This window comes from Gadus macrocephalus, chromosome 23, assembly GCF_031168955.1.
Source record: "Gadus macrocephalus chromosome 23, ASM3116895v1".
Taxonomy (NCBI): domain Eukaryota; kingdom Metazoa; phylum Chordata; class Actinopteri; order Gadiformes; family Gadidae; genus Gadus; species Gadus macrocephalus.
The window spans coordinates 14823346-15083345 of NC_082404.1; the positions used below are offsets into that span (position 1 = coordinate 14823346).

Below are 260000 nucleotides of genomic sequence, written 5' to 3' on the forward strand. Positions count from 1 at the left end.
AATCTGCACAGGCATGGAGGAAACACTGTGTGTATCCCTGATTGTCTTTTTTAGTTAGTGCCATTTTCCATGTTGTAATTTACTCAGATTTAGATATTATATTATTTAGATACATATTTAGTGATTGCTTATTATAAGCAATCACTCTCAAGCCCAATACTTAAAAACAGTCATTTAGTGAAGAAGACATAACAGTGGTGTTTCAGATATCAATCTGCATTCATATCATGAATTTCTGTTTTTGCAGGTACAGAGTATCTGTCGCTAGGGACGGATGGCGTACGTGCTTCTCATCGACTTCGATAGAGAAGCAACATGTCTGAACACATTCAAACGTCTCTCACACCACACTTTTTGGCTTCAATGTGACAATAGGTCATTTAAGTTAGCCATTAGTAATATTTCATATTTCCCAGTATCACCATATAAAGCCTAAACAACACCGAGCCCAAGATGGAACCCTGAGGTATCCCCACATGTTAAGACACTTACATTCACTCACAGCTGATATGTTTATCGTTGTACTTTGTTATACCTCTGGACATTGTGTTGAATTGAATTCATTGAATTCATTTCGGCATATTGTCGACGCAATTTGTGGTGAATGTATTTACGATTACAAAAGGCTAAATAAGACAGGAAAATAATCTGCACAGGCATGGAGGAAACACTGTGTGTATCACTCTGGGATAAAAATCTGCCATTTAGTGTAGAAGAGATAACTGGTTTTTCAGATATCAATCTGCATTTATATCATGAATTTCTGTTTTTGTAGGTACAGAGTATCTGTTGATAGGGACGGATGGCGTAATGTGCTACTCATCGACTTCGGTGGAGAAGCAACATGTCTGAACACATTCAAACGTCTCTCACACCACACTTTTTGGCTTCAATGCGACAATAGGTCACTTAAGTTAGCCATTAGTAATATATCATATTTCCCAGTATCACCATATAAAGCCTAAACAACACCGAGCCAAAGATGGAATTACATTGAACAAATTGCTCAACTTCTCGAAGACCTACCGGGAGCTGCTTGTTCTGAGAGTAAACAAGACCTAATGTTGTGTGCATGCGTGTGTGTGTGTGTGTGTGTGTGGTGTGTGGTGTGTGGTGTGTGGTGTGCGTGTGCGTGTGTGTGTGTGTGTGTGTGGTGTGCGTGTGTGTGTGTGTGTGTGTGTGTGTGTGTGTGTGTGTGTGCGTGTGTGTGTGTGTCAGATTTGAGCTTCGATAAATGATCATTGCATGCGTTTTTTGTTTGTTGCATTGTTATTCCAAACAACAACGCAACTTTAAACATATTGCTGCTTTGCAGGGATCATCGACTTCGGTGGAGAAGCAACATGTCTGAACACATTCAAACGTCTCTCACACCACACTTTTTGGCTTCAATGTGACAACACCAAGCCCAAGATGGAACCCTGAGGTATCTTGGGCTTGGTGTTGTGACACTTACATTTACTCATAGCTGATATGTTTATCGTTGTACTTTGTTATACCTCTGGACATTGTGTTGAATTCATTGAATTCATTTCGGCATATTGTCGACGCAATTTGTGGTGAATGTATTTACGCTTACAAAAAGCTAAATAAAACATGAAAATAATCTGCACAGGCATGGAGGAAACACTGTGTGTATCCCTGATTGTCTTTTTTAGTTAGTGCCATTTTCCATGTTGTAATTTACTCAGATTTAGATATTATATTATTTAGATACATATTTAGTGATTGCTTATTATAAGCAATCACTCTCAAGCCCAATACTTAAAAACAGTCATTTAGTGAAGAAGACATAACAGTGGTGTTTCAGATATCAATCTGCATTCATATCATGAATTTCTGTTTTTGCAGGTACAGAGTATCTGTCGCTAGGGACGGATGGCGTACGTGCTTCTCATCGACTTCGATAGAGAAGCAACATGTCTGAACACATTCAAACGTCTCTCACACCACACTTTTTGGCTTCAATGTGACAATAGGTCATTTAAGTTAGCCATTAGTAATATTTCATATTTCCCAGTATCACCATATAAAGCCTAAACAACACCGAGCCCAAGATGGAACCCTGAGGTATCCCCACATGTTAAGACACTTACATTCACTCACAGCTGATATGTTTATCGTTGTACTTTGTTATACCTCTGGACATTGTGTTGAATTGAATTCATTGAATTCATTTCGGCATATTGTCGACGCAATTTGTGGTGAATGTATTTACGATTACAAAAGGCTAAATAAGACAGGAAAATAATCTGCACAGGCATGGAGGAAACACTGTGTGTATCACTCTGGGATAAAAATCTGCCATTTAGTGTAGAAGAGATAACTGGTTTTTCAGATATCAATCTGCATTTATATCATGAATTTCTGTTTTTGTAGGTACAGAGTATCTGTTGATAGGGACGGATGGCGTAATGTGCTACTCATCGACTTCGGTGGAGAAGCAACATGTCTGAACACATTCAAACGTCTCTCACACCACACTTTTTGGCTTCAATGCGACAATAGGTCACTTAAGTTAGCCATTAGTAATATATCATATTTCCCAGTATCACCATCTAAAGCCTAAACAACACCGAGCCAAAGATGGAATTACATTGAACAAATTGCTCAACTTCTCGAAGACCTACCGGGAGCTGCTTGTTCTGAGCTTAAACAAGACCTAATGTTGTGTGCATGCGTGTGTGTGTGTGTGTGTGTGTGTGTGTGTGTGTGTGTGTGGGGGGGGGGGGGGGGGGGGTGTGTGTGGGTGTGTGTGTGTGTCAGATTTAAGCTTTGATAAATTATCATTGTATGCGTTGTTTGTTTGTTGCATTGTTATTCCAAACAACAACGCAACTTTAAACGTATTGCTACTTTGCAGGGATATAGAATGATTTAAGCGTTTTACTATCAAGCTTGAGACTTTACTCTCAAGCCCAATACTTAAAAACAGCCATTTAGTGAAGAAGACATAACAGTGGTGTTTCAGATAACAATCTGCATTCATATCATGAATTTCTGTTTTTGCAGGTACAGAGTATCTGTCGCTAGGGACGGATGGCGTATGTGCTTCTCATCGACTTCGATAGAGAAGCAACATGTCTGAACACATTCAAACGTCTCTCACACCACACTTTTTGGCTTCAATGTGACAACACCAAGCCCAAGATGGAACCCTGAGGTATCTTGGGCTTGGTGTTGTGACACTTACATTCACTCATAGCTGATATGTTTATCGTTGTACTTTGTTATACCTCTGGACATTGTGTTGAATTCATTGAATTCATTTCGGCATATTGTCGACGCAATTTGTGGTGAATGTATTGACGCTTACAAAAAGCTAAATAAAACATGAAAATAATCTGCACAGGCATGGAGGAAACACTGTGTGTATCCCTGATTGTCTTTTTTAGTTAGTGCCATTTTCCATGTTGTAATTTACTCAGATTTAGATATTATATTATTTAGATACATATTTAGTGATTGCTTATTATAGTGATTGATTAATTGCATTTTATATTTTTGCATTTTAGTTTAGCATATGTTAAGTCTGCATGCATGCATTGCTTAGAATAATCTGAGATGCATAGGACATATAAATTGCTTTGGAGCGCTCGCGGTAGTACAGAGCTATGACGCAGTGCGCTTCGGCATATTGTCAACACAATTTGTGGTGAATGCATTTACGATTGCATCTCGGATTATTCTTTACGATTATTCTTTACGATTTATAACATTTAAATCATTACGTTATTGGCAGTTATAACGTTATTGGCTGTATGTGTTCAGTTCAAAGTCGGCTGGCCAACACAGCATGGTTTGACTGGGAAGGAGCAAAGGAGAAGGCCAAAGGACTGGTTGCCACTCACCCACAGGCGTCAAAGACACACCAGTCGTAGTACTGCTGGAAGGGCACCTCAGGGTGGCAGGGGGAGAACAGCTCCTGGGTCAGCAGGCCACAGCGCCTCCTGGCCCACGGCACCCTGTGGGGGTTCAGCTGGGAGGGGTCACACATCTGGATCACTCCCTCATACAGATCACACATCTGGACCACTCCCTGGTACGGGTCACACATCAGGATCACTCCCTGGTACGGGTCACACATCTGGACCACTCCCTGATACGGGTCACACATCTGGATTACTCCCTGGTACTAGTCACACATCTGGATCAATCCCTGATACAGGTCACACATCTGGATCACTCCCTGGTACAGGTCACACATCTGGATCACTCCCTCATACAGGTCACACATCTGGATCACTCCCTGGTACTAGTCACACATCTGGATCACTCCCTGGTACTAGTCACACATCTGGATCAATCCCTGGTACAGGTCACACATCTGGATCACTCCCTAGTACAGGTCACACATCTGGATCACTCCCTCATACAGGTCACACATCTGGATCACTCCCTGGTACTAGTCACACATCTGGATCACTCCCTGGTACTAGTCACACATCTGGATCACTCCCCGATACAGGTCACACATCTGGATCATTCCCTGGTACGGGTCACACATCTGGATCACTCCCCGATACAGGTCACACATCTGGATCACTCCCTGTTACTAGTCACACATCTGGATCACTCCATTATACAAGTCACACACCTGGATCACTCCCTGGTACAGGTAACACATCTGGATCATGCCCTGATACAATTCAGCCACTCAGTTGGTCAGTTTGCCACTTGGTTCGCAGGAACTATCAGTCAGTCAGTCAGTCAGTCAGTCAGTCAGTCAGTCAGTCAGTCAGTCAGTCAGTCAGTCAGTCAGTCAGTCAGTCAGTCAGTCGGTCAGTCTGTTAGTTAGGGAGTTAGTGAGATGGTTAACCACAGGGCAGTGAGTTGTGACCAGAATATATAGAGGTGAATGGGGTGTATGGGGCGGGCGCTATTCAGCTCGTGTGCTTGTTGTGTGCGTACGAGCGTGCCTGTGCGTGTGTGTGTGTGTGTGTGTGTGTGTGTGTGTGTGTGTGTGTGTGTGTGTGTGTGTGTGTGTGTGTGTGTGTGTGTGTGTGTGTGTGTGTGTGTGTGTGTGTGTGTGTGTGTGTGTGTGTGTGTACCCACAGCGCAGGGGTCCCGGAGGTCCTGGTCCGCCACGTCCGGGCAGGAGGGGCTGACCTTCCAGGAGTTTCCGAACAGCTCGGCGGTGGACTCCATGATGCCTTGCCTGGTGGTGAAGTCGTTCTCCGTGTCCCCGTCAAAGTTCCCGCAGAGCCCCCCGACCCGGCCCCGCAGGCGGGCCGCCAGGCGCACGTACACACGCATGCCTGGAGGGGGAACCAGGGGCGAGGCACCAGGGTCAACGGAGAGACACAACTTTATCAATCCCAGCAGCAGTGGACGACAATGGGTGTAATACAATACAATAAGAATACAACACCACGGTGCCAAGGACAACAACAAGAGATGCTAAAGTAAATGCTATAGCAATGACAAACAGACCAAACAGGGCAAACAGTATCGACAGTATGAATTATAAAGTGGCCCAGTGCCAGTACGAGTATATTGAAGTGTGTTAATGCAATGCAAAAAGACAAAGAGAGAAACGTCTTGGCTAGAGAAAAACTGACATCGGTCTAAGTAATGCACGGTGATGTCACATCCTGTTGAGGGCACACTGTCTAGTGGGCGCCTAGGGATGAGCTGTGAGCGTTTGTTGACCAGCGTTTCGGTCTGATGTGGTCGGGGTGTCAAGAGAGGCATTGTGTGCTGCGTGCCAGGGTGAGTGGCTGACCTCCGTCCCAGAGCAGCGTGACCCCCAGACGGGAGGACAGCGAGACGAACAGCCCCACACGCTCCAGGGTCAGACCGCTGCCACTGTAGGACCGAGGCAGGGTCACTGGCATGCCGTTCACCGTCACCGCTTTACCTGGAGAGAGGGAGGGGGGGAGGAGAGAGAGGGGGAGGGAGAGAGAGAGAGAGAGAGAGAGAGAGAGAGAGAGAGAGAGAGAGAGAGGGGAGGGAGAGAGAGAGAGAGAGAGAGAGAGAGAGAGAGAGAGAGAGAGAGAGAGAGAGAGAGAGAGAGAGAGAGAGAGAGAGGGAGAGAGAGAGAGAGAGGGGAGGGAGAGAGAGAGAGAGAGAGAGAGAGAGAGAGAGAGAGAGAGAGAGAGAGAGAGAGAAAATGTTTCTTTTATCATATGCCTTCATTTCAGTCAGTTCATTCACTTCAGTTTCAGTCAGTTCATCAGCATGCAAGAAGAGACACGATTTGCAGAACTCAAATAATGGCAGCTCAAGAGGAAAGTTTGGAGATCATTGGAGCGATCAAAACATCCCAACCGTGGCGAAAGATGAACAGACGTTTGCACGGAAAGCGCTTCTCAGAGGACAGAGAAGCGCTCAGTTATTGGATGTTATTGTGTGGATCAGATCTGTTCAGAGAGCTCTTTAAAGGGGGTGGTATGCATGGGCCCAGGCAGGGCCCCGCTGAGATTTATTACAGAGCTTAGCCTTGATCATCTGCCTGTCTCCTGAGGCTAGGCCAAACAGCCAAAATAAGTATTCATCGCATCTGTGCTGGAAAATGTGTGCCTTTGTGTGCTATTCAATCATCTACACATCTGAAACTGACCCGAGCAGAATGCGTTTTTGGTTCCATAAACTAAAGCTCAGGGGTCTCATTGATAAAACTGTGCCTGGGATCGTTACTAAAAATGCGCGTACGCCAAGAAGCCAAGTTTAGCCTGCGCCAAAAAATATTCTGATTTATAAAACCCTGAGTGCCTAAAAGTGTGAGCAGCTGAATCAGCCTCACGTTCCGCCCTGTACACGCCCCTTTTTAACCATAAATGGTCAATGCAAATGACCTCATGAATTCGATCTGCATATAAAACAGACTCAGATGCAAGTATTATGTCTTGTCGGAAACAATGGCAGAAGTACTGAGAAAAGCAAAAAAGCGACATAGTTACATATTTTTATGTAGCCTACCAATAAATCGTTATAGTCCCTAAAAACCCTCTCCCTCCGAATCCTGCCATTTGCATGGTCCGCCAGAAGTGCCATACGGTGCAGCATTACCACGGCGCTCAGCTCTGTATTTATAGGGTTACAGTAATAAGACTGACCGAGAACACCTTGGATAATCAGTTTGTAATCACCCACGTAAAATGTGTGTTTGGTGGCTTGGTTTCCCACACTTGGGATTTAATTGACGTTTGGTTATGTGTTTACAGTGTCACATAAAGATATTATGTTATTGACACATGTTGAACAGATGCTTTATTCCATGCAGTCGCGCCGTCAGTGGACAGTATGGAGTGACGGGATTAAATATAGAGATTTTTTTTTCATTTCTATTCTAAAGAGATGTTTCTGGAGTTATAACTGAGAAATAACGCAGTTGATTTAAATTATTCTGATTAGGATTTAACGCATGATACGGGCTGAAATTAAATTTATGATGGGTGATGATAAAACATAATCGTTCTTCTCACTCTACAATTCTTCGGTCTGACCTCAGTTCACCACCACACCGTCTGTGTCGCCAATCCTCCTTTTCCTCCAAACCAGGCGTACGCATGGGTCAGAGTTTGCTTAGGGCTGCGCACATTTTCCTGTCAAGTTGTTTTTTTATAGATCACAACCTTGGCGTGGAAAGTCACTTGCACGCCAATTTCAGCCCCGTTTTGTGCGTACGCAACGGTTATAAATGAGGACTGAATGCTCTCCTCCCATTGGTTGCACTCAGCAGCTGCCAGACCTGGGCTCAATGCCATCAGACGTGAGATACTAATCTGAGGTCTGCTTTCTGGTTCTACAGGGGTCTTACCGCTGAGCAGGTCTAGGGGGTCCTACCGCTGAGCAGGTCTAGGGGATCCTACCTCTCAGCAGGTCTAGGGGGGGGTCCTACCTCTCAGCAGGTCTAGGGGGGTCCCGGTCTAGGGGGTCCTACCTCTCAGCAGGCCTAGGGGGTCCTACCTCTCAGCAGGTCTAGGGGGGTCCCGGTCTAGGGGGTCCTACCTCTCAGCAGGTCTAGGGGGTCCTACCTCTCAGCAGGTCTAGGGGGGGTCCTACCTCTCGGCAGGTCTAGGGGGGGTCCTACCTCTCAGCAGGTCTAGGGGGGTCCTACCTCACAGCAGGTCTAGGGGGGTCCCGGTCTAGGGGGTCCTACCTCTCAGCAGGTCTAGGGGGTCCTACCTCTTAGCAGGTCTAGGGGGGTCCTACCTCACAGCAGGTCTAGGGGGTCCTACCTCTCAGCAGGTCTAGGGGGTCCTACCTCTCAGCAGGTCTAGGGGGTCCTACCTCTCAGCAGGTCTAGGGGGGTCCTACCTCTCAGCAGGTCTAGGGGGGTCCTACCTCTCAGCAGGTCTAGGGGGGGGTCCTACCTCTCAGCAGGTCTAGGGGGGGTCCTACCTCTCAGCAGGTCTAGGGGGGGTCCTACCTCTCAGCAGGTCTAGGGGGTCCTACCTCTCAGCAGGCCTAGGGGGGTCCCGGTCTAGGGGGTCCTACCTCTCAGCAGGTCTAGGGGGTCCTACCTCTCAGCAGGTGGATGACGGTGTTCCCCAGGCTGAGGGTGACCGACTTGGTGCAGGTGACCCCCGTGCTGCCACAGGGCACGTTCTCCGCCGTCACGCTGAACAGGCCGTCCGTCTCCCGCGCCAGCACGTACTGGCAGTCGCCCAGGAAGGAGAAGCAGCGGCCGTCGAAAGTCACGTAGTGGGGGTCGCCCGTGGCAACGCACACACCCCCGCACACCGCCTGGCCGCAGGAGCCAGCGGCGGTCTTCTACACACACTGGGGGAGGGAAAGAGGAGACAGGAAGCGAGCGGGTATGTTTAGGTCGGGGTAGGAGCCTCCAGTCTTGTTTAGTGGTACTAGTAAAGACAAAGAATTAGGGAGAACGATTCCCGGACGGTCCGATGTTCTATTCCTGAGGGGCCTTCTAGTATCTCAGGGATAGCTGCCGTGTGCACGGTACAGGGTGTAGGGTTAGCCCAGACATCTCGGCCGGTGAAACACAGGAGGGTGTACCAGGTGTTGCAGTCCTTGGTGATGGGTGTCGTTGGTGAAGTAGAGGCGTCCGTTATGGTGACAGGGACAGTCCTCGGGCGGGACGCAGCGGTCGCCCTGGGGATGGGAAACACGACACGGACAACGATATGAACCTCACGTCAACACCTTTTCCCCCCTCGCACCGCACTGTGCCACCCCGCCCCCCCCCCCCCCAGCCTTCAGACACAGAGTTTTGATACCACCACTCCATTTGTTCCCCTGGGTAGTAGTGTGCATTCAAAGGTTGCAACAAAAACGCTAAAACTACTTATTCTAGATGAAAAGGGATGCTGTGGGTTCCATAGTATCAATACTGGTCTAAATCTTGACTTAAATGCACATGCAAGTATTAAAAACCTAGGAAACAACCTAACTCACGTAGCCCTCTATGAGTTGAACGCATGGTACCACATGCATTAGTAGTTCATGGTGGTTTTGAGTTGCCAGGTAACGTTAATCAAACATTCTGGCCCCAGCCCTCGATCTAATTGGCCAGAGGAAGGCCGTGTGCAGGAGAGCGGAGGCCTGAACAGAAACCCCGCCCCTAACCCAAACCCCCCCAATAGAATCGCGCCCCCCCCCCCTAGATGCTGAAGACGCTAGAGCTGTTCCTGGTGAGCAGACCCACCAGCAGCACGGCCCCCTGGGGACACACGCACCCCGCCAGGGGCTCCAGGCAGCCGGGCCGGGCCGGGCCCCCCTGCTGCTGGCCGGGGGGGTCCAGGCTGGAGCAGCTGAGCAGGCAGGAGCGCGGGGAGTAGACCAGGGAGCCGGGGCACTGGTTCAGCTCCTCGCAGCGCCGCGAGGTGCAGTTCAGACGGCCCAGCTCGCACACGCTGCGGACGCACGGAGGGAGAGAGAGAGAGAGAGAGAGAGAGAGAGAGAGAGAGAGAGAGAGCGGCGGAAACACTCAGTCCCAGATCAAGGCCTCACCGCTGGGAGAGATAAGCATGAGTAGAAATGAGGAAGGCGATACGATGGCTGCTAAAGTTCTATCTACTGCAATTAAAAGGTATTGCCCTATCCCCTTGTAAACCGAAGTTTACACAGTACATCTAGACCAGCCTTTCCAAAAGACGTGACCCACATAAAAAATAATAATAATTGACATTAACATTTTAAAAAGTTTCAACAAGAAGCATGTTTTTGATAGTACTGGATGTTTGTATTGTTCTGATAATTTTACTTATAATATTGAATCTAGTTGAAAGGCTAATGTACATTGTGTTCGTTTTACTGATAAAAGAACACTGAAATAAAAACAAAAACAATTAACTCTGCCTAAATACCTTTCTTTGGTCTCATTATAAAGTATTTAATACGTGTATTATGTTTTCAGTAACAAGTGCATAAATCAAAGTTATGATTCATCTCTTCAAAATGGCTGGTTTAAGTTCATATATAAGGGGATGCGGAATTGGCAGTGAAATTTTCAGGAATGTTAACTTATGCACAAATTTGTTCTTCTCACGATTTTATAAATAAGGCCTATTGTGAAATGGGAAAAACAGCTTGGGAAACACTGTTTTAGAGGACTATGTGTTCTCAGCTCCGTTTAACCGTGCAGGAAGCAGAATGCCAACTGGCTCACAATCGTAGCTTCAGTCTCCACACAATCCCAATTAAATAGGAACTGGAAGAGCAGCAAGACTGGCGAATAAAGGAACTATGTCGTAGGCCTGGTTTAGTGGAAGCCTGGGGGTTTAGTGGAAGCCTGGGGGTTTAGTGGGAGCCTGGGGGTTAAGGCAGGACCAGGCAGGTCCCCAACGTTATCCTTGGTGTTAAGGGCATAGAAAGGTTGACCTTTGGCCTATCAGCCGTAGTCAAAAAGCCTGAGAAAGTTTGGCACCCACGTCAATTCACAGAGACCAGAGCCAAAATGTTAAGCAACAAATGTATAATGTGTGAATGATCAACGGATTACAGCTCTATCAAAGGAAGCCGATGAATTCAGACTGTGATGTCAGCAGATATTTACTGAGGGCAATACATCAAGTGACACACAGATTCTCTCTCACACTGTCACACACACACTGTCACACACACACACACACACACACACACACACACACACACACACACACACACACACACACACACACACACACACACACACACACACACACACACACACACACACACACACACACACTTTCACACTATACAGACAGCAGGCTTAAAGGGATACTTCACCCATTTAGAACCGGCGTTCTATCATTATAAAATCGCTATTGTAATATAAATAAATACATAAATAAATATCAGTCTAAACCAGTCTCCCCTTGGCCCATTTTTTCCTCATCTAATTTTCTCCCGAAATGACGTCAAATGACGCGTTTGACGTCATTTCGGGAGAAACCTCTTGTCCCGCTAGAAGGGCCGAGGACTACAACACACTTTTGGTGGCAAATTTTTCCACCAATAAGGAATGAGAGGGGGCGGGAGCTCGCGTACGGGAGACCGACAGGTGGGCGGGGCAGCGAGCGCAATGCACTGTGGTAGTTGGAGGTTTTCTTACTTTGAGCCAGAGAGACCATGAAAACACTCTTTCTGCCTTTTTTAAGACTAGGATGAACCAATTTCAATTTTTTTTTCACATTTATAATACATTGAATTATTTAATTCATAAATCCTTCATATTCCCACCGGTGAAGTATCTCTTTAAGTACTTGGCAATTGTGGTTAAAGTCAAGTTAATGAGTAGGGAAGAAAAGCAGAGGTCAGTGGCTGAGTGAAGCTGTCTTGCGGTGAAGAGATATGACGAAATCGACCTATCCTGTGATGGGAGGCAGCAGGAACATAGAGAGATTTCATCAGAGCTCTCAAACCACCATGGACTCCATGGGGTCATGGAAGACAAAGCATGTCACTAATTATTAACGCAATATCTCTTGACATCCATTTATTGATATATTGAGCAATATATTGGTGCAAGTAATAAGTATTGCAATTTTTTTGTTCAATAGCTTTTTAGATTGAGCAATTGGCTTTGATATTGATCGCACAAGTATATCTCAATCGAGAGGAGAGCCAGTTGAAAGAATTTGGACAAGGACCGCTCTGGCCCGGGAAAGAGTTGATTGAGAACAGCACATGGTTGAAGTCTGCCTCCATGTCTTTTGGCTTGTTGGACCCCTAAACCCTACCCACTGCGTCTCACTCCCCTACCCCAGTTTACCCTCCTCAGCTTGAATCAGAGCTCTGAAGACTGTTTCCAGGAGATGTAATCCTACTGAGGATGGCCAGTGATCCCCTCGAACTCCGTACTTCATTGGTCATTGATAAACCCACCTGTGTGTTTTAGCAATGACTGCAGTTTAATTAATGAAAACACATCATCTGCGATGGGGCTGCAACCTGCAAATAAGAAATCCCCTTGATAAGACATGAAGATTCTCAGACACTGTAAATTGCTGCATAATACTCCTGCAGCTGGTGTGATGATCTGTTCGGGGACTGATCTGAATTAGCTTTAAGGACCCGGTATATGGAGAAACATGCCCTGATAAGAAATGTTGAATTCATTTTCATACCATGGCATGGGACACAGAATTCAACATTGCTGCAGAGCGAGCTACGTGCTATTTCAGTTCACCTGCATAATGCTCTACTGAGGTGAGCTAAACGGTCAAACGCTGTAAAGTCATTTAAACAATAAAACAAACAACTCTAAGGTCATATCAGGGGCATGCTTTGCACTGTGCAAGCGCCAATGGACTTAGAATGAGATTGACTGTTCATCAATCCCGTTAACTACAGTTCCACAACACCTCTGACCTCGCCCACAGTCACATAAACAATCCACCGCATTCATACCAACAGGCCAAATATGTCCTTGGCAATTAGAGAGGCTTCTTCCTCATCCTAGGGAGGGATCCGGAGCCTAGGGAGGCATCCAGATAATACAGCAAGCCATTCATCACTCACTAAATCATCTCCACGTATCACTCCCTCAACAATTCCCCTCATTTTGCTTCAGAGAGACTAGAACAAACCTTTTCCAAATAAAGTGAGTTATAAGCAATCTTGACTCTTGAGGTAACCTTGAGGGACCGTTTCTACTGGGGCCGACTCTTCCAGGTGGGGGTTAGTTCATTTCTTGGGAGCTTCGATTCTTGGGAGCTGTTACAAGTTCAGGAACAGTTTAACCGCCCAAAGATCATGAACATCGCCCCACCCGATAACCTGGACCAAGCCATCATGTAGGTCACACGAGGCAGGCTTCTCCTGAGAGCTTCTCCTCAGCATCACGCGCACGGACGCACATACCAGGTGTTGCAGTTGATTTGGACGGTGGCGCCGGGCTGGAGGGTCCTGTCTCCCTGCACACAGGGGCACATGGCGAGGGGCACGCACTGGCCCAAGGGGTCCTCAGCCAGGCCCGGGGGACACTGGCACCCCGGCACACAGCTCTGGGTGGTGCGCCCGCCTCCTCTACCGCCGCCACCGCCACCGCCGTCATCATCCTCCTCTTCATCACAGCTCCAGCCCCGCTGCAGGTCCGAACACGAGCCGCCACACGCCCGGCCACACTCCTGGTACTCCTGGCCCCCGGAACACCGCACGGCTGGAGAGAGGGCAGGAAGGGGAGTGGGGAGAGGGGGGAGGGGGAGAGGGGAGAGGGGAGAGGGGAGAGGGGAGAGGGGAGAGGATGGGGAGAGAGGGGATTGGGGAGGTGGGGGAGAGGGAGAGGGGAGAGGAGAGAGGGGAGAGGGGAGAGGGGAGAGGGGAGAGGGGAGAGGATGGGGAGAGAGGGGATTGGGGAGGTGGGGGAGAGGGAGAGGGGAGAGGAGAGATTAGACCATACTTTTCCTCGACTGTTTCCAAAACCTACCTGCATGCGATTGTATTCTCAACCATTTCCTACTGTTTACCAATATGGTCTCTCACCACCAAGGAAGATACTGAACCCATCGCACGGCTATACAACCGAGCTTTAAAGATCCACAGCAATCTTCCAAAATGGACACACCACTGCACTGCACGCACTAAATCACACGCTCTGTCATGCTATCACATTTTATTTTCAACTCCAACACAGCAAAAACAAACACTCACAAACACTCATCTCCCTCTTACCAACACATAACATGCCCCAAGAGCGAGTCACTAGATCTGTCTCCATGGCCCTCCACCCAGTGCCCGCATACAATAACGGCTATGGGCAGAGGTCCTTCATCCATACTTTCACCAAAGTCTGGAATGGCATTCCCCATCACATTAGAGTATTACAATCCATCACACAGGTCAAAAAAGCTTATAAACTGTTACTCCTCACCACATACACTTGCGAACACTGAAATATAAATCATTGTCTGTGCTCAGTCTGCTGTCTATATGATTGTTCTACTGATGTCTGACGTGCTATGTCCCTGTTATGTGTTGTATGTAAATGTGACGTGTGATGTGCCTTTGTCCCTGTTACATGTTACATGTGCTGCAGAACAGGAACCTGCTGGAAATCAGCTATTTTACTGAGACAGGCCCGTTTTAAATTGTAACTTTGTTACTTTTAATCCTTTCCTGTATAATAAATAAAAAGAAAAAGAAGAAAGAAGAGAGGAGGAGAGGAGAGGAGAGGGGAGGAGGGGGAGAGAGGAGAGAGGGATAGAAGAGGGGACAGGAGGAGAGGAGGTTAGAATAGGGTGAGAGAAATAGAGGTGGGGAGAGGAAGGCAGTGGAGAGGAGAGGAGATGAGAGAAGAGGAGAGAAAGGGAGAGGAGAGGAAGGGAGAGGAGAGGAAGGGAGAGGAGAGGAGAGGAAGGGAGAGGAGAGGAGAGGAAGGGAGAGGGTAGGAGAGGAAGGGAGAGGATAGGAGAGGGGAGGAGAGGAGAGGAAGGGAGAGGGGAGGAGAGGAAAGGAAAGGAAGGGAGAGGAGAGGAAGAAAACAAAATACAAAAATGAGAATGTATGCAGATCATCTGGTTCCGTCTTGCAGATTTGATTATGGGACTTCTACAGATGTTGGCTAAATGTAAGGATTCTCGTCGCTGCAATTCTTGGTATTCTTCTATCTCAAATCCTCTCAGCTCAAAGCGGATCTGACCTCGGTGCACAGCGGGCCCGCTTACGACAGAAGGTGTGGTTGCGCCAGGGGATGGCCACGCCCTCCTGGGCGCAGTGGCGGGCGTAGGCAGTGAGGACCGTGCAGTGACACGCCCCCTGCTGCTCACAGCCGCACACCTCCGTCTGGCAGAGCCGCAGGTACGGCTCCCGCTCCACCACGTCATGACACGCCTGCAGGCACCCCAGGGAGAAGGCCCCCAAGTTACCATCACTCCTCTTGTCAATCATCTACTCCCGTTAGGCCCCCCAATGGAGAAGACCCCCATGAGACCATGGCTGTATCCGAATACTTAGTACATACTATTTCTTTTCAGTCTCTACTACTTGACCGTACTACAGTCTACAGCTATGCGTAGAACGCCTCCAAACACCGCCGAAACTCCACCGGATGTTTGGAGATGACGTATCTCCCCTCAGATGCCGTCTTGTCATCGTTGCTATTAAATTAAAAATGTCTATTTTTACTTAGTTACTTACTCTACTTTTTTACTCTTTTTAATGTCTCTTTTTTTCGCCGCTTTCTACGACGTCTTTCTGGTGGTGTCGGGTCAGCCATCTCTTCTTCGTTGGTTACCAGACTCCGGTTGCATTGTGGGATAGCGTAGTGACCTACCGTTGTGTACTGCGGCGGTAGCACGCATTCGGAAACGTTTCCCGTACTGCACAATGCGTACTGAGCATCCGGACGCGCTATATTTGTGGCGTGCTACAAAATGCGTACTATATAGCAGTCAAGTATGAGTATTCGGATTCAGCCCATGACTCCTCTGTTCAGTGACCCCCCCCCCCCCCCCCCCCCCCCCCCCCCCCCCCCCCCCGCGCGCCCCGACCACGGACCTGGAAGACGGGGCTGTGGATGACGGAGCACAGGGCGTCTGCGTGGGGCCTCCTCTGGGCGTAGGTGGTGCAGGGGTCGGGGGCCGCGGGGCCCCCCCCCGGCGGCAGGTCGCAGCGCTGCGCCGTGAACTTGGCGGCGAACGCCGACACGCTGGCCTCCACGTCGCCCTCGGGGGTGGTGAAGTCGTCGTGCTGGTCCCAGGTCAGGGTGCCACACAGGCCGCGCACCTGGGGAGGAGAGAGAGGAGAGGGGGTTCGGTCTGGGGCCACTCGTATAGAGGGGACCGTCTGCCACCAGTCTGCACCCAGCCCCCTGTGTGTGTGTGTGTGTGTGTGTGTGTGTGTGTGTGTGTGTGTGTGTGTGTGTGTGTGTGTGTGTGTGTGTGTGTGTGTGTGTGTGTGTGTGTGTGTCTGTGTGTGTGTGTGTGTGTGTGTGTGTGTGTGTGTGTCTGTGTGTGTGTGTGTGTGTGTGTGTTTGTGTGTGTGTGTGTGTTTGTGTGGACCTGTCCCCCTGTGTGTGCGTGTGTCTGTGTGTGTGCGCGAGTGTGTGCATGCGTGCGTGCGTGCATGCGTGCGTGTGTGTGTTTGTGTGTGTGGACCCTTCCCCCTGTGTGTGTGTGTGTGTGTGTGTGTGTGTGTGTGTGTGTGTGTGTGTGTGTGTGTGTGTGTGTGTGTGTGTGTGTGTGTGTGTGTGTGTGTGTGTGGACCCGTCCCCCTGTGTGTGTGTCTGGACCAGTCCCCCTGTGTGTGTTGGTGGACCCCTCCCCCTGTGTGTGTGTGTGTGTGTACGCGCGTGCGCGTGCGTGCGTGCAGACCTTGTGGGCGAAGCCGGGCTGCAGGGTGATGAGGGCCAGCGGTCCGTCCAGGTGCCACAGCAGCTGGGCCCCGAAGGTCTGCACCATGAGGAAGGAGGAGGAGGCCCGGCGCACCACCAGGTCGGCCGTGACCAGCGGCAGCGCCTCCCTCTGCCCGTTCAGCGTCACCGAGCCTGGGAGCACATCACGCGACACGTTGAACCCGGACGGCCCTCAGAGGACCTCATCCGCTCTGGGGAGAGGTGGTGTTGTCTGTCCAATCCGAGTGCTAACTGGTCGGGCTTAGCCCAAGAGGTCGACTTGTAACCGGAAGGTTGCCGGTTCGATCCCCGGCGCCTCCTAGCTAGAGCGTCGAGGTGTCCCTGAGCAAGACCCCTGGCGTCGGTGTGTCAATGTTTCTGTGCACCGTCTGTAAGTCGCTTTGGATAAAAGCGTCCGCTGATGCGATAAATGTTGATGCAAACGTAATGCTCCATCAGCTCACCGGTACCTGACGGCACAGCGGCACAGCGCAGCGGTGAAATGTATTTTCTTCCACCTCTACATGAGCAAAGACCTCCTCACACCTGGGCCCCTGTGTTCCCCAGACCAGGATGCACCGGGAGGAACAGTCCCTCGGGAACCGACCAACGTCTAATCATTTAATCATTGCCCTTCTGCCTCGCGTTACTGGGAGTTGAACTTTACAGCCTCTTCTATTCCCTGTATTTACTCTGCTATCTGCTTCCCTGGCACGGCCTCACTCCTTATCACAGGAGGCGGGGGCCGGGGCCTGTTTCCTCAATACCCCCGGCCCTTTGAAGCCCTGCAGAAGGCTTTACGGTGACAAAGTGCTTCTGCCTTCACCCCCACTTGACCTGACTGGTTCCTCGAGGACCGGTCTGACTGCCTTCTGCATCTGAAAGGGTTTGTATGGTGAGTGTTGTCTCCACTACATTGTTTTTGCCTCGCTTGTGCATGTGCTCAACCCCTAATAAAGTTGTATTGTATTATAGTCAAAGTTCTGAAGCTCAGCCCTCCATGTTTTAGAGCTGGATCACACAGTTCACGTATCGCTGTGTGTAACAGACCGGGCCTGAGAGAGGTTAGATGCTGAGGAGGCCAGTGGGTCCAGACCAGTGGGTCCAGTCCTGCTCACCAGTGTCCGTGATGGTGACTGTGGTCCGGAGAGCTGTGACGGACAGCTCCTTCAGACAGCCCTGCCCCCCTCCTCCTCCTCCTCCTCTTCCTCTTCCTCCCCCCATCCACGAGTCACAGTCTCCACACCGCAGGCTGACCGCCAGCTTCCTGTCCACGAAGTCCTGGGAGAGCGCGCACACACACACATACGCACACACGCACACACACACACACACACACACACACAGACGGGCCCGCACACACGCACACATACACACAAAGATGCACAAACACACACACATACATATAACACACACACACACACACACACACACACACACACATACACATACGCATCAACAAATGTATCATGCAAAATATCCTGATAAACTGAAAAAAGTGCATAAACGTGCATTAAAATTAAAGCGGGTTTCCATTGGAGTCGGTTGGGTGGACTATGGACCACATCAGTGGGTACATGTGACCCCACCTCACGGTGTCTCTACGCCTCGCTGAGTCTCACCTCCACAGCAGTGAAGGAGCAGGCTCCGCCCTGAAGGGAATACCTCTTCCTGTCAAAGGTGGTGACCTGCAGCGCCCCCATCAGCATGCACTGGGCAGCGCAGCGCTCCCCAGTACACAGCCACTGGCCGTTCTTACACACACTGGGAGACGGGCATGGGGGGGGGGGGGGGGGGGAGGGGGGGGGGGGGGCATCACAAGGTAAACAACCAAGTGGACATCCACTGTAACAAACGAAATGCATCGGCCATGGACGGATGGACCAATCATTCTATAGCTCACACATTCGCGGACACACACATACACACACACACACGCCACAGAGACACACACACAAACACGAACAGGCGGACACGCACATGCACAAATATACACACACACACAAAAACACACGCTCAGACACACACGCACACACAAACACACACAGACAAACACACGTGGACACACCACACACACACACACCCTCCTCACACACCCCCCCCCCCCCCCCCCCAGACCCACCAGGTGTTGCACTGCTTCTGGATGGTGGCCCCCGGCTGGTAGGTGAGTCTTCTGTGGAAGCAGGGGCAGTCGGCCCTCCTCATGCAGAGGCCCTGGTGGAGGTAGAGCCCCGGGGGGCACTCGCACCCCCCCACGCACTCCCCCCGGCACTGGCCCAGGGCGGCCGCGTGGCCGGGGGGCTGGGGGGCCGCGCAGCTGGGGGGGCAGGAGGAGACGCAGTCCGAGAACACCTGGCCCCTGGGACACACCCGACCTGGGGGCAAAGGTCACAGTCAGACGGTCTGAAGCACCGGGCCCCTCGGACACTGGGGGCCTTGGGGGGGGGATGGGGGTGTCAAACATAGACAGACCCGTGTGTTGAGGAGAACTGAAAGTGGAAAGGACATGATGTCACGCATGATGTCACGCATGATGTCACGCATGATGTCACGCATGATGTCACGCATGATGTCACACATGATGTCACACATGATGTCACGCATGATGTCACATATGATGCCCCACATGATGCCCCACATGATGTCACACATGATGTCACACATGATGTCACACATGATGCCCCACATGATGTCACACATGATGTCACACATGATGCCCCACATGATGTCACACATGATGTCACACATGTCACACATGATGCCCCACATGATGTCACACATTATGTCACACATGTCACACATGATGTGAAACACGATCTCACACATGATGTCACACATGATGTCACACATGATGGGAGCTCTGAGGGAGGGGCGACCTCGTACTGAGGTTGGCGATGCGTGTTGAGTGATGCTCGGGATTGGACCCCATGCTGAGAGCACCAGCAGCCTGTGGAAACAGGGAGGGCTCAGCGGCTCCCCCAGGCCGGGCGAGCGGTACCCACCACACAGGGCGGCCGTCCTCCAGAGGGTGACCAGGTGCTGCTGGGCACACTCGCGGGCGTAGCTGGCCAGGGTGTCGCACACGGCGGCGGGCCGGCCCCGGGGGGCCACGCTGCAGTACAGGTACAGGCAGGTGTCCAGGTAGACCGCCGGATCCACCTGGGGAAAAACACAAGCAGGCTGTCTCCCTGCGGACAAATCCACGTCCTGCCCCGCCCCCCGCTACAGACGCATGAGCCAAATGCACTTCCTGTCCCGCCAACGCTAGACAGACACATGAACCGAATCCACTTCCTGTCCCGCCTCTGCTACACAGACACATTGAGACAAATCCACTTCCTGTCCCGCCCCCGCTACACAGACACATGAGGCAAATCCACTTCCTGTCCCGCCCCCGCTACACAGACACGTGAGGCTAATCCACTTCCTGTCCCACCCCCATTACAAACATATGGAGGGCAGACATTGTGTAAGAAGAATGACATCAGGGTGATGGATGAAGTTCAATTTGACAGACAGATGGATGGACAGACAGAGAGAAAGACAGACAGACAGATAGATGGATGCGACATTTATAACATTTAGAAGCAGAGTTGTACCAAACATTATCCAAAGGCGGTAGAATAAGCGAACAGCAGAGATAAGACAGCATTAGTTTCATGCTTCATGGCCGAGATCAGGATACAACAACAAACAGGCAGATGGACGGACAGACAGACGGATAAATCTATGAAAACTTTACAGCAGACTTCTACCAATCATTCTCCAAGAAGCAATACAATGGAATCACCGATAACGCCGATAACGACAGCGATAAGACAACATTTATCTTTCAAGTGTTAAAGGCTTCATCGAGATACATGGACATCATTCAACCCCACAACAACCACTCCCGTTATCTACTGTTTAACAGGAATTCTACTCTAGCTAGTAGTAAGGGGAGATCTGGGGTCAACAGAAATTGGATGTCTACTAAATGAATACTGCTTACCAACAGTAAAAGGTCAAGTAAGCAAACATTAAACTGAGCTCCTTTGACCAGGAATACAAGCATTGTATTCCTGCTCAAAGGAATACAAAGACAAATTCACTTATTCATACAATGACACATAATTGAATTTGTTCATTTAAAAGGCGACAATCAACATGGGCCTTGTGCCCCACTGCCTCATGGGAAATCCTACACTGACCCAGGAAGTGTCCGCTGCATCCTGGAAAAGGTGCACATCGAGTTCCCTCTTCCAGCTGAAGTGGGACAGCCATGCACCCCCATGTGACCTCTATTCTCTCCCTATTCAGCCTCCTCGCTGCTGAAAGTCTGGCCTTGGGTCTGTCTAAGTAGTGACCCCCCCCCAGGTCCCGGGAGATGGACTGACCCGCTGGTGGCACTGGGAGAAGGGGCTCTCCATCAGGCGCTGGCACTCAGCCTCCGCCTGCCTGCGCAGAGCGGCATCCCCCGTGAGGTCACAGCTGTGGCCCAGCTCGGCCGCGTCGCTGCAGCCCTGGGGGTCAGAGGTCAGAGGGGTCAGAGGTCAGCGGACACACTCCGATGACATCATACTCAGTAGCTGGTTCAATCTTTGTTAAGGCGCTGTCAGCAAAATCAGTATAAATTTGTTAGTGTTAAATAGCTTCAGTAACATGGTTCAACAAGTCCCTCTGCGCTGCAATAAAAAATAATTTAAATTGTATGGTATCCAGTTCCCACTTCCATCCAATCAGGAGAGAGAACTCCTCAAAGAGGCGGTCCTCTCTGCGTCCGCTACGTCAGCGATGGCCGTCCAAACCCTCCTTCTTATCTGTGTTAATATGCTCCTCAGCTTCCTATGAGCAGAAACAACACGAAGGGTTCTTCTGTGCCGGTGGCCACGGCGATCACCTGGTTCTGCGGGTCCGGAACCTTCCATGAGTTTCCAAAGCTTGCAGCGTACTGGGACAGCGTTCCGGCCATGGTGCGGAAGTCGTCTGTGTGTGGGGGGGATTTACATAGTACAAAGTTAGAGAGTTTTATTCATGAACAGGTGAACAGGGAGCATCTGCAGTTTTGCGCCAAATTTGGAGGCAAGCTATTTAAATATGGTTGAGAAAAGAATGTGTGATTCAAGAGGTAAGTGTTTAATATTTCGAGACAAGATGGAGAGTAGAGTGTTTCGCGCAACTCTCACCATCAGCGTTGTTGTTGTAGAGCCCACAGAGCCCCCTAGTGGTGGCCATGTGCTCAGCGGTCACCGTCAGGTATACCGTGTTGTTCAGATCAAACTTCACCCTGACCCCCAGGCCGCTCTCCACAAACACAAAGTCCCCCAGCCAATGGACACTGACTCCTAAATCAGGACAAAAACGAAAATCTTGAGTGACTTAAATCTGCTTTCGGTTATCATAAGACATTTCCAACAGCACATTCCCCACCATTTTGGAAGAAGGGTTCCCCCTGGTCGACCTGGACGTTGTTGAGGGTTAAATTCCGGAGGCGGACGGACACCAGGTCCAAACCAAGCATCATCCGGAGAGCCTGTAGCTCCATACATGGAGGTGGATTAGAGCTTCACATCGTGGTGTATATGGATTAGAGCCTCACAACGTGTTGGATGTGGATTAGAGCTTCACAGTTTGGTGGATGTGGATTAGAGCTTCACATCGCGGTCGAGGTGGATTAGAGCTTCATATCTTGGTGTATGTGGATCAGTGCTTCACATTATGGGGGATGTGGATTAGAGCTTCACAGCGTGCTGGATGTGGATTAGAGCTTCACAGCGTGCTGGATGTGGATTAGAGCTTCACAGCATGCTGGATGTGGATTAGAGCTTCACATCGTGGTGGATGTGGATTAGAGCTTCACAGCGTGCTGGATGTGGATTAGAGCTTCATATCGTGGTGGATGTGGATTAGAGATTCACAGCGTGGTGGATGTGGATTAGTGCTTCACACCGAGGTGGATGTGGATTAGAGCTTCACAGCATGCTGGATGTGGATTAGAGCTTCACATCGTGGTGGATGTGGATTAGAGCTTCACAGCGTGCTGGATGTGGATTAGAGCTTCACAGCGTGCTGGATGCCGATTAGAGCTTCACAGCGTGCTGGATGTGGATTAGAGATTCACAGCGTGCTGGATGTGGATTAGAGCTTCACAGCATGGTGTATATGGATTAGAGCTTCACAACGTGTTGGATGTGGATTAGAGTCTCACATCATGGTGGATGTGGATTAGAGGTTCACAGCGTGGTGGAGGTGGATTAGAGGTTCTCATTGTGGTGGATGTGGATTAGAGGTTCACAGTGTGGTGGATGTGTATTAGAGCAGGGACTTAAGGGCTCCGTAACCCCCTTGCGTTGCGTGAACATGGGACCATAATCAGCCCTTAAGGTGATGAACGGTTCCTTACTTTACTGCAGTCCTCTCCGCCCTTAGGTGACGAACGCCCGCTCACCTTACTGCAGTCGCCTCACCCTTAGGTGACGAACGCCCCCTCACCTTACTGCAGTCTCCTCCGCCCTCGCAGATGGTGCTGACGTAGACAGCCCAGGTGCCATCGGTGGAGGCCGCCAGCACGTAGGTGCAGCTGCCCTGGAAGTGAAAGTGCTTCCTGTCGAAGGAGCGGAAGTGGGCCCCGCCCCAGGTCACACAGGTGGCGGACCCCTGGGGGTCCCTGGTGCTGCCGAGCAGCCCCCCCCGCACCAGCAGGGAGGACTGGGAGTCTGGGGAGACCAGGGGGAGACACAGAGGGGAGGTTGATTCTCCCTGGGTCACTTCAAAGCCTCTTGGACGTGATTGGGTGGATTGGATTTAAACCGTTTTGCCTGCATGTATTGTATATGTGTGTAAATAATGGCACCCATTGCACCCATTGCACCCTCCCTGGAAGGAGGGATCCCCCACTCTGCGTTCCTTCTCAAGATTTACTCCTTGCTCTCTTTTCTTGACCTTTGGGGGGCTTGGCCGGTCAAGTCAAAGGATTATTAGCGCTTCGGCTTGGAGCAAGTTGGACTTTGGCTGCAGTCCTGGTAATGAGCGTTGAGGACGGTGAGATAAATCACTTGAAGTCATGCCAGGATCTTTCCCACAGGCACCTTATGACGTAGACTTCTTTTTTATCTCCACATTGCTCAATAGGTTCCAATAAACCTTTTGATCAGCGGATTATGCCATCAGAACTCAAATGTAAGGATCCTTGACATTTTATTTAACGGCAGCACAAACCTTGATTTTTAATACATATTTTTGTTAAGGGTTAGACATCATCATCGATAGCTTAAGGTGGGAGGCAGGATACAGACTCTAAAGACAATGTGCAGTTCATCGGTCAACATTCATTTACAAAATATTTCCCACATTCAGCCAAACCCCCAGAAATGCTTTTACTTTCTAATGAGCTGTGTGTGTGTTAGGGCTAGGCATGTGTGCGTGGATGCATGCATGCGTGCATGTGTGTGTGTGCGTGCATGTGTGTGTGTATGAATGAGCCGTGCACGTGTGTGTGTGTGTGTGTGTGTGTGTGTGTGACTGTGTTCACCGACCCGGCAGGAGGGTGTAGGTACATGACAGACAGGCGGCGTCTGAGGCGTTGCGCCAGCTCAGAGCCCAGGAGCCCCCACAGCACTGCTCCATGGACATCAGCGACGAGTTGTGGACCCCTGGGAAGTCCTCACAACTCCAGGTGGAGAAGCAGTGGCCGCGTACCCCCGTCCCTGCAGGGAGGAGAGGACAGGAGGCTTCTTGGTGGCCGGTGGCTGACGACGTAAACGTTTAAAATGGAACAGGAATCTGCAGGGGCTCAACGTATGAGGGCGGTCCATTCAAACGGCCGACCACACTTTCCCTTTGCGCCACACATTACCGCGTCCAACGTACAGTCAGGCCTGCTGCACCCCGAGTGGAGGCACCTTACCCTGGGAACAGTGAGGACCACCCCAGCCCTCACAGCAGCCCTGCACCGTCTTGTTCACCCTCTGGCTCTCGACCGCTGGAGGCCTGGAGGACAGAGACGCACAGAGGCAGACGTTGGATCCTCGCTGTCTCTCTCTGTCCATCAGAATCAGAATCACTTTTATTACATCTTATTGTACAGTACATAAGAGTAAAATTCTTGGGCTTGGTTCCTCAACATTCACATGGCAGCAACGGTACAAGATAAAATAAATAAAGATAAGAAACCATATGAAAAGAAACAAAGTAAAAAAATTATAATAAGTAAGTAGCAGCATCAATAATGATAAAAAGTAATGAGGTGTAATAAAGTGTGAAGTGTAGGGTGATCAAGTGGTAGTGATAGCAGCCACAGGTAGGGTTATTGTGCAATAGATAAATGCTGTGCAAATACAATAGATGGTTAAATACCAGTCTGTTGTTGTGGTGTGCGTGTGGATGGTTGGGGGTTAGTGTGTTTCACGTGTTTCCTCATGCGGTGGTCCTCTGGTTAACGCCACACAGTGTCACCGTTAGGGTACACCTCCGTTGTACAGAGTTTCTTCTTGCAGAAGCCAATTCTTAAAAACACACTCAAAGAGGCGAGGGCAACCGGAACCCAGCATCTGGTTCAACCTGCGCCTTAATCCGGAACCACTTTAAGAAACAAGTGGTTCAAGAGGAAGACTTTGATAAAGTTTGTAATAAAAACAAATGCCGTGCGGACATCATAAGGGACGGTAGAGGAGCCTACCTGCACAGGGAGCAGTTGGCCCCGGGGCCCCACGCTGACACCATAAGGGGGCGGAGCCTACCTGCACAGGGAACAGGAGGCCCCTGGGCCCAACGCTGCCACCATTAGGGGGCGGAGCCTACCTGCACAGGGAGCAGGAGGCCCCGGGGCCCCGAGCTGACACCATAAGGGGGCGGAGCCTACCTGTACATGGAGCAGGAGGCCCCGAGCTAACACCATAAGGGGGCGGAGCCTAACTGTACATGGAGCAGGAGGCCCCGGGGCCCCGAGCTGACACCATAAGGGGGCGGAGCCTACCTGTACATGGAGCAGGAGGCCCCGGGGCCCCGAGCTGACACCATAAGGGGGCGGAGCCTACCTGTACATGGAGCAGTTGGCCCCGGGGCCCCGAGCTGACACCATAAGGGGGCGGAGCCTACCTGTACATGGAGCAGTTGGCCCCGGGGCCCCGCTGCTGGTAGTACCGCGCGATCCCGTCGTCCCCCCCGTGTCGGAGGCGCATGCGCTCCACGTCCAGCCGCCACCCCTGGGTGCTGTACTGGTACACCTGGGAGCAGCCCACCTCCAGCTCCTGGCGGGGGGACAGCACGCGGTCCACCTGCTGCTCCACCCGCTGGGGGCACCAGCGCCTGGGAGGGAACCAGGGTCATCCTGTTTATAGACATCCCCTCCGTCATCGAGGTAGAGCTATAGACCTATCCATGAATATATCTATGGATCTATCTATAGATCTGTATCTAGAGATATAATGTAGAGACAGATCTATAGATCTATATCTAAAGATCTATATTTATATCTATAGATGTCTCGATAGATCGATCGTTATCTATAGCTAGATAGATCTATAATATATTAATATATATACCAATATCTATAAAGATATACATATCTATATGAATATATATAGATATATCTGTGTTAACAAATGTACTATTTTATTGACTTCAGCTTCAGCTCAGTCCGAAAACACAACACTAAGTACAACTTCTGCATTTAAAAGTTTGATGTAATTCAGTTGAATGTAATTTAATAATTATTTAGATTTTAAAAAGTAACTCTTTTTAGACATGATGTCCCCGATAAGGCACTAGAGGAAGTACAGGCAGTAAAAGATAGCTGAAGATACAACCATGTCTGGATTAACCGATGCTGTAGTAGAGTACTCATGTAGTAGAGTACTCATACATCGTGGGACAGTGTTTTCTGAGAAGTTCAATATCGTAAGCCAATCAATGAAAACCTCATTCTCAAGCTCATACGTTTCTACCTATAAACATATAAATATATATTTGAATGTTTCAATCAAATAAATACACACAGCTTACGACTACTGCGTCAGGGAAGCACTCCGAAAGCCGAATGAGCCAGACTAATAGGAGGAGTAAAGATCTCACGGACCACACGGCCTCCGTCAGCTAACAGGAGGAGCAGTAGAGATCTCACAGACCCCACGGCCTCCACCAGCTAACAGGAGGAGCAGTAAAGATCTCACAGACCCCACGGCCTCCGTCAGCTAACAGGAGGAGCAGTAAAGATCTCACACACCCCATGGCCTCCGTCAGCTGCAGCCCCAGCAGGACCAGGAGCATCGTCTCCCTGGTCCTCCATCCTGACATGGCTCCTGAGGATCTGGGGACACGAGGGGAGCACAGCCAGCATCGTCACATACAAACACCAAATATACACCGCCTCTTGTTTACTCGTATGCATTATCTTATTTATGTCGTCTCATTATTAGACATATTAATCAAATCCAGACATTAGGAGAGGCGTTCAAATGACAACGACTTATTAGGAACAAAGCGTTAAAGACAACATGAATTCAAGTAAGTAGTAATGATAACGCCTCCTCTGATTCAAGAGCTCGATAAGAGACCGAAGCATGATGCTCCGACCCGAAGACAAAATGGGGCCGCTTACCGTAAAAAGTGCTTTTCAGATAATGTTATGGGAAGATCTTTAAAAAACTGTTCAGTCAATCCTTGGCTGGTTATCAATTTGTCGGATTGGACCTCTTTTTTCCGTATCCTTGTCGGATCCAGTTGGACATAATCCTCCCTCGAGTGGCTTGTTGTCTTATGGGGATACAAGGTACGCCTTGTGCAAGTTTTAAATTGGGGGGGGGCAGCGTGCCATCTGAGGCCCCCGTCATTGGCTATAGGTGTCCGGTCACAGCTGGGGGAGCCAGCATTGGCCCTCGTTTCTATGATACAGGCACTGCCTCGCCCAATCAAACACAACACTGTAGGTAAGGAGGCCTTTCTGCTGTCTGAGAGAGAGGAGAGAGAGAGAGAGAGAGAGAGAGAGAGAGAGAGAGAGAGAGAGAGAGAGAAAGAGTGTGTGAACGAGAAAAAGAGAGAGTGCTAAAGAGAGAGAGAGAGAGAGAGAGAGAGAGAGAGAAAACAACAAGAGAGAGAGAGAGAAAGAGAGTGTGTGAAAGAGTAAAAGAGAGAGAGTGCTAAAGAGAGAGAGAGAGAGAGAGAGAGAGACAGAGACAGAGACAGAGACAGACAGAGACACAGAGACACAGAAGGAGAGAGACAGAGAAAGAGAGTGGGGGAACGAGAAAAAGAGCACAAAAGCGAGAGAGACAGCGAAAGAGAGTGAGAGAGAGAGAGAGAGAGAGAGAGAGAGAGAGAGAGAGAGAGAGAGAGAGAGAGAGAGAGGAGAGAGAGAGGTGAGAGAGAGGAGAGAGAGAGAGAGAGAGAGAGAGAGAGAGAGAGAGAGAGAGAGAGAGAGAGAGAGAGAGACGGAGAGATGTGTGCCTAACTCCCAGGATGAAGAGATGTTTGTCAGAGCCTAATCCTATAAGAAGAGATGTTCCATGAAAGATAGTGGGGGCGTTTATTCAATGAGGCGAGACAAAAGACATGGGGCCTCGCGGCTTTCACCCTCGCCAATATCCAACATCTGACCCCCTGACCCCCAGAAAAGGGAAGCTCAAACACAGCTGCCACCACAGCACACCTTGGCATGAGCTCTGGCCTCTGGAAGGAGTCATCACTGTCTCCACATTGGCCGCCGCTGAGCCCAGCATTCAGGGACTGCACCTCATGTTCCTCCTGAGAGTGGGAGAGGAGTCCTTTGTTGTGGCCCTGAGTCATAGTCAGCCGCAGACAGTTAGCGTCGGGTTCCTGGGAAGTTGCAGGGTTGCTGCAGTCTCAATTAGTGTCTGCCTGCAAAACAGAAACACAACGCAATCTTTAAAGTCCGGGGATCCAGTTTCATTCACATGCTTTTGCAATTCATAAGGACATTTACAAAAATACTTCTATAATTCAAGCTGTGTCTGAGAATGAGTGCCTCAAGAGTTTAGCAAAAGACCAGGGCATCCATTACAGAACTTCTCTGATCCACCTAGAACCTCTCTGATCCACCGGCACCTAGCAACTAGAACCACTCTGATCCACCTAGCAACTAGAACCTCTGATCCACCTAGAACCTATCTAATAAACCTAGAACCTCACTGATCCACCTATAACCTCTCTAACCCCCCTAGAGAGGTCTCTGATCCACCTAGCAGCTAGATTCATCCAGGGGGAGAGACCCATATTTCTGTAATAGTAGTAGAATTAGTAATAGAAAGATTTGGATTGCTTCAACAACAACAACAACAACAACAAAATACATTAGATGGGATTTTCTCCACTCAATTTGAAAGTGAATATTGAGCCCTATTGTACATGACACATTAACAAAGGAAGAACTAGGATAATGTTTCGGGTCGGGAGTGTGTTCTGCACTGGGGTAAGCCTCGGGGTCAGAGGACACGTGGTGTCACTGTCCCACTGCATCCAGTGGAGCGGAGCGCTCAGATGTCGGGCTCCATGCTAACCTCTTCTATTTCTGTCCACGTTTCAGTGTGTTGCATTGGATGCATGGCAAACAAGAGGTTGGGTGGACGGATGTTGGCGCTCCTAATCCACGATAATGGAAAAGCTCTCAGCATGTCAAAAATGGAAAACCTCTCAACATCATTGTTTCATTTCATTGCCCAAGTAAAGATAAATATTTGACTTATGCTGTCATTTACAGCACTGAACTCTCCCACTGTCCATGTACGTAGGACTCCTACACTGAAACAATTCTAGAGGAACATTTATCTGTAGATGGCATCTGTGATTTCATCATGTTTACAACACATTAGCCAATCATTTTCTTTCCCTGCAAAGTAGGAGGGTAAATTCCTAATTTTACACAACACTTTGATCCCTGCGCTAAGAGGGGAGATATTGTTGACTGGGTCGCGGGAGTACTCAGAGGACCGTGCTCTAGACGGGCTTTAAAGAACGAGGACCTGAGGCTGTGAAGTAGGAGGACTTCAAGCTTTAAAGAACCCAGACTCCAGGCTTTGAGAAACGAGGACTTCAGGCTTTGAAGTGCATTCCACAGGTACGGCGGCCAGCGTGCTGCTGCAGATTCTCATTAACATTCCTCTTTTAATTAAAATACTTGCTGTTTTGCAAGCCTGTAATGCAAACTTGAAGCCGAACTGTATAGTGGGGGGAGACCGTGCTAGTTCCTTGTCTGTGATACGTGATTTATTTGCGATGTGATATGAATGTTATTAATTCCTGATTCTGATGGAAAGCTGACCTATTAGGGATAAGGCTTTTAGTAGCCTGGAATAAAGTTAAATTAGTCAAAAAACTGGTTAATATATAGGATATGACGTATTTATTTTAATTATACATTACTATCAGAATATCAGTAATACTAGGATGGGTTTAAGTGAGCAATGGTTTATTGTTAATTAAATTCGATTTCAAGAAATTTGCTTACTGCCCAATTAATCAAATAAAATCGTAAAAAAAAATCCTATCAAATATTGCTTTCTGAGACTGATATCGTCACTTTGAACTGGCATACAAGAAAATGAAGTATTTTCTTCAACTATTATTAATGGAGATTTCTATAAAGATTGTTCTTCCTTGCTACTATACTTAATTCTCTCCCTCTCTCACTCTTTTTCTCGTTCCCTCTCTCTCGTTTCCTCTCTCTCTTTTTCTCGTTTCCTCTCTCTCTTTTTCTCGTTCCCTCTCCCTCTCTTTTTCTCGTTCCCTCTCTCGTTCCCTCTCTTTTTCTCGTTCCCTCTCTCGTTCCCTCTCTTTTTCTCGTTCCCTCTCTCGTTCCCTCTCTTTTTCTCGTTCCCTCTCTTTTTCTCGTTCCCTCTCTCTCTCTCGTTCCCTCTCTCGTTCCCTCTCTCTCTCTCGTTCCCTCTCCCTCTCCCTCTCCCTCTCTCTCTCTCTCTCTCTCTCTCTCTCTCTCTCTCTCTCTCTCTCTCTCTCTCTCTCTCTCTCTCTCTCTCTCTCTCTAGATATGAGGGTTCTCCATCTTCTTCTGTTCATGCTGGTGGGCTGTGGCGCAGCGAGAGTCCGGCGATCCAGAGAACGAGACTGGGCCCATCACGGAGCCTCCATGTTCGCAGACCTCTCCGTCCGCGAGCTGAAGGCTGTCAGAGACTACCTCCACAAACTACCAGAGCTGGGTTTGACTGATGCCCGCAGCATGCCTCTGACCAAGAACAGCATCCTACTGATTGAGCTCCACCTGCCGAGGAAACATGATGCCCTGAAGGCCCTGGACCGGGGGCAGGCCAAACCTCCCCGAGAGGCCCGGGTTGTGGTCCAGTTTGGGAACCAGGCACAGCCTAATGTCACTGAATATGTTGTCGGCCCCCTACCGTTCCCCCACAGCCACAGAGTCAAAACCTTCAAGAGAAATAAGTCCATCCCGTTTGAATCCCGCCCCATGACTTTCGTAGAGTACAATCACATGAGACGCATCCTGGAGAAGATTACCACCCAGGCTCGCACGCTCCTGTTTGAGACGTCCGGAGGGTTCTCTTTCACCAACTGTACTGACCGCTGCCTCACCTTCACAGACATTTCCCCCCGTGGGCTCAATGTAGGGGAGAGGAGGAGCTGGGTAATGCTCCAAAAGAATGTTGAGGGTTATTTCATGCATCCTATTGGATTTGAGGTTCTTGTTAACCACAAGGACCTAGATTCGGAAAAATGGTTTGTTGAGAAGGTGTGGTACAATGACCAGTACTTTGACAGCATGGAGGAGCTGGTAAGAAAATATGAGGACGGAGAATTAGTGAAAGTCCAGCTGCCTGAGCATGACGAGGAAGACCTCTTCTCCACCTACATTCCCCGTGGCAAAAGCAACTCTGCCTCAGACATCCATGGGCCCAAGTTTGTCCAGCCACAAGGACCTCGCTATCACGTCGACGGCAACTTCATCGAATACGCGGGATGGTCCTTTGCGTACCGCGTCCGCTCCTCCGCCGGCCTCCAGATCTTTGACCTTCGGTTCAACGGAGAACGGATCGCCTACGAGGTCGGACTGCAGGAGGCCATCGCCTTCTACTCTGGGGACACGCCGGCTGCCATGCAGACGAAGTTCATCGACTCCGGTTGGGCGATGGGCACCTCTACATTCGAACTGGCGCCTGGTATTGACTGTCCGGAGATCGCCACCTTTGTCGACCTGTACCACTACTACGACACGGACAAACCCGTGCACTACAAAAATGCACTGTGTATTTTTGAGTTAAACACAGGGATCCCACTCAGAAGGCATTTCAACACAAACAATATGGGGGGGTACAACTTCTATGGAGGCCTAGAGAATAACGTGCTGGTGTTGCGGGCGACCTCAACAGTTTACAACTACGACTACATCTGGGACTTCATATTCTACCAGAACGGAGTGATGGAGTCCAAGGTCAGCGCCACGGGATACATCCACGCCACGTTCCTCACGCCAAACGGACTTAACTACGGAACCAAGGTTTATAACCACGTACTGGGCAACCTGCACACACACCTGATCCATTACAAAGTGGACTTCGATATATCTGGTGGGTAGGAGTGACCTTGTAAGTAGAGTTGCCGCTTTAAGTGAAAGGCATTTATCGAGGAAAATGTTCTTACCTCTTATTGATACAATAAATGGTTGAAAAATGATATGAATGGGCTCCCAGATAAGACGGCCATCTGGACTTTAGTCCAAATATGGGTCAGCCCTTCCAAGAATATTGAACCCTGCTGTGTGAATTAGGACAATGATTTATCTCGGGTTCCATGTTTTCTCTAAACTTTTTACCACAGCCCGTGAGGTGACGTAAAATGGAATGAGGAGAATTAGGGCCAGGGTTAACGTTATGTGCAAATGTAATCTACGTCAATATTATTTTAGAACAGATCTAAAAAGATTTCCACACATTTTGAAACTGGTCCTTGTTCTTTTTATGCAATGGTGACGCAGGACGGGAGAACAGCTTTGAGTCGATTGACCTCAAGTATGTCAACTTCACCAATCCCTGGAGCCCAAACGACCACATCGTCCAATCCAAGCTGCACAGGACGCAGCACGCCACAGAGCGCTCCGCTGCTTTCCGCTTTGGGAAGAAGATGCCGCGCTACTTCCACTTCTACAATGCCAACGAGAAGAACAAATGGGGCCACCACAAGGGCTACCGCATCCAGCTGAACTCCCACGCCCACAGCGTTCTGCCCAGGGGCGTGAAGGAGGAGAAGGGAGTCACCTGGTCACGGTAAGGAAACCAAGCTCCTTACGCACACTATGCTCTCAAATGCTCTCAGAAAACACATACATGATACATGCATGGTGTGTGTGTGAGTGTGTGGTACACGTGACATGTTTGGTCGTAATACTTAACAAATGACTCGTTAGGTACCCCCTAGCTGTGACCCGGCATAAGGACAGTGAGGCCAGCAGTACCAGCATGTACAACCAGAACGAGCCCTGGGACCCGGTGGTGTCTTTTGAGGATTACATCCGCGACAATGAAAACCTAGAAAACCAGGTGGGTTTTCCTCTGACTGTGGACCATAGAGATGGACACAGTGGCATAGATAAATGGTCTTGATGGAATCCGTTACAGTGGAGATCTAACCCTAACACCTATTCCAGTAGGAGCCATGTATTTATGATCTTGGTGCTGGACAGACTGATCAAACCGTCAAAGAAGTTTATCCCCTATGCCAGCCGGTAGCCCCACCCTACCCATCCCTTATACAGGGGTCTTGCTCAGATAGTCACACCTTAGAGACAAGCTACATTGAAATAACATGCGAATAATTTTAGGCAGAGTAAAACCCCAGCTCTAAGCGATCACCGCTCATGATGTCGCCCTTAACGCTGATGCTGCTGTTGAGTGCAGGACCTGGTGGCGTGGGTGACGGTCGGGTTCCTGCACGTGCCTCACTCAGAGGACATCCCAAACACGGCCACGCCTGGGAACTCCGTGGGCTTCTTCCTGCGCCCCTTCAACTTCTTCGACGAGGACCCCTCGCTGGCGTCCAAGAGCACGGTCATCGTACGACAGGACAAGGCCGGGAACCCGGTGGTACAGAGGTGGACTCCGGCCCGGGTGGGACACTGTGTCTCGGACCAGCCCTTCTCCTACAACGGCACTTATGCATTGGTCTAGAGAGGATCCGACGCCCGACGACTGATTGAACCGGCCACATGCTGTGATGCTAATATGCACAAGCCTAAAGAGATTATATGTTCTATTTATATCATGGAGTTCGATCAATTGGCATGTTCACAAAATTCGATTTAAGTTTGAAAAGGATAGGAATTTAATTGTGTCATCACAGTATCGTAAAACCATCTTTAGTTCACAGCAAATGTACAAGCACGCCGAATCACTGGTGCTTATATGATTAATGTAAATGTAACTAAAAGCTAAATTTATGTGCACAACATGAATGTGATGCAAGACCTTTTTTGCTAAATAAAGCAGGCCAAATCCCTCCAAGGTGTTTTGAATGAATAACAGCTAGTCAAACAATGCCAGTAGCGTTTGAGTCTGACCCCTATGGGCCCACAGTAGACAACAGACCTGATCAGACCCTCACAACAGCCTCCAGACTGAACCAACGTTGAGCTCCCTACGCTAATCCCCCTGTGGGTCTCCATGGCTAAGGGTTAGCTGCTCCGAGCATCCAGGATGCAGGATGCAGAGCATCCGTCACTAAGTGGGGGGGGGAAAGGCCCGGCTCCCAGCGCCTCCACTTACCTCTCACAGCAGGGGTCATTTGAGCTGTGAGGACAGCCGAGCAAACAGCCTGATGCCGGATCCGTCCTCAAACAGTCCAGGATGCCACCTGGCTGTGGTGTCGTCCATGGCAACGCTCACTTCTCGTTACATTATTTACGGAACGGATGGGACATAACTTCAGTCCTAAGTACAAAGCCTCAAAGAGTAGGGCCGACCAAAGTCAATGTTTTTTTGGATACAATTCAGACCAAAATAGGTTTGATTTTCCAGCAGCCTGCTGTTGAATCAACTATTTGTGTGCTGCAGTGGTGTTCAGACGTTCTGTTCTATTGAGGCTGTCTTAGAAGACATTGTTAAAGGAATTTTAACAAATGCCATCAGGAATTTCTCAATCTAAAGGCCTCTCTTAAAACTCCTTTAAAAGTGTGTGCAGACTTTTTTACAGATGGTAAAATGACGGCTAACACAAGGGCTACTCACAGGCGGTAGGGACGGTGTGTTAAGAGTAGGGGGACAACGAAGTAGCGTGAAGACATTCCTCAGGGCTAACTAGCATTCCACTAGCACTTGCCATGGCAATGGTGGACTATGTTTCGTAACACACAAACCACAGCCAAACAACACCAAATCCTCAGTGATTCCCTTTCCCACATCTTTGAGGGAAATTTAGCATAAAACAAACATTAATCTGCTATCAAAATGAATAAATATGAGTTTTTTTTTAGGAATTAATCCATTCTATATAATATTTTAAATATAAATATTATATATTTACTAATGTTGTGCAACAGTAGATTATCTGGCATGATTTACCTATAGTAAAAGAATAATAAGGGGAAAGGGATTTCTAAATAAGTTTTGGGTGTTTTATTTACCTGAGGAATGAGGCTGCCTGAGCGCTGTGATTTACCTTGGCTGTCTGGCGCCCCCTGGTGTCTCCTCACACCAGTTCAGCTGATGCTCGAAACAAGCAATGCTATTAACATAATTCACATGCAATTAGAAATATGGGAACAATTAGTAGAACACACACAGAATCACGGGCCATGCATTCTGACAGAAATAAATAAACCCTGGACACTTCTTCTTTGTAAAGCTCATCTCAGCACATTAAACAGTACGCTAACTTTCAGAGCTACCCAGCTTGTTTATTTGAATACTACATTTAATTCCTATGCTTAAACGATAATAGTAAATAAATGTCTTACTTGAACCACAAGTTGGCTTTGAACAGTCTCTATGAATCATAATAGCCTAAGCACATCATTTAACCCCTTGCGCCCCCCTCACACTGACAAATGTCTGTCGGCCATAGTATCTCATATATATTATATAATATCTAAGAATGTAGGAATATAATATTTACTAGATATAAGCTAGGTGATGAACCTGGAAACTTTTGGGTTTTGGCGGGGTCAGACAACTGGTTAACTACGGATAGCCCACCTTTTGTTTTTAACCTTAGATAGCCAGTCAAGTAAAAATATAAGACCATATAAAGTTATCGTCACATGCAACAATTCAAAGTTACTTAAGTTATCCTGCTGTTCGCTAGCTCTAGTGTGTCGTACGGTAGCTCTAGTGTGTAATCCTTTTAGTTAGTACTATGGCGTCCTAGTGCATAAGCATCCTAGCATTAAATGTGTCATGTGTTAGAGAGTGCACGGTAAGACACAAACCATCGAGGCATGTGCAGGACGAGCTGACCCCCACGCAACCACACGGTTCACCTCCCAACACGCACACTTCTGATTGGCCGGGAGGAGAGCCTTTGCTCCATTACCCCGGAAGTCTCTTGTGAATGACTGAATAGGGTTAGAGTTAGGGTGATGCTTCTCATCACTAGATATTGTCTATGATAAAATACAACAAACTATATATTGTCTCACTGGACAATAACAACACGCCATTTATCCCACTCCCAAAAAAGTATTTGACGAAATGAAAAGACAGTACATGAACGTGGGGTTTGCATTCTGCTCTATTTTTTATTTTGTATACAGTGAAAAGACAGGACGTGTGAAGCAGAATGCAGGTGATCTGCATCCTGCTTCACGTGCTCTTTCACACACACACAAACACACACACACACACTCGGCATTGAGTGTAAAGGAGGACCTGCCGTCAGGAGCTGTGCTGAGCCGTGCCGCAGGGCTCACTCTTCGTCGTGTCCTTTCTGGAGACGGTGGACACAGAACACAGGATCAGCTTCTGGAGATCCTTACCTCCTCACGGCAGCGTGTCGGTGACCGAGCGGTCGACCGCGCGTACCTTAGGACCGGTATCCCTGCTCTTGGCCTTCAGCTTGTTGACCTGGGACTCGGCGATGTCAGCCCTCTCCTCCGCCTCGTCCATCTCATGCTGCAGTTTGCGGAGCTTCCCCAAGTGGTTGTTTGCTTGTTCCTCCTGAGGACACACAGGAGCGGAGCATTGTGTGTTTCTAACGTGTACCAACGTGGCCGGAATACAACATCGGAGGCCTTCACACGTCTCTACTTACTGCCTCCTCGGACGTCCTCTTGTAGGATTTGACCTTCAGCTGGAGTTTGTCCACCAGGTCCTGCAGACGAGCCAAGTTCTTGCGATCTTCCTCAGTCTTGATCGATAAAGAATGGAGAGCACTCGTGGTTAACTTTAAGTGCAGTCCACTAGAAATATGCAAAGTTTATTATCACATCACAATGTACCTGATAGGTATAACTATAAATACAGGTAATTATCACATCACATTTTACCTGGCAGGTATTATATATATTAAAACAGTTCATTATAACATCACTATGTACCTGATAGGTAAGTTCCTTGATGCGTCTCTCATATTTACGGACTCCTTTAATGGCGTCGCTGCTCTTCCTTTGCTCAAGTTCGACTTCGGTTTCCAGCTCCCGCACCTTAATGAGACAAATGTACTTAAGCACCTTAATGAGACAAGTGTACTTAAGAACCGTAATGAGACAAATGTACTTAAGAATCATAACATTGACATTTGTCCCCTGTTGATGTTTTGAATGGAGAAATAAAGGATCTAGTCACACTTACCCTGGCCTCCAGTTTCTGGACCTGCTTCTTTCCGCCCTTCATGGCAATCTGCTCAGCTTCATCCAGGCGGTGCTGGAGGTCCTTGATGGTCTGTTCCATGTTCTTCTTCATGCGCTCCATGTGAGCACTGGTGTCCTGCTCCTTCTTCAGCTCTTCTGCCATCATGGCAGCATCAGTAATAGCCTTCTTGGCCTTCTCTTCGGCATTCCTACACTCCTGCACAGCCTCTTCAACTTCATTCTGAAGCTGAGCTGTGTCGCCCTCCAGCTTCTTCTTCTGGTTCAGCAGACTAGTGTTCTATAATCATGAAGCATATCTACATTTACATTAACATTTAGGGCATTTAGCAGACGCTTTTATCCAAAGCGACTTACAATAAGTACATTTGTCATAAGAAGTGCAACAATATATCGCTGTCAGTACAGTAAGGATGTTCATAGAACCAAGTGCAAGTACAACAATCGCTAGGCTACCCATTCCCCTGTGTTACAGCAATGATAGCAGCTACTGCAGTTGCTACACAGTTAAGTACTATAATACAATACAACACAATACAATACAATGTACAATGGTTGCCAGAAGGGGGAGGGTGGCTATGCAGAGTCGAGGTGGACTCTGAACAGGTGAGTCTTGAGTCTTTTTCGGAAGATTGTGAGCGACTCTGCGGTCCTGAGAACGGCATGTCTGTTTGTGTAAGTCATTTTGAACCTAGACATTCTGACATTCGACCGTCTTGAATTCACTTTACCTGAGAGTGGAGAAGCTGTACTCGCTCACTGACGTCCAGCAGTTCCTGCTCAGCCAGTTTACGACCTCTCTCAGTCTGTTCCACCAGAGATCTCAGCTCATCAAGTTCGGCTTGCAGAAGGTTGTTGCGTCTCTCCACAATGGCATTGTTCTCTTTCAGATCTTCAATGGCACGTAGAGAATCATCGAGCTGCAACTGGCAGTCCTACAAAGGCAGAAGATATAAGCTTTCAAAGTCTTTTGGGATTAGTTTGTCATCCTAAGTATTCACTAAGATACACCTCCAACGTACCTTCAGGTGAGAACTGACAGCCTTGAGCTGCTTCTGAGCTTCAGCCGCCTGCCTATTGGCCTGACTGAGCTGGATCTCCATCTCATTCAGATCACCCTCCATCTTCTTCTTGATTCTGAAGGCCTCGTTCCTACTGCGAGTCTCAGCCTCCAGGGAGCTTTGAAGAGTATCCACCACTCTCTGCTGATTGCGTTTGGACTGCTCCATCTCTTCATCCTTCTCGGCCAGTTTGCGCTCAATCTCAGCCTTCACCTGGTTGAACTCCAACTGAGCCCGAAGGATTTTGCCCTCCTCGTGCTCGAGAGACCCCTGAGAAGTAAATCGGTCACTTATTTTCAGCTCATACATAGGCTCCAGATTGAAAAGGATGGTATGGTATTCTATGAGCACAAAGTATGTTTGAGCTTATCAGGAGCTGGTTATAGGTTTTAGGATGGAAGAGAAGGAACCTCTTGAGTCTCCACTCAAGTCTCCTCAAAAGGCAACTTGAAGAGGAAGTCAAGGTATCAAAGTTGCTTCTTCATCTGATTAAAAACCAATTCAGTCTCCTTGTTTTAATCCGCCTGTATGACGACCTGCCCTAAGGAAGAACATGTGGTGTGAATTTCTTTTTACATTTTCAATTATTTTATGGCTCAATCTCACCTCAGCTTCTTCCAGAGCAGTTTGTATCTCAGCCTTCTCCTGCTCCAGCTGTTTGCGGATCTTCTCCAGCTCATGAATGTTCTTTCCGCCCTCGCCGAGTTGCTCAGTCAGGTCAGAGATTTCCTCTACAAAAGTGGCATTTACAATTCAGATTTTTCCTTTCACTGTGCTTTCTAGGTTAGAGTATCTCTGCCTACCTTGGAGGTTTTTGTTCTCCCTCTTCATGGTCTCCAGATGGTCCAGAGATTCTTCATAAGAGTTCTTGAGTTTGAAGAGCTCAGTCCCAATCGACCTGGCCTCCTTCTGGGAACTCTCCAGCTCCGACTGGGACTCCTCAAACTTCTGCTTCCACTCAGCCAGGACCTGGCGTCATCCGATACATTACATACATTACAGAATCATCTTTATACGTTCAGAATACTGTGCAGGTTTGCGCTTTATTTTTTCGTTACCTTGTCAAAGTTTCTTTGCTTCTTGTCCAGAGCTGCAGCCGCAGCATTTGATCTTTCCACATCCACCATGAGATCTTCAATCTCACCCTGGAGCCTGTGTTTAGTCTTCTCAAGGGAGGAGCATTTAGCGTTGACCGCTTCCACAGCTTCCTCTGCATCCTGCAGACGCTGCGCAAGCTTTTTCCTATCAGACAAAAGGACACGTTTAAATAAGTACCTTGTAAACCACAGGTTGTTATATTTAAATTTAATATTTACTCAATTTTTCTTACTTTGCCTCCTCCAGCTCCTCAGTGCGCTGGATGGCATCCGTTTCATACTTGGTTCTCCACTGAGCCACCTCAGTGTTGGCCTTGGACATTCCGCGCTGGAGCTCAGCTTTGGCCTCCTGCTCCTCCTCAAACTGCTCCCTCAGCAAGTCACAGTCGTGTCGAGAAGACTGCACTGCATGGGCGAGCGCGTTCTTCGCCTGGCAGGTCGTCATACAGGCGGATTAAAACATGGTGAAGACTAAATCGTTTTTTAAATCAGATGAAGAAGCAGCTTTGATACCTTGACTTCCTCTTCCAGTTGCCTTTTGAGGTCTTCAACCTGCTGGGTGTAGGACTGCTTCCCTCTGGTCAACTGGGAGACGAGAGAAACCTTCTCTTCAAGCTGCCTGGACAGTTCACCTGTGGATGGTTACATGTATGTCAGGACATCCCTTCTCCTTTAGCCATAGCCAGACCACACCCCTACGTTATGGGTCTTTCCAAGACTATCTTTAATATCTGACTCGGATGTAACTCACAGTGTTGGACACATCCCTCTGTGATATGGTAGGTTATTTCACAGTTTCATATCCTGCAGTGTAGTCACTTTAAGATGTGGTCACTGAATTATATTGAATGTGCATGCTTGTTCTGTTCACCCAGCTTTAAGTTTCCCTCATGATAGATGTTACGTTGATGATCATACCATTTTCAGTTTGAAGCTTTGCTTTCTGCATACTGAAATCATTGATGGTTCGTTGCCCTTCCTCAGATTTTGTCCTGTATTCTAACATCTGGTCCTCCAAAGTGCGACACATCTTTTCCAAGTTGGTCTGAAAACAATTGCAATAATAATTGTTTTTAAATAGACATATACTGTAGAAATATGAAATGTCTCTATTGTCCATCTACAAAAAAGCAATCAGACTCACCTTGGCTTTGGCGACCTGCTCCATGGTGGAGCAAACATCATCCAGCTCTAGTCTGCACTCACTCTTCTCCTTCTCCAGCTTCTGCTTGACTCTCTGCAGGTTGTCAATCTGCTCCCCCAGATCAGACACGCTGTCTGCATTCTTCTTCCTCAGGGAGGCGGCAGTGGCTTCATGCTGCAGCGTGGCCTCTTCAAGGTCCCGCCGCATCTTCTGGAACTCGGCCTCCCTCTTCTTGTTCATCTCAATCTGAGCCGAGGTGGCCCCGCCGGCCTCCTCCAGCCTCTCACTGATCTCCTCCAGCTCCCTGGCCAGGTCCGCCCTCTGTTTCTCCACCTTGGCCCGGGCGGCCCTCTCCGACTCCAGTTCCTCCTCGAGCTCTTCAATGCGGGCCTACAAATATTAATGTATAGTCTTACATGAAACCCTGTAAATAAATCTAAATAAATCTGGTTGGGGGCTTGTTTGTGCTCAGGTGAAAATACCTGAAGCTCCTTCAGTTTCTTCTGGAGCTGAGCACTCATTGCTTGTTCATCCTCAATCTTGCTGATGAGCTGGCTAACCTCAAAGTCCTTCCTGTAAATAGGTGACGATAAGGTATGGTATATCATCATGCCTCTTCTATCAAGTAACAAGGTAGAAGTAGTCTTCAATGCATTTTCTTACTTTTTGAGCCTCTCCTCCAATTGTTGCTTATCATTTTCCAGATCCATCAAACTCTCTTGGGTCAGCTTTAGGTCTCCCTCCAGCTTTCTCTTGGCTCTCTCAAGGTCCATCCTTATCTTCTTCTCTTGTTCTAGGGATCCTTCAAGCTTTTTCAGGAAGAAACCGTGTTTAGATTGCAGATTTTATTCGATGCAGCCTCAAATATCTGATAGCTATTAATAGCCTTAAGATGTATGGCGTCAGCGCATCGAGGTGTTTGGACTACTTACGTCGTCAACCTGCTGTTCCAGCTTGGATTTAGCCTTGGTCAGAGTGTTGACTTTGTCCTCCTCACTCTGCAGGTCATCCAATGTCTGCTGGTGAGACTCCTGAAGAGCCTTCTTCTCTTTAGTCAGCTTGGCGATGATCTCATCCAGCGCGGCCATCTCCTCGGTCATGTTTTTAACCTAAACATTTCTCTGGTCAGTATCCTTCCAAACATCACTGGGTAATATAATTTGTTAGGTAATGATTCTACCGGACCTTGTTCTCAGTGGCATGCTTCTCCTTCTCTACTTTAGCCAGAGTGAGCTCCAAGTCATCGATGTCTTTCTTGAGTTCTGAACACTCATCCTCCAGCTTCCTCTTTTTAGCAGTCAATTCTGAGTTCATCTCTTCTTCGTCTTCCAGCCTCTCGGTCAGCTCTTTGGATTTGGCCTCCAGCTGGATCTTGCTCTTGATCAGACCCTCACAGCGCTCCTCTGCATCAGAGAGACTGTCTTGGTCCTACATGACGTAAGGCAAGCAAAACGATGTATTAACACCACCATTGAAGCCAATTTAAATCACAAAACACATCTTTGGTGTTCTTACAGTTTGGACTTGGAGGTGCAGGTCATTCTTCTCTTGGAGAAGTGAGACCATCTTTTCTTCCAGCTCCTTCTTGCGGGCCTCAGATTTGGCATACGCTTCCTTTAGCTTGAGGAATTCTTCCTTCATGTTTGCCATCTCCTTCTCACTCTCAGCTGATTTCAGCAGAGGCTTGATCTTGAAGTACATCTTCATCCAGGGCCAGTTCTTGACCCCCATGAAGGCCCGTACATTCCACTGGATCACTAGTAAGGCATCCCTGGGAATCAATCCATGTCAATGTTTTTGAGAACCTTTCCTAATAAACACTAACACGAATAATAACACATGATTGTTCCTCTAACCTGCGCTCAACGATTTTCTGGAACTCAAGTCGAGCAAGTATTCCACGTGCTCGTGATTGAACTCCAGTGATGATGAGGGTAAGACGGTCGTCTCTCATCTCCTCAAGAACACCCAAAAGACCAGCTTTGAAGAACACCTGCATTTGGAAATAAATCGAATTACCAGAAAATATAATTGAATAAATGTAAGTTTGTTTTTCTGCCACGTCACCCAGCTCAGACCTTGGTGTGTCCAAATCGGTACTGTTCATGGTCAATGTCAAGACTGCCCAGCAGTTTTTCTGATGCCTTCTTGTTGTCAATGAACTGCCCCTCTGGAATGGCACTGGGATTCAGAATACGGTATCTGAAACCAACAGATACAGTGAAGGGAAGTTGGAATGGTCATCAGATACCAGCACACACTGACGTTACAAATCCTTCCCCTTCTCTGCTTGTTCTCCATCTGTACCTCTGTTTGAAGTCCCCGTACTGGATTCTGTTGGGGAAGCCCTTCCTGCAGATCCTGATGCCCTCCAGCACTCCGTTGCAGCGCAGCTGGTGCATCACCAGGGGGTTCTCCATGGCCCCAGGAGTCTTGGTCTCGTTGGGGATGAGGCAGCGGACAAAGTGAGGGTGTGTAGACTTCAGGTTGGTCATGAGCTTGTGCAGATTCTCCTAAGAGGAGGAAATGCATGCCCTTCATCATTAATGATGTAAAACGAATGAGAAGACCTGTAACGTGAAGCATATTATTGATACGCCACATGATATTTAATAGCCATGGGATAACGGTCGGGTGTTGCAATCCTCAGTTTGGACTTTTTTTTAGGTGTAGCAGTGCTGGGGACTCGTACAAGTAAACATTGGGTTGTAGCGCCCTCTGATATCGAGATGAATAATCCATACATATACCGGTAACTGTAGTATAAACTGACAAATTAAATGTTTAGTTTGTTTCTTTTGCTGTACTGACATCCAGCGCTTGGAAGTCTGAGTGTAACACCCCAGTGTTTAGGGACCTGCTAACAGACGTCTGCGTGTTCCACCCCAGTGTTTAGTGACCTGCTAACAGACGCCAGAGTGTTCCACCCCAGTGTTTAGGGACCTGCTGACGGAACATTACCCTGTGTAAGGCAGACACCGTCTGGAAGGAGGAACCCTTTTTCTTCTTTCCTGCACTTTTTTCTGCCGCATCTGTAAAGTACACATAGCGTTGTCTGTCTACAGTATGTGGCATAACAGGATTAACATTAGTGTCTGAAAGAAGCATCACACACCTGAGTCTGACCCGGAGTAGCCAGCGAACAGCACTGCCAGCAGCTTCAGGTTGGACTTCTGGTAGAGCCCGACCACAGTCTCGTTGAGCGGGTCCTTGTTCTTCACCAGCCAGTTACCAATGTTGTAGTCAACCACACCAGCGTAGTGGACCAGGGAGAAATGGGCCTCCGGTCTTCCCTTAATAACCCTGGGCTTCTGGAAGTTGGGAGTCTTTCCAAGGTGATTGTCGTACAACTTGGCTTTAAATGTTGCATCACTGGCTTTGGGGAACATGCACTCCTCTTCAAGGATGGACATGATACCCATGGGCTAAGAGGAAACATATCGAAAAGATGGTTTGAATATGTAGTTAAATAAATGTGTCCTTGCTAATCGTCATTAAACCATATACCTCAACCCACCTTTTCAATAAGCTCAATACAAGCTGCCAAGTCCATTCCAAAGTCAATGAACTCCCAAACAATTCCTTCCTTCTTGTACTCCTCTTGCTCCAAGACAAACATGTGGTGGTTGAAGAACTGCTGCAGCTTCTCATTAGTGAAGTTGATGCACAGCTGCTCAAACGTGTTGAACTTCAATGGGAGAACACAGTGGAGCAGTTAGAATCGGTCCTCACACCCATAACGTATTACTACACACATCAGCATGGCAGTACTCACACCAAAGATCTCACACTCACCACATTTTACCAAACACATAGAGAACATGGCAGTACTCACATCAAAGATCTCAAACCCAGCGATGTCCAGCACACCGATGAAGTACTGGCGAGGTTGCTTGGTGTACAGAGTCTGATTGATCCTCACGACCATCCAGTTGAACATCTTCTCGTACACTGACTTGGACAGTGCACCAATGGAGTAGTACACCTAGAGGTTAACCACACAGAGGTTTACATTAACCGTTGATCAAACCTTTCCCTTCTTAGTCGGATTGGAGATTCTCTTTGATACTTGTATTATAGTAAACCTCACCTGCTGCACACTCTGGCCTTTTGTGACCCACTCATTTCCTACTTTCACCCTCGGGTGACACAGTCCCTTGATGACATCAGCCGAGTTCAGACCCATCAGGTATGAAGCTTTGTCAACATCTGTAGGGCAAATGGAAAATGAAGCATTAAGTACTCAGAGAGGATCTTCGGTAGCTGATAGAATGAAGTCCTGGTCCATCACCCTCGGTGCCGTCTGCCTCTGCTTGCTCCTCTCTCTGCTTCGTCTTGTACTTCATGTTCCCATAGTGCATGATGGCTCCCACCAACTTGTAAATGCCGTTTTTCTCCTCTTGGGTGAAACCCAGCACATCAAAGGCATCCTAAACAAAATACAACGAGCTGATCACAGACAGACATAGAGGAGCCTTTTGTAATAGCAGGCCGTTGACCATTTTACTACTTACATCAGTGGCTACTAGCTCTTCCCTATCATCTATAGAAGCTACCGTTGTCTGTCCTTGGGAAATGAACTGGTAGTCATACGGGTTGTTGGTGATTAGCAGCATCTCTGGAAGACATTTATGAGTATACGATTAAACCCAATATAGCTTCACACACTTTCAAATTAAAATTGCACAACAACCCTACCAGACTGCAACCAAATAATGTGCAGTGCTTGCAAACATTTTAAGCGTGCAACATGCAACGTGTGCTACTACAATAAAAAGCATGTAGTAGCAAGTGTGCTACTACATGCAATTGTTATGTTGCATGTATCTGACATGATCGCTCTCTTTTAATAAGTCGGGAGAAACACCGTTTTTTGTTTATATTTAAAGCTTTCATTGGGAAACAGCCACTTTCATGTGGACCATACTTGACTGGGCACCGTCGAGTATTGTATATACTTTATAGATATATTCTATTGTAATTGTTATATGTTATCCTTGTAATTGTGTTTGTTGTGTATGCTCGTCGCCACTGTAAATGAGGGGGACCTCAGTGTCTCTCTAGTGAAAATAAAGGTTATTGTATTGTATTATATTGTATTGATAGGTTAATATTACTGGCATTCGACTTCAATAGTGACATATCTAAATTCAGCAATAGTTGAAGTTGCACGTTTATCTGAACGATAAGATTATTTGGTGCCCCCAAACGAGTGCTCTCTATATAGTTCTCCTACTTGGATCCTTTTTAAATGGTCTGTTTTGCGGTTCAGTGATTCTGCAATGACTGCCGGAGCGTTTCCTGCTTAGTCTCAATGCTCACCAAGGAGCTCCGGTTTCCTTTGAGACAGGATCTGGTAGAAGATGTGGTAGTCCCTCTCAGCCTTCAGCTGGAAGGTCACACGAGACTTCTCCAGAAGATCTACCCAGAAAAATAAGAAGCAAATTAATTTGCGAAAAGATGCAATATCGATATTTGGATTTAATAACATGCATTCTTCTTTCAATCGTATGGGCTAAACACACAATGTGCTGAGCTCCTACTTACAAGTTTCAATGTCAGCCGATGACAGCTTTCCACTGATGCCAAAATGGATTCGGATGAATTTACCCTTTGGACAGTTGGGGAAAAACTGAAGGTGAGACAGATGAAGCACACAAAAAACCAAATGCACCAAATGCACCACAAATCAACCAAACAATCGATTCGACTGATTTAGCCTTCGTCCGAGTTAACCAAACTCAAAGGCAGATAAGATTAACTGAAGGGACTCATCTTGACATGATTGTCCTTCGGAGGAGACGTAAAACCGAGGTCCTGACTCACTGAGGTCATAAAAGATCCCAGGGCACTGATCGCAAAGAGTAGGGGATTCCCCGGTGTCCTGGCTACAACTGCCCAACCAGGCTCATTCAATCTGGCCCCCTAATCATCCCCCTATATAATTGGCTTATTCATTAATTCCCTCACTATCCACTTGAAGCTAGTGTGTGGTGAGCATTCTGGTGCAGATTGGCTGTCGTGCATCCCCCAAGTTGGTGAGCATTCTGGAGTTTCCAGAAAGAAATAGCACCACATAAATTCAAGGATTCTTCTTTTTTCTTTTTTATGAATCATCACCATGTAATTCTTGGTAAATTGCTTTTATTTAACACAAGAGGGCACAATTGACTTTAACTTTAACATCTATCTTTGCTTGAACAGCTCTCTATAGTCTGTCAGCCTTCCAGATCTAGCCTACATTGTATGGATTGTGATGCAAAAAAAAGATTGAACCATGAATACAATTTTTTAAACTTGTAGATATGAGAGTTAATATAAGCAATGTTTAATGTGAACTGAGCCAGACAGGGCGTTACACTGTATGTGTCCGAGAAGCTTAACCTCCTTTCAAACGGCCCATCAAGAGTGGAAAACAACCTTTATTCCCAGGAAGTCAGAGTATTCCTTTAATTATTTGGATTTGATTACAGGGTAACACGAGTCATAGAGATTGCCTAATTCATAAATTGTTTTACAAGGTGTGGAGGGATGGAAATGTGGACTTACAAATCTAGAGGAGTTATCGTTCCTGATGGTTTTGGCATTCCCAAAAGCCTCCAGAGCAGGGTTGGCCTGGATGATTTGATCCTCCAGGGTCCCCTACGAGTAAAAAATAGATATCACCTTAATTCTTATTCATGGAATAAATACATATTGCTGTACATATTTGGGTGAAATATTTGAAACCCGATATGCTTATTGGCCCTCCTGCCTGCGTCTGTTAGCTGGTACCTTTTTCTCAGAGCCGGTAGTTTCTTTCTTTCCAGTAACAGCAGCGATACTGGCAAAGTACTGGATGACTCTCTTGGTGTTCACAGTCTTCCCGGCACCGGATTCTCCGCTAGATGGCAGTATTGCAGCATTAAGATTAAACACAAACTGCCCTGACTTATGTGTTAAAACAAATCTTGCTCAATATATAAATAAGATGTCAAACTTACGTGATCAAAACGGACTGATTTTCTCTGTCTGTGACGGGTAAAATCATGACATGAAATACATAGATAGGAATTTTATAGATGGAAAAGTAAATGAATCCATATTTTTTTTACTCACCTGACAACATGTACTGGTAGGCATTGTCGGAGATGGAGAAGATGTGGGGAGGAGCTTCACTCCTCTTCTTGCCTCTGTAGGCGTCGACCACCGACTGGTCGTACACCGGCAGCCACTTGTAGGGGTTGACGGTCACGCAGAACAGCCCTGAGTAGGTCTGTTGGGACGCCATGCTGGTGTCAGGTGAGCGTACTGTAACCATGATGCGTTCATGTCACCGTGCTCCGGGAGACTCACGTAGATCATCCAGGCGGCGTAGCGCTCCTTGAGGTTGAACAGCACGGCCGGCTCGTGGAGGAAGGTGAACATCGCCATGTCTTCAATCTTATCGTACTTGGGCGGGTTCTGAGGATGGACGTCAATCTCTTTGACAGTAACGGTCTGACGGGATACAGAACTCAGTTACAGAACACAGTTACAGAACACAGATACAAAACACAGTTGATTATTTACTATTGTAATTTAGTTCATGACTGCACAACTCACTACAGATATTTATTTTTATAATCTCTCGAACACTAAACAAATTTTTTATAGGATAGTTTTGTTTTTAAAACAGTTCTTTTTTATTGTTCTTATAAAATGGAAACACATTTATTAGTACAGCTAGGATTGGTGCTGGCTTATGCTGTATATGCTTATCGTTCCAATGTCTTTGTCAAGTGTCAGATGTGGTCTGTGAGATGGTCCCGAGATCTAAGATCTAAAATGCATAGGATAAAGCCACAACATCCCTTGATGGCGATATCATCCCAATCAGAGGTTTGCAGTTGGAAGAAAAACTACCTTTCCGAACTCGGTTTCCGCGGTGACTTTGTCCCCGTCCCTCGAGCTGATCCTGGCCTTCACAAACTCCACGTCCGGGTCCGTCACGAAGCATTCTTTCTTCATGTCAAACACCCGGGTTTGAGCCTCCAAGCGCTCCCTGTCCGACTTCCTCAGGAAAGGGGCGGCCACCCCAAACTCGGCCATCAGAGCATCTCCCATGATTACGGCTGCTTGGCTCCTCCTGAGGAACAAGAGCCTTCGTTAAAGACTGAGAGGACGCTAGGTTAGGACTTCGTCAGAGTGAAGGACCCCAAGACTCAATTATTAGAGCTGTCAGTTAAACGCGTTATTAACGGCGTTAACGCAAACCAATTTTAACGGCGTCAATGTTTTTATCGCGCGATTAACGCAAATATTTTCTTAAAAAAAAAAAATATATATATTTTAGAAGAATTAATGGGACAAAGAAATCAAGGGATATTTAGCATAGAAAACGAATTTGCGATTAATTGCGATTAATGTGAGTTAACTATGACATTAATGCGATTAATCACGATTAAATATTTTAATCGCTTGACAGCTCTATCAATTATCACCCAAAACAAAGAAATTGTCAATACGTACCTGTATCAGGTTAGCTTCAAGAGGGCTCTGTGACCCTGTGCTGATGTGATCTGAAGCCTGTTGGGTGGTCGATGGCGTGGGCCGGTCTGAGCTCCCTCTGGGCAGACTAGGGTTCGGATGGATCGAAGCTGAGACCCTGGTCCCTCTTTAACTCTTTATATAAGGCTCCATCCAGCCAAATATGGAGGTAGGACCTTTGTTTGATTGCAGTGTGTCACACGATAACAAAAGACCTGGGCTCTATTGTTCTGGAGGGGAGGGGCTGACCAATATGGACCACGGCCTTGAGTCGCTGCTGCTTCTTTCACTGATCAATCACTCGGAAACATTTATTAGCAGATATTAGTAGAGAAAGGTAGGATCATTTAATACAGCAAAATGAGATGCATTTTGGACTTATCTTCATTTACAATAGCATGTATGTAATGTGTTAACATTAAATGGCCGCAAATGTATAAAGTCAACATGGATTATCCATCCCCTCAAAGTAGAATGAAAGTTGGTGAAAAACGGAAATGTGTTGGGGATATTTTAACTAAGTCATTTCAACTTGAAAGCATTTTAATGACCTAAGGATATAAGTAGTTTCCAGAGGCCAAGTGATACATAATAAGGTGCGAGTAAAGGAGCGCCAGTCTTGCTGGATTTACAACTTCTTAACAGCCATAGGTCAAGATGACTGTAGGGTGTCGTGTTTGTCCAGTAGGAGAAAGTGTGAGGTGTCTACAAGGTATTAATATGGTTCTATACACCATCGGAGGCGATTGCTTCACCCTTCACAAGGCTTGCCAAGGGTTTCGTTTTACTTTCCCCCTCTGAACTTTCACAACTTCACAGCTCGTCTGGCCAGAGGCGTCTGTAACCTTGAGGTCCACAGCCCAGCGTGGAACATACCGCTCTATCTTAGGAGGCCCCATACTCAGCTGTCTTGACCACTCACTCCAGAAATGCTTCCCACACCATGTAGACGTCATCACGTTCAGCCTTCTGAACGAAGAACAGAGTCCCGTCAGAAGCCAGTAAGATTTGGTGTGGGGTATGGAGGCACAAGGGGAAGTGACAGCACAAGGTTTGTTTTTAGAAGGGAAATTTATCTAATAAGTATATCACTGATCACACTTAACAGATATAATATAACATATTTGAGTCACAATGATGTTTTGTCGAGTAGTCTTTTCATAATTCCAATCATAAGGGGTCTCCACTTAGTCCAGTATCACTATCATTTGTTTCTTTTGCAGTCAAAAACTATCCTTATTCAGTCAGCACTGGGAGAAATTATACACAGCTATGACTTCCATCTGTCTCTAACGGTCCAGGTATCCATCCCCCTTTATGGAGGATATGATCCTTCCTCACGAGGGAAAGGGATTAGTTAGATAAACCACAAGGCCATCAGCACATGGCTTTGTGTTGCTTACGTCTTTGGCCGATAAAGAATGCTGTCACAAACGACAAGGAGATGAATAAAAATCTTGCCAATCGCTCGATTCCCAATACGGAAGGACTGCGGCTGAGAAGGAAGGGGTCGGGCATTTCATATGTTCAATCCAAAAAAAGTTTTTCCTCAAAGCATATTTTTAACAGCAAAATAACGATTTTTTTGGGGGTGAGGAAGGCAAAGTCCCCTTTACAGTATCATCACAAGATGTGAAGGGAAGTATAAAACAAGGCCTGTAGGGCTCATAGCTCCTTCTCTTGATGCCTGAGGACAAAGATAAACCTGTGAGATTCTTCTTGAGGTCCTGTGAGTGCAGCTGAAGTGGGTTTGAAAGGCCATGCCCCCTCATTATTTCAACAGCCCAACTCTGTGGCAGGGGTGGTGGGTGGTGGGGAAGTCTGGACGATGTAAATACAACAGAACTTTTTACCATCATCAAAACAACCCAGTTAACTATAATATTGAATACAATATAATAATGCTTCCAAAACATAAGATGATTGACTATAGTGTATTATTATTATTATTAGTAGTAGTAGTATTATCAGTAGCCCTTGTAGTAGTTGTTAACGGAGTTTTAGTGGGACAAATATTTGATTGTTGGAGACAATGAAAAGCATAAATAAAGCCAAGTAATACTTATGGCAATAACCAACATAAACCAGACTGTAGGCCGTAATTTCAAAGGTGCTAATGGCAGGGCTGCCCTCTCGTATTAAACTGCTAAAAGGTCAAGATAGCGGAGAGGGTGTCCACTCTCCCCAAGGAACGTGTCAGCTACAAGGTGTTAACAGTTAGATTACAACTCCTTAGCCGTCTGCTCCTCCAGCAGCAGCCAGCTAACGCCTCCTCAGGAAACTCTTGAAATGAGAAGACTTCACACCTCGCATCAGCGGCTTCCACAGAGGTACTGCCTCTCAGCTAGCCGTCGATCCCGCTGCACACCGACCCAATACTTAGGCCCCGTCCACACGGAACTGATGTTTTGGTGAAAACGCATACGTCTTGTGTGTTTGGGCCGACCGTCCAGAAGAATCCGGCGTTTTCGGTGCCCGAAAACGCACTTTTTTCTGAAACTAGGTCCCAGGGTTGATAAGTAAAAAAAGGGCTGATGCGTTTGCGTGTTAGGATTCGCTCGGACGCCTGCTACAACGTTTCTACAGCTTGATGCGTTTTTGCAATGAGTCCGGCTTTACAGAGATATTCCAGAATTGCATAAAAGGTAAACGGAGGGGAAAACATTGTTTGCGCCCGTATTAATTTATTAATTTAGACTAATTCTGTTGTAACAAATGTAATTCGTTCAGTTTCTGCCTTTTTTTTTTACTACTTGTTCAACACCTCGTTTAAAAAAATACCCTAGAAGTTCAACACCATCTTTAAGACATACCCTATATGTTCAACACCTCCTTTAAGAAATACTCATGATCAACACCTCCTTTAAGAAATACTCTCTATGTTCAACCCCTCCTTTAAGAAATACCCTCTATGTTCATCACTTACTTTTAGAAATACACTCTATATTCAACACCTCCTTGAAGAAATGCTCTCTATGGTCAACCCCTCCTTTCTGGTGAGGTGGGTGGTTCGATCATATGCGTGGGTTACAAATGCTTCATAAATATTGGATAATGTTCATTATTAATATCACGTATAATAACAATAGCATTGTTCATGGTGTAGAGCCTCCTTCTTATGATAATCTTCATTTAATACCATTTGACTGAAATATCAACGCCATGCTGTTACATTTCGCTAATATGGATGTGCATACCCCATAACCAGGTTACTATATACTGGAGGATATGCACTAGGTATACCCAAGTTATATACAGGGTATACACAGGGTATGTACAGGGTATACACAGGGTCTTTACAGGGTATACACAGGTTATATACAGGGTATGTACAGGGTATACACAGGGTCTTTACAGGGCAAACGGCTCATTATTTGGAGTATCCTAATTCAGATAAGGAGGCATTGTAGAACATGTTTCCAGGTTTCTCCGTGGCCGCTGTGGATTGGGTACCATCGACAGTGAGGAACATTTATGAAACACTACCCCTAAGGACCCCGGGGCATCGGACTGCGTAGCTGTTGCTGTCCCTCACGCCCGAGGGCAGCCAGGGAGGTGTAATCCGAGCCGTCTTGCCCGCCGCACATTGTTCTCCTCCCTCTCATTGTCCTTGAGAGCACAAAGATAACTCGCCCGCATTCCTGCCGAGTTCCTCCACCCCGATGGAGGCGGACACGTGGGGTAGGGTGAGGGTGACCCAAGATCTGGCCGCTACACAGCCCCAGATCTCTACACAGCCTCCACTCCCCAGGACATGTGCAGCCTATCGCACACACAGACAGACACGTTAAGAACCTGCCTCGTGGGGGCTGCCTCGGACTCATTCTAAAATCCTTAATCAGAGCTATTTTTTCGTTTTAGTGAAAGAGGTGACTTTGCCTCTTTTGTAGTTTCTTATGGATATTGATAATGATTTTTTTTGTTAAGCTAATGTGACCAAAGCCACTTGATGTTATCTTGTGTTGCCATTGGACTGGCCATCTAGCTCCCCTCGGTGGACGTCGCGTGTACAACAGAAGTCAGCCAAGAGTATAACGTATTTATTTATATTTGCTTGCGATCAATGTGCTAGAATCTCCGTTTTTCCAGAATGCAATGTTCAACTTAGATATTTGATCCAGTTTCCTATGGGAGCGTTTTAAGGACAATAAACAAATGATTTGCAATTATTTTAATTTTCATAATGTACACACAATATTTGAGTCATAAATAATATGAAAATGAAACCGTCAAATCCTAATCTGTATTTTAAAACAATGCCCCTCTATCAAGTGGGCAATATTTAAATGCATTTTTCATTCCATTTCTGACACAAAATAATGTTTAATTAGGAAAAATAAAAAGCATTAATGCTATTGCATTTTTATCTTCAACATTGCATTTTCATTTGATTATGCCTTCAAATGACTCCAAGCAAAGCTTGAAAAAGCTCTCACCAAAGAATGTGAGAATTTTAGAAAGAAAGAAAACGATGGTTCTTGTTTCGTTTGTCGCATGTCTATTATTAAGAACTGAGAATAGGTTATAATCAATGTATTAGTCTCATATAAAAGGCTTACGAAACTATTTCTAAAAAGCAATTATTTTGACATTCTTTGGTGAAAGCTTTTGCAAGCTTCTCCTCTGTCAATACAGACTAACTATTCTCAATAAATATAATGCAAGCCTTTTCGTCTTCATGAATTGAGCGATTTTCATAGGACTGCAACCAGAAAATTGCCTACTATTTGGTTGAGAAGTGGAAATACCACAATGGTCTAAAACCCATTCTCTGCTTTCCACAAGCCATGTTCTCTTATGTTTTTCAGTTCAAGTGACAGCAGTATTAGGTTGGATCAAAGTAACTCTTTAGTTAGTGCAGTTTAGTCTCCTCTCTCAAGGAGAATATTAAACACAATTACTAATGTCTGACATCAAGGTTTATTAGCCTTTCATGGATCATTAAAAGAGTGGCCACAGAGGGACAATCGCTGTAAGTGGAAGTTTCCTAACTTCTGTATTTAAGTATACCTACATCTAACAACACATTAGTGCAATACTGATCTTATTATAGAACAAACCAACTGCTTGTTGGCTGTGAAAAAACACCCACTGCTCTTGATAAGGAAATAAAACATGATATAAATAAATACTTTTTTTAAAGGCCTTGAAAAAGCTGTTTCATGCATGTTCTTGTTAAAGTTGGTGTTCCATGTAGCCTACTGTATTTGTAAGGAAGATTTAGGAACCTTAACCAAGTCCACATTAAAAACTAAGACAATTGTCCCTTAACTCTAACCTTCTTTGAATTCATGATGCAGGAGATGAGGTTCACAAGATGCATCACGATGATCCAGTTGGAAATGCTACAGAATGTCATCTTTGTTTCGGATGAGTGGTGTTCATTTGTTTTATTGTGAATATTTAGTCCCATGTACTGAATATGTTTAGGTGTTGGCACGCCAACAGACCCGCCCTACAAGACACAGAATCTATCTTTAGTTTTACAGCTAATTGGACAATTGGCTAATCTGCATGTAATCAATCTCTGAAATGAAGCCGGTATCCATGTTCAGAATGTGATGCCCGTCTTGTAGAGGTGTGGTCAGGCTGTCAGAGGAGGATGTGGTGGGACAGGAAGGATGCATGTCAGTGGCCAATCTCATGTCAGTTGCATGTCAGTTAAAAATAACTTGGAATAAGTTATAATCGATGCATTTGTTTTACATAGTAGGCTTTCAATACTCATTTTAAAAAACAAAACTCTATGCTGAAGCTTTTCCCAGCTTATCCGTTGTCCCAACAGACAGTAACTATGCTCACTTAATACAACACAAGCCATTTTGATTTTGTGAATCGATCGGTTTTAACCCATCTCAGATTGTAGTGTGAATACAAATTAATTTGGTGACAAAATTGTTTATTTTTATATTTACATCCAGAGGACTGCCACCACACATTTGCTTCATGTATGGTTGAGAGGAGGAAGTACTAGGATCAAGGTCCATCAAGGTTGATTAGCCGTGCATGGATCATAATAAAGAGTGCTCACAGAGGGACAATCGCTAAAGGAGGAAGTATCCTAACTTGTGTTTAGGTACACCCATGTCTAACGACGCATTGGTGCAACACTGTTCTCCTTTCAGAACAAACCCTGCCTGTTGGCTGTGGAAAACCATCTACGGCTCTCGGTAAGGAATTAATACATTATATACATTCTTTCTTAAAAGGCCTTGAATAAACTGTTTAAGGGATGATCTTTTTAATTTTATTATTCCATGTAGCCTACTGTATTTTAATAGTTATTTGTTGTAATTGTTCAAAAAGGAAGATGTAGGTACCTTAACCAAGTCCACATTAAAAACTAAGACAATTGTCCCTTAACTCTAACCTTCACTGAATTCATGATGCAGGAGATGAGGTTCACAAGATGCATCACGATGATCCAGTTGGAAATGCTACTGAATGTCATCTTTGTTTCGGGTGAGTGGTGTTCATTTGTTTTATTGTGAATATTAAGTTCTAAGCACTGAATATGTTTAGGTATTGACACGCCAACAGACCCTTTTTACAAGACAGAGAATCTATAATTTATTTTACACCTAATTGGACTATCGGCTAATCTGCATGTAATCGATGAATCGTAAATGAAGCCGGTATCCATGCTCAGAATGTGATGCCGGTCTAGTAGAGGTGTGGCCAGGCTGTTAGAGGGGGATGTGGTGGGACAGGAAGGATGCATGTCATTGGCCAAATTGTGTAAAAAATGCTTGCATTGCAGGTGGTGTGGGATCCTGTCCTACAGTTTTTCATGCATCTATGCCAAACAAGATGGAGGCATTGAGGGACACTTGTTTGCAAATTCCATGTTCATTTGATTCCGTACCATCAAATAAATTAGATAAAATCAAACCCATTTTGGGTCTATGGTTGAAATCGTCCACTAATCCTAAAGATGTGGTTTTCCACAGCAACAATCAAGATAATAAGTATCCAATTAGTATCATTGGGAATATGAGTGAACACAACTGCACAACTGTTTTTACAAGCATGAAATCAAGTTATGCTGACTTATATTACTTCAGAGTGGAAAGCACCAGTTTCCGCGCAACTGACATCTGCAGTCCTCTAATAATCACAGTTAAAGGTAGGAGAACCCATTTGGTTGGGGGTCTATTTTTTGATTACTCTGTATTATAATTATTTGTAGCCTATTTCAATATGATTATGATCATTGCTGATCTTCGGCTACTTCCTGAGGTAGATATTCTTGTTCTTTGTCTAGAATTAAAGTATTGATACCACAGGATAGTATTTTCATTTTAAATAATGTTTTTACAACGTTTTATGACAGAGTCATATTGCAATAAAGCTTATTATGGACTATGTGCTGAGACACACTTTTTGTTTCCCCAATACAATCTTTAATGTGTTAATGATGATTATTCTCCCCTCTTGAATACATGGTCAACACTGAACATGCTGCATTCATTCATGTGGATATTAAACCTACATTTCAGCCTAATGCAAATGTTTCTTGAAAACAACCACGTAGATTCAGCCCCAGCACCCTCCATACAGACCCTCCAGGAGGGACCACTAACGGAGGGGAGCAGGGTAACGTTCACCTGCAGGGCCATCGCACCCTGTCCCACCCAGCCGCCTCACCTGAGCTGGATCCAGTCAGGAGGCCCTGAGGGCCGGCCGGAACCTTACGGAGACCAAGAGCCTAACGTCAGGACCCGGCGGCTGAAAATCACTCTGTCGGACCGACATGACGGGGTCCGCCTCACCTGTCTGGTGGAGTATCCGGTAAACGGCCCAACAGACGGGCCCAGCATCAGAACAGCAGAGAGCGTCGTGACGCTCAACGTTTCCTGTGAGTGACCACCAGACGGTCCAATCAGTGAGCCGGGACGGCTGAGAAGCAGAAAGAGTTTACATACTGCATTCAAATCCGTCAACAGCAGAACCATAGCTTGAAATGTAAGACTTATCTTGTGTTCCTGTAGATTCCCCGAAGGATACCCAGGCCTCCGCCAGCCCCCCCACGGTGTCGCTGGGCAGTGTGGTCAACCTGACGTGCACCAGCAGAGCCAACCCCCCCATTCTCCGGTTCACCTGGTTCAGGAGCAGTGCGGAGGGACCCCTGAACGTGTCAGATGGATCTTTGTACAGCTTCAATGTGTCCAGCTACAGAGACATCTACTACTGCGTGGCCACGAATCCCTTGGGAAACCAAACATCAGAAGAGATTAAGCTAACTGTCAGCGGTGAAAGCATCGGTAAATCAACTTCTACCCATAGACCCTATAATTAAACATTGCTATAACACATATCCCAGATATATCCCTACAATCTCTAAATGGATATGACAATGCCCCAGTGATCTTCCATGTTTGTCTCATACAGGATTGAATGTCCCTCTGATAGTGAGATTCTTTGGTACCTTCTTCTTTATTGGTCTGGTCATCTCTGTCCTGTAAGTAAAACACACACAATTTAGTTTGAACAATGAAGAGGCAAGATGAACCTTTCCAGTATGTGTGCTGGGTCCGTCTCCGTTCTAACCTGTGATCCCACCTCATGTTTTTAGGTGGTTACTGAAGAAGCCTTCAACTCGGCAACAGGTAGGAACCACAGTGGTGGACAGCGTAGTCGCATCCTGTACTTGAAGGAAGAAATGGTTTACCCTTAGACGGTAAATTAAACAAGTTTACTGAATTGATTAAAAAAAATGACTTCAACGTGGACAATGACCTCATTAACATTTTTGTAGGATCCAGTCATTTCTGTACATCGTCTTATTTCAGGCATTCTCAAAAGTATTTCTCGTAAAAACAAATTGATTGAAAATCTTGCATGCACTACTGAAATTCTATCTTTTTGCTACAATTGAGCAAATATTCAAATATAATTCAAATTTAAAATGCAAAAAAAATACTAAGAGTAAGAGTCATTTTGATTATAATTGTAAGCAGACTGATAGCTGCTCTTTCATCAAGCCTTCCAAGCCGTTGTTTCCCAATTCTACATTTGAAATAACTGCTGGAGTGTGTGTGCACCCCTCCGTGCAAAGCTATTTTTCAATTCAACAAACCCCAGATTCTTGGGGTCCCAAGCATGTGATCATGCAAAAGACACTACAAGCTCTTAATTGTTCAGCCCAGGATTGCTGGAAATAAGGTTATCAGAATAAAGCTGTCTCACCTGGTATATAAGATACATTTGCTCTCCGTTCCGATGAGTTCAATTGCAGTCATGTGAAAGTAGCCCTGGGAAATTTGCATAATCAGACGGGCAGTGGTGGGTAGTAACGCATTACAAGTAACGTTTCACATTTTCCATTGTGCCTTCATTAAAATGAGTATTTTGATAAAGACATTATCTTCGTAGACTGTGATACAAGCGTACACGTTAGCGACGTGCCCTCCCTAGGTTGCAACATAGTTGCGATTCCATAGCCGAGGAGACGAGTCGACCGTTACGTTGGGACTGAGGGCTAGAAACGCATGGATGCAGACGCGCAGGAAGATATTTTTGCCAGGGGGTGCGGAGTAACGGTCCACGAATAGTTTATATAATTCTAAAGATACTATGTTACACAGTATTCTGCAGACCACTCACAAATTTGTTCGTCATTGTCGTGTCTGGCTCTGTGAGCGTGCGGGCATGCTATGTGCGTAGGCTGGATAAATCTGATTGCCCAATCAGCCAACCAAGTCAGTCTCGTTTGTGTTTAATTGGTTGTGTTCCTACAAAGCTCCTGCCTTTTGTCACATGCACAGAGCTTAATACAAATTTGTTTGAAATGAAATTACATTTTTTGTTGTACATATTGCTTTTGTTGTACAACTTGTGAAGAAATGTTTTAGGAGTGCATCTCTTTCTCTCCCTCACTCACTCACGCATTCTAACACGTTATGTATTTTTCACTGATCCAAGAACTCCAATACAAAAATGTGAAGTAACTTGTAATTTGAGTAACTTTAAAACAAAGTACTTTTTTACTCTTACTCAAGTAGGTTTTCCAATTGGAATATTTACTTTTACTAAAGTCGATTTTGAAGGAAGTAATTTTACTTTTACTTGAGTATAGATTTTCAGTACTCCACCCACCACTGCAGACGGGCCGCGTTTCTGCTCTTTAGAATATCTCATCTCATACAGAAGCAGTCAACCACAACACATTCTGACAGAGCCAACTATGGGAAAGATGACTATGCTATACTTAGCCTTCATGTGAACATATTTTAGTTATTCAAATAATTAAACAATATCTTGGCTCTCCCAAAATAAACATAATGCACTCAGCTACCTCAATAAACACATATTGTTCAAATGTTATAGTAGGTTTGCCATTATTCTATTGAAACCACTTGTTCACTCTTCTTTCAGGTCATGTATTCATGTATTAATGCTTTTCCACAGAATCCAATATGCAAGGTGTCAGACAAGAAGGTGGAAGAGTAGATCCACTGCGTAGAGATCGACTCTGCCAAGCGAGGTGCTGTGCAGAACCCAGGTCTGCAGTGTGTGTACCAAATGTAATAAACTGTAAAATACAGAGCAGATTTAACAGTCAAATTTAAATAAATAACAGTATATTCATGTTGATAAATGGTCCATATTCAAACTGATATGATACATGTAAAAACGTGCATGATGTAAAAATGTATTATTCGTTACTTCATGAAACTGCCCAGTCTACCTACAGTAATCTTCTATTTTTTTTTTCATGTAAAATAATTAATAAATGATGAATTAAAACGTAATAAAAACGTCCGAAAAGTGTTCACAGCCATGATATTGATTTTTACTAATTAAAGAAATAGTTCAATATTTTGAACACTGGGCCCAAATGACAAGATGTTTTCAGTCAGGATTGCTAAAAGAAGAAACCGGAACTTCTCCAGCTCCCTGTTCCGCCCGTCCGGTAACACCGGGAAGCCCCCTCCTCCTCTACTGCATGGACATACCTGTACCATTTGAATCAACGGTAAACATTCAAAACATGACACTCACAGTATAATCGTACTGAGTACGTCATCTTGAAAGGTAAAAAACCAAGCTTTGTCAATTAATGTGTGCAATTTGGAAAGGAATTCTTTTTCATTTAGAAACGTCAAGATGCTCAAGAATTTAAGGGACATCATAAGTTACTTTTGAAAGCAGAGCTTAAAACACTGAATCCAGGTTTATATTTAAGGGATTTACATCAATAAACAGGAAAAGAAATACCTCATATTATGTAAACCAGTAAGTAATGGAAAGGCATTACAGTTTTATACTCACTTCACAGGCCGGGTTTTCAATAAATAAAATACAAAATTACGGTGGGTTCACATTTAAATTTATATTGACTCCTGGTAGACCTTTGTGTTGTAGGGTCCATGTGGTAAGTCCAAAATATTGATCTTCTTCAGCAGATGCTCCTGTGCTCCATGAGTAGGGTAAGGTTAAATCAGCATTTTAACTGTTTATGTGTATTTTTTGCAATTGAAAGAATGTGTATTGGGAGGCTGTAGACTGTTCCACACTTGTGAAGTGCAGAAGCAGCTGATCAAGAGCAATATGTAGCAATATGTCATGGCCCCTAAACTCTACTAATAAACAATAAACAAAGTTCACTATCTTCAAGGGAAGTGGCCCAGTTAATAAACCAACAGTATGAGGCTGTGCCCATTAACGAGTGCAGGTCGCGGATAAAAAAGCCTGAAAACACGATTATTAAGATGTGATCAGTTGTTGATTACAATTCTGAATTTTAAATTGATTCATGGAGTTCAAAATATTCTGTTCAAGGCCAGAATGCAGATCTTTCTTTGAATAGGTACAGCGCCCCCCTTTTAACTGGTACAGCGAACCCTATCGACTGGTAGAGCGCCACCTATCGACTGGTACAGCGCCCCTATCGACTGGTACAGTGCCCCCTATCGACTGGTACAGCCCCCCCTATCGACTGGTACAGTGCCCCCTATCGACTGGTACAGCCCCCCTATCGACTGGTACAGCGCCCCCTATTGACTGGTACAGCCCCCCTATCGACTGGTACAGCCCCCCTATCGACTGGTACAGCGCCTCCTATCGACTGACAGAGCGCCCCCTGTTGACTGGCCGTAGAAACAGCAACACATCACATGTGTCAAACTTCTGCCAAACAAAACAAAATGGATGACACTCCTTTTATTCACAGTGGCAAACGCAACATTTTAAGATACCTAGTTTAAAATGTGTTACGATAACATCGCTACCGGCCAATGTGCATTTAATCTTCATGTATATGATGTTTAGATTGTGTGTTCATGCAACTTGAAGTTGTCATGGTGATCCATGTTGACCTAGCTCCTATTTTGTGTGAATCAATGTCTTTCTGAGCAGTTGTGTTCAGGGTTATTTTATGTAACTGACAATGTTATTTAAAAGGAATGGATGCCATTTATTCTTCATTGGGAAAGATGAGGACGACGTCAATGCAATGAATGAAGTGAAAGGAAGACTTAAATCATTGTCAAAGGCTTCAAAGCGCATCACCATGGGTTTCATAGACATGCAATTAGTGAAGCGGACACAACATTCAAGGGGTACAGATGACGTGGGAGTGAGATAGACTAATATGAATCAGGGCATTAAGGTTTACTAAAAGTAGTAGATAATCTACTATAAATCTAGCCCTACAGGAAGTGATGTAATGAGGTGACCTGGGGTCTATTTAATATGAAAGAGGGCAGATTGGGGACATGTGTATTCAATATCGCAAAACATCATCAAAATTCACCATTGAAACATCTTGGAAATAAAAGATATTGCAATGAATACATGAAGTCATTGGAAAGAGATTGGAACTGGGCGATCAGACCTGTTAACCAGGGGATGCCCTGGGATCACTCTGTGAAAATATCATGTCTCTGCAATAAAAGACATAATATGAATGTAATCTTAAATGATGGTTCATTACTTGTCATTTTACAGATTAATTTACAAATGTTGATGCCTGCACGTATCTTTACATCCACAAAATCCACCCGGTCCAAGAAAAAAAGGAACATTTACTGTAAAATAACTTATTATTGTTATTTCCTCATATTGTTCCCAAGGGGGAGTAGCAGACCTCCGAGTATGATAAGATCACTGCTCAATAGGCTAATAACACACAGATCAGGGCTGAACTGGAGAAACAATGAATATCATAATTTGTAACAAGATCGATTTTGCATCCACTGATGTCAGTAAAATAATACTCTGTTTAAGCATCTATGACTCACTACAGCCAACCAGTAGCAGGACTCACCACAGTACTCACTACAGCAGGACTCTACAGCAGGACTCGCTACAGCAGGACTCGCTGCAGCAGGACTCACTACAGCAGGACTCTCTACAGCAGGACTACACAGCAGGACTCGCTACAGCAGGACTCGCTGCAGCAGGACTCACTACATTAAGACTCGCTACACCAGGAGGACTCCCTCCAGCCAACCAGCAGGAGAGCTTGAAAAAGCTTCACCATAGGCATTGACTGACTTTTAGAGTTAAACAAAACTATGCTTCTGGTTTTGTTTGTCGCATGTCAGTTAAAAATAACTTGGAATAAGTTATAATCGATGCATTTGTTTTACATAGTAGGCTTTCTATACTCATTTTAAAACACAAAACTCTATGCTGAAGCTTTCTCCAGCTTATCCTTTGTCCCAACAGACAGTGACTATGCTCACTTAATACAACACAAGCCTTTTCATTTTGTGAATCGATCGGTTATAAGACATCTCAAGATTGTAGTGTGAATACAAATTAATTTGGTGACAAAATATTATTTATTTTTATATTTACATCCAGAGGACTGCCACCAAACATTTGCTTCATGTATGGTTGAGAGGAGGAAGTACTAGGATCAAGGTCCATCAAGGTTGATTAGCCGTGCATGGATCATAAAGAAGAGAGTCACAGAGGGACAATCGCTAAAGGTGGAAGTATCCTAACTTTGGTATTTAGGTACACCCATGTCTAACAACGCATTGGTGCAACACTGTTCTCCTTTGAGAACAAACCCTGCCTGTTGGCTGTGAAAAACCATCTACGGCTCACGGTAAGAAATTAATACATTAAATATTCTTTTTTATAAAAAAAAACTTAAAAAAACTGTTTAAGGCATGATCTTTTTAGTTTTTTTGTTCCATGTAGCCTACTGTATTTTAATGGTTGTTATTTGTTGTAATTGTTCAACAAGGAAGATGTAGGTACCTTAACCAAGTCCATATTAAAAACTAAGACAATTGGCCCTTAACTCTAACCTTCACTGAATTCATGATGCAGGAGATGAGGTTCACAAGATGCATCACGATGATCCAGTTGGAAATGCTGCTGAATGTCATCTTTGTTTCGGGTGAGTGGTGTTCATTTGTTTTATTGTGAATATTTAGTTCCAAGCACTGAACATGTTTAGGTATTGGCACGCCAACAGACCCGTTTTACAAGACACAGAAGCTATAAATTAGTTTTACACCGAATTGGACTATCGGCTAATAGGCATGTAATCGATCTCTGAAATGAAGCCTGTATCCATGTTCAGAATGTGATGCCGGTCTAGTAGAGGTGTGGCCAGGCTGTTAGAGGAGGATGTGGTGGGACAGGAAGGACGCATGTCATTGGCCAATTTGTGTAAAAAATGCTTGCATTGCAGGTGGTGTGGGATCCTGTCATTCAGCCCTTCATGCATCTATGCCAAACAAGATGGAGGCATTGAGCGACACTTGTTTGCAAATTCCATGTTCATTTGATTCAGTACCATCAAATCAATTAGATAAAACCAAACCCATTTGGGGTGTATGGTTCAAATCGACCACCGATTTTGAAGATGTGGTTTTCCAAAGCAACATACAAGATAATATGTATCCAATTAGTATCATTGGGAATATGAGTGAATACAACTGCACAACTGTTTTTACAAACATGAACTCAAGTTATGCTGACGTATATTACTTCAGAGTGGAAGGCACCAGTTTCAAGGCAACCGACAGGTGCAATCATCTTACAATCACAGTTAAAGGTAGGGGACCCCATTTGGTTTGGGGGTCTATTTTTTTATTACTGTCATTATTATAATTATTCGTAACCTATTTCAATATTATTTTGATCATTTTGGATTGTCGGCTACTTCCTGATTAGTCAGATCTACTTGGTCTCCTGGTCTAGAATTAAAATAGCGATACCACAGAATTGTACTTTCACTTTAAAGAACAATGTCTTATGCCAGTGTCATTGTATACTGTAGTGCATGAGTTATTGACTAGAGGGTTAGATACACTTCGTTTCCCTCATAGAATCTTTAAGGTGTTTATAAGGATTATTTTCCCTCTTGAATACACTGGCCAACACTGAACATGCTGCATTCATTCATGTGGATATTGAAGCTACATTTCAGCCTAATGCAAATGTTTCTTGAAAACAACCACGTAGATTCAGCCCCAGCACCCTCCATACAGACCCTCCAGGAGGGACCACTAACGGAGGGGAGCAGGGTAACGTTCACCTGCAGGGCCATCGCACCCTGTCCCACCCAGCCGCCTCACCTGAGCTGGAACCAGTCAGGAGGCCCTGAGGGCCGGCTGGAGCCGCACGGAGACCAAGAGCCTAACGTCAGGACCCGGCGGCTGAATATCACTCTGTCGGACCGACATGACGGGGTCCGCCTCACCTGTCTGGTGGAGTATCCGGTGAACGACCCAGCAGGCGGGCCCAGCATCAGAACAGCAGAGAGCGTCGTGACGCTCAACGTTTCCTGTGAGTGACCAGCAGACGGTCCAATCAGTGAGCCGGGGCGGCTGAGAAGCAGAAAGAGTTTACATACTGCATTCAAATCCGTCAACAGCGGAACCATAGCTTGAAATTGAAGACTTATCTTGTGCTCCTGTAGATTCCCCGAAGGATACCCAGGCCTCCGTCAGCCCCCCCACGGTGTCGCTGGGCAGTGTGGTCAACCTGACGTGCACCAGCAGAGCCAACCCCCCCGTTCTCCGGTTCACCTGGTTCAGGAGCAGTGCGGAGGGACCCCTGAACGTGTCAGATGGATCTTTGTACAGCTTCAATGTGTCCAGCTACAGAGGAATCTACTACTGCGTGGCCACGAATCCCTTGGGAAAACAAACATCAGAAGAGATTACGCTAACTGTCAGCGGTGAAAGCGTCGGTATATCAACTTCTACCCATAGGCCCTATAATAAAAACTTTACCATAATACATATCCCAAACATATCCCTACAATCTGGATATGATAATGCCCCAGTGATCTACAATGTTTTATCTCATACAGAGTTGAATGTCCTTCTGATAATTGGTGGATTCTTTGGTACCGTCTTCTTTATTGGTCTGATCATCGGTGTCCTGTAAGTAAAACACACAGTAACACACATCTTTATCTTTAGATATAGATCTATATCCGTTCTAACCTGTGATCCCACCTCATGTTTTTAGGTGGTTACTGAAGAAACCTTTAACACAGCAACAGGTAGGAACCAAACAGTGGTGGATAGCGTACCTGCATCCTGCACTTGAACGTATAGTTTACCCTGAGGCAAAGTTAACTCATATAAATTTTTGTAGGATGCAGTCATTTCTGTACATCATCATATTTTAAGCAATGTTTATTGATAGTATTTTCGATAAACAAAATAAGCTTACTTGCAGTAAAAATATTTTTGCTGCAATAAAGAAAGAATTCTAAATGACTTAAAATATGCAATTGTCTACAAGGGATATTACTCAAGCAAAAATCTAATCAGGCCTCCCAAAAATAAACCTACCTAATGAAATACAATTGTAGTCAATTTCAGTCAATTTCAGATTGATGTGGAAGTGGAGGTTTATCTCAACCATGGTTGAGAAGGAATTGGGGAAAGGGTACATTGGCTTTGACTCCCAAAAGTACATGAACCGCGACATGGAGGAGAAAGGGATTGTTGCCCGTGATTGTTGACCGCCGGAGCCCCGCTGCCCGCTGCTGAGGCACCACCGCCGCGAGGCACCACCGCCGTGGGGCTGGTGGTGCCTCGCCGCTACCCACTGCCGAGGCGGTGGTGCCTCGGCAGTGGGCAGCGGGGCTCCGGCGGGAGACAATCGCGGTCAACAATCCCTTTCTCCTCCAGACTGACAAAACACAAGAAAATGCAATAATAGCAGGTAGCTCAACTCATTGACCCTAACCTAACCCGACATGGGAATCCATTCTCAGATGGTGCCTTCATTAAACACTGTCTCGCTAAAGTTTCAGGAATAATGTGCCCAGAGAAAATGCAGGAATTCAAAACTGTGGCCATGTCCAGAAACACAGTTTTGTTGCGAATCAAAGACTTGAGAAGCACCTTAAAACATCAAGTGTGGGAAAAAGCTTACGCTTCTGATTTTTTCTCGATTGCATGTGTTCAGAGTATAGATGCAACAGACTCTGCACAGCGGTTCATTAATTTACGGGGAGTCGATGACTTTTGCATTGCGGAGGATCTGCTTGATCTTAGGAGTCTAAAGGGCACAAACAACGCTAAGGACATCTTTGAAGCTCTGTCAGATGCAATTGACAAGATGGGACATAACTTGGACAAGCTGTGTGGAGCAACAATGGATGGGACTCCAGCAATGGAAGGCGCGCACAAAGGAATGGCCTCTAGGGTGTGCTCCAAGGTGCAAGGGAGTGGAGGTGAGGCTGTTCAAATGCACTGCTTCATCCACCATGATGGACCTTTGTGGCAAAGCCGTCCAGCTTGGCGTTTCAAAGGTCTTGAAAACGGTCAAAATAATTCGAGCCTGAGGGCTCTACCACAGCTTTTCTATCTGATGTAGATGCTGAATACGGGGACGTACTCTACCATTCTGATGTGGCAGTCAAGTGGCCGCTCCGTGCTGCAGCGGTGTTATTCCCTGAGATCTTAAATCAACTTTTCTAAAAGTTCAAGAGCTGCAACTTCAATGTTTCGCACTTCCCCAACGCTGACCGAAATCAGATGTGCTGTTCCGAAGGCCAAGCTTTCTGTGCTTACTCAGCGCTTCGAAGATTGTACGATGGATGCAGACGAAGTGGAAGAGAGTCTGCAATTAGAACTTATCGAAATGCAGCGCAGTGTTTCCCGCAGACAGAAAGCAATGTGTGGTGCGTGAGACGGAGTGGGACCCTTTTTCAGCCCGCTGGTTTTCCTTTGATAGGCGCGTTGAGAGGAGGAGCGGGCGAATCTGCTGTTTATTGTGTACCCGCGCTCCACTGGCATGAATGTGCGCTTGTCTCTGTGTGTGCGTGTTCCTGTGTGTATGCGTGTGTGAGCGAGAATATCGGGGAGAAAGAGTGCTATGAGGAGATGAATGTACGGAACGATTAAAAAAAAGAAGCAGAATCAATTTGTGACGCTCGGTGTTGATTCTGTAGCGCTGCGCCACACGTTGGTCTATGTATGGGAAACACTGCAGTGTGATGATTCTCTGAAGAATCAACATCAGCTTCTCTCCCTAACCGACTTCTGGCGGAGCATGGAAAAGGCCAAGTTTCCTCTGATGAGAATCCACACAAAAAGAATGATGAGTCTGTTCAATAAGCCACTGTTCAGTAACTTATTCGCATTACAAGCTTGAAATATACCAATACCCTATTCCCCTTTATACAGGGCTGTATAAAGGGGAATCCCATGAACAGAAGGCTGTTATATAAGCTGAGTTTTTTCTTTAAGCATATTAAATTATCAAGCATAACTGACCTTCATTTGAATGATTTCGCTAACTTTGATACACTAGAAGTGAGGCGATATACCTTACCTCTGGTGAGTGTCCCAGCCCTTCTTATATTTTTCTGTTTGTGGGCTTCAGTGAAAAAAGCTTGAACATCCCTAACCCTGTTGTATGGGAACCACTTGTTGACTCTTCTTTCAAGTAATGTATTCATGTATCAATGCTCGTCCACAGAATCCAATAATCAAGGCGTCAGACAAGCAGGTGGAAGAGGAGATCCACTACGGAGAGATCGACTTTGCCAAGCAAGGTGCTGTGCCGAACCCAGGCCTGGTGTTCCCCCAGGGGGAGGAGCAGACCTCAGATTACTGCTCAACAGGCTAAGAACACACAGATCAGGGCTGAACTGGAGAGGAGCTGAATAGTTTGGACTGGGATCTCTTTAGTATCCACTTATGTCAGCATAAACATATCCTGCTTATAGTGTAATTCCGGTGAACCCAGGGTCTTTGTTTTGGCATGTAAACTCATCAAATAAGCCCTCCAAATACATTTTTCAATGAAAATCAAGTATAGAGTTTGCCCAGCATAATGTTTGGCTTCCATGTTATTGGCTAGGGGCACAGCGAAAGCTTTTAAATCTGCATTTTTTAACCACTAATCTAGCCAAAAATAGCACCAAACCTCTGCAGTCGCATGATATGGGTCCCTACACCTAAAATGAAGCATCAACAACTTAGTTAGTGTAGCGGGAGTTTGTTAAAAGAGAACTTGATTACCAGCTACCGTAGATAATATAATAGAGGCACCAACAAATGTAACTTAAAAATCCGAATTGGAAAACAGTCTTTTTCAACAAACTCCCGGTACGCTAACTAATGCCGCGTTTCCACTGCAGGGTGCGGAACGGATCGGATCGCAAAGGTGCGGTAGGGAGGGGGCGGTATAGCCCAGCTCAGTTCCGAGGTCACGTTTCCACTGCCGACAGTACCCTTGGTGGTAGGCCGGATGTCGATCACCGCGGCAGCTACGTAAACATCGTAAACAACGTCTTCCTCCCCAAGAATGCAGACGAACGTCTCCACCTCCTTGTTCGCCCAAGCAAGCTTTTTACGCGACATGTTAATTGTAAAGAATAATACCTCGAGGCTACTGTTTGTTTGTTTTTATCCCCGCGTCACCCGGAAGTGACGATTCTGTCGACCAATCAACGGAGGGGGGGTGTAGCTAGAATTTCACGGGACCCTTTCAGGCGTCTGGTCTCGTTTTGGGTACCGCAACAGAGGAGTCCCGAGAATGGGGCCGGAACGGGTACGGCAAAGTCCGGGTCACGCCCACTTTTGGCGGTGGAAACGCGACCCGACCCGCACCTTTGCGATCCGATCCGTTCCGCACCCTGCAGTGGAAACGCGCCATAAGTTGTTGATGCATCGTTTTATGTGTAGGGACCCAAATCATGCTACTGAAGAGGTTTGGTGCTATTCTGAGCTATATTATATAGTTCGCTGTGCCCCTAACAAATAACATGGAGGCAAACATTGCGCCGAGCAAACTCTATACTTGACTTTCAATGAAAAAAGTATCTGGGGGGCTTATTTGATGGGATCACATGCAAAAAAAAAGACCCTGGGATACATTTTTGCCGGAATTACACTTTCAGCATCTATGGCTGCGGGTGCAAAACGTTTCTAAAACATGGCACCCCTTATGCTTTTTTGTCTCCAAGGCACCCAATAAACCAAAACAAGTTTGACTCCCTGTAGGGCTAGGTGCTGTTTATGAGGATTATAAGGGAGGAGGATGTGATGTGAAGGGTGACACCGATTTTAAAGTTCAGCCAGTTACCCAATGGGTGGAGTTTGTCCCACCCACTCATTTGCATTTTAATATTGTCTACATTGAAGCAATTCAAATGCAAAGAGATAGCATTTTAATTGTATATCCGACTCAAATAATGTATGTATATTATGAACAATAAAAAGCATCAGTGATATTGCATTGTCATCATCAACATTGCGTTTTCATTTGATTAGGGTCCTCAAAATGCCTCCATAGTTCACAGCCCTTGAGAGTATGGTGGGGAGGATTGGAGTGAGAGTGTGGATGCTAATGGAACTGGTTCTGGACCAGAGCAGATTGGTGGAAATCTAGATTGTCACAGATGACAATGTATCTGGTCTGCTCTGCAGACATTTGACATTCACAATATCTGTGATGTTTCTCCCTGTGACCTTCTCAGATTAAACGCTTCATCTATGAAGATAGATTCATGCAGGATTTCATGCTCGTCCATTTGCTAAATTCTGAAATTGTTTATTCTAATAAAAAGCCTACTATGAAAACTGTGCTGAAGGGTTTTACTGGAGACGGTAGAGAAATATTATTTTTGCCTGTTTTCCCCAAACCAAACTCACTTTTGCAACGCCTCCTGCTGAGGTCGGTTTGTCTGTCCAGCTCTCTCAATGTCCCAATGTCCCACAACATGGTCAACCGACGCTGCTCCAATCTCAGCCCATATTTTGGTCCTCGTCTCCTATGTCCACGTCCTCCTTCAGGGCGATCTCTTCCTCTCGCCACCCCTCCTCTGAGGGCAGTGTTTGATCTTTTGTCCATAGGTTTGGTATATTACAAGGCAGGGTTTTAACTTAGCAAAGAGGTGACATCATAGCTTCCTGTGTCTAACGTAGAGAAGTGTCCAGTGTTCACAGAAAACGTGTGAATAGATACGCAGATCTGGGTTGAGGTTTTGCTCCTTTAGTGTCAAACACTAATCATTCATAAATATACAACTATACTGCCAGACAATTAGAAGGAAGAAGCAAGGAAGAAGAGTGTGCAGCCAGGTTGGTGCCTACACCGGCAGGAAGAGCCAAGGTAGCGCTGGAGCTGAGGCCCACGCTGATCGTGGACATGGAGCTGAGCTGAGAGAGCACTCAGAGAGATAAGAGGCTTCATGGCCGCTGTGATGCCTCGTTCGTGAAGTGGAGGGGTGTCCACACATGTCCACAGCATTTATAGTGTTTCGGACTGGATGCGACAAATCGCTGTATGGGACTCACAACAGCAGGACTCAATACAGCAGGACGTATTAGAGTAGGACTCACTACAGCAGGAATCATTACATTAGGACTCACTACAGCAGGAGTCATTACAGCAGGAATCATAACAGGACTCACTACATTAGGACTCATTACAACAGGAGTCATTACAGCCAACCAGCAACAGGCTCTCTACACCAGGACCCACAATTGCAGGACTCACTACAGCAGTACTTTCGAGATCCAACCAGCAGCAGGTCTCACTACAGAAGGACTCCCTATAGCCAACCAGCAGCAGTGCTTGAAAATGCTTCGCCAGAGAATATTACTGACTTTTAGAATAAAAAAAACGAAGAATAAGTTATAAATGTATTTGTTTTACAGAGTAGGTTTTATATGCTCATTTTAAAATGCAAGACACCCTTTGGTGAAAGCTTTGTCCAACTTCTTCTCTGTCCATACAGAGAGTCACTGTGCATACTAAATACAACACAGGCCTTTTCATCTTTGTGAATGATACGTTCTAACGCATCTCAGATTGTACTGTGAATACACATTAATTTGGTGACTAATAATTCTTAATCTTTATATGTGCATTCACAGGACTGCAACTTCACATTTGCTTCATATGTGGTTGAGAAAAGGAAGAACCACGATGCTGTATTTAGAAGTTCCTGTTTTCCACAAGCCATGTTCTCTTGTGTTTTTCAGTTCAAGTGAGAGACAGTATTAGGTCTGATAAAAGTTACTCTTTAGTTAGTGCAGAATATTAAACACAATTACTAACAACTGACCACAAGGTCGATGAGCCGTGCATGGATCATAAAAGAGTGGTCACATAGGGACAATCGCTAAAGGTGGAAGAATCCTAACTTTGGTAATTAAGTATACCTCCATCTAACAACGCATTACTGCAACACTGTTGTTCTTTTAGAACAAACTGCCCAAGAACAAAAAGCACCTAGGCCTACTGCTCGCGGTAAGGAATCAAAACATGATGTACATAAATTATTTTTTTAAAGGCCTAGAATAAACTGATTAATGCATTTTCGTGTAACTTTTGTTGTTCCATGTAGCCTATACTGTTTTTCCATATTCCTTATTGGTTGTATTTGTAACAAGGAAGATGTACTAAAACGAATATACCTTCACTCCTTCTTTGAATTCATGATGCAGGAGATGAGGCTCACAAGATGCATCATGATAATACAGTTTGAAATGCTACTGAACGTCATCTTTGTTTCAGGTGAGCGGTGTTCATTTGTTGTATTGTGAATATTTACTTCCAAAAAAACCCGAATGACTCATTCTGGGTGCATTAAAGGGGTTGTTCGAAATTTTGGACATTGGACCTCATTTCCAAGTGAGCCAGTGTGTTATCTATCATTGGAGACCGGTTTCAAAAGGTTTCATTCAGTCCTTCTAGTTGCAGAGATCGCTGGTTGGCTAGTGCAAGTGTACGGTTTCTGCTAGCCTGCCAATATAAACAGTTTTACCCACTCCACAGTACACCCGAGGCAAATCAATTATAACGCCAGACTATTAATGTTAACGTCTGTGTTGATAGAATACTGTTAGAAATAAAACTATTGTTGCATCGCAATTATCGCATAACATTGAGGGACTACTTTCTCAGCAGTGGCAGAAATTTACTTCGCTCCGGTGTAGCAACCAATTCACTACTGCAGAACGTTAACAGAGAAGCGCACTCCAGTCAGGGACACCTAATAGTAGGTGCCTATGTAATATCAGTCCGCCGCGGCCGTAGCATGCTTCCAACTACAGGGAATTATAAACTAAATGCAATGCGACACTGGCCCACTTGGAAATGAGGTCTGATGTCCAAAACTCCGAACAACCCCTTTAATGGACCCAGAATGAGTCATTCGTTTTACACCTAATTGACTAAATTCTAATCTGCATGTAATCAATCTCTGAAATGAAGCCGGTATCCATGCTCAGAATGTGATGCCGGTCTAGTAGAGGAGGTGTGGCCAGGCTGTTAGAGGAGGATGTGGTGGGACAGGAAGGATGCATGTCATTGGCCATTTTGTGTAAAAAATGCTTGTGTTGCAGGTGGTGAGGAATGCTGTCCTGCAGTCCTTAATGCATCTATGCCAAACAAGATGGAGGCATTGAGTGACACTTGTTTGCAAATTCCATGTTCATTTGAGTCAGTACCATCAAATCTACTCGATAAAAACAAAACCTTTATTGGTTTATGGCTAAAATCGACTCACCATTTTGGGCCTTATCCAGAAAGTGTGGTTTGCAACGGCAGCAAAACCAATAATACATTTCCAATAAGTATCATTGGGAATATGAGTGAATACAACTGCACAACCGTTTTTACAAACATGAACTCAAGTTATGCTGATGTATATTACTTCAGAGTTGAAAGAGGTTACATGGCAACTGACACCTGCAATTCTCTTACAATCACAGTTAAAGGTAGGAGAACCCTTTTGGTTTGGGGGTCAATATTTTGATTACTGTCATTATAATTGTTTGTATTCCTATTTTTATATTATTACAGGGTTCCTGCACATTTTCCATTTCAAAATTCCATACTTTTCCAGACTCAAATTTCCAGACTTCTCTGAGGATTTTCAGTCAATATTAAACACCTGAAAACCAATTGTTAGATGCTTTTATGTAAATGATTGGGTAAAAAACGTTGAGCGGCTACCGCTAGATGCTGTGACGAGACGACAGCTCTTTTGTGTCTGCATTTGGCTTAAATTTGCCGCCTCCCCCATGTTGGAGATGTCGAACGGTTTCAAGGATAGTTTGCATCTAGCTTTATTTTCCCACTTGGTATCCTTCATCAAGTCGCACAGTCGTGCGGCGAAAGTTAACCATGGTAACCAGATACCGTTCTCAAGACAGCTTGATTAGCTTCATATCATCGACAGGTAGGCTATCGTTAGTAAGCTTCTTTTGATTTGTAAGCCTATATATTAATATATTTTATTTTAGAAAGTGAGATAAGAGTCTGGAAACAACACAAACATTTTTCAATACTCTTTTCTCATAACCATACTTATCTAGACCTGGAAATTACTCAAATTAAATTCCATACTTTTCCATACTGCGTAGGAACCCTGTTATGATCATTCTTAATTTTTGCCTACTTCCTGAATAGGTAGACTTGTTCTCCTTGTCTAGAATTTAGGTATCAATACCATGTAATTGTAGTTTCCCTTTAAAGAATGTTTTAACCATGTTTTATACTAGTGTCATATTGTAATAATACTTATTATGGACAATGGGCTGTGGCACAATTCGTTTTCCTCCCCATGATTATTCTCCCCTATGGAATACACTGGTCAACACTGAAGATGCTGCCTTCATTCATGTGGATATTAAAGCTACATCTCAGCCTAATGCAAATGTTTCTTGAAAACAACCACGTAGATTCAGCCCCAGCACCCTCCATACAGACCGTCCCGGAGGGACCACTAACGGAGGGGAGCAGGGTAACGTTCACCTGCAGGGCCATCGCACCCTGTCCCACCCAGCCGCCTCACCTGAGCTGGAACCAGTCAGGACGCCCTGAGGGCCGGCCGGAACCGCACGGAGACCAAGAGCCTAACGTCAGGACCCGGCGGCTGAATATCACTCTGTCGGACCGACATGACGGGGTCCGCCTCACCTGTCTGGCGGAGTATCCGGTGAACAACCCAGCAGGCGGGCCCAGCAACAGAACAGCAGAGAGCGTCGTGACGCTCAACGTTTCCTGTGAGTGACCAGCAGACGGTCCAATCAGTACTGCATTCAAATCCGTCAACAGTGGAACCATAGCTTGAAATTGAAGACTTTTCTTGTGTTCCTGTAGATTCCCCGAAGGATACCCAGGCCTCCGTCAGCCCCCCCACGGTGTCGCTGGGCAGTGTGGTCAACCTGACGTGCACCAGCAGAGCCAACCCCCCCGTTCTCCGGTTCACCTGGTTCAGGAGCAGTGCGGAGGGACCCCTGAACGTGTCAGATGGATCTTTGTACAGCTTCAATGTGTCCAGCTACAGAGACATATACTACTGCGTGGCCACGAATCCCTTGGGAAACCAAACATCAGAAGAGATTAAGCTAACTTTCAGTGGTGAAAGCGTTGGTAAATATACTTCTACACATATCCCAAATATATCCCTACAATCTCTAAATGGATATGACTATGTGATCTACCATGAGTTGTCCCCTACAGGATTGAATGTCCCTCTGATAGTGAGATTCTTAATCGGTATCGTCTTCTCTATTGGTCTGGTCATCTCTGTCCTGTAAGTAAAACACACACACAAATTAGCTTGAACAATGATGAGTCAAGATGAACCTTACCAGCATGTGTGCTGGGTCCGTCTCCGTTCTAACCCGTGATCCCACCTCATGTTTATAGGTGTTTACTGAAGAAACGTTCAACACGGTAGGTAGGAACCACACAGTGGTGGACAGCGTACTCACATCCTGCACTTGAACATAGAAATAGTTTACCCTAAGAAGGCAAAGTAAACAAGTTTACTGAATTTATTAAAAAAACGACTTCAATGTCGACAATGACCTCATTAACGTGTTTGTACTATGCAGACAACCGTACTGAAAGTAAAAACTGTACCTAGTAAAAGTCACTTATTATAAAAGTAAGAAAACAGATATCGGCTCTTCCATCAGAAGCCGTCTGTTTTTCCCCAATTCAACATTTGTAATAACCGCTGGAGTGTGTGTGCACTCCTCTGTGCTAAGCTATTTTTTAATTCAACAAACCAAAGATTCTGGGGGTCCCAGGCACGTGATTATGCAACGGACACTATTAACTCTTAATCGTTTGGCCCAGGATTGCTGAAAATAAGGTGACTAGAATAAAGTCAAATCATCTGGTATGTGAGATACTTTTGTTCTATGTTCAGATGCATTGGACTGCAGCGCTTCACACGTGAAAGTAGCTGGTACGTGAGGAGGAGGTGAAACGATCGGCCCTGGGGTATTGTCATATTCAGCCAAGCGGCGTTTCTGCTCTTTAGAATATCAACCACAGCAGACATTCTCACGGAGCCAACTAAGGGAGAGATGACTATGATATACTTAGCCTTCATGTGAACATATTTTAATTATTCCAATAATTAAACAATATCTTAGCTGTCCCAAAATAAACATAATGTACTCCCTCAATAAACACATATCGTTCAAATGTTATCATAGTATGTTTTCCATTATTCTATGGGAACCACTTCTACACTCTGCTTTCAGGTCATGTATTAATGCTTTTCCACAGAATCCAATATGCGAGGGGTCAAGAAGGTGGAAGAGTAGATCCATTACGGAGAGATCGACTTTGCCAAGCGAGGTGCTGTGAAGAACCCAGGACTGCAGTGTAAAATATACCCGTAAAAAAATAAGTGAAACGTCTGGTAGCAAAGTCTTCAGACGGATAACATGAAATTGCAGTGAAAAAAGAAAGTACCAAATGTAATAATAAACTGTAAAATACAGAGTAGGTTTAACAGTCAAAATTAAATGAATAACAGTTCATTAACGTTGATAAATGGTCACTATTCAAACTGATATGATACGTGGAAAAATGTATATTATGTAAAAATGTATTATTCGTTACTGCATGAAACTCCCCAGTCTACCTACAATAATCTTCTAATAAAAATAAAAATTCCTAAAAAATAAGGTATAAAAATTAAAAACGCAATAAAAACGCCCGAAAAAGTATTTAACAGCCATAATATTGTTTTTTACCAAATAAAACAAGTTCTATATTTTGAACCCTGGGCCCAAATGACGAGATTGCATGGACATACCTGTAGTCCTGTACCATTCGAAACAATGGTAAACATTCAAAACATGAAACCGACAGTAAAATCATACCGAGTTCATCATCTTGAAAGGTAAAAAAGCAAGCGTTGTCAATTAATGTGTGCCAAGGTACAATTCATGGTACATCATGAGTTACTTTTGAAAGCAAATCTCAAAACACTGAATCAACATTCACATTTTATGGGTTTACATCAGCAAACAGCACCAGAAATACCTCATATTATGTGATAGATGAACCAGTTAGTAATAGCAAAGCATTGCAGTTTTTTGCTCTTTTCACATGCCATGTTTTCAATAAACAAAATACAATATTACACTAGGTTTATCCCTTAAATTGATATTGACTCCTGGTAGACCTTTGTGTTGTAATGTCAGCGGATGCTCCTGTGCTCAATGAGTAGGGTAACGTTAAATCAGCTTTTTGCCTGTTTGTTTATGTGTATTTTTTGTAATTCACAGAATGTCTATTGGGAGGCTGTAGTCTGTTCCACACTTGTGAAGCACAGGAGCAGCTGATGAAGATCAGCAATACGTCATGGCCACTAAACTCTACGACCAAACAATAAACAAAGTTCACTATCTTCAAGGGAAGTGGCCCGGTTAATAAACCAAGAGTATGAGGCTGTGCCCATCAACGAGTGCAGGTCGCAGCAGAAAAAGCCTAAAAACAAGGTTATGAAGATGTGATCAGTTGCTGAATACAATTCTGAATGTTTAATTGATTCATGGAGTTAAAAATATTATTTTCAAGGACAAAATGCAGATCTTTCTTTGAATAGGTACAGCTCCCCCTTTTGACTGGTACAGCGCCCCATATCCCCTGGTACAGCTCGCCCACTGTCAACTGGTACAGCGCCCCCTATAGAGGGATTATCAGTCTACGTCACTCTACGTCACTCCCCGCTCTACGCGCATGTCGTTGGCAGAAAGAGGCGAGAGCGATAAGAGCCGCAATCATGTCTTTTTGTGCGGTTTGTTGCACTAACCAATTTAATAGGAGTGATTATACATTTATTCTACTTCTCGCTTGCCAACATAATAAAACAATTTAAATACTTTAATAATCATGCTTTTTTCTTATTCGTATTGCATGCTTATTAAATGTATACTCTGTTTGAGTTTATCTCTCAAAAAGTAGTCCCCTTTAATTACGATCGATCAAACATGTTTTTGACACCTCGAAGGGCATTATCCCGCTTATAACATGATCACTTGCCAAGGAAAAGAGATGAGGATCATTCATTTATATATTCATACGTTTTACAATCCAAATATTTAGTTTTTCACATAGAGCTGAAATGCGGTAACTGTGGTTCTATTTATTGATACACGCAATACATTATAAACATTGTTTCTTATCAGTATTATATGCATTATCGTTATCGAATTGTGTTCCTAATATGCCTGTGTCCCTCCGTTAATATACATTGCCATGGACTGTATTATGCGTTACGTGTTTAGTTTAGGTGGGTTTAAACTTTAAACAGATGGACGCACACACACGCTCACATTCATTAATTATTTTACCCATACACACACACGCGCCCGCATTCCTTCATTCTTTTTAACACTCACTCGCGGTAAAACAATGTTTTCTCACGATCACATACTCATCAATCCTAAAAGTTATGGGCAGGTACACGATGTCTGTGTCAAGAAAATATGTGTTTGCTGTACGGTGTTTGCAGACGCATTGATTTAAAGTACAACTTATTGCGGCTGTATCAGCTGTTCTTTCCCAAACAATTTACCAAGAATATTTGGCTAGGTAGATGAAAGAAGCAAAGTGTATGCACGAGGTGCACAAGCAACATTATGCATGGGCCCTTAAAATAGCACCTGAACAACGCGCCACTGACTTTAAACCAGGTATTTCCTGGTTTGTGGCGCAAGTGATTTCTGAAACTGCAAAATAGCACCAGGGAACGTTTGCGCCAGAACACAACTCCTCCTTTTGCCAAACCGCCCCTTGGGACGCAAGATCATTCCCTAATTTACCGACGCTAGGCGCAGGAGGGAAAAGAACGCTCTGCACCAGTTGCAAACTAGCAACGACACATGCGCCAGTGAGAAAGTCAATTGCACCGGATGCAAGGTAGAGCCATTGTGCGAATCAATGTCTTTCTGAGCAGTTGTGTTAAGGGTTATTTTATGTAACTGACGATGTCATTTAAAAGGAATAGACGACATTTACTCTTCCTTGGGACGGATTAGGAAATAAAAACATTGTAAAAGGCTACTAAGCATATCACCATGGGTTTTATAGACATACAGTAAGTGAGGCGAACACAACATTCATGGGGTACAGATGACGTGAGAGTAATATGAATCAGGGACTTTACGTTTACTAAAAGTAGGAGATAATGTAGCCTACCATAAATCTAGCCCTACAAGAGGTTATGTAATGAGGTGACCTGGGATCTCTTTAATATGAAAGAGGGCATATGCATTCAATTTCCCAAAAAATCATCAAAATTCACCATTGAAACATCTTGGAAATAAAAGACATTGCAATGAATTCATGCAGTCATTGGAAAGAGATTGGAACTGGGCGATCAGACCAGGGGGTGCCCTGGGATCACTGTGAAAATGTGATGTCACTGCAAAAGATATATAATATGATTGTTATCTTAAATTATGGTTCATTAACTGTCATTTAACAAATAATTTTACAAATGGTAATGCATGCATGAATCTTTAAATCCATAAGCATTTTATGTTTATGGAAAAAAGAGAAAAATTATTTATTATTATTATTTTTATTTTCTGTAAAGTGTTCCCCTAGGAACTGACCTCGGAGAACGTGGAGATAACTGCTCAACGGGCTAATAACCCACAGATCAGGGCTGAACTGGAGAAACACTGAATCTAATATTTTGGACTGAGATGGATTTTGTATCAACACACAAAATAATACTCTGTTTAAGCATCTATGACTCACTACAGCCAACCAGTAGCAGGACTCATTACAACAGGACTCACTACAGGAGGACTCACTATGGCAGTACTCACCACAGGACTCACTACAGGAGGATTCACTACAGCAGGACTCGGTACAGCAGGACTCAGTACAGCAGGACTCACTACAGGAGGACTCACAACAGCAGGACTCACTAAGCATGACTTACTACAGCAGGACTCACTAAGCATGACTTACTACAGCAGGACTCACTACAGCATGACTCACTACAGCAGGACTCACTACAGCATGACTCACTACAGCAGGACTCACTACAGCATGACTCACTACAGCATGACTCACTACAGCAGGACTCACTACAGCATGACTCACTACAGCAGGACTCACTACAGCATGACTTACTACAGCAGGACTCACTACAGCAGGACTCACTACAGCAGGACTCACTAGGACTCACTATAGCAGGACTCACTACAGCAGGACACACTACACCAGGACTCACTACAGCAGGACTCACTACAGCAGGACTCCCTAGACCAGGATTCACTACAGCAGGACTCACTACAGCAGGACTCACTACAGTAGGACTCGACACAGCAGGACTTACTACAGCAGGACTTACTACAGCAGGACTCAGTACAGCATGACTCACTACAGCAGGACTCACTACAGCATGACTTACTACAGCAGGACTCACTACAGCAGGACTCACTACAGCAGGACTCACTAGGACTCACTATAGCAGGACTCACTACAGCAGGACTCACTACACCAGGACTCCCTAGACCAGGATTCACTACAGCAGGACTCACTACAGCAGGACTTCCTAAAGCCGACCAGCAGCGGTGCTTGAAAAAGCTTCACCAAAGAATTGTACTGACTTTCAGAATGAAACCAAACTATGATTCTGATTTTGTTCGTCGCATGTTAATTAGTAAGAACTAAGAATAAGTTATAATCAATGTAATTGTTTTACATAGCAGACGTTATATACCCATTTTAAAACGCAAGACACCCTTTGGGGAAATGTTTTTCCAGCTTTTCTCTCCCTTCAGACAGTAACTATGCTCACTAAATACAACACAGGCCATTTCATCTCTGTAAATTTCTCGATTTTAACTCATCTCAGATTGCACTGTGAATACAAATTAATCTGGTGACTAAATATTCTTTCTTATTAGATCAGCATTCATAGGAATGCAACCACACATTTGCCAAATATGTGGTTGAGAAGAGATGCTGCAAATCCAATTTCCTGCTTTCAACAAGCCATGTTCTCTTATGTTTTTCAGTTCAAGTGACAGCAGTATTGGGTCGGATCAAAGTAACTCTTTATTTGGTGCAGTTTAGTCTCCTCTCTCAAGGAGAATATTAAATACAATTACCAATAACTGACATTGAGGTTGATTAGCCAGGGCGTGCATGGATCATAAAAGAGTAGTCACATAGAGACAATCGCTATAAGTGGAAGTTTCTGAACTTCTGTATTTAAGTACACCTTTGTCTAAGAACTCAATCATTCAACACTGTTCATTGTTCATTTAGAACAAACCCTGCTTGTTGGCTGTGGAAAACCACCTACTGCTCTCGGTAAGGAATTTAAACATGATATATGCACACACATTTTTTTTAAGGCGTTAAATACGGTAAACTGTTTGATGCATGTTCTTGTTACTTTTTTTGTTCACTGTAGCCTACTGTATTTCAATAGCGGTTATTTGTTGTATTTGTTCAACAACGAAGATATAGGTACCTTAAACAAGTCCACATTAAAAACTAAGACAATTGTCCCTTAACTCTAACCTTCATTGAATTCATGATGCAGGAGATGAGGTTCATCACGATGATCCAGTTGGAAATGCTACTGAATGTCACCTTTGTTTCAGGTGAGTGGTGTTAATTTGTTTTAGTGTGAACATTTAGTTCCAAGTAATGAATATGTTTAGGTATTGACACGCCAACAGACCCGTTTTACAAGACACAGAATCGATCATTTGTTTTATACCTAATCGATCTCTGAAATGTATCCATGTTCGGAATGCCTGAATGCCGGTCTAGCAGAGGTGTAGCCAGGCTGTTAGAGGTGGATGTGGTGGGACAGGAAGGCTGCATGTCATTGGCCAATTTGTGTAAAAAATGCTTGTGTTGCAGGTGGTGTGGGATCCTGTACTGCAGCCCTTCATGTATCTATGCCAAACAAGATGGAGGCATTGAGCGACACTTGTTTGCAAATTCCATGTTCCTTTGATTCAGTACCATCAAATCAATTGGATAAAAGCAAACCCATTTTGGGTGCATGGATGAAACCTACCTACTTTGATTTCGTTTTCCACAGCAACATACAAGATAATATATATCAAATTAGTATCATTGGGAATATGAGAGAATACAACTGCACAACTGTTTTTGCAAACATGAACTCAAGTTATGCTGGCGTGTATTACTTCAGAGCGGAAAGCACCAGTTTCAGGGCAACTGACATCTGCAGCCCTCTTAACATCACAGTTAAAGGTAGGAGACCCCTTTTGGTTTGGGGTTCTATTTTTTTATTACTGTCATTATTCTAACTATTTCTAACCTATTTCAATGTATAATTATGATCATTTTAGATTTTCGGCTACGTCCTGATTAGTCAGACCGACGTGTGTTCCTTGTCTAGAATTAAAGAAGCGATACCACAGAATTGTATTTTCACTTTAAAGAATTTCTGAACAAGGCCAGTGTCATAGTCATAATAATTATAATGGGCTATGGGGTGAGACACACTTGTTTTCCCTAACCATGATTATTCTCCCGCATGGAATATAATACATGCTGCATTCATTCATGTGGATATTGAAGCTACATTTCAGCCTAATGCAAATGTTTCTTGAAAACAACCACGTAGATTCAGCCCCAGCACCCTCCATACAGACCCTACCGGAGGGACCACTAACGGAGGGGAGCAGGGTAACGTTCACCTGCAGGGCCATCGCACCCTGTCCCACCCAGCCGCCTCACCTGAGCTGGAACCAGTCAGGAGGCCCTGAGGGCCGGCCGGAACCGCACGGAGACCAAGAGCCTAACGTCAGGACCCGGCGGCTGGATATCACTCTGTCGGACCGACATGACGGGGTCCGCCTCACCTGTCTGGTGGAGTATCCCGTGAACGACCCAGCAGGCGGGACCAGCATCAGAACAGCAGAGAGCGTCGTGACGCTCAACGTTTCCTGTGAGTGACCAGCAGACGGTCCAATCAGTGAGCCAGGACGGCTGAGAAGTAGAAAGAGTTTACATACTGCATTCAAATCCGTCAACAACGGAACCATAGCTTGAAATTGAAGACTTTTCTTGTGTTCCTGTAGATTCCCCGAAGGATACCCAGGCCTCTGTCAGCCCCCCCACGGTGTCGCTGGGCAGTGTGGTCAACCTGACGTGCACCAGCAGAGCCAACCCCCCCGTTCTCCGGTTCACCTGGTTCAGGAGAAGTGCGGAGGGACCCCTGAACGTGTCAGATGGATCTTTGTACAGCTTCAATGTGTCCAGCTACAGAGAAATCTACTACTGCGTGGCCACGAATCCCTTGGGAAACCAAACATCAAAAGAGATTAAGCTAACTATCAGCGGTGAAAGCGGTAAATCAACTTCTTCACATAGATAGACCCTTTAATAAAACCTTGCTATAACACATATCCCAAATATATCCCTACAATCTCTAAATGGATATGACAATGCCCCAGTGATCTTCCATGATTTGTCCCGTACAGGATTGAATGTCCCTCTGATAGTGAGATTCTTTGGTACCTTCCTCTTTATTGGTCTGGTCCTGTAAGTAAAACACACAGAATTTAGTTTGAACAATGAAGAGGCAAGATTAACCTTTCCAGTATGTGTGCTGGGTCCGTCTCCGTTCTAACCCATGATCCCACCTCATGTTTTTAGGTGGTTACTGAAGAAGCTTTCAACTCGGCAACAGGTAGGAACCACACAGTGGTGGACAGCATAGTCGCATCCTGCACTTGAAGGTAGAAATGGTTTACCCTTAGACGGTAAATTAAACAAGTTTACTGAATTGATTAAAAAAACCGACTTCAACGTGACAATGACCTCATTAACATTTTTGTAGGATCCAGTCATTTTTGTACATCGTCTTATTTCAGGCATTCTCAAAAGTATTTTTCGTAATTAATGCTTTTCCACAGAATCCAATATGCGCGGCGTCAGACAAGAAGGTGGAAGAGTAGATCCACTGCGTAGAGATCGACTTTGCCAAGCGAGGTGCTGTGCAGAACCCAAGTCTGCAGTGTAAAAAAGAACCGTAAAAAAAACGGAAGATGTCTGACAGCAAAGTCTTCAGACGGATAGTGTCAAATTACAGTGAATAAAAAGAGTACCAAATGTAATAAACTGTAAAATACAGAGCAGGTTTAACAGTCAAATTTAAATAAATAACAGTATATTCATGTTGATAAATGGTCCATATTCAAACTGATATGATACATGTAAAAACGTGTATGATGTAAAAATGTATTATTCGTTACTTCATGAAACTGCCCAGTCTACCTACAGTAATCTTCTATTTTTTTTTCATGTAAAATAATTAATAAATGATGAATTAAAACGCAATAAAAACGTCCGAAAAGTGTTCACAGCCATGATATTGATTTTTACTAATTAAAGAAATAGTTCAATATTTTGAACACTGGGCCCAAATGACAAGATGTTTTCAGTCAGGATTGCTAAAAGAACAAAACCGGAACTTCTCCAGCTCCCTGCTCCGCCCGTCCGGTAACACTGGGCAGCCCCTCCCCCTCTACTGCATGGACATACCTGTACCATTTGAATCAATGGTAAACATTCAAAACATGACACTCACAGTATAATCATACCGAGTACGTAATCTTGAAAGGTAAAAAACCAAGCTTTGTCAATTAATGTGTGCTATTTGGAAAGGAATTCTTTTTCATTTAGAAAGGTCAAGATGCTCAAGAATTCAAGGGACATCATAAGTTACTTTTGAAAGCACAGCTAAAAACACTGAATCCAGGTTTATATTTTAGGGATTTGCATCAATAAACAGGAAAAGAAATACCTCATATTATGCAAACCAGTAAGTAATGGAAAGGCATTACAGTTTTATACTCACTTCACAGGCCGGGTTTTCAATAAATGAAATACAAAATTACGGTGGGTTTATCATTTAAATTGATAATGACTCCTGGTAGACCTTTGTGTTGTACTGTCCATGTGGTAAGTCCAAAATATTGATCTTCTTCAGCAGATGCTTCTGTGCTCCATGAGTAGGGTAAGGTTAAATCAGCATTTTAAATGTTTATGTGTATTTTTTGCAATTTAAAGAATTGCATTGGGAGGCTGTAGACTGTTCCACACTTGTGAAGCACAGAAGCAGCTGATCAAGAGCAATATGTAGCAATATGTCATGGCCACTAAACTCTACTAATAAACAATAAACAAAGTTCTCTATCTTCAAGGGAAGTGGCCCGGTTAATAAACCAACAGTATGAGGCTTTGCCCATAAAGGAGTGCAGGTCACAGGTAAAAGCCTGAAAACACGGTTATTAAGATGTGATCAGTTGTTGATTACAATTCTGAATTTTAAATTGATTCATGGAGTTCAAAATATTCAGTTCAAGGCCAGAATGCAGATCTTTCTTTGAATAGGTACAGCGCCCCCATCGACTGGTACAGCGCCCCCCATCGACTGGTACAGCGTCCCCCTAACGACTGGTACAGCGCCCCCTATGGACTGGTACAGCGCCCCCTATGGACTGGTACAGCGCCCCCTGTCGACTGGCCGTAGAAACAGCAGCACATCACGTGTGTCAATCTTCTGGCAAACAAAATGTATGGCACTCCTTTTATTCACAGTGGCAAACGCAACATTTTAAGATACCTAGTTTAAAATGTGTTACGATAACATCTCTACCGGCCAATGTGCATTTAATCATCATGTATATTATGTTTAGATTGTGTGTTCATGCAACTTGAAGTTGTCATGGTGATCCATGTTGACGCAACTCCTATTTTTTGTGAATCAATGTCTTTCTGAGCAGTTGTGTTAAGGGTTATTTTATGTAACTGACAATGTTATTTAAAAGGAATGGATGTCATTTATTCTTCATTGGGAAAGATGAGGACGACATCAATGCAATGAATGAAGTGAAAGGAAGACTTAAAGGTCCCATGACATGCTATTTTATGTATTCTTTAATATAGGTATTAGTGGGCAACTAACACAGTATTCAAAGACGTTCCCGAAATTCAGCCGTGGTGCAGAGTTACAGCCACTCCGAGCCAGTCGCACATTGAGCTTCCCCCAAATGCGCTGTTTTGGTGTCTGTAGCTGTAATGCAAATGAGAAGGAGCGAGGCGGGTCAAGGAGGAGGGTGGGGGTGTGGCCCTGAGCAGCTTGCAGCCACGGTACCATGCGCTCTGTTTACAGTGGATGTATCGCAATGGCGAGGCGCACACAGCCTTTAGCCGTGTTCTGTAAATATTCTAGAACACATGGGAGTCCTGGAGCTCTATATCTAAATATTATCATATAGCCTACATAGATATCTATATCATATAATATATATTATCACGGCCAAAAGCTGTGTGAGCCGATATTATGAATCTCAAACGACCGCGTTGCGTTCTCCGACGTTCCTGGTTCTTCAACGTCCTCATCAATGTGAAGTAGACTCAACCGCGACAAGGAGGAGAAAGGGATCGTTGCCGGGCAGCGCTTAGGCACCTCCGCCTCTGGCGGTGGTCCCTCAGCGGGGCTCAAGTGGGAGACATTCGCCGCCAACAATCCCTTTCTCCTCCATGTCGTGGTTCATGTTCTTGAGGGAGTCAAAGCCAAAGTTCCTTCCCCCCAATTCATTCTCAACCTTGGCTGAGATAACCCCCAATACGAGTCTCGTTGTAGAAATACCAGAGACGAGAGTCCGACGTGTAATGCGCCATAACACCAAAAGCAGAACGGTTATCCAAATAACAAGGAAGTGTACAACACTTGCGTTACAGTCCTGGAGCTCTATAACTAAATCATATCATATAATACATAGAAATCTATATCATTTAATACATATTATCACGGCCAAAAGCTGTGTGCGCCTCCAGACGATATTATGAATCATAAACGACTTTGTCGGGTTCTGCGACGTCTCTGGTTCTTCCACTTTTACATTAACCTGAAGTCGACTGAACCGCGCGCTGCCTGCTGCCGGCTGCCCGCTGCCGGGCGATGGTGCCTCGCGGCAACCGGCGGCATGTCGCAGTTCATGTACTTCAGCGAGTCAAAGCTAAAGTTCCTTTCCCCCAATTCCTTCTCAACCATGGCTCAGATAACCCCCAATACGAGTCTCGTTGTGGAAATACAAGACACGTCAAAGAACCGACAAGAAACACTTGCGTTACAGTGTGCATTCACACACACACACACACACACACACACACACACACACACACACACGTGTGGCGCTCGCACGGTCGAGTCTCATTGGCAGACCAACGTCTCGGGGCGGGCCAGGCAGACAAGGGGAGGAGCTGAGATTCTTGGTGACGTCATGAATACAGACATTCCAAATCAGCGCGCTTGAGCCTCCGTTTTTTCAAAGGCGAGCAGAACAGCTAGTGCTCGTTTTACACCAAACACAAGTTTTAGCCACTGGGGGACCATAGGCAGGCTAGGGGAACTCATATTTATGTTAGAAAACCTCATAAAGTGAGATTTTCATGTCATGGGACCTTTAAAACATTGTCAAAGGCTTCAAAGCGCATCACCATGGGTTTCATAGACATGCAATAAGTGAAGCAGACACAACATTCAAGGGGTACAGATGACGTGGGAGTGAGATAGACTAATATGAATCAGGGCATTAAGGTTTACTAAAAGTAGTAGATAATCTACTATAAATCTAGCCCTACAGGAAGTGATGTAATGAGGTGACCTGGGGTCTATTTAACATGAAAGAGGGCATATTGGGGACATGTGTATTCAATATCGCAAAACATCATCAAAATTCACCATTGGAACATCTTGGAAATAAAAGATATTGCAATGAATACCTGAAGTAATTGGAAAGAGATTGGAACTGGGCGATCAGACCTGTTAACCAGGGGGTGCCCTGGGATCACACTGTGAAAATATCATGTCTCTCCAATAAAATACAAAAGATGAATGTAATCTTAAATGATGGTTCATTACCTGTCATTTTACAGATTAATTTAATTTAATTTTTAAATGTTGATGCCTGCACGTATCTTTACATCCACAAAATCCATACAAGAAAAAAAGAAGGAACATTTACAGAAAAAATAACTTATTATTATTATTATTTCCTCATATTGTTCCCAAGGGGGAGGAGCAGACCTCCGAGACCTACTTTAAGATCACTGCTCAACAGGCTAATAACACACAGATCATGGCTGAACTGGAGGAACACTGAATATCATAATTTGTAACGAGATCGATTTTGCATCCACTGATGTCAGCAAAATAATACTCTGTTTAAGCATCTATGACTCACTACAGCCAACCAGTAGCAGGACTCAGTACAGCAGGACTCACCACAGTACTCACTACACCAGGACTCACTACAGCAGGACTCTACAGCAGGACTCACTGCAGCAGGAGTCACTACAGCAGGACTCACTACATCAGGACTCACCACAGTACTCACTACAGCAGGACTCTAGAGCAGGACTCGGTACAGCAGGACTCACTACAGCAGGACTCACTGCAGCAGGACTCACTACAGCAGGACTCACTACAGCAGGACTCACTACAGCAGGACTCACTATAGTAGGACTTGTTGTCTTCTTGTTGAAAGTAGTTCGAAACGGGTCTCTTTTAACTCACTTTATTTGTTAAAGTATTTCGGTATGGTAAATATGAAGAAAAATGGAGGGAATTGTATCGAACACGTGAGAGAGATATTCCGTGAGCTACTTCAAGCCCCAGGCTTAGGCCCGAGGCTCTCTGTTGGTCCGCCTATGATTCTCTGGCCTCCTCTGGCTCCGGGCGCTGGAAATGGACCAAGTAGGCGTGGCCTATGTGAAGTGGGCGTGGCCAATGTGACGTCTTGGCTGCGGCTTCCGCGTCTGTCTTAAAGATGCTGCCTTCTATGGCTGGGGTAGATATATTACAGCTTGTATGTTTGATCCTGCTCCCTTGTGGCTGTGTGGGGGTAATACAGCTTGTGTGTTCGATCCTGCTTCTTAGTGGCTATGTGGGGGCAGCTTATGTGCTTAACATACGTAACAGACTCACCAGCAGCAGGACTAACTACAGCAGGACTCGCTACAGCAGGAGTCAAACAGGACTCACTACAGCAGGACTTATGAGATCCAACCAGCAGCAGGACTCACTACAGAAGGACTCCCTATAGCCGACCAGCAGCAGCGCTTGAAAATGCTTCACCAAAGAATATTACTGACTTTTAGAATTAAAAGAAAAACGATGAATAAGTGATACATTTATTTGTTTTACAGAGTAGGTTTTAAATGCTCATTTTAAAATGCAAGACACCCTTTGGTGAAAGCTTTTTCCAACTTCTTCTCTGTCCATACAGAGAGTCACTGTGCATACTAAATACAACACAGGCCTTTTCATCTTTTGAATGATACTTTCTAACGCATCTCAGATTCTACTGTGAATACACATTCATTTGGTGACTAATAATTCTTAATCTTTATATGTGCATTCACAGGACTGCAACTTCACATTTGCTTCATATGTGGTTGAGAAATGAAAGTACCACGATGCTGTAAATAGAAGTTCCTGCTTTCCACAAGCCATGTTCTCTTGTGTTTTTCAGTTCAAGTGACAGCAGTATTAGGTCTGATCAAAGTAACTCTTTAGTTAGTGTAGTTTAGTCTCCTCACTCAAGGAGAATATTAAACACAATTACTAATAACTGACAACAAGGTTGATTAGCCGTGCATGGATCATAAAAAGAGTGGTCACATAGGGACAATCACTAACCGTGGAAGAATCCTAACTTTGGAATTTAAGCATACCTCCCTTTAACAACGCATTAGTGTAACACTGTTCTTCTTTTAGAACAAACTGCCTGTTGGCTTTGAAAAAGCACCTACTGCTCGCGGTAAGGAATTAAAACATGATGTATATATAATTTTTTTAAAGGCCTAGAATCAACTGATTAATGCATTTTCTTCTACTTTTGTTGTTCCATGTAGCCTTCTGTGTTTCCATATTCGTAATTTCTTGTATTTGTGACAAGGAAGACGTACAGTAGGTACCTTAACCCAGGCCACATTAAAAACTAAAACAAATATACCTTCACTCTTTTGAATTCATGATGCAGGAGATGAGGTTCACAAGATGCATCACGATAATACAGTTTGAAATGCTACTGAATGTCATCTTTGTTTCAGGTGAGCGGTGTTCATTTGTTTTATTGTGAATATTTAGTTCCAAAAAAACAGAATGACTCATTCTGGGTGCATTAAAGGGGTTGTGCAAAATTTTGGACATTGGACCTCATTTCAAAGTGAGCCAGTGTGTTATCTATCATTGGATAGAAAAACTAAGTTTTTGATGCATCGTTTAATGTGTTGGAACTGGTTCTGGACCAGAGAAGAATTGTGGAAATCTAGATTGTCCCAGATGACAATGCATCTCCTCCATTCTGCAGACATGTTATCTTTCATTGGAGACCGGTTTCAACAGGTTTCATTCAGTCCATCTAGTTGTAGAGATCGCTGGTGCTAGGCTAGTGCAAGTGGACGGTTTCTGCTAGCCTGCCAATAAAAACAGTTTTACCAACTCCACAGTACACCCGAGGCGAATCAATTAAAACGCCAGACTATCAATGTTGATGTCTGTGTTGATAGAAAACTGCTAGAACTAAAACTATCCTTGTATCTCTTGAATGAAGCTGCAGAATCAGAGAATTTATTCTTTTGTTTAGATATTTTGCATTTACTTGTATTAACAACATTCTTCCCTTAAATGATTTTAATGTTTACAGTGATTGTTTTGTATTTTTTATGTATGTCGCTTTGGAAAAAAGCATCTACCAAATACTTTTTATATCAGCTAAAACCAACTATCTGTTTCAATGGATTCAGAATAAAACCCAATTCTGTCTTACCCAACAATGCTAGTATTTCAATATTGTTACTTGAATGACTTATTCATGGCTACAATTGTACTCTAAGAATTGTCTTATACTTAGCCTAAAATGAGAATGAATCATAATAGAAATCGATGATATAGGATATCTATGGGTGCCACTCGGTAATATCAGTCCGCCGCTGCCGTAGCCTGCTTCCAAATAAAGGGAAGTATAAACAAAATGCAATGCAATGCAAGGGCAGTTTTATTGCCAACATTACTCTGTCAACACTGACAGTTACATCGATAGTCTGGCGTTATAATTTATTTGCCTCAGGTGTACTGTGGAGTGGGTAAGACTGTTTTTATTGGCAGGCTAGACTTGCGCTAGCCTAGCACCAGCGATTTCTGCAACTAGAAGGACTGAATGAAAGGTGATGAAAACAGTCTCCAATCATAGATAACACACTGACTCACTTTCAAATGAGGTCCAATGTCCAACATTTTGAACAACCCCTTTAATGCAACCAGAATGAGTTATTTGTTTTACACCTACTGGACTAAATGCTAATCTGCATGTGATCGATCTCTGAAATGAAGCTGGTATCCATGCTCAGAATGTGATGCCGGTCTAGTAGAGGTGTGACCAGGCTGTTAGAGGAAGATGTGGTGGGACAGGAAGGTTGCATGTCATGGGCCATATTATGTAAAAAATACTTCTGTTGCAGGTGGTGAGGGACTCTGTCATGCAGACCTTAATGCATCTATGCCAACCCAGATGGAGGCATTGAGTGACACTTGTTTGCAAATTCCATGTTCATTTGATTTAGTACCATCAAATCTACTCGATAAAAAAAATATATATATTGGTTTATGGCTAAAATCGACTCACCATTTTGGGCCTCATCCAGAAAGTGTGGTTTTCAACGGTAGCAAAACCAATAATATATATCCAATTAGTATCATTGGGAATATGAGTGAATACAACTGCACAACCGTTTTTACAAACATGAAATCAAGTTATGCTGACGTGTATTACTTCAGAGTTGAAAGAAGTTACAAGTCAACTGACGTCTGCAATCCTCTAACAATCACAGTTAAAGGTAGGAGAACCCTTTTGGTTTGAGGGTCTATTTTTTGAATACTGTCATAATTATTTGTTACCTATGTATTCCTATTTCAATATGATTATGATCTTTCTAGATTTTCGGCTACTTCCTGACTATGGAGACATACTTGTTCTCCTTGTCTATAATTAAAGTAACAATACCACTGAATTGTATTTTGACTTTGAAGAATGTTTTTTAAAAAATGTGTGCCAGTGATATATTGTATACTGCATAAGTTATTATGGACTATGGGGGTTAGACACACTTCGTTTCCCTTACACAATCTTTAATGTGTTAATAATGATTATTCTCCCCTCTGGAATATAACAACTACGTAGATTCAGCCCCAGCACCCTCCATACAGACCCTCCCGGAGGGACCACTAACGGAGGGGAGCAGGGTAACGTTCACCTGCAGGGCCATCGCACCCTGTCCCACCCAGCCGCCTCACCTGAGCTGGAGCCAGTCAGGAGGCCCTGAGGGCCGGCTGGAGCCGCACGGAGACCAAGAGCCTAACGTCAGGACCCGGCGGCTGAATATCACTCTGTCGGACCGACATGACGGGGTCCGCCTCACCTGTCTGGTGGAGTATCCGGTGAACGACCCAGCAGGCGGGCCCAGCATCAGAACAGCAGAAAGCGTCGTGACGCTCAAGGTTTCCTGTGAGTGACCAGCAGACGGTCCAATCAGTGAGCCGGGACGGCTGAGAAGCAGAAAGAGTTTACATACTGCATTCAAATCCGTCAACAGCGGAACCATAGCTTGAAATTGAAGACTTATCTTGTGTTCCTGTAGATTCCCCGAAGGATACCCAGGCCTCCGTCAGCCCCCCCACGGTGTCACTGGGCAGTGTGGTCAACCTGACGTTGACCACGGTGTCGCTGGGCAGTGTGGTCAACCTGACGTGCACCAGCAGAGCCAACCCCCCCGTTCTCCGGTTCACCTGGTTCAGGAGCAGTGCGGAGGGACCCCTGAACGTGTCAGATGGATCTTGGTACAGCTTCAATGTGTCCAGCTACAGAGGAATCTACTACTGCGTGGCCACGAATCCCTTGGGAAACCAAACATCAGAAGAGATTAAGCTAACTTTCAGCGGTGAAAGTGTTGGTAAATCAACTTCTACACATATCCCTAGAAGTTAAATGGATCCCCAATCTCTAAATGGATATGACTATGTGATCTACCATGATTTGTCCCCTACAGGATTGAATGTCCCTCTGATAGTGAGATTCTTAATCGGTATTGTCATCTTTACTGGTCTGATCATCTCTGTCCTGTAAGTAAAACACACACACACAATTTAGCATGAACAATGATGAGTCAAGATTAACCTTACCAGCATGTGTGCTGGGTCCGTCTCCGTTCTAACCCGTGATCCCACCTCATGTTTATAGGTGGTTCCTGAAGAAACCTTCAACACAGCAACCGGTATAGGAACCAGGCACTGCGTTAGGGGTGGCCCTGACGGACCTAGGACCACCCACTGTTCAACAGGCCCACCCAAAACCTTTCTTGAAAAAAAAAGAAATTCTTCTGAAATGCTTTATTTTTTACATTTATATTGATGCTTGATCCGATTTGCGTTAAAAGCGGTAGGCTATTGTTTTAGTTATTATAGCCTAGGCTACAATTGAATGCATCTTCTTTGTATTAAAAGCCAAGCTCAGTCTGTTGCTAATGATATCGAAATATTGTTGAAAACTTAAAATCAATTAAACAGAATTCTAAAATAGTCTGCCTCATATTATACAAGCATAACTAAACTATATCATATAGTTTAGTTATACGGGAGCGAAAAATTACTCTTGTGCCCGGCGCATATCTAAAAAGGGTTGTTCTGAAGTAGCCTAATTACCCGTAGGTGTGGTTTGGGCGTGAAGTGCAGTAAACCAATGAGAGTGCCAGCTCCCATCCCCTTTAAGAGCCATGAGCGCATTTGAATCTGACGAGTTGATATTTTGACAGCGCGTCTGCAGTCTCAGATGAGACGGATGCACATGAATTTCAAACTTCAAATGGCTCAGTTGTTAATGGCCAAATAATATGGCCTAATTCATACATGGAATAAGGTTTTCTTCCACAACTTCAGTCCTCAAATAAATTTCGGCAAAGAAAACTTAGGATGATATGACATATGATATGCGGTAACTGTGGTTCTATTTAATGATATACGCAATACATTATAAACATTGTTTCTTATCAGTATTGTATGCATTACCGTTATCGACTTGTGTTCCTAATATGCATGTGTCCCCCCGTTAATATACATTGCCATGGACTGTATTATGTGTTACGTGTTTAGTTTCCGTGTGTTTAAACAGATGGACGCGCCCGCGCGTGTGTTATAGATACACACACACGCGCCCGCATTCATTCATTCTTTTTAACACTCACTCGCGGTAAAACAATGTTTTCTCACGATCAAATACATCAATCCTAACAGTTATGGGCATGTACACGATGTCTGTGTCAAGAAAATGTGTTTGATGTACGGTGTTTGCAGATGCATTGATTTAAAAGTACAACTTATTACCGCTGTATCAGCTGTTCTTTCCCAAAAAAGATGAACAAAAAAGGTGCACAAGCATGCATGCGCCCTTAAAATAGCATCTGAACAACGCGCCAATGACTTTAAAACAGGTGTTTCCTGGTTTGTGGCGCAAGTGGTTTCTGAAACTTGAAAATAGCACCAGGGACCATTTGGGCCAGAACACGCCTCCTCCTTTCGCCGAGCTGCCCCTTGGGTCACAAGATCATTCCCTAATTTACCGACGCGTGGCGCAGGAGGGAAAAGAACACTCTGCGCCAGTTGCAAACTAGCAACGACACATGCGCCAGTGAGAAAGTCAATTGCACCGGATGCAAGATAGGGCCATTGTGTGAATCAATGTCTTTCTGAGCAGTTGGGTTAAGGATTATTTTATGTAACTGACGATGTTATTTAAAAGGAATGGACGACATTTACTCTTCTTTGGGACGGATTAGGAAAGAAAAACATTGTAAAAGGCTACAAAGCGTATAACCATGGGTTTCATAGACATACAGTAAGTGAGGCGAACACAACATTCATGGGGTACAGATGACGCGAGAATAATATGAATCAGGGCATTTACGTTTACGAAAAGTAGGAGATAATGTAGTGTACCATAAATATAGCCCTACAGAAAGTAATGTAATGAGGTGGCCTGGGTTCTCTTCAATATGAAAGAGGGCATATGGGGGATGCATTAAATTTCCCAAAAAATCATGAAAATTCACCATTGAAACATTTTGGAAATAAAAGACATTGCAATGAATTCATGCAGTTATTGGAAAGAGATTGGAACCGGGCGATCAAACCAGGGGGTGCCCTGGGATCACAGTGAAAATGTGATGTCTCTGCAAAAAAAACATTATGATTGTAATCTTAAATTATGGTTCATTAACTGTCATTTAACAAATAATTTTCCAAATGGTAATGCATGCATGTACGTATCTTTAAATCCATGAGCATTTTATTGTTTACGGAAAAAAGGGAAAAATTTGTTCAAAACATTTCTTCTTATTATTATTATTTTCTGTGTAGCTTTCCCCTAGGAACTGACCTCGGAGTACGTGGAGATAACTGCTCCACGGGCTAATAACCCACCGATCAGGGCTGAACTGGAGAAACACTGAATCTAATATTTTGGACAGATGGATTTTGTATCAACACATGTCAGCAAAATAATACTCTGTTTAAGCATCTATGACTCACTACAGCCAACCAGTAGCAGGACTAAGTACAGCAGGACTCACTACAGCAGGACTAAGTACAGCAGGACTCAGTACAGCAGGACTTACCACAGGACTCATTACAGCAGCACTCACTACAGGACTCACTATAGCATGACTTACGACAGCAGGACTCAGTACAGCAGGACTCAATACGGCAGGACTCAATACGGCAGGACTCAGTACAGCAGGACTCAGTACAGCAGGACTTACCACAGGACTCATTACAGCAGGACTCAGTACAGGACTCACTACAGCATGACTTACTACAGCAGGACTCAGTACAGCAGGACTCAATACGGCAGGACTCAATACGGCAGGACTCAATACGGCAGGACTCAATACGGCAGGACTCAATACGGCAGGACTCAATACGGCAGGACTCAATACGGCAGGACTCTCTACACCAGGACTAACTACAGCAGGACTCTCTACACCAGGACTAACTACAGCAGGACTCACTAGACCAGGACTCACTACACCAGGACTCACTACACCAGGACTCACTACAACAGGACTCACTACAGCAGGACTCGACACAGCAGGACTCGACACAGCAGGACTCACTACAGCAGGACTCGACACAGCAGGACTCGACACAGCAGGACTCACTACAGCAGGACTCACTACAGCAGGACTCGACACAGCAGGACTCACTACAGCAGGACTCGACACAGCAGGACTCGACACAGCAGGACTCACTACACCAGGACTCACTACAGCAGGACTCGACACAGCAGGACTCACTACAGCAGGACTCACTACAGCAGGACTCACTACAGCAGGACTCGACACAGCACGACTCACTACAGCACGACTCACTACAGCACGACTCACTACAGCACGACTCACAAGCCGACCAGCAACGGTGCTTGAAAAGCTTCACCAAAGAATTGTACTGGCTTTCAGAATGAAACCAAACTATGGTTCTGTTTTTGTTCGTCGCATGTCAATTAGTAAGAACTAAGAATAAGTTATAATCAATGTAATTGTTTTACATAGCAGACGTTCTATACTCATTTTAAATCGCAAGACACCCTTTGGTGAAATCTTTTTCCAGCTTTTCTCTCCCTTCAGACAGTATATGCTCACTAAATACAACACAGGCCTTTTCATCTCTGTGAATTTATCGATTTTAACTCATCTCAGATCGTACTGTGAATACAAATTTATCTGGGGACTAAATATTCTTTATTATTAAATCAGCATTCATAGGAATGCAACCACACATTTGCCAAATATGTGGTTGAGAAGAGGAAGTACCACGATGCTGTAAGTCAAATTTCCTGCTTTCCACAAGCCATGTTCTCTTATGTTTTTCAGTTCAAGTGACAGCAGCATTGGGTCTGATCAAAGTAACTCTTTAATTGGTGCAGTTTAGTCTCCTCTGTCAAGGAGAATATTAAACACAATTACCAATAACTGACATGAAGGTCGATTTGCCGTGCATGGATCATAGAAGGAGTGGTCACAGAGGGACAATCGCTATAAGTGGAAGTTTCCTAACTTCTGTATTTAAGTACACCTTTGCCTAAGAACGCATTAGTGCAACACTGTTCTTCATTTATAACTAACCCTGCCAGTTGGCTGTAGAAAACCACCTACTGCTCTCGGTAAGGAAATTATACATGATACATATATATATATATAAATTAGAGCTGTCAGTTAAACGCGTTATTAACGGCGTTAACGCAAACCAATTTTAACGGCGTTAAAAAAATTATCGCGCGATTAACGCAAATATTTTATTTACAAAAAAAAAGAAAAAACTTTTTTTTTTCTTTTTCTCAAAACAAAGCAGTAGCCTGACTGCTATGTTCAAATGACATTTGTTCAAAGCAGTCTATTAATTGCACTATAGGCTCTTTTTTTGTATCGTCCTGTTTTGATCAGTATATGCCAATGTTGTTATCAATAGAAAATCATTTGCACAAGACAAGCCGATGCACTTCACCATGTTGATAAGAGAATTAAAATGAGAAGAATTATGGGACAAAAAATCAAGGGATATTTAGCATAGAAAAATAATTTGCGATTAATCGTGAGTTAACTATGACATTAATGCGATTAATCACGATTAAATATTTTAATCGCTTGACAGCTCTAATATAAATATATATAATTTTTTTAAAGGCCTTGAATAAACTTTTTAATGCAGGTTCTTGTTACTAATGTTGTTCAATGTAGCCTACTCTATTTCCATAATGGTTATTTGTAGTATTTGTACAACAACGAAGATGTAGTTACCTTAACCCAGTCCACAGTAAAAACTAAAACGAATGAACCTCAACACTAACCTTCTTTGAATTCATGATGCAGGAGATGAGGTTCACAAGATACATCACGATGATCAAGTTGGAAATGCTACTGAATGTCATCTTTGTTTCGGGTGAGTGGTGTTCAATTGTTTTATTGTGAATATTTGGAACAAAGTACTGAATGTGTTTAGGTAATACCACGCCAACAGACCCGTCTTACAAGACCCAGAATGAGTCATTCGTTTTACACCTAACAGACTGCTTATCTGCATGTAATCGATAACTGAAATGTATCCATGTTCAGAATGTGATGCCGGTCTAGTAGAGCTATGGCCAGCCTGTTAGAGGAGGATGTGGTGGGACAGGAAGGATGCATGTCATTGGCCAATTTGTGTAAAAAACGCTTGCATTGCAGGTGGTGAGGGATCCTGTCATGCAGACCTTCATGTATCTATGCCAAACAAGATGGAGGCATTGAGCGACACTTGTTTGCAAATTCCATGTTCATTTGATTCCGTACCATCAAATCAATTCGATAAAACCAAACCCATTTGGGGTGTATGGTTGAAATCGTCCACCGATAAAAAAGATGTGGTTTTCCAAAGCAACATACAAGATAATATATTTCCAATTAGTATCATTGGGAATATGAGGGAATACAACTGCACAACTGTTTTTACAAACATGATCTCAAGTTATGCCGACGTATATTACTTCAGAGTGGACAGCACCAGTTTCAGGGCAACCGACAGGTGCAATCATCTTACAATCACAGTTAAAGGTAGGAGACACCATTTGGTTTGGGGGTCTATTTTTTTATTACTGTCATTATTATTAATTGTAACCTATTTCAATATTATTTTCATCATTTTTGGTAGTCGGCTACTTCCTGATTAGTCAGATCTACTTGGTCTCCTGGTCTAGAATTAAAATAGCAATAAAACAGAATTGTACTTTCACTTTAAAGAACAATGTCTTATACCAGTGTCATATTTTATACTGTATTGCATGAGTTATTGACTAGGGGGTTAGATATACTTTGTTTCCCTCATATAATCTTTAAAGGTCCCATGACATGCTATTTTATGTATTCTTTAATATAGGTATTAGTGGGCAACTAACACAGTATTCAAAGACGTTCCCTAAATTCAGCCGTGGTGCAGAGTTACAGCCACTCCGAGCCAGTCGCACATTGAGCTTACCCCAAATGCGCTGTTTCGGTGGGCGTGTCAAGGAGGAGGGTGGGGGTGTGGCCCTGAGCAACTTGCAGCCACCATGCGCTCTGTTTACAGTGGATGTATCGCAATGGCGAGGCGCACACAGCCTTTAGACGTTTCTGTAAATATTCTAGAACTTACGGGAGTCCTGGAGCTCTATATCTAAATATTATCATATAGCCTACACAGATATCTATATCATATAATATATATTATCACGGCCAAAAGCTGTGTGAGCCGATATTATGAATCTCAAACGACCGCGTTGGGTTCTCCGACGTTCCTGGTTCTTCAACGTCCACATCAATGTGAATACACACACTGTAACGCAAGTGTTTCTTGTCGGTTCTTTGACGTGTCTTGTATTTCCACAACGAGACTGTCGTGGGGGTTATCTGAGCCATGGTTGAGAAGGAATTGGGGGAAAGGAACTTTGGTTTGACTCGCTGAAGTACATGAACTGCGACATGCCGCCGGTTGCCGCGAGGCACCATCGCCCGGCAGCGGGCAGCCGGCAGCAGGCAGCGCGCGGTTCAGTCGACTTCAGGTTGATGTGAAAGTGGAAGAACCAGAGACGTCGCAGAACCCGACAAAGTCGTTTGTGATTCATAATATCGTCTGGAGGCGCACACAATATGTTATATGATATAGATATCTATGTATTATATGCAGGGCCGTTGCTACAATTCCTGGGCCCCTAGACAAGATTTACTGATGGGCCCCCCTGCGCTGAATTGTTGACGGGGGGGGGGGGGGGGGGGGGGGGGGGGAAGGAGCAATTCTTGACGGACGGACGGACGGACGGACGGGGGTGGAAAGAGCAATTGTTGACGAGGGAGCAATTGTTGACGGGGGTGGAGGGGGCGCTATGGTAGTACTATGGGCTGGTAGTAAAATAAAAAATTAAAATAATAATAATTATTATTATTTATTTTTTTGTGGGCCCCCCCTGGGCTGTGGGCCCCTAGAATCGTCATCACCTTTCACCCCTTATCGACGGCCCTGATTATATGATATTATTTAGATATAGAGCTCCAGGACTGTAACGCAAGTGTTGTACACTTCCTGTGTACAACACTTGCGTTTGTACACTCAGCCGACTTTGTACACTTCGCCGCCAACAATCCCTTTCTCCTCCATGTCGTGGTTCATGTTCTTGAGGGAGTCAAAGCCAAAGTTCCTTCCCCCCAATTCATTCTCAACCTTGGCTGAGATAACCCCCAATACGAGTCTCGTTGTAGAAATACCAGATACGAGAGTCCGACGTGTTATGCGCCATCACACCAACGGCAGAACGGTTATCCAAATAACAAGGAAGTGTACAACACTTGCGTTACAGTCCTGGAGCTCTATATCTAAATAATATCATATAATACATAGATATCTATATCATGTAACATATTGTGTGCGCCTCCAGACGATATTATGAATCACAAACGACTTTGTCGGGTTCTGCGACGTCTCTGGTTCTTCCACTTTCACATCAACCTGAAGTCGACTGAACCGCGCGCTGCCTGCTGCCGGCTGCCCGCTGCCGGGCGATGGTGCCTCGCGGCAACCGGCGGCATGTCGCAGTTCATGTACTTCAGCGAGTCAAACCAAAGTTCCTTTCCTCCAATTCCTTCTCAACCATGGCTTAGATAACCACCACGACAGTCTCGTTGTGGAAATACAAGACACGTCAAAGAACCGACAAGAAACACTTGCGTTACAGTGTGTGTATTCACACACACACATGTGGCGCTCGCACGGTCGAGTCTCATTGGCGGGCCAACGTCTATGGGCGGGCCAGGCAGAGTAAGGGGAGGAGCTGAGATTCCTGATGACGTCATGAGCACAGACATTCCAAATCAGCGCGCTTGAGCCTCCGTTTTTTCAAAGGCGAGCAGAACAGCTAGTGCTAGTTTTACACCAAACGCAAGTTTTAGCCACTGGGGGACCATAGGCAGGCTAGGGGAACTCATATTTATGTTAGAAAACCTCCCAAAGTGAGATTTTCATGTCATGGGACCTTTAAGGTGTTTATGAAGATTATTCTCCCGTCTTGAATACACTGGTCAACACAGAATATGCTTCATTCATGTGGATATTGAAGCTACATCTCAGCCTAATGCAAATATTTATTAAAAACAACCACGTAGATTCAGCCCCAGCACCCTCCATTAAGACCCTCCCGGAGGGACCACTAACGGAGGGGAGCAGGGTAACGTTCACCTGCAGGGCCATCGCACCCTGTCCCACCCAGCCGCCTCACCTGAGCTGGAACCAGTCAGGAGGCCCTGAGGGCCGGCTTGAGCCGCACGGAGACCAAGAGCCTAACGTCAGGACCCGGCGGCTGAATATCAATCTGTCGGACCGACATGACGGGGTCCGCCTCACCTGTCTGGTGGAGTATCCCGTGAACGACCCAGCAGGCGGGCCCAGCATCAGAACAGCAGAGAGCGTCGTGACGCTCAAGGTTTCCTGTGAGTGACCAGCAGACGGTCCAATCAGTGAGCCGGGACGGCTGAGAAGCAGAAAGAGTTTACATACTGCATTCAAATCCGTCAACAGCGGAACCATAGCTTGAAATTGAAGACTTATCTTGTGTTCCTGTAGATTCCCCGAAGGATACCCAGGCCTCCGTCAGCCCCCCCACGGTGTCGCTGGGCAGTGTGGTCAACCTGACGTGCACCAGCAGAGCCAACCCCCCCGTTCTCCGGTTCACCTGGTTCAGGAGCAGTGCGGAGGGACCCCTGAACGTGTCAGATGGATCTTTGTACAGCTTCAATGTGTCCAGCTACAGAGGAATCTACTACTGCATGGCCACGAATCCCTTGGGAAACCAAACATCAGAAGAGATTAAGCTAACTATCAGCGGTGAAAGCGTCGGTATATCAACTTCTACCCATAGGCCCTATAATAAAAACTTTACTATAATACATATCACAAACATATCCCTACAATCTGGATATGATAATGCCCCAGTGATCTACAATGATTAATCTCCTACAGAGGTGAATGTCCTTCTGATAATTGGTGGATTCTTTGGTACCGTCTTCTTTATTGGTCTGATCATCGGTGTCCTGTAAGTAAAACACACAGTAACACACATCTATATCTTTAGATATAGATCTATATCCGTTCTAACCTGTGATCCCACCTCATGTTTATAGGTGGTTACTGAAGAAACCTTCAACACAGCAACAGGTAGGAACCACACAGTGGTGGACAGCGTACTCGCATCCTGCACTTGAACGTATAGTTTACCCTAAGGCAAAGTTAACAAGTTAACTCATATACATTTTTGTAGGATCAGGTCATTTCTGTACATCATCTTATTTTAAGCAATGTTTATTCATAGTAGTTTATTTTTAGTATTTGCGATAAACGAAATAAGCTTACTTGCAGTAAAAATATTTTTGCTGCATAAAGAAAGAATTCTAAATGACTTAAAATATGCAATTGTCTACAAGGGAATTACTCAAGCAAAAATCGAATCAGCCCTCCCAAAAATAAACCTACCTAATGAAATACAATTGTACTCTGCAACCTCAAGGGGAAATGTGCAATGAAACTGTTGCAGTGATGAAAGACTATAATGTACGGCAACACCATGAAACCACACACAATGAAACCGTCAGACCTACACTGGTGCCGAGCAAGAACAAAAAGTTAAAGGTCCCATGGCATGAAAATTTCACTTTATGAGGTTTCCTAACATTAATATGGTCCCCCAGGACTAGAAATAGCATTAGGTGTAAAACGAGAACTAGGTATCCTGCTCTGCCTTTGAAAAAACAAAGCTCAGACGCGCCGATTTGGAATTTTCCACATAGGTCATCAAACAAGGACATGTTACCCCCCCTTTCTCTGCTTTGCCCCTTTAATACGTCCATGCTTTGCCCACCCAGAAAATTTGGCCCTCCAATGAGACAATGAGCTAACACCGTGCGAGCCCCACGTGTGTGTGTGTTGTGGCACCCCGCTCCCCCAATGAGCAGGGTTCCAGGTACGAATCGCACGTTTAGTGGGAGTTTAAGCCGATCAGAGCGTTTATAACATACATCTTAAACAATACATTACACTCGCGGTCTCTAGGGTCTCCGTGAGCCTCTAGCCGCTCGTGGACCCGAGCGCTTCCTCCCTCTCGCTCCCGTTCCTCACAAATGACAGTCCTCATGCTCCTTTTAAAGTCTCTTCCTGGCTTTCTCTGCCTCCGGCCAGGTGTCCCCCAATCTCGCTGATTTGGGAGAGAGTGATGCTCTTTGTCGCCACTCAGTGGGTGGCGGCGGTATACGCCGTCAATCACCCCACCTCGGACCCGCCCGGGCCGAGGATTAAGTGGCGGGATGCCACACTCCTTCACCGCTAGCTTTGGCCTCTGGTAGCCGGATAGTGGGTGGCGGCGGTATACGGCGTCCACGACTAAACCTCCGACCCGCCCGGAGGTTTAGTCGGGCCGAGGTTTACGGGGCGGGATGCCAGTGTGTGTGTGTGTGTGTGTATAAATACACACACTATAATGCAAGTATTGTACACTTCTTTGTTATTTGGATAACCGTTCTGCTGTTGGTGTCATTGCGCATAACACGTTGGGTTCTCTGACGTCCCTGGTATTTCCATAGCGAGACTCGTAGTGGGGGTTATCTCAGCCATGGTTTAGAAGGAATTGGGGCATCGGCGGGAGACAATCGCGGTCAAAATCCCTTTCTCCTCAATGTCGCGGTTCAGTCAATTTCAGATTGATGTGGAAGTGGAGGTTTATCTCAACCATGGTTGAGAAGGAATTGGGGAAAAGGTACATTGGCTTTGACTCCCAAAAGTACATGAACCGCGACATGGAGGAGAAAGGGATTGTTGCCCGTGATTGTTGACCGCCGGAGCCCCGCTGCCCGCTGCTGAGGCACCACCGCCGCGAGGCACCACCGCCGTGGGGCTGGTGGTGCCTCGGCGCTACCCACTGCCGAGGCGGTGGTGCCTCGGCAGCGGGCAGCGGGGCTCCGGCGGGAGACAATCGCGGTCAACAATCCCTTTCTCCTCCAGACTGACAAAACACAAGAAAATGCAGTAATAGCAGGTAGCTCAACTCATTGACCCTAACCTAACCCGACATGGGAATCCATTCTCAGATGGTGCCTTCATTAAACACTGTCTCGCTAAAGTTTCAGGAATAATGTGCCCAGAGAAAATTCAGGAATTCAAAACTGTGGCCATGTCCAGAAACACCGTTTTGTTGCGAATTGAAGACTTGAGAAGCACCTTAAAACATCAAGTGTGGGAAAAAGCTTACGCTTCTGATTTTTTCTCGATTGCATGTGATGAGACCATAGATGCAACAGACACTGCACAGCGGTTCATTAATTTACGGGGAGTCGACTTTTGCATTGCGGAGGATCTGCTTGATCTTAGGAGTCTAAAGGGCACAACAACGTTAAGGACATCTTTGAAGCTGTGTCAGATGCAATTGAAAAGATGGGACATAACTTGGACAAGCTTTGTGGAGCAACAACGGATGGGACTCCAGCAATGGAAGGCGCGCACAAAGGAATGGCCTCTAGGGTGTGCTCCAAGGTGCAAGGGAGTGGAGGTGAGGCTGTTCAAATGCACTGCTTCATCCACCATCAAGCCCTTTGTGGCAAAGCCGTCCAGCTTGGCGTTGTGATGAAAAAGGTGTTGAAAACGGTCAAAATAATTCGAGCCTGAGGGCTCTACCACAGCTTTTCTATCTGATGTAGATGCTGAATACGGGGACGTACTCTACCATTCTGATGTGGCAGTCAAGTGGCCGCTCCGTGTTGCAGCGGTGTTATTCCCTGAGATCTGAAATCAACTTTTCTAAAAGTTCATGAGCTGCAACTTCAATGTTTCGCACTTCCCCACGCTGAGCGAAATCAGATGTGCTGTTCCGAAGGCCAAGCTTTCTGTGCTTACTCAGCGCTTCGAAGATTGTACGATGGATGCAGACGAAGTGGAAGAGAGTCTGCGATTAGAACTTATCGAAATGCAGTGCAGTGTTTCCCGCACACAGAAAGCAATGTGTGCCTCCTCGGAGTGGGAGGCTTTTTCAGCCCGCTGGTTTTCCTTTGATAGGCGCGTTGAGGAGGAGCGGGCGAATCTGCTGTTTATAAGTGTACCCGCGCACCACTGGCATGAATGTGCGCTCGTCTCTGTGTGTGCGTGTTCCTGTGTGTATCCGTGTATGAACAAGAATATCAGGGAGAAAGAGTGCTATGAGGAGATGAATGAACGGAACGATATTTATATTAAAAAATTGCAAAAAAAAAGAAAAAAAGAAGCAGAATCAATTTGTGACACTGTGTTGATTCTGTAGCGCTGCGCCACACATTGGTCTATGTATGGGAAACACTGCAGTGTGATGATTCTCTGAAGAATCAACATTTGCTTCTCTCCCTAACCGACTTCTGGCGGAGCTTGGAAAAGGCCAAGTTTCCTCTGATTGGAACCCACGCAAAAAGAATGATGAGTCTGTTCGATAAGCCACTGTTCAGTAACTTATTCGCATTACAAGCTTGAAATATACCAATACCTTTTTCCCCTTTATACAGGGCTGTATAAAGGGGAAACCCATGAACAGAAGGCTGTTATATAAGCTGAGTTTTTTCTTTAAGCATATTCAATTATCAAGCATAACTGACCTTCATTTGAATGATTTCGCTAACTTTGATACACTAGAAGTGAGGCGATATACCTTACCTCTGGTGAGTGTCCCAGCCCTTCTTATATTTTTCTGTTTGTGGGCTTCAGTGAAAAGATCTTGAACATCCCTAACCCTGTTTCATGGGAACCACTTGTTGACTCTTCTTTCAAGTAACGTATTCATGTATCAATGCTCTTCCACAGAATCCAATAATCGAGGCGTCAGACAAGCAGGTGGAAGAGGAGATCCACTACGGAGAGATCGACTTTGCCAAGGGAGGTGCTGTGCAGAACCCAGGCCTGGTGTTCCCCCAGGGGGAGGAGCAGACCTCAGAGTACGTTGAGATCACTGCTCAACAGGCTAAGAACACACAGATCAGGGCTGAACTGGAGAAGAGCTGAATAGTTTGGACTCGGATCAGCATAAACATATCCTGCTTAAAGTTTAATTCCGGTGAAGCCGAATTGTTTTAGCATTTAAACTCATCAAATAAGCCCTCCAAATACTTTTTTCATTGAAAATCAAGTATAGAGTTTGCCCAGCACAATGTTTGGCTTCCATGTTATTGGCTAGGGGCAAAGCGAAAGCTTTTAAATCTGCATTTTTTAACCACTAATCTAGCCAAAAATAGCACCAAACCTCTGCAGTCGCATGATATGGGTCCCTACACCTAAAATGAAGCATCAACAACTTAGTTAGTGTAGCGGGAGTTTATTAAAAAAGAACTTGATTACCAGCTACCGTAGATAATATAATAGACGCACCAACAAATTTAACTTAAAAATCTGAATTGGAAAACAGTCTTTTTCAACATGTTTGATGTGTAGGGACCCTAATCATGCTACTGAAGAGGTTTGGTGCTATTTTGAGCTATATTAATAGTTTTGGAAGATTTTCGCTGTGCCCCTAACAAATAACATGGAGGCAAACATTGCGCCGAGCAAACTCTATGCTCGATTTTCAATGAAAAAGGTATCTGGGGGGCTTATTTGATGGATGCAAAAAAGAAGACCCTGGGATACATTTTTGCCGGAATTACACTTTAAGCATCTATGGCTGCGGCTGCAAAATGTTTCCAAAACATGGCACCCCTTATGCTTTTTTGTCTCCAAGGCACCCAATAAACCAAAACAAGTTTGAATCCCTGTAGGGATAGGTGCTGTTTATGAGGATTATGAGGACGAGGATGTGATGTGAAGGGTGACACCGATTTGAAAGTTCAGCCAGTTACCCAATGGGTGGAGTTTGTCCCACCCACTCATTTGCATTTTAATATTGTCTACATTGAAGCAGTTCAAATGCAAAGAGATAGCATTTTAATTGTATATCTGACTCAAATAATGCGTCTATATTATGAACAATAAAAAGCATCAGTGATATTGCATTTTCATCATCAACATTGCGTTTTCATTTGATTATGGTCCTCAAAATGCCTCCATAGTTCACAGCCCTTGAGAGTATGGTGGGGAGGATTGGAGTGAGAGTGTGGATGCTAATGGAACTGATTATGGACCAGAGCAGATTGGTGGAAATCTAGATTGTCCCAGACGACAATGTATCTGGTCTGCTCTGCAGACATTTGACATTCACAATATCTGTGATGTTTCTTCCCGTGACCTTCTCAGATTAAACGCTTCATCTATGAAGATACATTCATGCAGGATTTCCTCCTGGTCCATTTGCTAAAATCTGAAATGGTTTATTCTAATATAGGCCTACTATGAAAACTGTGCTGAAGGGTTTTACTGGCGGTAGAGAAATATTATTTTTGCCTGTTTTTGCCAAACCAAACTCACTTTTGCAACACTCCTCTGCTGAGGTCGGTCTGTCTGTCCAGCTCTCTCAATGTCCCAATGTCCCACAACATGGTCAACCGACGCTGCTCCAATCTGAGCCCATACTTTGGTCCTCGTCTCCTATGTCCACGTCCTCCTTCAGGTCGATCTCTTCCTCTCGCCACCCCTCCTCTGACGGCAGTTTGATCTTTTGTCCATAGGTTTGGTATATTACAAGGCAGGGTTTTAACTTAGCAAAGAGTTGACATCATAGCTTCCTGTGTCTAATGTAGAGAAGTATCCAGTGTTCACAGAAAACGTCTGAATAGATACGCAGATCTGGGCTGAGGTTTTGCTCCTTTAGTGTCAAACACTAATCATTCATAAATATACAACTATACTGCCAGACAATTAGAAGGAAGAAGCAAGGAAGAAGAGTTTGCAGCCAGGTTGGTGCCTACACAGGCAGGAAGAGCCAAGGTAGTGCTGGAGCTGAGGCCCACGCTGATCATGGACAAGGAGCTGAGCGAGAGAGCACTCAAAGAGATAAGAGGCTTCATGGCCGCTGTGATGCCTCGTTCGTGAAGTGGAGTGGTGTCCACACATGGCCAGAGCATTTATAGTGTTTCGGACTGGATGCGACAAATCGCTGTATTGGACTCACAACAGCAGGACTCACTGCAGCAGGACGTATTAGAGTAGGACTCACTACAGCAGGAATCATTACATTAGGACTCACTACAGCAGGACTCACTACAGCAGGAATCATTACATTAGGACTCACTACAGCAGGAGTCATTACGGCCAACCAGCAGCAGGACTCTCTACAGCAGGACTTTCTACAGCAGGAATCATAACAGGACTCACTACATTAGGACTCACTACAGCAGGAGTCATTACAGCCAACCAGCAGCAGGCTCTCTACACCAGGACCCACAATTGCAGGACTCACTACAGCAGGACTCACTACAGCAGGACTCACTACAGTAAGACTCACTACAGTAAGACTCACTACAGTAAGACTCACTACAGTAGGACTCACAACAGAAGGACTCACTACAGCAGGACTCACTACATTAAGACTCGCTACAGCAGGAATCACTGCAGCAGGAGTCACTACAGCAGGACTCACTACATTAAGACCTGCTTCACCAGGACTCACTACAGCAAGACTCGCTACAGGAGTACACACTACAGCAGGACTCACTACAGGAGGACTCACTACAGTAGGACTCACTAGAGCAAACCAGCAGCAGGACTAAATACAGCAGGACTCGCTACAGCAGGAGTCAAAACAGGACTCACTACAGCAGGACTTTCGAGATCCAACCAGCAGCAGGACTCACTACAGAAGGACTCCGTATAGCCAACCAGCAGCAGTGCTTGAAAATGCTTTGCCAGAGAATATGACTGACTTTTAGAATAAAAAAAAAAAGAAGAAGAATAAGTTATAAATGTATTTGTTTTACAGAGTAGGTATTATATGCTCATTTTAAAATGCAAGACACCTTTTGGTGAAAGCTTTTTCCAACTTCTTCTCTGTCCATACAGAGAGTCACTGTGCATACTAAATACAACACAGGCCTTTTCATCTTTGTGAATGATACGTTCTAACGCATCTCAGATAGTACTGTGAATACACATTACTTTGGTGACCAATAATTTGTTATCTTTATATGTGCATTCACAGGACTGCAACTTCACATTTGCTTCATATGTGGTTGAGAAAAGGAAGAACCACGATGCTGTATTTAGAAGTTCCTGCTTTCCACAAGCCATGTTCTCTTGTGTTTTTCAGTTCAAGTGAGAGACAGTATTAGGTCTGATCAAAGTTACTCATTAGTTAGTGCAGTTTAGTCTCCTCACTCAAGGAGAATATTAAACACAATTACTAATAACTGACCACAAGGTCGATGAGCCGTGCATGGATCATAAATGAGTGGTCAATCGCTAAAGGTGGAAGAATCCTAACTTTGGTATTTAAGTATACCTCCATCTAACAACGCATTAGTGCAACACAGTTGTTCTTTTAGAACAAACTGCCCAAGAACAAAAAGCACCTAGGCCTACTGCTCGCGGTAAGGAATTAAAACATGATGTATATAAATATTTTTTTTAAAGGCCTAGAATAAACGGATTAATGCATTTTCGTGTAACTTTTGTTGTTCCATGTAGCCTATACTGTTTTTCCATATTCCTTATTGGTTGTATTTGTAACAAGGAAGATGTACTACAGTAGGTACCTTAACCCAGACCACATTAAAAACTAAAAGGAATATACCTTCACTCCTTCTTTGAATTCATGATGCAGGAGATGAGGCTCACAAGATGCATCACGATGATACAGTTTTAAATGCTGCTGAATGTCATCTTTGTTTCAGGTGAGCGGTGTTCATTTGTTGTATTGTGAATATTTACTTCCAAAAAAAACCGAATGACTCATTCTGGGTGCATTAAAGGGGTTGTTCGAAATTTTGGACATTGGACCTCATTTCAGTTTCTGCTAGCCTGCCAATAAAAACAGTTTTACCCACTCCACAGTACACTGAGGCAAATCAATTATAACGGCAGACTATTAATGTTAACGTCTGTGTTGATAGAATACTGTTAGAAATAAAACTATTGTTTCATCGCAATTATCGCATAACATTGAGGGACTACTTTCTCAGCAGTGGCGGAATTTTACTTCGCTCCGGTGTAGCAACCAATTCACTACAGCACTACTCCAGTCAGAGACACCTAATAGTAGGTGCCTATGTAATATCAGTCCGCCGCGGCCGTAGCCTGCTTTCAACTACAGGGAAGTATAAACTAAATGCAATGAGACACTGGCCCACTTGGAAATGAGGTTAGATGTCCAAAACTCCGACCAACCCCTTCAATGGACCCAGAATGAGTCATTAGTTTTACACCTAATGGACTAAATGCTAATCTGCATGTAATCGATCTCTGAAATGAAGCCGGTTTCCATGCTCAGAATGTGATGCCGGTCTAGTAGAGGTGTGGCCAGGCTGTTAGAGGAGGATGTGGTGGGACAGGAAGGATGCATGTCATGGGCCATTTTGTGTAAAAAATGCTTGTGTTGCAGGTGGTGAGGAATCCTGTCCTGCAGCCCTTAATGCATCTATGCCAAACAAGATGGAGGCATTGAGTGACGCTTGTTTGCAAATTCCATGTTCATTTGAGTCAGTACCATCAAATCTACTCGATAAAAACAAAACCTTTATTGGTTTATGGCTAAAATCGACTCACCATTTTGGGCCTCATCCAGAAAGTGTGGTTTGCAACGGCAGCAAAACCAATAATACATATCCAATAAGTATCATTGGGAATATGAGTGAATACAACTGCACAACCGTTTTTACAAACATGAACTCAAGTTATGCTGATGTATATTACTTCAGAGTTGAAAGAGGTTACATGGCAACTGACACCTGCAATTATCTTACAATCACAGTTAAAGGTAGGAGAACCCTTTTGGTTTGGGGGTCAATATTTTGATTACTGTCATTATAATTGTTTGCATTCCTATTTTTATATTATTACAGGGTTCCTGCACATTTTCCATTTCAAAATTCCGTACTTTTCCAGACTCAAATTTCCAGACTTCTCTGAGGATTTTCAGTCAATATTAAACACCTGAAAACCAATTTTTAGATGCTTTTATGTAAATGATTGGGTAAAAAACGTTGAGAGGCTACCGCTAGATGCTGTGACCAGACGACAGCTCGTTTACCAGTAATGACAGTTCGTTTTATGAAATCAAAAGCACAACAAATGTTAGGAAAGGCCACTTTTATAAAATGCTGCAAAGAAACAGCAGAATGCATTTCATTAAAAAAATGTCCAAAGTGCCCCCTCTTCAAAGTGGAAAATATTCAAATGTGAATAAGTGGGAGGGAACAACTCCAGGGCAGGTATGTCCACAGCGGACGAGGATGTGACGTGAAGGGTGACAACGATTTTAAAGTTCAGCCAGTTACCCAATGGGTGGAGTTTGTCCCACCCACTCATTTGTATTTTAATATTGTCTACATTGAAGCGTGCCATAATTTGAATATGCAAACGCAAATAGTTTTAACTTTTATTTGTATATTGTTACTTTTAAGCAGACATTTTTTTAAATGCAAAGAGATAGCATTTTATTGTATATCTGAGTCAAATAATGTGTGTATATTATGAAAAATAAAAAGCATTAGTGCTATTGCATTTTCTTCTTCAACATTGTGTTTTCATTTGATTATGGTCCTCAAAATGACTCATTAGTTAACAGCCCTTGAGAGTATGGTGGGGAGGATTGGAGTGAGAGTGTGGATGGTGATGGAACTGGTTCTGGACCAAAGCAGATTGGTGGAAATCGAGATTGTCCCAGATGACAATGTATCTCTTCTGCTCTGCAGACATTTGACGTTCAAAATATTTGTGATGTTCCTCCCTCTGACCTTCTCAGATTATACCATTCATCTATGAAAATAGATCCATGCATGATTCCATCATCGTCCATTTGCTAAATTCGGAAAAAGGTTATTCAAATATAGGCCTACTATCAAACTGCGCTGAAGTGTAGATTAATTCTGTCCATACATTCATTTTGTATTTGTTTGTCTGTCTACATATTTTACCGGAGACAATAGAGAATTTTTGCTTTTAAAAAAAACAACTCACTTTTGCAACACTCCTCTGCTGAGGTTGGTCTGTCTGTCCAGCTCTCCCAACGTCCCAATGTCCCACAACATGGTCAACCGACGCTGCTCCATCTCATCCCATACTTTGGTCCTCGTCTCCTATGTCCACGTCCTCCTCCAGGACACACACACACTCTCACTCTCTCTCTCTCTCTCTCTCTCTCTCTCTCTCTCTCTCTCTCTCTCTCTCTCTCTCTCTCTCTCTCTCTCTCTCTCTCTCTCTCTCTCTCTCTCTCTCTCTCTCTCTCTCTCTCTCTCTCTCTCTCTCTCTCTCTCTCTCTCTCTCTCTCTCTCTCTCTCTCTCTCTCTCTCTCTCTCTCTCTCTCTCTCTCTCTCTCTCTCTCCCTTCCCCCCCCCCCCGACGGCAGTGTTTGACTAACTTTTAGAATTTAAAAAACGATGGTTCTGGTTTTGTTTGTCGCATCTCAGTAAGAACTAAGAATAAGTTATGATCAATTTATTTGTTTGACAGAGTAGGCTTTCTATACTCATTTTTTGGTGAAAGCTTTTTCCAACTTCTTCTCTGTCCATACAGAGAGTCACTATGCATACTAAATACAACACATGCCTTCTCATCTTTGTGAATTTATCAATTTTAAAACATTTACAATTGTACTGTGAATACACATTCATTTGGTGACTACATTTTCTTTCTTTTTATATTTGCAGTCACAGGACTCCAACCACACAATTGCTCAATATGTGGTAGAGAGGAGGAAGTACCACAATGCTATAAATATAATTTCCTGCTTTCCACAAGCCATGTTTTCTTGATATTTTCAGTTCAAGTGACGGGCAGTATTAGGTCGGATCAAAGTTACTCTTTAGTTAGTGCAGTCTAGTCTCCTCACTCAAGGAGAATATTAAACACAATTGCTAATAACTGACATCCAGGTTGATTAACCGTGCGTGGATCATAAAAAGAGTGGTCACATAGGGACAATCGCTAAAGGTGGAAGTATCCTAACTTTGGTATTCAAGTATACCTACCTCTAACAACGCATTAGTGCAACACTGTTGTTCTTTTACAACAAACTGCCAAAGAACAAAAAGCACCTACTGCTCGCGGTAAGGAATCAAAACATGATGTATATACATAATTTTTTACAGGCCTAGAATAAACTGATTAATGCATTTTCTTGTAACTTTTTTTGTTCCATGTAGCCTGTTTTTCCATATTCCTTATTGGTTGTATTTGTAACAAGGAAGATGTACTACAGTAGGTACCTTAACCCAGGCAACATCAAAAACTAAAATGACGATACCTTCACTCCTTCTTTGAATTCATGATGCAGGAGATGAGGTTCACAAGATGCATCACGATGATACAGTTTGAAATGCTACTGAACGTCATCTTTGTTGCAGGTCAGTGGTTTTCATTTGTTATATTGTGAATATTTAGTTCCAATTGAATATGTTTAGGTGTTGGCACGCCAACAGACCCGTCAGGGGTTGTTCGGAATTTTGGACATTGGACCTCATTTCCAAGTGAGCCAGTGTGTTATCTATCATTGGAGACCGTTTAACAGGTTTCATTCAGTCCTTCTAGTTGTAGAGATCGCTGGTGCTAGGTTAGCGCAGGTCTACGGTTTCTGCTAGCCTGCCAATAAAAACAGTTTTTCCCACTGCACAGTACACCCGAGGCAAATCAATTATAACGGCAGACTAAAGATGTTAATGTCTGTGTTGATAGAATACTGTTAGAAATAAAACTATTGTTGCATCGCAATTAACGCATAACATTTTGAGGGACTACTTTCTCAGCAGTGGCGGAATTTTACTTTGCTCCGGTGTAGCAACCAATTCAATACAGCAGAACATTAACAGAGAAGCGCACTCCAGTCAGGGACACCTAATAGTAGGTGCCTATGTAATATCAGTCCGCCGCTGCCGTAGCATGCTTCCAACTACAGGGAAGTATAAACTAAATGCAATGCGACACTGGCCCACTTGGAAATGAGGTCAGATGTCCAAAACTCCGAACAACCCCTTCAATGGACCCAGAATGAGTCATTAGTTTTACCATTAATGGACTAAATGCTAATCTGCATGTAATCGATCTCTGAAATGAAGGCGGTATCCATGTTCAGGATGTGATGCCGGTCTAGTAGAGGTGTGGCCAGGCTGTTAGAGGAGGATGTGGTGGGACAGGAAGGATGCATGTCATGGGCCATTTTGTGTAAAAAATGCTTGTGTTGCAGGTGGTGAGGAATCCTGTGCTGCAGCCCTTAATGCATCTATGCCAAACAAGATGGAGGCATTGAGCGACACTTGTTTGCAAATTCCATGTTCATTTCATTTAGAACAATCAAATCCACTTGATAAACACAAAACCTTTATTGGTTTATGGCTAAAATCGACTCACCATTTTGGGCCTCATCCAGAAAGTGTGGTTTTTAACGGCAGCAAAACCAATAATAAATATCCAATTAGTATCATTGGGAATATGACAGAATTCAACTGCACAACCGTTTTTACAAACATGAACTCAAGTTATGCTGACACATATTACTTCAGAGTTGAAAGAAATTTCAGGGCAACTGACACCTGCAATTCTCTTACGATCACAGTTAAAGGTAGGAGAGCCCTTTTGGTTTAGGGGTTCGTTTTTTGATTACTGTCATTATTATAGTTGTTTGTATTCCTATTTTAATGTTATTACAGGGTTCCTGCACATTTTCCATTTCAAAATTCCATACTTTTCCAGACTCATATTTCCAGACTTCTCTGAGGATTTTCAGTCAATATTAAACATCCTAATACCAATTGTTAGATGCTCTTATGTAAAAAAAAAAACGTTGAGCGGCTACCGCTAGATGCTGTGAAGACACGACAGCTCTTTTGCGCCTGCATATGGCTTAAATTTGCCGCCTCCCCCATGTTGGAGATGTCGAAAAATTTCAAGCATAGTTTGCATCTAGCTTTATCTTCCCACTTGGTATCCTTCATCAAGTCGCACAGTCGTGTGGCGAAAGTTAACCATGGTAACCAGATACCGTTCTCAAGACAGCTTGAGTAGTTTCATATCATCGACAGGTAGGCTATGTTGCGTTAGTAAGCTTGTTTTGATTTGTATGCATTAATATATTTTATTTTAGATAATGAGATAATAGTCTGGAAACAACACAAACATTTTTCACTACTCTTTTCTCATATCTATACTTATCCAGACCTGGAAATTACTCAAATCAAATTCCATACTGCGTAGGAACCCTGTTATTATGATCATTCATCATTTTTCGGCTACTTCCTGAATAGGTAGACATACTTGTTCTCCTCGTCTAGAATTTAAGTATCGTTACCACGTAATTGTAGTTTCCCTTTAATGAATGTTTTAACAATTTTTCATGGTAGTGTCATATTGTAATAATACGTATTAAGGACTTTGGGTTGTGGCACAATTCGTTTCCCTCCCCATGATTATTCTTCCCTATGGAATACACTGGTCAACACTGAAGATGCTGCATTCATTCATGTGGATATTGAAGCTACATTTCAGCCTAATGCAAATGTTTCTTGAAAACAACCACGTAGATTCAGCCCCAGAACCCTCCATACAGACCCTCCAGGAGGGACCACTAACGGAGGGGAGCAGGGTAACGTTCACCTGCAGGGCCATCGCACCCTGTCCCACCCAGCCGCCTCACCTGAGCTGGAACCAGTCAGGAGGCCCTGAGGGCCGGCCGGAACCTTACGGAGACCAAGAGCCTAACGTCAGGACCCGGGGGCTGAATATCACTCTGTCGGACCGACATGACGGGGTCCCCCTCACCTGTCTGGCAAAGTATCCCGTGAACAACTCGGCAGACGGGCCCAGCAACAGAACAGCAGAGAGCTTTATGATGCTCAACGTTTACTGTGAGTGACCAGCAGACGGTCCAATCAGTGAGCCGGGGCGGCTGAGAAGCAGAAAGAGTTTACATACTGCATTCAAATCCGTCAACAGCGGAACCATAGCTTGAAATTGAAGACTTATCTTGTGTTCCTTTAGATTCCCCGAAGGATACCCAGGCCTCCGTCAGCCCCCCCACGGTGTCGCTGGGCAGTGTGGTCAACCTGACGTGCACCAGCAGAGCCAATCCCCCCGTTCTCCGGTTCACCTGGTTCAGGAGCAGTGCGGAGGGACCCCTGAACGTGTCAGATGGATCTTTGTACAGCTTCAATGTGTCCAGCTACAGAGGAATCTACTACTGCGTGGCCACGAATCCCTTGGGAAACCAAACATCAGAAGAGATTAAGCTAACTTTCAGCGGTGAAAGCGTTGGTAAATCAACTTCTACACATATCCCTAGAAGTTAAATGGATCCCCAATCTCTAAATGGATATGACTATGTGATCTACCATGATTTGTCCCCTACAGGATTAAATGTCCCTCTGATAGTGAGATTCTTAATCGGTATTGTCATCTTTACTGGTCTGATCATCTCTGTCCTGTAAGTAAAACACACACACACAATTTAGCATGAACAATGATGAGTCAAGATTAACCTTACCATGCTGGGTCCGTCTCCGTTCTAACCCGTGATCCCACCTCATGTTTATAGGTGGTTCCTGAAGAAACCTTCAACACAGCAACCGGTATAGGAAGCAGGCACTGCGTTAGGGGTGGCCCTGACGGACCTAGGACCACCCACTGTTCAACAGGCCCACCCAAAACCTTTCTTGAAAAAAAAGAAATTCTTCTGAAATGCTTTATTTTTTAAATTTATATTGATGCTTGATCCGATTTGCGTTAAAAGCGGTAGGCTATTGTTTTAGTTATTATAGCCTAGGCTACAATTGAATGCATCTTCTTTGTATTAAAAGCCAAGCTCAGTCTGTTGCTAATGATATCGAAATATTGTTGAAAACTTAAAATCAATTAAACAGAATTCTAAAATAGTCTGCCTCATATTATACAAGCATAACTAAACTATATCATATAGTTTAGTTATACGGGAGCGAAAAATTACTCTTGTGCCCGGCGCATATCTAAAAAGGGTTGTTCTGAAGTAGCCTAATTACCCGTAGGTGTGGTTTGGGCGTGAAGTGCAGTAAACCAATGAGAGTGCCAGCTCCCATCCCCTTTAAGAGCCATGAGCGCATTTGAATCTGACGAGTTGATATTTTGACAGCGCGTCTGCAGTCTCAGATGAGACGGATGCACATGAATTTCAAACTTCAAATGGCTCAGTTGTTAATGGCCAAATAATATGGCCTAATTCATACATGGAATAAGGTTTTCTTCCACAACTTCAGTCCTCAAATAAATTTCGGCAAAGAAAACTTAGGATGATATGACATATGATATGCGGTAACTGTGGTTCTATTTAATGATATACGCAATACATTATAAACATTGTTTCTTATCAGTATTGTATGCATTACCGTTATCGACTTGTGTTCCTAATATGCATGTGTCCCCCCGTTAATATACATTGCCATGGACTGTATTATGTGTTACGTGTTTAGTTTCCGTGTGTTTAAACAGATGGACGCGCCCGCGCGTGTGTTATAGATACACACACACGCGCCCGCATTCATTCATTCTTTTTAACACTCACTCGCGGTAAAACAATGTTTTCTCACGATCAAATACATCAATCCTAACAGTTATGGGCATGTACACGATGTCTGTGTCAAGAAAATGTGTTTGATGTACGGTGTTTGCAGATGCATTGATTTAAAAGTACAACTTATTACCGCTGTATCAGCTGTTCTTTCCCAAAAAAGATGAACAAAAAAGGTGCACAAGCATGCATGCGCCCTTAAAATAGCATCTGAACAACGCGCCAATGACTTTAAAACAGGTGTTTCCTGGTTTGTGGCGCAAGTGGTTTCTGAAACTTGAAAATAGCACCAGGGACCATTTGGGCCAGAACACGCCTCCTCCTTTCGCCGAGCTGCCCCTTGGGTCACAAGATCATTCCCTAATTTACCGACACGTGGCGCAGGAGGGAAAAGAACACTCTGCGCCAGTTGCAAACTAGCAACGACACATGCGCCAGTGAGAAAGTCAATTGCACCGGATGCAAGATAGGGCCATTGTGTGAATCAATGTCTTTCTGAGCAGTTGGGTTAAGGATTATTTTATGTAACTGACGATGTTACTTAAAAGGAATGGACGACATTTACTCTTCTTTGGGACGGATTAGGAAAGAAAAACATTGTAAAAGGCTACAAAGCGTATAACCATGGGTTTCATAGACATACAGTAAGTGAGGCGAACACAACATTCATGGGGTACAGATGACGCGAGAATAATATGAATCAGGGCATTTACGTTTACGAAAAGTAGGAGATAATGTAGTGTACCATAAATATAGCCCTACAGAAAGTAATGTAATGAGGTGGCCTGGGTTCTCTTCAATATGAAAGAGGGCATATGGGGGATGCATTAAATTTCCCAAAAAATCATGAAAATTCACCATTGAAACATTTTGGAAATAAAAGACATTGCAATGAATTCATGCAGTTATTGGAAAGAGATTGGAACCGGGCGATCAGACCAGGGGGTGCCCTGGGATCACTGTGAAAATGTGATGTCTCTGCAAAAAAAACATTATGATTGTAATCTTAAATTATGGTTCATTAACTGTCATTTAACAAATAATTTTCCAAATGGTAATGCATGCATGTACGTATCTTTAAATCCATGAGCATTTTATTGTTTACGGAAAAAAGGGAAAAATTTGTTCAAAACATTTCTTCTTCTTATTATTATTTTCTGTGTAGTTTTCCCCTAGGAACTGACCTCGGAGTACGTGGAGATAACTGCTCCACGGGCTAATAACCCACCGATCAGGGCTGAACTGGAGAAACATGAATCTAATATTTTGGACAGATGGATTTTGTATCAACACATGTCAGCAAAATAATACTCTGTTTAAGCATCTATGACTCACTAGAGCCAACCAGTAGCAGGACTAAGTACAGCAGGACTCACTACAGCAGGACTAAGTACAGCAGGACTCAGTACAGCAGGACTTACCACAGGACTCATTACAGCAGGACTCAGTACAGGACTCATGACAGCAGCACTCACTACAGGACTCACTACAGCATGACTTACTACAGCAGGACTCAGTACAGCAGGACTCAATACGGCAGGACTCAATACGGCAGGACTCAATACGGCAGGACTCAATACGGCAGGACTCTCTACACCAGGACTAACTACAGCAGGACTCACTAGACCAGGACTCACTACACCAGGACTCACTACGGCAGGACTCTCTACACCAGGACTCAATACGGCAGGACTCTCTACACCAGGACTAACTACAGCAGGACTCACTAGACCAGGACTCACTACACCAGGACTCACTACAGCAGGACTCACTACACCAGGACTCACTACACCAGGACTCACTACAGCAGGACTCACTACACCAGGACTCACTACGGCAGGACTCACTACACCAGGACTCACTACACCAGGACTCACTACAGCAGGACTCGACACAGCAGGACTCGACACAGCAGGACTCTCTACACCAGGACTCACTACACCAGGACTCACTACAGCAGGACTCGACACAGCAGGACTCACTACAGCAGGACTCACTACAGCAGGACTCGACACAGCAGGACTCGACACAGCAGGACTCGACACAGCAGGACTCGACACAGCAGGACTCACTACAGCAGGACTCGACACAGCAGGACTCACTACACCAGGACTCACTACAGCAGGACTCTCTACACCAGGACTAACTACAGCAGGACTCACTACACCAGGACTCACTACAGCAGGACTCTCTACACCAGGACTCAATACGGCAGGACTCTCTACACCAGGACTAACTACAGCAGGACTCACTAGACCAGGACTCACTACACCAGGACTCACTACAGCAGGACTCACTACACCAGGACTCACTACGGCAGGACTCACTACAGCAGGACTCACTACAGCAGGACTCACTACAGCAGGACTCACTACAGCAGGACTCACTACACCAGGACTCACTACACCAGGACTCACTACACCAGGACTCACTACAGCAGGACTCGACACAGCAGGACTCACTACAGCAGGACTCGACACAGCAGGACACACTACAGCAGGACTCACTACAGCAGGACTCACTACAGCAGGACTCGACACAGCAGGACTCGACACAGCAGGACTCGACACAGCAGGACTCGACACAGCAGGACTCGACACAGCAGGACTCGACACAGCAGGACTCACTACAGCAGGACTCGACACAGCAGGACTCACTACACCAGGACTCACTACAGCAGGACTCACTACAGCAGGACTCACTACAGCACGACTCACTACAGCAGGACTCACTACAGCACGACTCACTACAGCACGACTCACTACAGCACGACTCACTACAGCACGACTCACTACAGCACGACTCACTACAGCACGACTCACAAGCCGACCAGCAACGGTGCTTGAAAAGCTTCACCAAAGAATTGTACTGGCTTTCAGAATGAAACCAAACTATGGTTCTGTTTTTGTTCGTCGCATGTCAATTAGTAAGAACTAAGAATAAGTTATAATCAATGTAATTGTTTTACATAGCAGACGTTCTATACTCATTTTAAATCGCAAGACACCCTTTGGTGAAATCTTTTTCCAGCTTTTCTCTCCCTTCAGACAGTATATGCTCACTAAATACAACACAGGCCTTTTCATCTCTGTGAATTTATCGATTTTAACTCATCTCAGATCGTACTGTGAATACAAATTTATCTGGGGACTAAATATTCTTTATTATTAAATCAGCATTCATAGGAATGCAACCACACATTTGCCAAATATGTGGTTGAGAAGAGGAAGTACCACGATGCTGTAAGTCAAATTTCCTGCTTTCCACAAGCCATGTTCTCTTATGTTTTTCAGTTCAAGTGACAGCAGTATTAGGTCTGATCAAAGTAACTCTTTATTTGGTGCAGTTTAGTCTCCTCTCTCAAGGAGAATATTAAACACAATTACCAATAACTGACATGAAGGTCGATTTGCCGTGCATGGATCATAAAAGGAGTGGTCACAGAGGGACAATCGCTACAAGTGGAAGTTTCCTAACTTCTGTATTTAAGTACACCTTTGCCTAAGAACGCATTAGTGCAACACTGTTCTTCATTTAGAACTAACCCCTGCCAGTTGACTGTAGAAAACCACCTACTGCTCTCGGTAAGGAAATTATACATGATATATATATATATATATATATATATATATATATATATATATATAATTTTTTTAAAGGCCTTGAATAAACTTTTTAATGCAGGTTCTTGTTACTAATGTTGTTCCATGTAGCCTACTCTATTTCCATAATGGTTATTTGTAGTATTTGTACAACAACGAAGATGTAGTTACCTTAACCCAGTCCACAGTAAAAACTAAAACGAATGAACCTCAACACTAACCTTCTTTGAATTCATGATGCAGGAGATGAGGTTAACAAGATACATCACGATGATCAAGTTGGAAATGCTACTGAATGTCATCTTTGTTTCGGGTGAGTGGTGTTCAATTGTTTTATTGTGAATATTTGGATCCAAGTACTGAATAAATAATAATAATGAATAATAATTACCTATTACGTGGCAATAGGTAATACCATGCCAACAGACCCGTCTTACAAGACCCAGAATGAATCATTCGTTTTACACCAAACAGACTGCTTATCTGCATGTAATCGATAACTGAAATGTATCCATGTTCAGAATGTGATGCCGGTCTAGTAGAGGTGTGGCCAGGCTGTTAGAGGAGGATGTGGTGGGACAGGAAGGATGCATGTCATTGGCCATATTGTGTAAAAAACGCTTGCATTGCAGGTGGTGAGGGATCCTGTGCTGCAGCCCTTAATGCATCTATGCCAAACAAGATGGAGGCATTGAGCGACACTTGTTTGCAAATTCCATGTTCCTTTGATTCCGTACCATCAAATCAATTAGATAAAAACAAACCCATTTTGAGTGCATGGTTCAGATCGACCACCAATGTTAAAAATGTGGTTTTTTACAGCAACTTACAAAAAAATATATATCCAATTAGTATCATTGGGAATATGACAGAATACAACTGCACAACTGTTTTTACAAACATAATCAGAAGTTATGCTGACGTGTATTACTTCAGAGCGGAAAGCACCAGTTTCAGGGCAACTGACGTCTGCAATCCTCTTACAATCACAGTTAAAGGTAAGAGAACCCGTTTGGTTTGGGTTGTCTATTTTTTGAAGGCAGCAATTATTATAATTATTTGGATTCCTATTACCATGATTATGAAAATGTTAGACCTTCAGCTACGTCCTGATTAGTCAGAGATACTTGTTATCCTTGTATAGAATTAAAGTATAGATAACAGAGAATTGTATTTTGATTTTAAAGGAATGTTTAACCAATGTTTTATGCCGTCATATATATATACAGTCATAAATAATACTTATTGTGGACTATGGGGTCAGACACACTTCGTTTCCCTGATAGAATCTTTAATGTGTTTACGATGATTATTCTCCCCTCTGGAATACACTGGTGAACACTGAAGATGCTGCATTCATTCATATGGATATTAAACCTACATTTCAGCCTAAAACAAATGTTTCTTAAAAACAACCACGTAGATTCAGCCCCAGCACCCTCCATACAGACCCTCCAGGAGGGACCACTAACGGAGGGGAGCAGGGTAACGTTCACCTGCAGGGCCATCGCACCCTGTCCCACCCAGCCGCCTCACCTGAGCTGGAACCAGTCAGGAGGTCCTGAGGGCCGGCCGGAACCGCACGGAGACCAAGAGCCTAACGTCAGGACCCGGCGGCTGGATATCACTCTGTCGGACCGACATGACGGGGTCCGCCTCACCTGTCTGGCAGAGTATCCCGTGAACAACTCAGCAGGCGGGCCCAGCATCAGAACAGCAGAGAGCGTTGTGACGCTCAACGTTTCCTGTGAGTGACCAGCAGACGGTCCAATCAGTGAGCCGGGGCGGATGAGAAGCACAAAGCGTTTACATACTGCATTCAAATCCGTCAACAGTGGAACCATAGCTTGAAATTGAAGATTTATCTTGTGTTCCTGTAGATTCCCCGAAGGATACGCAGGCCTCCGTCAGCCCCCCCACGGTGTCGCTGGGCAGTGTGGTCAACCTGACGTGCACCAGCAGAGCCAACCCCCCCGTTCTCCGGTTCACCTGGTTCAGGAGCAGTGCGGAGGGACCCCTGAACGTGTCAGATGGATCTTTATACAGCTTCAATGTGTCCAGCTACAGAGGAATCTACTACTGCGTGGCCACGAATCCCTCGGGAAACCAAACATCAAAAGAGATTACGCTAACTGTCAGCGGTGAAAGCGATGGTAAATCAAACTAACCCTGACCCTATAATAAAAACCTAACTATAACACATATCCCAAATATATCTAAATGGATATGATAATGCCCCAGTGATCTACATTTCTTTGTCTCCCCCAGGATTGAATGTCCCTCTGATAGTTGGTGGATTCTTTGGAACCCACACTAAAACACACACTGTAGATATAGATATATTTAGAACAATATCTGTAGAGATCTAGATCTAGATCTGCATAGATCTAAATATCTATATGTTAGGGATAATCCACGATGAAGTAAGAATTAGCTTGAGTCTTAAAATAATGGTGTTCATTAGTATTGTTGACGGTTCTGTTACATATGTTTATATATATGAATCATTTAGGTTGAACAATGATAAGGCAAGATGAACCTTTCCAGTATGTGTGCTGGATCCGTCTCCGTTCTAACCCGTGATCCCACCTCATGTTTTTAGGTGGTTACTGAAGAAACGTTCAACACAGCAACAGGTAGGAACCACACTGTGGTGGACAGCATACTCGCATCCTGCACTTGACCATAGAAATAGTTTACTCTAAGAAGGCAAAGTAAACAAGTTTACTGAATTGATAAAAAGAATGTGGACAATGAACTCATTCAATTTTTTTTGAGGACGCAGTCCTTTCTGTACATTGTCTTAATTTAGGCATTGTTAAAAGTATTTGCGAAAAAATTAACAAATAGGCTTACTTGCAGTAAAAATCGATCGATCAAATATTCCAATGGACTTAATGTATACAATTGTCTACAAGGTAATTACTTAACGGATCTTAGCCCACCCAAAATAAGCATAATGTACTCTGCTACCTAAAGAAATACATATACTCTGTTACCTCAATAAATACATAGCTAATATAGTGGTACTATGTATTGTACTTTTGCTGTCTTATACAAGGTAGCTCTCCAGAAACACGAACAATACAATCAATGTTTTGCTGTGGTGTCCAAAAATGGCAGAACCAAAGAAACACAAGTGAGTGCTAGAAAGTGAGTGCAGGAAGTTTCAGACACTGTGGGAAAATGAATATTTCTTCCTAGGAGTAAAGGGGAAATGTGCAATAAAACTTTAGCAGTAATGAAAGACTATAATGAACAACACACACTGAAACCGAGAACATAAAGTTCAGCAAATTGCAACTAGCCTGCTAGCTCAACAAATGGTTTTTTTTCGTGCTAATGTAGCCGGCGCGGTCTGCATATCGCCGACTACTGCGTTATGTTCTGGTGGACTGAAGACAGGCCGCTGACATTCTTTTATGGCACTTTATTTTGTACAAGTTCAATGAGAGCCAATATTCAGCACTATATCTTCACGGAATGAACCAGCCTATCATAAGAAAAAGGACAACTGAAACATTTGGGCTATACACTACTCGAAGATAGAATGGCGAGCGCAAACCACGAGGTTAGCTATGTTAACAATCTAAAGCTCACAAAACATAAATGTTGTCGACCAAAACTGACTACATTTAAGTGCACTCATCCTGAAATACATACACAAGTTACCATGTGCACTAAAACTAAAGTTGGAACAGGTATATTTCAAGTTCACATTGCACTGCTGTGGACACGTACCTCTCTTATCAAGTGGAACGCAAACTGAGAAATGAACGCGAAAATCCAGCATGTAGCCACCACTATCCAATAGAGGGCGCAGTTACACAACAAATAAATCTCACAATACCTAAAAACGACCATGAACAATACAAGATTTTGGTGAAATCAAATTCACATAACCACAAAATATAAAATGAAAGGATACAAAAATATTTGTGATTCTTTAATCTGTTACATTAACAAAACACAAGAAAGTGCCATAATAGCCAGTTAAATGGTAGCTCAACTCATTGCCTGACATGGGAATCCATTCTCAGATGGTGCCTTCATAAAACAGTGTCTCGCTAAAATTGCAGGAATAATGTGCCCGGAAAAAATGCTGGAATTCAAAACTGTGACCATGTCCTCGGCCTTACCACCATGGACACGCCCGATCTCGTGTGATCTCGCAAGCTAAGCACGGTCGGTCCTGGTTAGTACTTGGATGGGAGACTGCCTGGGAATACCAGGTGCTGTAAGGGGTGTCAGGTGGTGGCACACTTCCCTATGGCCTTAACATCAGTCCCAATGCCCCAGTGAAGTGACGGGGACACTGTGCTGTGGAAGGCGCCGTCCTTCGGAGAAGACGTAAAACCGAGGTCCTGACTCACTGAAGTCATAAAAGTTTTATGACTAATTATCCTCCTGTATAATTGGCTGACTCATTAATTCCCTCACTCTCATCCTCAAGCTGGTGTGTGGTGAGCTTTCTGGCGCAGATTGGCTGCTGTGCATCACCCAAGTGGGTGCTACACACTGGTGGTGGTTAAAGAGGTCCCCCCCTTCACTGTAAGTGTCTTTGGGTTATTGAAAAGCGTTACACAAAATAAAATAATAAATAAATAAAAAATTTCCACAAACAGTTGTGTGGCGAATCGAAGACTTGAGAGTTACCTTAAAAACATCAAGTGTGGGAAAAAGCTTATGCTTCAGATTTTTCCTTGATTGCATGTGATGAGAGCACAGATGCCACAGACACTGCACAGCTGTTCATTTATTTACGGGGAGTCTATAACGTTTGCATTGCGGAGGATCTGCTTGATCTTTGGAGTCTAAAGGGCACAACAACGTTAAGGACGTCTTCGAGGCTGTGTCAGATGCAATTGACAAGACGGGACATAACTTGGACAAGCTGTGTGGAGCAACAAGGGATGGGGCTCCAGCAATGGAAGGCGCGCACAAAGGAATGGCCTCTAGGGTGTGCTCCAAGGTGCAAGGGAGTGGAGGTGAGGCTGTTCAAATGCACTGCTTCATCCACCATCAAGCCCTTTGTGGCAAAGCCGTCCAGCTTGGCGATGTGATGAACCCTGTCCTGACAAACTGTCAACATAATTCGAGCCTGAGGGCTCTACCAAAGCTTTTCTATCTGATGTAGATGCCGAATACAGGGACGTACTCTACCATTCTGATGTGCGCGGTCAAGTGGCGTGTTGCTGCGGTTTTAACCACTGAGATCTGAAATCAACTTTTTTCTTTTTCTCTCTTTAAAAGAGAAGGACCGACCTCTTCATGAGCTGCAACGTCAATGTTGCGCACTTCCCCAAGAAGTCCGAAATCAGACGTGCTTTTCCGAAGGCCAAACTTTCTGTGCTTACTCAGCGCTTCCAAGATTGTCCAATGGATGCAGAAGAAGAGGAAGAAAGTCTGCAAATAGAATTTATCGAAATGCGGTGTGAAGATTATCTGAGGAATCAACATCAGCTTCTCTCCATAACCGACTTCTACCGGAGCTTGGAAAAGGCCAAGTTTCCACTGATGAGAATCCACACAAAAAGAATGATGAGTCTTTTCAATAAGTTACTGTTCAGTAACATATTCGCATAACAAGCTTGAAATATACCAATACCTTTTTCCCTTTTATACAGGGATGTGAAGGAGGGTCTCAATCATGACTAAGAAACCTGAGCTGCCAAAGCTTTTTGCAACAACATTAATAAAAACCCATGTCCCATGATGGCTGTTATATAGGCTGAGTTTTTTCTTTAAGCATATTCAATCATCAAGCATTGCTGACCTACATTTGATTGATTTTGCTAACTTTGATACACTTGAGTGAGGCGATATAGCTCAGCTCTGGTGCATGGCCCAGCCCTTCTTATATTTTTCTTTTTGTGGGCTTCAGTGAAAAAAACCTTGAACATCCCTAACCGCGTTCTATGGGAACCACTTCAGGTCATGTATTCATGTATCAATGCTCTTCCACAGAATCCAATATTCGAGGCGTCAGACAAGCAGGTGGAAGAGGAGATCCACTACGGAGAGATCGACTTTGCCAAGCGAGGTGCTGTGCAGAACCCAGTGTTCCCCCAGGGGGAGGAGCAGACCTCAGAGTACGTTGAGATCACTGGTCAACAGGCTTAGAACACACAGATCAGGGCTGAACTGGAGAGGAGCTGAATAGTTTGGACTGGGATCTCTTTAGTATCCACTCATGTCAGTGTAAACATATCCTGCTTCAGCATCCATGGCACCCTTTATGCTTTTTGGTCTCAAGGCACCCAATAAACATTTACATTTACATTTAGGGCATTTAGCAGACGCTTTTATCCAGTCAAATAAACCAAAACAAAAGTTTGTACGACTCCCTGCTTGGTTCTGTTTATGAAATCAAAAGCACAACAAATGTTAGGAAAGGCCACTTTTATAAAATGCTGCAAAGAAACAGCAGAATGCATTTCATTAAAAAAATGTCCAAAGTGCCCCCTCTTCAAAGTGGAAAATATTCAAATGTGAATAAGTGGGAGGGAACAACTCCAGGGCAGGTATGTCCACAGCGGACGAGGATGTGACGTGAAGGGTGACAACGATTTTAAAGTTCAGCCAGTTACCCAATGGGTGGAGTTTGTCCCACCCACTCATTTGTATTTTAATATTGTCTACATTGAAGCGTGCCATAATTTGAATATGCAAACGCAAATAGTTTTAACTTTTATTTGTATATTGTTACTTTTAAGCAGACATTTTTTTAAATGCAAAGAGATAGCATTTTATTGTATATCTGAGTCAAATAATGTGTGTATATTATGAAAAATAAAAAGCATTAGTGCTATTGCATTTTCTTCTTCAACATTGTGTTTTCATTTGATTATGGTCCTCAAAATGACTCATTAGTTAACAGCCCTTGAGAGTATGGTGGGGAGGATTGGAGTGAGAGTGTGGATGGTGATGGAACTGGTTCTGGACCAAAGCAGATTGGTGGAAATCGAGATTGTCCCAGATGACAATGTATCTCTTCTGCTCTGCAGACATTTGACGTTCAAAATATTTGTGATGTTCCTCCCTCTGACCTTCTCAGATTATACCATTCATCTATGAAAATAGATCCATGCATGATTCCATCATCGTCCATTTGCTAAATTCGGAAAAAGGTTATTCAAATATAGGCCTACTATCAAACTGCGCTGAAGTGTAGATTAATTCTGTCCATACATTCATTTTGTATTTGTTTGTCTGTCTACATATTTTACCGGAGACAATAGAGAATTTTTGCTTTTAAAAAAAACAACTCACTTTTGCAACACTCCTCTGCTGAGGTCGGTCTGTCTGTCCAGCTCTCCCAACGTCCCAACGTCCCACAACATGGTCAACCGACGCTGCTCCATCTCATCCCATACTTTGGTCCTCGTCTCCTATGTCCACGTCCTCCTCCAGGACACACTCTCTCTCTCTCTCTCTCTCTCTCTCTCTCTCTCTCTCTCTCTCTCTCTCTCTCTCTCTCTCTCTCTCTCTCTCTCTCTCTCTCCCTCCCTTCCCCCCCCCCGACGGCAGTGTTTGACTAACTTTTTGAATTTAAAAAACGATGGTTCTGGTTTTGTTTGTCGCATCTCAGTAAGAACTAAGAATAAGTTATGATCAATTTATTTGTTTGACAGAGTAGGCTTTCTATACTCATTTTAAAAATGCTATGCTCATTTTTTGGTGAAAGCTTTTTCCAACTTCTTCTCTGTCCATACAGAGAGTCACTATGCATACTAAATACAACACATGCCTTCTCATCTTTGTGAATTTATCAATTTTAAAACATTTACAATTGTACTGTGAATACACATTCATTTGGTGACTAAATTTTCTTTCTTTTTATATTTGCAGTCACAGGACTCCAACCACACAATTGCTCAATATGTGGTAGAGAGGAGGAAGTACCACAATGCTATAAATATAATTTCCTGCTTTCCACAAGCCATGTTTTCTTGATATTTTCAGTTCAAGTGACGGGCAGTATTAGGTCGGATCAAAGTTACTCTTTAGTTAGTGCAGTCTAGTCTCCTCACTCAAGGAGAATATTAAACACAATTGCTAATAACTGACATCCAGGTTGATTAACCGTGCGTGGATCATAAAAAGAGTGGTCACATAGGGACAATCGCTAAAGGTGGAAGTATCCTAACTTTGGTATTCAAGTATACCTACCTCTAACAACGCATTAGTGCAACACTGTTGTTCTTTTACAACAAACTGCCAAAGAACAAAAAGCACCTACTGCTCGCGGTAAGGAATCAAAACATGATGTATATACATAATTTTTTACAGGCCTAGAATAAACTGATTAATGCATTTTCTTGTAACTTTTTTTGTTCCATGTAGCCTGTTTTTCCATATTCCTTATTGGTTGTATTTGTAACAAGGAAGATGTACTACAGTAGGTACCTTAACCCAGGCAACATCAAAAACTAAAATGACGATACCTTCACTCCTTCTTTGAATTCATGATGCAGGAGATGAGGTTCACAAGATGCATCACGATGATACAGTTTGAAATGCTACTGAACGTCATCTTTGTTGCAGGTCAGTGGTTTTCATTTGTTATATTGTGAATATTTAGTTCCAAGCATTGAATATGTTTAGGTGTTGGCACGCCAACAGACCCGTCAGGGGTTGTTCGGAATTTTGGACATTGGACCTCATTTCCAAGTGAGCCAGTGTGTTATCTATCATTGGAGACCGTTTAACAGGTTTCATTCAGTCCTTCTAGTTGTAGAGATCGCTGGTGCTAGGTTAGCGCAGGTCTACGGTTTCTGCTAGCCTGCCAATAAAAACAGTTTTTCCCACTGCACAGTACACCCGAGGCAAATCAATTATAACGGCAGACTAAAGATGTTAATGTCTGTGTTGATAGAATACTGTTAGAAATAAAACTATTGTTACATCGCAATTAACGCATAACATTTTGAGGGACTACTTTCTCAGCAGTGGCGGAATTTTACTTTGCTCCGGTGTAGCAACCAATTCACTACAGCAGAACATTAACAGAGAAGCGCACTCCAGTCAGGGACACCTAATAGTAGGTGCCTATGTAATATCAGTCCGCCGCTGCCGTAGCATGCTTCCAACTACAGGGAAGTATAAACTAAATGCAATGCGACACTGGCCCACTTGGAAATGAGGTCAGATGTCCAAAACTCCGAACAACCCCTTCAATGGACCCAGAATGAGTCATTAGTTTTACCATTAATGGACTAAATGCTAATCTGCATGTAATCGATCTCTGAAATGAAGGCGGTATCCATGTTCAGGATGTGATGCCGGTCTAGTAGAGGTGTGGCCAGGCTGTTAGAGGAGGATGTGGTGGGACAGGAAGGATGCATGTCATGGGCCATTTTGTGTAAAAAATGCTTGTGTTGCAGGTGGTGAGGAATCCTGTGCTGCAGCCCTTAATGCATCTATGCCAAACAAGATGGAGGCATTGAGCGACACTTGTTTGCAAATTCCATGTTCATTTCATTTAGAACAATCAAATCCACTTGATAAACACAAAACCTTTATTGGTTTATGGCTAAAATCGACTCACCATTTTGGGCCTCATCCAGAAAGTGTGGTTTTTAACGGCAGCAAAACCAATAATAAATATCCAATTAGTATCATTGGGAATATGACAGAATTCAACTGCACAACCGTTTTTACAAACATGAACTCAAGTTATGCTGACACATATTACTTCAGAGTTGAAAGAAATTTCAGGGCAACTGACACCTGCAATTCTCTTACGATCACAGTTAAAGGTAGGAGAGCCCTTTTGGTTTAGGGGTTCGTTTTTTGATTACTGTCATTATTATAGTTGTTTGTATTCCTATTTTAATGTTATTACAGGGTTCCTGCACATTTTCCATTTCAAAATTCCATACTTTTCCAGACTCATATTTCCAGACTTCTCTGAGGATTTTCAGTCAATATTAAACATCCTAATACCAATTGTTAGATGCTCTTATGTAAAAAAAAAAACGTTGAGCGGCTACCGCTAGATGCTGTGAAGACACGACAGCTCTTTTGCGCCTGCATATGGCTTAAATTTGCCGCCTCCCCCATGTTGGAGATGTCGAAAAATTTCAAGCATAGTTTGCATCTAGCTTTATCTTCCCACTTGGTATCCTTCATCAAGTCGCACAGTCGTGTGGCGAAAGTTAACCATGGTAACCAGATACCGTTCTCAAGACAGCTTGAGTAGTTTCATATCATCGACAGGTAGGCTATGTTGCGTTAGTAAGCTTGTTTTGATTTGTATGCATTAATATATTTTATTTTAGATAATGAGATAATAGTCTGGAAACAACACAAACATTTTTCACTACTCTTTTCTCATATCTATACTTATCCAGACCTGGAAATTACTCAAATCAAATTCCATACTGCGTAGGAACCCTGTTATTATGATCATTCATCATTTTTCGGCTACTTCCTGAATAGGTAGACATACTTGTTCTCCTCGTCTAGAATTTAAGTATCGTTACCACGTAATTGTAGTTTCCCTTTAATGAATGTTTTAACAATTTTTCATGGTAGTGTCATATTGTAATAATACGTATTAAGGACTTTGGGTTGTGGCACAATTCGTTTCCCTCCCCATGATTATTCTTCCCTATGGAATACACTGGTCAACACTGAAGATGCTGCATTCATTCATGTGGATATTGAAGCTACATTTCAGCCTAATGCAAATGTTTCTTGAAAACAACCACGTAGATTCAGCCCCAGAACCCTCCATACAGACCCTCCAGGAGGGACCACTAACGGAGGGGAGCAGGGTAACGTTCACCTGCAGGGCCATCGCACCCTGTCCCACCCAGCCGCCTCACCTGAGCTGGAACCAGTCAGGAGGCCCTGAGGGCCGGCCGGAACCTTACGGAGACCAAGAGCCTAACGTCAGGACCCGGGGGCTGAATATCACTCTGTCGGACCGACATGACGGGGTCCGCCTCACCTGTCTGGCAAAGTATCCCGTGAACAACTCGGCAGACGGGCCCAGCATCAGAACAGCAGAGAGCGTCGTGACACTCAACGTTTCCTGTGAGTGACCAGCAGACGGTCCAATCAGTGAGCCGGGACGGCTGAGAAGCGGAAAGATTTTACATACTACATTCAAATCCGTCAACAGCGGAACCATAGCTTGAAATTGAAGACTTATCTTGTGTTCCTGTAGATTCCCCGAAGGATACCCAGGCCTCCGTCAGCCCCCCCACGGTGTCGCTGGGCAGTGTGGTCAACCTGACGTGCACCAGCAGAGCCAATCCCCCCGTTCTCCGGTTCACCTGGTTCAGGAGCAGTGCGGAGGGACCCCTGAACGTGCCAGATGGATCTTTGTACAGCTTCAATGTGTCCAGCTACAGAGACATCTACTACTGCGTGGCCACGAATCCCTTGGGAAACCAAACATCAAAAGAGATTACGCTAACTGTCAGCGGTAAAAGCGATGGTAAATCAAACTAACCCCGAGCCTATAATAAAAACCTTACTATAACACATATCCCAAATATATCTAAATGGATATGATAATGCCCCAGTGATCTACATTTCTTTGTCTCCTCCAGGATTGAATGTCCCTCTGATAGTTGGTGGATTCTTTGGAACCGTCTTCTTTATTGGTCTGATCATCTCTGTCCTGTAAGTAAAAACACACACTAACACACATCTCTATCTATAGATATAGATATATATATCCGTAGATATGCATTTGCATAAGTATAGATCAATATCTGTAGAGATCTATATCTATATCTGCATAGATTTATAGATATAGATATGGATCTAAATATCTATATGTTAGGGATCATCCACGATGAAGTACGAATCAACTTGAGAATCTTTAAATAAGGGTGTTCATTAATATTGTTGATGGTTCTGTTATATATGTATACATACATGTATAAATATATGAATCATTTAATCATTAACAATGATGAGTCAAGATGAACCTTTCCAGTATGTGTGCTGGGTCCGTCTCCGTTCTAACCCGTGATCCCACCTCATGTTTTTAGGTGGTTACTGAAGAAGCCTTCAACTCGGCAACAGGTAGGAACCACACAGTGGTGGACAGCGTACTAACATCCTGTACTTGAGCGTATAATAGTTTACCCTATGAAGGCAAAGTTAACAAGTATACTGAACTGATTGAAGAAAAACACTTCAATGTGGACGATGTGATGTCCTTAACATTTTTCTAGGATGCTGTCATTTTCTGTACTTATTTTAAGCATTCTCAAATGTCTTTGCAAAAAACGTAATAATTGGAATTCTTGCATGCCTGACTAAAATTCTATATTTTTGCTACAATTAAGCAAATATTCTGATTGAATTAACGCATACAGTTGTCTACAAGGGAATAATCAAGCAAAGAACAAATAAACTGTACTTAAAGCAAGTCATTTTGACTATTAATGTAAGCAGAAGACTGATAGCTGCACTTCCATCAAGCCTTCCAAGCCGTTCCAAATTCAACATTTGTAATAACCGCTGCAGTTTATGTGCACTCCTCCGTGCAAAGCTATTAAAAAAAAAAGATTCATGAGGGCCCACGGACATGATTATGCAACGTACACTATTAAATCTTAATCGTTTGGCCCAGGATTACTGAAAATAAGGGGATTCGAATAAAGCCGGCTCTCCGGGTATGTAAGATACATTTGTTCTACGTTGAGATGAATTGGACTGCAGCGCTAAACACGTGAAAGTAGCTGGTACGTGAGGAGGAGTTGAAACGATCGAGTTGAAATTGGGCCCTGGGGTATTGACACATTCAGCCAAGCGGCATTCCTGCTCTTTAGAATATCTCATCTCATTCAGAAGCGGTCAATCACAACACACATTCTCACAGAGCCAACTAAGTGACTGATGACTATGCTATACTTAGCCTTCATACTTGGCCTTCCAATAATTAAACTTTATCTTAGCTCTCCCAAAATAAGCATAATGTACTCAGCTACCTCAATAAACACTTATTGTTGTTCACTCTTCTTTCAGGTCACGTATTCATGTATCAATGCTCAAAATCCAATATGTGAGGCGCCAGACAAGCAGGAGGAAGAGGAGATCCACTACGGAGAGATCGACTTTGCCAAGCGAGGTGCTGTGCAGAACCCAGACCTGGTGTTCCCCCAGGGGGAGGAGCAGACCTCAGAGTACGTTGAGATCACTGCTCAACAGGCCAAGAACACACAGATCAGGGCTGAACTGGAGAGGAGCTGAATAGTTTGGACTGGGATCTCTTTAGTATTCACTTATGTCAGTGTAATCATATCCTGCTTAAGCATCTATGGCTTTCTGCAAAACGTTTCTGCTGCAAAGAAACACCAGACTGCTCTTCATTCAATTTTAAGGGACACCTCAAGATAAAATGCTGCGATAGGAATACATATGCAATGCATTGTATGAAGCTGGCATAGTATGCAAATGAGTCATAAATACAATTTAAATGAAATCATCCAATCCAACCCTTTTCCAAAAATGCCCCCTCTATAAAGTGAACAATATTTAAACGTAAATAAGTGGGCAGGAGAAACTCCACCCATTGGAGAGCGAGTATGTCCACAGGGGACGAGGATGTGATGTGAAGGGTGACACAGATTATAAAGTTCAGCCAGTTACCCAATGGGTGGAGTTTGTCCCACCCACTCATTTGTATTTTAATATTGTCTACATTGAAGCGTGCCATAGTTGGAAAATGCAAACCAAATTGCTTTATTTTTTATTTGGATATTGTCCACATTTAAGCAGACATGTTTTAAAATGCAAAGAGATAGCATTTTAATTGTATATCCGACTCAAATAATGTGTGCATGTTCTGAAAAATAAAAAGCATTAGTTCTATTGCATTTTCATCTTCAACATTGCGTTTAATTATTGTCCTCAAAAGGCCTCCATAATCCACAGCCCGTAAGAGTATATGGTGGGGAGGATTGGAGTGAGTGTGGATGCTGATGGAACTGGTTCTGGACCAGATCAGATTGTTGGAAGTGTAGATTGTCCCAGATGACAATGTATCTCATCTGCTCTGCAGACATTTGACATTCAAATATCTGTGATGTTTCTCCCTGTGACCTTCTCAGATTAAACCCTTCAGCTATGAAAATAGATTCATGCAGGATTTCATCATCAGAATCACAAAGGATTTAATTGCCAAGAAGGGTTTTACACCTACCAGGAATTTGGCTTGGTGAATAAGGTGCATACATTAAGACAATAACAATGAACAATGAACAAACAGTGATATATATATAACACAATATACTGTAAACAAGCAGGGACATAAGTGATCAATTAAAAATAGGATAAAATAGAATAAAATAAAAACTAAAGTAAAAGATACTCAAAAATGTATAAGAATTTACAAATTGGTCATGGTAATGAGTGCAGTGTCAGTCAGTGGGGGGGGTGGTCCTGGGACCTGTTAAGGAACCCAACTGAAGAGGGGAAGAAACTGTTGATGTGGCGGGAGGTTTTGGTCCTGATGGACCGCAGCCTCCTGCCAGAGGGGAGAGTTCCAAATAGACTGTGACCAGGATGGGAGGGGTCGGCCATAATCCTGCCTGCCCGCCTCAGAGCCCTGGAGCTGTGCAGGTCCTGGAGGGATGGAAGGTTGCAGCCAAGGTGGGGCAGCACAAGGCGCTCAAATGATTTCATGACCACAGAGGTCAGGGAGACGGGTCTGTAGTCATTGAGTCCTGTGGTCCTTGGTTTTTTGGGGACGGGGATGATGGTGGAGGCTTTGAAGCAGGCTGGCACGTGACAGGTCTCCAGCGAGGAGTTGAAGATGTCCGTGAACACTGGAGACAGCTGGTCAGCGCAGTGCTTCAGGGTGGATGGGGAGACAGAGTCTGGGCCGGCTGCTTTGCGGGGGTTCTGACTCTTAAAGAGCCAGTGGACGTCCCACTCCTGCAGGCAGAGCGTCGTCACTGTGCTGGGGGAGGTGGGGGACACAGAGGTATGAAGGTGTGGAGGTCCTGTAGAGCTGGTGGTGGGGGAGTCAGTGGGATGAGGCTGGGAGGAAGGTGTCGTGGGGGATGGTGTCAGGTCTGTCCCTTTGTCTATCAAAGCGACAGTAGAACGCATTTAGCTCATTTGCAAGGCGCAGGTTGTTGATGTAGCGAGGGGGGGTTGGTTTGTAGTTGGTGATCTGCTTGAGCCCCTTCCAAACAGATCTTTGGCTTAGAACTGATGTTGGAGCTTCTCAGAGTACTGACGTTTAGCTTCACGCACCGCCTTGCTAAACGCATAATTTAACTCTATAAACCATTCTCTGTCCCCACTCCTAAACGCCTCCTCCTTTTGCAGCCGTAGCTTCCTGAGTTTGGCTGTGAACCAGGGTTTGTCGTTATAACTCACCCTGGTGCGTGATGGAATACAACAGTCTTCACAGAAGCTGATGTATGACGTCACAGCCTCTGTGTACTCGTCCAGACAGTTGGTGGCAGACCTGAACACATCGCAGTCGGTGCAGTCCAAACACGCCTGAAGGTTCTCCACCGCTTCACTGGTCCACTGCTTGGATGTCCTCACAACAGGTTTACAGAGCTTGAGTTTCTGCCTGTATGTGGGGATCAGGTGGACCATAGTCTGGCTGAACGGAAGTGGACAGCGTCTATTGCCTAGCGTCGGATTTGGCCGCGACTCCTCCCCTTCCGGTTGCTGGCGTTCCCGTATTGTGCTCCCCCTCAAACTCGGAAACTAGGCAGTATGGCGAGTTTTGAAGAGGACTTTGACGGCGCTGTAAAGTTGGCATGTTTGGCTCTTTCCGTCGAAAATTGCAAAGAACTGCAAAAGATTTGCTTAGAGCATTTGCTGAGGAAGAAAGATGTTCTATTTTGCATGGACACCGCTGCTGCTTCCCGGGCTTAGCCCCGCCCTAGACGATTGTGATTGGTTTAAAGAAATAAAAACAGGCCCGCCCAGTTTCCCCACGGATAGACGGCTCGAGGTAGCGTGGCTCCAGACCATTCTACTTGCTGTAGTTTGGTCTGGCTTTGCGAGACTAGGTGGACCATGAGGTGGTCAGAGAGGCCCAGTGCAGCGCGGGGGCGGTATCGATCCACACAGCCACGTCTCCGTGAAACACAAAACAGAAGATGAAGAAAAGTCTCTGTTTTTCCCCATCAGTAGCAGCAGTTCATCCATTTTATTGCACAATGAGCGCACGTTGGAAAGAAATAATCAGGGTGAACAGCGTACGATGTCCGCGCTGACGGAGACGCACGAGCGGTCCAGCTCGTTTCCCTCTCCTCCTGCGCTTCACTGCGTGGATAAGAATGTCCAATAATCCAATGTAAGGGAGCAGAAAAGTTGGGAATAAATCCTCTGGAGTTGTTCCTCTAATGTCCAAAAGCTCTTGACTGGTGTAAGAGCACCGGGTGTTAAGAGCAGTCCGTGGCGCCATGGTTACCGTAACCGTTAACCGTTAAGCAAGCGCTGCGGACAAGAGCACCGGGTGTTGAGAGCCTTCCGTGGCGCCATGGTTACCGTAACCGTTAACCGTTAAGCAAGCGCTGCGGACAAGAGCACCGGGTGTTGCATAAAACTGAATCAACAAACAAAAGAGCTGTCAGTTAAACGCGTTATTAACGGCGTTAACGCAAACCAATTTTAACGGCGTTAAAAAAAATATCGCGCGATTAACGCAAATATTTGATTTACAAAAAAAAAATAAAATTAAAAATATTTCTTTGGCTCAAAACAAAGAAGCAGTAGCCTGACTGCTATGTTCAAATGACATTTGTTCAAAGCAGTCGTTTAATTGCACTATAGGCTCTTTTTTTGTATCGTCCTGTTTTGATCAGTATTTGCCAATGTTGTTATCAATAAAAAATCATTTGCACAAGACAAGCCGATGCACTTCACCATGTTGATAAGAGAATTAAAATGAGAAGAATTATGGGACAAAAAAATCAAGGGATATTCAGCATAGAAAAAGAATTTGCGATTAATCGCGATTAATCGTGAGTTAACTATGACATTAACGCGATTAATCACGATTAAATATTTTAATCGCTTGACAGCTCTAAAAACAATACAAAACAATGCGCACCGAAACACAGAGGCTGCCGTCCGTGGCGCCATGGTTACCAGGAAACGTCCATCATCGTCCATTTGCTAAATTCTGAAACAGTTTATTCCAAATAGGCCTACTATCAAACAGCGCTGAAGTGTACATTACTTCCCTCAACACAATAATTCTATATTTGTTTGTCTGTCTACAGATTTTACTGGAGACGGTAGAGAATTTTTTTTTTTGCCTGTGCTTTTAGAAAAAACAACAACTCACTTTTGCAACACTCCTCTGCTGAGGTCGGTCTGTCTGTCCAGCTCTCTCAATGTCCCAATGTCCCACAACATGGTCAACCGACGCTGCTCCAATCTCATCCCATACTTTTGGTTCTCATCTCCTATGTCCACGTCCTCCTCCAGGTCTATCTCTTCCTCTCCCTACCCTAAGCTATAATCAACGCAAGACACCCTTTGGTGAAATCTTTTTCCAGCTTCTCCTCTTTCCCTTCAGTCAGTAAATATGCTCACTAAATACAACACAGGCCTTATCATCTTTGTGAATTTATTGGTTTTAACACATCTCAGATCGTACTGTGAATACAAATTAATTTGGTGACTAAATATTCTTTATTTTTATATCTGCATTCACACATTTGCAAAATATGTGGTTGAGAAGATGAATTACCACGATCCTGTAAATCCAATTTCCTTATTTCCACAAGCCATGTTCTCTTATGTTTTTCAGTTCAAGTGACGGCAGTATTAGGTCTGATCAAAGTAACTCTTTTTTTGGTGCAGTTTAGTCTCCTCTCTCAAGGAGAATATTAAACACAATTAGAATTACCAATAACTGACATAAAGGTCGATTAGCCGTGCATGGATCATAAAAGGAGTGGTCACAGAGGGACAATCGCTACAAGGGGAAGTTTCTGAACTTCTGTATTTAAGTACACCTTTGTCTAAGAACTCATTAGTGCAACACTGTTCTTCATTTAGAACAAACCCTGCTTGTTGGCTGTGGAAAACCACCTACGGCTCTCGGTAAGGAATTAAAACATTATCAATATATATTGTTTTTTTAAAGGCCTTGAATAAACTGTTTAATGCATGTACTTGTTACTCGTGTTGTTCCATGGAGCCTACTGTATTACCATATTGGTTATTTGTTGTATTTGTAAGGAAGATGTAGGAACTTTAACTAAGGCCACGTTAAAAACTAAAACGAATGTGGATTAACTCTAACCTTTGAATTCATGCTGCAGGAGATGAGGTTCACAAGATGCATCACGATGATCCAGTTGGAAATGCTACTGAATGTCATCTTTGTTTCGGGTGAGTGGTGTTCATTTGTTTTATTGTGAATATTTAGTTCCAAGTACTGAATATGTTTATGTGTTGGCACGCCAACAGACCTGTTTACAGGACCTAGATTGAGTCATTAAATGTACAACTAATAGACTAAATGCTAATCTACATGTAATCGATCTCTGAAATGAAGCCTGTATCCATGCTCAGGATGTGATGCCGGTCTAGTAGAGGTGTGGCCAAGCTGTTAGAGGGGGATGTGGTGGGACAGGAAGGATGTATGTCATGGGCCATTTTGTGTAAAAAATGCTTGTGTTGCAGGTGGTGAGGGATCAACAAGATGGAGGCATTGAGGGACACTTGTTTGCAAATTCCATGTTCATTTGATTCAGTTCCATCAGATCAATTTGATAAAAGCAAACCCATTATTGGTGCATGGATAAAATCAACCTACACATTTTGGATTCACCCAGAAAACGTGTTTTTCAATGGCAGCAAACCCAAAACTATATATCCAATTAGTATCATTGGGAACATGAGTGGATATAACTGCACATCCGTTTTTACAAACATGATCTCAAGTTATGCTGACGTATATTACTTCAGAGTGGAAACCAGCATTTACAGGGCAACTGACATCTGCAATACCCTTACGATCACAGTTAACGGTACTAGAAGCAATTTGTTTGGGGGTCTATTTTTTGATTATTATCATTATTATAATTATAGGTATTCCGCTATCAATATCCAGATTTTCGGCTAGTTCCTGAATAGGTAGACATACTTGTTCTCCTTGTCTAGAATTAAATCGACACCAAAGAATTGTATTTTCACTTTAAAGAATGTTTTAAAAAAATATTATGCCAGTGTCATATTGTATAGTGCATAAATTATTTCAGACTATGGGATTAGACAAATTTTGCTTCCCTCATACAATCTTTAACATGTAAGCTGATGATTATTATCCCTACTGACTATACTGGTCAACAATGAAGATGCTGCAATCATTCATGTGGTTATTGAAGCTACATTTCAGCCTAATACAAATGTTTCTTGAAAACTACCACGTAGATTCAGCCCCAGCACCCTCCATACAGACCCTCCAGGAGGGACCACTAACGGAGGGGAGCAGGGTAACGTTCACCTGCAGGGCCATCGCACCCTGTCCCACCCAGCCGCCTCACCTGAGCTGGATCCAGTCAGGAGGCCCTGAGGGCCGGCTGGAACCGCACGGAGACCAAGAGCCTAACGTCAGGACCCGGCGGCTGAATATCACTCTGTCGGACCGACATGACGGGGTCCGCCTCACCTGTCTGGTGGAGTATCCCGTGAACAACTCGGCAGGCGGGCCCAGCATCAGAACAGCAGAGAGCGTCGTGACGCTCAACGTTTCCTGTGAGTGACCAGCAGACGATCCAATCAGTGAGCCGGGACGGCTGAGAAGCAGAAAGAGTTTACATACTGCATTCAAATCCGTCAACAGCGGAACCAGTTTGAAACTGAAGACTTATCTTGTGTTCCTGTAGATTCCCCGAAGGATACCAAGGCCTCCATCAGCCCCCCCACGGTGTCGCTGGGCAGTGTGGTCGACCTGACGTGCACCAGCAGAGCCAACCCCCCCGTTCTCCGGTTCACCTGGTTCAGGAGCAGTGCGGAGGGACCCCTGAACGTGTCAGATGGATCTTTGTACAGCTTCAATGTGTCGAGCTACAGAGGAATCTACTACTGTGTGGCCACGAATCCCTTGGGAAAACAAACATCAGAAGAGATTACGCTAACTATCATCGGTAAATCAACTTCTTCCCATAGACCCTTTAATAAAAACCTAACTAGGCCAATAACACATATCCCAAACATATTCCTACAATCCCTAAATGGATATGACAATGCCCCAGTGATCTTCCATGATTTGTCCCGTACAGGATTGAATGTCCCTCTGATAGTGAGATTCTTTGGTACCTTCTTCTTTATTGGTCTGGTCATCTCTGTCCTGTAAGTAAAACACACACAATTTAGTTTGAACAATGAAGAGGCAAGATGAACCTTTCCAGTATGTGTGCTGGGTCCGTCTCCGTTCTAACCTGTGATCCCACCTCATGTTTTTAGGTGGTTACTGAAGAAGCCTTCAACTCGGCAACAGGTAGGAACCACACAGTGGTGGACAGCATACTCGCATCCTGCACTTGAACATAGAAATAGTTTACCCTAAGAAGGCAAAGTTAACAAGTTTACTGAATTGATTAAAAAAAACGACTCCAACGTGGCAATGACCTCATTAACATTTTTGTAGGATCCAGTCATTTCTGTAGGCTACATCGTCTTATTTTAGGAATTCTCAAAAGTATTCCTCGTAAAACTAATTGATAGGACTTCTTGCATGCATGACTGAAATTCTATCTTTTTTGCTACAATTGAGCAAATATTCAAATTGAATTCAAATTTTAAAAAAATATCATGGAAATTAATCAAGCAAAGAACGGAAAAAAAAAAGCAAATAAACGGTACTATGAGTAAAAGTCATTTTGATTATAAATGTAAGCAGACTGATAGCTGCTCTTTCATCATGCCTTCCAAGCCGTTGTTTCCCAATTCAACATTTGAAATAACTGCTGGAGTGTGTGTGCACCCCTCCGTGCAAAGCTATTTTTTAGTTCAACAAACCCCAGATTCTTGGGGTCCCAAGCATGTGATTATGCATGAGGTCTTAATTGTTTGGCCCAGGATTGATGAAAATAAGGTGATCAGAATAAAGCTGTCTCACCTGGTATATAAGATACATTTGCTCTCCGTTCAGATGAATTGGACTGCAATCATGTGAAAGTAGCCCTGGGATATTGGCATAATCAGACAAGCCGCGTTTCTGCTCTTTAGAATATCTCATCTCATACAGAAGCTGTCAATCACAACACATATTCTCACAGAGCCAACTATGGGAAAGACAACTATGCTATACTTAGCCTTCATGTGAACATATTTTAGTTATTCCAATAATTCAACAATACCTTAGCTCTCCCAAAATAAACATAACGTTCTCAGAGCCTCAATAAACACATATTGTTCAAATGTTTTCATAGTAGGTTGGCCATTATTCTATTGGAACCACTTGTTCACTCTTCTTTCAGTTCATGTATTAATGCTTTTCCACAGAATCCAATATGCAAGGCGTCAGACAAGAAGGTGGAAGAGTAGATCCACTGCGTAGAGATCGACTTTGCCAAGCGTGGTGCCGTGCAGAACCCAGGTCTGCAGTGTAAAAAAAAACGTAAAAAAAATGGAAGATGTCTGGCAGCAAAGTCTTCAGACGGATAGTGTCAAATTACAGTGAATAAGAAGAGTACCATGTAATAAACTGTAAAATACATAGCAGGTTTAACAGTCAAATTTAAATAAATAACAGTATATTCATGTTGATAAATGGTCCATATTCAAACTGATATACGTGGAAAAACGTGTATGATGTAAAAATTTATTATTCGTTACTTCATGAAACTGCCCAGTCTACATACAGTAATCTTCTATTTTTTTTTTTCATGTAAAATAACTAATAAATTATGAATTAAAACGCATTAAAAACGTCAGAAAAGTGTTCACAGCCATGATATTGATTTTTACAAATTAAAGAAATAGCTCAATATTTTGAACATTGGGCCCAAATGACAAGATGTTTTCAGTCAGGATTGCTAAAAGAAGAAACCGGAACTTCTCCAGCTCCCTGTTCCGCCCGTCCGGTAACACCGGGCAGCCCCTCCCCCTCTACTGCATGGACATACCTGTACCATTTGAAACAATGGTAAACATTCAAAACATGACACTCACAGTATAATCATACTAAGTACGTCATCTTGAAAGGTAAAAAACCAAGCTTTGTCAATTAATGTTTGCCATTTGGAAAGGTATTATTTTTTATTTAGAAAGGTAAAATACCTCATATTATGTAAACCAGTAAGTAATGGAAAAGCATTACAGTTTTATGCTCACTTCACAGGCCGGGTTTTCAATAAATAAAATACAAATTACGGTGGGCATATCATTTAAATTGATATTGACTCCTGGTAGACCTTTGTGTTGTACTGTCCATGTGGTAAGTCCAAAATATTGATCTTCTTCAGCAGATGCTCCTGTGCTCCATGAGTAGGGTAAGGTTAAATCAGCATTTTAACTGTTTGTGTATTTTTTGCAATTTAAAGAATGTGTATTGGGAGGCTGTAGTCTGTTCCACACTTGTGAAGTGCAGAAGCAGCTGATCAAGAGCAACATGTAGCAATATGTCATGGCCCCTAAACTCTGCTAATAAACAATAAACAAAGTTCACTATCTTCAAGGGAAGTGGCCCGGTTAATAAACCAACAGTATGAGGCTGTGCATTAACGAGTGCAGGTCGCAGATAGAAAGCCTGAAAACACGGTTATTAAGATGTGATCAGTTGTTGATTACAATTCTGAATTTTAAATTGATTCATGGAGTTCAAAATATTCTGTTCAAGGCCAGAATGCAGATCTTTCTTTGAATAGGTACAGCGCCCCCCTTTTAACTGGTACAGCGAACCCTATCGACTGGTAGAGCGCCACCTATCGACTGGTACAGCGCCCCTATCGACTGGTACAGCCCCCCTATTGACTGGTACAGTGCCCCTATCGACTGGTACAGCCCACCTATCGACTGGTACAGTGCCCCTATCGACTGGTACAGCCCACCTATCGACTGGTACAGTGCCCCCTATCGACTGGTACAGCCCCCTATCGACTGGTACAGTGCCCCCTATCGACTGGTACAGCCCCCCTATCGACTGGTACAGCGCTCCCCTATCGACTGGTACAGCCCCCCCTATCGACTGGTACAGCCCCCCCTATCGACTGGTACAGCCCCCCCTATCGACTGGTACAGCCCCCCCTATCGACTGGTACAGCGCTCCCTATCGACTGGTACAGCCCCCCTATTGACTGGTACAGCCCCCCCTATCGACTGGTACAGCCCCCCTATCGACTGGTACCGCGCCCCCTATCGACTGGTACAGCGCCCCCTATCGACTGGTACAGCCCCCCTATCGACTGGTACAGCCCCCCTATTGACTGGTACAGCCCCCCCTATCGACTGGTACAGCCCCCCTATCGACTGGTACAGCCCCCCTATCGACTGGTACAGCCCCCTATCGACTGGTACAGCCCCCCTATTGACTGGTACAGCCCCCCTATCGACTGGTACAGCCCCCCTATCGACTGGTACAGCCCCCCCTATCGACTGGTACAGCCCCCTATTGACTGGTACAGCCCCCTATTGACTGGTACAGCCCCCTGTCGACTGGTACAGCCCCCTATTGACTGGTACAGCCCCCTGTCGACTGGTACAGCCCCCCCTATTGACTGGTACAACCCCCTATCAACTGGTACAGCCCCCTATTGACTGGTACAGCCCCCCTATCGACTGGTACAGCCCCCCTATCAACTGGTACAGCCCCCCTATCGACTGGTACAGCCCCCTATTGACTGGTACAGCCCCCTATTGACTGGTACAGCCCCCTGTCGACTGGTACAGCCCCCCTATCGACTGGTACAGCCCCCCTATCGACTGGTACCGCGCCCCCTATCGACTGGTACAGCCCCCCTATCGACTGGTACAGCCCCCTATTGACTGGTACAGCCCCCTATTGACTGGTACAGCCCCCCTATCGACTGGTACAGCCCCCCTATCGACTGGTACAGCCCCCTATCGACTGGTACAGCCCCCTATCGACTGGTACAGCCCCCTGTCGACTGGTACAGCCCCCCTATCGACTGGTACAGTGCCCCCTATCGACTGGTACAGCCCCCTATCGACTGGTACAGCCCCCTATCGACTGGTACAGCCCCCCTATCGACTGGTACAGCGCTTCCTATCGACTGGTACAGCGCCCCCTGTTGACTGGCCGTAGAAACAGCAGCACATCACGTGTGTCAATCTTCTGCCCACCAAAACAAAATGGAAGACACTCCTTTTATTCACAGTGGCAAACGCAACATTTTAACATACCTAGTTTAAAATGTGTTACGATAACATCTCTACCGGTAAATGTGCATTTAATCTTCATGCATATGATGTTTAGATTGCGTGTTCATGCAACTTGAAGTTGTCATGGTGATCCATGTTGACGCAGATCCTATTTTGTGTGAATCAATGTCTTTCTGAGCAGTTGTGTTCAGGGTTATTTTATGTAACTGACAATGTTATTTAAAAGGAATGGATGTCATTTATTCTTCATTGGGAAAGATGAGGACGACGTCAATGCAATGAATGAAGTGAAAGGAAGACTTAAAACATTGTCAAAGGCTTCAAAACGCATCACCATGGGTTTCATAGACATGCAATAAGTGAAGCGGACACAACATTCAAGGGGTACAGATGACATGGGAGTGAGATAGAGACTAATATGAATCAGGGCATTAAGGTTTACTAAAAGTAGTAGATAATCTACTATAAATCAAGCCCTACAGGAAGTGATGTAATGAGGTGACCTGGGGTCTATTTAATATGAAAGAGGGCATATTGGGGACATTTGTATTCAATATCGCAAAACATCATCAAAATTCACCATTGAAACATCTTGGAAATAAAAGATATTGCAATGAATACATTAAGTCATTGGAAAGAGATTAGAACTGGGCGATCAGACCTGTTAACCAGGGGGAGCCCTGGGATCACTCTGTGAAAATATCATGTCTCTGCAATAAAATACATAATATGAATGCAATCTTAAATTATGGTTCATTACCTGTCATTTTACAGATTAATTTACAAATGTTGATGCCTGCACGTATCTTTACATCCACAAAATCCACACGGTCCAAGAAAAAAAGAAGGAACATTTACTGTAAAATAACTTATTATTATTATTTCCTCATATTGTTCCCAAGGTGGAGTAGCAGACCTCAGAGTGCGTTGAGATCACTGCTCAACAGGCTAATAACACACAGATCAGGGCTGAACTGGAGAAACACTGAATATCATAATTTGTAACAAGATCGATTTTGCATCCACTCATGTCAGCAAAATAATACTCTGTTTAAGCATCTATGACTCACTACAGCCAACAAGTAGCAGGACTCAGTACAGCAGGACTCAGTACAGCAGGACTCACCACAGGACTCACTACAGCAGGACTCACTACAGCATAACTCACTACAGCAGGACTCACTAGGACTCACTACAGCAGGACTCACTACAGCAGAACTCACTACAGCCAACCAGCAGCAGGACTCACTACAGCAGAACTCACTAGAGCCAACCAGCAGCAGGACTCACTACTGCAGATCTCATTATATTAAGACTCGCTACACCAGGAGGACTCCCTCCAGCCAAGCAGTAGTAGAGCTTGAAAAAGCTTCACCATAGAATTTGACTGACTTTTAGAGTTAAACAAAACTATGGTTCCGGTTTTGTTTGTCGTGTGTCAGTTAAAAAGAACTTGGAATAAGTTATAATCAATGTACATTTTTTACATAGCAGGTTTTCTATACTCATTTTAAAACACAAAACTCTTTGTTGAAGCTTTTTCCAGCTTATCCTTTGTCCAAACAGACAGTAACTATGCTCACTTAATACAACACAAGCCTTTTCATTTTGTGAATCGATCGGTTTTAACCCATCTCAGATTGTAGTGTGAATACAAATTCAAAATATTGTTTATTTTTATATTTACATCCAGAGGACTGCCACCACACATTTGCTTCATGTATGGTTGAGAGGAGGAAGTACTAGATCAAGGTCCATCAAGGTTGATTAGCCGTGCAAGGATCATAAAGAAGAGAGTCACAGAGGGACAATCGCTAAAGGAGGAAGTATCCTAACTTCTCTATTTAGGTACACCCATGTCTAACAACGCATTGGTGCAACACTGTTCTCCTTTCAGAACAGACCCTGCCTGTTGGCTGTGAAAAACCATCTACGACTCTCGGTAAGGAATTAATACATTATTTTTTATAAGGCCTTTGAATAAACTGTTGATCTTTTTAGTTTTTTGTTCCATGTAGCCTACTGTATTTTAATAGTTGTTTTTGTTGGAATTGTTCAACAACGAAGACATAGGTACCTTAACCAAATCCACATTAAAAACAATTGTCCCTTAACTCTAACCTTCTTTGAATTCATGATGCAGGAGATGAGGTTCACAAGATACATCACGATGATCCAGTTGGAAATGCTGCTGAATGTCATCTTTGTTTCGGGTGAGAGGTGTTAATTTCTTTTATTGTGAATATTTAGTTCTAAGCACTGAATATGTTTAGGTATTGACACGCCAACAGACCCGTTTTCGGGTCTGTCATGGGTGTACCTAGACAGAGAATCTATCATTTGTTCTACACCTAATTGGACTATCGGCTAATAGGCATGTAATCGATTAATCGTAAATGAAGGCGGTATCCATGCTCAGAATGTGATGCCGGTCTAGTAGAGGTGTGGCCAGGCTGTTAGAGGAGGATGTGGTGGGACAGGAAGGACGCATGTCATTGGCCAATTTGTGTAAAAAATGCTTGTGTTGCAGGTGGTGTGGGATCCTGTCATTCAGCCCTTCATGCATATATGCCAAACAAGATGGAGGCATTGAGGGACACTTGTTTGCAAATTCCATGTTCATTTGATTCAGTACCATCAAATAGAATAGATAAAAGCAAACCCATATTGGGTGCATGGATAAAATCGAACCCCTATTTTGGGGGTCATCCAGAAAATGTGGTTTTCCACAGCAACAATCAAGATAATAAATATCCAATTAGTATCATTGGGAATATGAGTGAATACAACTGCACAACTGTTTTTACAAACATGATCTCAAGTTATGCTGACGTGTATTACTTCAGAGCGGAAAGCCCCAGTTTCAGGGCAACTGACGCCTGCAGTCGTCTTACAATCACAGTTAAAGGTAGGAGAACCCATTTGGTTCGGGGGTCTCTTTTTTGATTACTCGGTATTATAATTATTTGTAGCCTATTTCAATATGATTATGATCATTGCTGATCTTCGGCTACTTCCTGAGGTAGATATTCTTGTTCTCTTTGTCTAGAAAGTATCGATACCACAGCATAGTATTTTCATTTTAAATAATGTTTTTACAATGTTTTATGACAGTCATATTGTAATAAAGCTTATTATGGACCATGTGCTGAGACACACTTTTTGTTTCCCTCATACAATCTTTAATGTGTTAATGATGATTATTCTCCCCTCTTGAATACACTGGTGAACACTGAACATGCTGCATTCATTCATGTGGATATTAAACCTACATTTCAGCCTGATGCAAATGTTTCTTGAAAACAACCACGTAGATTCAGCCCCAGCACCCTCCATACAGACCCTCCAGGAGGGACCACTAACGGAGGGGAGCAGGGTAACGTTCACCTGCAGGGCCATCGCACCCTGTCCCACCCAGCCGCCTCACCTGAGCTGGAACCAGTCAGGAGGCCCTGAGGGCCGGCTGTTGCCGCACGGAGACCAAGAGCCTAACGTCAGGACCCGGCGGCTGAATATCACTCTGTCGGACCGACATGACGGGGTCCGCCTCACCTGTCTGGTGGAGTATCCGGTGAACGACCCAGCAGGCAGGCCCAGCATCAGAACAGCAGAGAGCGTTGTGACGCTCAACGTTTCCTGTGAGTGACCAGCAGACGGTCCGAGCCGGGACGGCTGAGAAGCGCAAAGCGTTTACATACTGCATTCAAATCCGTCGATAGCGGAACCATAGTTTGAAATTGAAGACTTATCTTGTGTTCCTGTAGATTCCCCGAAGGATACCCAGGCCTCCGTCAGCCCCCCCACGGTGTCGCTGGGCAGTGTGGTCAACCTGACTTGCACCAGCAGAGCCAACCCCCCCGTTCTCCGGTTCACCTGGTTCAGGAGCAGTGCGGAGGGACCCCTGAACGTGTCAGATGGATCTTTGTACAGCTTCAATGTGTCCAGCTGCAGAGGAATCTACTACTGCGTGGCCACGAATCCCTTGGGAAACCAAACATCAAAAGAGATTATGCTAACTATCAGCTGTGAAAGCGTCGGTATATCAACTTCTACCCATAGACCCTATAATAAAAACTTTACTACATACATATCCCAAACATATCCCTACAATCTGGATATGATAATGCCCCAGTGATCTACAATGTTTTATCTCCTACAGAGTTGAATGTCCTTCTGATAATTGGTGGATTCTTTGGTACCGTCTTCTTTATTGGTCTGATCATCGGTGTCCTGTAAGTAAAACACACAGATCTATATCTTTAGATATAGATCTATATCCGTTCTAACCTGTGATCCCACCTCATGTTTTTAGGTGGTTACAGAAGAAACTTTCAACACAGCAACAGGTAGGAACCACACAGTGGTGGACAGCGTACTCGCATCCTGCACTAGAAATGGTTTACCCTAAGAAGGCAAGCAAACAAGTTTACTGAATTTCCAAATGGTACCAAACGACTTCAATGTGGACGATGAACTCATTAAAAATTTTGTAGGTTGCAGTCATTTCTGTACATTGTCTTATTTAAAAGGCACCCAGTGCAACTTTCGAGGCTTAAAAATAAACATTCAATTTCTAGTCTTTTTTTACACGTAGTAAGTTTCAATAACTCCATACCATTACATACCGACATTTAAGCAGCAAAGATGAGACGTCGTTGTGTGGTGAGAACTGATACAAAATCGATAACAACAACAATGCCGCCATTTTCTTTATTTTTTGTAACCTACAATAAATAAAGCAGGCTTCCAGTCAATGGAAAAATGGCTTCTCCCCACCGGCGATTGTTGTTGTTTACGATTTTCTATCAGTTCTCACCACACAACGACGTCTCATCTTTGCTCCTTGAATGTCGATATTAAATGGTATGGAGTTATTGAAACTTACTACGTGTAAAAAAGACTAGAAATTGAATGTTTATTTTTCATTGAATGTTTACATAAAGTTGCACTGGGTGCCTTTAAGGCATTGTTAAGATTATTGACCCTAACCCTAACGAAAGAATAAGCTTACTCGCAGTAATTTGTTTTTGCCGCAATAAAGAAAGGATTCTGATTGACTCAACGTATCCAATAGTCTACAGGGGAATTACTCAAGCAAAAATCTAATCATAGCCCTTCGAAAATAAACATACCGTAACAGATACAATTATACTCTGCTATATCAATAAATACATAGGTGGTACGGTAGAGTAGTACTATGTATTTCTTAGGCTCAATTTAGACGAGACGATCTGGACACAAATCGCCAAAGTGGTGTTGCGTTCTCACTTTTTATTCCGCGTTTAGACGAGCGTCTTTGGGGGGAAATCTGTGTGCATATACGATGACGCAAAAGTGTGTGAAATTGTTGTTGTTTGCCTGTACTGCGGTTGGTACTGCACATGGATGTGACGTATAAACGAGAGGCACGTCTGATCAAATAATTTGTCGTTTTCACCCGCATGCGTCGTCGTGTTAACAGGGCCTAGGAGGAGCCGTCTTAAACAAGGTAGCTCTCAACAAACAAAAGCAATCAAATGAATGTTTTGCCATGGTGCCCAATAATGGCAGAACCAAAGAAACACAGAATAGCAAGTGAGTGCAGGGGGAAAATGTGCAATGGGAGATGTGCAATGAAACTGTTGCAGTGATGAAAGACTATAATGTACGGCAACACTATGAAACCACACACAATGAAACCATCAGACCTGTGCCCTATAGAAGCTCGCTGAACATACCCAGGCTTTCTTGGGAAAACCTGGCTCGACAGAGCCGCAACTCGCAATCAGAGTTAAATGGTACCACGAAGCTCACTTTAGATTCAATTAGTTGAACCAGGTTTTCCGCTTTAGGTTCAGTGCGCGTTCACGTGAAAGGGGCGTTTTTTGCGTCATTTTTCTCACCTTTACGATAGACCAAGCAGTCTATATGAGTATAAGTGAAAAGATTCTGCATATTGTCTATAAAATAACTATGCCAAATGCAGAATTGTTCGCCATTAATCCAAATAGAATGATGATGATTTAAAAATGCATAAGCAACGTCCACCCTGCCTTATTATATCATTTAGGGAATTCACTTTAAAATACACCCTATTTAAGAAATGAATCGCATGTTTTCGATCGCTGAGAGGTAGCGGCTGTAGCGTAGTGGATTAGTATAAGACCCGAACGCCAGGGACCGGGGTTCAAATTCACAGGTCTATCATCATGCATTTTACCCCCATAGATGTGGTGCCAGCACGGCCTTGAAAATATGGGTTCAATTTCGAAATAAGCACAAAAATATAATCCATAATCTTTAGGGAATAAGTATTCCATATGCATGAGAATTAGGACTTTTTAAGATTCACATAAATTCACGTCACTTGGGAGTCGAACCCCCCGCGCAGAAATTCCAGACTGACGCGCTACCTCCACTCTAGCACTCTGTCACGGAGACACAATGCGCAACAGCAATCATTGTCTTCATAAGGTCCAAAAGGACGATCAAATAACGAACACCCTCTGATGAGAATCTGTATCTCTCATGAAGAACCCCAATTTCGTTGTTTGCACAATGACAATAATGTCTGACATCTGAATATCGTCAGACAATGCCAAGGGATCGGTTCTGTCCCGTAAAACCCTCTGTCTCCGGAGAGACGCCTGTACGAGAAGTGCGCCGGGGTCCACGGGAACACCCACAAATGGTGATGCCATTGTCAGAGGAGGGGCTTGGAAGCTGCGCACGCCGATTTAAGTAGCCGATCTGCTAATTCCCTAAATGATAGAATAAGGCAGGATGGACGTTGCTTATGCATTTTTAAATCATCATCATTCTATTTGGATTAATGGCGAACAATTCTGCATTTGGCATAGTTATTTTATAGACAATATACAGAATCTTTTCACTTATACTCAAATAGACTGCTTGATCTATCGTAAAGGTGAGAAAAATGACGCAAAAACCGCCCCTTTCACGTGAACGCGCACTGAACCTAAAGCGGAAAACCTGGTTCTACTAATTGAATCTAAAGTGAGCTTCGTGGTACCATTTAACTCTGATTGCGAGTTGCGGCTCTGTCGAGCCAGGTTTTCCCAAGAAAGCCTGGGTATGTTCAGCGAGCTTCGTGGTATAGGGCACGGGTGGCGTCCATGTTTTCCTCCAACGACCGAGCGAAATAATAAAACGCTTGAAGTGTGGGCGTGGCATCAGATCCGAGATCCGAGTCGGTTCGCAGAGAATACTCGAACGCACCAATGGCATGAAAATTTCCCTTTATGAGGTTTTCTAACATTAATATGAGTTCCCCTAGCCTGCCTATGGTCCCCCAGGACTAGAAATGGCGTTAGGTGTAAAATGAGAGGTATCCTGCTCTGCCTTTGAAAAAACAAAGCTCAGACGCGCCGAGTGTGTGTGTGTGTGTGTGTGTGTGTGTGTGTGTGTGTGTGTGTGTGTGTGTGTGTCTCGGCATAGGCGAGCTAGGCGACCGCCTAGGGCGACATATTGGGGGCGCCCTCTGGTGGCGCCCTTAATTAAAAAATATATCAATTAAAATATACGACGCGAACGGAGAAGCGAGGGGGCGCGGGAGCAATTGTCAGGGCGGCCCGAAACCGTCAGCGTAGAACCCCCCCCCCCCCCCCCCGCTCGGAAGACCTTTCCAGGGCGCAAGTTGATTTCGAGTCGCCTAGGGCGCCGAAACGGCCAGCGCCGGCTCCGTGTGTGTGTGTGTGTGTGTGTGTGTGTGTGTGTGTGTGTGTGTGTGTGTGTGTGTGTGTGTGTGTGTTATTTGAATAACCGTTCGGCTGGGGTTGGGTTCTCTGACTTCTCTGGTATTTCCATAACGAGACTCGTAGTGGGGGTTATCAGCCATGATTGAGAAGGAATTTGGGCAGCGGGGCTTCAATCGCTGTCAACAATCCCTTTCTCCTCCATGTCGCAGTTCAGTCTATTTCAGATTGATTTGAAAGTGGAGGTTTATCTCAACCAAGTAGAAGAAGTGCAATTAGAACTTATCGAAAGGCAGTGCAGTGTTTCCCGCAGACAGAAAGCAATGTGTGGTGTCGGAGTGGGACCCTTTTTCAGCCCGCTGGTTTTCCTTTGATAGGCGCGTTGAGGGGAGGAGCGGCCGAATCTGCTGTTTATAAGTGTACCCGCGCTCCACTGGCATGAATGTGCGCTTGTCTCTGTGTGTGCGTGTTCCTGTGTGTATGCGTGTGTTAACGAGAATATCGGGGAGAAAGAGTGCTATGAGGAGATGTATGTACGGAACGATTTAAAAATCGCAAAAAAAAACAGAATCAATTTGTGACGCTCGGTGTTGATTCTGTAGCGCTGCGCCACACGTTGGTCTATGAGAAACACTGCAGTGTGATGATTCTCTGAAGAATCAACATAAGCTTCTCACCCTAACCGACTTCTGGCGGAGCTTGGAAAAGGCCAAGTTTCCTCCGATGAGAATCCACACAAAATGTTAGGAGTTGCGGAGGCAGGCAGGTAGGAGACAGATGCAGACGGGTAAGCTGGATTGCAAGGTGGAAACGACACTTTATTTCTGCCATAAGGCAAGGAGCAAGGAGTAAGAGAACACAGGTAGCCACAGAGAGCACGCAGGACCAACAAACCATAATGACAGCACGAGGAACAAAGGAAAGACAAGGGCTTAAGTAACAAATACAACGAGGAACAGCTGAGACACATTAGGGGAGGGAGCAGTAATCAACACAGGGGGGAAACACACCAAAACACGACAGACCATGACAGTACCCCCCCCTTAAGGGTTGACTCCCAGGCGACCCACGACAAGCAAAAAAAACGAAGAAAGTCAAACCGGCCAGTGCGCCCACCAGCCGCACTGCCAACCTCAGCAACCTCCGCCACCCCACGCCTGCACCCCCATCCATCTCCCTTGCACTGCTGAACTGCCGTTCCCTCTCCAACAAATCACCTATTATACTTGAACTGCTACTCGACAACAACATCGACCTGCTTTTCCTCTGTGAAACATGGCAACAGCCCCTGGACTTCTACGCTCTCAACCAAGCCACTCCATCCAACTACAGTTACACTGCCAAACCCCGCCTCTCCGGGCGTGGGGGAGGTCTTGCTGTCATACACAAAAAATCGACATCCATCACTGAACTGAACCTCAACCTTCCATCCATCTCATCATTTGAATACCTCGCTCTCTCCCTCCCCAATTCTATCACCGCCATTCTAATCTATCGTCCCCCAAAGCCCCACCCCTCTTTTCTCACTGACATGTCTGACCTCTTCACCATCGCATCCTCTCTCTCCTCCCGCCTCCTACTCACTGGTGACTTCAACATCCACATTGACTGCCCTAACGCCCCACTGACGTCTGACTTCCTCTCTCTCCTGGACTGCTTCCACCTCACCCAATACATCGACTTCCCCACCCATACCAAAGGCCACACTCTGGACTTAGTTTGTTCCTCTCTCCTACCCATATCCAACCCCCACCCCCTCCCCTTCTCACTCTCTGATCATCTCTGCATCCTTTTCTCCGCCCCCCTACCCTCGCCCCACAACCCCATAAAACGCACCATTACCTACCGCAACATCAAGTCAGTCAACCCCCTCACGCTCTCCCAGCTCATATCCTCTGCTTTCCCCCCTGACTCCGCCCCCTCTTCCCCCGATGACTATGCTGCCATGCTAAACACCACCCTCTCCGACTCCCTCGATTCTCTTGCCCCCCTGGAAAACTCCCTCTGTCTCATACACCAACCCTGCCCCCTGGTACACCCCTGAACTCCGCACCATGAAGCAGACGGGCCGCCAACTGGAACGACTCCTCAAAAAAACCCGCCTCACTGTCCACGCCGAAGCCTACAAGCAACACATCTCCTCCTACCGTGATGCTCTCCAAGCCGCCAAATCTGCTCACCTCTCCACCCTCATCAACAGCTCTCACCGGGAACCCCCGCACCCTGTTCGCCACCGTCAACAAGCTGCTCCAGCCACTGGACACCACACCACCCTCCTCCCCTGACCTCTGCAACTCTTTCCTTCTTGCCTTCAATGACAAAATCTCCAAAATCAACAGCTCCCTGACTGCCGTCGCCATCAACTCTATCACCCCCCCCACCCCTGACCCCCCCCCTCTCCCTGACCACCCACCCTCCCCTCCCCTCACCGCCTTTTCCCCTGTCGACTCCTCTCACATCTTAGACATCATCACTGCCTCTAAAACCACCACCTGCTCTCTTGACCCCCTCCCAACGACCCTAACCAAGGCCTGCCTCCCTGCTCTCATCCCCCATCTCACCACCCTCTTCAATCAGTCTCTATCCCTTGGCCATGTTCCTTCCATTTACAAACTGGCCTCCATCACCCCCATCCTCAAAAAACCCACCCTCGACCCCGCCAACCTCTCCAATTACCGCCCCATCTCCAACCTGCCGTTCCTCTCCAAAACACTTGAACGCATTGTCGCCGCCCAACTCCACACCCACCTCCAGTCAAACAACCTCTACGAACCCCTCCAATCTGGTTTCCGTCCACTTCACAGCACCGAAACAGCCCTGGTCAAAGTACTCAATGATCTCCTCACCTCTGCAGACTCCGGTGCCCTCAACATCCTGTTACTACTAGACCTCAGCGCAGCCTTTGACACTATAAACCATTCCATCCTCCTACAAAGGCTGCGCCAACTGGGTGTTGAGGGCTCTGCACTTGACTGGCTCACATCATACCTCACAAACAGGCAACAGTTCATCTCCCTCTCCGGTCACTCATCCACCCTCTCCCCAGTTACGCAGGGGGTCCCCCAGGGATCAGTCCTCGGCCCCCTCCTCTTCATCTGCTACCTCTTCCCCCTTGGTCACATCCTCCGCCAACTCACCCTGGACTTCCACTGCTACGCCGATGACACCCAGATATACGTCACCACCAAATCCCCCCAAAATCCTCCCCTCACCCACATCGAAACTTGCATCTCCACAATAAAAACTTGGCTAACTCACAACTTCCTCAAACTGAACAGTGACAAAACTGAGCTCCTCCTCATTGGCACCAAATCCACTCTCAATAAAACTGGTCCCATTTCACTCACCATCGACTCCTCAACCATCACCCCCTCCACCCTGGTACGCAATCTCGGTGTCATCATGGACCCCACCCTTACCTTCACTCCCCATGTCAGCCACATCGTCAAGACCTCATATTTCCACCTCCGCCGCATCGCCAAAATCAGACACTGCCTCCCCCCCCCTGCTGCTGAATCCCTCATCCATGCCTTCATCTCCTCTCGCCTCGACTACTGCAACTCCCTCCTTACTGGCATCTCCTCCCATTCCCTCCATAGACTCCAAATGGTCCAAAACTCTGCTGCCCGCCTCCTCACCCACACCCGGTCCCGTGAACACATCACTCCCGTTCTCCACTCTCTCCACTGGCTCCCCATCAAGCAGCGCATCAACTTCAAAATACTCCTCCTCACCTTCAAAGCTCTTCACCACCTAGCCCCCCCCTACCTGTCTGACCTCCTCCTCCCCCACCGCCCCTCCCGAGCCACCCGTTCCTCCTCCACTCTCACCCTGACTACACCAACATCCCGATTAAAAACTTTTGGCGACAGAGCATTCTCACGCACAGCACCCCGACTCTGGAATTCCCTCCCCCAATCTGTTCGCCACTCTCCCTCACTCACAACATTCAAGTCCCGCCTCAAAACATACCTCTTCACCCAAGCCTATGATCTTCCCTATCCCTAGCCACCATTACCCAACTGCCTACACTTCTACCCCCTGTTACATCTCAATAACTCTGTTTTTTCTGCCTGTGCTGTGTATGCTTGTGTTGTCCCCCCCCTGTCTGTAATACCCCCCCCCCCTTCTTTGCCTGTAAATGTAAATGTGTCCTGCTTGTACTGTCCCCCTGTCTGTAATACCCCCCCCCCCCCCTCTATGACTTTGTAATTTGCGACTTTGGGTATCTGAAAAGCGCAATATAAAATAAAGATATTATTATTATTATTATTATTAAACCCAAGATGGGTGGGTGGATGGGCGCCAGGAGGGGGGAATAAAAAAAAAAAAATGGACTGGGGCAGAGCGGAGGGGTGTCAGGCGGGCGGCCAGAAAACTGCCCCAGGGCATGGCAGGGAGCCTTCAAACCCTGATCTACAACTCCCAAGAAGCACTGCTTCGAAGCTTGCTTCAGAGCAAAAAAAGTCACGTGACATGTGACGTCCGAAGCAGCAACTGGTTCGTTGCCTGAATGAATCACTTGACTGGTCCGCGGCTCGGTGGAGAAGCTTTGAGCAAAAAAAAGAAACCGACTCAATCCATAAGGCAGCCTACCTCAATACAAATCTTTGAGTGTCTAACCCCATCCCATATAATCACCCCCTAGAGTTACTCAAGCACACCCAACCAACCTTGCCCGAAGCCAGCTGGTCACAGCCTAATTATTTAATGAAAAAAAAAAACACAATCGATGCTACAATCGTTTACGGGAGTGGTGCATACTAATCTATGTAATAGAACAACGTAAAGTATCGATTAGAGTAGGCTAGGGGATAACACACTGACTGTGGAGTAGAGGACCCGGGTTCGAATCCCATTCCTGGGGGGAAAGTTTTTATATGCTGTTTCAATTATATCCTAGCCTACTGTCACATGCTGGCTCTAGCATGCAACATGAAATGGGGGAGACCACGCCGTTTTACAATAATAAAATAATTTATTATAGTAAGAAGATAATTTTACATATAATTAAATAGAATAAAGATAAAGAAGTGTGGTGTAAATCAGTTCAATGTAAAGTAACCCAAAGTGTCATGCAAAAGTCAGTCTGTGTGTAACCAAACAAAGGACAAAGAAAACCAACACGCCGGGAGGAGGGAGCGACCATGACTGTTGTGAAAGCAGGCTTTTAACCTGCTGCCAACACAGGCACACCTGAACTGCATCACCTATTAAGAGAGAGAGAGAGAACAGGCAAACCAAACAGCCAGGGTGGAGTCAAAGCAAGGGTGGAATCAAAGACTCACCAGGGTCGTCACACTACATCAGTTAGCCTATCTGGACAGAAGGCTAGGCATATCCCTTTAAGAACAATTTAGACATCTGTATTTAGATCAATCTTTATTCGTGGAGATCATGCTATTAAGTATTTGGGTTTGTGTGTTTGTGCGTCAAATAGTTTTCAAAGCAGGGATACGTTGAATCCACTGCAGCCTCGAACTTCGCCAGCAGAGGTCGCTGTCACTGAAGCTTCGAGTAATGAACCCATTTTCGAAACATTGGCTGAACTGGTTCAATGCTTTATAAAAGCTTCATTTGCCCATCACTAAACACAGGTAGCCATAGAGAGCACGCAGGACCAACAAACCATAATGACAGCACGAGGAACAAAGGGCTTAAGTAACAAACGCAACGAGGAACAGCTGAGACACATTAGGGGAGAGAGCAGTAATCAACACAGGGGGGAAACACACCAAAACACGACAGCCCATTACACAAAAAGAATGATGAGTCTGTTCAATAAGCCACTGTTCAGTAACTTATTCGCATTATAAGCGAAATATACCAATACCTTTTTCCCCTTTATACAGGGCTGTATAAAGGGGAAACCCATGAACAGAAGGCTGTTATATAAGCTGAGTTTTTTCTTTAAGCATATTCAATTATCAAGCATAACTTCATTCGAATGATTTCGCTAACTTTGATACACTAGAAGAGAGGCAATATACCTTACCTCTGGTGAGTGTCCCTGCCCTTCTTATATTTTTCTGTTTGTGGGCTTCAGTGAAAAAATCTTGAACATCCCTAACCCTGTTGTATGGGAACCACTTGTTGACTCTTCTTTCAAGTCATGTAGGCCTATTCATGTATCAATGCTCTTCCACAGAATCCAATATTCGAGCGATCAGAAAAGCAGGTGGAAGAGGAGATCCACTACGGAGAGATTGACTTTGCCAAGCGAGGTGCTGTGCAGAACCCAGGCCTGGTGTTCCCCCAGGGGGAGGAGCAGACCTCAGAGTACGTTGAGATCACTGCTCAACAGGCTAAGAACACACAGATCAGAGATGAACTGGAGAGGAGCTGAATAGTTTGGACTGGGATCTCTTTAGTATCCACTCATGTCAGTGTAAACATATCCTGCTTCAGCATCCATGGCACCCTTTATGCTTTTTGGTCTCCAAGGCACCCAATAAACCAAAACAAAAGTTTGTACATCTCCCTGCTTGGTTCTGTTTATGAAATCAACAGCACAACGAATGTTAGGAAGGATCGCTATTATAAAATGCTGCAAAGACTCAGCAGGCTGCATTTCATTACATTTTAAGGGACACCTCAAGAGAAAATACTGCGACAGGAATACATATGCAATGCTTTGTATGAAGCTGGTAAACTATGTAAATGTGTCATTAATACAATTTAAATTAAATCATCCAATCTAACCCTTTTCCGAAAATAAGTGGTTGGGAGAATCTCCACCCATTGGAGAGCAGGTATGTCCACAGGAGACGAGGATGTAATGTGAAGGGTGTCACCGATTTTAAAGTTCAGCCAGTTACCCAATGGGTGGAGTTTGTCCCACCCACTCATTTGCATTTTAATATTGTCTACTTTGAAGCGTGCCATAGTTGGAAAATGCAAACGCAAATTGATTTAATTTTTATTTGGATATTGTCCACATTTAAGCAGACATGTTTTAAGATGCAAAGAGATAGCATTTTAATTGTATTTTTGACTCAAATAATGTGTGTATATTATGAAAAATAAAAAGCATTAGTGCTATTGCATTTTTATCTTCAACATTACGATTCATTTGATTAGGGTCCTTAAAATGCCTCCATAATCCACAGCCCTTGAGAGTATGGTGGGGAGGATTGGAGTGAGAGTGTGGATGGGGATGGAACTTGTTCTGGACCAGAGCAGATTGGTGGAAATCTAGATTGTCCCAGATGACGATGTATCTCCTCTGATCTGCAGACATTTGACATTCAAATTATCTGTGATGTTTCTCCCTCTGACCTTCTCAGATTCAACCCTTCATCTATGAAGATAGATTGATGCAGGATTTCATCATCGTCCATTGGCTAAATTCTGAAAAAGTTTATTCCAATATAGGCCTACTATCAAACAGCGCTGAAGTGTACATTTGTTCCCTCCACACATTCATTCTGTATTTGCTGTCTTGTCTACAGATTTTACTGGAGACCGTCGGCCAATCAGATTGCGGTTATGCAAATACACTCCACACGTCTACTGGATCCATTTTGCAATAACAAACAGGAAGAAAGAGGAAAAATCCGGCCGTTATATTTCTTTAAAGAAATGGGGAATGATAGGATTGTTCGTAGTCACCTGTTGTTTGTGTCATCTTTTGTATTTCACACATCGGCTTTGTAGCGGGAAGCGTTTAGATTTGCTGCAGTATACGTCTACAAAGTCCAGCCCCCTATACTTCGGACACGCCCTCGTTCATCCGTCGACGGACGCATGTAGTGTGAACAAGGCGTAACATCATTTCCAGAATCAGTTTTCCTTGCACCTGTTTACTTTGCACCTTACAAATAAAACACCAAAATAAAAATTGAAAAAGGTTTGGAAGTTTATTTGCAACACTATTTACATGGTTAGTAGCAGTGTTGGGCAAGTTGCTTAAAATAAGTGATTAGTTATAGTTACTAGTTACAAAGTATACTACTCAGTTATCTGACTCCGTAACTACAGAAACCCCTCGAGCCATCGAAGTTTTCCCTCGGGATACAGTTTGCCGCCCGATCAATCTTATATGAGGACTACTAACCTTGGTTCTATGTATATCCTTACTGCTACTATTATTGCCGAAAATAGCACCAAACTTCTGCAGTATCATGATTAGGGTCCTTACACATAAAACAAAGCATAAACAACTTAGTTAGCGTATCAGGAGTTTGTTGAAAAATACTCTTTCCAAGGCTGTGCCTTACAGACTTGGAAAGATCCAAGATCCATGTTTCCAGGAAGTCCAAACATTTAGATTACCGGCTACCGCAAATAATATAATAGAGCAGCCAACAAATTTAAAACAGCCAACTTCCTAGAGGGGAGATTTTAAGTTAAATTTGTTGGCCAGCAGCAGGAATAAATACAGCAGGACTCGCTACAGCAGGAGTCATAACAGCACTAACTATGGCACAACTTACGAGAGCAAACCAGCAGCAGGACTCACTACAGCAGGACTCACTACAGGCTACAGCAGGTCTCACTACAGAAGGACTCCCTATAGCCAACGAATAAGTTATAATATTTATGTTATATAAGCTGAGTTTTTTACAGAGTAGGCTTTCTATACTCATTTTAGAATTCAAGACACCATTTGATGAAAGCTTTTTCCATCATCTTCTCTGTCCATACAGAGAGTAACTATACATACTGAATACAACACAGGCCTTTTTATCTTTGTGAATTTGTGTTTATTTTATTTCAGGGATATTACACACTAATCTACAGTCAAACTGTAAATTGGCTAGATAGCCTAGTTTACATTGGTTGTCCCCGGCTAGATATTCAAAAGGCAAACTAAAATTACAGAAATAAAATAAAGAAAGATTAAAAAAACAACATAAGTGATCAGAAGATATAGTAACACATAGTAAGAACGAATCTACAGACAATGACAAACAGACGATAAAATATGCAGACAATAAAACAGCGTGCATTAAACATCATAGGAAAGCGCAAACTGCAGTAGATTAGAGCAGAACACATACAATAAAAGGACATATACAGCAGCATAGATCACAAACATGCAGCTCCAACACATTCATGTAGACACTAGCATGCACAGCACAAGACAGGAGCACAAGACGGGACTGAAGCACATAGGAGACAAGCAAGCAAGACAAGACAGTTACCAATAAGTCAGCCGGAGAAGCAGGTGCAGTCCTAATGTAAACATAACTGTTTACTAATTAGCCATATTTTCAGCTGTCCTGAAAAAGAACGGTAAGAAGAACTTATTTCTCTAGTATGACCTGGTACTTATTTACATTCCTGTGACGCTGCAACTGAGAATGCTGAGTGGCTAAAGGCACTTTTTTCAAAAGGGTACTACACAGGGACGAGCCATTTGTTGTCCGGTTTGTATTTGACCCACTGTTGAAGCGGTCGGGGGGGCTTTGTTATGCAACATTTAAAAAATAAGGCCAAGATTTGCGTACTTTATTAGGTTGTCCCAGCTCAGAAGTTTATACTTTCGCAAAATAAGACAATCGTGGCAGGTGTTTCACTTCCGGTCCAAGACATTGAGGGTTTGTTTAAAGAGCATTTCCCGTGATTTAAGCGTTGTTTTATTGGCTTGTGCAAAACTGGTCAAACAGTATGTGAAATGTGACAATATCGGACTTCCGGTTTGACGAGCAACGCGCTGGCAGCTTAGAGAACGTTTTGAGTCAAAGTAACCCACTTTAACCCGAATATTGAAAAAAAATAGTTTACAATTTCATATAGGTTAGTGTGTCTTGAGAGTCTAGAGGGAAAAATAAAAAGTCAATGCAGACGGAGTTATTCGACGACGACGGAGCTAGCCAAACTTCCTCGCCCAGCAGTGTAATGGAGTACGATGATGACACACATACTCGAAGTGTGTCAAAGAGACACTGGGGACCTTGGCCTCATACTCAAAGAGCTGAGAGAGTTCAGAAAAGACAACAGTCAGCAGCTGAAAGAAATTCGGGAAGAAATTAACAAAAACAATACTAGGATCGAAGAGGCGGAGAGAAGGATTGATGCGACTGAAACATGGTTATAGGTGGTGGAGGATACCGTGCAGGAGCTGCTACACCTTCAGATACATCCGGACGCTAAGCTGACGGATTTAGAGGGCCGCTCCAGAAGAGAAAAACATCAGAATCCACAGCGTTAAAGAGGGAGCGGAGGAAAATCCCCCTTCGATGGTGGTGCATGTGGAGCGCTTGCTGCGGGAGGAACTGGAGCTCCCGGACACATTTGAACTACGAGTGGAAAGAGCTCCCCGCGCCTTGATGCCGAAGACGCCCGGGGAAGCCCCGCCGAGGTCGATCGTTGTCAAGCTACAGGAAAGAAGAGCTGCTGATGTCGATAGGCGTCGATTCCGCTGGGGATACGTCCCAACCAGTTTTCGTCAGGATCCATTTTGTACCCACCACAAAAAAAAGTTGAGTTGAATTACTATGGGTTATTACACGGGTCTTCTCAAAGACGTGGAACGCTCCGTTCACATGCATGGGCTCTTCTCTTCACAACTTCCGGCGGTGATTTATATTAGATATTTCCCTATTACTAAGTATAATTGCTCAAGGAAAACAAAGTTATTTTTGCCTCTAATGATGTCTTTGGTAACACTCCGCAAGTAGTCCGGTAACTTGTCAACCCCAGCGTCTTCGGTTGCTAAGCAACGTCAACGTCTTTGGCCAACTATTTCTCTGCTGACCAACACTACGAATGCTGGAAACAAATAAATTGTAAAAAGACACACCATGTGAAGTTATTTTTTCGTTTTGGCAAGTAGCCGTGTAATAAGCGGGATAATGTATAGAACGTCGCCGGTCATTATCAAAAATAAGCCCCTTCAGGGCGAAGCAAGACACCTTCCCTGCCCGTCGGTGTCCTGTTCGCCCTGTCGGGATTTATTTTCCGATAATGACCGGCGTTCTATACATTATCCCTTACTTATTACACGGCTCTTCTCAGTGCTGTAGACTGCTCCATTTACTTGCATGGGCCTTCCCAACGTTCAGCTGTCAATTATTTTTGTTTATTACACGGCTCTTCTCAATGCAGTGGAATGCTCAAGTCCAGCATATTTGACCGCTGTCAAGGTGTAGATTTTAGTCCTCTCATTCACGTCATCTGTATCGCTCTGCCGGTAACTTATCTATAACTTATTAACTATTTCTCTATTGATCAATGCTACGAAAGATAACAAATACATTGGAAAAAGACACTGCGTGAAGTAATTTTTTCGTTTTGGCAAGTAGTCTGTCACAATGTCTGACTTTTGTCATAGACCACTAGATGTCGCCAATTCTGACTTTCTGATCTCTGTGTTTTTCTGTCTAATTATGTCAATATGTAAGTTGTTTTTGGATCTTCTGAGCTTTATTGGAACTATATTTGTCTGAGGAATAAATACCTTAAAACGTATCCTGCTTTTGCTTCGCACTTGAGTCACCCTAGCTTTCTGTGTACCAAACCGTGACATGGTCATTACTAATAATACCAATACTCTTTGGCTGGGATGATGAGGCTTTAGACAATCAAGTCATTTTAGCCTGAATACATAGGTAAAAAGCACCAGAGCAGGTTGCTATTACCATGGACAGTATCAGAACGATAACTTGTTGTACTAAATGGATGTGGTAGGCTACACCACGGGATGCATCTGCAGACCACTAGCACATGAATAAAGGTAAGACATGATATTTATTGCTTAAGATTTGCTGGTGCTGTGGCGAGGTCTTTTGTGTTTTTTGGTCGACTGGTTTAACTTGCAATTGATAGTCGGTCTCTTGTTGACACAAAGTGACTTTTGGTCATTCTTGCTTTGCTTGAATTTTGGAAGTAATTGTGGGGGGGAATGCATGAGTTTCGGTCATAATGCCTGACGTAGGCTAGATTGGATGGAATGGGTGTTGTGAATTGAGAACAGCCAGCTCATGATGTGATACAGCATTCAGCTGTGCAACAAATATTTTTTCATTTTCAATCTTGACGACTTTTGTAGTGCTGTGTGTAGCCACACGTTTGCCCCTTCTGAACTTAAACATGCAGTTAATTTCCTTTCCTAGCTCCTCTTGTTTATTTTGGTAGCTTAACCATGTCATGTCACGTTGTCAACATTGGATACATGGAGCAGAACATAGTGGGTCATATGTCCGATGCATTTTGGAAATGAATTTCCAACCCAGGTTGCAATTGGGGATAAGGGCTTATTGAATAATTTAAAGGAATTGGGAAACCCATGGATATGTTTGTCACTTAAGATGTGGAACAAGGTAATAGTGCAAAAATAACCGGAAGGATGCAGTAAAGGTCTTGAGATGGTGCGCATTTGATCCAGATTTTTTGCCTAAAAGATGGGACGCCAGATTTAAGAGGTGGGGGTCGCAAGGTTTAACAGCATATTGCACATTTTTGCAGAAGGGGACCATTAATAGCTTTCAAAATCTGAAGAGGCAGTTTGGCTTCGACAAGGGAGATTTTTACAGATTCCTTCAGGTCCGGCAATATATTGACCAGACACAGAATGGGTGTACACAAGTAGGCTGGGATAATATTCTGTTAAAAGTGTTTATAGATGCTTATTCTGCTGGCTCTAACCAGAAACTTATCTCAAGCTCACTGTATGCAAAACAAAAATGGGAACATGAAGGAAACTTTGTTCTAAAGGACGAAGATTGGGAGAACCTAGGGGAGATACAGTGGAAAACTTCCAGTTCAACTGTATGGCGAGAGTTTTGCTGGAAAAACCTTGTCAGGTTCTTCATCGTTCCAGCTCAAAAGAGGTACTACACAAATTCTTCGGCATGCTGGCGACGGTGTGTGTGCCTCGAAGCAAATCATTTCCGCATATTCTGGTCCTTTGTATCATTGTTTCCATTTTGGTGGGAGGTTTATAAAGTTATGCAAAGCATTTTTCAGAAGGACATTCAATTTAAATTACATTCTTTAAATATGGGTGCCTTAACAGCAGAAAAAGTTTCTTGTAAAGTCAAATATTTATTTTGGATCCTAAGTGCTGCTAGTAGAAAAGCTATTACTAGAAGGTTGTTAAAACCAGGAAAACCTACTGTGGAGGTATGGATTGACATTATCGATGATATTTTTAAGATGGAAAGGATCACTTTTGCTTTGAGACTGCAACAGTTTTGTGAAAAGATGGGAAAGATGGGTAACGTATATCACACCAATACGACCATCATTTGTCTAAAGTAGATTGTTGTGTCCTTTTTGTTTTCTTTTATTTTCCCTCTGTAGAGGGCTTTTTATGTCACTGAGGTTTACCCCAAAATGTTTGTTTATTGAGTTCTTGTTCTTATTTTACTATATTTAAAAAATGCTTATGTGGATATATTACAGTATATGTATGAGGTCCTATTGGGTCCCTGCTAACTTTTGTACTGCTTATTGAACCTGTGATACTTTTCTGTGGGCTATTTACATCTACAGATGGCTTAGTGAGAGGCATGATATATACTGTTATTGACTAATGTATGGAAAATCCAAAAAATAAAAATAATAATGTGACAATATCATAGCATGCATACATATAATTTGGCTGCATCATTGGTCATTGAATTTCTAATAAAGCCAAAGTTCGATAAGATGAACTTAACCCTGTGACCAACTTTTATTACATGAGATTTAAAGGAAAGTTGAGAGTTGATTAGGAGGCCTAGGTAGTTGAACTCAGAACTTTTTTTTTGAGAAAAACATGCTGATTGTTTTTGATGCATTTAGTTGAAGGCTTGATTGAATTAGCCAAGTTGAGATGCGATTCAGTGCATTGGTGAGTTTTGCTGCAGCCTGAAGTTTATTACTGCCATGTGTATAAATCACAGCGTCATCAGCATAAAGCTGAATCTCTACATCAGAGCATACAGAGGGCAAGTCATTTATGCAAAGACTGAACAAGAGTGGACCTCGTATAGATCCTTGTGGTACACCATTTAGTGTATCCAGCGCAGTCGATTTTTTATGGCGCAGTCACACTCTGAGTTCTGTTCTTTAAGTATGAATTTGACCAATTGAGGGTGTTGTTGGAGAAATTGAACGAGGAGAGTTTGGCAATGAGTACCTATGATTTACTCTTTCAAATGCTTTTCTCAGGTCCAAGAAAACAGCCCCAACAGTACCTCCCATGTCCCTCATAGACTTAACGTTTTCAAGTAAGAGGCAGTTGGCAGTGTCTGTAGAATGATTGGCTCTAAAACCAAATTGCATGGGATGCAGTGAAAAGGGGCTGTTGTTTAAATGGGAATTAAGTTGTTCTGCTATCCACTTCTCTGCTACCTTGGACACTACGGGCAAGATACTGATTGGTGTGTAATTACAAATAGCCTGAGAAGTGCAACCACTCATCTGGCTAATATGTGGTTGAGAAGAGGAAGTACCACAATGCTGTAAATAGCATTTCCTGGTTTCCACAAGCCATGTTCTCCTTATAAGTTCAAGTGACAGGAGTATTAGGTCTGATCAAAGTAACTCTTTTACTTAGTGCAGTCAAGTCCTCACTCAAGGAGAATATTACACACAATTACTAATAACTGACATCAAGGTTTATTAGCCGTGCATGGATCATAAAGAGTGGTCACATAGGGTCAATCACTAAAGGTGGAAGTATCTTTGGTAATTAAGTAGACCTAGATCTAACAGTGCATTAGTGCGACACTGTTCTCCTTTTAGAACAAACTGCCCGTTGGCTGTGAAAAAGCGCCTACTGCTCGCGGTAAGGAACTAAAACAAACATTAAAACATTTCTTTAAAGGCCTAGAATAAACTGATTAATGCATTTTCTTGTAACTTTTGTTGCTCCAAGTAGCCTACTGTATTTCCATATTCGTTATTTGTTGTATTTGTAACAAGGAAGATGTACAGTAGGTACCTTAACCCAGGACACATCAAAAACTAAAACTAATGTACCTTGACTACTTCTTTGAATTCATGATGCAGGAGATGAGGTTCACAAGATGCATCACGATGATGCAGTTTGAAATACTACTGAACGTCATCTTTGCTGCAGGTGAGCGGTGTTCAATTGTTATATTGTGAATATTTAGTTCTAAGCATTGAATATGTTTAGGCATTGGCACGCCAACAGACCTGTCAGGGGTGATTCAGAATTTTGGACATTGGACCTCATTTCCAAGTGAGCCAGTGTGTTATTGATCATTGGAGACCATTTTCCACACGTTTCATTCAGTCCTTCTAGTTGCAGGGATCGCTGGTGCTAGGCTAGCGCAAGTCGACGGTTCCTGCTAGCCTGCCAATAAAAACAGTTTTACCCACTCCACTGTGCAGCCGAGGCAAATCAATTTTAACGCCTGACTACCGATGTTAATGTCTGTGTTGATAGAATAATGTTAGAAATTAAAACTGTCCTTGCATCGCAATGAACGCATTACATTTTGTAGTAGTAGGTGCCTAGGTTATATCAGTTTGCCGCTGCCGTAGCCTGCTTTCAACTATAGTGAAAGTATAAACTAAATGCAATGCGATGCAAGGGTAGTTTTCTTTCTAACATTATTCTATCAACAGACATTTACATTGATAGTCATGCGTGTACTGTGGAGTGGGTAAAACTGTTTATATTGGCAGGCTAGCAGAAACCATCGACTTGCCCTAGCCAATCACCAGCGATCTCTGCAACTAGAAGGACTGAATGAAACGTGTTAAACGGTCTCCAATGATACATAACAAACTGGCTCACTTGGAAATGAGGTCCGATGTCCAAAACCTTGAACTACCCCTTTCATGGACCCAGAATGAGTCGTATGTTTTACATCTAATGGACTAAATGCTAATCTGCATGTAATCGATCTCTGAAATGAAGCCTGTATCCATGTTCAGGATGTGATGCCGGTCTAGTAGAGGTGTGGCCAGGCTGTTAGAGGTGGATGTGGTGGGACAGGAAGGATGCATGTCATGGGCCATTTTGTGTAAAAAATGCTTGTGTTGCAGGTGTTGAAACAGACTGTCCTACAGCCCTTAATGCATCCATGCCAACCCATATGGAGGGATTGAGTGACACTTGTTTGCAAATTCCATGTTCATTTGATGCAGTACCACCCAATCTACTCCATAAAAACAAACCCTTTATTGGGTTTTGGCTAAAATCGACCCACAATTTTGGGCCTTATCCAGAAAGTGTGGTTTTCAACGGCAGCAAAACCCAAAATATCTATCCAATAAGTATCATTGGGAACATGAGTGAATACAACTGCACAACTGTTTTTGAAAGGCTGAACTCAAGTTATGCTGACACATATTACTTTAGAGTCGAAAACAGCCCTTTCAAGTCAACTGACACCTGCTATCCTCTTACAATCATAGTTAAAGGTAAGAGAACCCTTTTTGGTTTGGGGGTCAATTTTTTGATTAGTCATTATTATAATTATTTTTATTCCTATTTCAATATTATTACAGGGTTCCTACACATTTTCCATTTCAAAATTCCAAACTTCTCCACAATCAAATTTTAAGACGTTTCAGACAGGATTTTCAGTCAATATTAAGCATCTGAATACCAATTGTTAGAGGCTTATATCTTAAAAAATCGGCAGAAAACATTGAGAGGCTACCGCTAGATGCTTTGACGAAGACGACAGTGCTTTTACCCCTGCATATGGCTTAAATTTGCCGAATCCCCCATGTTGGAGATGTCAAACTATTTCAATCCTTCATCAAGTCGCAAAGTCGTGCAGTGAAAGTTAACCATGGTAACCAGTCAACGTTCTCAAGACAGCTTGATTAGTTTCATATCATCGACAGGTAGGCTATGTTGTGTTAGTAAGCTTGTTATGATTTGTATGTATTCATATATTTAATTTTACAAAGTGAGATAATAGTCTGTAAACAACCCAACAATTTTTTCCATACTCTTTAATTTCCATACTGATCCAGCAGGGGTGTCAACAATAATCGATTCGGCGATGCATCGCAATGCGGGGCATGCACGATTCAGTATCGATGCGTCAACGTGCCATAATCGCTTATGTCGCTGTTTATTTTCGGGCCACGAGTGGACAATAGAGTTGTGAACTACATGCTAAGCGGCGGCGCTAGCTAGCAACAACGACAACACTAGCCAGATTTCCACCGGGGACGTAAGCGCTGCGGAACGGCTGCGCCGTGGTCACCGCTGCTGATCGCTGCCACTCTAATCAATGAAACCATTTCCACTGGCTCAGCAGCGTCCCGCAACGCTACCATTCCGTAGCACTTCTATTGTTGACGCGAACCGTTGCTGAACCGCGTCAATTTCAACAGAGCAGATCGGGGGCAGGAAGTGAAAAGTTAAAAGCCATAGAGCATCCGGTCAATTTTCTAAATAAAACACAAACGTCATGACCAGTGGCACCAGGTCAGCAGTCAATCAAAGGTTCTCAAAGGGTCGGCAACATGGACGACGAGAGACTGATTGTCGAAGTGGAGCAACATAAAATAATTTATGAAATCCATCATCCTTTTTATAAGGATAATGTCAGAAAGGACAAAGCCTGGCATTTAATGGCAGTAGGTTTGGGAGTGGAAGGTGAACAAATTTGCCTTATTGTGTGCAGTAGAATTTTGATGCATCGCAATGCATCGTAGAATCGAATCGTAATCCAATCGAATCGTGAGGGCAGTGCCAATGCACACCCGTATTATCCAGACATGGAAATTACTCAAATTAAATTCCATACTTTTCCATACTGCGTAGGAACCCTGTTATCATGATCATTCTTAATTTTTGGCTACTTCCTGAATAGGTAGACATACTTGTTCTCCTTGTCTAGACTTTAGGTATCGATACCACATAATTGTAGTTTCCCTTTAAAGAATGTTTTAACAATGTTTTATGCTAGTGTCATATTGTAATAATACTTATTATGGACTATGGGCTGTGGCACAATTCGTTTCCCTCCCCATGATTATTCTCCCCTGTACTGGTCAACACTGAACATGCTGCATTCATTCATGTGGATATTAAACCTACATTTCAGCCTAATGCAAATGTTTCTTGAAAACAACCACGTAGATTCAGCCCCAGCACCCTCCATACAGACCCTCCTGGAGGGACCACTAACGGAGAGGAGCAGGGTAACGTTCACCTGCAGGGCCATCGCACCCTGTCCCACCCAGCCGCCTCACCTGAGCTGGAACCAGTCAGGAGGCCCTGAGGGCCGGCTGGAGCCGCACGGAGACCAAGAGCCTAACGTCAGGACCCGGCGGCTGAATATCACTCTGTCGGACCGACATGACGGGGTCCGCCTCACCTGTCTGGTGGAGTATCCGGTGAACGACCCAGCAGGCGGGCCCAGCAACAGAACAGCAGAGAGCGTCGTGACGCTCAACGTTTCCTGTGAGTGACCGGCAGACGGTCCAATCAGTGAGCCGGGACGGCTGAGAAGCGCAAAGCGTTTACATACTGCATTCAAGTCCGTCAACAGCGGAACCATAGCTTGAAATGTAAGACTTATCTTGTGTTCCTGTAGATTCCCCGAAGGATACCCAGGCCTCAGTCAGCCCCCCCACGGTGTCGCTGGGCAGTGTGGTCAACCTGACGTGCACCAGCAGAGCCAACCCCCCCGTTCTCCGGTTCACCTGGTTCAGGAGCAGTGCGGAGGGACCCCTGAACGTGTCAGATGGATCTTTGTACAGCTTCAATGTGTCCAGCTACAGAGGAATCTACTACTGTGTGGCCACGAATCCCTTTGGAAACCAAACATCAAAAGAGATTAAGCTAACTATCAGCGGTGAAAGCGTTGGTAAATCAACTTCTACACATATCCCAAAATACTACAATCTCTAAATGGATATATGACTATGTGATCTACCATGATTTGTCCCCTACAGGATTGAATGTCCCTCTGATAGTGAGATTCTTAATCGGTATCGTCTTCTTTATTGGTCTGATCATCTCTGTCCTGTAAGTAAAACACACACACACAATTTAGCTTGAACATTGATTAGTCAAGATTAACCTTAGCAGCATGTGTGCTGGGTCCGTCTCCGTTCTAACCCGTGATCCCACCTCATGTTTATAGGTGGTTCCTGAAGAAACCTTCAACACAGCAACCGGTATAGGAAGCAGGCACTGCGTTAGGGGTGGCCCTGACGGACCTAGGACCACCCACTGTTCAACAGGCCCACCCAAAACCTTTCTTGAAAAAAAAAAAATTCTTCTTGAATGCTTTATTTTTACTATTGATATTGATGCTTGATCTGATTTGCGTTAAAAGCGGTAGGCTATTGTTTTAGTTATTATCTCGTAGTAGCCTAGGCTACAATTGAATGCATCTTCTTTGTATTAAAAGCCAAGCTCAGTCTGTTGCTAATGATATCGAAATATTGTTGAAAACTTAAAACAATTAAACAGAATTCTGAAATAGTTTGCCTCATATTATACGAGCATAACTAAACTAGATCATATAGTTTAGTTATACGGGCGCGATAATGACTCTTGCGCCCGGTGTGAGTACCAGATGTGTTCGGCTCATGGCTGACAGATCGGGGGTCTAGATGCCCAATAATGACGCACTTCCTGTAAACGATGTCATTAAATGCGCATGCGCTTCCCTCAGTAGCCGGCACTTCAGTTTTTTCGTTTGCACATCCAGTGATTGATTTGTTCAATGCACCTCCTCAGTGCTTGTATCGGTCTCCTGGCGATATGTAAATGGATTCATTGCTAAGAAGTAGGTAGTTATTTAGCTGTTGATATATTTGCTTTCTGCTAAATCTTAAAAACATTGCACTTTCTAAAAGGCTTTTTTAACTTTGCTTTTATTTTCTATTTGAATACTAAAATGCCTTTTTAACTTTCTATTTTACCCATTTCTTTGCATACGTTTCTTTTACTCATCTATTATTTTATTTTATTGTATGCCAATGTTTTGTATATGTGAAGCACTTTGAGTCTGCCTTGTGTATGAAAAGTGCTATATAAATAAAGTTGCCTTGCCTTAAGTTAGATATGGGCCTATAATTGTTCATGATTGATCTATATTGTTATTTTCTTAGAAGTGACTTGATGACTGTTGTTTTTAACAAGCATTGATTTCATACATCTACAAGTAAGTCATTTAATTGCTATGCAAATGTATAGAATAAATCTAAGTCATACAAATGCTTAAAATAATACCTTAAATGGTATTAAATGTATTTAATCAGTCCTTCAAAAGTCTTAAAAATGCCAATACATTTGGATTGGGATTTTGTCAGACATTTTTATTATGTTATTTATAAATCCCCAAATAATTTAAGCAGAAGCATCTATCAGTCAAAAATGCATCTCACATTTACACCTTCAGTTAGTTCAGTTTGGCATTTAATGTGGTTTTAGAAATTCAAGTCTGAGTCTGACTACACCAGGATTGGTCTTGGATTGTGCTTTCTAACATAACAGCTGTGCACTGACTTTTAATTGTTCATCCCTTGCACCAAAGACCATTACTTCAGTTTTTTCAATTGTTAAATTGAAGACAATTTTGGCACATCCAGTGATTTCAGTAGTTATTTAGCTGTTGATAAACTTTTTCAATGATTTTGCTTAAAAATGGTAAGTTAGATATGGCTTGATGACTGTTGTTTTCAGAGCCTGTGGGAATACACCTGTGCGTTATCTTCACTGCAGGCCACATGAATAAAAAAATAAATAATAATATACAAATATGTCAGTGTGTGTGCCCGTGTGTGTATCCAAACACATACACTGCAATTCACATACACACACAGGCTACAGCTCAATGTAAATCCATGAAAAGATCATGTTTTGGTCCTACGGCCAATTGAGGATATATTCATGAATGTGGTAACACATTATATACATTCTTATAGGCCTATCTTGACATTTTTACTATTTTACAGATGTTTGTTAAATTATAGAGCAGAGATACCCCTAGTGGAAACGAGGAAAATGTTAAATTTTTTATTGTTATTAGTTGTATAGGCAAGGATGCAATTCATTGAACATCTGGAAAATCAATTTTCAAGGAATAGGATGAATATCTAATCTGAACACATTCATGAATTCATCCTCAATTCACCATGGGATCTAAACATGCCGTTTTTTATGGATTTTACATTTAGCTGTTCCTCAGTTGTATCAATGTATTGTCTTATTTATTCTGTTTTGTATGAGCAAATAAAATCTCATTAATCATATGACTGTCCAGGTTCTTCATTTTCAGTTCATAGAAACTAGAAAATACTGTCTTAATATCTAACTTTAACAATGCCAATCCTTACTTTAACATATGTGAAAATAAAAATATGCATTCATGAGCAATGTACGAGCAAGGTACGCTTTATTACTCTGTTTTCTGGGAATAATTGACACAAGCAGAAACCTTTGTTTGTTTATTCGTTTTTGCTTCTTACTTAACAAAACGAATTTACCACTCAATATCTGGTTTCCAACTCCTAAGGGCTGGCATATCCACCTAAACATAAAATAGGTAGACTTATGACATCTTTCAATATTACTATGGTGTAGTCGAATGGAGCATCAAGTGCAACGTACAAGGTCAACTGCACAAAAAACAACAAACAAGGAAAACATGAATGGGTGAACACACGAATGACAGCAAGACATGAAATTATTTTAATACGACTTACCATTATCAGAAAGACTTCACAGTCATTCCCACTGGTTTGCCGAGGAAACTTCTAATAAATAGAACAATACCACCATCAGCATTGATTGCAATGGTGCAGATTGAAGTTTGCTATTCTGAACTAACTTCACAGAGGGGGCGAAAGCTGGGGTTTCTTCCAACGTTAAAACAGTACGCCTAAGCATTCGAACATTACGTAAAGAATGTTAAACAGTATCACAACCACAAGTAGTCTGCCGTAGTTCTAGAGATCATAAAGCTTGTAAAAGCAAAAAAAATCATTCTTGTTAATCCACTTCTTTTACTTACCGACATGAATATCTGAAGATCCGACTTCAAGGAAGATCTCGTGTGAACCGTGATTTACACGGCTTCTTTTTTTACCGCGAAAAGAGAAAGATCTCGCGTGGACCGCGATTTAGAAAAGTACAAGTTACGCCTCCTAGTAGAACTTACGCCCCCTACTACAAGTTACGCCCACTACAAGTTACGCCTCCGTCTTGCAGGATGCAGACAGACCCTACTCTGAATAATTGTGGGGGGGAGTGCATGAGTTTTGGTCAGAATGCCTGATGTAGGCTACATTTGATGGAATGCGTGTTGTGAATTGAGAACAGCCAGCTCATGATGTGATACAGCGTTCAGCTGTGCAACAAATATTCGTTCATTTTCAATCTTGATGACTTTAGTAGTGCAGTGTGTAGCTAGCCACACGTTTGCCCCTTCTGAACTTAAACATGCAGTTAATTTCCTTTCCTAGCTCCTCTTGTTTATTTTGGTAGCTTAGCCATGTCAAGTCATGTTGTCAACATTGGATACATGGAGCAGAACATAGTGGGTCATATGTCCGATGCATTTTGGAAATGAATTTCCAATCCAGGTTGCAATTGGGGATAAGGGCTTATTGAATAATTTAAAGGAATTGGAAAACCCATGGATATGTTTGTCACTTGATGTGGAACAAGGTAATCTGAAGAGGCAGTTTGGCTTTGATAAGGGAGATTTTTACAGATTCCTTCAGGTCCGGCATTATATTGACCAGATACAGAATGGGTGTACACAAGGAGGCTGGGATAATATTCTGTTAAAAGTGTTTATAGATGCTTATTCTGCTGGCTCTAACCAGAAACGTATCTCAAGACTCTACAAGGGGTAACAACAAACAAAATGTAGTTCACTGTATGCAAAACAAAAATGGGAACATGAAGGAAACTTTGTTCTAAAGGACGAAGATTGGGAGAACCTATGTGAGATACAGTGGAAAACTTCCAGTTCAACTGTATGGCGAGAGTTTTGCTGGAAAAACCTTGCAAGGTTCTTCATCGTTCCAGCTCAAAAGAGGCACTACACAAATTCTTCGGCATGCTGGCGACAGTGGGGGTGCCTCGAAGCAAATCATTTGCACATATTCTGGTCCTGTGTATCATTGTTTCCATTTTGGCGGGAGGTTTATAAAGTTATGCAAAGCATTTTTCAGTCGGACATTCAATTTAAATTTGATTCTTTATATATGGGTGCCTTAACATCAGAAAAAGTTTCTTGTAAAGTCAAATATTTATTTTGGATCCTAAGTGCTGCTAGTAGAAAAGCTATTACTAGAAGGTTGTTAAAACCAGGAAAACCTACTGTGGAGGTATGGATTGACATTATCGATGATATTTTTAAGATGGAAAGGATCACTTTTGCTTTTGATTTTTTTAAAAGATGGGAAACGTATATCACACCAATACGACCATCATTTGTCTAAAGTAGATTGTTGTGTCCTTTTTGTTTTCGTTTATTTTCCCTCTGTAGAGGACTTTTTATGTCACTGAGGTTTACCCCAAAATGTTTGTTTATTGAGTTCTTGTTCTTATTTTACTATGTTTAAAAAATGTTGTTAAGTTGATGTTGTTGTTCTGCTATCCACTTCTCTTCTACCTTGGACAATACGGGCAAGATGCTGATTGGTCTGTAATTACAAATAGCCTGAGAACTGCAACCCCACATCTGGCTAATATGTGGTTGAGAAGAGGAAGTACCACAATGCTGTAAATAGCATTTCCTGCTTTCCACAAGCCATGTTCTCCTTTTCAGTTCAAGTGACAGGAGTATTAGGTCTGATCAAAGTAACTCTTTACCTAGTGCAGTTTAGTCCTCACTCAAGGAGAATATTACACACAATTACTAATAACTGACATCAAGGTTTATTAGCCGTGCATGGATCATAAAGAGTGGTCACATAGGGTCAATCACTAAAGGTGGAAGTATCTTTGGTATTTAAGTAGACCTAGATCTAACAGTGCATCAGTGCGACACTGTTCTCCTTTTACAACAAACTGCCCGTTGGCTGTGAAAAAGCGCCTACTGCTCGCGGTAAGGAATTAAAACAAACATTAAAACATTTCTTTAAAGGCCTAGAATAAACTGATGAATGCATTTTCTTGTAACTTTTGTTGCTCCAAGTAGCCTACTGTATTTCCATATTCGTTATTTGTTGTATTTGTAACAAGGAAGATGTACAGTAGGTACCTTAACCCAGGACACATCAAAAACTAAAACGAATGTACCTTGACTACTTCTTTGAATTCATGATGCAGGAGATGAGGTTCACAAGATGCATCACGATGATGCAGTTTGAAATACTACTGAACGTCATCTTTGCTGCAGGTCAGTGGTTTTCATTTGTTATATTGTGAATATTTAGTTCTAAGCATTGAATATGTTTAGGCATTGGCACGCCAACAGACCTGTCAGGGGTAATTCAGAATTTTGGACATTGGACCTCATTTCCAAGTGAGCCAGTGTGTTATTTATCATTGGAGACCATTTTCCACACGTTTCATTCAGTCCTTCTAGTTGCAGGGATCGCTGGTGCTAGGCTAGCGCAAGTCGACGGTTCCTGCTAGCCTGCCAATAAAAACAGTTTTACCCACTCCACTGTGCAGCCGAGGCAAATCAATTTTAACGCCAGACTACCGATGTTAATGTCTGTGTTGATAGAATAATGTTAGAAATTAAAACTGTCCTTGGATCGCAATGAACGCATTACATTTTGTAGTAGTAGGTGCCTAGGTTATATCAGTTTGCCGCTGCCGTAGCCTGCTTTCAACGATAGTGAAGTATAAACTAAATGCAATGCGATGCAAGGGTAGTTTTCTTTCTAACATTATTCTATCAACAGACATTTACATTGATAGTCATGCGTGTACTGTGGAGTGGGTAAAACTGTTTATATTGGCAGGCTAGCAGAAACCATCGACTTGCCCTAGCCTATCACCAGCGATCTCTGCAACTAGAAGGACTGAATGAAACGTGTTAAACGGTCTCCAAAGATACATAACAAACTGGCTCACTTGGAAATGAGGTCCGATGTCCAAAACTTTGAACTACCCCTTTCATGGACCCAGAATGAGTCATATGTTTTACATCGAATGGACTAAATGCTAATCTGCATATAATCGATCTCTGAAATGAAGGCGGTATCCATGCTCAGAATGTGATGCCGGTCTAGTAGAGGTGTGGCCAGGCTGTTAGAGGAAGATGTGGTGGGACAGGAAGGTTGCATGTCATTGGCCAATTTGTGTAAAAAATGCTTGTGTTGCAGGTGTTGAAACAGACTGTCCTGCAGCCCTTAATGCATCCATGCCAACCCAGATGGAGGGATTGAGTGACACTTGTTTGCAAATTCCATGTTCATTTGATGCAGTACCACCCAATCTACTCCATAAAAACAAACCCTTTATTGGGTTTTGGCTAAAATCAACCCACAATTTTGAGCCTAATCCAGAAAGTGTGGTTTTCAACGGTAGCAAATCCCCAAATATTTATCCAATAAGTATCATTGGGAACTTGAGTGAATACAACTGCACAACCGTTTTTGCAAGGCTGAACTCAAGTTATGCTGACAAATATTACTTTAGAGTCGAAAACAGCCCTTACAAGGCAACCGACTCCTGCAATCCTCTTACAATCATAGTTAAAGGTAAGAGAACCCTTTTGGTTTGGGGGTCAATTTTTTGATTAGTCATTATTATAATTATTTTTATTCCTATTTCAATATTATTACAGGGTTCCTACACATTTTCCATTTCAAAATTCCATAATTCTCCAGACTAAAATTTTCAGACGTTTCAGACAGGATTTTCAGTCAATATTAAGCATTTGAATACCAATTGTTAGTTGCTTATATATTAAAAAATGGGCAAAAAACATTGAGAGGCTACGGCTAGATGCTTTGACGAAGACGACAGTGCTTTTACCACTGCATAACATATGGCTTAAATTTGCCGCCTCCCCCATGTTGGAGATGTCGAACTATTTCAAGCATAGTTTGCATCTAGCTTGATTTTCCCACTTGGTATCCTTCATCAAGTCACACAATCGTGCAGCGAAAGTTAACCATGGTAACCAGACAACGTTCTCAAGACAGCTTGATTAGTTTCATATCATCGACAGGTAGGCTATGTTGTGTTAGTAAGCTTGTTTTGATTTGTATACATTAATATATATTTTTTTTTAAGTGAGATAATAGTCTGTAAACAAAAAAACAAACAAACATACTCTTCTCTAATTTCCATACTCATCCGGACATGCAAATTACTCAAATTAAATTCCATACTGCGTAGGAACCCTGTTATTATGATCATTCTTGATTTTCGGCTACTCCCTGAATTCTCCTTGTCTAGAATTTAAGTATCGATACCACATATGTTTGATATCGATACTATCGATGTTTTTTGCCAGTGTCATATTGTAATTATACTTATTATGGACTATGGGGTGAGACACACGTTGTCCCCATGATTATTCCCCACTATGGAATGTACTGGTCAACACCAAACATGCTGCATTCATTCATGTGGATATTGAAGCTACATTTCAGCCTAATGCAAATGTTTCTTGAAAACAACCACGTAGATTCAGCCCCAGCACCCTCCATACAGACCCTCCAGGAGGGACCACTAACGGATAGGAGCAGGGTAACGTTCACCTGCAGGGCCATCGCACCCTGTCCCACCCAGCCGCCTCACCTGAGCTGGAACCAGTCAGGAGGCCCTGAGGGCCGGCTGGAACCGCACGGAGACCAAGAGCCTAACGTCAGGACCCGGCGGCTGAATATCACTCTGTCGGACCGACATGACGGGGTCCGCCTCACCTGTCTGGTGGAGTATCCGGTGAACGACCCAGCAGGCGGGCCCAGCAACAGAACAGCAGAGAGCGTCGTGACGCTCAACGTTTCCTGTGAGTGACCGGCAGATGGTCCAATCAGTGAGCCGGGGCGGCTGAGAAGCGCAAAGCGTTTACATACTGCATTCAAGTCCGTCAACAGCAGAACCATAGCTTGAAATGTAAGACTTATCTTGTGTTCCTGTAGATTCCCCGAAGGATACCCAGGCCTCCGTCAGCCCCCCCACGGTGTCGCTGGGCAGTGTGGTCAACCTGACGTGCACCAGCAGAGCCAACCCCCCCGTTCTCCGGTTCACCTGGTTCAGGAGCAGTGCGGAGGGACCCCTGAACGTGTCAGATGGATCTTTGTACAGCTTCAATGTGTCCAGCTACAGAGGAATCTACTACTGCGTGGCCACGAATCCCTTGGGAAACCAAACATCAAAAGAGATTAAGCTAACTATCAGCGGTGAAAGCCTCGATAAACCAACTTCTACGGGTAGACCCTATAAAATACTTTACTATTACACATATCCCAAATATATCCCTACAATCTCAAATGGATATGACAATGTTTTATGTCCTACAGATTTGAAAGTTCTTCTGATAATTGGTGGATTCTTTGGTACCGTCTCCTTTATTGGTCTGATCATCTGTGTCCTGTAAGTAAACCACACACTAAATCACATCTATATCTATATATATCTATATATATACATTTAGATATGTATAGATCAATATCTGTATATATCGAGATCTATATCTGAATAGATCTATAGATATAGATAAGGATTTAAATGTCTATGTTAGGGATAATCCACGATGAAGTGAGAATCAGCTTGAGAATCTTAAAATAAGTGTTCATTAATATTGTTGACAGTTCTGTTATATATATATATATATATATATATATATATATATATAGACACGCACACATACACAGTATATATGAATCATTTAGTTTGAACAATGATGAGGCAAGATGAACCTTTCCAGTATTTGTGATGGGTCTGTCTCCGTTCTAACCTGTGATTCCACCTCATGTTTTTAGGTGGTTACTGAAGAAACCTTCAAAACATCAACAGGTATGAACCACAGGGGTGGACAGTGTACTAGCATCCTGCACTTGAACGTATAATAGTTTACCCTATGAAGGCAAAGTTAACAAGTTTACTGAATTGATTGATGAACCAACTTCAAAGTGGACGATGTGATGTAATTAACATTTTTGTAGGATGCAGTCATTTCTGTACATCGTCTTAGTTTAAGCATTCTCAAATGTATTTGCAAAAAACGAAATAATAGGACCTCTTGCGTCAGGAGGAGTTTAAACTAGTTTAAACGCCGCAAGCAGCGTTTCTGCCAACTAAGGGAAAGATAGCCTTCATGTGAACATATTTTAGCAATTCCAATAATTAAACAATATCATAGCTCTCCCAAAATAAACACAATATACTCAGCAATCTCAATAAACACATATTGTTCAAATGTTATCATAGACGGCTTGAAATTATTCTATGGGAACCCCTTGTTCACTCTTCTTTCAAGTCTTGTATGTATCAATGCTCTTCCACAGAATCCAACATGCGAGGCGTCAGACAAGCAGGTGGAAGAGGAGATCCACTACGGAGAGATCAACTTTACCAAGCGAGGTGCTGTGCAGAACCCAGGCCTGGTGTTCCCCCAGGGGGAGGAGCAGACCTCAGAGTACGTTGAGATCACTGCTCAACAGGCTAAGAACTCACAGATCAGGGCTGAACTGGAGAGGAGCTGAATAGTTTGGACTGGGATCTCTTTATCATCCACTTATGTCAGTGTAAACATATCCTGCTTCAGCATCTATGGCTGCGGCAGCAAAACGTTTCTAAAACATGGCACCCCTTGTGCTTTTTTGTCTCCAAGGCACCCAATAAACAAAATAAATTTTGTACGACTCCCTGCAGGGTTAGGTGCTGTTTATCAAATCAACAGCACAACAAAAGTTAGGGAGGACTACTTTGATCAAATACTGCAAAGAAACAGTAGGCTGCATTTCATTAAATTTTAAGGGACACCTCAGGATAAAATACTGCGACAGGAGTACACATGCAATGCTTTGTATAAAGCTGGTATATCTTAATGGTAATGTTTGTTCATCTTTTATATTTAAAAATCTAAATCAGGAGTCAGCAGAATTACATGAAAAGTCGACTGTATTTTTATGTTCTACCATGCATACATTAATGTTTTATTGGAAGGGACAATTACAGGGCACGCGTTACACAAAACATTTCCCAAAGCACTCACGTTTCAACGTGTCACTTGATACAGGGAAGTTCATATATTAACAATGGAAGATATCCATTACTTAAACATTAAAAGCTGAAACAGTTCAGTACTGTTCGCCAACATAGTGCGTTGACGGTACTCTCTGTAAATCAGACAGTGAACACACAGTTTGACTTCATGAGTATACTGAGAGGGGTAAGCTGCTTTAGAAATAGTTTCATACGTTTTTTTACACACATTAAATCCTTCTTCACGTTGTTTTAATGTGAGCCTAGCTACTCTGAAATTCTGAATCAGTCAACGCGGAAGCTATGAATATAACTTGTATGTGTGTTTGATTGCAAATTGTAATCGGTTTTAATTGTTTTGAAAAGCAAGTTTTCACAGCACCATGTTTGGGATACACTGGCTTATTGTACAACAGCATTTAAAATAAATTGTAATACTTAACCCTTCAACCAGCTTGTAGCTTGCAATTACCTGGACATATCTTTTGGTAGTGCTGACCAATATGTCATCAATAAAATAATTTCCTAGAACTGATATCTTCTACAAATAAGAAATGCTGGCCTCCGCACAGACAGAGACTCATAAAGATAGCATAAAATCTTCTTTTTTTTACAACAAAGCCCACCCATTGAGAGGGAATATATGATTGATCAATTTTACTGTCATTTGAAATAAGTCAAACTAGAGTTTCCGCCCGCTCATTGCGCTCGCTCAACCTCTAGTGCAGGGGTCGACAACTGGCGGCCCGCGGGCCATAATTGGCCCGCCAGTCATAATATCCGGCCTGCCAGATTATTCAGAAGTTATATGATTTTTTTCTTCGGGAATATCTATATCTGTTTGCTTCAATGTAAAGGGCCGGATACAGTGAACCTTTTTTCTTTCACAACCGTTCCAGCTACTACTCGCGGAAGGTTAGAGACACACTCGTCACGGTCACGCGTAAGCTGCGAGGGGCTGAGCGGGAGTTATTGGAAACTATGCAATATTAAATAAAACGGAACCCCCCTTTATAGGCCTATATACAACAACCATGGCGACCCGACATAACGTATTTTTGTGTGTGCATGCACGTAGAGAAAGGCAGGAGCTGTTGACAAAAGTCCACAAAAGATTTAAGACGCCATGCTCTGAGACTTTGCTGTTTAACGCAAGTAGAGTCTATGATGAGGCTACTTCGCCTACCACTATTCTAACGGTGAGTAGGCTATGAACAGAGGTTTGTGTGTGTGTGCGCAGTCAGTCAGCACTCGCCATTGTGTGTGTATGTGCTTGTGCTTGTGTGTGCACAGTCAATCAGCACCCGCCATGGTTGGGGGTGTGTGTGTGTGTGTGTGTGTGTGTGTGTGTGTGTGTGTGTGTGTGTGTGTGTGTGTGTGCAGTCAGTCAGCACTAGGGTTTAGTATCGTTTGGGTTTTATCCAACACCGGTGCCTACTCTGTACTTTTCAAACGGTTCCGGTGCTAAAACGGAACCGCACACTCTTGCATACATGCACGATTTGTTATGAGTTTCACATTCAGGAGAAAGTCAGCGGACACTGAGGTGAATGGCAACGGTGTTTGCTAGCCTACTTGATATGCAAGATTTACGGTTGGCATATACAAATAATTACTTGTTGAAAGCAGGCAGGCATGCAGCTATGCTCTTGTTTACACTTGCTTGCATGGCGCAACATAAGGGTATTGCCAAAGTCATATTAAGTATATAACGCAGGTGCGCAAGGCCACAGGAGACGCTGACATTGTTTTCAACAGCTCGGTACCAAACCCAGTCTCAAGGAAATACGTGACACTGTCACGTCACGTCATTTAATCTATTCATTCGTGATCTGGGACACGTAATTTAATTTTTTTCGTCCCAAAAGCACAAATTTCAAACTCATTCTAAAAAGAAGAGATGAAGCAGCTACCTTTTTTCCGTTGCGGTTTGTCTACAGAGCAGCGCACCTGCATTAAATATATCCGTCAATTGTCACAATTTCTCAGAAACAAAAGGTGAAAGTAGAAACGGGTGGCCAAAAGCATATTTTTTGTCATATTGTTAGAAATGTGTCCTTTTGGCATACATAACGTCTTACCTGGGCGAGTGTGTCGCTGCCTTTGTCTTGACGTGCGGTGTGTGCGCATGCGTGTGTGTGCATTTCTGTGTATGTTCGGGCGCATGTGCGTGTGTGTATGGTGTGTGTAAGTACGATTTAAAGGGGACATATTATGAAAACAACACTTTTCCTGGGATTTGGGCTGTTGTTTTTGGTCTCTGGTGCTCCCACACGCATACAAACTTTGAAAAAAAGTCTGTTCATGACTTTTTGAGTGAGATATGCATTTCTGAAAGTACCCCGCCTACAGTTACCAAACGAGCGAGTCAGTTTCGGCACCCCCTCCCACGTAGGAAGGGGGCACATTTGAATATTACCTCCCACTTCTCCACCCGCCGCCAATCAGAGCATAGCTGAGATTTTGTGGACCAGCAGACGAGCAGCTACGGCGGGCGGAGCCTGGCAGCAGCCTGGCAGCAGCCTGGCAGTTCAGCTCCGGGAGTACATTGCCTTTCTCCGCCGGAGCTGCCGGGCCGCCCCCGAGCTCCCCCCGCCGGAGGAGACATGGAGGAGAAATTCAATTCAATTCAACTTTGTTTCGCCATGTATAGATACTAGGAATTTGATTTGGTCTTCTCCACAGAAAGACAAAAACACAATACGAGGACAAACCATTATGAGCAATAAATTATTAGGAATGGAGATAGTGCAGTGTTAAATAAAATTAAAGTGCGATGGAGTCCAAGTTTATGAGTGATTTACGAGGGCTATTGCTTGGGGGGAAAAACTGTGGAGGTGGCGTGATGTTTTGGACCTAATAGCCCTTTACAGCCGCTGTCCAGAGGGGAGAAGATTAAACAGACTATTGGCAGGATGAGAGGGGTCGTCCGCAATCTTCACAGCTCCTTGAAGTATACTTATTTTCGCCGGATCTGAATTGGATCGTACTACGTACTCAAAATGTGGCTAGTAAGTACGGATAAGTACGGATACCCGTACTATCCCACAGGAGTCCGCAAACGGCAAGCATCACATTTCATCCATGCTGTGGTTCACTCAGACAGCTTATAGAGTGGCGAAGTCACGCCCTTTCCGGTAGGGCTCATGGGACCTATGAGATCGAAAAATATGAATGGGTGTCAATGGAGAGAAAATAATTATTTTCTGGTCCCGGCCTTTATATGCCCTGGATTACACATATGTTGTTTGTGGATTTAAAGGATAATTTTTCATGCAAAGAGTTCGACAGTTTATTGTGCAATTGTTCAGATAAAGGCTGTAGAGAAAACACAACGAGAAAGACTACACGGCTCGTATGTGACGTCACGCTCCCTGCGACTGGCGTGGAGAAGGCCGACAATCTTCCCATCGGCATAACTGAAACTCTGCACGTGCCCCGACTTATAATGGTTTTCACCTCTTTCGATGCTTTTATCCTCCCCTTGGAAAAAGCGGTGAAGTGGGGCAGAGAGATCGCCATCTATGTGCCGAGTTCCAAGGGCGGGTGTGGTGACGTATATCATATGCGTCGAGAGCAGCGAAGAGCTGTAGTTCACAAAGCGGCCTCACATAAAACCTAAAATTATCAAACTTCTTCACAAACATTTTTCTTTGCATGAAAAATTATCATTTAAATCCACAAACAACATATGTGTAATCCAGGGCATATAAAGACTGGGACCAGAAAATAATTATTTTCTCTCCATTGACACCCATTCATTTTTTTCGATCTCATAGGTCCCATGAGCCCTACCGGAAGGGGCGTGACTTCGCCACTCCATTGGTCTATGGGTAGCAGCTCATTTGCATTAAAGCTACAGACACCAGAAACAGCGCATTCTGAAGGGACTGAAACAGAGGGGAATAGTGGTAGGCAAGATTTTTTTTTCCTAAAATCTATTTTCAGCAAACGGCTTCAAAATTAAAAAAAAAACACCAGCCACGGTCATCATCACTTATACAAAGGAAAAAGAACGAAAAATATAATTTCATAGTTCATAGTTTTGTTACATATGTCAGAGTAGCAGTCGTTGTTGTATATGCGTGTGTGCGTGCGTGTGTAACAGCGTAACTAGCCAGCCTGCTAAACTCACCACAGCCCTAGGTACTCTTTCAAGCTGGTCCTCACAAACACTTCAGTCAAGTTCATGGCCTGACTTTTACTGGTTTACACGCTGGTCCTCATCTCTACAAAAGAGACGTCATGGCGGCTCGGTGGTAAACGATCGATTTCAGTTCAGTTCAGTAACCGACGGTAAACATTTCCCGACGGTAACAGCGAGCTCCACCAATCAAAGCCGTCGTGTTACACTGTAGGATTTTGGGTAGTGTAGTTCTCTTAAACGACAATCCCACTTTACACTTTTACGCCGGTGCGAAAGTCAAGCCGTGGTTTACTACCACTGAATTCGATCGTAAGTAACCGTGTGACAACGTTGAACCACAAGTTTCAAAAGTTGCCGACCTTATTCTAAAGCGCTACGGCCTTGACATTTGAATATACAGTACCTCTTATTTCATTACATTCTCACTCAATACATGTATTTCATTGCCTATTCATTAGTTAGTGCCTTTACTACTGCAATCATTTGAAACAGGTCCAAGTTTAGATGATTTATTGAACACAATTAAAATAATCAGTATCAAACTCCGGTTTTGGTCCAAGATTCACATAATGTGTGTAAACATCTATAATCATAGATTTATTTGTGAGGCAACACTAGAGGTAAAACAAAATGCATAACCAACCTGTCCTGTTGTATTCTCCACCCTATGAACCCCTGGATATCAAACCAACTATCTCAATTAAAAATGCCATTTAAGACTTTGGTCTTCGTGTGTGTGTGTGTGTGTGTGTGTGTGTGTGTGTGTGTGTGTGTGTGTGTGTGTGTGTGTGTGTGTGTGTGTGTGTGTGTGTGTGTGTTTACTGTTCCAATAAAATCTTTGGCCGATAGCTTGTAAACATGAGGAGCGCTGACAGCAGGTCTAGAACAAACCGCCATGATGCTTCAGGTCCCCTCGGACCCCAGGTGGGACCCCAGGTGGGACCCCAGGTCGGCCAGGAGACGAGTGTCAGTGACCTTAAGGGTTCGAGCCGTCAAGTGAGATTATCACAGAATGATGGACACAAACTCAGACTCCCAAACAAAGCTAGACCCCCTTAAAAGATAAAACCAATTTATGTTACAGCATAGTTGCCGTGACGGAGCCAACCATATACATAGCTCCACCCCCATTCCGCTACCAAGCTAAGCTAACCCTCCATCCAGCCAGGGCAGCGATGCGATGCCCCTCCTCCCGGGTTCTAATCCCGCACGCGCTCCTCAAGGGCCTGAAGCTCCGCCCCCACCTGCGCGGGCAGGTCCGCCCCCACCTGCTGGGAGAAGTAGGCCCTGAGCTCCTGGGCTTCCTTCTGCCAGAAGGGCTTGGGCAGGTGGAACAGGGCGTCCATGTCCACCTGGCCGCCCAGGCCGCTGCGGTCGATGGCGTCCTGCTCCGGCAGCCAGCCCACCGCGCTCTTGCGGGCGGCCTCGTCGTCGCGCTCGCGGCCGCAGCGCCGGAAGATCCACTCCAGCACGCGGGCGTTCTCCCCGAAGCCGGGCCAGAGGAAGGAGCCCGTGGCGGGGTCCTTGCGGAACCAGTTGACGTGGAAGATCTTCGGCAGCTGGGTGGGGGCGCGGCGGGTCTCCATGCTCAGCCAGTGGGACAGGTAGTCGCCGAAGTTGTAGCCGAAGAACGGCCGCATGGCGAAGGGGTCGTGCATGATCGCCTTGCCTAGAAGAGTGGAACCGTGTTTATTTAGAATAGGTTAGAAAAACAACGTGTGTGTGTGTGTGTGTGTGTGTGTGTGTGTGTGTGTGTGTGTGTGTGTGTGTGTGTGTGTGCTTTTCAGTGTGAGTGTGTGTGTTTTTCAGTGTGTGTGTGCATGCTTTTCAGTGTGTGTTTTTCTGTGTGTGTGTGTGTGTTTTTCAGTGTTTGTGTATGTGTGTGTTTTTCAGTGTGTGTGTGTGTATGTGTGCATGCTTTTCTGTGTGTGTGTGTGTGTGTGTGTGTTTTTCAGTGTGTGTGTGTGTATGTGTGCATACTTTTCAGTTTGTGTGCGTGTTTTTCAGTGTGTGTGTGTGTGTGTTTTTTTCAGTGTGTGTGTGCGTGCCTACCTTGGTGCTCGGCGGCGGCGGTGGATTCCGAGCGCATGGCGGCGCCCACGAAGACGCCGTGGCGCCAGTTGAAGGCCTCGTACACCAGAGGCACACCTGCGGAACAGAGCGACCGCAGCGGTGAGAACCTCTCATCGAGACGGACCGAGCCTCGCCGGGTCCCAGCTCAACCTCCTCCGTAGCGGAGGATTGGTAAGGCTTCTACTCAATACATAATATCGATCCAGTTAAAGGTGCTGTAGGATATCTGGATCAAGGTCTGCCCGGGTCCGCCTCTTTAGGGGTCCGTTTAGATTTGAGCCCACCCCCGGCTCATTACTGGCCAATCAGGGCATCTCTCCCTCGAGTCGGGGCATCCGTCTTGCTTGTCTATCACAGGTGGGTGGATGCAACACTTCTCTATGACAGGAAATGGGTGAGGCGATGCTGTTGATTGAACAAACTTTTTCTCTTGCTCTGTTGCTACTCTGAACCTTCCCGACAGCACCGTTCAGATAATCCAAAAATTCACACCAAAACAGGCATGCTAAATTTGACTACTCAAATCACGTGCACCTAAACATGATATTCTCAGTACTTTCAGTCATTTCAAAGTAACAGCGAACTGGTTTCTGCGGTTGTGGTGGAGCCCAGCCAATCACAGAGACAAACACACTGGTGGCATTATGGGAAACCAAACCCCACTGACCCTCTGGTCTCCGTCCCCCAAAGATGATGGCATCAATGGGCACGCCCTCCTCGCTCTCCCACTGGGGGTCGATGATGGGGCACTGGGAGGCCGGGGTGCAGAACCGCGAGTTGGGATGGGCACACAGGGTGGAGCCTCCTATGTCAGGAAACGCAAGCTCATTGGTTAGAATGACGAGGTCACAGGGTGGGGCCTCCTGAACCAGGAAGTACAAGCTCATTGGTTAGAATGCCGAGGTCACAGGTGGAGCGCACAGCGCATCATTGTTGTCGCCTGGCGTTTGTCTTCCTTTGCAGTTTTAGCGCAACTTTACTTGAAAGATCTTAATCGTTTCTAGCTGCTTGTGGCAGATTTTTCTTGTTAATTTATTATAATTTTTATTTTTATTATTATGTAATCATAATTATTAGATTAATAATAAATATAATTATTTACCATAATGCCACCACTTATAAAACTGGCATTTTGGTAGGAATAGCGGTACAATAGTTTACATTTATTTTGTAAAATAGCATGTAATTATGCAAAGAACCCTAAACACACCGTACCTTGCTTCCAGGACTTTCCGTGCCAGTCGGTGAGGGAGACTCCGGCGGGGGGTGGGGCCAAGCCCTCCCACCACACACCCCCGTCGCTGGTCTCGCCGACGTTGGTGAAGACCGTGTTTTTGGCAATGGTGGACATGGCGTGGGGGTTGGTTTTGTTCGAGGTTCCCGGGGCCACTCCGAAGAAACCGTTCTCTGGGTTGATGGCCCTCAGCTTTCCTGGGGAGAGAGGGGGGGGGGGGGTCAGAGGTCAATGTCCAGGAAATATAACTGGGCAAATATAAAGGTTGGTTACAATGTGGGGATCAAATAAATACTTTAAAGATGCAACATGGTCGGTCGCTTATTAACATACAATTCATTTTTAGACCTTTATAAAATACAAAACGGTTCGTTGGTAACTTTTGATGCCATAGACTTCATAGCTGTTGTCCGAGAAAACGCCGGTGCCCACTAACTGACCTGAGTCACTGATCAGAGATCTGTTCACCAGCTCTTCTTACTAAGAAGATGGGGCCCGTCAAGCACAGAGTCTATATTACTTTATAACAATGTATGTTGGTTTAATCTTTTCCATATCGCACGCCGAGTAAGGCTAACCCTGGTGTCTCAGGTCTAGTATATCTAGAGATGCTGGGAGGTGTGAAATTGTAATCATATGATATCACATTGTGATCCGGTTACTAAATGGATATTACAAAAAGACCTATTAATCCATCACAATTAGTAGAAATGCTTTTGATTGCAAAACAAACTCTGCAATCAATTCCAGTAATTCCAGGAGATGTGACTCATGTGTCCTTAACCCCCGAGCACTAGGACCCTGGAGAGGACGGACGAGGCTCGGGGTTCCTCACCCTGGCTGTCGAACTTCATCCAGGCGATGTCGTCGCCCACGCACTCCACCTTCCACCCGGGCAGGGACGGCTTCATCATGGCCAGGTTGGTCTTCCCGCAGGCGCTGGGGAAGGCTGCGGCCACGTAGCGCTTCACGCCCTGGGGGCTGGTGAGGCCCAGGATCTGTGGGGGGCAGCCAGACGGCTCGGGTCAGTGGGGGGGGGGGGGGGGGCAGTACAGTGTTGCCAGATTGGGCCAGATTTCCCAAAATCTGGAAATCTGGCCCAATCTGGCAACACTGCACCAGTGACGTGTGTTTGTCTGGATCAAACATGATGCAGTGGGACAGGAAGAAGGGTTATGGTCGGACACATCTCTATACGTAGCTAGTGAGAACGAAGAGGAGAACACCGTCCACTTACAGCCCCCCTGAACGCACAAGTCAAGGACGACTCGACTAAATGACGACTAGAGTCGTCATTTAGTCAATTTCCGATACCAGGATCGGAAATTCCTCTGATACTGCCTAAAATGCAGTATCCGGTGAGAGGGAGTACACAAATCTATGCACCGATTCGATGCCATCACATGACTCATTTACTACACAGGCATTGATCGTCACACACACACTACAGTGTTATGATGCGTTCTGTAACGGTCGGAGGTGGAAAGTGACCAAGTCGGAAAAACATGGAAGCTCACACTTAGCTGCAGGACTACAAATGTAGCATTATAATTATAGATTTTTAATGAAAGTGGTCTAATTCTGAAAAAAATAATGCGTAGAGAGTAAGTGAACTGGCTACACATCGCTGTCATCATCAGAGAACCCTTCAATAAGGACCGTTAGTAGTAGTTACAATGCAAGATGCCGTATCGGTTTACACTCTCTATATCTGTTCTGAATGGGGTTGCTGGGATACAAGACACATTTTAGACTTGCTCTGTGAAGCAAGTACGATCGTGTCGTACGATGCAGGCGATCACAGGGCTGATGTGGCAGCATCCTGTTTCCATGTCCCAGCTCTCACCCAAACCTGGGTTACACTGGTCCGACCGCCAGCCTGTGGCCCGCCAGCTCTCTTTAGGTTCCTGAAAAACCTGTTCATAGAAATGCCACAGAGATGCAATGTCCTCTGTCTGCTTCCTCTTTTGGAATGGCTGTCCTTGAGTGAGCAGAGCAGCCTGCAGACAGTTTACAGGCTGCTCCCCGAGCCGACCTGCCTCCTCTGACTACCCTGTAATGGTGCGTTCCCTTCACACCAAAAAAATAAAGCCACGTGCGAATCCACACAAAGTCAATGCAAAGACGCGTTTAGAGGCTAATTTTCTCCTAGAAAAATCGGGGGCCGCGAATAGATGAACGGTGCGGCCCGGACACCCTGGGTCACGCAGATTTTACTCTCGCCAACACCCTGGTTCACGAAGACTACACTTGAACAAACAACCTGACTTTCTCGTGATTCTACTCGGGCAAACACTTTCAGACTTGCTCTGACAATCGAGTACCATCGTATCGTACGACGCAGGCAATCATAGGGCTGCTGTGGCAGCGTCCTCTGTTTCCATGGCCTAGCGCGCCGCTAACCCTAACGCAAAGGTATGGCTGACTCACTGGTCCGACCGCCAGTCTGTGGCCAGACAGCTCTCTTTAGGTTTCTGAAAAACCTGTTCATAGAAATGCCACAGAGATGCAATGTCCTCTTCGTGCTTCCTCTTTTAATGGCTGTCCTTGAGTGAACCTGTGGCCTGTTTACAGGCTGCTCTCCAAGCCAACCTGAGGCCTGTTTACAGGCTGCTCTCCAAGCCAACCTGTGGCCGGTTTACAGGCTGCTCTCCAAGCCAACCTGAGGCCTGTTTACAGGCTGCTCTCCAAGCCAACCTGAGGCCTGTTTACAGGCTGCTCTCCAAGCCAACCTGAGGCCTGTTTACAGGCTGCTCTCCAAGCCAACCTGTGGCCTGTTTACAGGCTGCTCTCCAAGCCAACCAGCGGCCTGTTTACAGGCTGCTCTCCAAGCCAACCAGCGGCCTCTGTTCACAGGCGCAAACATCCTTGTTTGCGCTCTGCGAATTTCGCCCAATGCTTTGTCATGACAGTGTCAGCGTTCAGTGTCTCCCCCAGCACTGAACGGTTAAGGAAGCCGCCTTAACAACAGTAGGGCCCCGCCTTGACTACCAATGTATAAAAATATATTTAAAAAAAATGTATATATTCTTTATTATTATGCAATAACAAAGTGCAAAACTCTCGTAGGGAAAGTAAACATACTTTCATGTACATACATTTTTTTTATAATAATGCATCGGTAATACTGTTCAAAACAATAGTCGTGCCATAAAGCTTTTTGAATCAGGTGTTTGTCTATATTATTGCGAACTGAAACCCCCCCTCCCCCCCGCTCCTTGACCACCTTGACCAAGACCTTTTCTGGGGTCCAGAGTGAACCGCAACATGGAGGAGAAAGTGATGGTTGGCGTTTGCGGACTCCCGGAGCCCTATATCTATATAATATATATACTATGAGTTCCGGTGGGCCTACCAGCATGTGCTCCGCCAGCCAGCCCTCGTCCTTGGCGATGCGTGAGGCGATGCGCAGGGCGAAGCACTTCTTGCCCAGCAGGGAGTTGCCGCCGTAGCCGCTGCCGAAGGACAGGATCTGCCGGGTGTCGGGCAGGTGGGAGATCAGCACCTTCTCAGGGTTACAGGGCCAGGAGTTCACCAGCGGGGCTGAGGGAGAAAGAAAGAAAGAAAGAAAGAAAGAAAGAAAGAAAGAAAGAAAGAAAGAAAGAAAGAAAGAAAGAAAGAAAGAAAGAAAGAAAGAAAGAAAGAAAGGGGAGAGGACAGGGAGGAGAGAGTGGGTAGTGGGGTCAGGTGAGAGGAGAGTGAAATGAAGATTGGAGATGAGGTGTTTGGTAACGGGGATGAAACAGACGGAAAATGGGAAATGTCTTGAGACCGGACCGCGCCCTGGTCCCTGCGAGACCGGACCGCGCCCTGGTCCCTGCGAGACCGGACCGCGCCCTGGTCCCTGCGAGACCGGACCGCGCCCTGGTCCCTGCGAGACCGGACCGCGCCCTGGTCCCTGCGAGACCGGACCGCGCCCTGGTCCCTGCGAGACCGGACCGCGCCCTGGTCCCTGCGAGACCGGAGCGCGCCCTGGTCCCTGTGAGACCCGGCCGTGCCCTGGTCCCTGCGAGACCGGACCGCGCCCTGGTCCCTGCGAGACCGGACCGCGCCCTGTGAGACCAGACTGCTACCTTTGAGGGGTAGGGGGCGTCCCAGCGAGTGTTGGCAGCGGACAAACTCCTCTCCCTCGGCCAGCTTCTGCATGACAGGGCTGCCCATGCGCGTCATGATGCCCATGCTGGCCACCACGTAGGGGGAGTCCGTCACCTGGGGGGTGGGGGGGAGAACCCGTGAACCTTCTGCAGACCAGTGTGTCCTAATGATCCCTCATCCAGTTCCACCAGTCCCTCAAAGGAGGCGTCTGTGTGGGTGTGCGTCTGTGTCTGTCTCTGTGTCCGTGTCTGTGTGTGTGTCTGTTTGTGTGTGTGTGTGTTTACCTGGACTCCGTACTTGGACAGCGTGGAGCCCACGGGGCCCATGCTGAAGGGGATGACGTACATGGTACGACCTGCAGGGGGCAGCGAGCGCCAGTTAGTGAGGACCTTCAGCAGCTCACAGCGTCCACAGGTTCACTCTCCACACGTTTGAATCCCAACCAGGCAGTTTAATATTACAAACATTTGAACAGTGTTTCCCCCAGCACTGTATGGCTAAGGCGGCCACGTTAACACTTTTTTTTCGTATTTTCAGTATTTTTTTATTTTATTTGTTATTATTATTATTATTATGCATGAACAAAGTACAAAAACTCTTGTAGGCAAGGAAAACATACTTCCATCAGGTGCGAAATATAATGCATTGGTATTACTGTACACAACAATAGTTGTGCCATAAAGCTTTTTGAATGGAAATAAAACGGCGCCATCTGGTGGTTGTATATATTATTGCGCTGTCTATCACGTGCGTTACCTGTCAACCTACCGCTGCTGCTTCTTCCGCCCCCATTTCCTAGACCACCTCAACTAAGACATTTCCTCGGGGCAACACTGAATACCATCCATACCCCACACGGAGCTCTGAGGTTGTAATCTTAATAAAAGACCACAGTACATTTAAGGACGCTTCACTTAATGCTCAGAGTGGCCTTGAGGAGCTCCTGTGTCCGTGAAAGAGTGCGTGACCCTCGGAACAAATGAAACCCGCTCTTCGTGTCGATCCCCATGTTTACCTGTTGGCCCTGATACGGGTGTCAATAACATGGGGGCGGGCCCTGTCACGGGTCAACAGCCAATCAGCTTGGAGCTCCGATGTGTGTGTGTGTGTGTGGGGGGGGGGGGGGGGGGGGGGGGGGCTCACCTGCCATGCAGCCGGGGAAGCGCTCCTGGCGGGCGGTCTGCCAGTCAGCAGCGCTCATCCAGCTGCCCAGCTGGCTCTTGGCCCCCCCGCTGGGGATGGGCACCGTGTCCCTCTGCCTCTCCGTCACGATCACCGTCTTGCTCTCCACGCGCGCCACGTCTTTGGGGTCCGTCCGCGCCAGCCAGCTGGGGGGGGGGGGGGGGGGGTCAGAGGTCAGAGGGGTATCCTCACTCGCTCGCCGTCTGGGTGGGGCCCAGCGACCACAGGAGTCTCGGCCTTCGAGTCTCCTTTCATAGTAATCAGTGATGGCTATAAACTCATCACGTGTGGTGTGGTAAAACGCTGATACGAAAGCAATATATACCACTCCAGATATTGATTGTATGATTTAATTGTTCCCCAGCTCAGAGATAAATTGATTGATTTATTCATTATTATTTTAAGAGATGTGTTGTAGTCTAGTGACCGGTCCCTGTTGCAATGGGACCTTTTTATAGCCAGAGTTGAGTGTGGTTAATCACCTCTACTTCGAAAGTCTTTATTTGGTAAATACCCCCACTTTTTACACACATTTTCTGTGCTGAGGAGTTGCAACGCCGTACACTGGGGCACTCGGATGATTAATTATACACGGTACACACGAGTCGTCGACCGTCATCTGTGTCAGATACAATGAGCCATCATGTCTTGGGTGAGTCTTATCTAATCGGTACCGCCGTGACGGAGATGTGAGCTAGGAAGAGCTCTGATCCATGGTGGAACACGGACAATAACCAGGGACGGATGAAAGCACAGCTGCCTGAACTGCGGCGACCAGGTCGCTCCTGCACGGCCTTGAGATGGGCTCTGCTGGACAGCTGCCAGCCCAAACAGGTGGCCTGGGCCTCTGCCTTCCTTCGTCCTGATTGGATCTGGCCTCCATGTTGATTGTACTTTGCAATGTGTGCTTAACCACACTATACAAATTGACTGTATCGTTTATTATAACGTCATAATGTTTGTGGACCCATTTTAAACCACTGTTTGTACAGACATTTATATCCGCTGTTTTTGAGGACATTTTAAACTACTGTTTGTAAGAGCATTTTAAACCACTGTTTTTGAGAACATCTTAAACCACTGTAAGAACCTTTTCATTAACATTTTAAACCACTGTAAGAACATTATAAAGAACTTCTTAAACCACTGTAAGAACGTTTTAAACCACTGTAGAAACATTTTAAAAGAACATTTTAAACTGTAACATAATTCACACATTCATACCAAGGCCACATATGCCCTTGCCAATTAAAGAGGCTTCTTTCTCACGCTAAGGAGGGATCCCGAGCCTAGGGAGGCGTCCAGCTCATAAAGGAGGCCATTCATCATGTGTCAATTCTAGAGATACGAGCGGTCAAGATGTTCGAGAGACCCAGATGCTCAAGGCCACAAGAACAAGTGTAATTCCCGCACATAGCCACAAACAAAGTTGCAATGCCAACACATAGCCGCAAGGGCCAGCATAAAGACACATACGGGTATCCAGGGGGGTGGGAGTTCAGCACCATGCCTAGCCAATCAGAGCACATAACTGAGTCCACGCCTGCCCAGTAGATAAGTCACAACACATAGCCCAGGGGGCTACAACGCTCCAGGTAACGCATCCTTCAGATGCCCTACTAAGTGTATCTCCACGCGTGCTCATGCAATTCCCCTCCTTTTGCTTCATAGAGACTAGTCGAAAACATTACCAAATAAAGTGAGTTAAAGCGATCCTGATTCTACAAAACCACTGTAAGAACATTTTAAAGAACATCTTAAACCACTGTTTGTAAGAACATATTAAACCACTGTAGAAACATTTTAAAATAACCTTTTAAACCACTGTAAGAACATTTTAAAGAACATCTTAAACCAATGTAAGAACATTTTAAAGAACATATTAAACCACTGTAGAAACATTTTAAAATGACCTTTTAAACCACTGTAAGAACATTTTAAAGAACATCTTAAACCACTGTAAGAACATTTTAAAGAACATATTAAACCACTGTAAGAACATTTTAAAGAACATCTTAAACCACTGTTTGTAAGAACGTTTTAAACCACTGTGTTTAAACCCTCAGGTTGCTTGTTTGTGGGGTCATTTTAAAACGCCGAACTCACCAGTTGTCGTATTTAGGAAGCTTCTTCATCATGCCCTCCTTCTCCAGGCCGGCCAGGATGCCGGCCGCCTCCTCGGGCGTGCCCGTCACCACGTGCACCCGGGCCGGCTTGCACTCCTCCACCGCCTCCCTCACGAACTGCGCCACCGCGGGGGGCAGCGAGGGGACGGAGGCCAGCGACCGCGCCCCCAGGCCCACGCCACGACCGCCATGCCTGGACACGGGAGGAAGACCACCGGGGGTTAGAGGAAGAGGACCTTCTTGTTCAGATACCAGAGAGACAGGGTGGCTCAGAAGAGAACCTTCCTATAAAGCTACACGGACACCAACAGTAGGTTCTCCACGACACATAATAATAAATAATAATACATTTAATTTAGAGGCGCCTTTCAAGACACCCAAGGTCACCTTACAGAGCATATAATCATCATACATTTTTTTAAAAAACAAGACATTGTGGAAAATAAATGAATAAATAAACATAAGCAATAAGAAAGAAATAAAACAAAAACAAGACAAAAAAAAAAAAATGCCCTTGCCCTTGCCCCCACATGGGGGCAGTCAACGTCCAGCGGCTGCAATGTTGGTAAAGTGTAACGCTGGCGGCCTCACTGCTGAACACCAGGGTAGAGCTTACTGAAATATTGGGGTTTATCTCCCAGACCTGAGACACTCCCTCTGGATATCACAACAGTTGTATATGCATTTCATATGCTGATCCATAACCATATCTGGCATCCATTAACTTGTGCTTGAAATTAGAAATCCTCATCCAAGCATGATGGACTTTGCAGTTTGAAGCCAAAGAACTTAAGGTGGACAGGCAGGCAGGGTCATTATACTCCGTTACATTTTATACAACATTGTTGTATAAAACGTAATACAACATTGTTGCATAAAACCAAGAGGCAGGCCAGACAACAGGCCGTTGTTTGTGACCAACATGGCCTTTAGCTCCCTTAGCTCTCTGAGCACGTGAGCATGTTGGTGATGATGCTCCCTTCACACAAACACACACACACACACACACTTCTCCTTCCATAGATTCACACAGCCACCGATGTGCACAGAGCCTTCAACAACACGAAGGAAACCCAGGCCCCTAATGGAGAGCTTGCAGGGGAGTACAGCCCTCCTTCCCGTGACGGTGTGTGTGGCCGGGACGTTCCCTTGTGGGTGTATCGAGTGAGTCCTTATCGATAATGTGAGCGCGCACATCGCACGCGGACTGAGGCCAAGTTCTGAGGCAAAGCACACACACACAGGGCATGTGCAAGAGACGTGGCCCGCGGCTTTAAGCATGAGAACACGCAACCTCTGGCACAGCAGCACGTCAGCACGCTCAATCATTCACACATTTCCTATTGATAATAAATCCTTCTCAAGGTCACCCTCCATCCCTACAGAATGCAAAGTTCTGGATGTTGACCTCGGCTGAGAGGTTAAAGTCTAAACTAGAGTCTAAAGACTGAAACCAGATTAAGAGCATAAGATACTTTGATTTTATTGGCATCAAATCTTGATCAGGGTACTCCTGGGATGACCCGATCCTGACCCCCTGATAATGCACTAGAGGGTGTTTACTCCAAAACAGGACATTTATATCATCCATGTTGATTTACTCAACAATAACTAGAATCCATGTCCAGCCCTGTTGTTTCTGTGAGCCAGAGGCCTGGTGAGGAGGAGGTCTGATTGACAGCCTCAAGGCTAATCCCAGTTAGGAGTTCAACCGCAGAGTTTCAACAGAAACTTCCCCCCGGAGCTTTGCTCAAGAGCTCTACATAAATAGTCTGCAGATAATTACGATCGGTCCTAACTCTGTTCCGTTACTAAATGACGCCATGTGATTACAATTTGAGTAGAATTTGGCTGGAATGGACAACAAAATGTTCTACTGCATGTCTCATGATCTCCATCCTCCACATTATCAAGCTTCAGCCATTTAAAGCGCCACAGGTGAACTGTGAGACGTACAAACAGGTGAACTGTGAGATGTACAAACAGGTGAACTGTGGGACCACTCCAGTGTCCATGGTCGACCGGACCCTGATGTGTTGGTGTTTCTAAAAGACTTTCTGAAGCGCCCAGAGGAGTCTACCTGGGCAGGGAGGGACTGAACCTCCACAACAAAACCCTGACACACGCACACGCACACGCACACACACACACACGCACACACGCACACGCACACGCACACACAGCTGAGCATTGTATAGCTTTACTTTTTTTTTTGTCGTGTAACCCGGAACCCTAGAACACACACCTCTAAAGTAGATAGCCAATCAGCACGCACCAAGAGCCACCACGCCTAAACCCCCTACCCTGCAGAACTCATGCAGATGATCAATTGTTGCCCGGGAACGTTTGTCTCTACACAATAAAAGCCCCCGGAGCCAGACCCCCCTTTACCGTTCAGAACTCCGAACACCAGCCGATCTCTACTGCTAACCTTTTGTTGTTTCATTCAACCACCCAACACAACACAACCTAACACATACACAAAATCAAACCAATGAGCAAAAGACGTGAAAAGAGAGTTGACCCAAGCTTTTAAACAAACCACAACACAATGCACATTTGTTGTGTCATGACAACTGAAGGCTATGCGTCCCTTCAAATCCAGTTATTCTGGTTTAGGAGTCCCTTTCTGACCTGAGTCAACTGTTAAACTACCTTCCGTGGTCTCCTGCAGATAAATGATGCAATCAAAACCTCCTCAGGAACCTGGAGAGAACAGCTGGATTCATTCAGAGAGAATAGAAACTCAACTAAAAAGAGAGTCAAGAAACTCAACAACATAGAGACAAGAAACTCAACTATAAAGAGAGTCAAGAAACTTACGAAAACTCTGACAAAGGAACCCGAACTCACCTCCGAATCACAGCCAGCATCAGACCCGACATTGTGCTCAGTTCAGGATCTGTACACCAACTAGATCACTGTAGTGTACCACCGGGAGACAGGGATCACATATGATCTGTGCTCATGTGTGATTGGTCGACTGTGGAGATCGGGATGGGGCTGAAAGGAACCTTGCACTTTGGAACGCGAACACTTTGCAACACGTGTACCAAAAGGCACGTCGACCCGGCTGCTCTGAACCGGAGCTCAGTGACTCTGAGAACAACGCAAACAAACCAGCTGCACGAAGGTTGTTCTGCGTGGACCGCCCTGCTGGTAAAAGGCTCAGAGATCGACCGGCCGACAGATGTGTACTCCCGCTCCACACCACACAGACCGAGCCGGTTCACTTTAAAAACACATGAGGTTCCTGGTTCAGACCGCCGTCCCTCCTGCAAACTTTCGCTCCTCTGCACAGCAGCAGCCCGCCCCCAGATGATGCAAGTCCTGGTCCTCTGTTGCCTCGAGAGCCGACATGTGGACTTAATTTGGATGCGTTTAAGTCAGTGACGCAATCTAAAAGAGAGTTGCGAATGTGATCCAAGTAATCAAAAGTATTGATATTTTCATTAAGTGGGCCTAATTATTGTATGTAAAAGGTCTACAATATGGGAATGACATTACTTGGCATGATGTACACTATTTCATGATGGGAGTATTCAACCGTTCTTTCTTTACACTTTATTTAGATGCAGCTATTGCCTATTGTCTTATCGATAAGTACATTAGCAATATATTGAATAAATGAATGCGCTGCAGAGTGTGTGACAGGCCGCAAGGGGTCGCTGATGGGGCTTGATTGGTCGATGAGAAAAATCAATATAGAAACAACTTTCTACCCTGGATTTGTAATGCATGGTGACACTGACACATCATGCATATTTAAATTTGTGTGCGTCTCTTTGATGGTCATTCGGCTCTGGGTTTAGTCCGTGGTTACCCAAGGAAACATTGAGACATGGAAACTAATGTAGGACTACCATAACCCTGCTATTAATGTAGACAAATCAAAGTTATCCTGAGATGTGCAGTATAATTTGTTCTATGAACAAGTCTACACTGCAGACTTCTTTGCATGGTCATGCTTTTCATATATCTATATACTTTTCATCTATACAGTACATACTATACTGTATCTCTGCATACTCCTGACATAACGTGTCTGTTGTGTCCTCTTGTGTTCCTTGGGATGACCTTTGTCCAGTGTATTTCACAACAGCTCCTAGCAACACACACACACACACACACACACACACACACACACACACACATGCACACGCACACGCACACACACACACAGAGTTACAAAGGCCAACTTCATCATCAATGATCAAACACTGTTGATCACTTCTGTCATCAACTCATAGTGTCCCTGGTGTTGGATGTAGTCTTGAGTTTCTGACCTCTTTATTGTTGAACACAGAGTGCAGACGGTCTGTTCGGGCCCTAACACGCCAGTCCAGTAATCAGGAAGGCAACAGGCCCTGCAGCAACCTGGGTTAGATTCCTGACTGTGCTCCATTTCGCTCCCTCTCTCCATAAACCTGCTTTTCCGCCTCCACTGCCCTGTCCATAAAGACACGGCCTTCTTTATTTATATATACACACCATATTACCCAGACTCTCTGCAATGATAAAAAACGTCCCTGGAATAATCTGGGGACCGATAGATCATTACGGATGAGCCGTCATCGGTTATGACCTCCTGATATGATATCAATAAAGCAGATACAGCCAATAACTAATACAGACCACTGGTCTAGTCCATGTTAACAATGAGGCGTCATCGTTTATGACCTCTTGATATGATATCAATAAAGCAGGTGCAGCCAATCACTAATACACAGACCAGTGGCCTGGTCCGTGGTATAAACATGTTAACCATGAACCGATCAGAGCAGGAGCTCGTGGACCGCCAGAGGTTCAGTGGACTTTGAATACCTAGGCTGGTGGATTTTGGCTCGCATCCAGATGCGAACATGCATGTCCCCCGTGTGTCACCCATTCCGTGTTTATACGATTATTAATCAATGTTGGTCATGTGATGACCACAAAACACACAAGCAGGTTTTTTTGGAATCCGATTCCACAAATCTTTCGGTGGTTATCTACCGCTGCGTGTCTTTATTTATGAGTCTTTGTCCTGTGGGACCCCGAATCAATGCGATTGAATGGTGAAGATATTTACAATCAATGCAATTTTAATAGTTCAATCAATCATTGATTCTAGCAGCAGTAATACCATCTAGTGGGGACATCTTTGAACTGCAGTTCCTAAGTTTTGTCATAAACCAGCTCTTAGTTCTGACGCAAGATGGGAGGCCACACAGAAAGTAAACTTAATGAACTTAAGAATTTAGGAGCAAAAAGATAAGGAATGTAAGTCAGCATTGTCTGCAGTGTATGTGTGGGTGTAGTGTAGTGTGTCAAATGAATCTAAGCAAACCCACACAACCCCTGCCGGCTGGGTAGGAGGAGAGAGAGAGATGGTTTAACATCCATCTTAAATAGGGGAGGAGGAGCCTGATGGGAACTGAGCTCAGGTGTGACAGCTCCTGCAGACACTGTGTCTAATCCTTTCCCCAGAGTGGCCTAAACAAAGATGGGTGGGTATCTGAGTCTCGCAGTAGGGGTCAGGGTGGGCGGCCTTGCAGTACACAATGTATTCAGGGTAATGTGGGCTCATAGATCTAGCCTGTTTCCTGTAGAACAGTCCAATATGGCCATGAAGCAGTCCTAAAAGCTTGGTCAAGTTTCTATGTATGAAAAATAGTCCTAATAAGTCTTTGACGCTTTTAATGATATTAATAACCACTACCACCCCGGACTAAAAACACAGCGAACAGGCAGTTAAAATAACAATAACTGAATATATTATTGCGATCATTAATCGCAGTGTTTGGATGACGGACCACGTCTGCTTGTCGCGTCGGCTTGACGTCATAAATGACGGCCGTCCGGTTGGATTGTTCGACACCACCCTGGTACGCATGCGCTCATCGCAGGCCTACATCCCATAGCTATACTGGCAGTATATGATATACTGACAGTAAATGTATCTATGCCTACATCCCAAAAATGTATATAATAATAATAATAATAATATTAATAAAATCTAGGTTTGCATCTGGCGCACTCTGGGTCGCGTTCCAACACGAAGACAGGAAACAGGACACTGGGCCACGTCCCGACCTTCTTTAATAGGTCCATGGGTCCCACCAGGTCCACGGCAGAATGCAGAACTTCTGGGACTCGGGTCCGATTCCCAACACTCCAGCCAGAAGAAAAGCACCTCTCTCCTAACCTCCTGGCGAACTACAAGTCACACAATACCCCTGTCGCCTCCTGACCTGTTGAACTACAAGTCCCACAATGGCCCTCTCTCATCCTAAACTCCTTATGAACTGCAAGTCCCACAATGCCCCCCTCTCCTCCAAACCTGCGGGGGAACCACGGCTCGCTGGAGACTTTCGTTTTCGTTTTGGACGCTACGATAGTTCGTGAGCGGTAGTTCGGTGTTTTTTGTGTGATTGAAGAAACTAAAGCAGACCTTCCGTCCTCTCACTCCTAAACCCTGTCGGAGGAACCTTGTCAAAGTGTTCTGCAGCCATGAGCTCTATGGAGATGAACCCCGAGTCTAAGAAACAGGTAAGAGAGAGGAGAGTCCGTGTCTAGGTCCGAGACCTGCTGCCCTCTGGTTCTGGTTCCCCTGGTTCTGGTGAGAGCTCCTGGTCTCCTTCTGGCGGTACTCACCGAGGAGATTGATGTTGATCTCTTCTCTTTACTTGTATCACATACGATTATGTGAGGTTTAGGACAATAAAGTTGGCGGAGGAGGCGAAGAACACGCGGGAGGAAAACGAAACCAAGCTACTTTCACTGAATCACTCTGATCACTGTGAGGGGGGAATATGGGTCTTATATGCAACATACACGCCTTGCTTTATTCAAAAGACGCCTATTGAAGAAAGGTTTGCCGCGTCGTGTATCCTCATCTCATCTCACCTCATCTCACCTAATCTCATCCCTCCACTGGGTGTTGGCCAGTCAGAGTGTGTTCAGATAAACATGTAGATCGAGTTATCCTCACGGTAGCAGAGAACAGACAACTGAAACACACCAACATGGTCTTTGTGTAATAACACACCAACATGGTCTTTGTGTAATGTTAGCTTTGCGCCGAATCCTTAACTGAATCCTTAACCGAATGAACAAAAGTAAAAAGGTGTATTAACGCATACAATTGTCTAGGTGGACAACTTCTGCCAGTCACTCACCAAAGAGGTAAACACGGCACAAATAATACTTTTTGTATTTTTTATGTGTATAATACTTAACATTTGACGAATAACAATTATTTCTCATTCTGATCCTCACATCCTTTTCTAACTAGGCAGAAGCACTGCTCTCCAAACAATTCCCGCAGTCCATGGCCGAGATGGACGTGCTGCTGAAGGTATCTCACCACAGAACCTCTGACCCCCCCCCCCCCCCCCCATGTCCGGTCGGTGGGTTCAGGTCGGTTGATAAGAGATGTCTGTTGTGGTCCCCAGACCTGCCTCAGTAGACCGGACCTGGTGCGAGCCCCCCTGGACATCCCGATCCCCGACCCCGCCAAGGAGGAAGCCAAGCGCAAGAAGAAGGAGGAAGTGAGTCACCCTGTCGTTCATGTGTTCACCTTACACACCTGGGGTCATGTGACGGGTCAATCAAACATCATGTACACGAGGTTGACGGTCGCTGAGCCTCCATCTCGATCTCCTAACAGAAGGAGGCCGCCGCCGGGAAGAAAGAGGAGGGCGACAAAGAGGACAAAGAGGACAAAGAGGATGAAGGTCTGCTCCAAAACCGTCTGCTTCCACTGAGGCGCTCCCCCGAGTGTTGTGTTGTGTGGTTATTGATCGTTTTGTTGTGTTGTCTTGTTATTGATTGTTGTGTTGTGTTGTCTTGTGTTGCTATTGATCGTTGTCTTGTGTTGTTATTGATCATTGTGTTGTTACCGAGTGTTGTGTTGTGTTGTTATTGATCGTCGTGTTGTGTTCCTCCCAGGCCCGCCGTGCGGCCCGATCTGCTGCAACGAGCACGTAGAGCGAGCTCTGAGGGAGGTGAAGCCCAAGATCCACTCGCTCAAGGAGAAACTCAACACGGTCAGACTCACTCACTAGCTCACTCACTCACTCACTCACTCACTCACTCACTCACTCACTCACTCACTCACTCACTCACTCACTCACTCTCTGAGGGAGAAACTCAACATGGTCAGACTCACTCACTCACTCACTCACTCACTCACTCACTCGCTCACTCTCTGAGGGAGAAACTCAACACGGTCAGACTCACTCACTCACTCACTCACTCACTCACTCACTCACTCACTCACTCACTCACTCACTCACTCACTCGCTCACTCTCTGAGGGAGAAACTCAACATGGTCAGACTCACTCACTCACTCACACTCACCCTCTAAGGGTGAAACTCAACACGTTCAGGTCCCACGGGAACGTGGGACCATAATCAGGCCTTTACGGCGGTCCCCTGGGCCTTCAGAGGGTCTGATGTTGTGCTTCTCTCCCCCTGGCAGGTCTCCATGTGGATGCAGCTGCAGATTCCTCAAATTGAAGATGGCAACAACTTTGGAGTGGCGGTCCAGGTTAGTGACGGGTGATCTTGGATGGTCACGTCGGCCCGTTCTATGCGGTTACGTTCCTGGTTCTTTGTGGAGACGGGTCTGTCTCATGGTTTCTCTCCACGTCCCTCTTCAGGAGAAGGTGTTTGAGATGCTGACCCTCACACGCACCAAGATAGAGGCCTTCCAGACCCAGATCTCAAAGTGAGGCTCCGTTCATACCATCCTGTCACGTATGATTTATCAGACGACGCTCATGGCCTGCTGCCAGAGGGTTGATGTGATCCTCTGTTCCGCTCTGCAGGTACTACAGCGAGAGAGGGGACGCCGTGGCCAAGGCCTCCAAACAGCCCCACGTGGTCAGTACAGACAGAGCTCCTGTAGGGTAGGCTTAGCTCAGGAGGTAGACCGGTTGTCTTGTAACCGAAAGGTGGCTAGTTCGATCCCCAGCTCCTCCTAGCTAGAGTGTTTATGCGTCCCTCAGCAAGACACTTAACCCTAACTGCTCCTGACGAGCTGGCTGTCTCCTTGCATGGTTGACTCTGCTGTCGGTGTGTCAATGTGTGTATTAACCGATGTAAGTCGCTTTGGATAAAAGCATCTGTTAAATGCCCTAAAAGTAAATGTAAATGACCACTAACCCATCTCCTGTACAAGAAGACCATGTTATTGGTCTAACCCTGACCCTCATCACACCACTTCAAATCAAATCCTCTCGCTTCAGGGTTTGGGGGGAAGGATTTGGCTGAGGTCCTTATTTTATGTGCTAGAAATAGTTCTTATCACAGGAGCCAGCTTATCGTTTCTTATTTGATTATTTCCTGTCCACCGATGTTGACGGGGCTCTCCTTCTGCTCCTCACAGGGAGACTACAGACAGCTGGTCCATGAACTCGACCAGTACCAGTACAGCGAGCTGCGCCTCGTGGTCTTGGAGATCCGCAACACCTACGTAAGGCCACTCGTCTTAATAACGGATTGAGGTGTTACTTCTGGGCACAAGTGCACAAGGACACAAGTTCTCCTTCAGCCCTCGCAACGCATTCATACAAACCAAACCCACTGCAGCTTATTGTTTTTATCGGGTCGTGTAAGACACCACACTCTTGGTTCGGCTGGATATTCCTGCATCTATTTGGACAATCCAATGGCATCACAGTCTGTGTTTGAATCATTAGTGTAGTCAAACAGACTACACTATTGTGCAGTCTGTTGCACAAACGGTTTGTGCAACAAACCTTTTGTGCAACACTGAAATATGAATCGTAAGACCGGAGGGTCTGTCCCGTCTATTGAATCAAACCCAACTGTGCCCAAAATAAATTCCATTTGTGGCCTCACAGCCGTTTGAGAAGGGCTGATGTCTGGGAGGAGGGCCGTCTTAAGAGGGGCGGGGGTTGGGTTTGATCAGCGCTGTGTTGTCCTGATTGGTTGGGTCTCCTCTCCGCGGTCTTCCCTGTGTTTAATGAGCGGTCTCTAAAATAGACGATGATTAGAGGAACGGGCCGACCTTCGTTCCGTCATATTGTTATCAGTCCGTCCTTATCCTCCCTATTGTCTAAGCTGACGAGGCCCAGCGAGAGGGAGGTTGGAGTCTTATCTGTCTCTCTGTCCTGCAGGCGGTGCTGTTTGACATCATTAACAAGAACTACGACAAGATCATGAAGCCCAAGGGGGCGTCCAAGGCCCTCATCTACTGAGGCTCTCATCTACTGAGGCCTTCCCTCTGCTGAAGACACAAACACCAGCTGGTTGTATTCCTCTGGATACATTCAGTGTTCAGTGTCATTTAGTAACAGTGAAACAGCACTCTCATTCTATCACTTACGTTTTCAGTTCAGCCTTCTCTGTGGCTATATCCTTTCTTTTGGATCTTCAAATTACTCAATAAAACTGCCTTCAAGCGTTTGCTTTTTGTGTTTCTCAAAAAGTCACTTTCTGTTCTTAGCAATAACGAGTTTAAAATGAGCTTGTGAGTATGCAGAATGTTTATGTACCAGTAAATAGACATCAGGGAGTAGGTCACAGAAAATAACTGAACATAGTCGTCACGTCTCTACTCCACAACACATGAAAATCTGATACACTTAACTGGAGCAGACATTTTCAAAAAGGTTTTTTACTGTTAAAAAGATATTCCACCAAAACAGATGAGTTTCAAGCACCGGATGAAGGAGAACTCTGCCTCTCCAGCGATAACAAATATATTATCAAATATATTAGAACTTCTTGTGGCTGAACCTTCCAGGAAAACGGGTGTGAAGAAAAGTAGTATTTGCATCTCAAGCCTTCTCAAAGAGGTATTTCTTAAGTGGACTACGTAGGTCCATGCACCAGCAGATCAAAACAAGAAACGGAACATGGCAGGCAGAGCTTCTACTGGTTTCCAGTGCGTGTTGACACGCGTCACAAGTAAAACCACCGGTGTGTCTGCCGTTCTCCAGCTGCTCCTGCACCCCTGCTCCGGGTTGGAGGCCTCAGTCTCAGTATGGACGGCCTTTCTCATGTCAGAAGTTATTGGTTTCTCAAAGCACTATTAGTGTACATAATCATAAACTAGAAATCTATCTGCCTGTCTTATGTTTATCAGTCCAGTCCAACTCCTGGCGGACCGGGACAGAACCAGCTGGGCTTTAGGCGATACCAACCCTGGTAAAGCCCCCTCCACCCCAGATAGGCTATAGCGCCCCCTAGCTGCTGGGCAGGGAACTGCGGGAAGTATGCGAGCAGACACAGCAGCAGAAACAGCCAGAGAGTCAACAGGAGCACACAGAGCAGGAAGAGGATCCTGAGTGGAGCTCCGGCGGGGGGTCCCGTCGGGGCCTCCGCCCTGAGCACATGGGGGCCAAACGCGGACATCTCCTCCACCAGCAGCAGGCAGCACAGGCAGAGCGTGAGGGTGTCCTGGGACACTTCGTAGCCGCGCCACACCTGGCCCGCTCTGAGGCAGGACGCCTTGCTCTGGGCCTCCTGCAGCAGCAGCAGGGGCTGTCCGGCGAGGTCGCTCCCCCCGCCCGCCGCCGCCGCCGCCGCCGCCACGGGCTGGAAGCAGGTCCCGGCGGCGTCCTCCAGGAGGCACACCAGACGCCCGGTGCCCCACCAGAGCAGCCCGGTGAGGGCGAGACGCGCTAGGTGGCGCAGGGACAGCAGGGCGGAGCGCCGCGCCGAGTAGGAGAGGAGGACGACGAAGGAGCCGGCCACGCAGAAGGTCCATCCCCACGCCGACGCCAGGAACTTCCTGCCAGGCGGGTCAGAGGTCGTTCATATCAATAGCGGCCTGACTGGACACAATGTAATGTCGGGGCATTTACACCCTGTTGCCATTGTCCACAACACACAAAATTGTCCACGACAGTGGTTAGTTTATATAATAGCATTAAGTAGACAGGACAAGGTGTACTTGCATGTCCTGGGTCATCATTACCCTATTACACGTCTGAAATAATCCTAATTGCATGTTTGGGTCTAGATACACTTAATTGGACACATTTACAAAGTAGTGGTAAACAATAGCGTGGACCTCTTTCCGTAAGGGAAACCTTATTTTGACCACGCTCCTCACCTGTAGAGGAAGTGGTTCCTGTTGGCGAAGATGCTGTAGCTGGACGTCCAGAGGCTCAGCAGCGGCCCGAACAGAACCAGCGCGTTGAGCGGCAGGTGGAAGTGACCCGCCGGGCCGCTGCCCACCACCGCGGCCAGGAGGTTGGTGAAGAGCACCAGGCCGGCGTTCAGTATCCTCCCCAGGAACCTAGCAGGCAGCGCCACTTCCGAGGCCACTTTGTACAATTTACCCAAGTTGACGTCCGGCCAGAAGCCATCATTTGATGAAGAAACGGCCTTCATCTCGAGTGGGACCTTGTTGTTGAGCTTCTACGGTGGGGGAGGATTTCTCCGTGTGGACTAGTGGGTGACTGCCCAGACCCCGACTGTTCCTGTTGAATCACCCTGGCACCCTGACCCACAGCACATGCTTGGTAAAAATAACCCCCGTCTCCACAGCCCCCCTATAAATAGCCCTCTCATTCCTTAGAGGAAGCTTTAGTTCAGAAGTATGTCCATGTATCACAGCCAGAGGATCAGTAACACATACATGTATTACAGCCCAAGGATCTGTAACACATACACGTATTACAGCCAGCCCAAGGATCAGTAACACATACATGTATTACAGCCCAAGGATCTGTAACACATACACGTATTACAGCCAGCCCAAGGATCAGTAACACATACATGTATTACAGCCCAAGGATCTGTAACACACATGTATTACAGCCAGCCCAAGGATCTGTAACACATACACGTATTACAGCCCAAGGATCTGTAACACATACACGTATTACAGCCAGCCCAAGGATCTGTAACACATACATGTATTACAGCCCAAGGATCTGTAACGCATACATGTATTACAGCCCAAGGATCTGTAACGCATACATGTATTACATGATCTGTAACAGAATACCTGTATTACAGTCAATGGTTCAGTAGTGCATATAGAAAGTAACATGCGGGATGTAATGCAAGACAAGATAAATATTATATATGCTACACATAAATATAGCCAGAGTTTTTTTATTCAAAGTCTTGAGCTTTATGAAAGGATAACAATTAAGAATAATTCAGATAATAATTTGCACCGGTTGGTGCAGTAAAGCATTCCTCTCCCTCACCGACGAGCATTAACATGACGTGAACCTGCCAGTTAACTACTGAAGTTAATCAGAATGAGTCTGGGAACTTTTGAGGTCTTGCTTTGAATCTAAGGGTAAGAAATGTGTTTCCTTCACCACCTCCATGTCCGTCGAGGGGACTTCATGTGCGGCAATCGAATATAAACAATGTGTCGAGAATTAAATAATTGTTTTTTGCCTTGGGCTGCTGTCAGTTGTTTTAATTACCCAATCACCACCACCATTATTCTATTCTGCTGTGTGTGTGTGTGTGTGTGTGTGTGTGTGTGTGTGTGTGTGTGTGTGTGTGTGTGTGTGTGTGTGTGTGTGTGTGTGTGTGTGTGTGTGTGTATAAATATATAAATACACACGAGGGTCGGGCCATTAAGGTGTTGTCAGTAACTAAATCAGAAGGTGTCAGACCAGCCGTTGCCTGGAGACAGCGTGAGCTGGACCGGTGAGTGACTGGGAGCTGACCAGTCCGTAGGAACAGAACCAGCAGAGAGACCTGGACTGGTGAGCTACTGGGAGCGGCCCAGTCCGTTTGAGCAGCACTAGGAGAGACAGTGGACCTATGAGGGAGCTGACGTCATGGCCCACCTGGACGTGTGTGATGTCATCGCTGAGGTCGGACTCGAGGTCGGAACGCTGCAGTCTCCTTGTACCACGTTACCGCGGTGACCAGCATTTATTATTAAGATCGTTAATACTGCTCCCAAAAAATCGGCACCAAACAATACCATCTAACTACGTCTAACTTCCACACTAAAATATCTTACATTATTTCAACAGAATCATCGTCGTCGTTGCTCCGCGAGATTTTCAACTTTCGAAAAATGACTTCACATTAAATGTCCACCTAACGATAACAAGGAGAGTCGGTTATTAATGTTTTAAAACCATAAACCAGCAAAAAGGACTGTGATTAAGAAAAGCTTATTCCACTATTCATCAAGGCTCTAGCATCGAGAACACACTGAGGTTCAGGACTTTACACCAAATTAGAACGCTTTGGCCTGTTTCACCATCACAGGGAGCGGCAGACCTTCAAAAAAGTTGCCCCGCCCCTTGGGTCAAACGAGGAGGTGGGGGGGTCCCTAAGAGGCATAACGCATAACACCCCCTTCTTAACCCCACACCTCACATCATGCTTTGAGATCCTCCAGAAGAACTCACGAACCAGCATGGGAACGAAAACATAAAAAGTCTCTGTGTGCGTGTGAGCTCAGTGTCTCTCCCTCTGTTCAGCCCACTTCCCTTCTGGGGCCGGCTCCGCCTCCTCTGATGAGGCTCCTCCTGGCCCCTTCGGCTCCTCCTGGCCCCTCCTCCTGGCCCCTTCGGCTCCTCCTCTTCCTCCTCCTGGCCCTTTCTCCTCCTGGCTCCTATTCCTACTCCTGGCTCCTCCTCCCCCGACCCCTGACCCCTGACCCTGGGTCTGGTCACTCCTGGTCGCGGTGCTCCTCTATGGGGTGGGTCTGCCTGTGCTCCCACATGCGGACGGCTCCGTCCCACTGGAACACCACATGAAGAGGAGTGAGACGTGGGAGTGAGACACAGGGAACATGGAGCAGAGTGAGACGTGGGAGTGAGACACAGGGAACATGGAGCAGAGTGAGACGTGGGAGTGAGACACAGGGAACATGGAGCAGAGTGAGACGTGGGAGTGAGACACAGGGAACATGGAGCAGAGTGAGACGTGGGAGTGAGACACAGGGAACATGGAGCAGAGTGAGACGTGGGAGTGAGACACAGGGAACATGGAGCAGAGTGAGACGTGGGAGTGAGACACAGGGAACATGGAGCAGAGTGAGACGTGGGAGTGAGACACAGGGAACATGGAGCAGAGTGAGACGTGGGAGTGAGACACAGGGAACATGGAGCAGAGTGAGACGTGGGAGTGAGACACAGGGAACATGGAGCAGAGTGAGACGTGGGAGTGAGACACAGGGAACATGGAGCAGAGTGAGACGTGGGAGTGAGACACAGGGAACATGGAGCAGAGTGAGACGTGGGAGTGAGACACAGGGAACATGGAGCAGAGTGAGACGTGGGAGTGAGACACAGGGAACATGGAGCAGAGTGAGACCCGGGGGGACAAGGAAAGGAGTGAGACACGGCGATCTCTTCCTCGTTAATTAAGAGTCTATTCTTGTCCTCTGGGAGGCAATGGTTAGCCTGGCTCCGCCCGCATATGTACTTCCGCTCAATTTTCATTTCCCTTCAGTACTACGTCTGTGTCTGATATCGGGTATTCGCGGGTTTTCTGAACTGTATACATCCCACTGTAATGTTTTAGCTGATTTCATTCTCCTTTAGTATTTGATCCTATTTTATTCTAGCTCTTTTTGTATTTTCTATACTTTATAGATATATTTTATCGTAATTGTTACACGTTATCCTTGTAATTGTGTTGGTTGTGTATGCTCGTCGCCACTGTAAGTGAGGGGAACCTCAGTGTCTCTAGTGAAAGTAGAGGTTATTGTACTGTGTCAGCCGGGGGTGTACTCACAGAGCTGCTCACGATGCTGTCCTGGTACGGGTGCCAGCTCACATCCCTCACACACGCGTCGTGGCCACAGAGCCGGGTCACCACAGCCCCGGTCAGCACGTCGTACACTACACACACACACACACACACACACACACACACACACACACACACACACACAGTTAATAATGTCCACATGAAGACCAAAAGGTAGAGGAGGTGGATGGAGGAGGAGGTGGGGCTGGAGATGGAGGCAAAGGTAGATGTGGAGGGTGAAGGTAGAGGTGGAGGGTGGAGGAAGAGGAGGTGGAGGGTGGAGGTTGAGGTGAAGGTAGAGGTGGAGGGTGGAGCTAGAGGTTGAGGTTGAGGGCTGAGGTAGAGGAGGTGAAGGTGGAGGTGCGGCCCACCTATGATCTTGCCGGTGGAGCAGCCCGTGTAGATGTAGCGTTGGCCGGTGGTGAACTCCGGGGAGAAGCGGCAGCGGATCAGCGTGTGCAGAACGCCGTGACCGCGGTACGTCATCACCGAGGTGTCGCCCATCAGCTTGTGTCTCTTCAGCGCTACAGGAGAGACAAGCAAACCACCACTGGTTACCATCAAACCACCACTGGTTACCTTCAAACTATAACTGGTTACCTTCAAACCATCACTGGTTACCATCAAACCACCACTGGTTACCTTCAAACTATAACTGGTTACCTTCAAACCATCACTGGTTACCATCAAACCACCACTGGTTACCTTCAAACCATCACTGGTTACCATCAAACCACCACTGGTTACCTTCAAACCATCACTGGTTAACAACCAACTTTTACTGGTTACCTTCAAACCAATCACCGGTTACCGTTGAACCACCACTGGTTACCATCAAATCATTACTGGTTACCATCAAACTATCACTGGTTACCTTCAAACCCATCACTGTTAGAAACACGCAGTGCTACCATCAGGGCTGAACTGGTAGTGACGGGGCTGTACTGGTAGAGACGGGGCTGTACTGGTAGAGACGGGGCTGTACTGGTAGTGACGGGGCTGTACTGGTAGTGACGGGCTGTACTGGTAGTGACGGGGCTGTACTGGTAGTGACAGGCTGTACTGGTAGAGACAGGGCTGTACTGGTAGAGACGGGCTGTACTGGTAATGACGGGGCTGTACTGGTAGTGACGGGGCTGTACTGGTAGTGACAGGCTGTACTGGTAGAGACGGGGCTGTACTGGTAGTGACGGGGCTGTACTGGTAGAGACGGGGCTGTACTGGTAGAGACGGGGCTGTACTGGTAGAGACGGGGCTGTACTGGTAGTGACGGGGCTGTACTGGTAGAGACGGGGCTGTACTGGTAGTGACGGGGCTGTACTGGTAGTGACGGGGCTGTACTGGTAGTGACAGGCTGTACTGGTAGAGACGGGGCTGTACTGGTAGTGACGGGGCTGTACTGGTAGAGACGGGGCTGTACTGGTAGTGACGGGGCTGTACTGGTAGTGACAGGGCTGTAGGCTGTACTGGTAGTGGTACTTGTACTGGTAGCGACAGCCTGGAGACGGAGCTGTACTGGGGAGTGACAGGGCTGTACTGGTAGTGACGGGGCTGTACTGGTAGAGACGGGGCTATACTGGTAGAGACGGGGCTGTACTGGTAGTGACGGGGCTGTACTGGTAGTGACGGGCTGTACTGGTAGTGACGGGGCTGTACTGGTAGAGACGGGGCTGTACTGGTAGAGACGGGGCTGTACTGGTAGAGACGGGGCTGTACTGGTAGAGACGGGGCTGTACTGGTAGAGACAGGGCTGTACTGGTAGTGACGGGGCTGTACTGGTAGAGACGGGGCTGTACTGGTAGAGACGGGGCTGTACTGGTAGTGACGGGGCTGTACTGGTAGAGACGGGGCTGTACTGGTAGAGACGGGGCTGTACTGGTAGTGACGGGGCTGTACTGGTAATGACAGGCTGTACTGGTAGAGACGGGCTGTACTGGTAGTGACGGGGCTGTACTGGTAGAGACGGGGCTGTACTGGTAGTGACGGGGCTGTACTGGTAGTGACGGGGCTGTACTGGTAGTGACGGGGCTGTACTGGTAGTGACGGGGCTGTACTGGTAGTGACAGGCTGTACTGGTAGAGACGGGGCTGTACTGGTAGTGACGGGGCTGTACTGGTAGAGACGGGCTGTACTGGTAGAGACGGGGCGGTACTGGTAGTGACGGGGCTGTACTGGTAGAGACGGGGCTGTACTGGTAGAGACGGGGCTGTACTGGTAGTGACGGGGCTGTACTGGTAGAGACGGGGCTGTACTGGTAGAGACGGGGCGGTACTGGTAGAGACGGGGCTGTACTGGTAGTGACGGGGCTGTACTGGTAGTGACGGGGCTGTACTGGTAGTGACGGGGCTGTACTGGTAATGACGGGCTGTACTGGTAATGACGGGCTGTACTGGTAATGACGGGCTGTACTGGTAATGACGGGCGGTACTGGGGCTCACCTCTCTGGGGGACCTGCTGCCAGCGGTAGTCCCAGTTCTGCTGGGTGACGGCCAGGCGCGAGGCGGCCAGCCCCTCCTTGGGAGAGAACTTCCTGACGTCCCACAGCTTGATGGACTGGTCCTTGGAGTTGCTGATCAGGTAGCGAGCGTCGCCCTGCCCCCAGAGAGACAGTACAGTTCAGAGAGACAGCACCGTTCAGAGAGACAGCACCGTTCAGAGAGACAGTACCGTTCAGAGAGACAGTACCGTTCAGAGAGACAGTACCGTTCAGAGAGACAGTACCTTTCAGAGAGACAGTACCCCAGCGTTCAGAGAGACAATACTGTTCAGAGAGACAGTACCTCAGCGTTCAGAGAGACAGTACCGTTCAGAGAGAGAGTACCCCAGCGTTCAGAGAGACAGTACCCCAGCGTTCAGAGACAGTACTGTTCAGAGAGACAGTACCGTTCAGAGAGACAGTACCGTTCAGAGAGAGTATCCCAGCATTCAGAGAGACAGTACCGATCAGAGAGACAGTACCCCAGCGTTCAGAGACTGTACCGTTCAGAGAGACAGTACCGCACCGTTCAGAGAGACAGAAACAGCCCCCTCTCTATGACCTCTTGATACGAGGAGAATCACATCAACAGAACCCCAGCCTCACAGATGTTCTAACGCTGGGCTCCAGCTCTACAGTAATGAAGTGCAGCCCTCAGCTGGAGGTGAGACACATTAACAACGCCACAGACGGCCCTCCTCCTCTCCTCCACCCCCTTCCTCCTCCATCTCCCCCTCCCCCTCCTCCACCACCTCGAACCCCACCCTCCTGACCCTTCTCCTCCCTTTCCTCCTCCCCCTCCCCCTCCTCCCCCTCCCTCTGCCCCTCCCCTCCCCCTCCTCCCTCTTCCCCCTCCTCCTCCTCCTCCCCACCCCCTCCTCCCCCTCCTCTTCCTCCTCCCCCTCCACCACCTCGAACCCCACCCTCCTCCCTCTCCCCCTCCCCCTCCCCCTCCTCCTTCATCCCCCTCCTCCCCCTCCCCCTCCTCACCTTGCTGTCGATGAAGGTGACTCCGTCGCGGTGTCCGGCCAGCTGTCCCACGGGCTGCGGCCGGTCCTCCCTCAGCGTCCGTCTGTCCCACACCTTGCACAGGGCGTCGTCGCTGCCCGAGAACAGCAGCTGGGAGGAGCTGTCGGCGAACGCCACGGCGTTCACGTCGTCCTCGTGGGCGTCGATCTGGGGAGGGGGGAGGGTCATTGGAGTTCCACGTTTAAATGTTTCCCCCGTGCGTCGTTGACATGCGGGTGGGAGAGCCTCCCCAGCCGTGTGTGTGCGCGCGCGCGTGCGTGTGCGTGTGTTAGGACCATATGAGGACAGAACAGACCCCAGATAAGGACGACCACAGCACAAAGAAAAAGGGTGTGCGTGCGTGTGGGAGAAGGCAGAGACCACACACACACACACACACACACACACACACACACACACACACACACACACACACACACACACACACACACACACACACACACACACACACACACACACACACACACACACACACACAGTCGGGACCTGTGATGACATACCTTGAGCGTTCTCTTGTTCTGCTCCCGATCGAACACGTACAGACAGCCGTCATTGGCCCTGCGGATGGAGCAGAGCGTACACTTAGCATCTGAAACCACCTCCAGCCCGTCTCCCAATCCCTCATTTCCATCCCAGTCGCCATCCCAACGCCACACATATTGTCCACTTCTGTTTCTACTACGTAGCCTGACGTCAACAGACCCACGTGGAAATCAGACCTCACGTATCACTGAGATTGACCTGCAACCAATCAGAACAACGGAACGTTGTTCTGATTGGTTACAGGTCAATCTCAGTGCTGCTGGCTCTTGGTGATTGGGAGCCAGCGGCAGCCATCTTGGTTGTTTATGAAGATGCCTCGTCGGACATGGTGTTAAACCCGCCCCATTTCAGACTAATGATTGTGATTGGCCAGGCCAGGTCTGATCGAAATGGGTCTGAACATGGAAGGACCTGAGCTGGCGGATTAGTCTGGTTCAAGGCCGGGCGTGTTCCAAACCACGTCCTCATCTTCTGACGACACATGGATTGATCCCGGACTAACTCGACTCACCCTCCTAAGATCTCCTTTCCGTCCGTCGACGCGGCCAGGGAGAACACGCAGAACCTCCGCTCGTCCGGACTGCGGAACACACACACACACACACACACACACACACACACACACAAAGACACACAGCACACACACACACCATCAGTCATCCCAGTGGGGATGATGTCGGGTGGGGTTCTGATGCTGGGTGGTGGCTCTACGGGGGGGTGGGGGTCTATGGGGTCACCAAGAGGTCGACACTCACCTGAGGTCCAGCGCTGTGTGGCACTCGCTGTCCCCGTCGACGCTGCACACGTGAACTGGGGGGGGGGGGGGGGGGATGACACACACACATGTTTATCCTCAAATGGAATTTTGCACGATACATTACAAATTACAAATGTGTTCTGCGTTATTATAATGTACAAATGTAAAGTACACATGTTCTGATATTCGGGTGACAGAAAGGAACAGTGCCCTCTACTGATATCGTCTTGGCGATCACCCTGGGTTGGTTCCACACCAATGAGGGAGAGCAGAGAGAGAAACAGATAGAGGGGGGTAGAGAGAGAGAGAGAGAGAGAGAGAGAGAGAGAGAGAGAGAGAGAGAGAGAGCAGAGAGCAGAGAGCAGAGAGCAGAGAGCAGAGAGCAGAGAGCAGAGAGAGAGAGAGAGAGAGAGAGAGCGAGCGCTCTATCTTACTGTAGTCGGACCAGCTGGAGTAGAGGATGCTCTGGGCGTCGGGGGTGAAGCACACATCCAGCACGCTCCAGCCCACGTCCCGGGCCTTCACCGTGCGCAGCAGGTGGAAGCGTCGCCTGGTGGTGTCGTACAGCCGGATGTTCTGGTCTGGGGGGGGGGGGGGGGGAACAAGAGTAAACACATCCAGTAAAATGCATGTTGCACTCGTCCTCATCTTCTGGAATAGAGCCGGTGCTCCGGGGCAGGTTAATTAACACTTGGCACACGGTGCAAACCACCAATTATCCTTCGGAGCAGGTGCAGCGCCGTACGCTCAGAGCCAAGTGTCTGCGTCGGAGCTTCAGAGGCCAAAGGGTCTGGTTCGATCTGGCCGGTGAGGAGACATGATGCAGAGTGCAGCCCTTCCATTTGATTTATAGCCTTCTGAAGAACGCAACGCTGTGTTCTGGGATGAGAACGTAGCCTGCTGCTTGCCATTGACTTTACTTTGATGATAAAATAAAATGCCTTTATCCTATCAAATGCTCAAAATGTAGCCAATTACTTTAAAGGCCGTGATTGGTTTAGTTTGACGCGCGCACACACACACACACACACACACACACACACACACACACACACACACACACACACACACACACACACACACACACACACACACACACACACACCTCTGTAGCCTTGGCACGAGTACATGAAGGTTAATCTCTTGACTTTGCGTCCTGTAGATATCGTGTGATTTCGCTGTCCTTGTCAGGGCCGTATCAATTGACTCCTGCTGTTTATTTTCTATTTTCTATGCAAGCATCTGATGATAGAAGTAAGGGTAGAAAGAATTGAGTGCTCACCTTGGCAGGCAGAGAGGAACATGCCGCCATCGCTGCTGTAGAGACCGCAGAAGGCTTTCTGGTGGTAGGTGTCCTTGTGGGAAACGTAGTTTGGCAAGAATCTAAAGGAACAAAAGTTGCCACGCTTACGCTTTAGTCAAATCAGTCACGGGATCTGACTGTTCTTTGAGCTCTGACGCAAAGAAAAAAAATAAACACATCCTCCATCAAAACAGCTTCTGCGTCTCAATTAGAAATGAATTCTAAATCTGGTACATGTGTCAAAGGGGAAGGATGTGGATATTAGTGGCACATAACGGAACCGATTGGCAGAAATGGAATATAATATTAATAAGTATGTTTTAATTAGTTTACACTTAAATGAAAATAAGAATCATTGTGTTTGAGCCCTTAATATCTACATGGGGAGAGGGTCCTCTTCCACGTTGAACCGCCATGTTTCTACGGTAACCCAGAAGGGACCAACAGTGCGAGAGAACTCATTTTACGTTCAATCAAAAACGTGGGTTTTGGGCCAAGAGTTCTAGGTTGGGGGGGGGTCTTGTAATATATAACCCCATGGCTAGGACTATTCTGTGATAGTAATTAGTACCACTGTTGCGTAGGAGCGTTATAATAAGCAGTATGGTATATCAAATGCGCCACAGGCCTTGGTGTTAAGACAATTGTGTGACGGAGAAGCGTCACGTTGGGAAGGAAGGGCGAGAGGGGACTTACTGCTAGATGCTACTGAATCGTACACACTGGAACGTGACACTAACAGTGATGATCTGTAGGGTTGGGGAAGAAGAGGTTGTTTGAACATACTCACTGTGAGCGGATTCGACTGCACTCTCCATGGGAAAAACTGGAGCCTTTACACCGGCCTTGTTCCCGCTGAGAGACAAAAAAACACAGCCATAGGGTCACAGACATTAAATACATACACATAAAAATCATATATAGATATCATATGCATATATCATATGAATGTATATGATATCTATATATACATACACACAAAAACACACACACACACACACACATATATACATATATATTATACTGTATATATATATATATATATACAATAAAGTTCAAAAGTTTGGGGTCACCAAGACATTTTCATGTTTCCATGAAAGCTCCCACAATAGTTTTCAGCTGTGCTATCATAATGCACAAGGGTTTCCTAATCATCATTTAAAAAAAATGACATTTTTAAGTGACCCCAAATTTGTAAACGGTAGTGTATATATATCATATGATAGAGATATACATCTATTTGATATAGATATATGCACATCCATCCATCTCATCTCTGCTCTCTTGCCTCTGTGAGCATGTTGGTGAAGCTCTGTCTGCTCTTCATGCCGGTGGAGGCGGTGGCCAACATGATCTGAGTCCGGATCTCACTCCGGTCCAACTCCTGCGTGTCTGGACGGATGTCCACTTAGAAAAGGACATGAAACAGGGGTCACAATTAATGTTACTCTGAGAGGGAGAGCGAGAGTGAGAGAAAGAAAGAAAGAAAGAAAGAAAGAAAGAAAGAAAGAAAGAAAGAGATTGATTTCCATGTGGGTCTGTGGGTTGAGGCGACTGGGATGCAAATAAGGGACAGAGAGAGACAGAGCGACTGAGACAGAGAGAGGAAGAGAGACAGGGACAGAGAGAGACAGAGAGAGACAGAGAGAGGAAGAGAGACAGGGACAGAGACAGAGAGAGAGACACAGCTCTGATGGTATGTGACTGCCGCAAGGCCTTGCCGATGATTGTCCTGTCTCCCAATTAGGACTGATGAAGAGGGGCGGAGTCACTTTGTTTGTGGCCTATATTGGGCGCCTCTTTTCATGTTTGTTTGATCTCTTTTCATTATGCGTTATCAAATAAACCTTGATTATTTTTTTATAGAATCACACCTCCACCCTCCCTCGTTGTCTGGTTACCCTAGGCCAGGAGAATGCGAGAGGGTAACCAGACATGAGGAAGGGCGGAGGACGTGTGATTCTATTCAACAATAATCAAGGTTTATTTGAAAACCCATAATGAAAAGAGAACACACAACAACAGTTGCAGCATGGCCAGCAGGTGAAGATGCCAAAAAAGGGAGGGCTGGACCCCTCTAACCAGGCGCCCAATATAGGCCACAAACAAAGTGACTCCGCCCCTCTTCATCAGTCCTAATTGCGGGCCAGGCACATCAGTCCTAATTGGAGAAGAGAGTCCTCACCTGGGGGGTTGTACCGGTCTCCAAGCCGGCCCTCCCAGGCTCCATCACTGTCCTCGTCGGAGTCTGAGTAGGACTGGACCAGCTGGAGGCCTGTGGCCCCACTGCCATGGACCAGCCTCACCTGGCCCCTAGCACAGGGAGGAATTGGCTCAGCTCTGAGTGCATGGAGCGCCAGGGCACGGGTCAACGCCTCTGAACACAAACTTTTAACTCATCCAGCGGACTGTAAGAGTCGGTTGTATGTACGTTTATTCTTGTTCTTTGCTGTGACCTCGTTCCCTGGTGTGTTATGCTGCCTGCAGCCAGATCTCTCCCGTTAAACAGGTTTTTAAAACTAACCTCAGCTCGACCTTACCAGTTTAAACAAAGATTAAAATAGATAGAAACGCATTAAAGTTAGCACAAAGCTCTTAGTGTTAACGGCTATCCTGTCTCATGGCTGGTTTCCTCTAGGGGCGACGTGAACTGTAAAGCGAGCCGACTCCTCCCCACCTCCTCAGTAGGTAAGCCAGTACTTCTGCTAGGTCGACGTCCTCCTCAGAGGTGGTCTGCCCGTCCCCCGTCCTGCGGCCGCGGCCCCGGCCGGGTGGGTTCTCCTCCTCTTCCGGCTGATCTGGCGGGTCACTGCGGGACGAGCCCCTGCTGCCCTGGCTGGATGGGTTCTCTTCCTGGTTGGATGGGTTCTCCCCCTCTTCCGGCTGATCTGACGGGTTACTGCTGGACGACCCCCTGCCTCCAGACATCCCAGAACTGGACTGAGAGCCCATAGACCGAGGGGAGCCTGGACAGGGAGTGGACGGGGTTGGGAGGGGTGAAGGACAGGATGAAGACCAGTATTAAGTACACAGGATTTGTACAACGGGAGGAGAGACGATAGGAGGACCCCGGTGGTTTAAACCGTAAACAGGACGGGTTATCGCCCCTAACCAGTCAAACTGGGTAAACATCTTATCTGATGGATCCAGAGACACACGTACTTCCACCACGCAGCGGAGTTTTAGTCAGGCGAACAACACAACACCATCTGCCGATGTATGCTGACTTTTAACGTTTTAATGTTGTTAAGATGCTGTCTTTTTGCTGAACTCCGATTAGCCAACCCTCACCCCGACCCCACCACCTTACCGTGTGACGTCCAGGCTCGGCTGATTGACAGCTGTCAGTCAAATCTCTTCTCGTTTTGATATGGACGTCAGGTCCGCTCCAAGTAATGTAACCAGCTGAACTTGTGTGTCGTTATTAAACCTTATCTCGACGTGTTTCTCCTGGGCGCTAACTCCTCAGCAGGACCGCGGGCCGCCATGTTGTTTACAAAGTAGAGGAGAACCTGCTCGAGCGGAGGGGTCACGTGACCACCACGTCGAGCTGCGGAGTGGGTCACGTGATCACCACGTCGAGCTGCGGAGGTGTCACTTAACCACCACCTCAGGGTGTGCGAGACTGTCCATGGACTGATGCCGCCTTAAAATCAGTCGGAGTTTCCGGGAGGCTCGGAGGTTCGGACCCTCTCGGAGGAAATGTTGATACCCTGTTGGGACAGAGTTTTCGCTCGGAGTTTCGTGCAGACCTCCGACATTACGTCACAACAATGGCTGCCCATTTCATTGATAGACTAAAGTGAACATGCAGCAACACTAAAAGGCGAACCCATTCTAACATTCGCATTATGATTCATTATAGCTTACAATTATAAACATCACCTGATGAATTCTCGCTCATGTTCAACCATCGCAAGCAATTCTAAAAACTGATTCATCTTATTCCGCAAAGAGGTCCCTGCGGGCATCCATACTAGTTATGAAGTCTTGACTCACGGTCACGAACATTCCGGTTTTATGTCATAGCCTACAGACTTCTGGGCGGCAAGATCTTTTCGGAAGAAGGGAATTGATTGAAAACTTTATTGAACAACAATTGACAAGTGTTAAAAAGGATTAAAAAAAACACAATAAAGCCCAAAAGCTTGTTTCCATTGTGGTCCTTAAGGTGGAAAGGGAAAAAAACACATGGACTAAAACATGGACAACACACCGCACATGGACTACAACGTTGAGTACAAAATGAGAATAACATAAATAAAATAAGGGAGAAGTTCCCTGGCAGACACACAGACGTAAAGGTATACGTAAAGACACGTAAGAGCTTCCGAACGAGCTGTTTTGAAGGCGGCTTTACCTGGCTGTGTGCGTTCCTCTCTACATCACTGCTCTGACGTCAGCATCAGAACAGCGTGACTCTGGCCAGGGCCGCTGGCCTTCAGCATGATGTGACGCCGGTCACATAAGCATAACTCAGATGATTAGATCATCAAGGCCCCTATCAGCACCTCCATACCACGAACCTCGTAATACATGGGATGGGATTATGACACAGAGCGGCATGTGAATGTGTTAGATTGAACTGAGGTCTTATTAGCTATAACAATTAATAAACTAATAGTCAACTAATAACTTTTTTTATCGTTTAAAGATATTTAAAATATTCTTGGGTTTACAAACTAATTCTATTATGATCGCTGCCATCTCCAGCATGAAGGTTTATTGTATTTTTTACAGCTCTGTTGAAGACGTTCACTGCTGGTGACAATAAAATGAATTGAGATCGACCCAAGTCTCAAAAAAAATCCATGTACCTCAAGTTTTTGTGGATGTAATACATACAATATATTTTAATGTATTTCCCAGATTGCTGTTAGTAGGGAATAACTGAGGATTTTCATGAGCATGGTTTTAAATGTCCAAATTATCAATATTCTCAGCCTTTATTAGACCAATTATGTTTCAAGACTTTTCTCAACCCATAACAAATTTGTATTAGTTAGATAGAAATAGATTTGTTTTAATTTACAGAAGTATATTTTAATATAGACAGACATTTTTCTTGTGTAGCAAGTAAATTAAGAAAACTAGTTAAACATTTGTACAATTTAAATACAATTCCTAAAATGTATGAACTTTAATATAAAAACATTTATCAAAGTACATGTGCCCTTTGTAGTTTAACATAATGCTCTGGGCAAAATCTTTGGAGGTAAACATCCATTTTTCCTTCGACTCGCAAATTCCTGGTCAAACCTGTAAAAAAAGAAATGCCTTTAGTACAAAGTTAATGGTCAAGTCAAAGGAGTAGACGTGGAGTCTAGTTGTACACATACATACTGCTGTCATACATACTGTTCATATCCAGCGTACTGTCCATCTATGCTGCTCTTATCTGTTATATCCATCTTATGCTGCTCATACCTAGGTCTCTTTACTTTTGCTGCTCTATTGCACTATATGACAATTCATATTCAAACTGCAACTTAATTGTTCTTTTGCATTAATATTTAGATCTCCGACTACATTTCGTTGTTATTGTACTTGTACTCTGCACAGTGACAATAAAGTTGAATCTGAAACTGACATGTTCGACACTCAGACTAAAGTCAGAACGGCGTTCGCTGCTCCTCACCCAGCCTCCTCGCTGCTCGTTCGATCTTCTCCAGAGCAGACCCCACCTCCTCTCCCTCCTGCACCAGCACTTCTATCTCCCCCACGGTGTAGCCGAAGTCCGCCTGATCCAGATCTATCTGCACGCCCTCCTCCTGCAGGGTGAAGGATCGCCGGGCCGTGGTGAACTCCGCAAAGCACCGCAGGTTCAGCTCCCCCGGCCACGGGTCGCCGACTCCTTCTGGTCCACCTGGTTCTTCATGGCTTACCTGTCCGACAGTAACCAAAGGACCAGGGAGCGGATCCGCGTTGAGGCTACCACCAGCACAGTGCTTAAGGACCTCTTTGACTCTGGATTGAATCTCAGGGAGGCTGGTGATCTCCTTGTAGCGTGAACAGAGAGAGGCCTCCTCCAGTCCTTCTCCACTCGTCTCCTGCGTCTTTCCGACTGCTGGGGGACACTTCAGCTCCCAGCTGTCTTCACGTTTACGTAGCCACGTGTCCCTCAAAGTCAGCTCAAAATCTGGGGTGTCAAAGTACTGGTCGTGGATCTCACGTTGACCAATACACACAGCTGGGATACGAGAAGATGGAGAGAGAGAAGACACACATTGAATACAACCATTGACTCTATTTTATGCTTTTCACACCGTACAATATACTTACAAATAATGTTGATCTACAACTTAATTATGGGCCCATCGTGATCATTAATGAGCACAGAGCCTAACAATTTAATGTAAGCTCGACCATCAACAACAAACCTCCGATTTCTTCCAGCCGTTTCCACATCCCGGCGTCACACACAAACTTCCGCTCCACCTCAACACTCATCTGGAATTACACTTAATTACACTTCAACAAAACAAGTTGCAGAACATATTTGATCTACTTCTGAAATCCCATTGAGCTGCACCTGTCTATCAGCCCATTCACAATCTGCTGAGCACAATCTGTAGCATTGAGCCAAACCTATTCAGCAGATATAATACTTTTATACAAGCATTACAATAAAGCAAAACCACGCACCTTTTGAGATCCCGAACGGACAGCTACAGAGAAGATCCAAGCAGGCCCTGCAGGTCAGATTGATTCAGGCACAGCAGACGCCTCTCTCGGTGTTTGCGGACATCATGTCCCGCTCCACTAACGCAGTAGACGCCTCTCTCTGTGTTCGCGGACATCATATCCCGCTCCACTAACGCAGGGGCACCATCTGATATCCACGCGGCCCGCAGATGGTTAATGGGTTAATGGTTAATGGGTTAATGGTAATAGTTAACGGGTTAATCCTCCGCTCATGTTTTGTACATTTCTGTACAGTTTGTGCCACACCTATGATTCCACTGAATATCCAAGCATCTTGTTCGCAGGTGTAATTGGTTTGACAGATCATTATTATTCGAGTCACTCCTGTTTTGCGTTCCTTTATCGCATCATACCAATAGCTTGAAACACTTAGATCAACATCGTTTCACCTTCAGTCGGGTGTTTGGGAAAGTGTTTATCTCGATTGGTTTCCAGCGATCATACTCCCCAGGCTTGTTGTGCATAATCTCACTAAAGCAGACATGTACTCAGTAATACCCAATAATCACACAAAAAGAGAATCTTTCATATCTGTTACATAATGGATCTCTGATGGCAATGTCTCATTCTGCCCCCAATCAGCCTTGGGGGGAGCTGTCGAGTGTTTACCAGAAGGGAGAGGGGGAGGAGAGGGGCGAGGGAGGAGGGGGAGATCAAGCGAGGGAGGGCTGAGCGAGAAAACTTTTCAGTCCTGAAGAGCCGGAGGAACGTGGAGCGGAGCGGAGACCATGCAGGTAAATGCGGCAGCTAATTGCGCTCAACTTAATTAAACGACACGCGCGAGACTCCCAATCACGGCTACGTGACCCGCAGACTTCCCTTCCCGCGGTTAATTGGACCGAGTGGACGACGATCGCGCTGTGGACCCCTCTGATCCGCCAGAGGAATCCAACATTAAACCCAAACTTTCCTCCTCTCCTCCCCTCCTCTCTTCTCTCCCCCCCCGTCACGTCGTCCTCCGCGGGTAGCTTAGCATTGACTTATGTCGCCAATTACGGCGTGACGCTGATTAAAACGGGGATCTTGACGCAAAAGTGTTGGACCAGAGGTATTAAGGGTGTGGATCGGAGGATCTGAACCCATCGAGGTGGTCCGTGGAGCGGGAGGGGGGGCAGGCACACATCTGTAGCCGGAACCAGCTCGTTAATTAGACGCTCGGTAGGCCTCAGTCTGCTGCGGCGGCGGGCGGAGGGGCGCTGCATACCCGGCTGGCAGCACGCAATCAGCGGGGTAAGCTGTAACTCGAGGCCGGGGCTTTTGTTGAGGTTTTGTTAAGGTTACTGTGGGCGACCTGTGTTCAACCCGTGGCGAGGCCGGGGAAGACGTGTGTCTTTGTGGACACCTGGAGTACCGGGGGTCTGATCCGTGTCCACTTGAGGACTTCATGAGGTTTAAGGCTCTTCAGCAGGACCGAGGGGTTAATTATCTCCGTGCTAACAGGCTAGCTAGCGGAGTGGATGTCATCAGTCTTTGTTGATTAACGAAATGCTCTGGTGAAGGAACGACGCGTTATTAACGGCGTGGGACCCGACCCTCGAAGTTACCGTGCACTTCTGAGTGTCATGCAGGGTTATTGATGAGATGATCGGCTGATCAGGTCTTCTAAACGGCGGTAATGCGTCGTTACGGGGGCTACACGTCGAGCTAATTGCTAATTGATTCATCGCAGCCAGCAGAGCTAATTAAGATTAAGATGCTGGTTGATATCCGTCGAGATTCAAAAGGCATGTAGTCCTAACTTGTCTGTTAGTTTTCCACGTCGTGGTGTTTGGTGTTCAGGACGACCCTTGGTGTGTATTTAGACATGTGTGTGAATAGGGTCTTAATGCTTGCTAGCTTGCTAATTGGCCTGACGAGGAAGTGATCTGAGGATTCTCTCTTGGCTACTCTCTGGGCTCATGGCTCCTCTCTGAGGATCATCTCTGGGCTCCTTGCTCCTCTAACCCTGAAGTGATCTGAGGATCCTCTCTGGACTCCAGGCTCCTCTGACCCTCTCTCAGGATGGGCTCCTGGCTCCACTGACCCTTCACCAGGACTTGACTCCTGAATGCCTTCGGTCAAACGTGATGTTTTTGTTTGGGCAGTTTAATCTCACTATTGTACGGAGCGATCGGTTCTCCTTGAGGTTATGCATCATGCTAATGTCAAGGGGACCTGTTATGAACTCTTCTTCTCTGCGTTATATTGTGCAGCTGGCTGCCATGTGTTGAGGATCATCATTTTAGTATTCACATCTAGTCCGTGCAATGTCACCCTAGTCTGCGGATCATGTTTTAAATCACAATGCATCTTATAATATGTTCAAATAGTTGAACGATTTATTGGAGATTCTGGGACTGATACATTGAATGTTTGCTCATAATGTATTGGATGACATTAGTTGTAACTGATACTTTGATGATCATTGTAATAGGCCTGTAATGATTGCAGTGATGGGATTTGATCTTAATTGGTTGCTATAGTCAGGTAAATGGAACACTTTACCTCACTAAAGGATAATGAAATCTGTGGAAAAGTGTTATTTATTATAATATATATATAATAACTAGGCTCTTTATTATAATATATATATTAATAACTAGGCTCTTTATCTACAATTGGGTTAACGGTTAGATCACACCCAATGTCCATTGATACAATCAACATCAAGGACATGTGGAAATTAATTGATAAAATAAAATAGTTAATATTAAACTATATATAGTACTCTCCTGCTATGTAAAGTTACTTTGTATATTTGTATGGTGTGGCAACCCCAATCGTTGGCGGCTGAGTTTTTCAAAGGAGACGCTCCAAACAGGGTTGCGGGTCAACGGTTTTATTTCGTTCACCTCACCTGTAAAAAGGTAAATCCAAAAGACAACATAAGTTCTTCCTCTTATGGGGTAAAAAGGGCCGTCTCCGGGTCCGTCTCTCCACCTCGGCTGCCCTCCCTCCCGGCACGACCCACATGGCTGAGAGAGCCCCGAATGAGTGGAGAAGCAGGCTATTTAAGCTGCTTCTCCACCGGTTCCTCAGGTGCTCTTCATCTCCTTAATTGGCAACGGCCGGGTTGCCACAACGCACACACACCATTGTATAGACAAGAATATTAAGGTTAATTTAGTTTAGAAAAAAATCGAATAAGGTTTTGCAACTCAAAACGATGACTCGACTACGGCCAACATGTGTTAACATCTTCCGTGCCATCCGATACATACCTCAATTTTGATCGGTGTCTCTAGCTGCTCTGCTCACCCTACCTTAACATGTCTATATCACGCTGCTCTGTACCTGCTGCTCGCCCTTAACATTCTGTCTCTGAGAGCTGCACTGTGTTGTATCTGTCCTTCGTCAACACTCAGTGTCAACTCTGTAGCCTTTGGGCCTTTGTGTCACTTGCAACTCGCAGAGTCTAGCAGCAGTCCTCGTCCCTGTGGCCTCTGTCATGTTTGATGAACCTAGCTCTCCCTTCCTCCTGGCCATTTCAAACGGGTCAGGGAAATCACGAGTGTCATTCAAAGTAATGGTTCAGTTGGGCCTGAAAGAGTACCGTTTTATTAAAATAATGAGATGAACAATGATTTAGTCTTATAAAGAGTATTATTATCACTTTTATAGTTTATTCTATGTGAAACCCATTTGAAGGGACTTCTTTTTAGCTGCAACTTTAAAAGTTCTCACAGTTTGGTCTAGAATATTTGGGACACTTAAAAATAGCCTCATTGTTGACCTTCAGCACAATGGTGTAAAAGAATGTGCTTAAGTCTTGGCCTTGTTGACCACCCTACCAGTAGCATAGGTAGACCTAAACATTCTTCTGCAGATAGGTTTTAGGGATATGTAACATAACTTTCAACGTTAAATTGTGGTTGTAATTTAAACAATGGTGCACCTGGGACTATATACTGAATGTGGCACTGCAGTTAACACCTGAGTGCCCCCTTGGGGATTAATGAAGCGTTTTCCTATCCAAAATGGCATGTTACTCTATAAACTACCACGAGAGTTTGGATACGGGTTTCATGAGAAACCATAGATTGCATCACAATTTGTCTACTACTGCGCTAAAAGTGGGCTATATATGATTGCAATAATCATAACAATGATTACACTGCTCTTTAATATCTTGATTTATTATTTCGGTTGTCTGTAATTGAGGTTGCTGGTCTATGTAAATGTTTTACTAAAGGCGTTCTACCTCTTGAAATGCACAATGGGGGATCCAAATGACTATAGTGTCCATCGTTTAAACACTGATTTTCGACTTCATTACGTTTTTTTGCTGCTACTGGTCTTGCAGAATGCCAGCATGGAGCTCTGGGTGGATCACGGCTAGAGGAGGACTTCCCCTATGCATGTCAACGTACTGAAAGTGTCCCCGTTCAAAAAGTTATTTCTTTAAACACAGGAATGTATCCGAGTCTCTCAAGGGATGTGAAACGGCAATTAATCTGAATCTACTTTCATGATCCCGTACGGAGGGGCATCTAAAAGCTGTGTGTGTATGATTTGTCAGGAGGAGTCTGGAGAGATCTTGTGTAGAGACAGCCACAGGGTGGCGGGGTTGCTGTGCCCGCTGTGCCAACAGGGGCTAGAAGACCGATCCTGCCTGGCCCTCCACCTGACTGCCCAGCACAACGTACTCCAGACCTGCGTGGAAAAGCTGCTCGACATAGTGAGTGTCGCGGCCCCCGTGTGGCACACAGGGTGAACGCCGGGTCCTCAAGGGGCCCCGGTCTTCATCGCTTATTTAAATGAATAAGGTATTCTCAACCATAACAAGTCGTTAATTTCCATTTATTCTGTTTCACAGGCTGTACTTAAACAGTGTGCCAATCCAGGTGACCATGAGAGCGACACAATGACGTCTACAGGTAAGTTGCTCTCAGAATGCAATAGAACTGTTTTGCCCGTTGTAACTTCGCGGGGGGGGGGGCCAGGCATGTTTAAGTGTTTCATATGTGTTGAAGTAAGGTTGAGCGATGCAGCGAATACTTGTGATATACTTTGATCATTTTTTTCTGGTTAAACCTCTTCTGTGCGGTCAATTGAGTTACCTGAAGGTAAATGCGTGTCACGGGCGTACCTGAAGATATTGGAACCCTAATTCAATGGCATATGGGGCTATATATGGGAATAATATATTTTATTTACATAAACGTATATATCAAATCCAATAAAATCAACCGTTTGAGTTGCTAGGCAGAGAGCCCCTGATGACTTTCTACACAGGAATTGCCCAACTCTGCTGGGCCTACAGTCATTGCCAAAAGACTGAAATATTATATTACATGATAAATCAATTAAATATTGATATCACATTCGCCCAGTACTACCTAAAGCTACCTTCACCTTTTTAATATCGAACCCTCAAATTGCTCCAAAGATAAATGTCGAGGACGGTGAAATGTTAATTTGCCCTTTTTCTCGACGATGAGTCTAAGCAGGCGGTTGACGGTGTTGCTCTCTCCAGTTCTGTCAGACGCTGCCTCTTTACCGAACCTGAAGCCCGCGGACCCCCCCAGCTCTCAAGCGTCTGAGTCCGAGGGAGACGCCGACGAGGCGCGCCCGTCTAAGGAGCAGAACGTGGACATGGCGGAGGACCGGGACCCCGGGGACTGTCCCGTCCAGGCGTCGCCCCCCCCCTCCTGTCCCGTGCAGTCGGAGCCGAAGGGGCCCGCGGGCCCGGACGGCAAGGCGGGTCCCGGCGCGGCGGAGCGCGTCGCCGGCGAGAAGCCCGACCGGTGTCCCGCGCCGCCCGAGAACGCCGCTCGCTCGTTCAAATGCACGGCCTGCATCGAGACCTTCCCCACCAAGACGGCCCTGAGCGTCCACTACAACGCCACCTCCCACATCCAGCGGATGACCCTGGGCGCCGCCAAACAGGGCGTGGACAGCGAGACCCAGACGGCCCGGGTCCCGCTCCTCTCCCGGCCGTTCGTATCCAACAAGCCCTACCAGTGTGCCGTGTGTCGGGTGTCCTACAACCACGCCATCACCCTCGAGAGCCATATGAAGTCTGTGCTGCACCAGACGCGCAGCATTAGCGCGGGCAACGTGGCAGCCGGCGGCGGCGGCAGTGGAGGGGTTCCCGGTGCCGCCGTGGCCACGACCAGCTCCGGAGCGGTCCCCCTCCTCGCCACCACCACCAGCTGCCAGGTCTCGGGCCTGTCCGGGAACCTGATGGTGATGGCCAAAGACGGGGAACAGATCCGCGTCTCCCAGGCCGCGCCCTCGCTGCTCTCCTCCCCGGTGACCTCGGCGCAGGCCGTGTCCGCCTTCCTCACCCTCCTCACCTCCAGCCCCAGCGCCCTCCCGCACTCCCTCCTCCCGTCCGTGTTCCCGGGGGCCGCCGCCCCGCCGCCGATGCTCATGCCCCTCATCCTGAACGGCGGCCAGGCCCACCAGCAAGCGGACGGCGTGCAGGGCCAGATCCTGACCCAGTGCGTGCCTCTGATGGGCCTCAGCGCCGCCCAGCAGGCGCTGGTGACCCAAAGACTCGGCAGCCTCCAGAACCAGTGGTCCTCGATGGGGATGCAGGCGACCGCACAGCTCTGTCAGGAGGCGCAGAACCCGAGTGTGAAGGCTGAGGGCGGGCCGCCGAAACAAGAGGCAGACGGAGGCCCGGCGAGTGCTCCGGTGGACATCAAGCAGGAGCCAGAAGGTGGCGGTTTAGAAGAAAACAAACCCTCTCTGACACCCTCCGACAGAAGCCTCCGCCACAACAGCCTCTCTCCCTCGGCGTCGGTGCACAGCAGCTGCAGCCTCAGCCCGGTCACTTTGAACCTGGCTCTCAGTCCAGACTCCACCCCCCAGAAATCACAGCCGGGCACGAGTCCGGCCAACGCTCTGTGCAGCCCGTTCCGGAACGCCCCGACGCCCTCGGAGCAGGCCCGGCCCTACGTCGACACCAGGGCGCCGTACGCCCACCCCGTGCCCCCCGCTCTGTCCGAGTTCCAGTCGGAGGTCCTCTGGGCGTTTTTCGAGTCCCGCAGCGAGGCGGAGGCCGCCAGCCCTCCCCGCGAGGACTGCGAGGCGCTGGGCAAAGAGGTGGGCATCCCCGAGGCGGAGGTCCGCCGGTGGCTGGGCCAGGCCCGGCAGGCCAAAGAGAGGCAGCGGGCCGAGCGGTCGGGCCGTGCTCCGCACGCAAAGAGGCCGCGCCCCGCCGGCTCAGACCGCGGCTACCAGGACGACGACGACGACGATGACGACGACGAGAGCGCTCTGGTGATCGCCGAGGACGGCGCCGTCGACCACGCAGAAGGTCAGGCCATGGACCTGTCGAGCAGAGGGAAGAAGAAGAGAGGGCGGGGCCTGAGCAGCGAGGGCCAGGGCGACTCCTGTCTGACCTCGGACTCGGAGAACGGGGCGGAGGTCGGCAGCTCGGTCCTCGTGTCTGAAGAGGAGAGTCGGAACGCCTCCCGGGGGCCGTGGCGGGCCAGCCCCGTGAAGCAGGCCCAGCGGGCGGTGTCGAGGGCCCACCAGAGCTCGGGCGGGGGGGGGGGGAAGGTGCTGCGCTCCACCACCGTGTTCCTGTCGGACGCGGAGGACGAGTACGACGAGGAGGAGGGCGCGTCGGGCCGCAGGAGGAAGAATGAGAGGAAGAGGAAGATGTTTGAGCCGGACGCCGAGGTGAAGAGGGAGCGGCTGGACTCTGACGTAGACCTGGAGCTGGAGGCCCAGGGAGACCCGCCCAGCGCCCAGCACCACGCCATGGACCCCATGGGCCTGGTCCGCTCCCTGCCCCTGTCCCTGTCCCTCAGCCCGTTCTCGGCCCAGCTCCTCAGCCCCTACGTCCTCTCGCTCCCGTCCGCGTTGGTGGGCGACGCCGGCAAGGTGCAGAGCTTTCCCAACCCGCCGAACATCTCCCACTTCTCGGACCCCCTCCTCGCGCAGACCCTCTCCTCGCTCGGGCAGACGCCGCTGTACATGGCCAACGGCGACGACGGCGAGTCCGCCCTGGACCTCAGCATGGGGAAGAACGGCAGCTCCAAGTCCGCCCCCGCCTCCTCCTCCTCGTCCCTGATGGCCGACCTCGCGTCCACGCAGAAGGGCCGCCTCCTGGACGGGCTGGGCCTGAGGCCCACGTCCAAGGGCCTGGTGGTGGTCCAGGTCAAGTCCGAGCCGCTCGGAGTCATGTCCGCTGCACACGGCGGCGGCGGCGGCCGTCTGGTCGGCTGCCACAGCGGACCCAAGTCCAGCATCTACATGCGGGCGGCGGAGAAGGTGAACGCGGCCCTGCTGGACAAGGAGCGGGAGAAGGAGCGGGAGAACGAGAAGGACCAGCAGCTGCAGCGGCGCTCCAAAGGCAAGCGGTACCGCGACATGCGTCGCTCCCGCACCATCATCCAGGCGGAGCAGCTGGACATCCTGTACGGCTGCTACTTCAAGGACCCCAACCCGGGCAAGCACGAGTTCGAGCAGATCTCCGAGTGGGTGCACCTCCCGAAGAAGGTGGTCCAGATCTGGTTCCAGAACATGCGGGCGAGGGAGCGCAAGGGGGAGGTGAGGTTCATCAGTGACGGCACCCTGGCGGCGGTGGGGAAGCCCCTCATCAAGTTCACCTGGCCGCTGTCCAAACCCATCTTCTCCAACAAGACCAGCAGCAACAACGCGGGCTGCGTGACGGCGGCGCCCATCGTCCGCACCCTGATGACCGACAAGGAGGCCTTGAAGGAGCTGAGCAAGCTGACCTGGGTGAAGAAGCAGACGCCGATCCCCATCAAGCCCAAAGAGATCGTCTCCTCCTCCCCCTCCCCCTCCTCCTCCTCCTCCACCAAGGCCACTCCCGTCGACAGCAGTGTGTCCGCCGTGTCAAAGGTCAAACTGGAGACCACCACCAGCAACGTCACCAAGGCTCACGTCGCACCTAAGGCCGCGCCACCGGCCGTGCCGCCGCCGACTCCCCCAAAGGACCCCGTCCACATTGCGCCGCGCCCGCTGCTCACGCCGAAGGCCGAGGAGGAGAGCGAGGAGGAGGAGGAGGAGGAGAAGACGGACGACGAGCTGGAGAGCGAGAACGAGGTCGCCGCGGGAGCCCCCAACCGCATGGTCCCCAAGCTGACCCCCTCCCCCGTCTGCGGCAAGCCCCCCGCCGCGGTGGCGGCGCCGGCCCCGCAGAAACAAAACGGGCTCAATTACTGGAGCGGCAAAAGCTCCTTTAAGATCAACACGCTGTCGAGAGAGCAGCTGGCCCTCCCTCCCCCGCCCCCTCCCTCCGGCACCATCCCCCCCCCGCCCACGCCCAGCATCGCGCCCGTCAGCCCCAACAGCCGCTGCACGGCCAAGATGGCCGTCCTCCCGCTGCCGGCCAAGTCCAGCCCCGCGGACGGCGGCGGCGGCGGCTTCCTGTCGCACTCCTCCAGCCGCCGGCCGCGCACGCACCTGTCCTGCCTGCAGCTGTCCATCCTGCAGTCCTGCTACGAGACGTGCGCCCACCCCAACGCCATGGAGTGCGAGGCCATCGGCGCGGAGCTCAGCCTGCCGCTGAAGGTGGTGCAGATCTGGTTCCAGAACACCAGGGCCAAAGAGAAGCGCTGGAAGCTGCAGCAGGAGAAGATGGTGAGTGGTTCTTCTGTCGTCACGGCGATCGCTGCTCGCTAACGCAGTAGGCCGTCATTGGCCATCAGCGATGTCTGTTGAAGACAACAGACATCGCTGATGGCCAATGACGTTGTCGGTTGTACAATCCTCTCCCTCCCTCCCCCACCAAGTATGAATCCCTTTTAAGACCTGTCCCGTGTTAGTTAATGTGTTAGGCTTCAGACTGAAGCCTAGACCACCATGCAAAGTGTTCTCCTGATACAGCTTTTGCGTCTGCAGACGAGTGGGGGCGGTTATTTTTTGACTTGCATTTACATTTAGGGCATTTAGTAGAAGCTATCAACCCAGAGCGGCTTGCAATAATTACATTTGTGGGTTGAAAGAGAAACAATATAACGCTGTCGGTACAGGAAGGCTGTTCGTAGAACCAAGTGCCGAGCACTAACGATTGCAAGGTTAACCCATTCCCCGTATACAACACAGATAGCTAGGATAAGACGCCGCACGACGCCAAGTACTTTTTCTTAAGTGCGAGGACATGCAATAAGTACGTACATTGAAGGCTGTATCGGCGATGGTGGGCGACGTCACTTCTGTTGGTATTGAAGCAAGGTCCCAAACAAACAGAGCCAGCTCGCCCCTCGGTTCCATGCTTCGGGCATCCAGTTAAAACTATCATGAACGCAGCGCAAAAACCCCACAGCACCTACCACTTGTCTTAATCGGTTGGAATAGAATTTATTTTGGTTTTGAGTGGTTGGTAGTACCATTTGTTTTTGTGTATGATCTCGGAGCATAGGCTGCCTACAGAGACGCGTTTTTTTGACACATAGTAGACTTGGTCGACTCTAAGTGTCTATCATGGCTTTATTTCCTTCTGCTCCCTTTAGAAGTTGGCTGACTGAAGTCTATTGTAGCCTCGGAAACACGACATGATTTGGGGTCTGTGTACAAAGACAGTGCTGAGTACTCTTAAGTGGTATCTCTTTTGCCTTTGCCGATTTGTATCAGGGCTAACAGTGGAAAAAATATTATCTTGGGGTAATCTGTAAATCCCATTGTGGGGAAGTTCCCATGGCTTCCAGTCCGACCAGTGCATCGCTCTACCCTCAACCTCCCTCTTCTGTCTGCAATCAGATCTGAGGTGGCAGCCAGCCAGCCACTGGTCCATCCAGTTTTGCAGTATCTCCGTATTGCGTCACACTTTAAACATTTATCTTGATATCTTGTCGATGATTAAGGCCTGTTAAATTTGCCGCTTGACTGTCCGGTACGTTTTGAATATTTTTTTAATTACCAAGCAGTCCAGGAACACGTATTCAGGCTCATTAACTATCTCAAGCATTTCAGTTCTCTGGCTTAACGAGAACGAGGGCAGACGTAGCGTATCAGTCCACAGCTCTGTTGCTAACGCTCCTCCGTCCCCCCACAGTCGCCCCTGATGGCGGGGAAGGTGGACACCAGCTCCGGGAGCTACCTGCAGTACAACGCCCTCCGCGCCAACCGGCCCATCCTGCCCAAGCCGGTGCAGCTCACGGTCATCGAGCCGGCGGCGTCCCCGGTGGCGGGCCAGCCCGTGCCCAAGGAGAGCCTCACGGGGCGCTGCGAGGCCTGCAGCGCCTCCTTCGAGTCGCGCGCCGCCGCCCGCACCCACGTCTTCTCGCCGCGCCACCTGGCCACGCTGAGGACCACCAACTTCGGCCAGCCCGCCACGCTGGTCAACAAGAACGGCGGCAGCGCCGGGGGGTCCGGTAACGGCGGCGGCGGCGGCGGCGGCGGCAGCACGCAGGCGGCTCCCCCGGCGCTCTCCGTCCCCAGCTCCGGGAGCTCCGGCCGGGCCTCTGAAGGGGAGGCGGGCGGGGAGGCTCCGCCCCCCAAAGCCAGCAGCAACAGCTAGAGACCCTCGTCTGGGTTGATCTCCAAATAACTCTTCCTGGACCCGTTTGGGCTCATCAGATTTTAATGAACACGACTTTGAGCACTAACCCTTCGGAAGCTTATATATCGTTTTTCTTTTTTGTTTTAAGTGCACTCTTCTCGCAGCCAAACTCTTTTTGGGTTCAACCCCCCCCCCCCCCCCCCCCCCCCCCCCCCCCCTCCACCGAAATGAAATCCGAAAATGGAGTTTAATCACTAGGGTTCATCCTGAATCTATCCCGACCCACTACTGCCTCTGCATTAATCAATAGCTCTCGAATTAGCCTGTACATGTATCAAGACGCGCACACGCGAGACACGGAGAGAGAGAGAGAGAGAGAGAGGGTTCTGGGACTGTGATATTACCCTCCATACGCACCCCATCCCACCTTGCCTCCATTACTACCCTTCACATGCTTGTTCGTTGTCCGTAACTCGCACGACTGATGCAAACGGAGGAGCCCCTTGACGCTGAGCCTGCACACCTTTTTGGGACTTCAAATGTTAACATTGCTCTCTCCCAGTCTGCGCCTTTGAAATGTATTTCATGTATTACGTCTACTTTGTCGATTTTAGAACAACATTTAATGAGTGGAATGAACCAGTGGAGCAGGCGACTGTCCGGCCGGGTTGACCTTTCACCCCTGTGACCTTTGACCTGGCTGCGACGCAGTCTGAATGGGCGCTTGGTCTGACTTGGGATTTTTACGGTACGGTAAAGCAGGAAATGTCGTAACATCTGCATATATGTCCATAGTTTTCATGACAATCCAAGAAGACAGGGAAAATGAGAGACTTAGAAAGTAGATTATTGGCATACCGCACTTTGGCACATTTTGTAAGAAATTTTAAGCATTCTGATGCGGTGTCTTTTTTTTTTTTAAAAAGATACATAATTGCATGTTGGATGCCTTAATATAAAATTAATGAAATAGATTTTTGATTTTTCAAGTCTTTTAAAAACATGGAATAGATATGAAATTTTGTGTAGAAAGCCGAGTTGTGTTCCAAAATGCATACGATCCATCTGGGAATATGGTATATAAAGGGGACTCGTATGATTTTTTTTTTATATATATATATATATATATATATATATATATATATATATATAGAGACAGATGTGTCTATAAATCTATATATAGATATGTTTTTACAACCACTTTTTCAAACAATCCCCGGATGTCACTTCCCTTACCGTTGCTTTATTAGAGTAGGATTTTGTTTTTGTTTCTGTGGTGGATGTGTCATTTTGGAATAAAACTCATTAAATAGGTGTTGGGGAAATGGTTTTTAGAAGTGGTGTGCCAGCAACAAGATGGCCTTAAAGAGGACTAACAGCGCTTTGCTCATCGCAAGCCAAGCGCTCCTCGTTTAATGTGCAAATAATTCTGTTTTTACCTAAGCTGGAAGCTGAGACCCTATCACATCCAGAGGATATTCAGTCAATGTCATGTTTTCATTTATAATGTACGCTTTGCGAAAAATGATCTAATTACTAAATGTATTAATTTAATATCAGTTGAGTCACAGAAGATGCTAAGATGGTGGCTTGTCTCTTGGCTGTGGTCAAAGCAAACTGCAAAAGGTCTGACCGAACAGGCTGATAATGAGCTGTTTCTTTTAATGACATTTCTTTGCCTTGTTTTGATGACAAACGGTATTGGAGACAAGATGTAACTTTGGAAAGGGAGAGATTGGTATTCCACAGCCTTAAAGGTTGGGTATGGGATTTGTGAAACGCCAGCAGATTTTGAAAATACAAAACTCAAATGGTCCTACCCCCTCTCCTTCAACGCTGACTCTGACTCCACCCATTCCAAGTACACGCGCAATCATGCACGAGCGAACAGATGCGTGGGAGCGAGCCATTAGCTAGTTAGCTAGCTCCAGCAGCTACCACAGGATAACAACAAACAGAAGCTTGCTCTGGGTCACAAGCTTTGAGTACGTGCATGAAGGGGTCACGCGGGGAGCGGGGGAGGGGTCGCGGGAGTGCAGGACGACCGTTTGATTGACGTACTTACTGTCCAATGCCACTCGTTGGGTCTGGAAATCATTGGCTGGAGTTATTCGAGTCCTGCCCGTTCCACAAATGATTGACTTGTTTAATTTTCATGTCAGTACTTCTAACTCAGTGGCTGTAAGTGGGTTATGATAAGGATTTTCAAGTAATTTTGCAAAAATTGCCAAAAAAGAGAATTCCATACCCAACCTTTAAGAGAGGAGGGCTAATATTTGGGAAGTGAATTGGAAACCTTTAAAACTTGTGACTGGAGAGCTAATAAGATGGTGCTGCAAAGGAGATAAAACACATTTCCTTTCATTTAAGTTGTACATTAATAATATTGTTACTATCGATAGTTTTAACAAAATGCAAAACTAAAAAATCTTTTGTAAAGAAAATATATTAAAAGAACTGCTATTCCAAAGTGATCCTCCCTTTTGCTTTCTGTCATTCAAAAGAAAAACAAACAAACCAAAAAGCAATCTTGAGGTCGACAGAGGGCAGAAGAGGAGTCGTTCAATGCAAACTGTAACGGACCCCCAATGGGCGTTTCGCAGCCGTCACACGATTTTTGCACAAGTTACTGGTCGTTCCGTTGGAGCCTCCACCCACTAACCAACATGTCCAGAGGTCAGATTACGGATGGCTTTGAAAGGCCATCTTCCCTGCTCCAATGTTTCTTCCTGGTTGGAATCTGTATCTTGTGTCTAAAGTAGGGAGCGGAGGACCTTGATACTGGGATTATACACACACACACACACACACACACACACACACACACACACACACGGTGTTGCACTGTTCAAACTAGATAGGTTTTATGGAGATCTGCTTTTTATTATGTTTCATTGTCACTTTGATTATCACTATTGTTATAACCGTACTACTACTTATCCTATTATCATTACTACTCATCGCTGTTTTGAATATTATTGATCCATAACGGGGTTTTCATGTCACCACCTTGCTCAGAGGAATATGGTAAAGGTTTGACCAGTGATGGTGGCAGCAGCGTTATGAATTGTTAGAACTTTGATTATTAAGCTTGATTAATTTTGTTTTTTCTTTCTACAATTCATGTGTTCCCGTCTTTTTGTGTTTGGTCTCCATACTGCTTTCTTTGTTATACAGAAAAACAAATAAAATCAATTGACAACGACGGTAGCCTCTCTAATTGCTAACGTGTTGCATTGTAGTTGATTTTGTTTATCATTTGTATCAGCATTTGAAAAAAATAGTATTTGGTGTTCTTTTGTTAATGAGTGCACTGCAATATTTTTTTAGGATTTCTAAAGTGTGTGTGGGTGCGGGGGATTGTAATTTGTGAGTAATTATTCATATGTTGAGAATTTGAAGTGAAATAAAAATAAGGGAGGCCGACTATAAATGCGAGCATGTGGGGATGCGAAAGTCGATAGCGTGTCATTAGTGATTGACGGGAGTTTCATCCAATGAAAAGACGTAGTAGGCAGAGAAACCGGCTACGTTCGGAAAAACCGTCCAACGGGAGTCGGGGAGACTCAAAAGAGGGTGGTCCACTATCTCACAACGACCAATAGAAAGGCAAACTTAGGCCTGCAGTGCGACGGGAACCCGCCCCTGGCCTCCATTTCTAACGTGCGGCCGCTCTTCACGCGTTCAGTCCTCGCTTTTACGGTCCTTTTATACTCGCTAAACTCAATAAAACGGTGAACTAGGTAAGGCTGCGGACCCGCAGCGCTACGTACCGGTAAACACCGACACGACCGGTTTCATCTACCGTGGAATTCAGTTTGGACCGTGAAGCTGCCCTTTACTCCTCTTTTTAACTTTCCGAGCGGCGTTTTCCGCCATTTGTCTCCGCGCTCCGCCTGCTCCTCTCGTGTGAGCCGGGGCCCGCGAGCCGCTCCTCTCTGAGCCGGGGCCCGAGAGCCGCTCATCTCCTCTGAGCCGCTCCTCTCGGTGTGAGCCGCTCCTCTGAGCCGCTCTTCTCGGTGTGAGCCGGGGCCTGTGAGCACCGCGGCACAGCGCGATGGCGGAGTTCGGCAACGGGTTGGCGGAGGAGTCCATGCTGGACTCGGACCCCAGCCACCCGGAGCTCGAAGACCCGGGGGTCGGGGATGAGGAGCCGGGGCTGGACGAGGGAGAGTCCGCCATCGAGGACCCGGTGAGTTAATGAATGGGTGTTGAGGGTATAAGGTGTAGTGGGGGGTGTTCGCCGGTCTCCATGCGGGGAACCACAATGGCGGCTCATCCCGACCCCGCGGGGTCGGGATGAGCCGCCATTGTGGTTCACGCAGTGCAGCAGAACTGGGAGGGTGGAGCCATCTTGGCGCAATTCGGTGGATTCGTTCTAGCATGGGGGGTCCCTCAGCGCAGACATGCGGGACGGAGGGGTGGTAGAAATCGGGAGGGGCACGGGGAAGGAGGCAGGTCACCGCCATTAGCCTCCCAGGAGAAACCCCCTTGCTGAGGTAACTTATCAGCTTCATTGATTAAAAAAACATCATGTCGTGCGGAGAGCATCAAGGAAACAGGCTTTATTCAGCTCTGCTATCGGCGGATGTCGCCACGGGCTTTATCTAGCTCTGCTATCGGCCCATGTCGCGACAGCCAATATTCAGCTCTCCTGTCGGCCCTATCGCCACTTTGGGGTCCACTCCAGTCCGTCTCGTAGGTCTGAATGAACCTTACTACTACAGAGCTCGTGTGCCGCAGTTCCCCCCCCCCTCAGCCGCTGATCTCGAGTGGGGGGGAGGTGACGCGAAGGCAGCAGATACCGAGGCTGTGTGGAGGACCGGGGACAAAGCTAGGGCGGATGTGGCGGACACGCACCTGGCCCACCGTCTTTAGCCGGAGTAGTCGGGTGTTGTGCCACATTTCAGCCTACCGTCTCACGTGTTATCACCGTGTGTCTGAGCTTTGTATAGGGGGCGTCGGAACGTATCGGTAAGTTAGTGAGGTCTTGTTCTCACTGAGTGCTCTGCGTATGTGTGCTTGGGTGTTTATATGATATAAGCGTTTTAATGCAAACGTGTCTTTAAAGACATCGTTTGCAATGTATGAATCGTTTGCCGAGGGTCGCGGTATTTTAAGGGCTGGGCGTCCATCCTTAGTGAATGGTGGACCAGGGAGAGTTGGTGGTGGTGGAGGAGGAGGAGGATGGGGGAGGGACCGAGCGGGTAGTGGATATGCGACAAAATATGAGCGTCGACCGGCCAACATGTCTTTAACCTGGGCATTACACTCATCATCTTCCGCTTCTCTGAGCGCAGCATTTAATTACTTTCAGATGGCTACATGTCAATTTGTAGGTCACATTGAGATGACTATCTGCAGCGGCGATTGGGCCGAATGTGATTAGCATGCTGTCACCATACTGAGTCTGCTGCTGCTGCCTCGAGTTGGGCCACACTTGAAGCTAGCAACTTTCTGCATGCAAGCCATTTTCTATTTCAGCGTTGCACGCCCTGTGATTTGCTGGGATGACTTCTGAAAGCAAGGTTGGCAGCATCCCGACCGAGCCTCCCACTGTGCTGCAGTGCACCACGGCTCCGGCCCGGCGCATCAGTTTCTGGTTTTAATTCATAAACCAGTCATTGTCCGTTATCAGAACCAGCCGCACATCTTATCACTGATTCTTGCCCTATTTGCTTGAAGGTTTCCTGAGGTGCATTCACTGTATTCCTGGACAGACATTTTTGGTCAGACTGGGTTGATTGATGGACAGACTGGGTTGAGTGATAGACAGACTGGGTTGAGTGATGGACAGACTGGGTTGAGTGATGGACAGACTGGGTTGAGTGATGGACAGACTGGGTTGAGTGATGGACAGACTGGGTTGAGTGATGGACAGACTGGGTTGAGTGATGGACAGACTGGGTTGAGTGATGGACAGACTGGGTTGAGTGGTGGTCAGACTGGGTTGCGTGGTGGTCAGACTGGGTTGAGTGATGGACAGACTGGGTTGAGTGATGGACAGACTGGGTTGCGTGGTGGTCAGACTGGGTTGCATGTTGGTCAGACTGGGTTGAGTAGTGGACAGTCTGGGTTGAGTAATGGGTAGTCTGGGCTGGTGGCCATCTGTTGCTGGACAAAACATGTACCTTTTTTTTTTTTTTTTTTAAATAAGCAGGTGTGCATGCGACGCAATCACTGTTGTCGCCTGTTTTGTAGTTGAAGACTGTCTCTAGGCCTCTCGATCCGAAGACGATGAGAATGATGGTTAAATTGTGTGGGTCGCCCCTACGTCACCCCCGCTTAACAAAATAAGCAAAGGTTGTAAATCGCAGCAAACTGCATCAGGCTGCTCTCGATGCGCTGATTACCGATCCTCCAGAGTGAAGTCGATGCTTCATTAAGGCCCCAACCTAGTCCTTCAACCACACCTCACTGCACTCGGGGGAACTCCGTTTCCGTGCCCGCTCTCTGATGAAATGAACACGGCAAATGTCACCAATGATGATGTCCACCCGGGTTAAGAGTGTGGACGAGGATGATGAGGGGTAAAGCCAAGCGACACTTGTGAGGTTCTCCCCCGTCTGTGGTGGTGCCGTTGCTGGGTCAGCCGGTTCGCTCCACACATCTGTTCTTCATGATGTGGCCGATCGCTGAACTGGTCCGTCTCCCTTTGGTTCTGTAGGAGCTGGAGGCCATCAAAGCCCGGGTGAGAGAGATGGAGGAGGAAGCGGAGAAGCTGAAGGAGCTGCAGAACGAGGTGGAGAAACAGATGAACCTCAGCCCCCCTCCCGGTACTACACCCACCACCTCACAGACGTATCATATTCACACCTCATTGTCAGAGGGGCTGTAGGTAGGGTAATAGAGCTGTAAAGAGGGGGGCAGATTTGGAAACTTAACCCTGCCCTCTACCTCTCTCCACCATGGAGAATGTTTGATTTCACCTAACTGTGATTGGTGGGCAGGAGGAATTCCCGACAAAGTACGGGAGAAATGCCCTGATTGGTAAAAAAAAACGAGAGGGGAGCACCAATGAATGGTCTCCTCCGGAGAAGCAGTCGTTACAACAGATACTCTCGTAGCACATTTCACACACTTGACAGGTGACCGGCGTCTCGGGCATAGCACACCATGCAGCTCCTTCCTGCTGCCCATCGTTCCCTCGTGTTCCCTCTTGTTGCTGAACGTTTTCATTCTCTCCTCTCCAGCCGGTCCCGTCATCATGTCCATCGAGGAGAAGATGGAAGCGGACGGCAGGTCGATCTACGTTGGAAATGTAAGCCCGCCTTCCTGTCATTCATTGTGAACTTACTCATCAGCTATTGTCGTCCTGTTCCATTAAGGTGTAACTTGTATACCTCTCGATCTTTTCTTTAAATGTACACACGCCGTTACGACAGGTTAAAGTGACCTGTGTGATAAATAAAACCGCAACATGTGATGAGAACCCATGTTAAATATTCACATCACGTATTGAAACTATCAAAACCTTTTTGGTTGAAAATATCAATAGCCTACATTATCTGCTGATATACACTTATGCATGTGCATCATGTAGAGCTTTGTATTTATTTAGCTTTAAGCAGTAAAGAAAAACACAATCATCCAGTTTAAAAACATTTGTATGAATGTGAATTATTAAACGTAATCTCTAAATGTATTCAATAATAAGGAAGAATGCTGTTGACCTCAATGTTGGCCGGATCACCGGCCAGTGGCCCTCGTATCAGGCCCTGATGTGATGGGACCACTGGCCTGGTGCCGTGGTTATCTCCGGCCGGTGGCCCTCGTATCAGGCCCTGATGTGATGGGACCACTGGCCTGGTGCCGTGGTTATCTCCGGCCGGTGGCCCTCGTATCAGGCCCTGATGTGTTGGGACCACTGGCCTGGTGCCGTGGTTGTCTCCGGCCGGTGGCCCTCGTATCAGGCCCTGATGTGATGGGACCACTGGCCGGTCGCTCTGGTTAGGGAGCACACCTTCAGGGTGAGACCCGTGGGTACTCCAGCTGTGCTACGGTGTGCTGACTCTTTGGGCCCCCAGGTGGACTACGGGGCCACGGCGGAGGAGCTCGAGGCCCACTTCCACGGGTGTGGGTCCGTCAACAGAGTCACCATCCTGTGTGACAAGTTCACAGGACATCCTAAAGGGTAGGTTCCTTCCCCCCCCGGGGGGCTGCACGCTGTTGTTCAGGTGGTGTGACCGACGTTATGCTGAAGCAGAAGGGAACACTGAATTCAATGGTCCCCAATGATCAGGGCTGTTGTGGCTTAGTTATCGTTCCACGTTGACGCAACGCAAGGGGGGTCTACGGACCCCTTGCGTCCACCGCGAGGGCCAGACGTGCACCTCCCCAAAAGTGTAACCTCTGTGATGGGTCCGCTAAAGTAAACCCGATGCAGAAACAAAACGGGTTCACGACTGCGTCGAAGCCACTGCAGGCTCCTTGCGTTGCGTCAGCTTGGAAGCAAAACAAATCCATTAGTCATCCAGTTGAATTTGTGTACTCATGGCATGCAGTGGTCCTTCTGAGTCCTGATTGGTTGTGTTTGGCTCCCCAGGTTCGCCTATATCGAGTTTGCAGACAAGGAGTCGGTGCGGACGGCCATGGCCCTGGACGAGTCGCTGTTCAGAGGACGGCAGATAAAAGTGAGCCCCTCCCCGACACGCACCGCTCTGGGGCCGAATCAGAGCGTGATGAATGAATGAATCGGTCTGTCTTGTTCGGTGTTTGTAAACACCGAACAAGACCTGGACTCGGACCAAGATGGGACCCAAAGGTGTCCCGAGTTCCCAACACGGCACTCGCTCGTGATATTATAGTTTGCTGCAAAAACTGTCTGTTTTCCTCCGTCGTGAACGCCCGATTTTGAAATGTAACACAGTGGTCTCGGTGCACTAAGAATTATCAGTGAGTGAATGTGTGAGGTCCTCTATAAAGGTGTGTTCACACCACAGGACACATTTGTGTCTTGTGGTGTGAAGCATTCCCCTAGCAGTCCGGGGAAACCGCAGAATTTGCTGCGGTTTTTGGACTGCACTGCAGTAAACGGTTCGCCGGTTGGAACGCTGATTGGCTGTTGCGTTACACACGACACTCAGTCACCACGCTGTTGAACGCTGATTGGCTGTCATCGCGCGGATGTCGCGGCAAAGTTGAAATATTTCACCTCGAGCCAATTTGTCGCGCTACAAATCCTCGTGAACGCGCTCGCCTGTGCAGGGCGAAAGTGTGCCTAGACTAATCAAAACTTGTCGCCGGTTTCCTCTAGCGAATAATTCGCCCGATTCGCGTCTCTATGTTCACTTCTAATGGGATCGTGTCGCCGCGTTCGGCGTGAGCGCACCTTGAGGCAGACGCAGCTCTGCTGCAGGCGCGAGCTTAACGCTTCTGGGAGAATCGGCATTAGGACAAACTCTCTTGGTACCGGATGTACTTGTGGGGGGGGGCAGGGCAGAGAGACGATGGCCCCCGTGTTGCGCTGGTCCTGGGTCAGTGTTCTGAGCCTCCTCTGCTCCTCTCCAGGTGGGCGCCAAGAGGACCAACAGACCAGGGATCAGCACGACAGACCGCGGTTTCCCCCGCGCCCGCTTCCGCTCACGAGGAGGAAGCTTCTCGTCATCACGGGCGCGCTACTACAGCGGCTACACACCCCCCCGGGGCCGGGGGCGGGCCTTCAGGTGAGCCCCCCACACACCTGGTCACCCCCTGTACTATCTACATAACCCCCCCACACACCTGGTCACCCCCTGTACTATCTACATGCCCCCCCCCCCCCCATATACACATCGTCACGCCCCCGCACACCTGGTCCCCCCATTCCCTATCTACGTGCCCCCCCCCCCATACTCCTGGTCACCCCATGTATTCATCATGCCCCACACACACACATGGTCACCCCATGCCTTCAACATGCCCCCCCCCCCCCCCCCTACACCTGGCCACGCCCCACCCACACACCTGGTCACCCCATGCCTTCAACATGCCCCCCCCCCCCCTACACCTGGCCACGCCCCACCCACACACCTGGTCACCCCATGCCTTCAACAGCCTCATCCAGTCAGGGCAGAGCGTGGGTGTGGAGGCGGGTCCTCCAGAGCAGGGCCCCAGTGAGGTAGTAGGGGGCGGAGCCTGCACCCGTACATGGTCTGGTCCCGTGGAAGGGTTCCTGTCATCGTAGGAATGACCGGCTGGGGGTCTGCTGTCTACGGCGTTGTCACGTCTTCTAGTGTCTCAATTAAAAGGCGGATCCTGGGCCCTTGTTGCGGCAGCGTAGTACTCCATTGGTGTCCAAAAGCACATTCAACCCGTCACAGAAACACCACCGCGTTGCTTTTGATCGCTGCAACGCATCCCTGTAACCAATGTTGCCATCGAACCCTTTGAGCCATCGGTACTGAACCCATGTGCATGCACAGTAGCTTCATGCATGTACCTTTCGCTACACTGTCACTGACTGCTGACTTGAATGGAAGGCTGTATTCAGTGCGGCACAGTGGTTCTGGCACTTGTTTTATTGTTGCATTTGGTCATGTCATATTGGAGTTCTGCTATTTTTGATTGACTTGAGTGGTTGGACGATAGATCAGGGATCAGAACAACAGGACCTCAACCGCGCTCATCCTCTGCATTCCTGGGGCATCACCTCCGTACCGGATGAATCCTTCTGTCCGTCAGGAATCCACCCTGCCACCATTTTGCTCTCAGACCCCAGGCAAAGTTCCTTCACGCAAACATGAATTTACATATTGCAACTCTCATTACTGGCTTTCACACAAAGCTGGATCGATTTGATGGCTGATTAGGATATTAGCCTCTGTGACGTCAAACTTTCCAATCGAAGTTAGGAGGTGTACCTCCTAAATTTGCTCCCTGAATCCCAGTCACGAGATTTGTGACCAAACGGCCTGCACAAGAATTACAATATGACATTCTGAAACTGGACACTTGTCGCTAACGCGATTCAGGGTACAGATTCAAGGTTAAATAACTTCCATGTCACGCACAAGATGCGCAGTCCGGTTACACTGCTGACAGGAATGTGCAGACACAGCAGTTACTCTTGACAGTCGGGAGTGCAACGAGTAGGAGAGGCACTACGTGCATTAGAGGATGAATGGGGATACAAGTGGGGGGGAGAAATAGCATGAAGTGTGTTGGGCGCCCCGTGTGTGAGAGTAGAGAGCATAGCGAGAGGCCTGGAAGGAAGTGAACACGCTTGGTACATTTAGGCAAGAGGGACACTGGAAATACCCAGTGTTTAGCAGTCAAACGCGTCTTGGAAGTAATACTTTAAAGACGTTTGCAAACAATCGATCACCAGCTCAAAGATACTGCATACCAAGTTGCATGTGCCACTCATCCCTGCAGCCTGACCCCCGCCTAGCAACAACCCCTCCCCCTCCCCCCACGCCCTAGCGACCCCTGCTCCCCCCCCTCCGTGTGTCAGAGGTGCGGATGGTTCGGGGCTCACCTGACAGACGCCGTGTTCCCCAGGTGGTTGTCTGTGTGTGTGTTTCCTACCTGCGTGTGCGTGGTGTGATTATGGGGTTGCTGTGCCGTTTGTCCTCAGGCTCTTCCCCTACAGTGACCTGACCCCCCCCCCCCCCCCCCACCCCCACCCCAGAAGCGGCTCTCCAAAAGAGAGAGAGAAAGAGGGAGTGGGAGGGGCCTTTGCTGCCCCCTCACACACTAATCAGTACTCCCAATTTCCTGGAATATTCCCGGCACATTCCCCTCTGCGTTAGTGGCAGCGCTGCCCCCGGCCCCCCAGACCAGTGGCCCCCGGCCCCCCAGACCAGTGGCCCCCGGCCCCCCAGACCAGTGGCCCCCGGCCCCCCAGACCAGTGGCCCCTGCCCCCCCAGACCAGTGGCCCCCGGCCCCCCAGACCAGTGGCCCCCGGCCCTGTGCCCCCCAGCACTGGGACCCAATTGAGCTCAGCAGTTGAGATGATACGTTTGGGTGTTCTGCACATGGAGCTATAGTCCACCGGTCTTGGGACCCCCAGACCCGGTCTTCTGTAGTCCTGGGGGACCCCCCCCAGACCCGATCTTCTGTAGTCCTGGGACCCCCCCAGACCCGGTCTCCTGTAGTCCTGGGACCCCCCCAGACCCGGTCTCCTGTAGTCCTGGGACCCCCCCCAGACCCGCTCCGCCCACAGCACCACACATTGACCTCTACTGCACCACAAGTACCACTGGTGTCCAGCCGTCAGCCAATCAGAAAACAACTCACCCTCTTTTTCTCTCTCTCTTCCAGGGGCCGAGGGCGAACAACATCGTGGTATTCCCCTTACTAATACCCCCCCCCCTCCCCGACACTCCCTACTGTCCCCCCCTCCCCCCAACCCTAGTGCTCCCCTTGAACAGAAAAAAAGATTGATAAAAAAGACCCCCCCCTCCCCCTCTCCCTCTCAGCCAATAAAGGAAGATATTCCCAGAAGAAAAAAAAAAAAGAAAAAAAAAAACGTCATCTGTTCCCCAGGACAGACTGACTGACCCACAGTATGATTGTTGTGTGTGTGCGGAGGTGATGCCCCCTTCCCCTGGTAAGGTATACGTCTGCCGTTCTGTGGGGGAGGGGGGGGGGGGGGAGGGGAGTGGGTCCTATATCTATATCTCCAGGGATGTGTTAGTGTGGAGGGGAGAGGACACGCTGTACACGGTGGTACTCAGGCTGCAGATCTCCTCCGGTCTGCTCAGGACCTGCTCTCACATCATCCCACCACAGCTCATCTCCCTGCTCCTCCCCCACCCCCAGCCTCCCCCCTCTGGGGGAGGGGAGGAGAGCTCTCAGAATGATTGTTCACTTTTTTTTCCTTTTTTTTTTTTGTTTCATGTAACCATGTTTGAGATTCCTGCAGAAGGACGATGTGATTTTTGTGTTTCATGGTCTGTGTTTCCCCCAACCCCCCCCCCCCCCCCCCCACCTTGTTTCTAACCCCGCCCCTCCATTCTTGTTCATCTGCTTTGATGGTTTCCCACTGCTCCGGTTCACAGTGGCTGCAAGTGTTCTTGTTTAAGGGACGGGGTTCTTGGTCCATGGCTCTAACTCACTGCTTCCACCGCCAATGCATGAGCCGCAATTCCGCTTTTTATTTTCTGGGTGGGTCTTTTTTGTATTTTTGGCATTTCCTGCATCTTGGTGTGCCCTCATCCCTCCTCCTCCTCCTCCTGTGATTGGACCACGTCCTGGTCCGCCCTCTCATCCCACCCGTGTCTCCCCCCCCCCCCCCCCCCCTCCTCCTCTGTGTATTGGACCACTTCCTGGTCCTCCCTCCCCCGTCTCCCCCCCTCTCCTCTCTCTGTATATTAGACCACTTCTTGTCGTTTCAGGTTTCAGGACCAGTGGCGGCTGTCTTCCCCTCCCCAGGTGGCGCAGCCCCCCCCCACTGTCTCCGCAGCGTCCCTCTCTCTCTCTGCTCCCGCTATGCACACTCACCCCATCCTGTCCGTGTGGGGGGGCGGGGGGCCGGGCGACCACAGGCCCAGCGCGGGGGGCATTTACTACAACAGTAAACGCTGACGCGAGCGTCGAGTGTTGTTTTTTTTTACCCTGCACACACACTCACCCCGCGCGCACACAAGAGGCAAACGCACCACACATAGGGCAGGCGTGCACCACACGAGACTCTACACACCTCACACCACGCCCTCACGGGGAGGGGGCCACGCCCATCGGGGGGGGCGAGCGGGTGCGAGCAGGAGCGAGACCAGAGATTGGGGCGTTTTTCTTAATTTGGTTTGTTGGCGTGGATGTAGGATTTAGGGAGCCACCTTTCTCTGACAATGCGCAGTGCAGCCACGGCCTGTCTGGGGAAGGCAGAGTGAGTTAATTTAATAAGGGGCGGAGCTTGTTTCGGCAGGGCGGGGCTAAATGTGGAGCGGTTATGGGAGCCGTTTTTGACAAAAGGAGTGGGTTTGAAAAAAGTTTTGCTTTTTTTTTTTTTTAACCCATGAGACTGTAATTAGAAAAAAAAATAAAATAAAGACATTGTGTAAAAATAATCCTGTGTTTTATTTTTGTCTGCACGTTTTCTATACTAATGTAGAACTACAAGGAGGAGCCGGTGGGTCGGGACTCATTTAATTCCATGTGGGTTCATCTCGGGATGCATTCCGAAGAGCGCTTACAATTTCATGCAGTTCAAAATTTTCCATGTGGATTGAAGTCGGCCAGTGCAAAAATATTTGGATCTCCCATTACAGGGGCCTTTTGTAATAAAAGTACTGTCAGTTCAACGAAATGAGATGTTGGACCCATAAGTGCTTTCTGTTGGTCAACTATTTGCTTCGTTAAACCAGCTAGTCAAAAGATTGTGCATGTGATTCATCCCCTTGTTTCGCTTGCAGTAATACTGTCAGACTAACAGTTTATTCTTCAAGCTGTATGTTTGGCTGCACCATGAATTGGAAACGATAATTGCTTGAACGGGTTTATTGAGAGGGATATCAAAATCACATGACAGATTTAAAAACTTTCAAAAGGACATCTTGGATAGATTTCTGTCCTACTTGTATTTCTTGAAAGCTGCAGAAGAGAATGGAGGGTTGGTTCAGAACAGGCCGTATTTCAAACACATTGGGGTTAGGATAATTATGCAGGGTTAAATTATTCTTTTTCTCTATTGAATCGCAGTTCTTACCTCTCTTCTTGGTTTTCTTTTTCATCATTTGTTTCTTGGGACGTGGGGAATCCTCGTCCTGCAAGGACAACATAACCAAACATGAGACGGGGACCGCCATCGGAGGCATCCCCCCCCCTCCGCTCCAGTGCAGAGCCATGTATTCTGCATAACCAACCACATTTAGATGTATAATGAGAAGCAGCCTCTTTCTACTTCTTTACATGCAGACACAATTTAGACGAAAGAAACGTGGACAGAAAAGTGTAGCCACACTTTTTTTTTTATCCTTACGATCCGAGACTACAGTCTGCTGGAACACGGACTACAGCGCCCTCTTGTGATCACTTTGTGCATTTTCGCTCCACTAGTCTCATGCCAGCATGGGCCTTCTTGTTCAAACAGCCTGCTCCTTCCAGAGGCTGGACATGTTGGGCATTTATTTAATCATCATTGTCTTTCCATGTTTCTAAATTTGACCAACGTTTCCTCGTTGAGATGAAGTTGATCAATTGCGAGGCGCCCCCATGACAGACATGGCTCACAAAAAGACGACTGAACGGGATTCGCAGATCACGTCGCGGCCCAACCCTCAAACATCGTGATGGACACGTTCATCCATCATAATGGTTGAGCCGCAGATGAGTTAACACGGTTTCCCCGTCTTGCCTCCAGCAGCTAGAGCGACAGGTGAGAGAGAGAGAGAGAGACAGCTGGGACCCCTCACCTGTCTTCCGGCGCCTCCGGTCAGCGCCGAGATGTCGCTGAAGTGTGTGATGCTGTTCAGCTGGCCCGACATCCCCTGCATGCTCCTCTTCCTCGCCAGACGCTCTGCCTTGGGAACGTTGAGACGCACCATCATCGACTCCTCGTAGTTTTTCCTTTGGGAGAAGAGAGCAGAGTTCAGCAGCTACCTAAAGTCATGTCCTCGTCTCTTCGCGGGAAGCCTCCGGCGAGTCGGCCCGTGCCCTCGGCGCGCTCCGTACCTGTGCTGGTCGTCGCGGCTCTGGCGCTCCGTCTGGAAGTCGCGGCGGTCCCGGATCTCCTCGGGAGTGTCGCTGTACTGCTCCCGCAGCTCCTGGATGACGGAGCTGCGCAGCGCGGAGCGCCGCAGCCGGTCCTGCTGCTCCTTCTTGCGGTCCGCCTCCGTCACGTCGCCGTCTGGCGGGGAGACACGGAGAGACACCTTACCAGACCTGTTCGTCCTTATACGTTCATATCCATCCTATCGTTTATTTATATACGTTCTTATGGAATGCTTTTGTTTTGTGTTCACTCTGTAAAGCGTTTGAGTATTTAGAAAAGGGCTACACAAGTAGAATATATTATTATTCTTCATACGTAGCCTACTTCACCGCTTGGAAAGCAGGCATGAACCACACAGTCATACTTCAGAATGATCCATACCGTCTCCATGTTAAAGCAGGAAGCAGCATCTAATGTACCGGGTCAAACCTCTTAAGAGGGACACACTGGGTCAGACAGCCATCCTGGACATGTTCCCCAAAGACGCAGTGTAAAGCGACCACATGATCCTGTCGGCCTACCGTAGTGCATGGGGGCGATCTTCGGAGGGATGTATTTCCTGTCTCCAAACGCTGCGGTCTTCTTCTCTGAGACGGAGGGGAGTCCGTCCTCACCGCCAGACTCCTCCGACTCACTCAGCTGGGGAGGGGGGGCAGACAAGGTCAGGTGGGGAGACGAGGTCAGGTGGGGAGGGGGGAGACGAGGTCAGGTGGGGAGGGGGGAGGGGAGATGAGGTCAGGTGGCTGCAGGGTTAGGGTTAGAACATGATAGAAACAGGGACCACCAGCTCGGGTCTGAACCACGCCTCTCGGACCCGTCCTGATACGTACTTTGCTCATGAGATTCTCAGGATTTGGACGAAGATGCAGCGGGTCGTTTTCAGCTGAAAAAGGAACAGAACAGCGACAGGTTTTATGAAGATGCCGACGTTAGATTAGATAAGATACAACCTTATTAGACCCCCATAGGAGAAAAGAGTTTGTTGCAACAGCTCAGCAGCAGTGGAGAAACAGGACAAAAATACAATGCAATAAAAATACAAAGTACTAATGCAAACAAAAACAGGCGCTTAGATAAATGCTGGTCTAAATGCTCAAGTAAGGACAAGTCAAAACAAACAGAACAAACAACAACAAACGGCCAACAAAACAGACTAGGGCTGCTCGAAAAAATCTAAATCACGATTATTGTGGTCAATATTGAAATCACAATTATTCAAACGAGTTTGAAAACATGATGTATTTATTCAGCATGTCTCTGCCAAAAACATTTAGCAACTGAGAACTTTGAAATTTCGCCTTAAAGAAATACACAAAATGGTCAAAGAGAACATGTTTAATTCTAAAATAATGTACCGATATGTATCCAGCTATTAAAAAAAATAAATAATCGAAATCTCGATATTAGTTTTTTGATCGTTTGACGCTAAAATCTAAATCGATATCGAAATTCGATTAATCGCCCAGCCCTAAAAACAGACGTTATAAATTATAAACTGTAAAGTGTCAATTGTAAATTGTAAATTATAAAGTGGCCAAGGGCCAGAAATGCAATGTAAACAAAGAGAAAGTTTGTTTACATTTCACCTCGGGTAAGATCCTCAGACCAGACTACCAGGGACACACCTGCTACTACTGCTGTACATTCTAGTGGATTGAGTTCACAGCCACAACAAACAACAAATGCCCGGAAGGTACTGGAAAGATTGTAGTCAAGTGGTCCTTTACAATTGAAGAAGACCTTACCCAGACTCCCAGTGACGGCCGTGCGGACAAGTTTATCAATCTGGTATTTCAGTTTGTGGTCCAGCGGGCGCATCTTCTCCAGGACCTTCAGCCGCAACACAACATTCAGTTCAGCCATTTCTAGCTTTGAAAATCGGTGACATAGAACTAAAGAGTACACAGTTTATCTTCCAACACAGCTGAACAATATTGTATTTTAAATACTATACATCTAGTATAAAAAACAATTCATGAATAAAGTTTGCCTCTGCATCGCGAAAGATTGAAAGGGAGCCATTTGAATAATACCGCCGGTATTGTAGTATAAAACGTCAAGAAAATCTATTCAAACACACATCAGACCACAACTAGTGACCCAGATTAACCTGCAGCTGGTCACGGTGGTTTGGTTGAGCTCCTCACCGTTCGAACCGTCATCACGCGCTCGATGGCCTGGCTCTCCTTTATTTTGGCGCCCTCCGTCTTGAGGCTGATGAGGTGGGTGAGGTCCTGGAGGTAGAACAGCAGCAGCTGGTAGCGGAGGTCCAGGAAGGACAGACCCTGTGACACAAGTCCATGGAGCTCACATGATGCCCACAACGTGTGCAGCAGAAGACGCCTTTTCAAATGTGACATCTCCTTGTGTACTGTTCCAGATGGTGAACGGTTTAATCAAAGATGTAACACATGCTGGACACTCATTCAGGGACATTTATCACCGAGACATGTATCAAGACACAAATTTAAGCTATATTTAGTTTTCAATTGACCGTTGCCTAACATTCAAGCCCAGCTAGATTATTATTGGAAGAAGCAAACTAATTTAACACTGGAATAATTCGTAGAGTAATGAAAGCACCGATATCGACTCACCTTAGCAGTCTGAAATACACCATCTTTAATCTTCTTCTGCAGGTCACGGATGTGGCCTGTGACTGAAACCACCTGGAACAGAAAGAAGAGACGTGTTTAGGTTATACTCCTGAGACCTCTGATTCAGTCAGGAGGCCTGACCAAGGTCGGTTCTGATTGAACACGTTTAAGATCCATCTTTAGTCTGCTGGTTAAAACAAGGTGGAGAACCAACGGAGACTCACTGCTGATCATACCTGCTCTGTGAGAAGGTTCAACAGGTTCTCTGCTTTTGGTAGATCGCTCTCAATCAAATACTGGAAGAAAACGCAACACAATAATCACTTAATGAAAGGGTTAGGCTAAAATGACGTTTAAAATGACTTATGACAAACGCTGCAATGTTTCATTGTAAAGGTAAAATTATACACATGATTGTATCCTTAAGAACCATTAAACTGTGACAATTTGTGATTACATTATACCAATAATAACCTTGGAGTATGCGAATGAAATAACAATCAGAAAATGGTTTCATTAGAAGTTAGGAGCGTATATTATATTAAAGACTTCAGATGTATTCCATGGTTAACTCACGTTGTCTATAGAGGCCGCCATTTTGATCCAGTACAGGAGCCGCGGAGGGACAAACCGCCTCGGATTCGGTACGGGAGCCGCAGAAGGACAAACCACCTCCACCAATACGGGAGCCGCGGAAAGACAAACCGCCTCTGATCCAGTACGGGAGCCTCGCATGCCTCGCATGCCTCGCATGACCTAACCGCGGAGCGACAGACCGCCTTTGATACAGTACTGAAGCCGTTGAGGGACAAAAAGTTTCGACCCGAGTCACATGCGCTCCTCTGGCGGTTAGCGGAACTGGAGTTACATTTATTTGTAAATGTAAATGATGTGACGTGGTAGAGGTACAAACCTCCCCTGATAGTTCAAATCAATGTGGAAATAGATTAATAATCTAATCTATTTGGGAGTCCATTTAATGAAATGTATTAATTTTTTATATTATTATTTTTTTCTAATTCATCATTCAAACTATTTTAGCGTGTTGTGGTGACTGACTGGATGTCTGGTCTATTGCTGTGACTGACTGGATGTCTGGCCTGTTGCAGTGACTGACTGGATTGCTGGACTTCCCTGACTGTACACCGGCCAGCCCCCCATCACCATACACACTACTTACTTATTTATGTCTAAATTATTTGAAATGTTTTCTTTTATATCCGTCAATTATGGCAGCCAATGTACTCCTAACCTCCTTGAAGGAGTCGTCCTCCACTCTGCGTTCCTTCAAGATCTCTTCCTTGCTAATTAAGGGAGTTATTTCTTGCCCTCTGGGGGGCTAGGGTCAGGGGGGGGGTCATGAACATACCTGCCTGTGACAGTTCAAGCCCTTTGAGACTAGAACTGTGATTAAGGGATGCACAAATAAATGGTTAGGGTTAGCGTTAGGGGTAGAATTGTGTGTGTGTGTGTGTGTGTGTGTGTGTGTGTGTGTGTGTGTGTGTGTGTGTGTGTGTGTGTGTGTGTGTGTGTGTGTGTGTGTGTGTGTGGGTGTGTGTGTGTGTGTGTGTGTGTGTGTGTGTGTGTGTGTGTGTGTGTGTGTGTGTGTGTGTGTGTGTGTGTGTGTGTGATATACGTATAGCCCGGTCCTAAGTGATAGAGGGGGGAGGGGGGTGGGGAGAGATGGCGGTGCTCATTAGAGGAAGTGAGGCTGAGAGGTCTCTCCGCAGACTCTCCCCGACGGCAGAAAGGAGAAACTCTTAAAGAAGTTAAAAGGTGCCGCGTATGGGAACACGAGTCACGGTAAGTCCTCAACTAAATACGGGGTTTAAACTTAATGACAAACCAAAACAAAAGGCTGATGGTACCGCATGAGACAAATAATATATAAATTACAAATAATATATAAATTAATATAATAATTATCAAATATAAAATACATGATTCTATAGCTTTTTGAATAAGTGAATGATTTAAGCAATGCATGCTTATCAATATTTCCTACGATTACAACGACGACTGAACTACAAGTCCCAGCTCACCGCGCCCGGCCGATCTCTGCCCTCAGATGGTCGATTCCAGCGGGAGATCCCCCGTGATCCAGGAGTGGTCCGGCCCGTACCCGGGTCACGGCCTGGACGCCGGCCACGGCCTGGACCCCTCCGACCCGGGCATGCACGCGGCCGCCGGGTCCCTGAGCCAGATGGAGATGCTGCTGGGCTGCCCGGCCCCGGGGCCCCCCCTGAGGGGCTGCGGGGGCGAGGAGCGCCTGGGGGGCGGCACGCTGGCCTACCTGTCCTACATGCAGCCCTGCATGGGCGGCTCGGCGGCCTCCGAACACATGTCCAACCAGCAGGTCAGTGCTCCCCTGAGGGTCGGGACCCCAGACAGGTAGAGGGGCCCCAGAGGTTAAGGGACCCCTGAGGGTCGGGACCCCAGAGGTTAAGGGACCCCAGAGGTTAAGGGACCCCAGAGGTTAAGGGACCCTAGAAGTTAAGGGACCCTAGAGGTTAAGGGACCCTAGAGGTTAAGGGACCCCAGAGGTGACCCCAGAGGTTAAGGGACCCCAGAGGTTAAGGGACCCCTGAGGTTAAGGGACCCCAGAGGTTAAGGGACCCCTGAGGGTCGGGACCCCAGAGGTTAAGGGACCCTAGAGGTTAAGGGACCCCAGAGGTGGAGGGACCCCAGAGGTTAAGGGACCCCCGAGGTTAAGGGACCCCCGAGGTTAAGGGACCCCAGAGGTTAAGGGACCCCAGAGGTTAAGGGACCCCCGAGGTTAAGGGACCCCAGAGGTGGAGGGACCCCAGAGGTTAAGGGACCCCCGAGGTTAAGGGACCCCCGAGGTTAAGGTTAATGGTTGTTATCGTTGTATATATATATATGTATGTATGGAGATGTTGTGTATGCTGCACGCGTTGCAAAAGGAAAAAGTTTTTTTTGTTTTCTCGTCTCATTCCACTTTTTTTATTGCCGGTTCATTATAGCTTTTTGAAATATTCAATTTCTTTGCGAGAGTAAATGATTTGATTAGATGATTGAAAGGGGATGATTCTGCATTATCCGCTGCAGTCTCCAGTGTCCGTCATCAATCTCATGTTCCTCCTGCGTCCTCCTCTTCTTCAGAGGAAGAGGAGCACCAGTCTCTCGCTTTGACTCTAATGTTGTCAAACTCAAACCAGTACCCATCACATGTTCATCACATGTTCATCACATGTTCATCACCGTGTTATCACTGTGTTCATCACATGTTCATCAACATGTTCATCACCTTGTTCATCACCGTGTTCATCACCGTGTTCATCACATGTTCATCAACATGTTCATCACCTTGTTCATCACATGTTCATCACATGTTCATCACCTTGTTCACCACATGTTCATCACCGTGTTATCACTGTGTTCATCACATATTCATCACATGTTCATCACCTTGTTCATCACCGTGTTCATCACATGTTCATCACCGTGTTATCACTGTGTTCATCACATGTTCATCACATGTTCATCACCTTGTTCATCACTGTGTTCATCACATGTTCATCAACATGTTCATCACCTTGTTCATCACATGTTCATCACCGTGTTATCACTGTGTTCATCACATGTTCATCACATATTCATCACCGTGTTCATCACCGTGTTCATCACTGTGTTCATCACAAGTTCATCAACATGTTCATCACCTTATTCATCACATGTTCATCTCAATGTTCATCACTGTGTTCATCACATGTTCATTACATGTTCATCACCTGATCATCACCTGTTCATCACATGTTCATCACAAGTTAATCACATGTTCATCACATGTTCATAACATGTTCATCACCTGATCATCACCTGTTCATCACATGTTCATCTCAATGTTCATCACTGTGTTCATCACATGTTCATCACATGTTCATCACATGTTCATCACAAGTTCATCACATGTTCATCACATGTTCATTATATGTTCGTCACATGTTCATCACCTGATTATCACCTGTTCATCACATGTTCATCACATGCATCACAAGTTCCTCACATGTTCATCACATGCTTATCACATGTTCATCAATAAGTTAATTGCATGTTCCCTACATGTTCATCACCATGTTCATCACCGTGTTCATCACCTTGTTCACCACTGTGTTCATCAACATGTTCATCACATGTTCACCACATGTTCCCCTCACGTTCCCCAGCAGGAGTTCTCCCCGTACATGCTGCCCCCCGGGGCCTGCCGCCTCCCGTCGGGGCTGGGGCCCCCGGGGACCGGCCCGCCCGTGCCCAAGAGGGCCATCAGCAAGAACAGCGTGGAGTACCGGCTGCGGCGCGAGAGGAACAACATCGCCGTGCGCAAGAGCCGGGACAAGGCGCGGCGCCGCATCCTGCTGACCCAGCAGCGGGCCGTCCAGCTGACGGAGGACAACCAGCGCCTCCAGCAGCGCCTGGGCCAGCTGTCCCAGGAGCTGGACACGCTGCGCCACGTTCTGGCCCAGCGCCACGCCGCCCGGCCGGGGGACGCCACCGGGGAGGCCTGTCTGTAGAGGGGACCCCCCCAGACCCCCCCCCCCCCCGGACCCTCAGGGGCCCAGCGCCGC

The 260000-nt window shown here is 45.8% G+C and overlaps 19 protein-coding genes, 5 long non-coding RNA genes and 1 pseudogene across 43 annotated transcripts in view; 16 read left to right on the plus strand and 9 right to left on the minus strand.

Moving 5' to 3' along the window:
- The window catches only part of sspo (SCO-spondin), a 90774-nt gene extending 64208 nt beyond the window's left edge, over nucleotides 1–26566 (minus strand). The window contains 25 exon segments of the mRNA XM_060045785.1: nucleotides 3852–3979; nucleotides 5056–5258; nucleotides 5726–5860; nucleotides 8469–8718; nucleotides 8721–8727; nucleotides 8965–8987; nucleotides 8989–9060; nucleotides 9614–9821; nucleotides 13255–13552; nucleotides 15057–15222; nucleotides 15889–16116; nucleotides 16704–16876; nucleotides 17842–18004; nucleotides 18346–18487; nucleotides 18846–19098; nucleotides 19726–19882; nucleotides 21100–21225; nucleotides 21603–21688; nucleotides 21889–22047; nucleotides 22133–22235; nucleotides 23195–23418; nucleotides 24238–24408; nucleotides 24609–24691; nucleotides 25799–26008; nucleotides 26559–26566. Coding sequence (XP_059901768.1) covers nucleotides 3852–3979; nucleotides 5056–5258; nucleotides 5726–5860; nucleotides 8469–8718; nucleotides 8721–8727; nucleotides 8965–8987; nucleotides 8989–9060; nucleotides 9614–9821; nucleotides 13255–13552; nucleotides 15057–15222; nucleotides 15889–16116; nucleotides 16704–16876; nucleotides 17842–18004; nucleotides 18346–18487; nucleotides 18846–19098; nucleotides 19726–19882; nucleotides 21100–21225; nucleotides 21603–21688; nucleotides 21889–22047; nucleotides 22133–22235; nucleotides 23195–23418; nucleotides 24238–24408; nucleotides 24609–24691; nucleotides 25799–26008; nucleotides 26559–26566 — 3776 coding nt within the window.
- A 3028-nt stretch (nucleotides 26567–29594) lies between these two features.
- aoc1 (amine oxidase copper containing 1) lies at nucleotides 29595–34176 on the plus strand. Its single transcript, XM_060045143.1, has 5 exons — nucleotides 29595–29771; nucleotides 30697–32247; nucleotides 32655–32943; nucleotides 33084–33216; nucleotides 33574–34176. The coding sequence occupies exons 2-5, from the start codon at nucleotides 30699–30701 to the stop codon at nucleotides 33841–33843; spliced, it is 2241 nt and encodes a 746-aa protein (XP_059901126.1). The 5' UTR covers nucleotides 29595–29771; nucleotides 30697–30698; the 3' UTR covers nucleotides 33844–34176.
- A 2206-nt stretch (nucleotides 34177–36382) lies between these two features.
- Nucleotides 36383–49428, minus strand: LOC132452294 (myosin-7-like). Its single transcript, XM_060044843.1, has 38 exons — nucleotides 49268–49428; nucleotides 48662–48884; nucleotides 48113–48256; nucleotides 47876–48032; nucleotides 47761–47788; nucleotides 47552–47660; nucleotides 47327–47419; nucleotides 46325–46388; nucleotides 46100–46198; nucleotides 45292–45395; nucleotides 45069–45207; nucleotides 44868–44986; nucleotides 44613–44762; nucleotides 44295–44465; nucleotides 43893–44202; nucleotides 43739–43809; nucleotides 43085–43290; nucleotides 42856–42979; nucleotides 42634–42770; nucleotides 42293–42548; nucleotides 41963–42205; nucleotides 41710–41886; nucleotides 41441–41586; nucleotides 41260–41350; nucleotides 40778–41167; nucleotides 40552–40678; nucleotides 40147–40265; nucleotides 39867–40063; nucleotides 39595–39778; nucleotides 39340–39505; nucleotides 39143–39267; nucleotides 38498–38806; nucleotides 38207–38410; nucleotides 37459–37755; nucleotides 37206–37310; nucleotides 36920–37015; nucleotides 36691–36825; nucleotides 36383–36595 (listed from the first exon to the last, which is right to left on the minus strand). Exons 2-38 carry the CDS (start codon nucleotides 48860–48862, stop codon nucleotides 36575–36577), a joined length of 5814 nt encoding a protein of 1937 aa, XP_059900826.1. The 5' UTR covers nucleotides 48863–48884; nucleotides 49268–49428; the 3' UTR covers nucleotides 36383–36574.
- Nucleotides 49429–55290: 5862 nt separating this feature from the next.
- On the plus strand, nucleotides 55291–128456 carry LOC132452804 (carcinoembryonic antigen-related cell adhesion molecule 5-like). The gene is made up of 10 exons (XM_060045600.1): nucleotides 55291–55455; nucleotides 55678–55747; nucleotides 63254–63347; nucleotides 63575–63644; nucleotides 63942–64307; nucleotides 64718–65041; nucleotides 65175–65447; nucleotides 65571–65643; nucleotides 65732–65765; nucleotides 127365–128456. Exons 4-10 carry the CDS (start codon nucleotides 63578–63580, stop codon nucleotides 127518–127520), a joined length of 1293 nt encoding a protein of 430 aa, XP_059901583.1. The 5' UTR covers nucleotides 55291–55455; nucleotides 55678–55747; nucleotides 63254–63347; nucleotides 63575–63577; the 3' UTR covers nucleotides 127521–128456.
- Nucleotides 69382–107170, plus strand: LOC132452810 (uncharacterized). The gene is made up of 2 exons (XR_009524517.1): nucleotides 69382–69436; nucleotides 106639–107170. It is a non-coding gene; the product is annotated as an uncharacterized LOC132452810 (long non-coding RNA).
- On the plus strand, nucleotides 72162–75304 carry LOC132452805 (Schwann cell myelin protein-like). 2 transcript variants are annotated; one of them, XM_060045602.1, is made up of 5 exons: nucleotides 72162–72250; nucleotides 73081–73455; nucleotides 74422–74745; nucleotides 74843–75115; nucleotides 75206–75298. In XM_060045602.1, exons 1-5 carry the CDS (start codon nucleotides 72172–72174, stop codon nucleotides 75280–75282), a joined length of 1128 nt encoding a protein of 375 aa, XP_059901585.1. In that variant the 5' UTR covers nucleotides 72162–72171; the 3' UTR covers nucleotides 75283–75298. The 2 variants fall into 2 exon arrangements, with proteins under 2 accessions (XP_059901585.1, XP_059901584.1); XM_060045601.1 differs by having other exon boundaries at nucleotides 74843–75304.
- LOC132452806 (Schwann cell myelin protein-like) lies at nucleotides 81900–83040 on the plus strand. Its single transcript, XM_060045603.1, has 2 exons — nucleotides 81900–82249; nucleotides 82626–83040. The coding sequence occupies exons 1-2, from the start codon at nucleotides 81928–81930 to the stop codon at nucleotides 82955–82957; spliced, it is 654 nt and encodes a 217-aa protein (XP_059901586.1). The 5' UTR covers nucleotides 81900–81927; the 3' UTR covers nucleotides 82958–83040.
- On the plus strand, nucleotides 89520–107170 carry LOC132452799 (carcinoembryonic antigen-related cell adhesion molecule 5-like). Of its 3 annotated transcripts, none has more exons than XM_060045584.1 (8): nucleotides 89521–89835; nucleotides 90058–90127; nucleotides 91538–91912; nucleotides 92257–92580; nucleotides 92714–93025; nucleotides 93122–93194; nucleotides 102302–102335; nucleotides 105990–107170. In XM_060045584.1, exons 2-8 carry the CDS (start codon nucleotides 90061–90063, stop codon nucleotides 106185–106187), a joined length of 1383 nt encoding a protein of 460 aa, XP_059901567.1. In that variant the 5' UTR covers nucleotides 89521–89835; nucleotides 90058–90060; the 3' UTR covers nucleotides 106188–107170. The 3 variants fall into 3 exon arrangements, with proteins under 3 accessions (XP_059901569.1, XP_059901567.1, XP_059901568.1); XM_060045585.1 differs by lacking the exons at nucleotides 91538–91912; nucleotides 92257–92580; nucleotides 92714–93025; nucleotides 93122–93194 and adding exons at nucleotides 98345–98710; nucleotides 101288–101611; nucleotides 101745–102017; nucleotides 102141–102213 and having other exon boundaries at nucleotides 89523–89835; XM_060045586.1 differs by lacking the exons at nucleotides 102302–102335; nucleotides 105990–107170 and adding an exon at nucleotides 93313–94448 and having other exon boundaries at nucleotides 89520–89835.
- On the plus strand, nucleotides 112990–114515 carry LOC132452808 (uncharacterized). The gene is made up of 3 exons (XR_009524515.1): nucleotides 112990–113314; nucleotides 113542–113611; nucleotides 114448–114515. It is a non-coding gene; the product is annotated as an uncharacterized LOC132452808 (long non-coding RNA).
- On the plus strand, nucleotides 116374–117925 carry LOC132452809 (uncharacterized). The gene is made up of 2 exons (XR_009524516.1): nucleotides 116374–116510; nucleotides 116791–117925. It is a non-coding gene; the product is annotated as an uncharacterized LOC132452809 (long non-coding RNA).
- Nucleotides 121063–143119, plus strand: LOC132452800 (carcinoembryonic antigen-related cell adhesion molecule 5-like). Of its 9 annotated transcripts, XM_060045590.1 has the most exons (8): nucleotides 121063–121379; nucleotides 121641–121710; nucleotides 122030–122395; nucleotides 122821–123144; nucleotides 132574–132846; nucleotides 132962–133034; nucleotides 133409–133442; nucleotides 134391–135254. In XM_060045590.1, the coding sequence occupies exons 2-8, from the start codon at nucleotides 121644–121646 to the stop codon at nucleotides 134613–134615; spliced, it is 1362 nt and encodes a 453-aa protein (XP_059901573.1). In that variant the 5' UTR covers nucleotides 121063–121379; nucleotides 121641–121643; the 3' UTR covers nucleotides 134616–135254. The 9 variants fall into 9 exon arrangements, with proteins under 9 accessions (XP_059901573.1, XP_059901575.1, XP_059901576.1 ...); XM_060045592.1 differs by lacking the exons at nucleotides 121063–121379; nucleotides 133409–133442; nucleotides 134391–135254 and adding exons at nucleotides 141819–141852; nucleotides 142860–143111 and having other exon boundaries at nucleotides 121407–121710; XM_060045593.1 differs by lacking the exons at nucleotides 121063–121379; nucleotides 134391–135254 and adding an exon at nucleotides 133562–133791 and having other exon boundaries at nucleotides 121407–121710; nucleotides 133409–133491.
- Nucleotides 125525–125641, plus strand: LOC132453007 (5S ribosomal RNA; annotated as a pseudogene).
- Nucleotides 138870–159861, plus strand: LOC132452803 (carcinoembryonic antigen-related cell adhesion molecule 5-like). 3 transcript variants are annotated; one of them, XM_060045599.1, is made up of 8 exons: nucleotides 138870–139448; nucleotides 139670–139739; nucleotides 148228–148605; nucleotides 149012–149335; nucleotides 149462–149734; nucleotides 149857–149929; nucleotides 150010–150043; nucleotides 159540–159861. In XM_060045599.1, the coding sequence occupies exons 2-8, from the start codon at nucleotides 139673–139675 to the stop codon at nucleotides 159735–159737; spliced, it is 1347 nt and encodes a 448-aa protein (XP_059901582.1). In that variant the 5' UTR covers nucleotides 138870–139448; nucleotides 139670–139672; the 3' UTR covers nucleotides 159738–159861. The 3 variants fall into 3 exon arrangements, with proteins under 3 accessions (XP_059901582.1, XP_059901580.1, XP_059901581.1); XM_060045598.1 differs by lacking the exons at nucleotides 138870–139448; nucleotides 139670–139739 and adding exons at nucleotides 147447–147639; nucleotides 147841–147910; XM_060045597.1 differs by having other exon boundaries at nucleotides 138870–139739.
- An 8269-nt stretch (nucleotides 159862–168130) lies between these two features.
- LOC132452952 (uncharacterized) lies at nucleotides 168131–182855 on the plus strand. The gene is made up of 13 exons (XM_060045786.1): nucleotides 168131–168404; nucleotides 169343–169852; nucleotides 171402–171725; nucleotides 171859–172131; nucleotides 172220–172292; nucleotides 177222–177336; nucleotides 177561–177630; nucleotides 178568–178945; nucleotides 179881–180204; nucleotides 180338–180628; nucleotides 180719–180791; nucleotides 181181–181214; nucleotides 181706–182855. Exons 1-13 carry the CDS (start codon nucleotides 168299–168301, stop codon nucleotides 181901–181903), a joined length of 2769 nt encoding a protein of 922 aa, XP_059901769.1. The 5' UTR covers nucleotides 168131–168298; the 3' UTR covers nucleotides 181904–182855.
- A 4190-nt stretch (nucleotides 182856–187045) lies between these two features.
- On the minus strand, nucleotides 187046–200459 carry pck2 (phosphoenolpyruvate carboxykinase 2 (mitochondrial)). The gene is made up of 11 exons (XM_060044691.1): nucleotides 200116–200459; nucleotides 197243–197455; nucleotides 195098–195282; nucleotides 194239–194309; nucleotides 193933–194068; nucleotides 193215–193402; nucleotides 190695–190857; nucleotides 189841–190056; nucleotides 189293–189430; nucleotides 188605–188700; nucleotides 187046–188221 (listed from the first exon to the last, which is right to left on the minus strand). Exons 1-11 carry the CDS (start codon nucleotides 200145–200147, stop codon nucleotides 187752–187754), a joined length of 1908 nt encoding a protein of 635 aa, XP_059900674.1. The 5' UTR covers nucleotides 200148–200459; the 3' UTR covers nucleotides 187046–187751.
- LOC132452215 (uncharacterized) lies at nucleotides 196025–197236 on the minus strand. Its single transcript, XR_009524263.1, has 2 exons — nucleotides 196891–197236; nucleotides 196025–196857 (listed from the first exon to the last, which is right to left on the minus strand). It is a non-coding gene; the product is annotated as an uncharacterized LOC132452215 (long non-coding RNA).
- A 3102-nt stretch (nucleotides 200460–203561) lies between the features above and the next one.
- On the plus strand, nucleotides 203562–207679 carry psme1 (proteasome activator subunit 1). Its single transcript, XM_060045153.1, has 11 exons — nucleotides 203562–203793; nucleotides 204397–204429; nucleotides 204539–204601; nucleotides 204699–204794; nucleotides 204914–204980; nucleotides 205195–205292; nucleotides 205728–205796; nucleotides 205909–205976; nucleotides 206077–206131; nucleotides 206637–206723; nucleotides 207391–207679. Exons 1-11 carry the CDS (start codon nucleotides 203755–203757, stop codon nucleotides 207469–207471), a joined length of 756 nt encoding a protein of 251 aa, XP_059901136.1. The 5' UTR covers nucleotides 203562–203754; the 3' UTR covers nucleotides 207472–207679.
- Nucleotides 207680–207741: 62 nt separating this feature from the next.
- On the minus strand, nucleotides 207742–209957 carry LOC132452493 (fat storage-inducing transmembrane protein 1-like). Its single transcript, XM_060045147.1, has 2 exons — nucleotides 209334–209957; nucleotides 207742–209009 (listed from the first exon to the last, which is right to left on the minus strand). Exons 1-2 carry the CDS (start codon nucleotides 209612–209614, stop codon nucleotides 208358–208360), a joined length of 933 nt encoding a protein of 310 aa, XP_059901130.1. The 5' UTR covers nucleotides 209615–209957; the 3' UTR covers nucleotides 207742–208357.
- Nucleotides 209958–210327: 370 nt separating this feature from the next.
- dcaf11 (ddb1 and cul4 associated factor 11) lies at nucleotides 210328–222575 on the minus strand. The gene is made up of 16 exons (XM_060045146.1): nucleotides 222384–222575; nucleotides 221751–222039; nucleotides 221259–221386; nucleotides 220362–220480; nucleotides 219864–219928; nucleotides 219053–219153; nucleotides 218205–218351; nucleotides 217769–217823; nucleotides 217525–217593; nucleotides 216971–217028; nucleotides 216432–216617; nucleotides 215404–215557; nucleotides 213337–213489; nucleotides 212951–213057; nucleotides 210950–211952; nucleotides 210328–210890 (listed from the first exon to the last, which is right to left on the minus strand). Exons 2-15 carry the CDS (start codon nucleotides 222023–222025, stop codon nucleotides 211881–211883), a joined length of 1689 nt encoding a protein of 562 aa, XP_059901129.1. The 5' UTR covers nucleotides 222026–222039; nucleotides 222384–222575; the 3' UTR covers nucleotides 210328–210890; nucleotides 210950–211880.
- A 1500-nt stretch (nucleotides 222576–224075) lies between these two features.
- Nucleotides 224076–225876, minus strand: thtpa (thiamine triphosphatase). Its single transcript, XM_060045154.1, has 4 exons — nucleotides 225719–225876; nucleotides 225454–225523; nucleotides 224712–225263; nucleotides 224076–224332 (listed from the first exon to the last, which is right to left on the minus strand). Exons 2-4 carry the CDS (start codon nucleotides 225521–225523, stop codon nucleotides 224232–224234), a joined length of 723 nt encoding a protein of 240 aa, XP_059901137.1. The 5' UTR covers nucleotides 225719–225876; the 3' UTR covers nucleotides 224076–224231.
- A 93-nt stretch (nucleotides 225877–225969) lies between these two features.
- On the plus strand, nucleotides 225970–240387 carry zfhx2 (zinc finger homeobox 2). Of its 2 annotated transcripts, none has more exons than XM_060045144.1 (5): nucleotides 225970–226512; nucleotides 230277–230435; nucleotides 230574–230634; nucleotides 231234–235321; nucleotides 236736–240387. In XM_060045144.1, the coding sequence occupies exons 1-5, from the start codon at nucleotides 226507–226509 to the stop codon at nucleotides 237198–237200; spliced, it is 4779 nt and encodes a 1592-aa protein (XP_059901127.1). In that variant the 5' UTR covers nucleotides 225970–226506; the 3' UTR covers nucleotides 237201–240387. The 2 variants fall into 2 exon arrangements, with proteins under 2 accessions (XP_059901127.1, XP_059901128.1); XM_060045145.1 differs by lacking the exon at nucleotides 225970–226512 and adding an exon at nucleotides 226550–227008.
- A 429-nt stretch (nucleotides 240388–240816) lies between these two features.
- pabpn1 (poly(A) binding protein, nuclear 1) lies at nucleotides 240817–251174 on the plus strand. 4 transcript variants are annotated; one of them, XM_060045148.1, is made up of 7 exons: nucleotides 240817–241374; nucleotides 243850–243958; nucleotides 244376–244443; nucleotides 245210–245316; nucleotides 245728–245815; nucleotides 246693–246847; nucleotides 250503–251174. In XM_060045148.1, the coding sequence occupies exons 1-7, from the start codon at nucleotides 241240–241242 to the stop codon at nucleotides 250690–250692; spliced, it is 852 nt and encodes a 283-aa protein (XP_059901131.1). In that variant the 5' UTR covers nucleotides 240817–241239; the 3' UTR covers nucleotides 250693–251174. The 4 variants fall into 4 exon arrangements, with proteins under 4 accessions (XP_059901131.1, XP_059901132.1, XP_059901133.1 ...); XM_060045149.1 differs by lacking the exon at nucleotides 250503–251174 and adding an exon at nucleotides 249427–249650 and having other exon boundaries at nucleotides 240820–241374; XM_060045150.1 differs by lacking the exon at nucleotides 240817–241374 and adding an exon at nucleotides 241533–241681.
- Nucleotides 247738–248086, minus strand: LOC132452498 (uncharacterized). The gene is made up of 2 exons (XR_009524363.1): nucleotides 247932–248086; nucleotides 247738–247890 (listed from the first exon to the last, which is right to left on the minus strand). It is a non-coding gene; the product is annotated as an uncharacterized LOC132452498 (long non-coding RNA).
- A 414-nt stretch (nucleotides 251175–251588) lies between the features above and the next one.
- ngdn (neuroguidin, EIF4E binding protein) lies at nucleotides 251589–256145 on the minus strand. The gene is made up of 11 exons (XM_060045156.1): nucleotides 255991–256145; nucleotides 255651–255710; nucleotides 255415–255486; nucleotides 254965–255102; nucleotides 254563–254647; nucleotides 253648–253700; nucleotides 253339–253456; nucleotides 252778–252952; nucleotides 252519–252672; nucleotides 251813–251870; nucleotides 251589–251697 (listed from the first exon to the last, which is right to left on the minus strand). Exons 1-11 carry the CDS (start codon nucleotides 256009–256011, stop codon nucleotides 251678–251680), a joined length of 954 nt encoding a protein of 317 aa, XP_059901139.1. The 5' UTR covers nucleotides 256012–256145; the 3' UTR covers nucleotides 251589–251677.
- A 931-nt stretch (nucleotides 256146–257076) lies between these two features.
- The window catches only part of cebp1 (CCAAT/enhancer binding protein (C/EBP) 1), a 3887-nt gene continuing 963 nt past the window's right edge, over nucleotides 257077–260000 (plus strand). Inside the window, exons 1-3 of one of the 3 annotated variants that reach the window (XM_060045201.1) lie at nucleotides 257077–257217; nucleotides 257483–257770; nucleotides 259605–260000. The exon at nucleotides 259605–260000 is cut by the window's right edge and continues 963 nt beyond it. In XM_060045201.1, coding sequence (XP_059901184.1) covers nucleotides 257200–257217; nucleotides 257483–257770; nucleotides 259605–259946 — 648 coding nt within the window. In that variant the 5' untranslated portion in view covers nucleotides 257077–257199 and the 3' untranslated portion in view covers nucleotides 259947–260000. Of the gene's footprint in view, nucleotides 257218–257445; nucleotides 257771–259601 lie in introns of all 3 variants that reach the window. The other 2 variants (XM_060045200.1, XM_060045203.1) reach the window with 2 other exon arrangements.

What these genes read in the sequence shown, in the direction of transcription:
- psme1 (XM_060045153.1), top strand. Translation starts at nt 203,755, where the DNA reads ATGAGCTCTATGGAGATGAACCCCGAGTCTAAGAAACAG. An exon ending in ACTTTGGAGTGGCGGTCCAG is followed by an intron (nt 205,797 to 205,908) that starts GTTAGTGACGGG and finishes GTCCCTCTTCAG; the next exon opens with GAGAAGGTGTTTGAGATGCT. An exon ending in TTCCAGACCCAGATCTCAAA is followed by an intron (nt 205,977 to 206,076) that starts GTGAGGCTCCGT and finishes TCCGCTCTGCAG; the next exon opens with GTACTACAGCGAGAGAGGGG.
- ngdn (XM_060045156.1), bottom strand. Translation starts at nt 256,011, where the DNA reads ATGGCGGCCTCTATAGACAAC. An exon ending in GCGTGATGACGGTTCGAACG is followed by an intron (nt 254,648 to 254,964) that starts GTGAGGAGCTCA and finishes TTGCGGCTGAAG; the next exon opens with GTCCTGGAGAAGATGCGCCC. An exon ending in CCGGAGGCGCCGGAAGACAG is followed by an intron (nt 251,871 to 252,518) that starts GTGAGGGGTCCC and finishes TTGTCCTTGCAG; the next exon opens with GACGAGGATTCCCCACGTCC.
- LOC132452799 (XM_060045584.1), top strand. Translation starts at nt 90,061, where the DNA reads ATGAGGTTCACAAGATGCATCACGATAATACAGTTTGAAATGCTACTG. An exon ending in GGTCTGATCATCTCTGTCCT is followed by an intron (nt 93,195 to 102,301) that starts GTAAGTAAAACA and finishes TCATGTTTATAG; the next exon opens with GTGGTTACTGAAGAAACCTT. An exon ending in AACCTTCAACACAGCAACAG is followed by an intron (nt 102,336 to 105,989) that starts GTAGGAACCACA and finishes GCTCTTCCACAG; the next exon opens with AATCCAATAATCGAGGCGTC.
- LOC132452806 (XM_060045603.1), top strand. Translation starts at nt 81,928, where the DNA reads ATGCCAAACAAGATGGAGGCATTGAGCGACACTTGTTTGCAAATTCCA. An exon ending in TCTTAACATCACAGTTAAAG is followed by an intron (nt 82,250 to 82,625) that starts GTAGGAGACCCC and finishes ACAACCACGTAG; the next exon opens with ATTCAGCCCCAGCACCCTCC.
- pck2 (XM_060044691.1), bottom strand. Translation starts at nt 200,147, where the DNA reads ATGTCGGGTCTGATGCTGGCTGTGATTCGGAG. An exon ending in TGTCCAAGTACGGAGTCCAG is followed by an intron (nt 194,069 to 194,238) that starts GTAAACACACAC and finishes CCCACCCCCCAG; the next exon opens with GTGACGGACTCCCCCTACGT. An exon ending in GATGAAGTTCGACAGCCAGG is followed by an intron (nt 190,057 to 190,694) that starts GTGAGGAACCCC and finishes CTCTCTCCCCAG; the next exon opens with GAAAGCTGAGGGCCATCAAC.
- LOC132452952 (XM_060045786.1), top strand. Translation starts at nt 168,299, where the DNA reads ATGTACCTTGACTACTTCTTTGAATTCATGATGCAGGAGATGAGGTTC. An exon ending in AAAAGCGCCTACTGCTCGCG is followed by an intron (nt 177,337 to 177,560) that starts GTAAGGAATTAA and finishes TTCATGATGCAG; the next exon opens with GAGATGAGGTTCACAAGATG. An exon ending in GGTCTGATCATCTGTGTCCT is followed by an intron (nt 180,792 to 181,180) that starts GTAAGTAAACCA and finishes TCATGTTTTTAG; the next exon opens with GTGGTTACTGAAGAAACCTT.
- LOC132452803 (XM_060045597.1), top strand. Translation starts at nt 139,661, where the DNA reads ATGCTGCAGGAGATGAGGTTCACAAGATGCATCACGATGATCCAGTTG. An exon ending in GAATGTCATCTTTGTTTCGG is followed by an intron (nt 139,740 to 148,227) that starts GTGAGTGGTGTT and finishes CTTGTGTTGCAG; the next exon opens with GTGGTGTGGGATCCTGTCAT. An exon ending in TCTTACAATCACAGTTAAAG is followed by an intron (nt 148,606 to 149,011) that starts GTAGGAGAACCC and finishes ACAACCACGTAG; the next exon opens with ATTCAGCCCCAGCACCCTCC.
- aoc1 (XM_060045143.1), top strand. Translation starts at nt 30,699, where the DNA reads ATGAGGGTTCTCCATCTTCTTCTGTTCATGCTGGTGGGCTGTGGCGCA. An exon ending in AGTGGACTTCGATATATCTG is followed by an intron (nt 32,248 to 32,654) that starts GTGGGTAGGAGT and finishes ATGGTGACGCAG; the next exon opens with GACGGGAGAACAGCTTTGAG. An exon ending in ATGAAAACCTAGAAAACCAG is followed by an intron (nt 33,217 to 33,573) that starts GTGGGTTTTCCT and finishes TGTTGAGTGCAG; the next exon opens with GACCTGGTGGCGTGGGTGAC.
- LOC132452805 (XM_060045601.1), top strand. Translation starts at nt 72,172, where the DNA reads ATGATGCAGGAGATGAGGCTCACAAGATGCATCATGATAATACAGTTT. An exon ending in GAACGTCATCTTTGTTTCAG is followed by an intron (nt 72,251 to 73,080) that starts GTGAGCGGTGTT and finishes CTTGTGTTGCAG; the next exon opens with GTGGTGAGGAATGCTGTCCT. An exon ending in TCTTACAATCACAGTTAAAG is followed by an intron (nt 73,456 to 74,421) that starts GTAGGAGAACCC and finishes ACAACCACGTAG; the next exon opens with ATTCAGCCCCAGCACCCTCC.
- pabpn1 (XM_060045148.1), top strand. Translation starts at nt 241,240, where the DNA reads ATGGCGGAGTTCGGCAACGGGTTGGCGGAGGAGTCCATGCTGGACTCG. An exon ending in TTCACAGGACATCCTAAAGG is followed by an intron (nt 245,317 to 245,727) that starts GTAGGTTCCTTC and finishes TTGGCTCCCCAG; the next exon opens with GTTCGCCTATATCGAGTTTG. An exon ending in GGCCGGGGGCGGGCCTTCAG is followed by an intron (nt 246,848 to 250,502) that starts GTGAGCCCCCCA and finishes TTGTCGTTTCAG; the next exon opens with GTTTCAGGACCAGTGGCGGC.
- LOC132452294 (XM_060044843.1), bottom strand. Translation starts at nt 48,862, where the DNA reads ATGGGAGATGCTCTGATGGCCGAGTTTGGGGTGGCCGCCCCTTTCCTG. An exon ending in GGAGAACAAAAACCTCCAAG is followed by an intron (nt 39,268 to 39,339) that starts GTAGGCAGAGAT and finishes CCACTTTTGTAG; the next exon opens with AGGAAATCTCTGACCTGACT. An exon ending in CTGTCAGTTCTCACCTGAAG is followed by an intron (nt 38,411 to 38,497) that starts GTACGTTGGAGG and finishes CTGCCTTTGTAG; the next exon opens with GACTGCCAGTTGCAGCTCGA.
- zfhx2 (XM_060045144.1), top strand. An exon ending in TGGAAAAGCTGCTCGACATA is followed by an intron (nt 230,436 to 230,573) that starts GTGAGTGTCGCG and finishes TCTGTTTCACAG; the next exon opens with GCTGTACTTAAACAGTGTGC. An exon ending in AGCTGCAGCAGGAGAAGATG is followed by an intron (nt 235,322 to 236,735) that starts GTGAGTGGTTCT and finishes GTCCCCCCACAG; the next exon opens with TCGCCCCTGATGGCGGGGAA.
- thtpa (XM_060045154.1), bottom strand. Translation starts at nt 225,523, where the DNA reads ATGAGTGTTGAGGTGGAGCGGAAGTTTGTGTGTGACGCCGGGATGTGG. An exon ending in ACGGCTGGAAGAAATCGGAG is followed by an intron (nt 225,264 to 225,453) that starts GTTTGTTGTTGA and finishes CTCGTATCCCAG; the next exon opens with CTGTGTGTATTGGTCAACGT. An exon ending in ACGAGCAGCGAGGAGGCTGG is followed by an intron (nt 224,333 to 224,711) that starts GTGAGGAGCAGC and finishes CTTTTTTTACAG; the next exon opens with GTTTGACCAGGAATTTGCGA.
- LOC132452493 (XM_060045147.1), bottom strand. Translation starts at nt 209,614, where the DNA reads ATGAAGGCCGTTTCTTCATCAAATGATGGCTTCTGGCCGGACGTCAAC. An exon ending in AGGAACCACTTCCTCTACAG is followed by an intron (nt 209,010 to 209,333) that starts GTGAGGAGCGTG and finishes CCCGCCTGGCAG; the next exon opens with GAAGTTCCTGGCGTCGGCGT.
- LOC132452800 (XM_060045588.1), top strand. Translation starts at nt 121,632, where the DNA reads ATGATGCAGGAGATGAGGTTAACAAGATACATCACGATGATCAAGTTG. An exon ending in TGTCAGCGGTGAAAGCGATG is followed by an intron (nt 123,551 to 132,961) that starts GTAAATCAAACT and finishes TGTCTCCTCCAG; the next exon opens with GATTGAATGTCCCTCTGATA. An exon ending in AGCCTTCAACTCGGCAACAG is followed by an intron (nt 133,443 to 134,390) that starts GTAGGAACCACA and finishes CTCTTCTTTCAG; the next exon opens with GTCACGTATTCATGTATCAA.
- LOC132452804 (XM_060045600.1), top strand. Translation starts at nt 63,578, where the DNA reads ATGAGGTTCACAAGATGCATCACGATGATCCAGTTGGAAATGCTGCTG. An exon ending in CGTGACGCTCAACGTTTCCT is followed by an intron (nt 65,042 to 65,174) that starts GTGAGTGACCAG and finishes GTGCTCCTGTAG; the next exon opens with ATTCCCCGAAGGATACCCAG. An exon ending in GGTCTGATCATCGGTGTCCT is followed by an intron (nt 65,644 to 65,731) that starts GTAAGTAAAACA and finishes TCATGTTTTTAG; the next exon opens with GTGGTTACTGAAGAAACCTT.
- dcaf11 (XM_060045146.1), bottom strand. Translation starts at nt 222,025, where the DNA reads ATGGGCTCTCAGTCCAGTTCTGGGATGTCTGGAGGCAGGGGGTCGTCC. An exon ending in AGAACAAGAGAACGCTCAAG is followed by an intron (nt 216,618 to 216,970) that starts GTATGTCATCAC and finishes CCCCCTCCCCAG; the next exon opens with ATCGACGCCCACGAGGACGA. An exon ending in ACAGCATCGTGAGCAGCTCT is followed by an intron (nt 211,953 to 212,950) that starts GTGAGTACACCC and finishes GTGGTGTTCCAG; the next exon opens with TGGGACGGAGCCGTCCGCAT.